We start from the raw sequence: 221,313 nt of genomic DNA on the forward strand, positions 1-221,313 counted from the left end.
TAGCCTAACATAACCAAAGAATCTCGTGAATGGATATTCAAATCTGCTCATTAATCTAAAAAGTATTAGGCTACTCAACACCAAACCCTTCTAACTAACTAGATACCTTATATTTTTTATTACAGCTGTTGTGTATGTGGTAATAGAGAAAATTTGGCTGTGATTAATTGAGATTTCTTGTTAAATTACTTAAAAATGAATCTATGAGTAGACAGTAGAGGTAATCACAACTAAACTTACCAATTTTACCAATTACTCTCTTTCACTTGTCAGAGAGCATATATAACTTAAGGATTGTGATATTAATGTGCAGCTTGGTTCAATCGGTCACACTTGTATGTGTACAATTCAAGTTGGACCTTTACTATAATATGAGCCATGTTTGTCTGTTTGTCGGTGTGTATGAAGCCAGATGGACCAACAGAGGTTGTCCATCTGTTTGTCGTTTGTGATAAAAGGGTGTGAGGTGATAAAAGGTCGCTTCGTAAAGGACTCCAAATTATGACTTTTGGCGTAGCAGTCCGGCATTCTCTCACCTGTACTAAACGACCACTTTCTGGCATTTCAAAAAATTGTACTAACACTTATTTTTTTAACTTTATCGGCAGACCTGACAATCTCTCACGACATACTAGACAGCTATGGTACTACTTTTGATCCAGTCTTAAAGTTCCAGAACTGTGGCGAGCTAACAGACTACACTGTAATTGTGAGCCGACTTACCTTCTAAGTTCATCATGGTCATCCATTATGAAAGTGTCAACTTTGATGTGTGCAACTTCAAAATAAGACTCGTTGAATATTTTCATCCTTTTTCTTAACATACCCAACTCCAGCAGGCAAATGATCATGATTATTGGGACATTTATCACTGCAACAACAACGCTAACGTCACCCATCCATACAAACACTTACTCTTTGCAGTGCCTATTATAAAAATGAAATGTTTAGTGTTAGCTTATTTGGCATAGAAAAAGAAAATAACAAGTCAGTTATGTCCCTTTTCACAAAACATACAGGAGTCTCAGAGATGTATAAAATCTTCTCAGTGCATCATAAATTATGTCGTCAAATATTTTAAACTTTATACCAAGCTAAACTCATCACAAAATGCTTTTTTCTAAAAACGGAAATCTTATTATAATAGGGGCTATGTCTGTCTGTCTGTCTGTCTGTAGGTCTCTCCAAAGCCACTTTAAGAGCGTTGAGAAAAAAATCGTCTTGCATAGGAATCAATTTCGGATAGTAGTGCCCTTTTGTAGCAAAGGGCACTACCAACAGCGCCACACGACCACATCGCTGATATGTGGAATAATTATGCTTATCGTAATTACACATGAAGATCTCTCACGGTGTTCGGGACTGCTAGTATACTAGTTTATAAAAAGGTAGATTAGAGGCAAAATTACAGGTACCTACAAGTACAGCTTAACAAATGAAAGATGTTCCCTCCTATCAAAAACCAACATGTTAGTCAATTGAAAAAAGAGCAAACCTTAAACAAGAAAAAAACTGACAACTCATCGCAACTTTAACTATCCATCTAAAACTGAATGCATGTTTCTGCTAACTCACCCAAAATAAGCACACAGCCGATTATCAAGCTAGACTGATATGTAACGAAGATGGAGGTATCGACTGCCAAATTTTCACCGTAACAAATACTATGCTCTGAAATGATTGGAGTTATCCAAAGAAGGCCAACAGCAAAATTGTAATGCATTATTCACAAGTGAAACCGATATTCAGCATGGCTGGTTTAAGCTATTTGTGTCATGAATATAACAGTAGTTGGAATTTAAAAAGTTCAACAATAGAATTAACTTAAATCGTTTGCAGTTTTGATACTCGGTGACTTTTTTAAATATTCTCACTTTTATTCGTTAATATGCGTATTACCAGTTAGCATTTACAAGTTGAACTAGTGTTAGTAATCGAAAGTATATCTACAACAACACCAATAAAACACAAAGGCTTTAGTGGGCAAGTTGCCACTCAGGAGGAGGCAACTAAGAGTATATCTGTTTTCAAACAGTAAAATGTATTACTTTTTCTTCAGCTTTCTGAAAATTGTGATGCAATCTAGTTCTTTTATGACAAGCTAGCTTTTTAGTGGCTTTACTAAACCAGTAATACAAAGTCATCACTTGATGCAAAAAAATTTCATTTGTGCATCTTTTCTGCTTAATTTAAATTTTTAATTTGATCCGATATTTATAAAAAGTAAAATCATTAGATGTTTAAAAAATATTTTTCCCAAATGCATAATATTGTATTGAATTTGGTCTAGAGCATAAACCAACAATAAATACTTGCACCCCGAGTGGTTAGATGTATAGATAGCATTTAAACAATTTGCATCATATAAAGTATGTAAAAAAAACAAGTTAAGAACCTTAATTATATGCAAAATATTTTTCATGGCAGATGCTGCTTCTGCTAAACTAGCAATGCACAATTCCTATGTAGTAAATTTTAAATTTTTTAAAAAAGAAAATGTTGCCGATGAAGCACATTTGTGAAGCAGATACAAAAACTTTTTTTTCTGTATCTGCTTTACCATGTTTTTGCTTACAGAAAGTTCATCTGCACTGCACTTCAATCCCTACAAAACTGTTTTATTGAAGAAATAAGTTTGTATATTTAGTTATGCACCACAAGTAGATAGCGCAATATCGTTCAAAGAAAAGCATGAAGTGTTCATGCATTTTTAACCACTGTTTTAACGCTCCGAAATGTCTTTTTCTTTGAGATTAATTTCTATAAAATATTATTTTGGCAAAACTACCAAATGGTTGAATAGTTTTATTCCTACTGAGGGCTGCTTTACAATTTTTCTATGCAGCTTTTTGTGAAAATAAATTTTTTTCTACGTGTCTAAAAAAGCTTGAGTTTTATTTCAGCTTTAAAACTTGCTGCTGTTGTTTCAACCTATTAAAATATCATACACTTTAAATAAAATATAAAAAGCAGTTTTTTAAAACTTTATATGGGATGAACTATAATGAGTTAACTCCATATGCACATTTTATTGCTGTACGATATATTGCAGTGTATTAAACAATAATAAATGCAGATTCATATGTAATGTAATTCAAATATCATAGAGCCTTATAGATAGTATAGCGGCTGTAAGGTTGGATCCGTAAAAACCTCAAGCCATGTCACCAGCAAACAACACATTTGAACTGGTACCTAAAACCAATCTTGGCTTTTCTGCTTTGAGGCCCTTTCTTACACTTCTACACAACTGTGCACATCCCCTTTGAATGACTTGTATTCAATATTTTTAAACCAATAGAATTTTAATCAACAACTAGCGTATTAGAAGTAATATGAAAAACTGTCTAAGAATGCCAGCTAAAAGATTGACAGCCTGTTATTCACCTAACTCTCCTAGGCTGTTAGTAGCAATCCACAGTGAATCAACGTAGAAATAAATTCCAATGTCAGCCCACAGATGTTTAACTAGAGTAAAACAGCTCTCTTACATAAACAATGAATAGCACTCGAGTTGACACCCTCTCTTGGCGTCTCCTATTAGGTTTAAATATTTTGACTATTCTAACAGCTGTCAGCAACTTTGGGAACTCTGGCTCATTACGTAACACCTCAGAACTGCATCACGCATGAACCACATGAGGTGATAGAACAATACAGGCTTAATTACAGGTCTCCGTAGGACTGATATTGAAGCACCCCTAAAATTATATTATGTTAAAAGTTATTGTGGCAATATTGAGTGGTGGTATTGTATGGATACGACTAATGAATGGTAGGACATATATGAATAGAGAGTAAATTGATTTGCCTTTGACTAGTCTGTATGGAGGTTACAGCTTCAGAGAGCAATTGCTATCAATGACAGCTCCCATTCAAGCAATGTGTCTTATGAACCAGCCCTTTCACTATGCTAAGTGACTCTTTTGTCAACCTTGTAAGGTCCATGATTGTCGCTGAAAAGCCTTTCTTGTATATTATTGTTCTAGGCTGAGTAGAATAAGTGAAAACTGTGTAATGATTTATTCTAGTCTTCATCGCGCAGGTACATCACGCAGGTAGTTTGTATGAGCGCTGTTCTGGGATCTAATTTCTCGCTGGTCATATCACTCACTCTACCAAAGATTTTGGCAGTTACTAGCTACTGGTATTTTACATGCATGGATGGGACACCGCGGGATAAAAGTAAAACTAGGTGATTGAACGGGCAGACATCTTGAAGTGGGTAAGTCGAATCTCTTCATCTAGCATTATAAGAAATTGTCAAACGATCTAAAGACAAGGCCATGTGACAACCAATCACTCATCTGAATCAACTTCGTGTGACACATGATGTTATTGAGAGATCAGAAGGCTGGAAGCACACTGGCAAGCGTTCATTTTTAACTTCTTATTATGGATCTTTTTGCTGTTGTATGTTAGCAAGGGAATACAATTCCTAATTAATAGACCTGAATAATTATCCTCAAGTTGCGGAGCATACAGGTAAACTGATGGCGTTATCAAATAGTTGTACTCGTTCTTTACATAACTTGCTGTAATTCATAAGTCTTTGTGCGGCGCTTGGTTAGCCCATCGTTGTAGTGCTAAAGGACTATATATTAATAAGACTGAATGACAGAAAGTTGAAAGATACCGTCTACAGTGAATTACCCAAATTTTGCAAATACTTCCAGAGTTTATCTTTTCATTTGATTTTGTATTATATCAAGATCTCGGGCTACCTGTTACCCTTTTTGGAATGCCAGCTTCTCTACATTTGTTCCAATAGCAGTAGAGTGAATATTGCAAAGTATTGACCTTTTAGGGCTGTCACTAAGAATGTTTTAAATAAATAAAGCAAAAGGTGGTGTTGTTAATTTAGCACACAACTGTTGTAAGTGTAAGAGTAATGCTGCACAAACAATAAATCAAACTTTGTCATGTGGCTGTCTGTTTGTCTCTGTAATCGCCATTTGTTTCCACATTTGTTGGCCGATTTCATCCAAACTTTACTCATATTTTCTGTGCCTTCTGCCAGATTGACATGAATATTTGATTAAAAAACTCTAGAGAGCAAATCTTTTAAACATCCATCTAATTAGAAACTAAAAAATGCACCTTCACATTCATAAAGGGCAATTGCCTTATATGAATGTGTTTATGAATTGGTGTTGTGAAAGCAGTGTAGCATTCTGTGTTAAAAATCTACACGTGTGCTGTGGGATGGCTGATTGAGAATGAAGGTAACTCCAGAAAACACCAGGCTTAATTTTAGTAACTTATAATCCAGTAAAATCGTTATCAAGTTTGTTGTATGAATTTATAGGCTAATGTTACACAAAGTTCCCGTTTTTGTTTAAACCTAAAACTAGTCAGGATTGGTTCTGAGTCTTTTGAATTCTAGAAATATTTTAAACCCCGCTAGTTAATCAAGTAGAATCTAAACTTGTAGTCTTTTGTGTTGGTGCGTACCAATTGTTAACATAATACTTGCATGATGCTGGCTGTTGATACAATATTTGGCTTTGATCAAACTTGAAAGCAGTTTGATTTTAGACTCAAACTTGCAAGAGAACACCTTTGTGACACGAGAGTTGGTCAAATGGAATCTAAGCTTTGAAGTTGGTACTTGTGGACAAACACGTTGCAATTAAGACCAGCTGGTAACTTGTGTACGCAGTTTCCAAGTAGCGTAACTTGTACTCTTATGTAACTTATGGTAAGGATAGAATCACACCTTTGCTCGGCCCTAAATTTTCACTAAAGTGCTGAAAACTCATTATAACTAGCTTTGTGTACAGGAGACAATGGTAACAATGCACTCCTTTGTCCACTTCCTATTCATGCAGCGCTTTGTAAATCCTGGGACGAATGATAGCTTTGAGTTTAATGCTTTTAGACTTGAATGAAAGTTTGAAAGCTTTTTTCCACAAATAATAGGAGCGTGCTGGCTATAGATACAAACTGCTTGAAGCCATTTGGTGATTGTGTGGAAAAATGTTTAGCTGTTGGTGAGCTGTAAGTAGCTGATTTAACCTGTTTCAGTTTATGATTTGAGCAAAAAATGCTTTTCATTTTTTTTGGACATTTTCTACAGTTTTTTGTTATTGCTTCTTTTTAATGTATTTTCAATAGGCTTGGATTTCGATATTTAAAAAAAAGAAAATGACTGATTACTAGGTGTGTAGTTAGTGTTTTTAGCACAGACCTGGTAACCTTTTTCTAATAAAGTTGATGCTGTTTCCTGTCTTAGCTTATGGATGTTGACTGTGTCTAAAAAACAAAGTATAAAATGTCTTTTACTGCATGAACACTTGTCAGATTTGTATGTAATCAACTGCAAAAACATTAGTGCAGTCTTTTTCAGTAGTTGAAATGGCTAACTAACCATTCAAATCAATGAATAAGCTTTATAACCTTAAACAAATGAAAAAATAGCCATGTACAAGTTAAAAATTTAATAGCGAACAGGTCAAATCACTGTTGTTCATAAAGCATTAGCTTGGCGTTGTTTCGTTGTGAACAACTTTCCAAGTAATAGGCATCCTCTTACAGAAAGTTACCCACAACTAGACCGTAACTAGAGCACTATCTCACATGAAAAATGTATGACTTCTGCTAAGTGTGAATGGTAGTTGTCTTCTCTATTTGACATATTTTGTGCATAAAATATGGAACTCTAATCAGTGATTTGTAGCAATGCTTGCTTGTTAATCATAATTTTAGATATTTAAACTTATGCTATTTTATGTAGGTCTAAGCGAATTACATGTCGAATTCAGTTTATATTTATAAATATTTCTAAATATATTTAAATCAATTTGTTGCATACTATGTTAATACTTTAAAATGGTCAAACTGACAAAATGGTAAGAAAGTGATTTAGTGAATCATAGTTGAAGCTTTAAACCAATAATAGCTAAGTCATAATATCAAATTCTATACATTTCTGATGTCTACTTTAGAGCCTCTAGTTACTACATCACATACTTTTAAAGAGATTTAATATAAGTTTAGTTAATAATACCTCTTTTGTTGACAGACCTTTAAGCTTTCTGCACTGGTAACTAACTCATAATGAACTAGCAAGTGTAAAAACTAGAGAGAGGTTGAAATTAAATCTAATATCACGAACAACAGTATTATTTTTATTGAGATATTGCATGCCTTTAACTGCATTATAAAACTTTTATTTATTCAGAATCATTGACTTTAAAAAGACAGCCCCTTTTTTAAATATCTTTCATCTATTGCAGAGCAGTTTGTTGTATGCACTTCATTTCATTATTTTCATTATTTGCGTATAACAGCAGAAAGGCAGCTGTAGATTATTTGGTAGCTGTAGTGATAGGTGGTTTGTTATTTTTTATAGCAGCTCTCGCAATTTTCGGAGCGCTGCAAATATTTTCAATTCATAATATGTTTAAAACAAAATTCACTCGGTTCTTGTTAAGTTCTTTTAAAAATATCTTATAAATGTTGTAATAAGTAAATAGCAATAATATAATGAGGGGGTTGAAGAGTTCTTGTTTATCCTTACAAAAGGTTTCACACAAAAGCTAGTGCATCTTTGGTAGGCCAGACTGAGGAAAACGGTCAGACAATAACCAGAGAGCTATAAATCTTGATCACACTTTGATATTGGTCGTTGATGGCATTAAGGAAACGTGAGGTAACTATTAAAGTATTTAGGTGATATAAGGAACAGACAACTTCAAAATGCTTGACACGTAATAAATCATGTACTCATAAAATGGAGTGGTTCTTGCATATTTAATTCTTTTTAAAGATGGAAGCTGATGTATCTCAGGAGTTATGTAAGAGGGTTAAGGTGTCTAAAGCAGCGCAAGTGTTTCGATTAAAAACAATTCATCAGTAACTATGCAAATGTGTAAAATGCTTCTGCAAAGCATTAATCTAAAGGGTAATCTATAAAAAAAGATATAAATTACAAGTTGTTCAACTCTAAACGTCTCATAGATGTAGAAAGTTTTAATAGACACATGACAAGAAAACTTCAAATTCTAACAAAGAGAGAAACCATTTTTGCTATTTAACAAACAAAATGATATAAGCATAAACTTTGAATCATGGACAAAATTAAAGGAAAAGCTTTAATAAATTTGTGGTTGAAGATGAGTTTAACACTTAGGAATTTACAGGGGTTTTAGATTACCGCACCTATCAGAGCTTTATAGATATACCAAGTTTAGACAGTTGAATAGCAAAATGATTGTGTAAAAACTTTTCAGCTGTGATAAAGAGTTTTTTCTTTTTCAATGAACATTATGCCATACAACGCATTAGGTTAACACTTGAGATAACAATTGTAAAATAATTTTCTAAAGGTTCTAAAAAAAAGTTTTTTATGACAAACAAAATTCTTTATGGATTGGTGGCTTAAAAACAACTAGACGAACCAAATGCTGCTAGATTAACCATATGCTGTCAGAGATCAGATATGTGAGAAGACCAGAGGCACACCAGACATAATGTGGTGCCGTAGTCGTTCATTCTGAGGGAAGGTAATTAGTCGGAGGTGGACAAAAGCATTTACTATTTGCGAGCACTGATTGCTATGGGCATGGCATTAGAGCACTGTGTGGCACTCTAAGTGCCATTCGAGGCAAGTATTAGGACAATTACGCGTTCAAACTTTGTGGATTTAATGACGGTTTAGCATGACTCGGCCAATGATTATTGTAGCGAGAATAAAAACATAAATACTTCAGACAAAAGTTGCGGTAAAATGCCTCATTACACGCGATGAATCTTTCAGAATACTTTGACTTTCACTGCGAAACAAAATGATTTTTTACAGCTTAGGAATATTGTTTTTACATAAATTTTCAAATACTTTGTCCCAGATGGACGTACAGGTTGGCAGCTTTATAACTCGGTTAGTGCAGACGATATGTTCAACCCAGATAGCAATTTAGTTAAATAATTATACATTAACGTGCATATGATCTAGGAAATTGCTGATTAGTGTATAGATTGATAGATGTTATGAGCCAACGTTCTCTTCAATTCAGAGCACTCCATAATTGAAGGACCAGCAGATCGAAAACAAAGCCTAGTTTCCCAGCTCTATTGTCCGCATCGAAGTGACCCCTTGATGTCCTGTTGAATCTATTCAGTAATGCACAAAGCATCTTCAGAGAGGATGCGGTATAAATGTTGGAAAAGCATTGTATTAAATGTTACTGTAAACTCTTGAGTTTGTTGTGAAGCTACCAACTGCAGGTTAATCTATAAAAAAAGGCTTACATGTATGTAATAGAATTAATAGGTTGAGCGTATGTAGAAGAATCCATAGACTACCTTAAATACTAAAGCATGACTGCTTTACAAGTCGGTTGGTGGGAAGATGGTAGAAGAAAACAAAGAAGGTTCTAGACTGGGTTAGTGAAGAGGCTAGTTAGCTTAAGTTCGACATGGCATTCACCACAGACTTGTTGATGGAAGCTCGCACAACGCTTCTTGGTCGAATACTCGAGCCTCCTCTCCTCAATTTTCAAGCACCTGGGTTGGATTCTACCTCAGCGTCTCACAATAACAAAGGATTGCTGGGCAGACACTACAATCTCCCATATCAACCCGTTCAAGTTCAGCGTCCGTGGACACACGGCCGAGTACAGGAAGTTAGGTTTCATTGTCGGCTTCGCAATGTTAAATTTTTCGCACCTTCGGCTGTCCTATATAGTGCTTAATTCGTGATTTATTGAAGCTTTTTGTTCCTGATGAAAAGGACAAGATATTTTGAGCTGGTCAATAATAATGATAAATTAGTTTTCCATGTCGCTTTGTAAGAGACCTCCCACAACAAGGTGCATCCAAATCTCATCCATGCATTGTGTAACCAATGTTTGCTTAGCAGTACATATGAGGAATTGTTGAACATTGCCGGATGCGTCTACCTGTTTCAAAGTGTCACCAACTGTGAATTGCGCTTGTCTTGGCGTGTCATTTCATGTGGTGAAAACCAAGTCTACTAATATAGTCTTAAGTAATATGCCGTTACGAATGGCCTCACTAATCTCTTGGGTCGTGAGGTACTAATTTCAAGTCGTGTCACTGTGGACTGCTTTAGCTAGATGAGAGAGTAGGTGAATTGGATGTTGGTGTCAATGTTAATGATGTGGAAAATTGTGTTGGTTACGCATTCTTGTATTCGTCTACAGACAGCTTTTGTAAAACTGGAAGAGCTTGCTAAACCAAAAGCTCAGAGTTACGATCTCAATAACTTTTTTTCATGACACATTGCTGACCTTTTTATAAATAATCAAACGTTTATTTTTATAAATGTTAATGCTTTCCAAAAATCTTTTTGGCTTATAATGAGTTTGAAAACTCCCGCAAAATTATGCATATATACATTATTTTTGAGTTCATTTGTCACAATTTCAACATCGGCTAGTGAGTGCAAAGGTTACCTATTGAGTCCACGCGATAAGAATGTACTTGTGTTGCATCTGGCAAATTTTCTTATGACTCTGAACCTTTGCGTAGTTACTAATTATCTTGCTAGGTATGAAAGCTTTAACCATTGTTAATTACTTAGTAAGACAGCTCTATATAAATACTTGTGTAAACGGCTAGTATTGCTAATCCAACTGCCTGACAAATTAATATCAAACTTAAAATTTTGATTTATGTTGGCCAGGTATCGTTTATGAAGTTTAACATTTTTATCTCGATGACACATTTACCAGCTATAAAATATAGTTTATATCTTTTTGTGAAACATTATATTTCCATTGATAATGCCTCCAGCCATTTATATTCGATACGTGTCAGGCATACTTAATGATGGCATTTTTTGAGATACGATAGAAATCTGGTGTGTCACATTGGAGCTGAGGTAAATTTTGTTCTCAAATGACGAGTAGCCTGTATGTGAATTCTCAAAGAGAGCTCGTTAAATCTGAGTTTCACTAATAGTCGAGTGAAGGCATCTCGTCTCAGTTTATCTAGAAAGAGGATCTCGCGATATGTTGGTTTAGCATCTTGACGCGCAACGTCGTTCGCTAAGCATCTAGCCATGCGTATGATCGCGCCTATCGCATTACATTGTGTAACGTTAGTACCCTAAGGTTGACAGCAAGCAGTAAAAATACCAATAGACGTTTATTGGAGCTTTTCATTGCAGCTGAATGCAGCCTCTCCTATTATATCCCCAACTACAGAACTTTATTGTTTAATATTTGAATGAGGCCAACATATGACAAAGGCAACGCCATTGTACAGTTGATAAGTTATTCTTTTTGCTAACAAAGTGCATAATAAAGCCAAGTGGATGGGCAGGCTAGTCTTTTTGATCATTCGCCTTCTTATGCCTGTAGCAGTCACAACACACACTTGAGCACACATGTCGAAGCTAGTCACTAGGCTTTTACTTTCTCCTTGCCTTAATCTCTCTTTCTCTCACTTATGGATTACACCGTGACACAAACCTTTACCGCTGTTGGTACGGACGCTGAGGAGCTGTTTGTAGCCCGTCAGCATGGGCTTCTTGCGAACTGCCAAGACAAACACCTTAACAAAAGCAGGTATTGAGAGTATTGTTTCATGACTTAACATCTTTGTTTTTCTCCAAAACATTCGCATTAATTGGCATTGTCTAAAAGCATTTTAGTGAGTTGCTCACAGGCTGGTCGACAAACAAAGTTTTGAAAAGGCTTTGGCTTGAGCAATATTGATGGAAGCAATTGCATTAACAGGGGCACAGAGCGGAGCCAATGAGAAATGACTCAGAAGGTGATGCAGATTCGTAATATTTGACGAGGCATAGCTTAAGAACGTGTTTACCGTGTTAAACATAAAAATACATAGCCATTAGCATTTATCACCTAGGTTAGAAGAATGCACAGCTGGTTATTAATAATTGAGCAAACCTCGGCGCTGTCATATTAATAGGCTCGAAGATCTTACGAGAATTTAACTAGAATTTAGCAGATGATTCGAAGCTAAGAGATGCGTGAGCAAATCCGATGGTGTAATACTCTGAACGATTGTCATGACTAGCGCTTACAGTCGTTCTACAAAGTAAATCTTCAATAGAGTTTGTTTTACGGTGTGCTAAACCGAGCTGAGTTTGTCTTTAATATCTGATTTCAAGGGCCAGTCTAAAGGTGATTGGAAAAGATCAAACATTGCCTGAAGTACTTTGTTCATTTCACTTGGCCAACATCTTCCTTGATGAGATTGTCTTTGTTTCTTGCTATTGAACCATTTAAAATGGATGCCATTTCTAAAAGAATATATAACCGCTAATAACAAACATATAGTAGGCAATGGCATATCTTAAATAAAATTTTCGTTTCTAAAATATATTAGCAAAAGTTGTGAACGACGGTTTTTCATAAATAATAAAACTCAAATTTAAAATTATAAGAAAACCTTTGGACGCGAAAACAAAGATTTTGAGTTACATAAGGCAATTATCCAACTTGCATCTTTGAGCAAAGCTGTTGTGCACTTAATTACATATTTGAAATTAGCGAGGGTGACCACCACCTGTGCTACAGGCTCAAATTATAATCCTTGAAATACACTGGAAAAGCTAGATGGATCTTGGTTACGCGGGGTGACAAGCTCCTGACTCCATTCGCTCAATAGGCCGATATGTCTGGGAGCTTGTTTCTGATTGGTCAATCAAACCAGGCATTGGAAACTGCATTGCGCTTTCAATGACTGACTGGCAATTCAAAAGAAGCTGCTGGACTGTATAGACGCTTATTATACTCACCGACTTTGTATACAATAACTCATTCTCTCAATTACTAACGTATAACAGAGATAAATTGAGCGTAATTCAGCCGAAGAAGAATGGAACAACCACAGGCTCAACCGCCACAACAGAATGGTATGAACATGGAAGAGATGGCACAGGCCCACCAGCAGCAGGTTATTGCCGCTCATCAACAGCAAGCTGTAATCGCTCAACAGCAAGTTCAGGCGGCTCACCAACAGCAAGCCATGATGGATGAACACAGTCGGGACGAGGATGACGGTATCATTCCAGAAGATGCAGACAGTCCAAAAGGTGGTGCTATGGATCCGTCGAGAGTGAAACGACCGATGAACGCTTTCATGGTTTGGTCTCGTGGTCAAAGACGAAAAATGGCGCAAGAAAATCCAAAAATGCACAATTCAGAAATATCAAAAAGACTCGGTGCTGAGTGGAAATTGCTATCGGAAGAAGACAAACGACCTTTTATCGACGAGGCAAAGCGTCTGCGAGCGATTCACATGAAAGAACACCCCGACTATAAGTACAGACCACGACGAAAGACAAAGACCCTTATGAAGAAAGACAAATACGCACTACCTGGTAAGTTTCAACTCAACCAATTTCTTTTCTGCACCATTTTACCATTAATTTCCTAAAGCGAGGTAACAATTTTTAAGCAAACTGTTCCTCTGGCAAGTTTTATAGCATTTTAGGCAGTAGCATTTTGCAAGTGCTGCTACCGTGATTGGAGGCAAGGTTAGCTGAACATTTGCGTATATACAGCTGATACCGTTTGGTGCATAAGCAATCGGCATTCAATATTACAGAAAACTTAACTTTATAAAAGCACCGAATCGGAGATAAGAATGTTAGTTCACCATATGACCTGATAAAAATTACAATATTTTCCCAATATCTCAGTGCATGGCTCGAATTGAGTAATGCCACCGAAATATGTATTTGATTAGCAATCCGCTGTTTGTACAGCGACTTGGGCCATTGATTTTTAAGAATGGCTAACCGATTGATTCAGTTAGTTATATGCCTATCTGTACAAGTAAAAAATGTTTCAGAAATGCGCTACAGACAGTGATAGTATCTGCCACATAACTAGTATCCTTTAGTCGCAGTCAATGTACCCAGGCGAGCAGTTCTCGTCGTGTCAATATTTGCCTGCTGTAACTCTGAAGTGGAGTTTATGCACATGTTTAAAACCAGCTCGTTTTGGCATGCTAGTCTCCGCTCGCCTCGCCAGTAGAAGGCTAGATGACGAAATGTGTATTTGAGTTTCGTACTTGTCTGTTATTATATTTCACACATGTGCAGCCCAATTATTCTGGTATTCACAGGAATGGGAGCACCCGTACAACAGCCGGGTCGAGAGATGTACATGCCAATGAATGGTTACATGGCCCCTCAAGGATGGGTTGCTGCTGACCCACATGCCTATCAACAACAAATGGCTGGCCCAATGATGGGACAGTACGCCGGCTACCAGATGACACCACAGATGGGCCAGATGGCTACTTCAGCCAGCTATATGAACGGCGGTACGCCTTCTTACACCATGTCAATGGCGCCTTACATGCCAGCGCCTATGAAGCCCCCGCAAGCGGGCCAACAGAATCCTCCGCAACAAGGTCGCCAAGAACTCAGAGACATGATCAGCATGTATTTACCGGCCGATCAGGATCCAACGAGAATGATGGCAGCTCCACCGGCTCATGTACAGAATGTCTATCAGCAGAGCACGCCGCCGAGTTCAGAAGGAAGTTCTGTTCCTTTAACTCATATGTAAATAGTTTAACTAACTCCTACCGTCCATCACTATGTAAATCAGCAGATCTCGTTAGCTCGGCAATCACAGATTCTTTTATAGAATCTAGACCGGTTTTATAGCGACGTACAATCACAATACTTACATTCCTAGCCCACGAATCTCATTCTACTCATTTCCTTGCATTACTTTTTTGCGGATTCGAGAAGTTATCGTCTAATATTTAGCCAGTAACATTGCCACAATGTTCCTTCTGGCTTGGATGGATGAGCCAGTCTATTTATATGCAAAGAATAGGTGTCGGCCATCTTGTTTTGTATGATTAGGAGCATGGCTTCTCATAGTTGGGCGTCTTGAGAGCTTATTATTTTGTACAATATTATATACACAATCAGCTAGATATCATTTTACCCTGTATTGAATCACATATCTTGTACGGTCTCTAGCTACGATATATTTGACTCCATTTGTAAATTTATATGTATATTGCGTTTAAGCAATCCGCTCACTGACTTATGCGAGTTGATTTCCTAAAAAGCAACTATTTTTGGTAATTTTCTCAAAATACGTACATTCCATCTTACATTGTACCATTCTTTACTCTGTGATCTGCCTTATTGGTCTGTACATACTAACTTGTTCCACTGTTCATAAACACTCTTCTCTTGCATTCTTTTAGATTTTTTTTATAACGAATCACATTGTTTTGTGGGTGTGAATGCTGCGTATTTGTAAAGTAATAAAGGGTATGTTTGAATTCAACAACTATAATATTCACAGATTGGAAACAGGTCTATAAGTAAATACATCTCTTACTAGTTATTTGTAGAAACAAGTGTCGACAATCATGAAAACCCGCGTGCTCTAGGTTAGTACACCTATGTTGTAGTGGCTGACAATGGATTTGACAAGCAGACATCCATAGCACAAAAGGCTAGCTACTAGATATTGTTACTGAACAAATTTCCTCATTCTTAGGCATATCTCCAGTCATTCACGGACGATTGTCATAAGCATTGTTCTATCATTCCAACCTCTTTTCTATGCTCTGAATACAAGGAGATACTCTATGAAATAGCGCGGACAATAAATAAATCGCTCCGTGGAAACATAATGAAGCCTAATTGACCAAATTTTATCAAAAACAAACGATAAGACAATATCTATGTGGTGAAATACATAGCCTCCACACAATGTACCCGCATTGGTATTATGCAACTGCATACGGCCGTACTTGCTCGCTTTGTCCGACCATTCACGACACCTCTAAAGAAGATTTACAAAGTCCATTTGTTTGCGACAAGCGAAAATTTCTGACTTGATGAACGGTGAATGAAAGAGGCTAAAATGCATTAATATAACCAAAGTAAAATGAACAATGGCAAAGAATAAAGGTCTAAATAATTTTTTCTTGAATAATTTTCTATATTGTTAATGTTTACTAGCATTTAGAATGTTGCTGGTTGCTCTGCACCATTACATAAGAAACGGAGAAAGTTTTGAACTTTGGAGATCATCTGAATATGAGGAAAAAACTACACTTTCACCTTCAGAAACACTTTCTTTGTATCTTGAACCAGCTGAAATCTTTCTATTTTAGCAGCGAAAATTAAAGAACCTCTCGATTTATTTTTTCGTGTTACAAAAAAGTAAAACATAAATTTGCTGAACGAGGTGTCCCTGAAAGGGGTATGCAAAATAATTCACACCGATGTGTTTGTGTGCCTCCTCATGCTTATTTAATATATCATTGTTTTGACAAGCCGTAGACATAAATGCAAAATTTCTCAAAGAAAAAATGGGTAAACAAAGTGAACAATAGTCAAGTAATTGAGTTTCTTAATACACGACCTCAGTGAATAATGCGCGTAGTTGGGCTTGTTCGCCTGGTTAAATCGGGACAAAAGGTCTATTAAAATTTTACCCATGGCCTTCTGAGCAATGTTTATCCTCCATTCATGTGAGCTGGTGAGATGGAAAGGCTTGTGTTGGTTTAAGACTGCCTGTTCAGAATTCAGTCTTCTCACCTTTGCTATCTTTATTCGAAATCTTTTATCGGCATTGTCTGAGTGCATCTACATGTAATGGAAGGGGCGACCAATGCTTTAGGTTTAATCAACACCCGCCTTGAATTCCCTATGATGTTTTTAAAAATGTTCGGAGCTGCCAAACGCTGTTTTAACAATATGCTTGATACTCAAAATTCTGCTAACATGCAACTATTAGTTTTTCTGAACATTCCTATATAATATTTAAATCACGATTTGAAATTTTAACTGAATACAAACTTTCTAATTGCAACATTTTTTTATTTCTATAAAGTATTACACAGGTAATACTTTTATTTCTATTTTTATTATGGTATTTTGAATCGGAAAGAAACAGCTAAATGTATGATAAGATATTTTAAAGACAGCATTTGAAAACCATGATATACCGGTATGCAATTCACCGATTTGACTAATATATTTAATGCTGCCGATAATGGCTGCCACATTGACATCTCCAATAAATTTCTCGTCTTGTGTAATCATAGATTACTTGTGACTATTTACAGATGACAATTAAGAAAAACGTCATTTGCCTCCTATTGTTTTGGCCTCCATTAGTATTATTATTAATATCACATAGTGGTGTCAGATCAAAACTAATAACTTTGGCGCGTTGAAATGCATTAAGAAAATTTGTATCTCTCTCCTGCCAAGCTACTTGAAGTATTTAATGAGAGAAATTTTTTAAGATTGTTTTGCTTACTAGAACGAGTTATATCAGTAGAATACTTTCTGGAAAATCTCTGCAGTATGTATATTAGGGAATCAATATCGAGGTACAATAAGAGAAGATTGTAATAATCGCTAGCGACCAAACTGGTATTATGATAATCGATTCAATGGTTTGGCAGACGATTTGTCATCAATTGTCACTAATTACACGAATGCTTCAAATAAATTTTTGAGTTCTCTCCATGAATCACTGAGATAATTGCTTGGCTTCTCATTGTTTTTAGTGTTATTATTGTTTTATTCCTGAATAAATCTTTATTGTTAACCTTTCATACTGACTACACGTATTTGGGTGTCAACAATGCCAAATAATGAGTCACTGAGAGGCATATGCGAAGGTATCCTCTTATGTAGGCCTGCGTAATTTGCTAACCAAATAATGAGCACATTTAATGTTGACCGACCTCATTGTCGCTAATCAGAAATCCGAATGACTCATCGTATTATGGATTCAAGCTTTTTTCACTTCATGTACATCAAAGAATTTAAAACTTCCATAATATGACAGTGTTGTGTTTTATTAGTTTATTATAGCTATGCAAGTATTAGTGATCAAGCATCTCACAGATTATGATTTTTTAGCATCATTTTTATTATTATATTAATCAAAAATTTGAGTAAAAACTTTATGCAAATTACTTATATGCATAATGAATATTAAAGTTTTGATAAATTTTATTTATTTCAAAATCATTTGGCAGTAGAAAAGAATTTAATTTTTCACTAACAAATATATAAAGTTAGTCGATCGAAACTCTTTCTAATAAAAGATATAATAATAAATATATACATTTGTTCAACCTAAAATGTATCTAGTTATCTAAAATATGTCTGGTTATCTAAAATAAGTGCAAGTTATAATAAAAAATGTATAAAATTATTCTATATATTATTATACATATATATTATTCAAATATATGAAAAACTAGACTATATCTAAGGAACAATTTTTAAAATTTAATTTTTTTTTGCATTGTATTTTCAGCAGAACGAATATGAATATATGGTGTGTTAACAACCAGTGAATACACCTCGATTGCATCAAGGAGTACCCGACTGTAACACCAACAAGCAAGCCAACAGGCACCTGTAAGAGGATTACAATTTGAATGTCTGTCTTGCGTTTAAATAGATTTAAAGTCAAATTCTCTTGTCACTGGTGCCAAATTGAAATACCTCATGAAGGAATTCTTGCATCAGTTGTGATGACCAGCTGTCAGACTCTCTCTCTCTTGTCTCCTATTTCAGGATTCCATATTTCGTGATACCTCTTACGCTTGCCTTAGCATTGATAATACCCTCAACTGTTATGGCGTGATAATGCGTTGAATAACAATTTTCCCTCTTCATTCTTAACATATTAATAGTATCCATTCTCGATAGAAAATCAAACCACCCTGAAATTTTTATTCTGGCATCATTGAAATTTAATTGATTTACAATCATAATGTGTGCTAAATGTTTATTGAAGCCATAAAAAACAATTAGAATTTTACTTAAATCTTGCAAAGAAGTTACAAGGAATTTTATATTTTTGAATTTCTTGTAAACTTGAACTTCTTCTCGGAAGTTTTGAAAATTTAAGTGATGGGTCATTTAATAAGGAATGTGCACAGCAGATGCCACAGCTCCCGGTATCAAATCTGCACCCGGAGCAATTCATAAATAATTTAGCAGGCCTGACTAGAGATGCAGATATCGAGCTTACACTTGTATTGTCTTCACCTCTGCTTTGTCATATTATAAATCAATGAGCGCCTAGAGTATTTTTGCTTTCGAAGAATAGAACTATTGTCTTGTCACGGAATAATTGGATGTTACTGCCATAAAATATGTATAAGCATTGGCCTATGGCTCGATATTAATAAACCAAACCCTTCTTTGCTCTTTTATTCTTTCTATCCGTGTCCAAAAGAAATATTTGGCAAACAAACCGCACAATGCAAAAAATACCTATTTAATTTACATAAACTCACTTTAACCAAATAATTGTTTTTTATTCGTGCAAAAAATCTATACGGCTCCAAATTTTTAAGAACCTCAAGGCGAACATTGCCCAACTTCTGACTGAAGAAAAGGTTATTAGCATAAGGTTCAATGTCTATAGGATGAACACAAATACACCGTAACAGGTATAAACCTTAAAATGCATATTTTAACTGACACATTTATAAAACAGTACATTCACAAAAATTTATGTAAAAATAATTAGCATTACAAAAACTTTGGAGAGTGTTTAGATAAGACCGACTGGTACACGCATAATGTTCAGCTAGATTCGTGACAAAAATGATCAGCTAACAAGCAAAAAAAACAAATTAATAAAATTTAATTGAACAAATTTTTAATATGCATTTCTTGTAAAACCTATACCGTAAGTTAAAAGCTACAAGTGTGCTGTTTCGCTAAAAACAATACAAACATATTTTCAAGCATACATATTTTTAAACTGATTTGCCTCGAAATGCCGAATTACTGTACCGCAGATATATAGCTTAATATCTGCTATTTACCTGCTATAGTTTAATATCTGCTATAGATATGCGCCGCGTTCAGACTTGTCTAACTGATGAGCTCTGAACACAGCCTCTTTTCAATAAGAATTGATTTTGCGCGCACTTCCTTGCACTTTGCTAATAATATTTTAGTCTTCTATTTTTTTGGAAATGCTGGCTAAAAACCATGTCTTTTTGTGCTCTGCACATGGCTCTAGGAAGGCTTCGAAATATATTTTGTGCCCGACAACACTGTTAGAGCATACGGCCTCTTATACATTGATAGCATGATGGGACCAGTCTATCATAGTGTAGATATGCCCGCCGGGCTATATTTAATTTTACATTTAATATAGTACACGCTTACTTATATTTCTCATTAGCAAGATTTTCACTGATTAATAAATGTTGGTAATTGTACTTTTAAAAACATTATAGTAAAAAACAATTATTCAAGGAGGAATATGATATCTGTTATGATATCTGGTAGCATATTATGCATTGCTGTGTGAAATAAACTGGATCCTTTTGTTGGACAACTAAAATTCTCATTTACAATATTGTTACTCATTGCGAATTTAGTCAATAGAAGCAAATTATATATTAAATTAATCCTAATTTTGTGCTGATTTCAAATATTTGAACCAAACAGTTGCTAAATTCTGTTTTAAATGATTATGATGGCTAAATTATAAACATTTAATTTGTAATGGTTGAAGATAACAATTTATACAGATATGATCATAATACATAAATATATAATACATTTTTAATTGTTTACTTCAGGTCATATACTTACAAGACTAGATTTTGGAAACAAGGAATTTAGATGTATAAGTTTAAAAACAAGAAATCATCTCATGAGCCCTGGTGGTGCGTAATCCAATCATTTTTATTACATTCGTTTGAGAAACTGCATCTAATCGTATTTGGGTACATCCTACACATTGTTTGATTGGATATTTTAAATCTTAAAGGTAATGGTTTTGCAGTTTTTCAAAGGGCTGACAGCAATGCAAAAATACCAAGGAGATTGCGAGCTATTGGAAGTCTTTCAGTTCACTGACTATTGGTTAATTGATGATTAGTGACATCTATTGATAGCTATGAGATGAATGTGCCCAACTATTGGATAGGTGTGAGAGAAAGAGAGCTGAGACGGGTGTAGTTTGTATTCAGACACACCTCCTTCGTCATCGTCAGTGCTACCTTTCCAGGACTGGACAGCAGAGTGAATTGCTTTAGTATAACTGCTGCCGTGTTTTTTAGTCGAACTCTCTCTGACCTTGATTAAAAATATTCATATGATTATATGTCAAGGTCATTCGTTAACCTTTGGTTCCTTTATTTTGTGATCTAATGACAGCCATCCTGCACAGTCAAAATGCAGCGATGCAAATAATGAATTTTATTAAAAGTCGCAATCTCTCATTTTGATAAAGCTAAGAACCTCAACAAAAGCTTAATTGTCATGTCTTCCAAATCAGCAGGTATCTTACATATCCACCTAATGGTTGGCTGAAAGCTGCATATATTTATGCTAATATATGAAATGGTCGCAAAGTATAATGTATTGGCTAAAGTGTAAGATGGAGTGAAGTGTGTATATTGTTGAAGAACAAACAAGGTCGGGTATAGCCAGTCAAGTAGTAGCTAGTTAGAACAATACCACTGGTGTGAGAATCAATAATGATACACGTTCTATGCAAACTCGCTTTTTGCCCTTTTTCATAAAAACACCTATTTGCTACAATGCGAATACGGTGGCTTTAGACTCATTGTAACAAGCTCACAATAGAGGCTACAGTTCAAATTTTTCATACGCGCTGATGTTTTGTATGTGTATTTTTGTTTTTGATCAACATAAGGACAGAAACTTACCTGTGTGATATTACACCTGAAAAGTGTCGCATATCAATTTCTACTAATGGAATATCTTGTAATACAACATTTTTTTAAGTGGCTAATTTTTTAGGTGAAGCTGTGGTTCTGAATATAATGGAGAGGAAACCATAATGCAGCCCTATTTTTGAGATTCTCGAAAATACAAGCTAGTTCCAAATTCACAAATGAATCGGACCATCTATTGAATTGTGGGTAATTAGCAGATATCTGCCTAGTTTCTTTGTTTGTTTACCTCTTCAGTTTAAAACACTGTTTCTATGTAAGGAAGTAAAACTGGCCATGAGAGGATTGAATGTGATCTAACAAAGGTGGCAGGGTTGATTAACCCCTTAGATGCGAATGCATAATACTCCTAGTAAAATTATCAGAATTTACTGAGATGCTGTCTGTATTAATCACAGAGCCAAAACTGCTGAAAACCTAACCACGTGCGTATGGATGATAAAGCAAGGCCTATTTCAATTAACTAGATATTTATACTCCTAGCTGAAAGTATTGATTCAACTCTTTCGCTCAATTAAAGTTTAATTGCGATGAGACCAAGAAGCAGGATCTCAGTCCTCGACCGTAACTCTACTCTCTAATCCACTAATGGTAATGAAACAGCCGCGAGCAGCGAGCGTGTGCTTGGGAATAGGTGTCATTTGAAATTGAGCTCTCTTCAAGCCATTCTGCCTGGGAAAGTCGCGCACGGATCAAATTAGATCTCACTGTAGATATTACTTACTCGTTCAAAGTGTCTGCATCACGCTTGGCATTTTAATGATTTGAGATTTTTAAAATGTAGATCTATACCTGGCCAAGCAACCACATAGAACTTTTATTTAAGTCGTAAGACATGGTCTAGTATTGTTCCAGGACTATCCGAGTCTGAACGAACGAGACTTAACTACGAACAGGCACCTTGACATCGCCATATTCCTGAAGTGACGAGAAAAACTCTAATCGTCTGTCTTAGACAATGTCATAATTTAATGTTGAAACAATATTGGCGATGTTATAGATTTTCACTGTACCAAAGTTGGTAGATTTCAAACACTAATATACTCCATTGTATCCTAGTTTAGTCAACTAATAGAATGAATTATTTTATTTTCCAAAAACTATTTTCATCGAAATACATTAAATCTTTGCAGATTAAAACCAGAAACCAAGTGCCTGAGAAAACAATGACCTCGCCTGTCTGCTCTTCCGAAGCAAATTGATTTGGCAAAGGTCCAAGATGAAAGATGTCCCACAAGCCGGCTTGCGATTGAATCTCGCTTTCCAGCATTGTCAACATTACAAAACTGATTTTAATAAAATTCACATTCGTAATATGAAATTAGGTAAATTGGCATATTGATATTTTACATATTCTCCCAGGCGATGTAGCCTATTATCTAAGTCGCTGTTTTCAGAGTTGAAACGAATCGGTAGGCAGAGTTGAATTTGATGCTGATTCTATGAGATTAAACCATTACATGGCTGAGTCGCTGAAGAATCAACTTCCAGCATTACTTAAATGAATGATCATGTTGTTTTTGATGTCTACCGCATTATTTGCAGAATAAAGTGCTTTGAAAGAAAACATTAGCTTGAAATATTAATGTTTTCCCATTTTAAGACTGTATAGGTTGAATAATAGAGAGCGTTCGCGTCTCGCGTTACCACAAAGCTGTATCCTAGCCCCGAGCATTTGACAAAGCCTTCGAGTCAAGACCGTAATTGCCGCTCTGTGGCATGCCTTTAAACTCAGCAAACAAAAAGGAGAAGTTTGGGCAATCTCGAGATGTAAAATGAGAGACCAGTAGTGATTGTTTGCCTATGGTTTACCAGAGATTTCTTTTGTGACACGGATTAAATAATTACAGTACGATACTCAAACTATTTAAATTATGGTGAAAAAATATGACGTAGGTGAGGAAGGTAATTGTTCTCCGATGAGCAATTAAATTTAAACAAATTTTTTTACCTCTTTGGAAAAGATCTTTAAGAATAAAAAATTTCTTTCAGTCTTTAGGCGGCTAGAAAAAAGAGTTTCATCATTGGAGATAGACAATTTCCACTCGTTATCAGATAAAAGGGAATGTGAAGTGACAAAAAAACTTTAAACCTGACATGATTATGCACTCGGAATATTTCATTATCATGCCTATCATCAGTGCAGTCCAATCGGGTTATACACAATAGACCAGAGTGACTGGACTGCCCACAGTCATGCATCTCTCTTGTGGACTGGTGAAAGAGATTTCTTGAGAATATAAACATGGAAACCCTATTCTATTAAGCAATGACAAAGGTTTTCGGCATCCACAATGGAAACATTTCAAAGCTTTATTCAGAGGTGCACAAACAGATTTCTATTCAGACCAAAGTTTCTAATCAGCTATAACCTCTCAGAAATGAATGCTAAGCCCTATAAACCTCAATAAGAGTGTCATTTGAGTACTTTTGCAATGAAAGCGGCTGAAGAAGCCCTTTATATTGCACGGAATTAGGTTTTAGGCAATTTTAAATCGGCGAAATTATGTAACAATTTGAAAATAAAGTACGGCTATTGCAGCTTTCGTTCTCCTCAGCATGGCAGCCATGTGATAACTACCGTTATAACATAAGTGTAGCGTAGGATCCTAGATCAGTATGGGTTGAGTAGGCATATCCACAAACTAATTACGGAGAAATATGCTAACTGGATATGTCGCAGAATATGGAACTATTGACATCTTGTCATCGACGTTACACAAAGCATGACAGATAGACTGAGGAGGTTTTAATATTTTAATGCGATACATTTTAACAATATCATAATCAATTGATAGACAAATACTAATGAGAATAAAAAATACTTATAGTATACAAACTTCAGTAAAGTTTTGCTAATCCATGATAACAATTGTTAGTGTGTGTGTGTGTGTGGTCCAATCTTTGAACGCTTCTTTCTAAGCTTCCCATTCTTTACTGAGAGCTTGTCCTAGTTGAGACTGGCAGTGAATGTGTGCGCATTGATCAAGCCATTGCAACTAACTGAGGGGCTCCTATCACACTTTATATTATTTATAAATAGCTATTCTCTACAGAAAAGGCATAATAAAAATTTATTGTTACAACTGAGCATTATTGTAAAGGGATGAAGCACAGACGGTCTTAATAAAGCCATGGAGTATCACAAAACTGCTGATAGAACGCATTGTAAAGGCAATTATTTTACTAATCGAGCCACAATTCAAACATACAATGAAGTTAGATGAGCCAGCGCTCTTTCATTTAATCACCCCAAAACAAAGCCATCTATTATGGTCTGGAGGAGCTAGGAGAATGCGTATAACCGCCCTGCTTAGCTAACGCATTACGAGATCAATAAATGTATTACCGTTTGCTACTGCCAGCCTCCTCAAAAGGCTAGTTACGCTCAGTGGTGCAGAAGGAGATTGCACCCGCTGACCTAGCTGCTGCCTGAGCGAGCCACTTTACTTTTGAACAATATTTCCTGATACAGGTTCATAGGTCTTTTTATTTCAGCTTTTTATTGACATTTTTTGATATAAAGCTCCGTGTAGCATGGGAGTTTGTGTTGACATAATATACAAGAAAATTACGTATTCTTTAAAATATTTAATGATGCTGTTTATGAAATTTACAATTTTTAATGGTTTTTAAAAATAATGGAATGCAAGTTAAATAAATAAAAGTTGTGCAACACTGGACTATATGTATACATGGCTCGAGGTTCCCCTTAAAAATGCAATGTAAATCGGCATAACTCCACCAGTGTTATATATATATATATTTATTTATATACTGAATATATATATTGATTTATTTATATATACCGAATATATATATATACCAAATATTTATTTATATTACACCGGATATATATATATTGTATCGGATATATATAACGGATATATATACCAGATATATATATATACAATTTTAAATACTGGATATATATATACTAGATATGTACACTACCGGATATATATATGTATACATCATATATATATACATCATATATATATATGTATACATCATATATATATATACATCATATATATATGTATACATCATATATATATATGTATACATCATATATATATATATATATGTATGTATACATCATATATATATACATCATATATATATATATATGTATACATCATATATATATATAAAATTTATTCATGTAAAACCTTAGATAAAAAACAACTTCATTACTATTAGTTTCATGTCTGTTACGCAGACAATCATCATCCTAGAAACGCAGACAATATATATATATGTATACATCATATATATATATGTATACATCATATATATATGTATACATCATATATATATATACATCATATACATATATGTATACATCATATATATATATATGTATACATCATATATATATATATATAAAATTGTTTCCTCACCCCGGATACCCCGTATGGGTGGTAAATTCTGCTCTAACTCGGGTCTGCTACCAGAGACCTGGAAGTTTGAGCACTCGCCTCAAGATCTTAGCTGTTCCCAATAGCACACTTTTCTGCAACTCACCTGAGTTGATTGTTGTTGGTATTTGGGCAAGCCACATTTTATGCGCCGGTGTTATTGCGCCCAGTGCCCCAATGACTACTGGGATTACAGTTGTTCTTACATTCCAGCATTTTTCAATCTCTTCTCCAAGAGGGAGATATTTCTCTACCTTTTCTTTTTCTTTGCTGGCTATATTGTAGTCATTGGGTACTGCTGTATCTATTATAGTAGCCCTCTTATATATATATATATAGTGTGCAAACCTTCATATTCATCTTTAACAGCATTTCAGTGATAGACCACATGAAGCGCCTAAAACGCCAAAATATTATCATATAACCCTTAAGAAAAAACAACAAGTTATGTAGTACAAATGTTGTTATTCTCCTCTATAGACACACTGAAGTTGAGTTGGAGCCAGTTATGCAACAGGAAGAATTCATGTAAGACCCTGTGGCGGAGCTGTAACTTGGAAAGAAAGGTTACAGACTATTTATATGGTCATTGATTGAAAGTGCCACACTGACACACCTAGGCATATCAAACGCCATATCAGCTGAGAAAACATAGCGATTTTACGAATGTCAAGTTTTTCTCCAGCTATATATGTACGGGCGAAGATGGTCTAAGAAAGTACAGGTGAGAGCACTTGTAGCTCGCAGAAGCATGAGAGAGCCTGAAATATCATGCCGACACGGCGCAATTACAAATATTTGCAGTGCAGCAGTAAGTAAACGTTACTAAGTAAAGAAACCTAGAAAATGCGTCGTAAACTTGTAAACACGCGATGAAACGAGTGAGGCGGGATCAATGAGATTATGATTAAAAAGGAAATGAAAACGCTACTGTCGTATTGTTGACAGTCCTTTCAGTTAAATAGCTGTATTTCCAATAATAGTTGAAAGCATTTCTTAGCTCAATTGAAAGTTTTATTCACGCTACTGTGTACTGAAGAAAGAAACTTTGTCTCTGCTTACAATAGGATTTAAATATGAGAAACCTTCCGCATTCCTTACAAAGCACATGTTTAAATTGGAAATTGTTTTTCATTTGTTCTAGCGCAAACCTCATTGGCAAAAGATGACACAAGAGTAATTCCAATATGTAACCGATGACAAGGGAATGACATGAATCTCATGTGATGCTGCGGCCACAGCGCCTCCTAGCGGACATTAAATAGTCTCGCGGTAAATTGCTTCATAAAATTTACAAACCGCAATCTACAAATTTCTAGACTAAAACTTCAATAAAACCTCTTAGGAGTAAAATAATTTTTAATCTGTATCTCCTCACAGGAAATCGCACTAGCCGTCGATATGTCTGTACATTCTCTATGAGACTATCAACTATTTCAAAGTATTATATAACGAACGCCGGTTTGTGAAACGCTTTTCAAATATTGCCATGACTTGGCACAACCTTCCTCAAAGGTGTGAGCCACCAGTAGCTCCTGGATAGCATATTAATACTTGCATATTTGCACAGCGAGTTTACCAGTTTAATTTGTGTTTGTTCTAGCGCCGCATTGAAAGCCCGCTCAACAATGGCGACCTTCCCCTCAATTGGGTTGAACAAACAGCCACTCAAATTCCACCTAACCTCTGTCCAGGTGCTGTCAAAATATATACTAATGCGCCAGAGATAGAGAGAGGGTATTGCTATGCCCTCCAGGATGATGGAATGTTGTTCGAGTAATCATTTAGTGAAAGTTGAGAATCACGCCTTACATAAAAATCTCCCCGTCTCAGATGTCGACCATTATGATTCCGACGATGACTGTGTATTTATGTTCAAAAGCCGAGCATCTGCAGGGCAATCACAAAACACTTCTATACAGAAATGATAACACATACATGTGGTTGTTAAATGAGCTATTCGGGGCGTGCGAGATTCAGGGGCTCACGCCCCTGAATATGCTATGTTAAAATATTTTCTTCTGCCAATTTGGTTCTCCCTAGAATTGAGAACCTGCTAGTGAGTCGTTCTGTGTAAAAAATGAAAATGATGTAAGCAGTTGCTCCACAGTTTACGAAGAAGTTTTGTTGATGACTGGATGGCAGTGCCACCAGTAATCACGACCAAACGCCAAGTTTCTTAGAACCAAAAAGAATTTTCAACAATAACAGCTCTACATTATTGTCACAAAACAAGCTACGATGTCCTGACCCACTATGGGTAACTTTTATGATAAGAATAGCTTGATATCATTTATAAGGTTTGGTTAAATTTAATAGTGGCCCATGGCTTATAAGCTTTCCTTTATTAGTGATCATCGCAAGAAATCTGTTGCCGACTCTCAAGGCTGTCTATTAAAAACAGTCCATCACTTGCCAGTTCTCCATTGTAACCCTCACACGAGACATCATATTTTCTATAGATCATTCATTTCATCTACTTTTTATTCAGACTTACAGATTTGGTACAGAAGCAATGGTAAGTGACTAAACTTTTGAGCTTCACTTAAAAGTTTTGATTGGTTGAGCATCACTCAAAATGCTGATTGGTTGATCACTTTTTACCACACAATCCTTTTGGAAATTACTTGGTGCTCTCTGTAAGCTAGTCAGCCAAGCGGTGTAAAGGGGTGTAAAGGCTGCTAAGGCCACAACTAACAAACAACTGCATCTATCTAATAAACTCGTGGACTTGAGTCTAACTTGAGATGGAAGAAACCCTACTGTATATACAGTTACAAGTAAAGGCTTCCTCATATTGTCTTGTGACTAGTTTGTTAAGAGAACATTTTCCTCTGAAGCTTCCAGCAATCTAAAATTGATTTTCTCAATAGCTATCATGATTGTCAAAATATATTTCTTATTTAATTCTGGCAACTCGCCAGATTGCCTGATATAAACTTTCATTTCAGTTTGCTGATGGCAATTTCCTGCCTGTCCTTCGCATAAATACTTAAGCAACAAGACATTTCACAATTCTGGGAACCTCACATTACTGACAGTAGTCGTATCAAAGCATGGTTTTTGGCAGCGATGAGTAATCGACTATCTCATGCCAAATACAATTATCTGTGTCCAAGGTAACACGGTAGGAGAGACTCATAAACTTGCATAAATTTACAAGCGACGACGATTGATTCAATGATGCGTTGGAAGAACCATGAGAAGTTCATTTTAAACGATATAGTAATGATGATAAATAGTTTCGCTTGACTCGTCTGATCTTAGCAAAATCATGAGCTAATCCATTATTGCTCAATGTAGGAAGCGTTATATCTCCAAATATGTATGTAGATCATGCTATTACATCAAACAGTGAAAAATAACTGGGTTTTTATAACTTGTTTTATGATTGCAAACTGTAATAATTATGCTAGGGAGTTCTTAGCTGTTGGTCTAATCTCATTGTCATACAATGTGGAGTAAATGATCCCAGCAAGACATGATTGACTCTGCAAGGGTATCTAAAACACTGAAATCAAATGTTATTTTCTGCGCCTACCACACATTACTGAGCATGAATCAACTATTCAGTGAGCCTATCAAATAGTACTGAAATGGACAACTCGAGGAGTGCGAGATTGGCGCCTGCCCTGAAAATGCAAATAATTTTTCTCTGGCAATTTATATGGTCCAAATAATACTCGATCCAAATCAGTTACTTTTTTGCCTGTACGACTGAATTCAAATAACATATTGAAAATATTTACTTGGACTGTTCTGTTTTCAAAACATTAAAATACTAGGGCTTTATTATGTTGAGCAGTGAATTAGACAATAGCTTTGCACAAATGTTGTTAAATTATTAAGGTAATGCTACAGAGAAAGTATGCCAAATGGGTAGTGGTTTAGACGACGTAACCCTAATGCGCATTTCTGAAAGAGTGAAAACTATTCCAACATTGTTAGAAACTATTGAGTTCGCTTTAGGATCAATTAAGACATGCTGGTGGGAAATTATTTAAAACAGCAAACCTCTAGCCTCTACACACAAAAATATTTTCACACAATATAACAGAGTGAGACAGGAATTCCCAGGAGAGGATGTTGACTTCTTCCAACTTTTGTGAAGCATTCAACAAGTACACAATAGATAGAATGAAAGAAACGGCGCTCTGGGACGACCAGGATGCTGCGGTCAGACCACTGAGAGGATTTGGATGCGTATGTCTCGTAAGTTTATTGTTACGTTTATAGTTTTATACTCTAAATAAATAATATATAGTATGGCTAAATATCTAGAGTCTCTCAATGATAGTCTTCATGTAATCCCATAAGGCTTTTTTTATCGGCTTGATACAATCAGAGATGCCAGGGGTGAACCCTACTCTAGCCTCATTTGATAAAAGGAATATGACGCTTTCGAAATTATGTTACAGCCAACCGTCTGCAATTCTTGAGCAGAACAATTTATTAAAAAGTTGTATGATAAATTATTTTTACTGAATAGTTTCAACAGGTTTCATAGTTAATGATCTTAAATAGGTATTTGAAAAATTGAATTTATCTACTCATAATTAGCAGTACAGGTAGAGAAAGCAACTCCAACAAGTAAAATTTTGAACAAATTTTTTTTATCTGGTAATAACAAAGCTAGATTGGATGGAATTGATTCGGAAATGTGTATTCAGAGAGGTTTAGATCAAGCCTTGTGATTAGCTCAAGTCTAATCAAGTGATGAGAGACTGACAGCTCTTAATTTGTAAACACTCATACGATTTTATTTGACCTTTAAAAACGTTATCTTAGTAAGATTCTCAAAAGTAAAAGTGTTATTCTACATAGCACTGTTTTAACTTGCCCCAAATCCTTGACACTGACGCTATTGAACTGTAAAACGGCAAAAAGTTTTTGTGTTTCATGACGTATTACATTAACAATTTCGGTAGCTTTCTTGTGAAGCTTTCCCCAACCTGCTTTATCCCTTAGTTGTGATACAAGATGAAAATTTAGAAAAAACGTTTCATTTTATTTCCACATGTATTTATATACAACTGCAAACTCTATTAAACAATTGCGATACTGCATGCACTAGCATGATACCGCCTGCAGTATCATGATACCGTATGCAGTATCATGAAGCCATACCAAATGCTAGGGAAGTGCTGAGAACTAGCGTTAGTCTCTCAAAAGCCACGATATTTCTCCATATGAGAGCCACACAAATCCTACCATGATACAGTAATTATAAATATATATTTTATATATTTACATAAAATATATCATGAAAACTATCAAAGAAATTTGTTCAATTAGAAGTAATAAAGACATCAATTTATTGCAAAGTGAAACAAACTTTACTCATGATTAAATGATAGTATATTTTATGTAGAACCTGTAGTTACATCTATGGTCAATATTAGAACTAATGCCAGTTTACACTATTCATGAATCGACTCTAAATGTCTTGTAGTTCCCCTTAATATAATCATCTTAGAGGACATCTGCAGATTTTAATTTCTCTAACATTTTCTATTCTCAATATATTCTACTTGTTGTGAATAATTACAATTCATTTCTGTTGTATCTATTTTTAAAACAAGCCTCAAGCCAAATATTTGTATTATTTAGATCAAGGTAAGACAACTACAATTAAATTTGGCCAATAAGCAATATTTTTGTGTTTGAGCAATGATATACAGCCTGGGCCAGGGCTGTATATCATTGGTTTGAGTTAACATAGATTAAAATCAAAGGTAATTTCTGGGTATATCTGGGCAGTACAACTGATACGACCAAACCTTGTACATGAATGAAACTGCACCAAATATCTTACTATGAAAATATATTACATGGCCACCGATCAGTTAAATAGCTATGAATATCCTAATATTAGCTAAGCAAGGAGAGACAACTCCAACGAGGTGACAACTTTCAAATCAAAACCTGTATCCTATCAGACAGGTAGAGACTCATCTTCAAACAACGAGAAAAACCAACCTTCGAAATCAATGAGCCACCATGACATAAAAATGCAGGTAACACCTGCTGTGTGTAGTCACAACACCCTCATACCTTAATCACAACTTGGGCAATGCTAAAAAAACTTGACCCTTGGTCAAAATTCTTATTAATGTTTATAGAAGATTTAATAACATGTATATTCTTATGAAAAGCAATTAAAAACTCGAAAATAGAATGAGTACCATTCACTACAAGCTACACATTTCGAGTATGTTCGACAGCAATGAGATAAAACTTGAAAGTTGAGCTGATAGAGACAGCAGCTAAAATCTCTATAAACAAGATTGGTAAGTAGTAAACATATCTGGTCCCTAGGTCAGCCAGGCTGAAGGAGTATTACCTGGGATGAGCAAGCTGGTGGAGGCACTAAATGGTAATCTAACAAATCTAAGTATCCAATTGTACTAAAAATTGTAAATCAAGCAAGACATCTTGTTCCCTATCTTCCATTTCCTGTCCTCTAAAATAAACAGATGAAAGCGTTAGCATTTTAACATTCTGAAGCCTACGCTTGTACACACCAGCAGGTGCCGTGATCCTAGACTGGGTTACAGACTTTCCATCAACTGGATATGCACTTAAAAGAAAACAAATAATTTTGACCTAAATATCATTTGGATGCTTCAAACTTATAAAAATCAATGAAACAAAACAGAAATCAAATGGAGTGAATATTTCTTATTTCATGTGCGCTTTTTGCACTCTTGTGTTGATATGGCCTACAATAGCACCTGCTCTGGTCTTATGGTTATAATGTTGGAGGATAAATTAATCTTTATCATCGGATGCTCAGTCACCCAGGATGTATGTATTGTAAGTTACATGTTTATCACTCACGCTGACACTGAACATTTCATCAAACCTAAACTTCCATTTACAAGTCTATAAGATAACATAACAATAAATAATTCTTTTTACTGTTTGTTTTATTTTTGTGCATAATATTGGTTTGACTTTTACTTTTTATATTATAAAATCAAATGCAACTCAAATTTTATGTAGTAGCAATTAGCGCTGCCGAATAAACTAAAAATGAGTTCGTACAAGGAACTGTTTTCATTATCAAAAAACAAAAGATTAATGAAAGGGGAGAAAAGACTTCAATGTTCACACTATTTTTTCGCTACAGCAAACACCAAAGTCCTCGAATACAAAATAGTGACATTTATTGATTGAGTCGACAACTAATTTATGAGCCAAGAGCGAGAGAAAACTTAGACAAATGTAAGACAAAAGACTGTTGTGTCTTGGCTATTTAAAAGTAGTCCAGTATTCCTTGCAATGTGAAACAAATACACACGGCACACCCAAGTTAAGATTTCAAATAATAACATGTCCCAGCTTCCAGCTTCTAAACATTTTACAACTGAGCATCTCAATAGCACTTTTTCAATTCTAAAAGCTGTGGCCATAGATGAATTCTCTAAATACACTGTTACCAAATAACTGGAAGAGTATTTCTATGAACAGAGTACGCGAACATGCTGATACCTATATACGAGGAAGTGGAAGAGGAGTCCAATAACATCATCATTTAGGCAACCTTTTTCTTCTTGTCAACGCTGTCAACATTCCAGTAGGCTATGAGCTACAATCAAAGAATAATTGAGTTTAAAAAGGATAGGATATATCAGTTACAAGTGTTTACCTCATTTTTTATAACCAGACTGTAAATAATTCCAGAGAATCATAAGCTAATTTGTAAACACTAGTGTGGACATTGAGAAGCTAATGTTCTCATAATCCATGTCTCAGATTCGTTACGGAACAAGTTATGGAAACTGAGCTTTCCCGCAGCAGATTTGCGATGTAACGAGATAAGCTTAGCTCACCTCCTATCTGAGGGCATTCGCATAAATGGTTTTTGTGGATTCGCATCATCCACATTGAATTACAGAGCAGTATAAAATAAAGGCAGTAATTTGCATTATGGGATATAAATGATAAAATTATATTATGGGTACAGGTAGTTAATTGAAATTTGGGGACAGATGGTAAACTGAATTATGGGTACAGATGGTAAATCAAATTATGGGTACATATCAGGGTTGGCTCGGTTTAAACTGGGTGGTTTAAACCAGCCCGAAAAAACCGGTTTTTATGGTTTTTTCATTATTTTTTGTGAAAAACATAATGTTTGAAGCTCCTAGTGGTTCATGTGCGGTAGAAATGCAATTATATATAATTATCAGCTGTGGAAGTTTATTTAGGACACAGTAGTAAAGTGATGGCAGAGCTCTAGTTGAACCTACATGAAATCCTAGCACAACAATGAATTAGTGAATTTAATTTTCAATTGGTTTTATCAAGTGATATGATGATCTCTTTACTGATGAAATATGAAAACCATGTGAAATGTACTAATCCAATCACCGTCTCTAATAATGAATGAATACTTTTCTCAAGTCTGGCCAGTAAGAAAGGATTACTGATAATTAGAAATTAAAACAATAAAATCCTTTTGGGCAAAAGCTTTAAACTTGCAAACTAATATTTCATTTATTGGGCACAGGCCAAATTAGTTGGATTGTTAGAATTCAGTTTATCAAGTTTGTTGTGTTTTGAAAGGCAAAGGTTTTAAGGCAAAACGAAATAGGTGTGCTGTCGTAACGCGAGGTCACGCAGATAGGCTTAAAGATCACGTAGCAAAATGTCAAGCTGAAAACACCAATTTAGACAGTGATGCTAATATTCAGGTGATAGAAGTTGAGTCATCTGCCACTGCTCCAAACACTAGCAATGCATCTACATTATGCTCTGCTCTACACTACCACACGACTAATCACTGGGATTAAAGTTCCTACGTATACATAGGACTGTAAAATAAATGTAATAAATATAAAATGAAATGTAAAATATTCACTTTATGTGATAAGATTTCTGCTCTGTATTACATCGATCATGTTTGATTTATACTCATTCTGAAATTTCCATGTTTTCTCTCTTTTTCCCCATAACAACTCCCACAGTACCATTTTTAACAGATGATTCCACATTATTATGTTCAATACTCAATCATGCAGCTATAGTAAGTGATGTTAATTAGACTTAAAATTGCAAAAACCTTGGTAAAATTATCAAAACCATAAAAAACCGGTTTAAACCATAAAAACCGGTTTAAACAAAAAAAACCTGGTTTTTTCATAGAAACCGTGATTTTTTCCAACCCTGGTACATATGGTAAATTAAATTATGGGTACAGGTAGCAAAATTGAATCATAAGTACAAGTAGTTAATTGAATCATGGGATATAAGTAGTAAGTTGTACAATAAATTATGGGCATAGGTAGTCAATTGAATCCAGAGATATAGGTGATAAATAGAATTATGGGTATTGGGGTAAATTGAACTAAAAGTTTAGGAGGTACATAAATAATGTGCAAAGACACTAAACTTTGAAAGCCTCAAACTTCCATAATATATTTACTAAGTTTTTGTATTCCTTGAAAATTATCTGACGACGATCTTAATTTCCATGAGAATTTATAAAACTGGTGTTGTCTTCACTACCGAATAGTGGTAATTAATATTCGTCATAAGGTCTCAGATGGTCATACAAATATCACTTCACCAGTCTAATAAATGATATTGAGAATACTAACCTAAGCGTGTGATCCATAAATATGCAAGCCAAGTTATGTGTAATTGATTTTTATTCTAACAAAACCATTCACTCTTTTCATACACAGCCACATTTGAATAACATCTTTCTTCAGGTTGAACCCCCAAAAGTCACAATTACCTTTAAAGAACTTCAATTAGAAAAAACATGATAATTTTATGGCATGTTTTACTATAAAAAAACTATCAACTAAACATTTTATACAGAACTAGTATCCTGTCACTCAAGCGTTCCGTAAGAGATCATCAGGTGTGTCGATAAAGCTCAGAGAGTAAGTATGCACACAGCTATTCCATAACTTCGCGGCCATTTAGTGCGAGCGCAAAAATGTTGGTTTGCTAAGTTGAATGTTGTGAGTTCAAATCCCACACAAAGCAATATTTTAACCTCTGACCCTGGCTTTGGACGGCCGGATGGACAGACAGACAGACTCTTGTAACTTTAATGATTGCTTATTTGAGATATTCATTGCTTCAAGGTAAACCAACTGGAGTCAAGATTACATACACAAGAGACACACTAACAAAACAGAGGCATTTCGTGGCATTTTGTATATCAACTAGATTAATACCCTGTGTGGCAAGGGTAACAAAAAACAGCTTACAAACATAACATTACCTTACCTACTATATTGCCTTCATACTACATTACCTGCAAGTGTCTATAAATTGCTTTTATTACGCGTGAAACGCCAGACATTTACCCAGTGAGGGATGCTGGTAATTGTTATGTGTGACGTAACATCGTTGTGTATTTTAACCAATGTATTGAATATCTCCCCCATTATTGATCACTATGCTCAATTGAACGCTGTAGGCGAATGGATAAGCTTGCTGCCTTCAAAACTGGGGATGCAAGATCAAATCATCTGCAAAGCAGATTTTTTGTCACTAAAACGTTACAATCGCTTTCACTGGACAGACGTATGCTGAGATTTATATATACAGTGTGCCCCCAGGTTAAAATGTAGCTATTATACTATTTTTCGTCTTACGATATGAACAAGATGTTTTTTGTTCCCAAAATACATCCTTTTTCCGCCATATAAAATCAACAAAAATTTCTCTTAAAATAACGAAGATGCCGATATTCTAATCGCCGAAATCCCTCTTACACTGCCTGAAAGAAATTTGGCGTCTGCACGCAGTTCAGTTATTCGTTATAGAGAAAACGAAACCGGAAACAGATTGGTGAAAAATTTTTAGACGATGACAAAGTTGAAGTTTAATAAAATACAGACTAAAGCTTAGCTTTAACTCTTTGGCTGGGGAAACGACCAAAATATCGTTTACCGGTTGCATGGGGAAATGACATTTATGTCGCTTTCGGCAGACGTTTATAAAGCTGTCACCTAGTAACGTTAAACAAAGGATATGAACGCTAGTAAGTTTTAAATATCATCAAGAAGATATTAGTTGATGAATTGCGATATGAAACGATTATCTGAGAGCATTGCTTTGTGATAAAAGCTAAAGAAAACTCGCACCTCTTTGGAAACGAATAAAAGTTGGAAAAACCTGTCAACATTGGCTTGGCGTTCAAAACGGTACAATAAAAATCTATTTGATCCTGCGATCGTTAGTGATTTTTGTCTGATCAGAATAAAAGTAATTCAGATGATAGAAGTGATGTAAAGTTTTTGGACTTTTAATATACTTGGAATATACAGAGAACAACGATCGTTATGGTAGCTCGCACGGCTATGTTATAGCGTTAGACTCTACCGAAAATGTTGCTTCCAGGCATTTCATACAGGGACAATTGTACATGTTTGTAGTTTTTTTGTAGTAGTACATGTAGATATGTAAATGAATGTTTGTGTACCAAATATTTTGTTCATAGAAATAAATTTAAGTTTGAGCTATGCACGTTCATAAAATACCGATTTTATTGAAATAAATTTAAGTTTGAGCTATGCATGTTTATAAAATACCGATTTTATTGAATTTTCAAAAATAAATTACGTGACTTTCGGGTGTTTTTGCGGGGCTTTAACCCAGCCAAAGGGTTAAGTATGTGTTTAGTAGGCTAAAATCATTTAAGTTAAATTCAACATTTATGTTATACGTCTGTCTTGAAGGTAATAACTTCCCCCGGTATGTACTGCACATGGAACAGTGTAATGCTACATTTCATTGCAGATCATAACCACTAAATACACCAAAGTTACTGTAGGTAACTATAGTTAGTAAGGTCAACATACCATTTTGTTATTAATTTTTAATATGTACAGTACATATATAAAACTGCTGCTTTTTCCAAAGGGATGTTTGCATTAGATAATGCAATTAGGTGTTGCATTAGATGTTTGCATTAGACTATGTGTTTCTATACCACATTATATGACATTTTCGCCTTACGATGTCAACACCAGAACGAATTAAAATTGTATGGCGAGGGTCCACTGTAGTATGGGAAGATTGAATGGGAAGAATGATTGAGAATGGGTAGAGATCATTGAAAATTGAAAAATGCTGATTCGTTGAAACTTCCTCTATGTAAAAGTAAGCCATGTCATATAACCACATAATTTCGTATAAACTGCATACCTGGGCAAGGATAATGACATTGCAGGCAAGCGCTATGCTAACTGTAACTAAGAATGTCATATCTTCTGTTTCCTGTACGACGGTGAATATCTTGGCAGCGGACCCAAGGGAGATAAGAATAACTGTGATGGCTGAGAGCTGACCGGTGCTGCCATTCTTGTAATTCTCGTAGACCTGCATCATCTGCCAAGGACAAGAGTAGCATGAACAGTAGTGAACTAGCGCTAGTGAGTTTGTCCGTGACATGAAGAAGTCTAGTGTTTGAAACAGCATAAACTGACACGGTTGAAGGCTAAGAATGGCCTAGGATGACCCTCATTTGTAAATTATTGGGAGTCACCAACGTACTCATGAGGGTGCTGACGAAAGAATAGTTGTTCTGCGGACCATAATAATGAACCACCAAGGTTGAAACCATAAAGTATACTGATGCGCCAGAGATAGATATCTCTACGCCATCCAGGATGATGGAACGTTGCTCGAGTAATCATTTAGTGAAAGTTGAGAATCATGCCTTACATAAAAACCTCGGTCTCAGATCTCAGTCATTAGTATTCCAACAATGACTGTGTTTTAATGTTCAAAAGATGAGCCGAGCATCTACAAGCCAATCGTAAAACGATTCAATGGAAAGCTACTTTTCTGTCTTGTCAATGCAAACCAACAAATCCAAATTAAGTCTGAAATTACAAACCATTTGGGCGGTTGATTCAAGTATGTACTTCTGCCGTGCAGCGGTAAGGCCAGGCAGCAAAATAATAATTAATACCTGGGCATAGCGGAGTTGACCAATAATATTCTCTCTCCTGAAGAAGACCAAGTTACAAAGAAACAACTTCAACAATTACAATCACACACCTGCACACCAATGTAATCTGTATTAATATTTGCTGCATTCTTTGAAGCCATCATACGATGAAACAAAAATTCTCATAAGCTCGTACCTCGCCGCATAATTCATTTCCGAGTTCAAACACAATGATGAATACCTCAAGTACTATGTATAGCATATATACAAGTGCATTAAATACGACTATGAAAACCTAAATTACATGTAAAAAGATAAATCGATGAAGTATCAGTCAATGAGTTGAGGTTGCGATTGTTACAGTACATTAGAGGCTAGTGAACACAGGTGTAGGATATGGGCAATGTGTATTCGGTGGTCAAGTGAGTAACAGAAATATGCGGTGTAACTTACTCAAACTTACACTTGATGTAACTGAAATTCATTTGTATATTTGTCAGTTTGTTACAAGCTCTACAAACATTGATACTTTTACCTAAAATTTTCCTTTTGCCTTAGTACGCTGGCAATCTAGCGTGTTATGAAACATTGTCAGTTGTAATAACTATAGGCACAATTATTGAGAAACACTAATAAGTCGACGGCCAAGTACGTACAAGAGTGTTGGTCTAGCAATCTGAGTGTAGAGAGTTTGAATCCCGTACAATGCAAATCTTTTTCCCACCCTCCAACCGTGGCTTGGGAGAGAAGGACACGGCTCTCATTATAGTAAGATTCAACTGTTCCGTAATAACATCTATTGGAAAATGTCAAACGAATCACGACTCGAAATAGATGAGCCAATTTGCTGATTTTTCAAGAAATTCGACGATCAAACTCCAAATTGCCTAATGTAAATGCAGTTTCACGCGCCCATATAAAGCTCGTCTATAGATACAGTACACCATAAGCTTCTCACGAATGCCCCAATTCTAAACAGTATTTGAAATACCCCGACTATTCACATAAATGGGGTAAAAACGAGTGGCGCTTTCAGACTAGCACTAAACATCAACCTCCTTATTAATCAAGGTAGATTTTAGATCTACCAATATCTTTAATACACTAGGAAAAGATAAAATTTAACTGAGAACAAGTAATTTCAACATCTGATTAGAATTGTCTTCTCTTACACCTACCTTGCTAGCGATTAAGACAATAGCACCGGATGATTGGAGGCCCCAGATTAAATCTGACGGAGCGAGACCCGAGAATAAATACCAACAGATACCCGAGTGTATAGTGAGATAGATGATGGCAAGTATAGCTTGGTTAGAGAAGATGAGAACCATGGCAGCAATGATGGCAGTTTGAAGCATCAAAAATGCGGCGTCTCCAAACACACTGCAAAGAGAGCATAAAAACATTGAATACTAGAATAAAACTTCTATAAATATAAAAATAGTTATATAGCTAAAATTTCAATTTACCGTACACTAAAAGCTGCTTAATTGTCTGCCCTACACAGACACCTGGTACGCAAGGCTAGCATTTGTATTAACAATAGGGTATATTTTCCATAATTATTTTCAACAGCCAAAGAAACCTCTTGCAGAATTCTGCAGTTACAGTAGAAGCAATCCTAATTATAGCGAGCCAAATATATTGGTGTGCAAAATAAACTGGACCTCCTTTGTTCACTGAACAAATTTCTAAAAGGTATTTATAATTTGTTGTTCCCTCTTTGTCTATATATATAAATCTCAGTCTTTGTTGTTTGTTAGTCTGCCATTCGTGTATCCGGCTGTAGCATTTTAAATTTAGCAATAAAAAATCACTTCGCACTAGATTTTAACTCAAAACCACCAGTTCTGCAGACAGGCGAGCTAACCACTTCACTAGCCTGTCCTTGTCTGTCTTAGATATACTATCTATCCTTATCTAACGTGTACTTGGTTCGGCATTGTTTTTTCCGCCATTGCATTGGCTCGGCATATTGAAGTTGTATTACCACATTTACTTCTAGCCGGGATAGCATTATCTTAAATAGGAATTGCCTCTACATTCTCTCTCCATTCACTCATACAAGATACCTTCGTGCACTTCACCACTTCAGTGATGTATTTAATTCTGATATCTCATATTCACATTTGTACCAGTACAAATGTATGCAAAATTTTCATAGATAGCTTCTGCTGCAACAGTAACCTTTTTTATACACACACTCCCAAGCACGAATTGTTATTATTAATTCAACATATTCATGATTTTTATTTTGTTCATGTAGCTCGTATTAACTATATCAATTTCAAATCCTTTTTTAATGTAATCATTGTAGTAGAATTGATGTTATCTAGCCATTATTTGCTTCTTATTCCACAATTAAACACCTTGAAAGTTTTATTTTTTCTCTAAATTCATTTAAACTGCAAAAAACACTTTTCTCATAAAATACAGTTCAAAAGTTAGAATGGTAAATGTTGTATATTTATTAAATAAAAATAAAGTTTTTGTGCAAACTTTTTTTATCACTTGGGCAACGCCGGGCACTCATCAAGTTACTAATAAAAAACAATAATTATAAACCCACAAGTTTAGGACTCTTATCAAGATTCTGAACATCCTATATAATAATAATGTGTATGATGCACCCAAATCAGATTAGATGCAGTTTCTCGAACCCTTATAACAATATTAAAAATGAATGGATTAGATATTACCAGGTTTCATGAGATGATTTCTTGTTTCAAAATATTTTGCATATAAATTCCTTTTCATCAAAATCTTGAAATAAGCAAATAAAAATGTATGTACTGGGGTCATATCTGCACAGACTGGTATTCCCAACTATGAAAAATGAAATCTCCAGAATTGAGCCTACATAATTTTACAGCTGTTCGGTTTACATATTTTAAATTAAGACAAAGAGAGGACTAATTTAATATATAATTTATAGCTATTGACTAAATTCACAATGAGTAGCAATGTTGTAAGTGAGAATTTTAGTTTTCCAACAAAGTGGACCTGTTAATCTCACACTGCAATGCATGTCAGAGAAGGCTGTTACAAGATATCAACTATATACATTTACATGGAATGCTTGAAGGTCCCTTCTGAAATCTCATAATTAACCCACTGGCTGCGGGAGTATAAAAGTGAGACCGCTATAATCATTACCTCGCTTCAAGCAACTGCTAATATAATCAACCTCTTCATCATATCAACTAGATTTATATAATTAACTTGTGAGATCCTTGAAAATTATTTGTATAATTTTTCTGTTTGAACATTTTTCACCCTTTAATAAGTCTCCACTCCACTGATAGACTTGGGTCCTGGTATTCCATGATATTTGAATAGAAAACAAAACATTTCCTAATACGCTAACTAAAACACAGTTCAAGCTTATTAGTGAGAAACACTTCTAAGGGAACAGCCTTTACCATTGTTTAATGGAATTGCTCAGGACACACCAAATGTCAGATCTCGGACAAGCCACAAAATTGATGGAATCTTAAGGCTGGATCACACTGAATCGCAATATGTCGGGGTTGTCCTCTCAGCGATTATTCGTAGTATGTGCACTGTAAACGGATGACATCACTTAAGCAACACATATATATTAGGAAAGATTGGAACTGTCAAACTTTCCCAATCCATGGTTTTTTTTTGACATCATCCAGTCATTTGCACACGCGCTCATTCATGAAAAAGCCGCCGTATTTGTAGAAAACGATCGTTTTTCTTTTATTTGCTAGTACTTTTTGGTGTTGTTTTGATACTATAATAAAAAAATTGCAAGCAAAAGCATCATTTTCAAAAGATCATTGCGAAAGCTTCGTGTTTTTAACGACAAAATTGTCTATAAAGATGGCCGACAACAATAAAATGACGTCACGAGAAAACGAAGGATATTTGGCCGTACACCCACGACAGTTTGTGCAATGTTCACCACTCGGCGATGTGACTGGCTTTCACAGATTCCTTGATTCTTATTTCTTTTCATGATAGTTACTGCAGGACTAGTATTTCATCATTTGTATAATAAGAACACTGTACCCTGGGTTATTCACTGATGTAAACGCGGATGGGTTTGTGGTAATGTGAACATTGTTATTACAGATGATCACCAGGATTATTGGTGATTAACTGTAATACAGCTTGTACCAGCCTTTACACAGGGAGCTGGGTCATGTGAATAGCACCAATTATATAAGTATTCAGGTAGAACTTTGCAATCATCCCGTATGAACAAACCTAAATGGAAACTGAACATCTATGCCATAGGCGCATGTAGCTGTCAGGGCAACTTGCTCCAGGAGAAGACTGGGCATACTCAGACCGGCTCCACTCTTAGCAGCCAATATTTTTAAGATCTGAGGCAGCTTGACTGCAAGATAAGACAATTAAAACAAATAATGATAAAAATGATTGGATGTCAGTGTAATGATTTGACTAAAATGGCTACCAGATTTAAAAAATATTTTTATTCACTACAGAGTATGTACAAGTGCATGCACTTAACATGGATTACTAATATCAAAACTCCCCAGAAAGCCACAACTCTCAAAGCTCCGTATTAATATTTCTAGCTAAAATGTAGGTGAAAACTGTCAGCGTTGGACTTTAATCTAGCATATATAGAATCTATATTTTTCAAAGTTTGTTTGTATGTGTGTCTGTCCTTCGGTGTGTTCGGCTATATTTATTAAAATCTTAGAATGAAGAATCCGTATCGCATAAGATTTGAACTCAGACCCTCCCTTTCACCGGTCCAATCTCTTACCAATTAAGCAACATGAGTTTGATGGATTCATAAGGTGATATATGTCGCTATATGGGTGCAAATACCCTCCTGTTCTCCGTTACAGTGCGATGTCATGAAGAGCAGTAGTGTAATTTCATGCGTGCTCCATCGTGAGAACAAGTAGTTAGCTCTTATTAGTAAGCTTACTCAAGTTAGCCATTGGCCATGTGCCAGGCTAATAGCAAATGGCAAACAACTACATTACCTTCATAAGATGATTTTTAATACCTGTGCAACGCCGAGCATTCTGCTAGTGTATATATATATATATATATATATATATATATATATATATATATACAGAATGGCCAACACCTTGAATGATAACCTATTTGATACGGCATTACATAAACATGAAGTTGAATACAAACAGCATTGTTGAGGCAAAAACAATCCAACTCCCTGGTTATATACTCAATATATAAAAATGTGTACAAAGAAAATGCAGCCTTTAAATACAGCATTCAACGTGTAAACAAAAATACTGTACTATAGTATGATGAATACTCCAAGGGAAACATAAATTCTATAATCAACTCCTTGTTGGTCATGAAATTGACCTAAGTTATAGCTTGATTTTGATCGATATCTCCTGTTTTCAGATAGAGAGCTATTTGACTGCCCTTGACTCAAGTTACTCAATACATCATGATTCTGTAGTTATTAAACATGATATTAAAACATGCAGGAGATCAATAACATCTAAAAATACTACCAATGCATTCATAGCCATGGCGGTGTTGCGACTCCAGTTTAAATACATACCTAGTATCGAACCTAAAATGATTGAGTATCCAAGCACCTTGCTGATAAATATCTTTATGCACGCTTCTACAATTAACAAAAAAGAATCAAGTCACCAAAATTAGCTATCATGACCTGAAATTAAACGCATTGGAAGAATCATTTTCAAATGACAATAAAAAAGCTGAACTTGATGTATTTGTACATGTACTTAACATTACCGAGACCTGTGTAAGCATTATTTTGACAATCTTTCAATTGTGACAATAAATCAACGAATGAATGCACAGCGATATACTGATTTTGCTTCTAAAAAAATACTGTAGGCCTGGGCTCGTGCATTGCTTATCCCAAATGTAATTGCTTTAGTTGGTGTAATTAAATAGCATTTATCCAGGGATCTCATACATAATATAATACAAAAATATAATTAAAATTATGTAGGCTATATCTAATGATAAAAAATAAATATAACCAATATATTGCAAAAAGTACATCAAACGAAATTTAATGCCTTCTGATTAACCAGAACAAGATATAATATGACCACAAAAAATAAACTTATCACTGCCCTTCCTAATCAGAAATATGTTTAGACACTTAGAAAAGGTACGCATGACAGTGGCACAGAACATCCATTTCGAAGATATAACAGAATGGAAAACGTCGTTTTAATCAAGTAAAATTTCCTTGTGACACTTTTTAGAATCATTCACCCCACTTGTGCATAGGCGCTACTGCAAGTCAGCAATAAATGCAATTCTTTGGGTACGCGTCGCTAAGGAATTTAGATCTACCTGTCGCTGCCTATTAGTACAAACCATAGAGTAATCTCCCCCTAGAGTGATAACTGTGCATTCAACAACACGAGCGTTTCCGGTGCCAACAAGGAGCGTTTAGGCCACGCCATTTTTTTGTGCTGGTCAATCGTAGTAATTGACATAACGATAACATCAGCCATGAGAATGATCATGAATTTCCACAGTTAAGATAGTAATTATTGCTCATATTAAAGAAATGATGATTATAGATTATTACTCTAATACATGCTTATTATTTAAAGCAATTCAATACCTCCATGCATTGCAAAGGCACTGAATAGATGGTGTTAAGTAAGTGAATTAATGCAATCAGTTACTCCAATGATATACAGCCCCCACACATGGGGGCTGTATATCATCGGTTACTCATAGATAAGATAGATAGTCATACTGGGGTTGTATTACATTAGTGTGATGGGAAGCTAATCGACTGCCATCAACTGAAAGTATTGACATTGTATGGTGATAGAGTGATTCATTGACCCACAGTCCACAAACAGCCCTTGCATGTAATATTAGATTTCAATACATATCAATCAAATACATAGACTAGCTTGAAGCAAAGATGTCCACTAGTTAGTGGACATCTTTGCTTGATGTAAGCAAACAAAAAGCTTGAAAGAGTGGCAAATGTTGTTATATGTTAAATAAAAATAAATTATACTTTATAATACTAAATTATAATTATTTAAAAATAAAATAGACTTTTTTATGACTATTTATTAAACAGTTTTTTATTGTAATCATAGCTAAACAGATTATATTTAGCCATTACTTGCTAATTATTTTACATTTAAGCACATTTACAGTTTTTTTTCCTAATTTATTTCAACAAAACACTTCTTTCATGATATGAAATTTAAAAGTTGTAGTTTTTTGAAAAAGCTTGAAAACCTTTACGATTGTTTTCTTTTTCCTCTTAATTCATTTGAACTGCTTAAAAATATTTTCTCATTATATGAAGTTTAAAAGTAAGAATGGTAAATGTTATATAAAAATAAATTTTCTGTCCAAAGACTTTTTTATTACTCGGGCAGTACAGCTTATAGTTGATGGCAGTCGACTAGCTTCCCATCACACTAATGTAATACAACCCCAGTATGACTATCTATCTTATCTATGAGTAACTGATTGCATTAACTCACTTACTTAACACTATCTATTCAGTGCCTTTGCAAGTCATGTAGGTATCAGGGATTACGTGTATGTCACAATTTCCATTTCCATAAAATTTCCATAAATTATTTCCATATTAATTCCATTTCCATAACATTTCCTTACTTCATTTCTATATTATTTCCATTTCCATAACATTTCCATATTATTTCCATTTCCATAAAATTTCCAAAATTCATTTCCATAATTCATTTCCATATTATTTCTATTTCCATAACATTTCCCTTCTTCTTTTCCATAGTATTTCTATATCATTTCCATAATTCATTTCCATTTCTATAACATTTCTCTACTTCAATTCTATGTTATTTCCATTTCCATAACATTTCCATTTCAATAACATTTCCATATTATTTCCATTTCAATAACATTTCCATATTTCTAAAATAAAATTTCCATATCCATTCCCTTAAAATTATGGAAATATCTATGTTTATGGAAACAATGATATACAGGGGCTGTATATTATTGGCTGGATATCATTGCTGCATGGGGCTGTGGGGGGCTGTATATCATTGATGGAAATGGATATGAAAAAGTAAACATTTCCATAATATGTTTAGCGATCCCTGGTAGGTATTGAATTGCTTTAAATAATAAGCATATATTAGAGTAATAAACTATAATCATCATTTCTTTAATATGAGCATTAATTACTATCTTAACTGGAAATTCATGATCCTTGTTTAACCCTTCTCATGGCTGATGTTATTGATCTAGTCAATCACTACGACTGACTAGCACAAAAAAGAGGCATGGCCTAAACGCTCCTTGTTGGCACCGGAAACGCTCGTGTAGTTATCACTCTAGGGGGAGATAACTCTATGGTACAAATGATTCGATATTGCTATAAATCTGTTACTGGGTTAAGTACAATACCGTTATCATGAACTGACTTACAACAGTTATAACACAATTTGGTCTCCTATCAGCCAAAATATTTAAATATTATCCTTTTTATTCATCAACAGATCAGCTGTAGCAACAGTTTGTCAAAGTTTAAACACTGTTAGATGGAACTCCTTCAAATGGTCAAATATTCTGTATACATTTTCATCTTCATGCATCAAACGATGCTACGAATAATCAAATCATTGTCTTCAAAGATGAGGCAGCAATTATATTTATGCCAACCTGCTTATTGGCATTTTCAACAGCGCAGCACTGAGCATTGTTAATTATAGCAATATTCTGCTATATATATATATATACATATATATATATATATATATATATATATCCATGCTATATCTAGGCTATAGTAGTATCTGCAAGAAGTAATTTTACATTTCATGTGCTGCTTAATAACCTTTCATTATAGGAATATTCCTTGAGGTCAAGCAAGGATTAGTAGGCTCTAGTAGAAGTGCTCTGATTTGTAATAGAATCAATCGAAGATGCCTGATCAAGCTGTTTTTTTCAAATATATTCCAAGGCCTATGGCTGTATCAGTTTAAGAAGATACAATGTCTATGTCGGCTCCATGCTGTTACTAACAGTCAAACTCTATTATTCCATTTGTATAGATAGAAGCTTTTGCCAGATTTGACTTATAATGACAGACAAATGAATTTTGATAAGCTTTCACACTGTACTATTATGTTTTTTATGTTCATAGCGAATAGCAGAGCGGTTGTTTCAACATCATGATTGTAGTGTTCACAAACACTTTCTAAGTTCTGAAAAAAAAATTACAAACGTAGAGAAATTTTAGACAAAGATTCAAATCAAAGCATATATACGTTGAAAGACACTAGGAAAATGGTAAATTTAGTTTTAGAACATCGTAATTTGAACGAAGGCTGCTAGTTTTAAATGAATGTGGTTATCAAAAAATATCAGCATTTTGCGCAGATAATTCATTTATCGTGACACCGTAAGCATGCATTCTAAGTAGAATCAGCTTAGAAAAACGAATAGGCTAAAGACTTCGCACTCCTATGCTTGAGAAATGAAACCTTACATGATGAGATGCACCTTTAGGCAAACACGTATTCGAAACATACAGAGTCAAAACATTTGAAACAACACAGCACAAATTTACACGAGACAACTGGCTCGGCTCTTCCATGAGCAAATCATAAATTATCTGCTATGCATCCACAGTAAAAAAATTAATGATAACAAGGTAGTCAGTAAAGGGCAATTTTAGTACGATCTTACCGTCAAAGAAGTTGAAGTCTACCAAAAATGTTTTATAACAATGGCCTGGAAGTAAAAGCTGGATGTAAGGCTTCAGGTGATCCATTATAAAAAGCAGAAAAATCGGTGCGGTACTGAATTCAATGGGAATACATATACTCAAGCACTGGGTAAAATATAGTTTCTATCCGCAATGTTTTGGGCCCGCGGTATACAATTTATACGGTATATTTTCCGGTCTCATCTCAAATCTCACAGCAACCACTTTTCATCAACTAAAAAAATCATGCATCATGTATTATCAATAAAGGATCGTTATTTAGTATTTTCTCAACCGAATACTTGCAAAACAAACATGAAAACAAATACACAAGTTGTAGCTAGACAGAGCGGAAAAAACTTTTACAATAGAAACAGTGCTGATAACTAGGTATAAAATAAAAACGCAAAATCTTCTACCGTATGTACGTTATACCGCGACGCTCCAAAAGCTTTTCGGACATGAACTATATTTTACCTAAGATACGAGGGTGGCCGGGTTTTCAACGGCACTTTTGCTTTTCCATTTACTGCATTTCATTTCAAACTTACGTATATGTTGATTGGTTTCTTGTGTTACGTCATTAAAAGGAGAACGGACAACTCTGTAACGCTTTGCTTTGTCGTAAAAATGTCAACCGCTGAGTGGGCGTTGTTTACAACTCATTGTACTTACTGCGTTCGCAGTAAGTTCGTTTTTGAGCTTTTAAGAGCTTGTAACCACATTTCTACATATTTTGCATCTACAACACAACAGAGTAAGACATGGTGAATCTTTTCATAGCAAATAATGGTAATGTGAATTTTGTTGCAAGTCAACCTTTAAAGGCGTTATTGCATCATTGAAATCATTCAAATGAACTTAAGACCAAGGCTGAAACATATAAGACTGAAACATCAGCTACGATTTGATGTTATTTTTGTCTCTGTAGACTAGCCCTGTCCAGAAATATAAGCGTTTGAATGAGATCATTTTTGAAACGCTCAGATTCAAGCGGGTGCTCTCCTGGGGAAGTAGTCCATGAATAAAGAGACATCAATTGACATGCCAGAAAACCATTAAAAGATATCAGACCTGCACCAGACACAACTAAGACAATTGGAGTTAGTCAGCACTTCCAATCATTACACTCCCATGACGTACTTATGACAAGTTCATTCAATTGCTAACCCTCTGCAACATAAAGAACAGAACCTGACCGCCTAAACAGTTTCTCACAGGCTAGTAGAGACATACCAGTATAGAACAGCTCCAACGACTTGGCGTTTCTCTGTATATCAATTGATTTATCTTTCTCTCTTTTTCTCAAGGACTTGCTGAGGCTCCTTTTGCCTGCTGAGGCGAATTCCTCTGTCTGCTGAGGCGCGTTCCTCTGCTTTGGGAGCCTCCCTCTCTCTTCCCTCTGCCTCCTGAGTCTCTATACTTTTCTTATCTATGGAGCCTTTTTCTCCATCATCAGCTGATCCTTTTCTACTTTCCTAACAGAACTACCAAGCCTCTATATATAAGGACTGACATGACTCTCGTTTGTCTGTTTGAAACTCACAGCCGTACAGACTGGGCAAGCAAACATGGATGATCGTTCGAGTAAGGGTGTAGCTTTTATTGGCTATTTTAACCTTTTGTCATTAATATTATTGTTTAGAATTTTGTTAGTTTTCTATTTTAATTGTTGGACTTTAATGACAAAGAAGTATCTTTTACTGGTAAATATCAGTATAGCTTACAATAGTTTAGCACCTTCTCTTGTACTTGAACTAGTAATAATCAAATTAGTTCTCGCATGACAAAGCAAAAGTGCACAAACTGAACATAGTCAAAATAGTGTAAAATGTCAAAGCAAGTTCAACACTGATGTTGTGTGTGGATTTGGATTAGTTCTGCGTAACATATTTTTTTCCAAACCACAAAACCTGATTTCATTAGCTACTCAATATAAAAATCGGCCTAGAATCAGCCATCGATCAAAAATGTCCGATAAAATGTTCTCTGGCCACCTTCTCTCAGGCTCGTTTGCTCTGTTCACACAATGTGTTTCTTGGTGTGGAAGAATCGGCCTGAAGTTGGCTGGTGTGAATGTAGCTTTACATAGCTTTACGTGAGCTAATAAAGAAATGGCACAGGTTAAACAATTATTTGACATACTTTGCATAGATATGTTTTAGTGACTAAGGAGCCTGAACACTATTATAACACACGTGTGCTAAGTCTGATGTTTGAGGTTTTGAAGATACAAAATTTGCGTTGAGTCAAGATAGTGAACTCTCTGTTATGCCAAAGAATGTGACCAAATGACGCTGAGAATTTGTTTGTGGTTTTAGACAATCTCATTGTCAAGATATTCGAAGATTAAAATCGGCGAAAATTGATCACAGTTAAAACGCTCAGAAAAAAGATCTGCCCAGACTTGCCCAAAATGATGTATATAGTGAAACAACCTGTCACTATCTTTCGTATTTACATCAGCTATTGCAATAAAAGTCTAGACTTACGCGGCTCTATTGGTATATATTTTATTTAGTATTTACTCATGATTGCTAGAATAAAATGTTAAATCTAGCTACAGATAAATTATTATAAATGTCTCAAACACCTCAAATTAGAAAAATTAAAACTTTGTCACATTAATTTCCTCTACCAGCTGTTTAAACATCTGAGTACCGGCTAAGATTCTACCAGTCTACGGTAATTAGGTTGTTGAGTTAACTTATTTCATTGCCAACTCTGTATCAATGAAGTTATCAGTTGCTACCCACACCAGAAACTAGTTACTAAATAAATAAGAATTGAAAATTGAAAAGAATATGTTCGAATATATGGCAAAACCAACTACATTCCCTAAGAAAACCATGTATAGTCAATGTTATCTAGTCATTATTAGTATCAATTTGTAGAAAAAAGTTTACTGGTCATACTTGATTAGTCAATTCAAGTACAACACAAATGATTTTATGAGTTGGCCAAAATAGTGAAAGCAAAGCAATTTCTTTTAAATCAATTAACCCACCAATCCTGACAAAGGGTTAATAAAGCCATTTTTGCACCTGGTTGGCGGTTTTTTGGACTCACCTGTTTTTACTTAGTAGCGTGGAGCATAAAAATTTTTGAGCTTTTAATATTTGGTCCGTTGGAATTGAGTCGAGCTTTGCAAAAGTACCTGTCAATACAGCTGTGGTTACACTTCATACATCCATCTATCAAACAAGATTTCAGCTCAGGTGGCAACTAGGCTATGATGTATTCAATAGGTTCTGCATATCATGTTTTGCATTATTTTCAACAATATTATTTTATTATATAATTTTTACAAACCAAGACATTTTTATCTCGGCATAAAGTTTTTATTAAAAACATCCATTCAAATCATGACCACTCACATAGTTTCAGCTCATATAATAGAACAAATTACTCTACAGCAGTAAACTCAAACAAAACCTATCATGGTTTGTGCATCACACATTCATGTATCTCTCCTACGTATGGCGGTTTCCACACTGACACGGTGGTGCCACATAAACAACCTGTAATCAATAATACAAGTGTAATAAATATATGTCATCCAAAGGTATGTCGTTCTAATGTGTATCTACTGAAAGCTTTCAAGGTGGGAGCTAGATAGATTTCGAGTGTAATTCTAAAAATTAACTAATGTTTAACAAAAGCATAAGAACGCTAAGCCAACAATTTGAAGCTTTGTTTCTGGGAGTTAAAGATGAGCATTAATCAATCGATTTTCCGCACATTTTACTAGTGAGAAGTGAACATAAATTCTAATCAGGAATCTAGTAGTACAGCTAGTTTAATATAATATATGTATATATATAATATATATATATTATATATATATATATATTTATATATATATATATATATATATATAAATTGTTTCCTCACCAGGCTACCCCGTATGGGTGATAAATTCTGCTCTAACTCGGGTCTCCTACCAGAGACCTGGGGGTTTGAGCACTCGCCTCAAGATCTTAGCTGTTCCCAATAGCGCACTTTTCTGCAACTCACCTGAGTTGCTTGCTGTTGGTATTTGGGCAAGCCACATTTTATGCGCCGGTGTTATTGTGCCCAGTGCCCCAATGACTACTGGGATTACAGTTGTTCTTACATTCCAGCATTTTGCAATTTCTTCTCCAAGAGGGAGATATTTCTCTACCTTTTCTTTTTCTTTGCTGGCTATATTGTAGTCATTGGGTACTGCTATATCTATTATAGTAGCCCTCTTGTTCTCCTTGTCTACCACCACTATATCTGGTTGGTTTGCTAGGACATGCTTGTCAGTTTGGATGTAGAAGTCCCAGAGGATCTTAGCGCGGTCATTTTCATTGACCTTACCAGGGGCTTCCCGCCAGTGTTGTGGTTTATTAAGGCCATACTCATCACATAGACTTCTATACACAACACCTGCGATATGATTATGCCGCTCAGTGTATGCGTTCCCTGTTAGCTGCTTGCATCCACTGATGATGTGTTGGATGGTCTCAGGTGCATCTTTGCACAGTTTGCATCTAGGATTGTCTCTAGTGTGATAGATTTTCGTTTGGAGTTGCCTTGTTGGGAGCACTTGCTCCTGGGCTGCTATGATTAGCGACTCTGTATTGGCGTTAGATTTCCTTTGTTCAGCCACATATATGTCTGGTGAAGATCGCCAACCTTAGATATTTGTTGGTGGTAAGCACCATGAAGAGGTTTCATGTGCCAGTCAATTTCCTCATCATCAGGGCGTAGGTCCGTTGTAAGAGCAGCCGATTGAAATTCAGCTAGCAACTTATCTGAGATGGCCATGGAGGCTGCATATGCTTTGATGCTTTGCTCCTCCTCTTTCACTATCTGCTGTACACTTTTGAGTCCCCTACCGCCATCTTTCCTATCAAGATACAATCTAGTAGTATCAGATTTTGGGTGGAGTGCTCCATGCATGGTCAGCAGTTTACGAGTTGCTATATCTGTTTCTTTGATGGCTTCCTCAGCCACAATAGAAGCTCTAGAATCTGTCAAGCAGCAGCTAGTAGCACTCTCGGCACGACTGAAGCGGTACACCAAAGAGCGGGATAACAAGAGAATGAACAAACTGTTCATCACTAATCCATCTAGAGTGTATTCCCAGTTCAAAGGTGAACTGCAGAGGCCAATGTCTGAGCCTCCCCGATCTAGCACTTCAACGTTCTGGAAGGACATCTGGGAGAAAGAGACTACTCATAACACCACTGCAAATTGGCTGAAGAGGCTTAAAGAGAGTCATCAACACACTGTGGCCCAGCAAGGACTCACCATCAGCAAAGAGGACATCAAGTGCAGAGTGCAGCGTATGAAGAATTAGGCAGCACCTGGCCATGATATGATTCAAGCCTTCTGGTTGAAGAAATTGACATCACTTCACACTAGAATGGCTAAGCAGATGGAATGCCTAATAGAACAAGGTGACCATCCAGAATGGCTGACCAAAGGACGAACTGTACTTCTGATAAAAGATCCAAAGCAGAGGCCGATTCCTAAAAACTATCGACCAATAACGTGCTTGCCCACCACTTGGAAACTGCTCTCAGGAATAGTTGCAGACAAACTGAAAGAGCACATGAGTCACTATATGACCAGTGCTCAGAAAGGAATTGGGCGCAACACCCGAGGAGCTAAACATCAGTTACTGGTGGATCGGACGGTCTGTCAAGACAACAGGAGAAGGCAAACTAATCTTGCCATGGCTTGGATTGACTACAAAAAGGCCTATGACTCAATTCCCCATAGTTGGATACTTGAGTGCCTCAGTATGTACAATGTTCACCCTGCTCTTGTGGCATTCATCAAGATGTCAATGACCAAATGGAAGACAGAACTGGAGGTTAATGGCAAAAAGCTGGCGAGTGTACAAATTAAGCGAGGCATCTATTAAGGTGACTCCTTATCACCGCTGCTCTTCTGCATATGCCTAAACCCTCTAAGCAATATGCTGGAGGAGACTCAATATGGGTACCAGTTTAAGAGTGGCACCAAGATAAACCACCTCTTCTACATGGATGACATCAAGCTGTACGCTAACAAAAAACGGACATTGATTCGCTAATACACCTTACTCAGGTATACAGCAAGGACATCGAAATGACCTTCGGTATTGAGAAATGTGGAAAACTAATTCTTAAGAAAGACCATGCTATGCTCACAGATGGCCTAAAAATGCCACATGGTACCATCTAAGATATAGAAGAAAGGTACAAGTACTTAGGGATTATGCAAAGCAACATTAACCACGAAGCCGAGGTACGTCACCAAGCCATTACTGAATGCAAGAAACGTCTTCGGCAGGTTCTACGGAGGCAGCTTAATGCCAGGAATCAAGTCATGGCAATAAATACCTACACACTTCCAGTAATAAGATATCCAGCAGGCATAATAAAGTGGACTGGATAAGCCATCAAGAAAACAGATATAGCAACTCGTAAACCGCTGATCATGCATGGAGCCCTCCACCCAAAATCTGATACTACTAGATTGTATCTCGATAGGAAAGATGGCGGTAGGGGACTCAAAAGTGTACAGCAGACAGTAAAAAAGGAAGAACAAAGCAGTAAAGCCTATGCAGCTTCCATGGCCATTTCAGATAAGTTGCTAGCTGAATTTCAATCGGCTGCTCTGACAATGGAGCTTCGCCCTGATGATGAGGAAATTGACTGGCACATGAAACCTCTTCATGGTGCTTACCACCGACAAGTATCTAAGGTTGGCGATCTTCACCAGACATATATGTGGCTAAACAAAGGAAACCTAACGGCCAATACAGAGTCGCTACTCATGGCAGCCCAGGAGCAAGTGCTCCCAACAAAGCAACTCTAAACAAAAATCTATCACACTAGAGACGATCATAGATGCAGACTGTGCAAATATGCGCCTGAGACCATCCAACACATCATCAGTGGATGCAAGCAGCTAGCAGGAAAGCGTACACTGAGCGGCATAATCCTGTCGCAGGTTTTCTGTATAGAAGTCTATGTGATGAATATAGCCTTAATAAACCACAACACTGGTGGGAAGCTCCTGGTAAGGTCAATGAAAATGACTGCGTTAAGATTCTCTGAGACTTCTACATCCGGACTGACAAGCATGTCCTAGCAAACCAACCAGATATAGTGGTGGTGGACAAGGAGAACAAGAGAGCTACTATAATAGATATAGCAGTACCCAATGACTACAATATAGCCAGCAAAGAAAAAGAGAAGGTAGAGAAATATCTCCCTCTTGGAGAAGAGATTGAAAAATGCTGGGATGTAAAAACAACTGTAATTCCAGTAGTAATTAGGGCACTGGGCGCAATAACATTGGCACATAAAATGTGGCTTGCCCAGATACCAACAGCAATCAACTCAGGTGAGTTGCAGAAAAGCGCGCTATTGGGAACAGCTAAGATCTTGAAGCGAGTGCTCAAACTCCCAGGTCTCTGGTAGGAGACCCGAGTTAGAGCAGAATTTACCACCCATACGGGTTATTCGGGGTGAGGAAACAATTTATATATATATATGTATATATATATGTATATATATAAAATTGAGTAAAAATGAAAGTTAAAGTTAAGTTTAAAACAACTTTATTACTAATAGTTTCATATTATATATATATATATATATATATATATATATATATATATATATATATATATATATATATATATATATAGGAGACTCATAGTTAAAGATGAATTTTCCTCCATTCTCCTATTTTCCTCTGCAGCATAACCCTACTGACACCTGTCAGCTCTAACCATAAGCTGTCTCCCCCAATCTTTAACCACCTGATGCTATAAAAAACTCTGATTCAGCTTCGCTGGAATTGGAAGCGTTGTTACAATTCTGTTGTTTATCAATAAAACGTGTCAATGCAATAATTCAGTAAATTGACGATATCAATTAATTCAGTAAATTAAATAATGATGTTGATACTCGTTGCCAACAGAGGTTCATAATAGTAGATTGTAAACCCAATGGTCTACAAGCTGGACAGCTTTGAGACAAGAGACGGCATATCAAACTATGAAGCGTATCCGGAAGATTTTATTAAAGAGGTCAGATTCAAGAAAATCCATGTGACTATGGACCAAAAACTAGCCGTGTCATTAGTATCTTGCTGGAAATACAAGCATTCCGGCAATGGAATAGTAGAGAAATGTCATAGAATGATAAAGAGCGCGCTAAGAACAGCAAGCAAATTTCTAGGGGACATGGTGTTCTAATACAGCAGCACACACTACTCACATACACTATTAAAGGTTAGCAAGACAACCAATTAGGTTGGGTTTACCAGAAGGTCATTGGATTGTAAAAACAAAGACTAATACCTATACGACTAAAAACGATGTTCCTGTCAAACTTTATAAGGTCAGTCAAGACAAAAGGTAGAAAAAGAATTGCTAGACAAAAGGCTTAAACTACGTACATTGTATCAACAGCTATATAGTTGCTGTGAGGCCACCATGCGCAGATATGGAAGATCAAGAAGCTAACCTCTATTACATTTGTGATGGTGTTTAAATGTGTATAAACACTCTGGCTGACTAACATGAGCCTCACAATAATCACCATGTAGTACATAGTACAGAGCAGGTGTGGCCAACAGGTTTTTGTGAAGAGCCGAAATCGATGTATGGGTTTGTGTAGAGACACTTGCTGAAGTAACAAGCTTTACCAAATAATGTCAACACATTTAAATTATCAAAAACCGAGAGATAATTAAACAAGAATGTTTGTAAAAAATATTGTTTATTTATATCATCTCAAGTCTAAGTATATGACAAGTTATAGCATTTTAAAGTAACTAGTAGGCTACATTCAGCCTATCTTGAAGTGTAACTAGCTTTGAAAAACCAACCTTATCATCAGATACTGCCAGTGGCAGAAGTTGCTTTGTGTGGTCTTCTGTGGGTGCACCTTAATATTTATTTTTCATATAACTAACTTTGGAAAACAAGCACTTCCACATATATGTACTGCCAAACAGTATGAGGAGTTTCGGGGCTACCCTAGTTATGTGAGGAAACTTTTCATGTACATGGGATTGTGACCCGAAAAATAATCCTTTGTCTCGGAGATCTTGTTTTGCTGCTGTGTTCTCAAAGAAATCACACAGTTCCGGTTCAACCGCTGCTGGTGGACTCATTCATGAAACCTGGTAACTGGGCTTTCCATCGTGAGGTCATTGATAATTCTGGGGTGCTGATGAAATCAAAGAGAGAAATTATTTTCTTACATGCAGAGAACCCTCTCATCTAGCTTCTGTCTACTATGATCAATAAATGTTTTCACTTTTTCAATGTTTTCAACAGCAAAACCTGGGATGTCTATGTTTGCCAGGTATGTTTTCAGTGTATTGAAGTGACTTCTTTCATTTTCCCCATCTTGATAAAATATATCCAGTTCTCTTCTGAATGATTTGACAGCACACCACAGATTGCAGATACACATATCTTTCTTCTCACCTGTGAAACCAATGAATATTTTCCTCAATCTTTAAAAAAAATTTATCCCATCTTCTACTAACAAGCTACCAAGTGGAATAGTACAGTAAAAACTATTAACAGGAGTACGAAACAGATTTCATAAGTTAATCATTCAACATTAGAGACTATTACTAACATTGAATTTGCAGATTGAGGCTACTCAGATGCTCCAGGATGTCATGAGAGTGATGTAACTTTCTGCATCCTCACCCTGTTGCTCATCCAGGGACACAATGAGCTCTTCTCCTAACTCCCAAACCATTTTCATAGCTTGACCTTTACTGAGACATCTGAAGCACATGTAACAAAACGCATGGTAAAGAAGAAAAACTGGTTTGCTGTTGAAAATGAGGGAAGAACAAGTTTACACAACCTCGGCGAAAAAAAATAGATTAAAACATGAATTGAATGAACTAACCTCACATTGTTGTGTGTTAGAAGCTCATTGTACTTTTGCATCCAAAGATTGTAGAAATGAGCAAAGTTTTTGGTGACGTAGAGCAGACTTAGACTTAAGATAGTTAACCAGCTTCATGATGTAAGTCATCAAATCAGCCCATTCATTCTTCAGCTTTGCACAAAGTATAATTTCATGAATAAGGCAGTGACAAAGTATGATGCTTAAATTGATATCCTACAGGTACCGTACTTTTTGGACTATTAGCCGCTACTTTTTTCTGATGATTTGGGCCATGCAGCTTATATAAGGGTGCGGCTATTCTGTGGCTTTTTCTTTCATGGCTAGGGCGCATTATCCGGAATCTCCAGTTAATGAAAAGGTGAAAAAAAATGGTGAAAGAAAAAACGAAACAATGCCTAACGGAACTCTTCCATTAGGCACTAGATTAAAAAGCATCGTTTAATACGTAACAGTGCCATTAGGCACTGTTCCGTTTTAAACAGCAAATTTGTGCTGTCGCGTTAAAAAGCACCGTCCTGAGTTCTGCAGCCTATACAAAGGTGCAGTCTATGTATTGTTTTATTATCGGTTTTTGGAAAATAAAGCAGATGCGGCTTATATAGGGGTGCGGTTTAGTCCGAAAAGTATGATATTTAATGAATCCGATGTGGCGGTCCACCATTATGGAGCACCGTGAGTTGTGACACAAATAACTTTGCTGAATGGAATGTTATTAGCGTCCATGAGAAACTCGAAATGTTCAATGATATCTTTTTCGCTTGTCCTCCCACGTAGTCTTATCACAGTCAGTAACTGTTCTTAAAACTTCACTCCTTTAAACTAGCATACAAATACACTCAGCTGTGCAATGTAATTGATCTCATTAGTTTCATCAAAAGCATGACAAAAGACTCACATTTTTCTAAGTTCTGCAACAGCTTGTTTGATAGGTGGCTGGCTATAACTTCAATACGACAAGCACATGTTTGTTTTGATAATGAAACCTTCTTAAAGTGTCATGATTGTCCTTTTATCAGAAAAAAGTGCTTTCATTGATCGTGCCATGCATTCTTTTACTATCTCACTGTGCTGATATGGTGCCATAGCCTTACTAATAGCTTGAGCAACCTTGTAACTTGCCAGTGTGGTGCACATTGAAAAACACTTGATGGTTGGAACATTTTTTCTGACTAAAAGCCTGATTGGGTAGTCTCCCCAGCTTTTTTACAATTTGTTCTAACAGAAAAATTACTATCATAGTCACTGTAGTTTGTCTGGTAATGTCTTGAAATGTGGCTTGCTTTGTTATATGCTAATGTTGCATTGCAAATGAGACACGCTAGTTTATTGTTTATTTTATGAAAGGAGTACTTTTCTGTCCATTCTAAGTTATATCGACTTTTGTTGCGCTTTTAGAGGCATGTTTCTGGTGACTGATCTGAGCATGCTGTGTGGCAAATGTATGCTGGCTGATCATACTACTCAGCAACCAATCAAATGAACACTATGAAGAATTCCCTTTGCAGTGGTGGAAAACCCCTTGTCTTATGATCTACACTTGCAGCTTTTGGGTGTGTGTATGGGTGATGGGAATCAGTAGTAGAATGAATATTAGCATATTGCATATGATTATTCTGACATTGCAAAGATCCACTTAAATTGAGGCAAAGGGCCCCAGTGGCTCAAGAGCCCCATGTTGGCCACCTCTGCTAGAGAGACAGCTCACAACTATAGTAAGGGTAGTAGCAAGATGTGTGAAAATAATAGTGATGATGGTAACAATGACAGCTCATTATTACAGGTGTGATTACTTGTTTAATTAGAGATCAGAAACCTTCAAAGTCGTGAGCTGGATATATTTATTGAAGTTTTTGTAATCTACATATCAAGGCGGAATGTGGTAAACTGTATGACCAATTAATTTGTCGTAAACAACTTATTGTTTGCATGTTATATAAATCATTTTGAGCATTATTTACATTTTATTATCCAGCAAGAGCTATCAAAAGAATTATTTTCTTCTATGCTGTTTTTGCGTATGTAAAAGTTAACTTTGTTTATTTCAGTTTAACAGTAAGTTAGCGTTCTTCGAATAAAGTATTCAATGCAAGTAGGCAGTTAACAAGTAACATTGTCAGTGACGTGAACCAACCAAACTAGTAGAGCTGAACAGGATCTCAACAGAAGCATTCAACAGGATCTCTTTGTTTTCAAAATGGCTATCATGTTGCTGACATGCCTATTTATATTTGGTTTTTTAATTGAATTATATTTTTATCAAGTAAGACAATTGTAAAAAAAACACTATAAAATCATTGATGAGGCTCGATGTGCACAATGGCTTGGCTAATTGAGGTGCAGAGTCCATATGGCAGGCAGTGAGCAGGGTGTTGTTTCTCAACTTAGCTAATATAAAAAGTAAGTCTCATCCGCTTCAACTTAACAACAAAAAATATTTAAAGCTTTTCACTCTTGTATTGATTAATGTCAATAGCCTAAAATGTCAATTTCCAATGGTCTCTGTTTTGCAATTAGCAAGGTTGTATGCTCATATTTAAATTTGCTATTTTGTATACCATAAAACATCTAACTGAATTCTACCTCCATTTGAAGGCCACCTCTATTTGAACGCCACCTTTATTTGAATGCCACTATGAGAAAAGGGTTGAAAAATAGAGCGCCATCCTTTAATTGAAGGCCATCTCTATTTAACCGCCACTTGAACATTCATTTTTGATTTTTGCAAACCCGTAATACAAGTGATCAGTAAAAAAGTGTCCACAACATCATCTTAACAATGAAGTGTTTACACCAATAACAATTAATTCTTTCGTTGTCCAACTCCAAAGCTTTTTATTTTTTTGTTGTTAAAACTTTGAAAGTAACACCATAGAAATAATTGATAACTGTATGAGGCTAATAGCAGCTCCTTTCTTAAGGCAGCCTTGATACTTCGAAGTATGTGAAAAACGGTTTACATTTACGATGGTATATGAACGACTAGTTTTAGGCTAAAAGTAGTGCTTAGCGAGCAATACTTTTACGTGTTGTATTTTTCACAAATGCAACTTGTTTTGACTTTAATATCAACTAGTTTAGCAGTGCAGTAGAAAAGTTGAGGTCAGAAAACACTGTGGAAGATAATGAACAACCAGTAGATGTTTGCTCCATCAAAAGCAACAATCAGAATGCAACTGACCAAGCAAATGATGCAAATATTTTTCTTTCAAAAACGTTATTTTTTGTTTTTTTCATGTATTAAAAGTATGATTCATTTAAGTCACTGGTTCATAAACATATATTTGTAGCACTTGATAGATTATTTTTATATACGAAACTTATAAATTTGCAAACTTATAACATATGATTTATTAGCATCATTGCAGTAATCTGATCTTACAATGGATCGACGCTCGTAACTCATCTTCTTTTGTACATAAAAAGCTAGTTTTGGCTGCAAACTGTAGCAAACATATCGATGAGTGCAATGAGCTTTTATGCAACATTTTTAGATATAGATATAAAATGAAGATATGTCTTTAAATTTAGAATGAAATAAAAATTGAAAGCTCCAACAAATTGCAGAGCAAGACACAGTCTATAATATTATTTCAGGTCAGCTGCAAGCACTAGATATCAACTTGTAGATACATTTATCGGCTTCTCATCGGGCTGGAAGGTTTGTTTGAACTGTCTAATTGACTCTAGCTTTTGGTCGCTTTGGCATCAAGCAGTACATAGCAATTTCAAAACACACGTGTTATTATACAGATCCCAAAGTTGCCATGCTTAAGGACATTACATTTCATTTTTCTTTCAATTTTTTTTATTTTGAGCATTAACCATGAAAGTTCCTCACAATAGATTATCATTTATTAGAAATGGGTTCTGAAATACGATTAACTACAAGATAAGTTATAGTATCGACAGTGCCCTTTCGGTTTGGAAACTGTTAGACATTGTTCTGAATTGAAGTCTTGACTGAAAGTGTTCCATATGTTCTGTGGTCTTTCGTGAAGCAATTTGCAGAAGTGCTCTACATAGTCTACAAGAGAAATTAGTTATTTCACAAGCCAGCGCAGTAACTCAATATTAAAAATCCATTTTGAAGTTTGAGAAAAAGCAGTAATTAGTAAAATTAGTTTCTCGAAATAGCACTTAAATGGCAGGCCACATCAGATTCTATCAAAGAATATAAATATTTTTCTATCGTTTGAGATGGTGTTTGTTGTTTTATGGGGTCTGATTACCAAGATGTTTCAAAACTAAAATTACCAAAACCTGATTGCAGTTGAAACGCTTCGACGAGAAAGACTTACATCCCCCAAAAGTACTTCCCCCAGAATACTTCCCCAAAAATTACATCAATTGTTTTTAAGTGATAAATATACGGTCTCATCAGCCTTCGGTATTCATATGTTCGCAAAGCATTTAGAAAAGAACCATGTGATACATTTCACCCATCTTATCTTTAAACTATTTAAAACATCTACAGCACTATATCTGAGGCTATACTTGAAGGTTCATTCCAACAATCGTAATCAAATACAAAATAAAATATATGCCAATAAAGATGTGTAACACTGCAACTTGAACACAATAGCCAATGTCATAACGAGAGAGACAAACAGGAAGTGGGACTATTAACATCAATTGTTGTCATTAACGTCATTAGTCCTTTTCTTCTGAGTGTTTTAACTGCAATCCTTTTTTGTCGATTTTAAAACTTTCGACAAAAATTAAAATTTTGTAGAAGGCTAGAAACCGTAATGAAAGACATATGTAATCTTAATTTATATATATATATATATTATATTGTAACTATTAAAATCTTGGAATTAAAATTTCACATTGTGATGGATCTGAACTCACGGAGATTGCAACCACAAGATTTAAATCTACATGCTCTACCACTGAGCTATACAAAGTGTATTATTCACTGATGTTATTATATACCATATAGTGTATGCACAAGCTAGATGGTGTACTATTTGAAACTATGAATTGTATTAATTCTATGAAGCACGATGCTTTTTCATGTTTTCTTGAACTTCTATATATTTTTTTTTCATGAGATTCAATTGCTATTTCGTGGTGAAGGCCAATTCTTTTCATGCGGACAATTGTATTATCTCCGTAGGAAGAGCTTCGACATTCTCTCTCCGTTCAGTCAGACAAAGACAGCACGATATCTCATTTTTTACACTTGTACCAGTATCGAGAGGTACCAGTATCTCCATATTCAAAGTTTTGACGGATCGCTTCTGGTAAAACAGTAATTTTTTTATACACACTATAACACACAAACTAATATTTACTACAATAAGAAAAATGTTCGCCGGTTGGTCTGTCCAAAGCATTTGGTGGGTATAAAGGAAAAAAGATTGTTGTCAATGGGTTTCAAACTCAATCAGCTGGATAGCAGCCAGGCGCACTACCATCGGCACTACTGCACCATTTTGCTGCACAACGGAGTAACTGTGGAGATATTTATTACACAGACTACCAGCGTACTAGTAGTAATAATTTAGTTTGTCTAACATTGATGCTCGGTATTTATTGATTTTAGCGCTATTTTCAACCGATCCTTTTTGAGCGCAGCTTGCACTTCCATTACATTTGGAATTTTGGCGCTGTTGCGTGACACAATTGGGCGGTTCCATGTTGTAATCCTATTTCATCAAAGACTAGCCAGAAAGGATGAGCATAGTATGCAGCATTTTCCCGACCTTGCGTCAGCGAGCTGGCCAAAATCATTTGTCGACGTGGAAGCAACTCCAATAAATCATGCTGGTGTAAACTCATATTTCTTTATCGTTTGTTCTTTTTATGCAAAATGTGTGAAAAAGGATAAAGTAGGTACACGATTTAGATGTGTTGCTTCTAACTGGAAGTACAACAGAGTGTTTATTATGCTGGAAAAGGTTGGGTCATGCTCTCATTATAAATCAGCGAGGATTTGCAGGAGTCAAGTAGCTTACTCTCTAAATTAAACAGGGAATTCAGCAAATCATCAAACAAAAAATGTCCTAAAATCTTTAGCCATTTTACTGGTTTTATTATTGTTGAATTATTAATTTTTGTATAGTCAACAATTTTAGTTTATTAAATAAAGTATCTAGTGCTTTATTTAATAAAGTATATATTATTATAATGTTATGTTAAATATACAATGATATACTGTATAATATATATCAATCACTATATGCTAAATATATAATAATATCTATTAAATATTATTTGCTATCCACAGATTAATAGATTATCTATTAGATTAATAAATATTCATTACTTTTGTTTGTCATTTATTGATTTTTTAAGTATGTAGAGAAGTAAGTATGTAGAGAGGTAAGTATGTAGAGAGGTAAGTATGTAGAGAGGTAAGTATGTAGAGAGGTAAGTATGTAGAGAGGTAAGTATGTAGAGAGGTAAGTATGTAGAGAGGTAAGTATGTAGAGAGGTAAGTATGTAGAGAGGTAAGTATGTAGAGAGGTAAGTATGTAGAGAGGTAAGTATGTAGAGAGGTAAGTATGCAGAAAAGTAAGTATGTAGAAAAGTAAGTATGTAGAGAACTCGGTCGGTGATTAGACCATGCTTACATTTCTCAGGATAAAAAGAAGGAACATGGGAAGACAATTTCCATTCAAAATGTTTCATTTTGTCTTATTTAGTTTGTAAGAGCTAAACCTCTTGTTAAACAAAAAAGCTCCTTATTTTTATCACGCAAATAAAAAATAGCGAGTGTATAATGTATTTAGGGGTGTCTCTTTGGACTTCTTTTTCTTCATTATCAAAAATGCTCGTCTTTGTAAACATGGTCAATAACAAACTGACACAGGTAGGGTTTATAATCATATTATCCATAGAAAAGTATGAAATAAAATTCTTACCACCATGCTGTAAATAATCCCTTTTGTAATTTTTTATACGCTTTGCAATTAATCTATAATCATTTCTCCATTGGTTGTAGTAATGAAAAGCGTTGCCACTTTGTGACACCTGAATCAAATGTTTCGCAAGTCCTGCGGGTGAAGTAAAATTTCTAACATGAAGGAAACTGCTAGGCGGGGCCACTTCTTCGTATTCCTTTATAGATGTTCCTCCAAGGGCTATTGGAATTGTCGTACTATTTGACTCTAACACCTTCCAGAACTTTTCAGTTATGTAATCTTTGCAGAGGCTATTCTCAAATGAAAGATAAAACATGTAATCGCTCATTGGTGGTTCCTCTAGTTGTGCGGAAGTTTTTGTAAGGTTGCCAAAAAGTCTAACACATCTCTTTGATGTAGTAAAAATATCTATTGGTATATAGTTTGATAGCTCTAAAACGTACTCTTCCCTTGCGCTAAATATATGTCGAATGCTGTCATTGCTGCTGCAATGCGACACAAACCACAGAATCCTTGGTGAGCGCATGTTAGGTTTTGGTGTAAAGTGTAGGTTTCTTGCAGGTTGAAGCTTCTTCAGTTTTGAACGAAATATGTGGAAACTTCCTTCAGTAGTTCTGTCAAATATAGCGTTGTAGTTGAAATGCCCATTCCATAAAGCTTGCTGGTTTCTATTTAGCTTGATCTGCGGTTCTTTTGAAAAGAAGGCCCAAAGTTGTTTATGTGGCTTTGTTGGAGGCTTTTTATGTAGCGTTACTTCTAATTCACTAAACAAAACCATATCCGCGGATGAAATATCACGACTTCCTCTGTCATATCTACATTGGTACTTGCCACTATTAACCATTTTGGAAATGCAATGAAGGCGGGAACGATGCTCTTCAGCAATGACTGGGAGCTGAGGCAGAGCAGTTATATTTGGAACAATCAATGAAAATGCTGTGCTGGAGTCTTTCCATATCAACCGGTCTGCAAGTGCAAAGAAGAGTTGTAAAAACAACTAACTTCAACCACTGCCAGAGGCATTAAAATATAACGCGTTGTCACTATAGGTGCCACATGTTGTCACCATATATAGGTGCCACATGTTGCCACTATAGGTGCCACATGTTGTCACCATAGGTGCCACATGTTGTCACCATAAGTGCCACATGTTGTCACCATAGGTGCCACACACATGCATTAAGGTAATGTATAACTTATATAGCATTTAAAAACATTTTAGAGATTAAATCATAGCACTAATTGATGTCTCAATAGATTATTTTGGAATAATCCCTTTGATTGGTCTCAATTTGAGATTATTTTAGAGGTTTTCCGCAAGAATATAAACACAATATTACAATATATAACACAATATTACAATTTATGCAAAAAAAAGTGCTGTACAACAGATCATCAGATCACTATCACCATTGGCCAAGCCTTAAGTAGCGTCAACCAATGATATTATTCTAGTCACTGACCTAATTAGAAAAGAAAATGGCAAGATTAAGTAAAATAAGTGTCATCACTGTAAATATAAATTCAGCAAAATTATTTTCTTTGAATTAATGCCTAAAGTCAACATTTCTGATTTCTTTGCGTTAGCAATAAATATATTAACTTTTGTTACAAAATACACATGAGATGCATAAACATGCTAATAGTCGACAGGATGACCTCATACACTTGGCAACAGCTTTATTTGCTTTTGACCAAATATTATTAAACCTGTGAACATAAATTCAAAACTGACTTTCTGAATTGATGTTCAAGGTTTAATGATGGCTGTACTTTCTAGTTTTTATATTCTTACATGAAATCTCCTAGGTTAAGTGCATCTATAACTTTTTGTTAATATATCAGCATTTTGCCCTAAAATGAATGATTGAATAGTCTAATAAAATTACCTACTGTGCTGTTGTAAAGAATACTTGTCAAGAGGATTGCTAAGAGAAACATCATGTAGCTAACAGTCCTAAACATCTTCAACCTGCTAACAAAGTAAAATGACATGACATTAAGAAATTTCTTAACATGTTTGATGGCTTGAGAACTATGCCTGGTATGCTCACAATCAGTTTGAGAGGTGACACAGGGCCTGTCGAGTTGTGTTCTCAAAGGTCAATAGCAGCAGAGTTAAGATTTTGAGTTAAAAAGGAGATCGATAAGATGCTTAGTAACAAAGCCTTTAAAAAGTAAAAAGAACTACTAATTGATGATCAGGACTAACAATAGCTCTAAAATTAGGATGTGTGTAGGTTTAACAAATCTAAATAAAGGAGTTAAAAATGTGGCTGCGTCGAAAAAGGTCAATTTAATGAAATTAAGGCCTCTAAAAGGCTAAAACATAGGCTACAATTTGATGCTATTTTTGTCTTTGTAGACAAACCCTGTCCTGAGATATAAGCGTTTGAATGAGATCATTTTTTAAAAAGCTCAGATTCGAGCGGGTGCTTTATTTGTGACGTAAGGAGTGATACATGTAAAAAGAGTCCACGAGCGATAAATATAAGATCTCTTCATTAGCCAATCATTAGCACAAAGTTTTTATATAAATGTAGATCATATTAAATGTTATCGCTCGTAAAACGGTTTGTCTGTGATTTCGAAGATTCTCGTCGGTAGAGATTTTACTCTATTACTACTAAGTTATGCCCATCTACTAGTAGTAGATTCTAGTAGCTACGTGCATCGACATCGATATTTAATTTACTGATTTATTTGACACCGTTAATTTTGACGAACAACAGAATTGTAACAGTGCTCAGTTCAGCGAAGGTTACTCAAAGTTTACTGAGCGTCAGGGGATTAAAGATTGGGGCAGACAGGTTATGGTTAGAGCTGACAGGAGTCAGCAGCGCTGTGTTGCAAAGAAAGATAAAAGAACGGAGGTGAATTTATCTTTAACTATGAGTATCCTATGCATATATTCTAAACTAACGGTAATAATTCTAGTACTCATGAATACATCTACTAATAAGTAAAATTATAACTTGTTGCTATCACGAATCATCGTTTCATAACTTTTTAATCGTTTCACAACTTTTTAAAGGTTTCACCTAGCTATAAATTTGCTTAAAATTTTCTTTGGCATTTTTAGCTAGTAAATTAGATTTATGATTGGAATTTATCTTAATTTCTCACTTGTAGAAAGTGAGGAACATCGATTGTCAATGATCATCTTTAACTCTCAGAAACAAAGCTTTGAATTGTTGGTTTTGCGTATTTATGCTTTTGTTAAACATTTATTCATTTTGAAAATTACACTCGCAATCTATCTAACTTTTAAATTGAAAGCTTTCAGTAGATACGTGTCAGAACGCCGTATATATCAGTGACATAAATTTATTACATTTGTTTTATTGTTACAGGATGTTTATGTGGTTCACTAGGGGAGCAGTCGTGACGGTCTGGAAACTTCCATAAATGGGAAAGAGAGACACGAATGTGTGATGCACACACCATAATATATTTTGTTTGAGTTTGCTGCAGTAGATTTACTTTGTCCTATTATACAAGCTGAAACTATGTGAATGGTCACGACTTGGAGGGATTTTTTTAATAAAAACTTTATGCTGCGATGAAAATTTTTTGGCTTGGCCATGATGTATTCAATATGTTCTGCAAATCATGTTTTGAATTGTCTTCAACAATAGTTTCATTATATAATTTTTACATGTTGCCATCTCTAACTGAAATCTTCTCTGATAGATGGATTTATGAAGTGTAATTAGAGCTGTATTGACAGGTACTTCTGCGTAGCTCGACTCAATTCCAACGAACCAAATACTAAGTTGAAAAGATTTTATGCTCCATTCTACTAAGTGAAAACAGGAGAGTACACAAACCCCCAACTAGGTGCAAGAATGGCTTTAGTAATCCTTTGCCAGAATCGGTGGGTTAATTGATTTCAACGAAATTGATATTGTTTTGTGGTCACTATTTCGGTCAACTCATAGAACCATTTGTTTTGTACTTGAATTAACTAATGGCAGTAAATTATTTCTACAAATTAATAGTGATAATGACTAGATAATTTTGACTATACATGACATTTTGGGATGCAGCTGGTTTCGCCATATATTTGAACATATTCTTTTTAAAGATGGCGGCGTGCTTATTTTGTTAAGTAGCTATAGGTGAAAGCAGCAAAGAAAGCTAGCAAAGGCCGCGGTGAAATAAGTTAACTCGACAACCTAATTACCGTATACCGGCAGAATTGTAGTCAGTACTCAAATGTTTACACAACATTTAGAGGAAGCTAATATGACAAGTTTTTAATTTCCTTTATTTGAGACATTGGTAATAATGTATCTGTAGCTGGATTAAAAATTTTATTCTAGCCAACACGAGCAAATACAAGATAAAATATATGCCAATAGAGCTGCTTAGGACTAGACTTTTATTGCAATAGCCGATGTGATTACGAGAGATAGAGACAGGTTGTATCACGCGTTACATCACTTTGGGCAATTCTGAGCTTGCTTTTTTGGCTTGAGGGTTTTTACCATGATCAATTTTTTCCAATTTTAATCTTCAAATATCTTGACAATGAGATCGCCTATCACAACAAACAACATATCAACTGATAGACAAAAAATGCTTTCTTTTGAAATCAACTAAAATTTGACGCAACCACATCTTTAAGAGGCAAATTTACTCTCTACCTAAAATCTCTGATATGCTATGTAAGTTGTCTAAAGGCACCATATGTTATAAAACTGAAGCCAGTTTTGGTTTTTGAAACCAGATCCTAAAACTAAATCCTAAAATATTTTTTAAAAACAGGATTTTAAAAGTAAGTGGTTAACCACATTCGCTACACCATGGAACCACTTTTATTTTAGGCGAATGCCTTTTGGAATTTCCTCAGCTCCAGAATACTTTCAGAGAGCAATGGAATTTTATTTTAGATAAGTTTGAAGGCATTATCTGTTTAGTGGATGACATTTTAGTTTATGGTTTCCATCCATCGCAACATTGGGTAAGACTTGACAAAGTCTTATGAACATAAAGCTCTTGGGTGACACTGAAAAGAGAAAAATGTGAATTTGGAATTCCTTAGACGTGTAGTTAGTGGCACCACCATTAAGCCAGACCTCGGTGAGATAAAAATCGTTGTTAAAATGTTACCTACTTACATGAAACAAAGACGAAGCATTTCATTGGCAAATTACCTAATGAAGTTCAGCAGAAAACTAGCCAGACTTTGTACTCTTATCGACAAGGTTTTCGATTTTAGATCAAAGTGGTACGGTGAACCTTATCAACATCTGGCCTTTGAAGACATTAAAAAAGAAATGCCTGAGTAACTGGTTTTGTGTCCATTTGATTTATGAATTAAACCCTGAGTGTCTGTAGACACCAGTAAGAATGTTATAGGAGTTGTTTTATTGCAACTCGCTGGAAGAAACTACTCGTAGCCAGTCGAGTTCTATCCCCAGGGGTTTCACTCTCTTCTATTCATCCCCAAGGACTAGTCTGAGATGTTATAAAATGCATCCTTTCCACTGACTTACACACTAATAAAAACTACCCCTTATCACTTCATCACCAAAGACTAATTTCTCCCTCTTTTGGCTCAATCACTATGTGTGGAACTCAGTTAGACAGGTTTGGTCCCTATCCACTGCCCCAAGCTAACAAAAGTTCCACTAAGTTTACTAAACTTCAAATTTGTAACTGAAATTTTATCATTTGTCTGTTTGCGAATCTGTTTTTTGCTACAACGAATAACGCTGAACTGAGATAGCAAGCAACATATCTCTTCCCAATGTTGTGGGAGGTATTTCGGCCAATAGCATATCAACATTTTTGTTATTTCGTCATAATCGGTACAACCATCGCCAAATTTGAATTTCGAGAAAAATTTTTGTTGATATCATATGGCAGAAAACAAGTTTGCCCTAGTATGGCGAGGATGAAATACCATCATGTTTTATATAGAGGTACAGTAAGTGGAAAATATTTTACAACAAAGGCATTGTAACCTGTGGGCGCGATGTATCAACTAATGCGTCGTTTAGTGCGTGCAATCAGGAAAAGGGTATACAGTCTACGCTAAGAGCAATAGATTTGTAAGAACTATGTGCACTTGTGATTAGATGGGTGGTTTACAAACATGCGGTTGCAATCTTCAGGAGTTCAAATCCAGCACAAAGCGAGCTTTTCATTCAAAATTTTAATAGCTATAGCTGGACAGACAGGTAATGACAGGTGACAAATTTTAGGATTTATATATATATATATATAGATTATTACTATAACTGAACACACGAATGATGAGCCCTGAGATTTTTATATAATATATAAAAGTCTATATTATACATGTACTTTACGAATGTAGTGTTGGTGCTATACATTCATAAATAAAACATCGACCAACGCTTGAGTCAACCTTACTTTCCAGATTTTGAGAAGGCAGTAGATATCTCAGATGATGACTCATTGACTCTGATTAAAAGTTGGCAAAACATGGAAAGAGTTTCACACTTCTGCCAGCGATAAGGGGTGATAGCGTATAATGGATGAAAGAGTTAGTGATAATAGTGTGGTTACTAGGATTAGTAGACAAGTATGGTGCAATTGATATCTCAACTGTGTTTACTTATGCTTCTGGTCATATTGCACTATGCTTTCAGACACCTCCACTAAATGTCTGTTGCGTCTGGTAGAGGTGGTGGAGGTTTTGAAGACAGGAAGAAAATGACAGATAGCCAGCAAAAGCCAACCAAAGAAATAAGTGGCTGGCAAGGAGGGGATTAAAAGCCATAAGAAGAGCTGGGTAGTTTTATGATAAAAAGGGAACCAGATATTGCTGGCTCTGTTGATGTTCCCGAGATCAAGCCTCGATATAGACTGAGCCAGCAACTACTGCAAGAAATGTGGAGGTAAAGGATACTAAGCCACAGAGTACGAGGGGTTTATGTGCGGGAGTTCTGTGGTGAAGTAAAGCACCTGATGTGTAAGTGGGAAGTGGCAGGTATAAAATATTTTATGGCAGTAGCAATTTTCAGTAACTAGGCTGAAAAATCTTTGAGAGTATTGAAAATGCCATCTTTCAAGCACTCTGTTCCTTTAACACTATCCATCTCAGTTTGAAAGAGTCTTTTCTTTTCAAGAGACAGGAAAAAGTACATTTCACTGTTTAATTTCATACATAAAAATTACTATCTAAGCACTAGTAATATAAATAATACTTTTTAAGAAACGCTCTAAATAAAAAAACGTTTAGAAGATCGCTTATGTAAAAAGAATGAGAGAAGTTGCAGTTGTTAATATGCAAATTTAAACCATTGTTTTAGTCATATCAATAGTCAAACTACATTTGCATGCATAGGTCAATTGCTACACAAATGAATGTTTGTGTTTATGTGTAATCAGAAAAAAAAAAGAGTGCTGTACAAGGCAAATGTTGTTAACTTTGATGTTAGGAATTATTAGCAAAACTTCAGTTATGGACAAACAAACGCAGCTCAATCTAAACACACTTCAGAAACTGCTGTCAACCAATCGGATTACAATTATATCCTAATACACCATCGCTTTGAAGCCAAAGACAAACACCATGTTTTTTGTAGTACAATTATCCCTCTTACTTGTCGGGGTTATGTTCCTGACTCACTTGCATTATGGGAGTTTCCACAAAATAGAAACCAGATCTTCTTAAAGTATGAACCATAATTTTAATACTTCAGAAAAATTAAACTGTTTTCTAAACTTTACCAATTGCTATATATATAAGTGTGTGTATATGTCCTTCCATATGCAACGTACAAGTTTGTATACTACAGTGATAACTATTAATGAGAACCGAACGAAGAATCATGACTGAGGCGAGAATCAAAGTACATGCACATGTAAATGTACATGTTAAGTACATGTAAGTGTTAAATATTTTTGAGCCAATCATCATCAAGATAGCAAAATAACGGGAAGAGCTTATTGGTGATTCATTGTAGATGAAGGAGGGATGGTCAAGTTCCTTTTATTATTTCAAAAGCGGTCTCGAGCTATTTTGTAAGGGATGCAATTTTTCTCAGACACCAATCATTTCATTGGTAGGTGACTTTCGTACTACTAGACTGTGCTTTCTGCAACCATGCCCTAGCGGCGACAATGAAAATGCATTTCTATATGTATTTAAATGAAGTCTATCGAAAACTCGCAATGCATCGATAGGAGTAGGAGGGTTTGTTTTACATGTGTATGAAACTGCTACCTCTCAAAATGTTGATAGTTTCACATGTCACACGCAAATTTAATATGCATGCAACTTTTTTTCTGTGTAATTCTGCGCTATATGGGGGTAACAATTCATGCATGTACAGCATATTGTGTGCTTCTTTGATTCAAAATCCAATTTGCTATGCAAAATTTAGTTTTCTATGAACTACAACAAATTTATCAGCATGCATGTTTATTTGTTTTACAGGCTATATACGTACAGTGAACTCTTTTGAGATGGTATAGTTTTGATTTTAGGACTATCTGTGTAACTTTTAGGTGCAGAAAAATGGTAATGTTATAGTACAAGTCTTTTCAATAGTCCTCAATTTCAACTAATAGTCAATGAATTTGACTAATAGCGGTAGGCAATGTCGGTTTCTACCTTTATCTTTTCGACTAAACCTTTCAAAATACCCAACTGTGTGTATAATAGTCAGTTGGGTATACATGATAAATACAAAACGCTGCAAAACTGTTTTTCAGTAGAAGCTAGAGAGAATCTTTGTAACTTCGTAATCTATCAATATAAATCTCAGTGTTTGTCTTTTTGTTAAACCCTGATTCCAGTTATAGCAATTATATTCTAGCAATAAAAAATCGGCATGACGCTGGATTTGATTTCAGGACATGCAGATCTCGAGGCAATGAACTTAATCATTAAGCTACACAAATTACAAGGGATACATTGGGCCAGTAGTCATTCCATTGGTTAAAATACTTGCTTGCTTGGGGTTAATAACTAGCACTGTTGTTGACCATTGCACTAGCAATTGTTAAGCTGGCCATAAACACCAGTATTGTTTTAGTAGTGATTTTATTAAAGATCGAGCTTTCCAGGTAAGTTACTCAAATTCATTAAGTAATTATTCTATTACTTGTGCAAGTAACTAGTATAATAGGAGGACAATTTAGTAAGCCGATGAAAAACAAAACAATTGAAAGAAGCAGTATGAAATGTTCATCGCATATCATTCACTCATAATATAGAGAGCTGTTCAGTACAGAGCATCAAACAACTCGTTTGCTAATAAGTTGACAGTGGCAGCCTGCTAGGTCTTGGCTGTGTTTCCATTCGACACTACTAGTTTTGTCGTCAGCGGCTACTAACCTTGCCTGAAAAAATCTAATAAAGACACCAGTTCTTAAGAACAAGAATGAGGAAGTCTCTCATTACTGCATCAGAATGCTTCATGTTCATCGAGTGAATTTGTGGCTAAAATACAATCCTCTGAATCTATTGTTCATTTATTACAGTATTGTTGAAATACTCCCGAGTTTTACAATGGATTGCGGCCCTAACCTTATGCTCTTCCTTCATTCCTTTATAAGCCTTGATCTATCAATCTATCTCATATGATGTGATTATGCTTGTGCAGTTTGTGTGATTAGATTAAACTTTGCGTCCATCTAATGATATACAGCCTCCCAGAAGCTGTATATCATTGGTCCATCGTTCTACATTGATCCATAGCTGGAAAGACAATAACAAACTGCTAGGCCATGGAAATGGACTGCACATTGAAAATTATCCATAAATGTAGTGTCAATAGACCCACAGACCCTGGTATTACTACCCCAGAACTTTTTAAACTCATGCGGATCTATTAGTTTTTAATTTTCTAACCTCACCTTTATGCACTACATAAATATTCAGCTTGTTTTATAGATCCGATATACCACTGCTGTGTTGCCATGATAGTGGTGTATTTTGGTATAAACTATTTCAGACAGATAAACGATTGAGATGAGTTTAACACTTTGCTGTTCTATTCTACGGCACCTATTCTTATACTCTTTCTTTACCAATGGCTAAATCGGTCCCACAGAATTAATGAAATTAATCTTTAGAGAGGGCTGATAGTAACAATAGATAGCAACTCTTATTATTGCCACTATCCCACTTTTTCAACAGATGGAGCACGGTGAATTCATTATTTATACAATTCTTTTTTATTCTTCGCTTTCTTATTTATCGTCAACCATTCAATAGGTTATATTTTTATCGCATTTTGATCTCTCATGACTGCCTTACAAATTTACATCTTCAGCCTTTCTCAGTACTACAAATCCTTTTCCTCAACACAAAAGCGTCGTCTAGAATTTTGTTCAATAAATCCACAGCAGTTTGTAAACTAAAATTTACTTTTAGAAAACTTTTAGGTTTTAATTTTGTTGAAACTGAATGGTGAACCATTGGTTTTAAAATATTAAAATCTAAAATTGCCTAATCAAGTGATTAACGAAGTTGCACCTTGTAACTTCAGTGAAACTTGCAAGTTATAGCCTCCATCAATTTCTAGATGTTATCTGAAAAAGATTGGTCCCATGTCAGAAAACAAAACTTATTTATGTGGACTTTTGTTTTTGCTGATATGTATAACCTTCACAAAGAATCGTCACAAATCAAAATCAGGTACAGACCGTCATCAACTTACAACCTATGCGACTAACAACTGACCAACTTTACGGCAGCTGGGACAACAATTTATAACATTTTTATAATACATAAATGCGCATGTATTCAACATTTAGTCGAACAGTGGGTAGAAACAGCATGCCTGAGCGCTGTACTATACAATCCTGCAGCATCGAGTACATTAGTTTGGAATGCTGTCGGCATCGCCAGCACCCACCAAGTTCAGCGGTACTTTGCAGTGGTAGTTAGCTTGTTTGCTAGGCTTTGCCCATGGTCGATAAGAAACTAAACAAATAAACAAGTGTTGGAATAAAAGGAAAAAACCTTTTTTTCATAAAGGAAAAAATCTGATTGCATAATAGTAAAGGTTAATAAACAAAACAGCTCAAAGATGATAGTATTTATGACAGTACATGTGCATATCACATGCTAAATGATACTGTTTTTGTGTCAAAGCTTGATGCCTCATCTGCGTTTCTTAAAAAAAAATTTGAAAAAGTATATTGTGCAAAAAGGTAAAAAACGCAATGCATTACAATTTGGCTGTTTGTCAGAAATTGACAATGACTTGCATTTTAGCGATGCATGCATGGGTCGAGTAGTATGGTAGAGAAAAGGTGACACAGTTCTCAGTATCTACCTCTTACGGAACTGTTAGATTAACCTGAAGGGATGCCAAAAGGAATAGTCCAAAAATTATAAGATTCTACTCAGTGTCATGAAACTCATAGAAATCCTTACTATTGTCTGCTGATAGCTGCCTATAGATAGGCTATGCCGTGGTCATAATTGAGTTGAATAATGCAAACACACTGTTTCATGCAGGGAAATGCCAGTAAGAAAGTGTATGCACTGGCTCTTCCACCAACGTAACAAACTCGGTGCTACCATTTGTTAATGTGTGGGTGAAAGGCACAAAGATGAAAGCATTGGTGGATAGCGGATGGGAGCAATCAATTATACAACAACGATGGGCACAGCAGTTAAGATTGCTGCCAAAAGGTCCTCGGCGACAAATAATGATGTTAAATGAACATATCACTACATGCAAGGGTGAGGCAACTCTTGGCATAGAACTGGATCACTCTTGTAAAATTACAGTGCAGTGTTTGGTTGCTCCGAAGCTAGTAAGTGGTTGCCAGATGATACTAGACATGGATCACATTGCAAAGCTAGAATGCGTATCCATAAATAAAAAAGGTGTACTTTTTGGACCACAATAATTAAGAACAGTTGGTGGGATGCTACGTAACAAAGCTAGTCTTGCCAGTCATAATGAGGACCAGCAGCCGTAAATAGTTATAGATGATCGAAACTTTGAAGCGCAATTTGATGGTCACAAGTGGACAGTTGCTCGGAAATGGTTAAGTAGAGAGCCTATGCCCTACAATGTCCAATTATTAGTGTCCTACCGTGTCCACTTGGGCCTATATTCCGCATTGTATTATACATGCGGAGAATACCCTGAAGATGATATTGTCAGAGAAGAATATGAAAAACAGGTTATGCAATGGATAGACAATGGATGGCTCCAGCTACACCGAGAAACGCTTCATGAACCTGTAGCTGGCATTATTCCATTGTTGGCAGCTACACAACCTAACAATAGATAAAGGTACGACCTGTTATGAATTATAGCAGAGAACCGAATGGGCTGTTAGTTTAATGGAACATTGTATTTCACTACTAGACTAGGTTTTGGTCTTGATGTAGCACTTGAAGGTTGACTTGCAACAAAATTCACATTACAGTTATTTGGTATCATAAGATTCACCACGTCTTACTCTGTTGTGTTATAGGTGCAAAATATATGGGAATGTGATTACAAGCTCTTAAAAAACTAAAAAACGAACAGTTAATCGCAGCCACACAAGACCGCCGTAGTTTGGATTCGCTTTCCAAAACGGCTCAAATGGAACGTAGTTGTTACAGGATGGTTTCTGTTTACACTTTCATGCAACCTCATTCGTCGAAATACTTTCACAAATATACTTCACGCATTCAATTAAACCATGTCTATTGTTCTTACGCGTCTGTTTTATCATCATTGTAATGCTGTCCCTTTTAGCACTGATATCTTATAACTTACAGTAAAAATTTGTTAAACTTTTTAACCTTCGCTCGAAGGAGTACATATCATTGTCTGATAATCATGACGAGCCTGTTGGTCACCTGTGATAATCGAAAAGTGCTGAAAAAATTGTTTGCGAAGTATTGGGTCACATGATCAGATTACGACTTGACGATTAGATAATGCTGAAACAAAACTGTAAAGTAGCGAGCATCTATATTTGATACGGGGTGTTCGGTGAAACCCGAAGTGTTTGTCATAAACTAGTACTACGATAAGTTTTATATTGGGCTTTTTATTGGCCTTTCAATTCACGTGAGAACATCATATGATACAAGACGATAACCAAACTATAATGACTATGTCAGAGAAATAAAGAGATTCCAATCTACGGCGGCTTTTCGTTTTTGAGCGCTTAAGAGCTTGTAATCACATTTCCACGTATTTGGCACCTACAACACAACAGAGTAAAGGTCCGGCCACACGTAACGAATTATTCGTTCAATCTGACCGAATCCACGAATTTCACAGAATTCACAGAACTATTCTGCCGAATATCATAGATTCGTCTGAGCTGTGCATGCACACCGAATTCGTTACCGAAACGCGTTTAATTGGCTAACCAATTTTTTTAGCGAGCACGATTCTATTAGCTTTGACAAGTGATATAGTCCAAGACACGTACGACGACCCACAATAAAAGTTTCATCGCGATATCACTTGATACATACGATGCAACTGTCTATATGCGCTATTGTTGGTTCTCTCTCGTTGGTTCACCATGACAGGAACTTCTCATCGTGTATCCAGAATTTTCTTTTAGATATTTTAGAAGTCATGAATTATTTCTTTTTCAATAATAATAATTTCTTTTTATGCAGCAAAAGCTCCGTCGCAAAAACAGTCGTTATCTCTAGCGCATATAGGCAGTTGCATCGTATGTATCAAGTCATATCGCGGTGGTACTTTTATTGTGTGTCGTCGTACGTGTCTTGGACTATATCACTTGTCAAAGCTAATAGAATCGTGCTCGCTAAAAAAATTGGTTAGCCAATTAAACGCGTTTCGGTAACGAATTCGGTGTGCATGCACAGCTCAGACGAATCTATGATATTCGGCAGAATAGGTCTGTGAATTCTGTGAAATTCGTGGATTCGGTCAGATTGAACGAATAATTCGTTACGTGTGGCCGGACCTTAAGACATGGTGAATCTTTTGATACCAAATAACTGTAATGTGAATTTTGTTGCAAGTCAACCTTTAAGATTATTTCCAAAATATTGTCAACAGTGTTGTCACTTGATCCTAGGGTCGCTGCTGGTACTGATCACTATTTTCATGATATTTTGGTAAATAGGTCAGTAGTCTCAGTCGAAGTTGTGCGCAGCCATTTGTTAAGGTTTGGTTTAGTTACAAAAGAGCCTGTTGATTTAATTGAAGCAGGAGTTCTGGTGCTTCGCGTGAAAATCAGTTAAAAAGGAATATGTATGTGGCAGCGCGACTCAGCTGTGCCAACAGTAGAAAGCATTAGTACAAAGAGAGATTTGTTTTCTGCTGTGGCAAACTGACTGGTCACACTACCCAGTAGCTGGTCGGTTACGAGTTGCTTGCAGCTACATGAAGTGGTGTGCTGCTGATGGCAAGTGGGATGATGCAATAGCAAAAGAAGTGCTGCAGAGGTTAGATGAAACACAAAATATGGTATCGAGACATGACCCAGTGCAGGGTAAATGGTCTGTGGATAGAGATGAGTGTTGCAAGGTCTGGTGTGATGAAAGCTCTATAGTTATTAGTGCGAGCATAGAAATAGAAGGTGGCATTGTAGAAGATGCGTCATGGCCGAGGAAAATTGATGACAGCATGCATATCAATGTAGCTGAACTTGAAGCAGTACTGGAAGGATTAAACCTAGCAATAAAGTGGTAAATTGATGACGGTATGCATATCAATGTAGCTGAACTCGAAGCAGCACTTGAAGGATTAAACCTAGCAATAAAGTGGTAAATTGATGACGGTATGCATATCAATGTAGCTGAACTCGAAGCAGTACTTGAAGGATTAAACCTAGCAATAAAGTGGTGAGTGAAACAAGCTATGATTTTTACAGACTCATTATCAGTGTACAACTGGTTAATTCCATTATCACAGAGTCAGTGAATTTTCAGAAATGATAGTCAAAAGATAGCTTGGGGTTATTGCGCAATTAGTAGAAGAATATGGCATCACTCTACAAACTTCCTTGGTCATGTCAGCTGATAACCGTGAGGATGTTTCAACTAGGGTCACCCAAAGATGGCTGAAACCACTAGTATCATGTGTGGGTGTAGCAGTAGAGGAAGCTGCAAGTATTTATAAAGAAATATATAACATGCATCAAGTTCACCATTTAGGAGTTGACAAGATGGGGTACTTAGCTAAACAGGGTTTGGTGACAGGGCCTCAAAAGATATGATTGGAAGGGTTGTGAAAGAGTATAAAATCTGCAAACAAATTGATCCTTCACCTGCGAGTTGGGAAAAAGGAAATTTGGAAGTAGAAAAGGTGTGGCATACACTTGCTGTTAACCTCAAACATGTGGGCCAAATACCTTATTTAGCCATCAAGGATTGCGGCCCTAGCAGACTTTCAATATAGTTAAAACTGAGAGATGAGACAGCTAATTCTGTAATAGCACATTTGGTACACATATTCGAGGAGTGGAATTCCCCACAAGAGCTGCTTTCTGAAAACCGTCCATGCTTCAAAAGCGCACAAGTGTTATGCGTGCTAAAGCCGTGGAATGTAAATCATTTGCTAAGCTGTGCTTACAGGCCATCTGGTAATGGCATTGTCGAACATAACTATAGAACGATTAAAAGATTGGCTGCGCGTTTAGGCAATGTTGTTAACAGAATGGTGTTTGTACAACAATACCCCAAACAGGCAATGTGTTGTACCTTCGCAAATGGTATACTCCTACACAGGGAAAAATCCTGACATTGTTGCAGAGCCACAAAAATTTGCACGTGGAGTGTTAAGAAACCCCTACAAAGTTGGTGACACAGTGTATGTTAAGCTAGTACATGCTAAATGTACTACTGTATGGGAAAAAGAAACAGTTACTGTGTCGGCATCTGATGTAGTCTTAGAGGTCAATGGCACAAACAGGCGCATTGCAGAAACACGCTTATCTGATTGTAATATCGAGGATACCAGCAGTGAAAGGGTGTAGAGAGACAATACTGTGGGAGTAGAATTTGATTTTGATAATCTGAACATCTATAAAAATGACAATAGTTCTACAGACGCAGATGCTGAAATTGACAGTGATCATGACAATAAAAGTGCTGTAGTGGGCAATACCGGCCAGGCCTACTAGAAAAGGGAACCTTCTGAAAGATATGGAGAACCTTATGAACACTGTTTTTGTGTTGTGATGATCTATATTTTCAGTTCAGATATATGTAATGTAATAATATCTTGTTGTGATTAATAAATCAAGGAGTGATGTGGTTTGCGTTGTACTATGTAATGTATTATATAACACCCTCTATGTCACTAACTAATCTTTAGAGCCAGCATTAGTGAAATACAAGCTTAGCGTCAGGGTTGAAACTTGTGATTGCTCTAATAAACCACATTTTGTACCTGCTTGCCTAGCTAACTATTGCTATGTAAACAAGCCTGAGAGGTTCTCTGCTGCCTCACTTAAATCTACTTAAATATAATAGTATTTAGTTTCACAAACGATATAGTGATGGTGATACAGCTCGGACTGATTTTAGCATTAAAACTATGTTAATTCTGCTAATTATAAAAGCATGAACATAGCCATATCGCTGAGAACTTACTGCATGTTGGTTGCCAATTGTTATAGCTATAAAATGTTGGTACTGCCCAGTGGCTGTGTGGCTATGCTCTATCACAGGGGTTCCCAACCTTTTTCATTCAGTTCCCCCTCTTATGCCTTTTCATAAATTTGATTCCTCACACACTTTTAACTCACATGACTAAAAACAACCGATACAAATTATAATCCCATTTTATTGTACATACCTAAACAAACATATAACAACATATTATTAACATTTATACAGCACGCGTACAACACACAACAATACATGACCTTTGGCATGGTGGGAGTTGGTTTATGACTAGGTTAACTTACTATCCAATCAAAATCTGGTTGGATGTGTTCACATATATCTGTGTTCTGACTAGTAGCTCATTATCAACAACTAGTGTTATAGATAAAACCAAAATGTTTAAGGAAAAACCCAAACTCACACGGCACTGCAAGGCATAAAATCAAAATCTAACAAATCAGGCACCTCTCTTTTCCTCCTTGTATATTTAAAATTCTCTCAATGGGGGAGTTTCTCCCTGGTTGGGAACCCCTGCTCCATCAGATGCATTATAACATGTACATAAACTCATTTTAAGGAAAACTTTAGATTCCAGAACAAAGTAACCTACTATAAGTCATGCTTAATTTTAACAGTCAGATGTTCACTGGTCACTAATATTTTTGTAAACATCGTGAACTTTTTGATAAGCATTGCGTTTTCTGGACGTTCATTTGCATAGTTTTCTTTTTCCAGCAATGTAGGCTAGTAGTCCAAAGATCAACGAATCGCAGGAAATAAATTGGAACTAAAAGGAAGTATGAGAAGCAGGGTGTTTCACTGGCACAAATAATATTTCGAGCTTGTACCTTGTACTTGATGTTGATTGTACACACAAGCAAAAGCAACCAAGCTAGCATTTGATGAATGAAGATGTACCTATGCTATGACCATCTCCCAACACTCACCTGAAAACTCCACTCTTGGAGAAGCTGCCCTGCTTCATCTTACTGCACTATTTGAGACGGCTTGATCCAAGCGCTTTTGCCTGGTGCTAGATTAAAATCCAATACCTCAACAAGTTGGCGTCGAATAAATAGTCATTCCTTAGCTGTAATGGCTGAAAAGTTTTTTACGTACCCACTGGCTTTCCCAACAGTTCAGTTGACTCATAGGATGAGAATAGTAATGCTAGTTACTTCGACGAGCGATGCTTATAGGGTCAACTTAAGCTAAATAGAGGCTAATCATCTAGCATGAATGGCATTGTCAGTAGCGACTACTGTCGACACTGAATAGATTTTCCCTCGCAAACCAAGTTTGCCTATGCGGACATGTTTTAAAATCACTCACCATGTTTTTACTTGCTAGAAGCAGGAAGAAAACTTTTCAATACACCCTCATGTATGTATACTAGATGGATACCTGGCATTGCACGGCTAATAAAAGGCTTTTGTACAGAAAATTTACTTTCAATCAACATATATTGAACATTAATATTTACCATTCTGACTTTTAAATGAAAGTGTTTATTTTTGTGTACTGTGCTATTTCTATTTACTGCGTTTATTTCTGTGTGCTTTATACAGTACTTCATACGTACTCCATACATATCTGTACTGCAGTGTCTACTACAGATCTACACCGACTGCAATAGTCTTGTTGGCTGTATGAGTTTGAGCATTTTTCTTCACTTACGGGGCTGCATTTTTTTCACAGATTTATCTTCTGGTATGTCTTTACTCATAATGCTAGCTGCGGTGTTTAACGCGAAGCAATGCAAGATTGGCATGTACTCCAAGCATATGCCTAATTTATTCCATGGTTTAGCTAGTTGGACAGTGTTGGACAGTATTATATAAATGGATGTCTGCAAAACTGGAGGTTGTGAGTTCAAATCCAATTTGCAGTAGATTTCTCATTCTTAAAACTTTATCGCTATAGCTGTACAGACCGAAGTACAAATGGAACTACAGACAGACAAACATTGAGATTTATATATATAGTCTCAGGCACAGCAATAAGCTGAGAAAGCTACATAATCCTATAGGCTGATGTAAAAGGCTCTGCCTCTTGAAGCTGATCTGGTGTCCTTAGCCCAAGTTCCTGAAACAGCCAGGCATGCGAACGACACCTGCATATACAACAAGGCTTATGTACCTCATTTAAATATAGTATAATTGTAGTCATTAAAGCTTATATTCCTCAATCATTTATAATATAAAGAGTATCGTAAGAGCCTATGTTCGTCCCTCGATATAGCACAATTTACTCGTAAGTGATCATGTTCCTCACTCAACAATTTTATGAATATAATCATTAGAACCTACCTATATTCCTCACTGAACAGTATTACAAACTAGCGAAATAAACACAACTAGTTATAAAAATCAGCTTATAAACAATGAGAAGTAATGTAGTTGCCTGCCACTTGCTATTAGCCTGGCACATTGCTGATGGATAATTTGAGTAAGCTTACTAGTCAGAGCTAACTAATTGCTCTCACGATGGAGCACGTGTATATTATGCTACGACGTTGAGTCGTAACGGAGAGCGGTAGCGTATTTGTACCCATATAACAAAATAGACTGCCTAATGCATCCAGCAAGCCTGTGTGGCTCAATTTGTAAGGGACTGTACTGGCAAATGGGAGGGTCCAAGATCAAATCTTCTGCGATAAGGATTCTTCATACCAAGATTTTAATAGATATAGCTGGACAAACGCACAGACAAACTTTAAGAAATATGTATATAGATATAGTCACGAGGCCCTGTGTTTCTCACACAATAGTAATACAAATACAATCATGAAGGCCATGTTCGTCACTCAATATTGAGCAATGTACTCACTTGGGCCTATATTCCTCTTGCTATACAAAGGATATAAAATATAATTATGTATATAATAAAACATGCTATTTATGATAATATATATAAACTATAATATTTATAGTTGATGTATAAAATAGATATAAACTATATATAATAATAAAATACTATTATAATATGTGGGATTTACGAGATTTATCTCCCTTGCCGGCTCTGAGCTGCACTGATGAGGCTTTAATAGCCTAAACAATAATCTGTAGCATGAGTATTATTATAATATAGTGCAAGCTCAATATACGATTTTAATCTGTTCCAGTGTGGACATCAAATGACGAAAAAAATTGTATAGAGGGTTATAGAAACCATAGTAATTACATGTATATGATGTAAACATCCTCTTGTAAAAATCATCAAAGTTTTATACAATTACTTTACATATTAAAAATCAGTAACAAAATAGTATGTTAACCTTGGTAACTATAATTACCTACAATAACATTAATATACATGTATTTAGTATATTTATTGGTTATGACCTGGATTAAAATTTGATCTGCATGATCTGCTATTTGCAGCACGAACCATAGAGAGTTCTTACCTTCAAGAAAGACATACATATAACATAAACTTTGATTTCACCTTAATAAGTTTAACTTCCTAAACACACACTTAAAGCTAAGTTTTAGTATGCATTTTCAACTACTTTACAGAATTTCAACTTTTGATCACTAAGATTTTATCACCTATTAATTTCTTGGTTCATTTTCTATATAATTTTGGAGGGCCTCATCAAAACCTTTTTCAACCTAATCTGGAAAGAAAGCCCAAACACTGCTGTTTTTGTAATGAAGAGGATTTTGTTAGTGGGTTAAGGAAAGTTGTCTGACCACTGACCTCCTGTTTTAAGAGATTGTAATTCCAACTTTGCTACCGGTTTTTAAAAAATTACTGTTTTACACACGAGAAGTGCTGAACTGAGAGTAATTGGTCATTTGTCTCTTTCAGGCGTTGCGAAAATGTTTTCGGGGAACAGCATTTCGGCGTCTTTGTTATTTTATGTATGTAATAAGCACACCGGCTGCTAAATTTGAACTGGGTAGAAAATTTTGTTGAATTCGTATGGTGAAATAAGATTTATATGGTGAAGTGTAAAAATTATCATTTTCCGCTTCCTAAGGTGAAAAAATTCGTATATCAGGGTAATCGTATCCTGAGGGTGCACTGTATATACTGTTATACATCATTTGTATATAATAAAAATTATGTATTAATTAACACAATGCTAAATGATAAGTCATTTCTCGATGTATGATTTATTGGTGTTTATTTGCAACCAAGCAGACTACAGCAAATTTTAAACGAGTTTATTAAATTAAAAATCAATTTTATGAAAATTTGTTCAACAAACAAAGGAGGTTCAGTTTATCTTGCACACACTTGGGAATATCATGAAAGCCTATGTTCCTCAAACAAAGGAGGTTCAGTTTATCTTGCACACACTTGGGAATATCATGAAAGCCTATGTTCCTCAATCAAAGGAGGTTCAGTTTATCTTGCACACACTTGGGAATATCATGAAAGCCTATGTTCCTCAATCAAAGGAGGTTCAGTTTATCTTGCACACACTTGGGAATATCATGAAAGCCTATGTTCCTCAATCAAAGGAGGTTCAGTTTATCTTGCACACACTTGGGAATATCATGAAAGCCTATGTTCCTCAATCAAAGGAGGTTCAGTTTATCTTGCACACACTTGGGAATATCATGAAAGCCTATGTACCTCAATCAAAGATGTTATAAATGTACACACAAAGTCGTATGTTTTCCGTTCTATTTTATTTTAACCTATGCTCGTGTAGCTACCTTGGGAAGCATTCATGGAAGCTGAAAAATTAATATCTCACATTAGTAGGAAATTATGTAATCAGCAACGAAGATAATGTAATATGTTTCAGCCAACTCATAGTCACTCAGGCCCAGTGACTCTGGGTCTGATCATTAGGGGCCTATAAAAGAGGCGGCTGTAGATGGTCGTATGACAACCATACCTGCCAACTCTCATGCATTAGGCGTGAGACTCACGCAATCACCCCAAAGAAAAAATGAAAATACGTGAGAAATGCGTGAGATTTTTGCCCCAATTTCCACAATTTTATATGTACTATCATTGATACATAAATTGCCCCAAAACAAAATCTCAAGTATTGTCCCAATCTTGGGTTGGCAGGCCTGAAGACAACGCTTATGGTGTTCTTGAAAAAGCACCTCCACACTGATCATACAAACAGTGAAATGAATCAAGCTTCTGAGCCCTAATTCAAGACTGAAAACTGCCAACTTATAGACCTGAGGATTGTTATTCACTTTTTCAGTTTTCTTATGCCTGAAATCTGAGCGCCATTTTGTTGTGACATATTGTGAATGCTAAACGAAATACAATGTACTAATTTTATAAGAGCAGTTGCTCCACATACAACTGACTTATTTGCCATACAAACCAAATATTGAAATAAAGTGACCTATTATGTCCAAATTTAACATTGCCATATTGTTTCTGGCTATTTGAGACTACTTAAAGTTAGCAACCCAATATATAGACAAGGCCAACTATTGTCAATCTTATTTGCCTACTACTGAATGTCCAACGTTGCAAAGGTAATAAAAAAGTTTTTGCACAGAAAGTTTACTTTTCAATCAACATATACAATATTTAAATGAAGGTGTTTGTTTATTTCTGTGCGTGTCCAGCCAATGCATAATTCAAATATTTGAAAGGTCAAAGGCATAGCTAAAACAAAGCGTTGAAAAACATTTTTACTTCTTATACTAAAAACTGGCTCGAGATTTAATTTGGCTTATAAACAGTGGCGGGTAATGTAGTTGTTATTGGCTAAATGTCTTAACCCAATGAATTTGAGTAACTTAAGCTAGTCTAAATCTTTACTATAATAAAAGCTTTGTATCTCTTTTTATTTGGGTGTTAAGAAAAAAGATTGAACGTTGCAGGAATTGAACCCAGACATTCAGCTGATGCACAAATGTTAAGTCAAGCACACTATCACTAAATCTCGCAGCCAGATTGCCACAGCTTGCAATAACTCTACTTATAATCGTTACGTGTCATGATCTCTCACACAATCATGATCTTCAAGCGCACTAGTACGATTATTTTTTAGTATAGCATAGTGGTAAACTCACCTGTCTGCAAAATCGGTAGTTTTAGGTTCAATTCCGGTGCAAAGTCATTTTTTTACTCCTATAACTTTATCTCTTTAACTAAACATATCAACGACTAACCAACAAACAAGTGCTTAAATCTGTATATAAAAAACTTAGTGTTTGTTGTTGGTTTTTTTCATCGAAGTGTCCAATTATGGCGATGAAAATCTTAGCAATAATAAATCGGTATAGCGCTGGAGTTAAACTCGCAATAATTATAATCGCTTGACTACAAACACACGCACCTACTCACAAGGCTAAGCCATTCTTGCCAGTCTCTCATATTTTATCTACAGTAATTTTATCGCAATTGCTGGTTCTAAGCTAAATAATGGTGCGCTTTTATTATTATTTAATATCACCTTGTGCGTTTGTATTAATTTTCTTTTTAAAAACGTTTTATGAGCTATTTCAAACTTTGTTTCCTACTTTTCTAATTTGTGATTTTAAATGTGACGATTCAATTTTGAATGTCCCGTTACCAGTTTCAATTTTTGATTCTTCCTTGAAAGCTATCGCTATAAAAAAATAAATTTTAAACTTTTACCAGTGAACTGTTATATTATCTCAAGTAGGAATTGCATTTACATTCTCTTTCTATTCAGTCAGACAAAAAAACAATCCGATATCTCATTTTTGAGATACCCGGTATTGAGAGGTACCAGTATTGTGATGTTCAAAGTTTTGATGGATAGCTTCTGTTACAAGAGTAACAGAAGCAGTTTTTAACAGTGAGCTTTTCATACACATATTTCTATGTACATTACATACTTCAACAAATCAGTATTCATGATTTAAGTTTGTTTTCTCAGTTCGTAATAGTTATAACAGGACCAATTCGTTTTTCATTGTAAACATTGTAGCAAAACAGAGTATCGAGCCAGTACTTGCTATTTATTTTAGCTTTAAATGCCTTTGCAGTTATTTTAGTTTTTCTTAGTTTATTTGAACCGCACGAAAAACTTTTCTCATGATGTGATGTTTAAAAGTTGGAATTGCATACATTAAATAAAAATCAATTTTCTGTCCAAAGACACTTTTGTTACTCGGGCAACGCCAGGCATTCATCTGGTTTATATATATAGATGAACTTATTATGACTTACTTCTTGCCTCTAACATTCGTCAGTATAAAATAGGAATAACAGATTTGCACTCCAGTCTGGTTCCTCACATATCTATCAATTTAAAAACATATAAGGTAAGATGGTGTCAAGCATAGAGTTTATAGGCTTATCATAGGTGCAGTTCATTTACCATAAGTGTATAGAACAAGACTAAAAAGGGTTGCTTTCCATGTTTAATGATTCACCTTAACATTTTTTTATAATTTCTGTTAATTTTTAATCAAGCAGGTGTTGCACTCTTACTAGTATGAAATTAATATATCTGTGAAAATGTGTTTAGATTTCCATTATATATATTTGTTAGGTACTGGAAAAAACACATATTCGCCAATACATATTCTTTATGTTTGCAAAAGAATTGTATTGTGGTGCATAACATTTAACAGTTGTTGCAGTCCCCTAGCCACACAATGGAGTTGTCCTCTACCTTCTGTTCTACCTGCAAGACTGTTTGCTTTGATTTGTGGATACAGAGTAATATTTGTAATACATGTAGCTGGAAATATCTTTACTGTTTAAGCAATTCTTCTTCAGCAGATTATGCAAACGCAAAGCAGGCTGTTATTTAGTGCATTGCATGTATAGTCTAAATGGCAAAGCATGACTGTGAAACTGTGGGTGTCAACGGTCGTTTTCATAAAACTGTAAAATCTCTTTTTAAATATGTATGGGCTGCTGAGCATCTAAGAAGTTGTAAAGGTGCCAATAAAGAACGTTAAGCTTTTCCATTATTGAAAATTTAATTACTGCTTTGATTATTTATAACGGAGGCTTCACTTTTTATATTTCATGTTGTTACACATGAGAGAATCATTTACAACATTTATATATAGACATGCCGTTTTTAGAGTTTGTAACAGTAAGTACACACATATAGGAAATGAACAGAAGCTGGTACAATTGCATAGCAGTCAACTACCCAAAAGGTCAAAAGGTTGCTAGTCTAACCTGAAGATGAGTGGCAGTAAACCGACTATAATATAATGCTAGATTTTTCTCAAAGGGAAATTTTTAATTTTCTCGGTCTTAATAAAATATGGAAAAGATATGCAACAATTGCATCATATGTAGTAAGCAAGAAATGCTTCAGAAATCATTTTGTTACAAAAAGGTCTAAAAGATATAAATGCATATCAGCATTCTGACATTTGGTAAATTTGTTGACTCAGGCACTTAGCAAAACCTTTGACCAGTCAGAGTTGATAACAGAGTTGATAGCATTTGTGTATCTTATTAAGACATTGCAAAAGTCTGTAAAAAGAATGAGAGACGTAGAACTAAAATCAAAAATTTGTAACTTTGATGTATAGCATAACAATTTAGTTGTAATTTCATGGCTACAAAAATCTTTAAAAGTTACTAATGTACTCCAATTGTTATGTGAGGTAAGGAAATATTATTAAACATGTGTGAAAAATATCATCAGACTATGAAACTAGAAAACTATTTAATTACTTGTGTCAGCTACTGAAACACAATGTCTGAAAACTTCAAACATAAGTTTTTGAATCAAGTTTTTTAGGAAATTTTGTGAAATTCTAATCCACAAATTTAAAATCCACTCGTTCATTATTTACTTTCGATGTATAGTTAGTTCTACTTAAATCAAGAAAAGTGTTCTATAGTTTAATAATTTATTAGAAGTTAAAATAGATGAAGTTCTAGCTTAACTGTTCTTCCCAATACAGTTGCTGTGTGGAGGTGGACATAGTAAGTGCTGAACACCTGCTAATGGATAATTTGCAGAACTGGGATGCTAGCCGAGCCTAAGCTCAATGCAAGCTATAAGGGCTGTTGTCGGTTGTCCAATTCAGACTTTCTATCCAGAGCAAACAACTCTTCAAAAGCCCGCTTTGTCTCATGTAGTTGTTGGTCATGGAGTTCGTCCAACGCAGTCTTCAGTTGCTGCAACCATATTCAGGTCACCTGACTGATGAAATGATGGAAAAACATTTAACCATTACACGCTGATTACATCCAGAAAAAAGTAAGCTGGTTGTTAGCCTGCTGCAAAGAGTATTTTTCAGTTTTGTAGATGAACCAAATTAATCAACATCTCTAGTCTACTAGCGGTGAGTTATAAGTCTACTAGTGGTGAGTTATAAGTCTGCTGGTGGTGAGTTATAGGTCTACTAGTGATGAGTTAGAAGTGTCTATTAGCAGACTTATAACTCACCACTAATAGACTTATAACTCACCACTAGTAGACTTATAATTCACCATTAGTATCACCACCATTAGATTTATGACTCACCATTAGTGGTGAGTTATAAATCTACTAGTGGTGAGTTATAAGTCTGCTAATGGGGAGCTAAAATTATGCTATTGGTGAGTTATAAGTCTGCTAGTGGTGAGTTATAAGTCTAGTAGTGGTGAGTTATAAGTCTACTAGTGGTGAGTTATAAGTCTACTAGTGGTGAGTTATAAGTCTACTAGTGGTGAGTTATAAGTCTACTAGTGGCGAGTTATAAGTCTGCTAGCGGTGAGTTATAAGTCTATTAGTAGTGAGTTATAGGTCTACTAGTGGTGAGTTATAAGTCTGCTAGTGGTGAGTTATAGGTCTACTAGTGGTGAGTTAGAAGTGTCTATTAGCAGGCTTATAACTCACCACTGATAGACTTATAACTCACCACTAGTAGACTTATAATTCACCATTAGTATCACCACCATTAGATTTATGACTCACCATTAGTGGTGAGTTATAAATCTACTAGTGGTGAGTTATAAGTCTGCTAATGGGGAGCTAAAATTATGCTATTGGTGAGTTATAAGTCTGCTAGTAGTGAGTTATAAGTCTAGTAGTGGTGAGTTATAAGTCTGCTAGTGGTGAATTATAAGTCATTAGTGGTGAGTTATAAGTCTGGCAATTGAAACTTATAACTCACCACTAGTAGACTTATAACTCACCTCTAGTAGACTTATAACTCACTATTAGCAGACTTATAACTCACCACTAGTAGACTTCTAGATTTATAGACTGCTGTGAGTTATAAGTTGCTGAATACTTTCAGTCATCAGAAACTGTTTTACTGAAGAAACTGAGGCAAATATTAGAAGTGCCGGTAGAGTTTCTGCAAGAGCTTGTAGACGCGTGTAATAAACCTGCCGAGCGTTTCTCCCAAGATGTACATTTTGCACATCAATACTTCCTGCTGTAGCTGCACCTCAGGTAAAAGTAAATTTCAATTTTTTAATTTTTGCTTCATCTGGAAAGATTATGCAAAGCAAATATTTTAGAGGATATTTTAGGTAATCTTTGTAATGTTCAGCCGATTTTGAGAGAATTATGCAATACGCAATAGGGCCTACTTTAATTTTCTAACATTTTTCCCAGTTTTTATGGAAATTTGCTTTTAGCAGGTCAAGTAGCAGGTCAAGTAGCAGGTCAAGTAGCAGGTCAAGTAGCAGGTCAAGTAGCAGGTCAAGTAGCCTACTTGAAAATCCATGATTTTAATATAAGATCCAGATATCACTAGAGTGACAACGTACCATGATGAAAAACTATTTTTTGTTTTACCAAGTAAGTATAATTATAAAGGAATAATTTCTATGTTCTTACAGTTATTTAAAAAATATGTTGTCTAACTCAAGGCATGGTTACGATAATGCATATTTTCACAAAGGGCGAGTCAACTATCCTTCAGCCAAAAATGTTATTTGTAATTTGTAGTGAATTACAAGTTATAAGTATAAAATCGTACTCGCACGGTGTCTATTTTTCTAGCTGTCCGTTTGAAATCTAGTTACTCTCACTTGCATAACAATAAGACAGAAATATTTGCCATAGAAAACCCTAGTTATTTTTAGCCTAACTTGTCTTATTAGAAGTAATGACAAGTCAATTGGTTAGCATAACCATGGCATAACTGGTGAGTTTTCTTAGCAACAATGCACCAATGAATAAACCATTCAGAGAGTTCAATCCTTCCTAGAAACTGTTTACATTTATTGATATTCGAGTGGCTCTGATGCATAACTCCTCGCAAAGCTTCAGCAAAGAGTTAAAAGATTGTTAATCATATATTGATGATACATTAAAACACAAATATAAAATATAGGTTACATTTATCCTACTATGCAGTGCGGTTAATCATTCATATACATCTGCTGTCAAACCTTTTGTAACTTTCGTAAAACTGCTGCTTGCAGTCACAAAGTTTACAGGTTAATAATAACATGCGATGTATATGAAACAGTCTGCATGAATGTGGAAAACTTTTTTACATTTATAGATGCTCAAGGCAGACAAGGGCACTGCAGAGTTATTGCCATAGAGGTTGTGTGTGACTTTGAGACCATTCTACCTGAAGCTATAAAAAACAACATTATCCGATGCAGAAATATGTTGGTGTTATTTTTATTTTACCCAAGTTTTTTTCAAAAGGTGGCAGCTCTGAGTAAAAAATCAACATACAAAAAATAATCTAGAGTGCAATACATAATACAAAACTTTCGAACGTATCATTTCTTCCATTATATCCTGTAATCGAAGCATTCAAGTAAGTTAATTTAAATTAGTGTGATTATTTTTATAAACATTTTTGCTGCTAAAAATGTTTACATATTTAATTTTAATAGCTTGTCACAAAAACAATTTTGCCTCAACATGATCAACATTTGAGTAAATGTTGTTAAGCAGTTGTAAAACTTATTTAGAACAAATAGAACCCGGCTATAGAGATATGGTAGTAATAGGACTAACTATCAAGTGAAAAGTGGAAGGATGTACGTAATCTATTGACTATGATCTAGTCAAATCTTGAAAGGTTGACTTGCAACCAAATTCACTTTACAGTTATTTGGTATCAAAAGATTCATCATGTTCTACTCTGCTGTGTTGTAGGTGCAAAATATGTGGAAATGTGATTACAAGCTCATAGAAGCTAAAAAGCGAACTGTTAATCACCGCCATCACGAGACTGCCGTAGATTAGCATCTCTTTCCAAAACAGTTCAAATGGGACGTAGTTGAACAAGATGGCTTCTATTTACACTTTCATGCAACCTCATTCGTCGAAATATTTTCCCAAATATACTTCAAGCATTCAATAAAACCATGTCTATTGTCCTTTATGCGTCTATTTCATCATCATTGTAATGCTGTCACTTTCAGCACTGATATATATATATATATATATATATATATATATATATATATATATATATATATATATAGTACTTTATTGGCAATAATTTCATTTCACATATAGAAATGTTTTTCAAATTAGGCCATACAACAATAGTAAAACAAAAAAAGGGGAAAAAGCAACAGTTAGCCATTAAAATTGAATAAGTAGTCTGACAAATAGTGTTTAAAATGCCTTTCTCTGCTAAGAGAACGGATATTTGGTGGATGATTGTTAAAGCAGTTGGCAATGACATTTTCAAAATGATTGTTAGTGATTGTATGCAATTTTTTCACATCATGTAAGTTGAAATGAGTTGAGAATCTGTAATTGTCATGTAAAAACGAGGACACAAACTATGAAAAATCTTGAAACATTGGATTGAAGTAAAATAAATATTTAGCATAAGCAGAGTAAGAAGACGCAGATATTTGGAAAGATCATTCGTTGGAATATTTTATATCTTATATCCTACCATGAAAACTCGTTTAATTTTTTAGCCTTAGCTCGAAGGAGTGCATATTATTGTCTGATAAACATGACAAGCCTGTTGGTCACCTGTGATAATTGAGAAATGCTGCAGAAATTTTTCGCGAAGTATGGGTCACATGATCAGATTAGGACGAGATGATTAGACCAAGCCGAAACAAAACTGTAAAGTAGCGAGCATCTATATTTGATACAGGGTCTTCGGCAAAACCTGAAGTGTTTGTCATAAACCGGTGCTACGAGAAGTTTTATATTGAGCCTTTTATTGGCCTTTCAATTCACGTGAGAACATCACGCGACAAAACAATAACCAAATGTAATGACAACGTCGAGAAATAAACTGATTCCAATCTATGGCTCCAATCAATCTCTTTTGTTTTTGAGCTTTTAAGAGCTTGTAACCACATTTCCACATATTTTGCACTTACAACACACTTAAACACAGCAGAGTAAGACATGGTGAATCTTTTGATACCAAATAACTGCAATGTGAATTTTGTTGCAAGTCAACCTTTAAGGCAATGGCTTTTGGCTGAGTTACAAAATTACCACAGAGGATGCTGTTTAATGCTATAGTAATCACTGCAGTTGCTTTGAAGATTAGATCTATATAGTGTATTTGATTTATCAAATTTGACAAAATTATATAGAATTAATATTAATAATTTGAAGGAAACCCGGCTTCTGGCTTGTATTTTTTAAAGAATGTGTCCAATGAAAGATCATTTGATTAATAGACATGATATTCATAAAGTTTTTCATCTGCAGCCAGGTAGGATAATTTGGTATAATGTAACTTAATTTATTGTAATTTTAAACCAATCCGAAAGTACGAGCCACCAATCACCATGAAACAGTTTTCCAAAATCTGTAGCAATGATTGAAGGTGATTTACAACCTTATAAGTTTATGAGTCCATGAACTCAAATTGGTTTCGGAACTAATAAAACTAGAAAACTTGCTCACATGTGCTTTTTTTGTTACAAAAAATGTGCTTGAAATTTAATTTTTGATAGACTAGCAGTCTCCTAACAAGGATACTTTCTTAAAATCCAAGCACAGCAAGGGTCTGAGTTTGCCACATTTAATCCAATCAAACATCAGTTCGTGTGATTCCCAGCATGCTTAATCAATGACATATTATTCATTAATTAATGCTTTCTCATTTGTTGTTGTTGCAGCAGCTTAAAGACCTCAGTAGCTGTTATAGAAGCAGTTAAAGACTTTTCAGCCATGTAGACATTAGGCTACTTGCATACTTGAATGATACATTTATAATGTAATAATGCTGAGCAAGGTGTGAAATGTTTATTTTTAAGATGTAAAAACTAACAACTATGTAGAAGGTAAACATTAACAGCAAACAGACTCAATCAAATCAAAGACGGTCTTCTACCTCAGGCGAGCCGAGCCGTAATGCTTAGCGATTAGATTTACCTAGTTAATTGATCACATCTGGGGAATTTGTTAAATCTTGTTTACAAAAACTTCTGTTAGAAAAAATCTCCCTAGTAGCAGGCGGGCTGAGTTTTGTTATTGACACATTATGTGCTAATTCTTTTTGATTTGGGTCACATTATACTGCTGTTTCGACTTGTTGAAAGCCGGCAAAGTTTATTGATAAAGTTAGTCAAAATTATCTTCATAAGTTTGACTCTCTTAATGTAACTCAATCAAAAAGAAGAGCACTGAAAAATCTCCCATCGCTGCCTTCACCCCAAATGTCAAGTATTTTGCTGCATATACACAAATGAAATATTGCATGTATGTAGATGGCAGTGAGAATGTACAATCCTTAGTATAGAGGCGTAACATTGCATAAAAGGCAGTACAAGGAAGGCACATCTAAACTTACTATCGTCATAAATAAGATTAAGTTATTACTGCTCTAGCATTTGAAATTTTTTGTTTTTAACTTTTCTTAATAAGCTAACATAAATCTGCTATACATAAAATATAAGCTTCTACAAAGTTTAAAATGTTAACTGTATGCAACTTTCATTCAAACTCTATAGACCAAGCAGAACTCACATTGTGGATAAAAAAAATTCTTGTAGCTTAATCTAGATTATACGTTTACTCAGCCAATGGTTTTTCTTTTATGCACAGCCTGGAACAGCCATTTAAATGATATACCGTAATTAAAAGAAAACAAATTTTGATGGGCTTCTCATTCTGTGTTTAAAAAACAAAAAAGTCCTGTATAAAAACGAGCCACAGCTGATGAAAGAGGTTTGTCCATTTAGCAAAAATGGGAAAGTCCATTGTAATAAACTTTCTCTGTCAGATCATATGTGACATAACGATTACTTTGTATTGATGAGTGAATTTCAGAGCATTTTCTGAAGGGCTAGTGAAACCTTTGCGCTTCATGTTCAATGGCACAATTAATGTTCAAAGCTTTATTGTTTATAAGCATTTCTTTTCAGATGCGTGTACAGATGTACAGTGAAGCTGCTAACAAACCTAAAAGGCTTTTCAAATGCATTTTTATTTATGAGCAATATTTTTCAATTTAGGAAATCTGATAGTTTGAAGGAAAAAATGGCAACAGCTGGAGGAACGAGTGCTATTGATAGTTACTGGGAGCCAATAAAATATGCAGTCAAGAAAATGATATGAAATTTTCCACATTTATTTTATAATAATATATTTGACGATTTATAATAAAGCATATTGTCTATTAGCAAATCCAATTATGTTCACCTTTAAAAAACAGCATCAACAAATTAAAATACGATAACATAAAGTGGACATGAATAAGGAGTGTTTAGGTTGTCATGATTATATTTATAACTAACATAGTGTCGGCGTTGCACGAGTATTAATAATCAGCTTATAAACAATGGAAGGTTACGTAGCTGCCTGCCACTCGCTATTAGCCTGGCACATTGCAAATGGATAATTTGAGTAAGCTTACTCATAAGAGCTAACTAATTGCTCTAATGAATTAGCGCGTATAAAATTACCCTACCATCCTTCATGACATTGCGTCGTAACAGAGAGCGGTAGCGTATTTGCACCCATATAACGACATATATCACCTGATGTACACAACTACACATCAAGCTTGTGTGGCTTAGTTGGTGAGGAATTTGACTGGAGAACGGGAGAGCCCAAGATCGAATCTTCTGCACTACGGATTCTTTATTCCAAGATTTGAATAGTATAGCTGTAGAAACACACACACAGAAACACCGACAAACTTGGAGAATTACGTAGTTTTAACTAAGTAAAGAGCATAGGCTCTCATGGTTATATCGTTTTAATATTATCGAGTGAGAAACATCGGCTTTAATAATTACACTTATATTATCATTGAGTGAGAAAAATAGGTTATAATTATATTTATAATATTATGGAGTAAGGAATATAGAGCTTTGCAAGTATATTTTGCAATATTGAGTGAGGAACATAGGCCCCCCTCCCAATTATGTTTGCAATATTACTAAGTGAGAAACGTAGGCCCTTGAGTATATTGCGCAATATCAAGTGAGGAACATATGCCCCACGATTATAGTCGCAATATTATTGAGTGAGAAAAATAGGACCTTGCAAGTGCACGTATATTACTCAGTATCAGTTGAGGAATATAGGCCCTTGTGAGTATATTGAGCAATATCAAGTGTGGAACATAGGCTTTCATGATTACCTATACATCTATATATACAATTCTCAAAGTTTATAAGTGTGGCATAGCTGTCTCTGCCTATAAGCTGATTTTTAATACCCGTGCAACGCCAAGCATCCCGCTAGCATTCCTATATAAACATTTTTGTAATATCTTTGCGGGGAGTAACATCAGCACATTTAAAATGTGCCCTGCCGAATCATCAGTCACTTACATCTAAAATACCTAGAGAGCAATCAATTTACTGATTAAGCCGTTGAAATTAGTGGAACATGGACTTTGCAGACAGCCTTATGGCTGTCCCTTGTTGCTAGTTTGGCTAAAAATAGCAACGATTAATGAACAATATTAGAGTTGTATTCTGTTTATTGTCAACAATTTACTAGTTGGTCTCTCATGCTTTCGTTTTTCAAAACGAAAGCACTATGAATAGAAGGTTATTTTAATAGAAAGCTAAAATTGAGCATCAGGGCAATTTTGCGCTCACTTTATTTTTCGTTGGAACTGGTATCTGCAACGATGTCAAGGACGATATTAGGCCACTAAAGCGGTAAGCTCTCTCTCGAAGTGATATAGAAAACTGCGCATTTTTAAAGGCTTCGCGACAGATGATTGTGTAACTGGATAGGAAACTAAATATTTTTAAACGTTAAGCATTAGCTTAAAATATAGATTAACTTGCATCTTCTAACATTATAAAGTAACCAGAACCAACGCATTTTAGTATACTGTCAAATCGGTTTATGTTTTAATTAACCATTTATAAATTATTAGTTCTCGTTGAGTTTCAAAATCGATTTAAGCAAATCTCAACATGCATTAACTTTATTTTGTGATTTTATCTTGTGCTGTCATTACAACATATCAACTCATTATATTTTGTTGGATGCAAAGTTGTGTCAAGTATTTGACTGCTCTCAGAAATCGCCATCTGGGCCTAAAAGTGTTACTTATAAAATTTTTACTTGACAAGCTTCTTCTTCTTTTGGTGGAATAATGCTTTGCACTGTTCATTCTTTTAACAAACTCTAACAGAGGACCTCGGTCAGCAAAAATGGGCATGTGCGTCTCGCTGCCATCTTTATTTGCAGTATAGAGTACGGAGGTTTTAAGCTGAAATAAAGTGTATTAAAGAAACTATTAATAAAAACATTCGTTATAGTAGTTGTTTTATTGAGAGTTATTAAAGTTACCAAACTTTTTATTTAACTGATGTTAAGGAGCACTTCATGAACTCACTGAAAGTGTTTACCTTTTGTACTGTTATTTTCTTGTGTTTTAGTTGAATGTGCCTATTGACAATTTAAAGACATTATAGTGAATTGCTAAAGTTGTGAGCAAGGGTTTTGTAGTATACTAGGGAGTGGTATATAATAACAATTTTGCATGGTTTTAACTAAATATAATAAAGAAAAATTTTAGATGCTGGATATTTATAAGTAGGCCTATCGACAGTATGGAAATTCAATTGGCTTATTTTGTAGTCGACGTTTTTGACTAAGATTCGGTAAAATTTAAACCTGTTTGATGCTGTATATCGTATATGCACACTTATAAATTTTGCAATAATGTCTTAATGCAATAATATTTATACTCCAATTGGAGATGTAACACAATGAAAAACTTCCAAACCTAGTTTACAACAAGTTTGTCTTTTATATATACGTACGCACACAGAATTGCATACAATCTGGTATAGTTGTATGCAATTCATTAATTAATTGCTGGTCAATGGTTCCAAGTTGAGCACTAACCTTAGTAGTTTTTGTTAGTTAGTTGGCTAGAACTTTTATAACCGCATTTTATCCAAACTGCTTCAACACTTGGTTAAATAAGTTCCAGAATGATGTAAATGTCTCTTTTTTCTTTGTAATAATAAATCTTTGGTTAGAAAGTAGGCTATTCACCAGTATTTTACAAATAAATAAATTTTGCATAAACCTAAAAATTTTATAAATGTTAAAAACAATTAAAACATAATATTGTTGAGATACCCGTGTTTCTTTATTAGCCATTAGATCAAAGGCTGTTCCTATGATAAGCAGGTGATTTTCTCAAACCTCTGCTTTTTAGTACAAGTTATAGGTTTTTCTGAGCTTGAACTATTGTCCAAGTATTTGCAATGGTGATTCAGTTGCATTAAATAGTTTCTAAATACTCCACAATATACTGTGTTTAAACTGTGCACAAATACTCCACAATATACTGTGTTTAAACTGTGCACAAATAATCTCTAATATACTGTGTTTAAACTGTGCACAAATAATCTCTAATATATTGTGTTTAAACTGTGCACAAATAATCTCTAATATACTTTGTTTGAAGATAACTTACACAAAATCTTAGTCAATTTCATCAAATTTGTTTTGTATTTTTCGTTCATTGGTGATTTTTTGTATTTTTTTGTATTGTTTTTTTAAGGTAATCCGACTGCTAGGATCTTTCAAGATTAAAGTCGACATAAATTAGTCGCGGTTAAAACAATCAGATTGAGGCGAAAATGCGACTATGATGTCTATAGTTGCACTTTGGCAAAGAGACTGACAGAATAAAGAAGCGTAACACTGCAACTTGAAAGTCAATATTAATAACGAGAGATACCTTTATTGACAACAACAAACAACTAGTAACATCATTTCGGCATGTATTTTTCTTCTGAGCGTTTTATAAACAATCAAGTTTTGTAGATTTCAATCTTGAAAAACTTTGGCAGGCAGGTCGCCTCAAACATCAAAACAATATCAAATGATGGAAAAATATCGTCACTTGCTGATGGAATCTACTAGACTTTTTCTGTAAGATCATCTTTATTTAAACTGATTTCAAATAATCTGCAATATGTTTTGTTTAAACTGTCTCCAAATAAGGCTGTAAGACTTAGTGATAACTTTTGCGGTAGTCAGACAGAACCAAGTGGCAAGAAGAATGTTTTTTATTGAAACTGGTCTAAGAATATTTCTCAATAGCTGAAATTAAGCTTTCATTTAAATATTTTTGCGCCTTTGGTTTACTTGAAGGTATGATAAATTTGTCTATATTTTAGTCATGTTCTAGAGTAACATCGTACAACATTAGTTATGCAAACTTTGCAGGCATATTGATTAAATTATACATTACTTATTTCTTCAACATGTTATATTCAAAGAAAAAATAATTAACATGTCGGCAATGTAGTCATCTAAATTTGCAAGACCATCTAGTCAAGTTTCAAACATAGTTGATCAACTTTCTACCTCTTTTTGCTAGAGAATGCAGTACCTTATATCTCTGACTCTTTCTTAACTGTGGTCATTAACTAATGTAACATTTCCTAAAATCTTCCTAAATGAGCTAAAAACCTTTCAAGATTATGTACCGTATTACAGTCCCCAAATAGATTAACACCCTGGTGCGAAGTTGTAGACTAACTTTGAGGCTCTATCTCTATGAAAAAAAAACTCGGTAGTTAATATTCTTTCAATAGTACTAATTAATCAATTGTGTAATTATATGCTTGCATCAGACATATATAATTGAAAACCTGTCTTAGTCTACCGACAATGTTCATGCCCTTTTTTGTGGTTAGCCCCCCCCATTAGATCACTATAATAGTACCACACGGTTTAAACCTACTAGTATCTTGAGATATGCCAAGGCAGATTGAGCAACTCTCATGGTTGAGGCTCATAAATTGCTTTTAGAAAGCAATGTTTTAAGCTACTTGATATATAACTTAAAGCTTGTGATTAGCCGAAACATACAGATTAACTGACTGCATTTTAAAATTACATCTATTTATACCAATATAGTCATAATATTTTGTTTTTCAGCCAAAATTTTGATGCTAGAACGAAAGCCATGTTTGGAGACAAAAAATTTGTGATATAAGTTCCAAACTGAAATGAGGTGATCATTTTTATCAGCAAAACACGGACTTATGAATTATGTCAACACTGACAATTAGCCAATGCATGAACACGAGAAAAGCTTTTTTGTTGGTCACAAATCTTATACATTTTCCCCCTATCTGATTGCCATGCTCTGTTGCCATGGTTATGCAAAATGGTAGATAATTGTAACGCAAGGTCAAAGCAAATGGCCGCAAAAGTCGTCGCCATATTGACACTCATTGAATATGGCGCCACGTTAGCTGTGGTTATAATTCTATAACTACGGCTAAATGTTGAGCAATGGTTATTGAATTATACTAATTAACTTTTGCATGCTTGCATTTTGTGGAGCACGCGCTAAAAATACGTTCTTTATTCACACAAATAGGAAATTTGAAAGATTGTCTGTAAAACTTAGCTATTCATAAAAGTCATCTGTTAAAAACCTAGCTGGTCAACCTGTTTACAACACATGCTTTGCTTTCATGAATAAGGATTTTGAAGGAAATTTTTTTGATAATCTAAAAATTTCAATAAGGTAGTTCAAAAAGCCAGGGATTTTTATATAATTATATAGCATTGCTGTTGTTTCCAGTTAATATTTAGCTAAGATCATGCCTTTTCTCTCCATTTTTTTCATTTTAAAATGTGGATAAAACCTGGCATTTGGTCAACATTACACAAAAATATTGAAACTTCCATCTGTAATGCTATTTGCTGCTGTTGATGCAAAAAGTTGGTGCTGTCAATTAACTTTTGAGGCTGTAATAGGAACCAATTAATAGCACATCTTTGCTTTCATTGCATGATATTTTCTTGCTTTATTTTTCATTTAGCATTGGCAGTATAAGGTGAAAAGATGCTAACAGTTGGTCAGAATATCCTAACATTCGTTTTAAATTTTTTCAGCTAGTCATCGCCTGTTTTAATCTAGTTTTTCAGCCTGTTTTTAGTATGTCCCACATTGATTGATTTTTCTAACTACATTTCATCATCAGAAAATACCAGGCTCTCTTCAGTTTCAACAAAGTGTACTTGTTGATATAATGACATTTGCTTGGGTGATTGGCAGCTAATCATTCTATTGCTGTTTGCCTTTTGTGGCATTCTCTACTGCCTGGCTAGTTGCAGTATCATTCTTCTCGTAGGTTTTAAAACATTGCTTCTTTTTCGTTTTTTGTTCTAAAGCTCATTTTTAAATCTCCGTCGAATAGGGAGTTGTTTTGAAATTGGATAACTTCAAAAAATGCATTCCGAATTTTCGGTGCAAAGGATTTAAAAATACTATTTTTGATTGTGAAGAACCTGTGTTTGTAAATTACAATGTGGTGGCCCCAGTTATTTTGCCTATAAAAACTTGTCAATATCTAAATTGTTGGGCTTATCGTGAACCATTTCCTCATTATTTTCATATGAATAATATTCATTTGTAAAACCCTTTTTACAATTGTAGATTTCATATGATATTAATACATCATTTGAGAATGTAGTACAATTCTAGACAGGGAGGTGTTCACCATTATTCTTGTCCAGAATAAACAACTATCTTTGTGACCATAAAAGGCTCTCTATATATCTAAAATTTGATGGCTTTCTGCAGCTGCATGCCATCTATAACTAATCACATTGTTGCAACAGCAGCTATCGATCCTCCATATTCAAGTCTTTAATTGCCTCTATTGATTCTGCTCATCTTAAAATAGTCATTCTTGCAGCAGATTTGCCTGTGACACAGGCTAGCAGTCCAAGAATTCATTCATCGTGGCTTGTTATAGTTTGTGGCGCTGATAACAAATGTCAAGCGGGTATGACTGCAAATGAAAACACTCAGACTGTCTTCATCCAGACGAGTTTAGGAGATGGAGACGTGGGAATATCACCCGTTCTTTTGCAAGCTGTCAATCAAACTCTGGACTCCAAAACCACAGCGTCCGCAGAACAAGGTAGGGCTGGCTTCCACAAGTGAGTATACACGTACTTGTACGTACTTTTAGGCCAGTAATATATGAAGTGCAAGGATTAATTTTTACCTTAGATGAGTTGATTGTGGTTAATATTGCTCTAGCGCATCTTTCGTGCTATCGGGCCTGGTCATAAAACTTGACACATTTTGTTTGTGCCATAGCTTTATTTGCCCTTAGATAGATACCAGCTGGTAACTAATAACCGTACATGTAATACATGTGAAGTTTAATGAAAGTATCGTTGGTAGAAAGTAGACTTAATCATCTGCTCAGAGAGAACAATGAAAGTCTCACAGTTGGTCGATAGTTGCTCACAAGAATTACAGTTTAACAAGAATACTGTTTTAGAAATTTGGAGATTTTATTTTGCATTGCTTTTAACCCTTTCGCTGCCATAGACGCATTTTTGCCTGACTTTCTCAGCAATTGCGTTGTAAAATCCTGATTTTATTATTTGTTGACCACATAACCCACGTTCTTTAAGACTTTTATGAAATTGACAGTGTTGTCCGAAGATTTCTCTGTAAAATCAGCCCAAAACAACAAAGCAATTTTAAACTTTTGTTTGAGAATTTCTTATCTAAAACCGAACATTTTTTGTGAGTTCATTAACTACCACAGGCGAGTCAGAAAACAGGTAATTAGTTATGTTGATGACATTACAGCCAATTCAGATTTCGATTTTCGTGATTATACGAATAATTAAAGTAGCAGCACTGTCTCTGATAGTGGTGAAAGCAATAGTTTTCTAAGAGTAAGGAACACGGTGGAGGATCGTTTTAGCTTCAGATCGATCGTAGCTTCACATAGCTTTATCATTGCACAAAGTATAGATCCATTGAATTTTTGCATAGCAATGTTGGTTAAAATGTCGGCAAAATAAAATATGTAACAAAAATGTTCTAGATAAAGATTGAACTTGAAAAATCACTGTATACATATCATGAAGCAATATCGTTAATTTTTGATAAAATGGCTGGTACTAGGCCGGATAGCCGAATTTGTACATGGGCAGTGACAGAGTTGATGAACGCAATAGGGCGTTTTACCACTGATGCCTGTTTTGTATGTAAAAGCAGAACCCAACAGTTTTCCATCTGATTATGGAAATACTGAATAGCACAACTCCTTTTACTGTGTAAGCACATTTAGGATAGCTCCTTTTGAACTAAATATTATCTTGAAGCTCCAAGCTTGTTGAACTCAAAGGAAAAACAGAAACCAAATAGAGTAGAGTTCTTATTTCACACTCTTTTAACAAAGTGATGTTTAGAAGCAACTAAAGAAACATGATAATTGCAGTTCACTGAGTCTGATAGAGTCTGATAGCGTATGAATAGAAAAACCAATAGTTTTAGTGTAAAACTCTTGTTGCTGAGTAAAAACTTTTTAATTTTGTCTTTTTTGATCTTTTATAACCGAGAGTTTCAATCAGCGTGTCATTAGAAACCGATGTTCTGTCAGCAGCCATTTTTCTCTTCTTAGTTGGTTAGAAGTGCCCTCCGTATTTCATTGATCTCTCAAGAACTAATAATCCAATCAACTTGAAACTTAGGCATTACACTGCAAACGTATTATGCACAAAATGACAAAAATTTTGTAATCCGACAGTAACAGGAAGTGTAGAAAATCAAAGCGAACTTATGCAGCCGAGTTTACTTAGGCGTAGAATCAGGTGGGAAAACAATTCCCCGAATTATTTCGAGCCCAGGCTTAAAAGTATTAAAGTAGAATTTTCAATAATAGGGACACTTGGTAGACGCGTGTCCCTAATATGTCCCTTGTCCTTAATATGACACATGTCCCTTCAACATATCTTTAAGTGGACACATTCCCACTTAGAACATGTTGAAAAAACTTCTGTTTCGTTATACCACAAATGTTCCAGCATCCCACAGCTTGAGGAAACATCGTTTAATTCATGTAACTTGCATTAGTTCGGCAAAAGGCATAGCTGCTGACGAGCTCATTCATAAAAGTATTATCACGCTAGCAAGTTTTTTATCGTTTTTGAAGGCATTATTGCCCATGTAGGCATGAATATTGTTCATGTAGGCACGAGTGTTTCTACTTTCAGCAAACGAATGTTTTAATGGAATTCTATAAGAGTCTCACTTTATGATCGGTAAATATATGAAATGAACTTGGTCAACTGCACCACAACTGCTTGTATATTTGATTTAAATTGAAAAGTTACTTGAAATGATGAGAGAGTAGCTACTTTTGTACGGTTTTGTACTTTTTAAAAGGTGAAACAAAATAAACACAATTTATTTTAATAAATGTTTTATTACTTAATTTGTGATCTTTTAATTTTTTTTATTCGTGTTTTTCTTAACATGCTGTGAAAAACAGATAAAAAAAACTTTCTCACACGGATTGTTGAGGTATATCGCCGACTACATGATTGGTTATCGGTGATCAAAGGTTAATGCCTCGCCGGCCTCTCGCCTGACATAAGTTTGAGTGAGTATTTTTTTGCCATGTCTAGAGCACTGGTTTCAGACAAAGATGCTAGCGAAAGCTCGCATTCTCACAAAACGTGTTAATTTTATGTGAAGCCGAACATTTCAAACCTGCGACCAAGCATCTGTATTAGATATCTGACTACTAATTCGTACATTGAAAATGGTAAAACTTATCTCTCTTGAGTGTAAGGCTCAGCGGTACCACCTGACCCGACAGATGTAGCATCGGTAATATAGAGCTTTTTTGCTTAGCCATAGGGTTTTCACATTAAAATATGCATAACCACACGGATGATTTATCTAATACTAGATTATGGGAGAAATGCACTGACACTTTTAGATCGCTGTCCATAGGTTCCTAATTGACTGAGACCCTTGTCATTCACCTAGGTTGTAGCTCAGTCATCTTGAAGTTCATACGATTTACGATTTTTTTTCAAAAAATAAATATTTGAAGCTAATTTACTTATTATTAAAATATTTTGTGGTTATATTCTATGCATTAAAATTCTAAGCTTGTTTATCAACGCAGTATGTGTTGATTGCAAGAAGCCCATGTCTCTCTTATTTGTATTCGGTGATAGGTCTGATATCCACCAGTAAAAAGTGTTTCATAATCGCTTCTTCATAAATGCAACTTCAAACAACGATTCTCACAGCGGCATGTACATGTATAATTGCAGTGTTGGTAATTAAATCCCAAACCAAAAAGGCTCAAAGATGAACTTTCACAAAATTTTAGTAGGTTTTATCAGAAAGTATTTGTATGTTTTCTATCATTTGCGATTGTTTTTAATGTTTGAGGTGATCTGATTGCCAGGATGTTTCAAGAGTAAAATAGATAAACGGTTGAAACGCTCAGAAGAAAAAAAGAAAAATACTTGCGAAATGATATCGCCAGCTGCTATCATTATTATAGTTGATATCAGTTACTGCGTTCAAGTTTAAACGTTACGTCCCTCTATTCTGTCAGTCTTTCTGCAATTATAGATGTCATAATCGCACTTTTGATTGATCTGAGCATTTTAGTTGCAATCAAGTTTTATCAATTTTAATCTTAAAACGTCCTGGCAATCTGACCATCTCAAACCTCCAGAATCTAATAAACTCTTGTGAAAGTTCAACTCACAGCATTTTTTGAAAAAGCAAAGATTTTTTTTTATAGTTTATTAGAGTCAATGTATATAATGTCACACATTGAGCTATGCGTTTTCACATCTTTCGGCAGATATTGTTCAAACTTTGCACGGATATGTTTTGTACTTTCTGCCATGTCAATAAAATCGTTTGTTTCAAAGCTCCTGGTTTCTAAGAACCAGCTTCCTATACACTCAGCTGATGGCTATTTGATGCTATTTGATTGAAAATGAATGAAATCCCAGTGTGGCTGGGCTTACCGCAGGCCAATTCTAAAGGTTTATTAGTATATCAAGATGGCCGTGTTCGAGCAGAGATGAGTGAGGGAACTGAGTTGTTAAACAATTAATCTATTTGAACAGATTTCATGTTTGGAATACTAGGAGACTTAGGGGTTCCCTTTAGGTGACATCATGGAGGCGTTGTGCAAATTTTGGCAAGTAAACAAATTCAATATGTTTTCACAAGTGTTAATTTTGATACTAGTTGACTGGGGCTTCAGTAAGTCTATTACCCGGCTCATTAGCAAAAGACTGTTGAACAAATCACTATTTTATTCTTTACTTCATTGTCAGCAATGCCCTTTATCATTTTATCATAATTTCTATGACCTTATTGGCTTCGCGCGCCGCTCGTAAATAAAGTTCACATTCATTCGTAGGTTTTTACTTGATTATTTTTTATCTTTGAGTAGCTTTTAATCAATTTTTTCAGTTTAATCTCTGATATAACCATTACACAGATTTAGTGGTGTCAGCGCTGCCTTCGACGCGTTAGCAATTGTTTGAAACACTTTCGGGATACCTTTGTTTTTTAGCGTTTTCTCCCATCTCTCTAGGTAATGGTTATTAATCATCCATGCATTCATGGACCGGGTTAACATATAGGATCAGTATGCAAATATTATGCAAAAACTTTTGATCTAGACTTAGTGTGAAGCGAGCATGCTTTGGATTTCATGTATGTGATGCAATGTAATCACTGATGGTTTATAGACCAATTGATGCAGGGTTAAGTGTCTGTCAACGTGATTGACACCCAAGCCGACAGTTGCGCCCCATGTCTTACCATCTGTATTCACCACATAGTGGAAGTAGTTTATGTGGCATTGTTATTTGATTCGACTAACACAAGCTTCCTGCGCACTTTGATGTACTGTGTATTTTAGTGAATCTAGTTGTATCGGAGTCTGTGGAGGATGTTGAACACCAGCCACCTGAACTGACTGAGGAGCAGACGGTGATTATAGGTATTTACCTTTACTATTTGCTTCAAAGGTCTTCCGTTACATCTATTTATATGAGAAACACTTCTCCGTGTTTCCTTCCTTTGAGGGTATCTTTCTTTAAAGTCATTATTCTATTGAAGATGTAATTGCGGGTGATTTTTGATAGTCACAGATTTTCTATAACGAAAGTTTGTTAATCTCAGCTACCGTACTTTTCGGACTATAAACCGCACCCCTATATAAGCCGAATCTGCTTTATTTTCCAAAAAGCAATAATAAAACAATACATAGGCCGCACCTTTGTATTGGCCGCAGAACTCAGGACGGTGCTTTTTAACGCGGCGGCAGCTTTGCTGTTTAAAACAGAACAGTGCTGTTAGGCACTATTTCATATTAATCGATGCTTTTTAACCTAGTGTCTAATGTAACAGTACTGTTAGGCATTGTTTCGTATTTTCTTTCACGCTAGAGGCGCACTAACCGGAGATTCTGGTTAATGCGCCCTAGCGGTGAAAGAAAAAGCTACCGAATAGCCGCACCCTTATGTAAGCCGCATGGCCCAAATCGTCAGAAAAACGTAGCGGCTAATAGTCCGAAAAGTACGGTAGATTGTTGTTTTGAAACGAAAGCATCGATAAACTGTCAAGCACTCATTACTGTTATCATTGTATGCTAGGTATTTATCATTTTTGATAAGCAGTGTCACTGACACATCCTTGAGATCATTTATGTGTAGAAGTCATATCCTAATTACTTTTGATCTTAACTCTTGCTTTCGAATTAATTTTTATACCTGGACATAATTAAATATTCAATGAAATTGAATATTTGACAAGAGTGCACATCAATTGTCCTAACATTTAAATCAAGTTGTCTAAGAACAAGATGTTGGCAGAAAATTCATCAGCATGAAGTTCTACATCAGCTGATGCCATAAAATGCGGCAAATTTGTTACCGAACGATTTGGGATGCTTTTTCAATATTTTTGCTACTACCATGAGCATGTTCCGAGTTGCACTAGTTATTAATATTATTACAGCTTACGGCATTATTATTACCGCTAAAAATAAAATAATCACTCTCAGTAGGGTTATTGTTCAATAGATAATCATCAGAAGTTCATTGATCTACAATTAGAGATTTATCCGTAGCTGTAATATGGTTGATACGGAAGAAGAAATTGTGATATAAAATACAGTTCTTGCTAAGCCCAGGTTGGGTTGTAAGCATGTTTTCTATTGGCACAGCGCAGCTAGATGGTCCTCTTGTTCAAGTAGAGATACCATAAGCTAATTAGTGGACTACTTACTAATAAGACTACTTACTAAAGCCACACCCACGCAGCTCCTTGCTATATGCAAATGCTGTGTCAAGTAGCACAACACTGATAGGAATTAGTTGTAATGCATGGAATCTTGAATAAAAATCTAATATTGCTTGTTTAAGTTGAATTCCTTGAAGAATATCATCTTTATTTGTTGAGAATCTTTTACAGGAAGGAGAAGCATCCTTTTCAGACTTCAATTGTTATAAACTGTGTATTTGTGTGCATCAGGGGGATGCAACCAAGGAATGTTGAGTTTTCAAGGCATCATAATGCAATGATCAGTATGGTGCTGGCTTTCTATTGTTGACTCATAGTAAGCATGCCTAGAGTACATAGTGACTGTTATCTACCACAATGAGAAAGATCTAGTGTTGGATTCAAGTACATAAGTTTGAAACAAAAAACACTAAAACATGACAACCGTGTTGGAAACACTGATGATGCCATTTAGTATATCTTCAAAAATAAAGCTTTAGTTTGTATAAATGTTTACTAGCTGTGCTTCCCGGCGTTGCCCAGGTATTAAAAATCAGCTTATAAACAATGAGAAGTAGTGAGAGTTGCCTGCCACTTGCTATTAGCCTGGCACATTGCCAATGGAAAATTTGAGTAAGCTTACTAATGAGAGCTATTCGTCTCTGTGACGTTACTACGCAGGGCGATTACTACGCAATCACCCTGCGTAGTACGAAAAGCCTTTGAATATTTGCTCCTATATAGCGACATATATCGGCTAATAAAGTAATCAATCTCTGTGGCCTAACTGGTACGGCATCGGACTGACGATTGGGAGGGCTTGAGATCAAATCTTCTTTGGTATGGATTCTTTATTCCAAGATTCTAATAATAAGCTATAGCTGACCATACTGGAAACAGACAACAGATGACAAACTTTGAGATATATATGTACATACCTGTATGTATATATGTTTCTGTTAATTCTTGCCTGGGCTCTCAGACCAGCCACACTCCTTTTTAACAGCGATTGTCGGCATTCTTTGCACCCTGCAATCAATTGTACGTTAAAATTAGCTAATTGTATGTGAGCTAAAGTTGATGTATCCCTTTATATGAATAAACCAGATTAATGCCTGGCATTGCCCGGGTAATAAAAAGTCTTTACACAAAATAAACTTTCCTGTTCAACATATAGGCCTAACAACAGTTACCATTCCAACTTTCAAACTTCATATCAGGAAAAAGTGTTTTTTGCAGTTCAAATAAAATGAGAGAAGAAATAAAACAACTGTAAAGGTTTTTAAACTTTTTCAAAGAACTGTAACTTTTAAATTTCATAGAGGGAAAAAAGTGTTTAGTTGAAACATCTTAAGAGAAAAAATAAAACAACGGTAAAGGTTTTTAAAGGTAACTGTGAAATAATCTGCAAGTAATGGCTAAATAAAGTCTGTTTTGCTATGACTACAATGAAAAATTATTTGGTATACAGTTAAATGACTTCAATTTATTTCAGTGTTGTAGCGAAAATATTGTATAGAGTGATATAGAAACCCATAATAATTATCTAGTGCAAACATCCCCGGTGAAAATCTTCAAAATTTTATATTTGTACTGTACATATTAAAAATTAGTAACATAATAATATTTTAACCTTAGTAACTATAGTTACCTACAGTAACTTTAGTGTATTTAGTGGTTACGATGTGCAAGAAAATGTAGCATTACGATATACTACATGCAGTCCGTACCGTGGGGAGTACTTACCTTTGATTCAGATGTATAGCGTAAACGCTGAATTTAATTTGGGTGAATTTAGCCAAGCAAATACTTGAAGCTAATTTTTAATACTAAATTTCAACTTTCAACTCAAATTTTATCACTTATTTTTTCGAATTTGTTTTACAATAACTTATAATGAATACGCTGAACTAAGATAGCGAGCAACGTATATCTCTTTTAGGCGTTGTAGGAGGGATTTCTGCAAATAGCATATCGACATTTTTGTTATTCCGTCGTAATCAGTACACTAACTGTCAAATTTTAATTTTGAAAGAATTTTTGTTAATATCGCATGGCAGAAAACAACTTCGCCCTAGTATGGCGAGCCCTAGCATCGTGTTTCATAGAGCAAGGCAAAAAAGTCTTATAACAGAGGAAGGCGTAACCCGTGGGCCCCCTAATTAATAATTTAGCGTGTGCAATCGTGAAAAAAGTATACAGTATATGGTAAGCGACATGAATGGTAGGAACAGTGTAGCCTTGTGGTTAGGGGTGCCTGTTTACTAACCTGTCCAGCTATAGCTGGACAGACACCAAACGACAAAGGACAAACTTTGAGATTTGTATAGATTCATAGCTTCACTCTATTACATGTTCATTACTAAAGATATCTGGCAATGAAATTATGCAATCCTATAAACTTATTTATCATCAAGTGAAAATATCTATAGATTATTTTCTAGCTCTGTCATCTCAGCGAGATCTAAAACGAAAGAACATGTTCTGATCAACTGCTTGCAGTGTTGATTTTTTACACAACAGCATTTCTTTACCAGGTTGTTGTATATGATGTTATACATGTCATATACTGGATGTACTCAGTCAAATTAAAAAAAAAACATTTTTATCAAGCTCAATGGCTGGCTTATCTGTGTCTAAATCTAAGGCTCACACAAATAGAATGACATGACACGAGTTCTCAGATCACCCAGTCTTATCTATTTCGTCATATACACAGCCATGAACATTCTAGCTTTAATTCTCATAAACTGCAAATTAATTTAATGTTTAGTTTAAACTGTGCATTATATCAAATGCAAAAATTTCATGTTTGACTTAATACAATGAGATTATTTTGAAAAATCTGGTTAATACATTTTTGATCATCTATCTGTCCGCTATTTCGTCACCCAAAACTTGGTTAGAAAAAACTCTTTTGCTAAACCAAAGTTTTTTTGTGTGTTAGCAGGGGTGAAATTGTAGTAAAATTCATAAAAGGTTACCATGCTTAGTTGAAAAACCTATATGAATGCATTACATATAAATACTCTGTTGTTGAAGCTAGCCTAAGCAGCGACTCAAGCTATTTTAGGTTAGACAATGTGCTCATTCTTAAAAACAGCAATAATAAATGGGCTCTCTCGAGGGTTACTTCATATATGTGTACTATATCATGAGTTTACTGAATGTTGGAGTACTACTATGCACCACTATGGCCTTGCGATGCTTGACCTTTTAATGAATGGCTATAGAGGTCAATATTTAGAGCTAATGATATTCAGCAATGGCACTTTACTAGGCAGGCCGACATTTTCTTCACTATACTTCCTATGACTCCATTCTTTTCAATAGTTCTCCATCTGGCTTCTTATTGGCCAATAATGGGTTTTCAGGTTATTTTTAACAATCTTTAGTCTATTTTCACTTGTGTGCGTGGTCGCAGCCTAATCAGTTTTAGTAACCGTCTAAAATGTAACAGTTGTACTCGTCACTAATAGAGTTAGCTGCTGAGCAGTAAACTCAAGTACGCTGATGCTAACACCAGGTTATTGGTAGATGGTTTTAAACACGTCAGTACCCGACATTGACCTAATACAACTCCTTAAATATGAACTTATGCAAAATATTAGTAGATTTTATCAGAAAGTATCGACATTTCTCTATTATTTGTAATTAATTGTTGATGTTTGAGGTGATCTGACGGCCAGGATGTTACAAGATTAAAATCGACAAAACTTGATCACGATTAAAACCCTCATAAGAGAAATACGTGTGAAAGGCGTCAGTAGTTGCTATCATTGGCATAGTTGATATCAGCTATCGCGTGCTATTTTCAGCGTTACGTGTCTTCATTCTCTTTGCAACTATAGATGTCATAATTGCACCTTCACTTGATCTCCGTGTTTCAACCGCAATCAAGTTGCGTAGATTTTAATCTTGAAACATCCTGGCAGTCACATCACCTCAAACATCAAAAATAATCGCGGGTGATAGAAAACTACCGATATGTTTCGAAAACATGTACTAATATTTTGTGTAAGTTCATTTTTAGCTCTCAATGCTAAAAACTCTGGAATCCTAGACAAAGGCTTGACCACAACAGTATGATTTTCTGTCAGCGTTTTACTTGACTGGAAAATGCTGATTGTCAGCTGGTCTTGGCAATTTCGGTCTCTCAGCTTTGTTTTGGCATAAATTTGTATCGTAAATTCTGCAGGAGACATGCTGTAGGTGCAGTGACAGGCCAAGGAACATGATTAGCCGTGACGAGATGTTAGCCATGAATTATAGTATAACGCAGGAAATGGAACAGAGAGTACAATTAATGCTATTCTGTCCCCAGTTGATTAGCTTTGCTGCTCGATTGACATTTGACAGAATTGACTTCAATTGTTTTGTTCAGTCTCAGGGTTTAACATTTCGCATTGACTCGCAGGATTGAATTGTTTGCATTGGCTTGTGCTGTCTAGTCAACAGACATCAATAAGTTAAGAAAACATATTCTTTGTGAATCACTGGCATTCGCTGTAACTGCAGGCGTTATAGTAACAGCCAGTTTCTATTTGGATACATTTGTATGCTGAAATTCGTCCACTAATAGCATCCATCCATGCAACATCTTTCCCTAGAATAGAAAAACCCCTTTCGAATATAATTCTTAATTCATCTGAAGGAATCTTTTTCAGAAGTAATCTTGTGTGGAAGGGATTGGACTCAAGGGATTCGGTATTGTAAAAACTCAATTACCATGACCTAGGCCATACATTCGTAGATTGAAATTGGACATAATGTTTAATAGATTACCAATGTGGCACTCATAGAACCTTTGGAAACATTTCATAGATGTGGCAAATAGATTTTTCAGTTGTTGAAGCAACTCTGTCTGAAGAATTCATAAATTCTCATGGAAATATGCCAAGAAACCAGAGTGTAACAAGAAAAGGGGCTCGTTGAAGTCAGCGCATGTTTTGGGATCGTATATTTTACAATACAACAAGTATTGTTAGTATCAACACTTATCAACACCCCAGGTGTTGAGAGACACCAGAGCGTATTATTCTAAGCTGTGAGAGCAGACATATATTTCCGAGGGCAAGCATTATGTAGCCAAGTTGCAGCATCTATCTCTGAACAGAGGCCTAAGATAGTATCTATAAATACGTGTACAATAAAAAATAGATCCCGTCCTCTATATTTGTATACGTAGGACAAGTATAGTGTTATTTATATTAAAAATAATTTCTTTAAGTGAAAACACCAGAAAGATGAGGTGAAACATTAATATGAAACATCCATATTCATACCTAACTCATTGCAAACTGTACAAGTGAGAATATTCAATATAGAACTTGAAGGAGGTTTCACAGGTGGTCTGCCATGCCATCTGCAAATGCACAGCACCGTTTGACATGAGGAATTCCAACAGCGCAATAATTTTTTTTAGACATTGTGCATAACTGAAAAATCCACTTTGAACTCTATGCCGACCTATAAAAATCCACTTTGAACTCTATGCCGACTTATAAAAATCTGTCAAGTGTTTTCTTCAGATGAACTTCTCAAATCTGTTAAAACTAGCTGGTCAAGGTTGTCCTAATGTTATCATAATTGTAATTTGTAGATAATTTATTTTTAGCTGCAATCAATCATGTTATTGACTACATGCAAAGTTATCTGAACAGTTTGCCGGCCATAGGAAATCGAGGTTGACTTCAGCATGTGCTTTTGGTATACAGTAGCGATTATTAGTTGCTAGAATGAGGGGCTCTTTAAAATAATGTCAAGAATATAATTTTTTTTAAATGCAAATACAGTCAAGCCAACACATAAAAGTCTAATTTTTTCGATATTGACTGCGTTTATTGAATTTGCCACTTATTGATGCAGAAGTTTTTACAAAAAGCACATAGTAGTTCATTCAACTCATTCTAACAAGTTTAATGATAAATGCAACAGGTAATTACATATAGCATGAATTGTATGGACATTTTATAAAACTGTAAAAACTAATTGTTAAAAGCAAAAGTATATGTATATATGTAAGAACCTGAATAGAGTGTTAATCAATAAAAAGAGGATTTTGTTGCCACTTGCATTTACGCCGAAGACGGAAAATAGGCAGTGTAGTGGAAATGGCGTATAGATTAAGCGCTTGTCAAACTAAGACCGATGCATTTTCGTGATGGCTGCGATTAAATGTTCGTTTTTGAGCTTTTAAGAGCTTGTAATCATATTTTCACATATTTGACACTTACAACGCAGCAGAGTAAGACATGGTGAATCTTTTGATACCAAATAACTGTAATGTGATTTTTGTTGCGAGTCAACCTTTAAGATGTGTGCATGTAGATTTAACACATTTATTAGCATTTCACCTTTTCACATGTGTGGGTGTCGAAAATGCGGTCATGGAAACTGCGTGTTAGCATCACTCATTAGTTCCCAGCACTTCTGTTGTTGATGCTAAAATTGAACAATTCTGGTTAGGTACAGGTGCAAAAATTATTGATTGCGTTGGATAGTTTTGCATAAAGGGCTGATCTGCAGATCAATTGTAACAGATATATTTTCAATATCTTCACATTTAATGTATAAAGTAGATAGAGTATTTATTATGTTTATCAGTTTATTATGTTATTTTGTAAAACAAATAGATGAATGTATCTAGTGCGTTTCATAAGTCTTGAGCTTTATTTCCACTCTGATTTGCCATAGCTGGTGCATCCCTGACCTTTGTGACAGCCCATCTATTGCATCACTACGTTACTTCATCACACTCGGGTCACTAAGAAAAAGCTCATTTACATAGATCTTATCATATGTATCATATATCTATCAAATTAGGTTTAGTAATGTTTTTGGGTGACTAACATGTATGGCATGATCCATATGCAATCGAGTTGCAGAATTTTTGACGTCAATCTTGGACATTATGTTTGTTTGTTGACTATGGTTATTCCTTGATATTTTACATGCATCTATCCAGTGGGATTGCGAGTGTCTTTTTAATAACATTAAAACATTTTAGTGAATAATTGTGTTTTTTTCTTAATCATGATAAGGTCAAAGGTTACCCCAGTGTTTTAATAACATCGTATAATTATGTATACTCTCTTGGCTCTTATAGGGCCTAATTATTCTGTCTTAATAGGCTAGTGATGCCTTATAGTTATTGTTTATTCTGAGTTGTCATTCGTTAGGTGGCATGCCGTCAGCTTTTCAAGGCCAACTTTAACTTAGAATAAAATCATAGTCCAGTTCCAGTATACATTTTTTAAACCAAATCTTGTATTTAATATAAAATCAGGTAAAGATTCAAAGAAGGAAAATTTACATTTAACTGTAGTACATGTTTCTAAATTTAAAAAGTATTGACATAGCACAAGTTTTGCTATCTAGGTACATTTATATTTTGTTTTACAATCATTTTAACGTTTGAATACCATTAAAATGCATTAAAATATTTTTATCTGTTTCTTCTCGCTTGCATCCAGTGATACCGTAAAAGTCTTCAAATAGAAAAGTTTGGTGCCCCTCAGATTGAAATGTAGGTACAGTAGAATCTCTACTTACTAATTTAATTTGTTCCGGAAGCTGTTTTATAAGCAGAGAATTTTGTAAACAGGAACACATTTTTTCCTATAATGCCGTAATTCATTGCAAGTCCCCACGAAACTTGGACATAACATTTGTATAAATTATATACATGTATATGGAATGTTTAAACCTTGTAACAAAGAAATATTCCAATTAAATTACTGCATAATAAATAGAAACAGTACACATGGGAAGAAACAAGAACAGAGGAATAACGAATAAAAACTATGAGTGGTATGTTTGTTTATCTTAGGAGTTGGCTGACGAGGAAGAAAAGAAATTCTTTGCGTCAGCCAATGCATCGCAGCTCAGGACGCCACATTCAAACTACCATCCGCTTAAACAGCCAGCAGGCAATTTTTCAAATTTTCAACTTTCCTGAAGTATCTTTCATTATTCGGAGCAACATTTTTAAGAAAAGACATTTCATCACTAGAAATTTCGTATTTGGGTCGTTTGTAAAGGTTTTACTGCATTTTAAAAATTTTGCTTTGTGTATCCTGAAACAACCTTTGTAACAAAAGGTAATTCTTCTCCAAAGAAGCGTTTCATAACCTGGAAATTGCATAAGAAGATTTTTGGTACGGTACGACTGTATACTGAATGTGCTATCACAATTGTAAGTGTCTTTTTATTATTCATCAAGAGATAAAGTTTACACTAACACTGCGAAGTTTTTACCTTTTAGTCGCAAGCAAGTCTCCTGATCCCAGACCGTAGTAACAACTTTCAATTTACGATGTAAGCACATTTAGGATAGCACAACTCCTTTTGAACGGAATATTATCTTGAAGCTCCAAGCTTGTAGAGCTCAGCACAAAGACAAAAATCAAATATAGTGTATAGTTTTCTTACACCCATTCTAAGATTTTGATGTTTTAGACTTTAGAGGTAACCGAAGAAACATTGGTGGATGCACACCTGATAGTGTGCATCTACCACACTCTAGATGTAATAGAGTGGGATAGAGTGTGTATATTTCTTGTGAGTTGCAAAACAAAGTTTTTGTGTTAAGCTCTTTTGCTGGGGAGAAGCTTTTTAGTTTTGACTGTCTTTGAGCCTTGATTACTGAGAATTTCACTCAGCGTGTCATTAGAAACTAATATTCTGGTGGCAGCCATTTTTCATTTCTCACTTGGTTAGAAGAGCTGTCGGTATTTCGGCGATATCTCAATAACTAATAGTCCAATCAATTTGACCCTTTTGAAATATACTAAAAACATACCACACATAGCACATTAAAACATAATTCAAAGCATAGAAACACACTGAACAAAGTGACAAAGTTTTGTAATCCTAAGTAAACTGAAAGTGCAAAAAAAACAAAGTGAAACTACAAAGTCGAGTTTACTCAGGCGTAGGATCAGGTGGGAAAACCACTCCCTGAATTATTTTGAGCCCAGGCTTTCAAATATTAAGCACGCTTGCTACAAGCTTTCTACGTTCTCTCCTCTTGCCTAGAACTGTTTCACTTCGCATGCATGTTAGGAGTAATTTAGTTAGGTCAAGTAGCTGCCCTGTAGTTTACAATACTAAATACTCTTGTCCTAGGGTCGACTGAGGAGACCGCCAATGCAGAGCTGAGCAATGAAGAGGAAGAATCTTCACCACTAATGGCCACTACTTCGCCAAACAAAGATGGCCGACTGGTCATTAAAGGTACATTTCACTAGTGTGACAAGCTTTATTCCGCAGTGCCACTCGGTGTTGTTCTTGGCAATATCAAGCCTAGACAGCTCCATTTGTTAGCCAATTAATTGCAAACACGTAAATCCTCGTCGTATAAACTCTTCATCTCTCACATTTAGGTGCTGGTGTGAGACTAGATCTAGGAAAACTGCAATAGTAGTTATGGATGTATCATCTGAAATTAGTGTTTCGTCTTCTCCTAGTGTAGCCCGCATGCCTGGCATTAAGTCGGGTCGAAAGTGGGAGCCGTCAGTAGAAACCACGTGAGGAGAAATCCCATGTTTGAACTAGCTCGTTGAATTTAAAAACAGATTTGTTGACATTTGCATGCTATTTTTATTTCCTATGTTGTCGTATGACAAATTGTAAAAAGAACGATGCCGGTTTACTTTGATGGGAAGCAGGCTATGGCTTGTTGACCAGCAATGGCAGATGTTGGTGGTGAAAATAGCTCTACCACTATCACTAAACTATCTGCACAAAGAGTACATGAGTGTGCCAATTAGAGAACCCTGCCTGAGCCACTAATGATGAAAAGGAGGCTGTGGGCCACTTTTCAATTTCAACCGAACATTTTGAATGACAGAGCTATTTTTATTACTAAAGCCAATCATTGCGAATGGATATTCCTTGGCTGGTTGTCCACCTTAATGAGTCTTCCATTATTTTTAATTATGGCTACAAGAAATCAAGTCTTAATAAACTTAACAAACAAAAACTGGAGTGGTGCCATCATCACATTAAAGGGCAAGGATCAACGACTACTCCTCCTCTCTCCCATGGCATGGCCCGCTAGTGGGATGACTGCTATATTACGCTGACCGCTAGATGCTTTGGAGCATTCTAGGAGCATTCCGGAAAGATTTTCTTTTCACGACTCCGATGGCGAGGCAGACTCCGATGAGTAGTCTTGAGTGGTCCGCATAACTACAGCATTTGCATCAAGTGCCTGGCAGCCTTTGTAGGAGTACTTCCTTACGACAATTATACACAATGGACGACATCAACAGTTTGCAAGGGTCATCTCTCATTAGCTTTTTATTGACTTGTCTGTCGTGAGAGTTAGGGAAGTAAGACATGCTCAAGCATTTTAGAGTTTTCATAAATTAGGCCTCTAGTAACTGTGTGCGAGTGTTTCTTTGCCATGGTGTGATACAAGTCCATTCATGATATTTGCAGTGATAAGTGATAGCTTTGGGGACTCTGCCAATCAGGAGGCCATCATACACCAACTAAGGCAGAAGCTAGGTATTCGTGTTGTGGTGCAAATGGAGAGCACAAGCGGCGAAGTGGTCTTTCAGGGAACTGTGACACCCAACAATGAGCGAGAGGAAATCGGTGAGTGTGAAGGTATCTTCCAGGCTTACTCGCTGGTAATAAGAGAATTTGGAATTGCTAAGGTCTTCATGATGATTTGCACCTTAACATCCTTTTTTTTAGACTAATATATGTGATTTGTGTCGTATGAATTAGAAGTTGTCCACTTTTGTTCTTTAGTCATTCCTATCAATATTTGGCCCTCCTACTATCGTGGATTTCCAAAAAGCAGATAAATACTTGCACGAATTGCACGAATACCAATTAGCAATTATATAAGAAAATACAGTTATAGCCTAAGGATCATTGCTCAAAGATGGTTGAATGTACACAAAGTTTTAGGGGACTTTAGAAGAGATTATCGGTATTTTCTACCATTTGCAATTGTTTTTATGTTTGAGGTAATTTGACTGCCAGGATGTTTTGCGATTAAAATCGACGACACATGACAACAGAAGAACAATATGTGCAAAATGTCGTCACTGCGAAATGATATCACTGGTTGCTATCGTTGCTATAGTTGATATCGACTATTGCTTCGAGTTGCAGTGTTACGTGTCTCTACACAGTCGGTTTCTTTGCAGCTGTTGACGTCATAATTGCACTTTCGCTTGATCTGAGTGTTTTAACTGCGATCAAATTTTGTTGATTTTAATCTTGAAACATCCTGGCAGTCAGATTACTTTAAAAACAATTGCAAATGACAGAGAAATACCAAAACTTTTTGATCAGACCAACTGAAATTCTGTGTATGGTCTCTGTTTTCACTTTATTGTAAGGGCATTTCATGTGTAGAATGAGAGGATCCAAGCTTCCATTTCACTTAGCTTTCTGATTTTGTAACATTTTTAGTACCATTAACTTCCTGTATGTACATCTGGCACTGCCAGCGATAAGTAGGGTCTATAGATATATGTGCACTAGTACTAAGTTGGTCAAACTCTGTCTCGTAATGCGAGTTCTGTGGTGAAAGCTGCTTGAGAAAGGCTAATAGATGATACAAAGTGGTGCAAGTGACACGAGTGTTGGAGATAAAAAGAGATCAGTTTAAATCAGTTAATTATGTAAGACGTGGATGAAGAGTAAGCAGATGTTGAGGCTCAGCTGGTGCAGCGTGTACAGCAGGTGTAGTATGATTTCACAGTGGTGAAAGTTTTAACCATATCGTAAAAAAGAGAACCCTTTTTTTCTCAAATTTAAAAAAAATTGTCAAATATAACAGCGCTTTTTAATGTGTTTGAGCCTACCCAGCAGTGATGATTTGCTAAGTTCAGACAATATCAGTTTATCAAATTTTATAAGTAGATTGAAACAAACGCATATTTCATTGTGATAAGGCATAAAATGTCATAAGGCAATGTCTGCGTAATGTTTCTTGTGAGGCTAGGACTATTATAAATTGTGGCACACTGAGTAGTCTGAAAACTAGATATTACTGCTGTTGGAGTTTTTGTGTACACGTGTATGGTGGCTGATCGCGGCCATTTAGAAACTTCATAATCTCGACCTGAGAATTATTACATCTCGCCCGAGATGTTCATAATCGCGGGTCGAGAACACGCGAATTTTAAAGGTTGACTTGCAACAAAATTCACATTACAGTTATTTAATATCAAAAGATTCACCATGTCTTACTCTGCTGTGTTGTAGATGCAAAATATGTGGAAATGCGAATACAAGATCTTGAAAACTCAAAAACGAACAGTTAACCGCAGCCATCACTAGACCGCCGTAGGTTGGAATCTCGTTCCAAAAGGCTCAAATGGGACGTAGTTGAACACGATGTGCTCCTGTTTACACTTTCACGCAACCTCATTCGTCGAAATAATTTCACAAATATGCTTCACGCTTTCAATAAAACCATGTCTATTGTTCTTACGCGTCTATTTTATCTTCATTGTAATGCTGTCACTTTCAGCGCTGATATCCTATAACCTACCGTGAAAATTCGTTTAATTTTTTAACCTTAGCTCGAAGGAGTACATATTATTGTCTGATAAACATGACGAGCCTTTTGGTCACCTGTGATAATTGAGAAATGCTGCAGAAATTATTCGCGAAGTATGGGTCACATGATCAGATGACGACTAGACGATGAGACCAAGCCGAAACAAAACTGTAAACTAGCGAGCATCTATATTTGATACGGGGTATTCGGTAAAACCCGAAGTGTTTGTCATAAACTAGTGCTACGAGAAGTTTTATATTGAGCTTTTTATTGGCCTTTCAATTTACGTGAGAACATCACGTGACAAAACAATAACCAAATGTGATGACTACGTCAGAGAAATAAGCTGATTCCGATCTACGGCGGTATCGTGATGGCTGCGATCAACTGTTCGTTTTTGAGCTTTTAAGAGCTTGTAATCACATTTCCAACTACTTTGCACCTACAACACAGCAGAGTAAGACATGATGAATCTTTTGATACCAAATAACTGTAATGTGAATTTTGTTGTAAGTCAACCTTTAAAATGTAAACATTAAGTCAACCTTTAAGAAAGAACGACATCTACGCGATGTCGGGTAGATGTCGACCCGGGATTCGCGTGTTCTCTACTCGAGATTATAAACATCTCGAGCGAGATGTAATAATTCTCAGGTCGAGATTATGAAGTTTCTAAATGGCCGCGATCAGCCACTATACACATGTCAGGCAGCTGTTCTTGGCAGAGGTCAGTCGTTAAGTGATGAGATTTTGATGACAGATGCCTGTTGCAAGATTAAGTCCACGATTTATATCGAATGATTCCTAGTTGCTCCGGAATTCCACTAGCTGTACGCATACAGTCAATCTCTACACAGTGAAATTGCAGGGGTTGGAGTAATTTTACTATAAAAATCCATTACAATTTAAAATTTGCCTCTCTCCACAAATTTATGATAACTCAATAAATACTACAGATTTTTACACGTATAAACGCAAATGCATGAAACATTATGTAAAAGCATAAAGTATATTTAACATACCTATTAAAGTAGTAATCAATAAAAAAGGCTTTTTGTTAGTTGACGTGAGAGAGATTGAATGGAGGTTTGGGCATGGTGACACAAAGTCTAGAGGTAGAGGTACACAATTCCCATTTGAGCTGATTCATCTCACATGTATATACATCTTATATATTATGTTATATATTTTGTCTATTTTTTAAAATTTGTGCTAGTCTTTTTCACTTTCAAAATTGTGATGCTTTGGTAAATTTTGAATGCTGTACAATGGAAATATTTATGATTCAAAGTCAAATATTTCCAGCATTTTATGTTGGAAAGTTCCTATGTTGAAACATACCTTAGCAAAGGTTTGGCTGTCATTAGCACTCTTTCTCAAGTTGGGACCTTTTCTTTTTATAATTGAAATAAACAAATATTCTTTTAGCATCAGAATTTTTTAAATAAAAAATGGTTTACTCATGCATTATATTAGTTAACTGACTAGCTTTTTAAAATGCTACTTGGTATTAATGTTTGGTGTCGGAAAACAATTAAAAGTAAATGCATTGTAGAATGTTTGTTTTGGTCATTACAAATATTTAAAGTTTTAATTGCACAACTTTTCTCAAGTTAGGCCTACGCATAATTAAAACACTATCACCTTACTATCGAAGAAACAATGCATCAGCGAATTAGCACTGATTTGTTTGGTTTGACACCTTAAGAAGACACAAATGCTTTTTGTTTTAACTTTGCTATGAAATAACATCGCATTGGTTGACATTGTTTTTTACACTGCAAGTACTGGACAGTCTACATATTTATAGTTCTTTAGGTTCCAGTTTTCAGAATAAAAATATCTTCAATAATTTTAGTCGTAAATGAGTTGAAAAGCATGGCTCTGAACTTATATGCTGTGTAAGATTTCCAAAATAATTTCTATACTAGTTTGTTTTATTGTATTGCAATAGATTTTGAGAGAATCTGTTTGAATCAAAATAAAAATGCTCATGGAATGTTTTGAGATTCCCGGTGTGTACTCTGCTCTGGTATATTGAATATCTGTCATTGATTGGGTGTATGCACTCTATGGAGACTATGCATTCCTGACACAGTCGTGATTCTATTGGGTGACTCGTAGGTAAATCAACTTATTAGCATTCACTGAATATGTCTGCAGTAACATAAAGCAATAGGTTATGGTAGTCTGCAAACATTACATTTTGAAAAGGCCTCAGGCTATGTTTTAATGACATTTATGGAAGCGTACGCCTACCTACTGCTGATGTATTTCAAATTAATTTAATGTGGTCAGGCACCATCTCCACCCTTTTTCTTACAAATGCCGTAAAACCCTTATTTGAATGCCATGATTCTCTATTTTTTAACCTTTTCCTTAGAGTGGCGCTTGATTAGAAGTGGCGTTCAAATAAAGGTGGCGTTCAATTACAGGTTTTTTGGTAAGTTTTTTATGATTCACACCAGACTATGATTAATAGATGACTATTTGTTAATAATTCGACAAAATATGCAGGGATGATTGCAGTAGTCGTTACAAAATTTTTTTAAGTAATCTGATTTGATGTTGGCTGGTATTGCAGATATGTTCTAGATGCGAAAGTTGGAGCAAACAGCAAGCCCCTGAGAGACTGCAGAAAGTGCAGACTAATGCTAGTGTTGTTGCGCATGCTTTGGCAAAAACGTCGATGGAGAAAAAACAAATGAGCAAAACTTCAATCTTTGGACATTCCTATATATATATATATATATATATATATATATATATATATATATATATATATGTGTGTTTGCTTTAAGACTTGAATCAAGGCCTCAAGATTTGGTTTTTAAAATTTTTGGGTTTTATATTTGAAATGGTTTCCTCTTTGAACTCGCATTACTTTTGAGTAAGTGATTTAGTTATTGCATCAGTTGTTTGTATGGTGGCAATAATACTGCAACTCCTTTTGTGCGCTTTGGTTGTAGGGTGATGCTGTATTCGTTTGAGGCTGTATTCATTGTAGGCATCAACTGAGTTTGACTTCATTGCGCTTTGTAATATCAACTCAGCTTAGCTTAGCTAACAGGAAAATGTCAGCTGTAAGCAATGAAATGCAGATCGGCGCCCAACTTTAAGGTCTTTAATCTATTATCGGCTCTCTTTCTCATTTCAATTTGTATTCAATCTCAGCTGGCCCATAAAATATCTGATTATAGGAGATTCAGGCATGGCTGTGGTTCCTGAGATGGCTCTAGGGGATAAAGAGAACGAAGACGTAAATGCCATAGTTAAATCTGTAGTGAATACAATAAGGGATATTTCGTCAAAAGTCGACAAAACAGACATGAAGCTATGCCCTATCTGTGGAGATGCCGTTACTGGTAAGTGTACTTACTATAAAGCCTGGTTCACAAATACGTCGCAAAGCACTGGCGACAGCACCGCAGGCTATTAGCGGTGAAATGGGAACCTACACGCCGGCAGTTGCCAGCGGCGACGCAATAGTTTAGCGCTGTTCAAATTTTGTGAAAGGCCGCAGGCAAAACCTTCTCAAAATGCGCTGTACAGGTGAAGTCACCATTATAGAAACGACATGGCGAGCGAACATTTTATTTGATTAGGCGATTATCTTTAGTGATGCATCCTATATGTGAACAGATGCCGCCGGGCTTAGCCGAGCCTAGCCGAGCCTAGCGTCTCAAGCGTTTTGCTGCGCAAGTTACCACAAGAGTCCTGCAATCGATATGGGAACCAGGCTTAACAGAATAGCTATAAACAGAGAGCATGACTAAACCAGGCTGTCATCACATCAATTAACTCAAATTGTGCTTTCTTTCTAAGCAAACATTCGAATAGCTCATGTCTGTAATGGGCAGTAATGGAAAATTTACTAGTTGGTTGAGGACAGACTTGTTTTAATTGTTTAGGACTCCTGCTTTCTTTGTTTTGCTCACAAGCTGCATTCAAGGAAAGTATCTCAATTGAGTACTTCTGGCTGATTCCTTGTAACTGACTGCTCGGGCCAGTTGAATTTGTCAACGGATGAGCATCATTCATGACTCATGACTGACGATTCATTCAAGACCTTTAATAATCATAGTCGCATGACGAAGTCTCCAGCCATTGAAAAAATTGTGAAAATATGTTATCGTGATAAAAAACATACCTGCATTTACAATAAAAGTAGTTCTCTGTCATTTATCTAATTTTATTAGTGGCTCTGTATTATGTAAGGTTTTCTTATTTGGCGAACTGCCAGGGATAGGTAGCTGGCCGGTCCTGAGCATGTCTTGTAGCAATTGTGTTTGTGTTGCTAAATAATTTGACCTTGAAAAACAGAGTTTATGAGGGTGAAGACCTCATAATCAGTTTATTATGTCCAAAACAGTAGCATCACCTATTTATAAGGTCACTCCTTCAATTCTCTATCATGAGCTCAGTGCATTGGGTATGACTCGTCAGGCTGGCATTACTAATGACAGTAGTGCTTGTGTGTGCAAGTACTCCTTTGTATAGGTTTTCACTCTGAAAGCGAATAATGTTGAATGGCACACTACAGACCTGTTCATCACATAGTGTCCCACACCACGTAGCATTCTTATCATACAATATGGTCGCTGAAATGTTGAAATACTAGTCCCACAGCAACCGTCAAGGAAAGAAAGTATAGCTCGAGCAATCTGCGCAGCCAATCATCATCGTCGAAACATTGCATAGGCTGTTGTGGATGCTTGGCGAGCTTTGGGAAAATTGTGACATCTGCAATCTTTCCTGACTTATCCGCGTCGCCTCAACGACGCTGTCGGTTTACGGCGCACATAGTCGACAAATAATCGTCAATAGGACAGCGCCGACATACAGCGGTATACAGTAATACATCAACTTACGAGTGCCCCAATGTACGAGAAACTTGAGATACGAGCCAGCTTTTAAGCAAGTTATAGCACTGACATATGAGCCATGTTTGAGATACCAGCACGTGAGTCAGTTGCCAAGTGTGTCGGAGGTGTTTTATGGGAACAGCATCACTCTGTATTTTGCAACTGCTCAGGTTTTACTTTTGTACTGTGTTTTTTGTGCGCGATTTTCAGTGCAGAATTATGTGGATTAAAAGTACTGTGCGTAGACCGAAAGTTTGCCAGTAAAATGAAAGATAATGCAAAGAAAAAACAAATGATAACAATTGATATTAAACGGAAAATTATTGAAAAATATGCGAAATGTGTATGCGTGATTGAGCTAGCTCAGCAATATGACAGAAATACATCCACAATTATCAAACAGAAGGATTATATTCAGGCATTTAGTTTGCAACAGGACTAACCATAGTTTCTAAACGGCGCAGCGATCTTCACGACCGCTGATGGAGAGATTGCTCAGGCTTTGGATAAAAGACAAACAATTGGCCGGTAACAGCGTAACTGAAACGGTGCTATGTGAAAAGGCCGGTGCTATCTATCAAGACTATAAAAAATAGACATTCGGACAAGTTGGCCAGTGGTCGTGCATTAACCCTTTGTGACGACACCTGTGTTCGTCCTAATCGCAACATGTTGGAAGGGCGACAAAGGCAGATGTCCATAGATAGGTTTCTCTTAAAACGGCTGGCTGGTTGTGAGAGCGAAGCAAAGGAAAAATTAGCTAACCACATAGATATAGTAAACCCACATAGATATAGTAAACCCACATAGATATAGTATAGGTTTACTATATCTATGGCTAACCAGCGAGAAAACTAACACTATGAATGCCGAAGAAATTTGAATTAGGCCCTACGTCAAGTTAAAAATGAAAGCTTGCTTTTAGGTTTGCTTCTAAGTTTGTCTTTTAAGACTTGATAAAATCCAAATTTATCAAAGTCAACTGTTGTAATGAAGAATAACTTATCTATCCCTCCCTGGCAAATGCTAGCGTTATCTGCTATTGTATGTATTTAATTTTACATTTTAATTAATCACACTTCCTTGCATTATTTTTTATTGGTTGCTTTTTAAAAGCATGTTGTAAGTTGGGACAATAACCAACATGTTCTTTCTGTTACAATATCTTGTTTTGAGTGTTTTATTTGCATTTTTTTAGAGTATGGAAACCAATCAATATATATTTAACTGTTCTATATATAAATAAATTGCACCAACATGCGAGTAAATTGACATGCGAGCTCAGTCTAGGAACGCATTAAGCTCGTAAGTTGAAGTATTACTGTAGTGTGAACCAGCCTTTAGTTGCCTATCGACTATACAAACAAAGGTCGATCCATATTTTTATTATTCATTTAAAAAGTCTAAAAGATCGCATTGTAATGCCAGAAATGAATGCGGCTTGATTGACTTACATGCTAAACCTTTACCCGCAGTTCAAACCAAAGTGGTGACTCTTTCGGAGTTAGGACATCTGCACGACAGTTGTTATTTGTCTGGCACCCATGGCTTAGTGTTTATTACATAGAATTAGCTCATATTTTCTTATGCGGTTTGAGCTCTTCTCATCCATTCATCTTTACAGGTTTTCATTATGCCGTCCAAACCTGTGAGTCTTGTAAGGGCTTCTTCAAGCGTACCGTACAGAATAAGAAAGCACACACATGTCATCGAGGTGGAACGTGTGACATTTCTCTAGCCAATAGGAAGAAGTGTGCTGCTTGTCGCTTCCAGAAATGCTGTGACGTCGGCATGAAAATAGAAGGTAGCATCCTAGTGCCAATCAGATGTCAGGTTGCTCTGTCTAGTTTTTCTTTGCATCAGACATGAATGTATTTTCATTTTTTATTGATTTTTGAAGGCACTTTTGTGGTTTTGTGATTTGTAATTGGGCGTGCATGTATACTATATGTATATACAAACATATACTGAACGAGTAGCCAGCCTCACATTTGAAATTTTTTCTGTTGGAAGTCCATTTAAAGGTTTAGTTGGCTGTCAGCCTTCTTGTGAATATTTTTTCAATACGTGTAGAGGTTATTAGAGCAAGAACTTACAGGTATATTATTGATGTAATTTCACTCCTATGGCCTCATGTATATTCAGCATATTTAGCTAGCTGAAGGCCAATCTCGATTCCATGCGATCGAACAATTACTGTTTATACAGTCAAACATGGATAACTCGCTCATGGATAGCTCGAACACATGGTTAACTTGAACGGTTTCTTTGGTCCGTTCCCACGTAATGATAAATTGCTATAGATAACTCGAACTCAACACTGTTAACTCGAACTGTTTTTTTTGTCTAACAGCTACCGAAACGGTTGTTATCGCTTTAGAAAATCACTTTATTCCAAGCCATAGCGGTAAACCTCAACTTTTCGTAATGCATAAGCGTCGTTATTACCACCATCGGCAAAATATTTTTGTCAACGACTTTTCTAAAGGTTTGGTGAAATTTGATTTATACCAAACATCCGCTTAGCCCTTCGGAAGCAAGGTAAAGTGAGGTAATCTTTGCATAAACTTCAAGAAAAATCGGCAAAATTGATCGTGGGTAAAACGCTCAAAAGAAAAAGATGTCTTTTCTTTTGAGCATTTCAACAACGATCAAGTTTTGCCAATGTCAATCTAAAAAACATCCTGGCAATAACATCACCTCAAACAACAAACCAATCTCAAGTGATAGAAAAATCTCTATACTTTTTGATAAAAACGTTTTAAACTTTACATTAGAAGCATTTAATTTGAAACAAGCCATTTGTGCTTTTGATATATATTATAGTTTGTATATGTACATGTATCTACTAATAAATAAGTAAATACATGGACTTGTGACAGTGCTCTGATAACTTGAACGCTCTGATTATTCGAACACTTTCGCTCGGTCCCGTGAAGTTCGAGTTATCCATGTTTGACTGTATGTAAAAGGCATCTGCATTTTCTCTCCAACCATGCCATTACATTACCCACGTACCAAGATGATCACCAAATATGTTTTATCATTTCCGAGCCTTGGTTATATGTGCTTTTGTCTATCTCTCTCTATCTTTTTCTATCTCTCTCCTCTCACTCTCTTCTCACTATCTCGCTCTCTCTTCATGCGTCTCCGTCATGAGCACCTGCACCTCTCTGTCATGAGCACTTACACCTTTCTGTCATGAGCACCTGCATGTATATTTGCACTTGTTTCTAGAGCAATTAGCAATAATTCAACACTGATCATAATAGGACATCTTACATGCCGGGTTTAACTATTGTAACAAAATAATATTTAATAGATGTATCTCTGCTGAGTGATACATTTATCGTAAGTAATTACCACATCAGCACCTTTTCTGGTGGCAGGGGTAAGAGAGGACAGGTCAAGAGGAGGCAGAAGTAAATACTATGGTACAAACCTAACCTTTCAACAGTCGCGTAAGAGGACGGCGATGATTGACAACTCTCCATTTGGCATCAAACGAATAGCATTTCCTGAGTTATCAGGAGCCTCTCCTGCAAGTTACCCTTCACCAATTATACCTGAGATCATGCAGGTTGGATGGTCATTGCTTTTAGGCTGTATTATTTTTGCTATTACAGTGTAGTCACTACGAGGTATTGTAGAAGAGACAAGGAGCGAGTGTAGATACCCGTGTATACATAGCAGCAGAAACTCACAAATTTAAACTAATGTGAATAATGATTTATTAATTCAAAATTTTTGTTACTTCATTGAACAAAGCTGACCTATGCTCCCATAAATATGTTTGACGTTGTTTATAATGACTGAGCAGATAACTCCACCAATACATAAACTGAAGTTAGCTCACTTTTTGTTTATAGAGCGCATTGTTTGCTTTGGTTAGGACAAATTGGTCATTTTCTCGCATATTCAGCAGTGAGGCTGTGTGTATTTAGGTATGAACTAGTTTTAGATTAAGCTTGTTTTGGTATTCTACATTTATATACTGGCTGCAAAACTAACTAGCGTGTTACTTCTACATATGAATTTAAATTATTCAAGGACATGCTTTGTATGTTGAAACCTTTAAATGTTGAATTAAATCTTCTCATAAGAACACATTGCAGTTCATTTAATTCGATTCACAGCCAGCTTAAAGTGAAGATGAAAGCAAGTCACAAGTTGAGGCAAAAGGAGCTAGGCCGGAAGAAAATTAAAAACATTAAACCGAAATTGGAATTAAGTTTCGTGTAACTAACGTTAGGTTAAAACTTATTTTTAAGTGTGTACAGCATGTCAAGTTTATTTAAATTAATAAAGTTTACCTATGTTACTTAGTGTCACAAAAGTGTAGCATCACTGTTACTTGTATAAACCACACCATGCACCGGGATATAATGAAAAAAACCTTATCTTGATCTGGCAGGAAGTTTACGCGCTGGAAGAACTTTATGAAGAACCATCATCAAATCCTCACCCCTGCTGTCTTGATAAGCTTACCCCCTATGATCAGGACAAGTTCAACTCTATGCTGCATTTAACTGAACACAGGCTACACCAGATAGTCAAGTGGGCAAGACAACTCCCAAACTTTTTAGATATTAATGTATGCTAATATTGATAATTATTTTTTCTTTCCATTCTGAAACAGCTTTGGGTACAGGCTATTGTCAGCATGCACCTAGGCTAATCTAAGTAATTATGTAACGTGCAACGTTAAAATCAACATAACTTTATCATGATTAAAACGCTCAGGGAAAGATCATGCCAAAATAACATCACTAGTTGTGCGGCAGCCTGTGTCTCTCGTTATTGATGTCGGCTATTACATTCAAGTTGCAGTGCTTCACATCTGTATTCGGTCGGTCCCATAGCTAAAAAAGCAATGATAGACATAATCACACTCTCTTGCATCTGAGCGTTTTGTCTGTGATCAAGTTTTGTCGATATTAATGTTGAAACGTCCTGACAGTCAGATCATCACAAACATCAAACAATTGCAAATGATCAAAAAATATTGATACTTTTTGATAAAATTGAGTAAAATTTTGTGTACGTTCATCTTTAACAAGTGCAAGTCTTAGTCATAGCACCGAGATTCATTTAAAGTCACTCAAAGTAACAGCCCAGCATTCCTAACTGGTATTGTTTTACACCGGATTTCACTTGTCAAATTTGCTATCACTGAGCTTCAGCTATATGTAGACCTGTCAATCAACCCTCAGTAGTTGTTAAACTGTCCATGATGGTCTCCAGTCACTTGTGAAATGGACATACATGCATAGCCTATTGCGTTTATTGTAGCTCGAGGATCAAGTGCTTTTATTACAAAATTCCTGGGCTGAGTTGATTAGTCTTGGAGCTATCTGGAGATCGAGGTTCTCCTTCGGTGTTATCAACCTCAGCTTCGGCAAGACTCTAGATCTGCAGAAGGCACGGGAAATGGAACACGAGGAGGTTGGTCTTACTACGCACTCATGTGATCATTTTATATTTCTTTTCTCATCTAGCTCTTGTTTTAGTTGGAAAAGTTTTTGTTTTTGGCGAAAATATGCGTGACAAAAAACTGGCATGTGTGAATCAATTTCTTTCCGCTATCCTGTTAATATTATCAAATTGTGAATTCTCACCTTGTTGATTGAAGGCCATGTGGCTAATTTCAAATATGTTTATATCTTCTAATATAAACATATTTGAAATTAACTTATATTAAATTGCTATTATATAACAATAAAATCATGAATGTAATTAAATTTTTGTTAGTGTTACACAATACATGACAATAATGATACCGATGTACAGACAATCCTTGTTTGTTCGGCCTAATTCAGATTTGGTCATATCCGGACATTGAAGATGTCTGGTCATTAAAAATTGAGTCCTGTACAGTACGACATCGAACAAACCGTCTGGACCCCCAGATGTTGTTTGGGCAATTGAAAATCTGAGGAAGTGAAGTCCAAAGAAGCAGTGGCCGACTGTATTGTCAAAGGGGCCGACTGTACACATGAATGTTCTTGTAACTTAAGCAGTCGCACACATATCGACCAATCATAATTTTGACTTTATAACAGACTATATAATTTTATATTATGGCTTGTAATAGCAGACGACTATGTTCAGCTAGATAATAAGAGAAATGAGATCGACGGTAACTGAAGTTTTTCATAAAATATTGCTAGGCACAGAGCTCGAACTCATGACAGCCAGATTACGATACCAACACTATTAACTGGGCTAATCTGACCTCCTCCTGGTTTTGTAGAATAATCTTTCCTTTAATAATAGCGGTGTTCCGTTACGCTTGAAAATTCCTGCGTGAAGGATTTGTAAGAGCAGAATCCCCGAGCGCTAGGCATTATTAGTGGTTTATTATATGTGAAAATAGTTTATTTAAGTGGGGCCCATTCCAAGCAACGCCGGGCTCAATTGACAATCTTAGAACTTTAGTTTTCTATATAAATGCACTGGAATCTATCTGATAGAAATTAAAAATGTGCGCTCGTATGCATCAAGGACAATTACCCTCAATGAACACATTCATGGAATGTGGTCGTGAAAGCAGTATAGCAATTTGCATTTAAAATGAAAAAAATCCCAGCAATGTCAGGCTTACTGTTAGTAATCTACTAGCAGAATGTCCGGCGTTGCACATGGGTTAAAAATCAGCTTATAAACAGTGACCGGTATTGTAGTTGCCTGCCAATTACTATTAGCCTGGCACATTGCCAATGGCTAATTTGATTAAGCTAGTAATGTACTTTGAGTACTTACTAATAATAGTCGTGAAAGCAAGCGTAAAATTATGTTGTGTCATGCAGAGCGGTATGCGTATTTTTAATCACATACCGACATGTATCATCCAATGAATCCATCAATCTTGCATAGCATGATTGGTAAGATATTTGCCTGGCAAACGGGAGGTTCCGAGATCAAATCCAGCCGGATGCGAGCTTTAAATCCAATATTTTAATAGATATAGCTGGACAAACCGAAACACACACGCACACACAGACACACACACACACAGACAGACACATATACAAACTTGGAGATTTATGTATTAAGATAAGTATGCTAGTAATTGTTAAAGAATAGAGAAAGTATGATATTATGATGCTTTATTGTTTATCTTGAGGTGTTGACTGGTGTTCTAAAAAAAGAATCAAGGAGATTGACCCACCAGAAGCTGAAATATAGCCAGCCAAACACAGGTCTACCAAAAGACATGTGTTTTGGTAATCCTCATATTAGCATCAATATATGACATATGAAATCGACTTGTGTGCCATTGGTCAATTAAGCCAACTAATGCGCGCTCCTATAACAATCACGGCGTTTTAATTGGTTTAATCCCTGGAAGTATAGAACAATCAAATTGGGCCTAACAATCATTGCTCTGAGAATTCTGAACCAGTCCCTCTGACGTGTAGATTAGTTTTAGCATGAAATAATTACACGCATCTATTATTTCGCTATCTTGCTGGCCCTTGCTAGTTCAGCTCAGATTTGTTGTTCTCCCACTTGGCTTCCCTATTCAGACACATCTTTAGCGCTGTTCAGGTTTTCTTATCTATAGCTATTGAATAGAATCAATTAAATCAATCATCAATCTCGGTTATCATTTGGAATTTTCTACAAATTATATTATTACATCATTTATTCTATACACAGTTATAGTATTATTTTGTATTATATGCATTATGATTGTTATATTAATCATAAAAATAGTTTCTTAATTTAATCATAAAAAATAATCATAGATAAGATAATAGATGGATAGAAGAATCAAATCAAAGGTTATCGTTTTCTTTTTTTACAGCAAGAGCAGCACGGTCAAGTTATTCTTTTCAAAATTATGGCTGTAACGAACTTGCAGTCGGTAAATAGTGACGATAATCATGAAAATCAACTGAATGCTGCAGTAGGTACAAAGTAGAAAGATGATGAAGGAACAAAAATTCATATTCCCATTTCTTACTCTAAACGAACTGCAAATGACGGATATCGTATAATATAGACTATACACGCGCCGTTCGTTGAACAGAGGATCTTTGGAGCATATCCGTGGAGATAGAGTTAAAATTTGAGGCACAATAGTCAAAATCTGTTCTTCTGCTTTGAAAAATCATGGCAAGGGGTTGTGGGCAACTGCCTTTACCACACAATGTTTGCTTGGTTTTCCTGAGAAACCAGAGCTAGTCTGTAAATTCTTTGCTACCACAAGAAGCGTTTCACATCTCGTAGCCTAAAACAATCAGTATACGCAACGGAGGTAAGGGTGCGCAACTCCGGCGCATGTCCAATAAGTTGATTTCATACATCACAATTCTTGGAATTTTCGAAGGGTTTTTCCTCTGATTCGTTATTAGGTAGACCTGTGTTTGGCTGGCTATATTTCAGTTTCTGGTGGGTCAATCTCCTTGATTCTTTTTAGAACATCAGTCAACACCTCAAGATACATAATAAAGCATCATAATATTCACACTTTCTCTATTCTTTAATATTTGATTCAGTTGGTAGTTGGTCTAGATGAACAAATACAGCCTGTATCTGTAGGTGATAAGTCGTATGCTGCATGCGAGTGCAAATTTCAGAAGACTCGATGTTGACAAGTACGAGTATGTGACCCTCAAAGTACTAGCTCTCATGTTGCCAGGTAGGTGTTGTCTTTCCTTCTTTCTATCTGTAAAGGCTGGTTTGCTGTCTTTATCTTATGTCTTTATCTTATGTCTTTATTATGTTCTATTGAGAACATGAGGTCGAGAGAGGTAAGAGAGCCAATCACCTTACTAGTTATTCGCATCTGGTCGCTTTGTATTTTGTATAGCAGTGAATGCTTAACGAATGCTCGTAAAATCATTTATTACCAACTCAAGAAACTGGACTTATGGACCATATAATTCTTGGAAAATATAGTAGAACCTCTCCGTACAAAATCAATTCGTTCCGGAAGCCATTTTGTAAGTGGAAAATTTCCTAAGAGGGATGCATGTCACTATACAAACATCCTAATCCGTTCTAAGCTGTACAAAACTCGGACATGATAGTTGCATAAGTTATTGATACATTTAATAGTTAAAATAACCTTTACCTTAATAAAATATTAAAACCTGTGACAAATACACGTTAGGAAATTTTATATTGTCATATTATTGCATAACGAATAGAAAAAGTACACATGGAAAGAAGAACAGAGAAATAATCAATAAAAACCAACATCATTATGCTTTTTACCTGTGGTGTTGGGTGGCAAGATGAGGCTACGTGAAGGCAGTGAGAGTGGAAGGACAACAGCTAGAAGATGCCAATGTTGTCTTGGGTTTGTTTGGCTCAGATTTTTAAAAGTAAAAAGCTTATTTACATCACTATAAATTAAAAGAAAATGTCATCATACAGAAAACTCTTAAAGGTTGACTTGTAGCAAAATTCACATTACAGTTATTTGATATGAAAAGATTCACCATTTTTTACTCTGTTGTGTTGTAGGTGCAAAATATGTGGAAAGGTGATTACAAGCTGTTAAAAGCTCAAAAATGAACAGAAAATTGCAGCCACACGAGACCGCCGTAGTTTGGATTCTCTTTCCAAAACCGCTCAAATGTGACGTAGTTGTGAGAGATGGTTTCTGTTTACACCTTCATGCAACCTTATTCGTCGAAATATTTTCACAAATATACTTCATGCATTCAATAAAACCATGTCTATTGTTCTTACGCGTCTGTTTTATTGTCATCGTAATGCTGTCACTGTTAGCAGTGATATCCTATAACTTACTGTAAAAATTCGTTTAATTTTTTAGCCTTAGCTTGAAAAGGTACATGTCATTGTGTGATAATCATGACGAGCCTGTTGGTCACTTGTGATAATTAAAAATTGCTGCAGAATCTATTTCCGAAGTATTGGGTCACATGATCAGATTACGACTTGACGATTGAATAATGCCGAAACAAAACTGTAAAGTAGCGAGTATCTATATTTGATACGGGGTCTTCGGTAAAACCCGAAGTGTTTGTCATAAACTAGTGCTACGATAAGTTTTATATTGAGCTTTGTATTGGCCTTTCAATTCACGTGAGAACATCACGTGACAAGACGATAACCAAACTGTAATGACTACGTCAGAGAAATAAAGAGATTCCAATCTTCGGCGGCTTTTCGTTTTTGAGCTTTTAAGAGCTTGTAATCACATTTCCACATATTTGGCACCTACAACACAACAGAGTAAGACATGGTGAATCTTTTGATACCAAATAACTGTAATGTAAATTTTGTTGCAAGTCAACCTTTAACCTTAACTTAAACCTTTGGCAAGGGAAACGACCAAAATATCGTTTACCGGTTGCGTGGGGAAATGACATTTATGTCCCTTTCGGTAGACATTTATAAAGCTGTCGCCTAGTAACGTTAAAGATGTGGTTGCGTCAAATTTGAGTTGATTTTAAAAGAAAGCATTTTTTTTCTCCATCAGTTTATATGTTGTTTGTTGTGTTAGGCGATCTCATTGCCAAGATATTTGAAGATTAAAATCGAAAAAATCTGATCGCAGTAAAAACGCTCAGGCCAAAAAAGCATGCCCAGACTTGCCCAAAATGATGTCACGTGTGATTTATCTGTCAATATATCTCATATTCACATCGGCTATTTGCGATAAAAGTCTAGTCCTACGCGGCTCTATTGGCATATATTTTATTTTGTATTTGCTCATGTTGGTTAGAATAAAATTTTAAACCCCGCTACAGATACATTATTATGAATGTTTCAAAGGCTTCAAATAATGAAAATTGAAAATTTGTCTTACTCACTTTCTCCAAATGCTGTGTAAACATTTGAGTACCGACTACCAATTCTAACGGTCTACGCTAATTCTGTCAAGCAAACTATGTAGAATAAGGTCGTTGTATCAGCACAGTTCCGCCGCTACCCACACTAACGATATACAGCTTCCCAAAAGCCCCGCCCACATTATGTCCGTCGCCTATCCTTGGGGCGGGGCTGTATATCATTGCCCACACTGAAAACTAAATTCTTACTACCGTAAGTAAAATAAGCAAGCTGCGTCTTAGAAGAAAGAATAAAAGAATATACATAGGGATAGAGTTTTAAGGATGAGAAGTCTGCTGCAAACTGGATTTGAACTCACATTCTCCAGTTCTGCGGACATCCATATACCGTATCCAATTCACTACAATATTCGGCAAATCATGTTTTGCATTATCTTCAACAATATAATTTTATTATATAATTTTTACAAGCAAAAAGATTTTCGTCTCGGCATAAAGCTTTTATTAAAAATATTCATCAAGTCGTGGCCACTCACATAGTTTTAGCTGATACAATAAGACAAATTTATCTACTGCAACAAACTCAAACAAAACATCATGGTTTATGCAGCACACATTCAAGTCTCTCTTTCCCCTTTATGGCAGTTTCCACACTGACAAAGCTGCTTCGGCTGGTGGGACGACGTAAACATCCTGTAATCAGTAAAACAAATGCAATAAATATATGTCATTCATAGATATGTCATTCTAAAGCGTATCTACTGAAAGCTTTCAAACTGGGAGTTTGATAGATTGCGAGTGTAATTTTAAAAACGAATAAATGTTTAACAAAGGCACAAGTACGTCAAGCCAACGATTCGAAGCTTTGGTTCTGGAAGTTAACGATTTGCATTGATAAATCGATTTTCTTCACTTTTTACAAGTGAAAAGTGAACATCTAAAGTCAAATCATAAATCTAATTTACTAGATGAAGCTGCCACAGAAAATTTGAAGCAAATGTAGCTAGGTGAACCCATAAAAAAATATAAAACGATGATTGATGATAGCAAAAAGTTATAATTTTATTAATTAGTGCATGTATTAATGAGTACTAAAATATTACCTTTAGTATATTCATCAATCTAAGCCATTGTATTGTTAGATGCTAAAGATTAAAAAGAAGCCGTCAAGAACTCACTGTACATACGTATCTCGCACGCTCAAGAAATTACATTTTAGCCTCAAACAGGGAAATATAATCTGAATGTAAACTCAACAGGAAGCTCTATAGGAGACTCAAAGTAAAAGATAAATTTACCTCCATTCTCCGATCTTCCCCTGTAGAACTTTAACTACCTGATGCCAAGACAACTCGGAGTCACCTTCGCAGCAATTTTTACACTTATGTTGTTCGCCAATAAAATGTGTCGATCGAGTAATTCATTAAAGATGTGGTTGCGTCAAATTTAAGTTGATCTTAAAAGAAAGCATTTTTTTTCTCTATCAGTTGATATGTTGTTTGCTGTGTTACGCGATCGCATTGCCAAGATATTTGAAAATTAAAACCGAAAAAATCTGATCGCCATAAAAACGCTCAGGCCACCAAAACGTGCCCAGACTTGCCCAAAATGATGTCATGTGTTAGGCAACCTGTCTCTATCTCTCGTATTCACATCGGGTATTTGCGATAAAAGTCTAGTCTTACACGGCTCTATTGGCATATATCTTATTTTGTATTTGCTCATGTTGGCTAGAATAAAATTTTAAATCCTGCTACAGATGCATTATTATGAATGTTTCAAAGGCCTCAAATAACGAAAACTGAAAATTTGTTCTACTCACTTTCTCCAATTGTTGTGTAAACATTTGGGTACCGACTACCAATTCTACCGGTCTACGGTAATTCTGTCAAGTCTCTTATGTAGAACGCGGTCTTTGTATCAGCACAGTTCTGCAGCTACCCATACTAACAATATACAGCCTTCCATAAGCCCCGCCCACATTATGTCCGTCGCCTATCCTTGGGGCGGGGCTGTATATCATTGCCTACACCGTCTACGTACTAGTTTCTTACTAGTAGTATTCTTACCGAATACTACCTAAGTGAAATAAGCAAGCCACGTCTTTGAAAAGAATATAGACAGGGATAGAGTTTTAAGGATGAGAAGTCTGCTGCAAACTGGATTTGAACTCACATTCTCAAGTTTTGCGGACATTCATATACCATATCCAATTCACTACATTATTCTGCAAATCATGTTTTGCATTATCTTCAACAATATTATTTTATTATATAATTTTTACAAGCAAAAATATTTTCATCTCGGCATAAAGCTTTTATTAAAAATATTCATCAAGTCGTGGCCACTCACATAGTATTAGCTGATACAATAAGACAAATTCATCTACTGCAACAAACTCAAACAAAACATCATGGCTTATGCAGCACGCATTCAAGTCTCTCTTTCCCCTTTATGGCAGTTTCCACACTGACAAAGCTTCTTCGGCTGGTGGGACGACATAAACATTCTGTAATCAGTAAAACAAATGCAATAAATATGTCATTCATAGATATGTCATTCTAAAGCGTATCTATTGACAGCTTCCAAATTGGGAGTTAAATAGATTGCGAGTGTAATTTTAAAAACGAATAAACATTTAATAAAGGCACAAGGACGCCAAGCCAAGGATTCAAAGCTTTGGTTCTGGAAATTAAAGATTTGCAGTGATCAATCGATTTTACCCACTTCCTACGAGTGAAAATAATTTGTAATCATGACTCTAATTTACCAAAGAAAATTTGAAAAAAATATTATAGCTAGGTAAAACGGCAGATAAGCTATGAAACGATGATTGGAGATAGCAAAGAATTATCATTTTATTAATTAGTATATGTATTTATGACTATAAAAATATTACATTTACTTAAGTATAGAAGACTCTAAGTTAATTTACCTCCATTCTGTCTTCCTCTGCAGCAAAACGCTGCTGACACCTGTCAGCTTTGACCATAGGCTGTCTACTCCAATCTTTTACTAAAAGTTGCTCAGATAACTCTGAGTAGCGGTCGCTCGAACTTGAAGCCATTTTAAAACTATGTATAACTTAGTAATTGTTGAAAGGCGTTGAACCAGTAACTATGAGAATGAATTCTCTAATTATGAGAATTTTCGAGATCACAGACAACGCGTTTTACGAGTGATAACATTGATTACGGCCTATATAAAAATTTCGCGCGCATGATTGGCTAACGAAGCGACCTCATATTTATTGCTCGTGGTTTCGTTTCAGATACCTTGCTTGTGACGTCACGAAAGAGGCACCCGCTGGAACGTGAGCTTTTTAAAAGAGGGCCTCATTCAAACGCATATATCTCTGAACAGGGTTGGTCTACAAAGACAAAAATGGCATCAAATTGTAGCTGATGTTTTAGCCTTTTATGGTTCTTAATTTCATTAAATTGAATTTTTTGACGCAACCACATCTTTAAAGTAACGATGTTAATTAATTTAGTAAATATCGATGTCCATGCGATTTAATAATAGAGTAAAATCCCTAAAATTAAGATTACAGACAACGCGTTTTACGAGTGATAACATTTATTACGGCCTATATTAAAATTTCGCGCTGATGATTGGCTAAGGAAGCGACCTCATTTATCGCTCGTGGTTTCTTTTCAGATATATTGCTTGTGACGTCACGAAAGAAGCACCCGCTGGATATGTGGGCTTTTTAAAAGAGGGCCTCATTCAAACGCATATATCTCTGGACAGGGTTGGTCTACAAAGACAAAAATGGCATCAAATGGTAGCTGATGTTTTAGCCTTTTATGGGTCTTAATTTCATTAAATCGAATTTTTTGACGCAGCCACATCTTTAAACAAAGGATATGAACATTAGTAAGTTTTAAATATCATCAACAAGATATCGGTCGATGATTTACAATATGAAACGATTATCTGAGAGGCGTTGCTTTGTGCTAAAAGCTAAACAATTCGCGCATCGTTGGAAAAGAATAAATGTTGGATAAACCAGTCAACATCGACTCGACTTTCAAAATGGTGAAATAAAAGATTATTTGATCCTGCGATCGTCAGTGATTTTTGTCTGATCAGAATAAAAATAATTCAAATGATAGAGGTGATGTAGTTTTTGGACTTTTAATATACTTGGAATATACAGAGAAAACGATCGTTATGGTGGCTCGCACGGCTACGTTATAGCGTTTGACTCTACCGAAAAAGAATGCTTCCAAGCATTTCATACAGGGACAATTGCACGTGGTTGTATTTTTTTTAGTAGTAGGTATATAAATGAATGTTTCTGTACAAAAATTTTTGTTCATAGAAATAAATTTAAGATTTGAGCTATGCATGTTCATAAAATATCGATTTTATTGAATTTTCAAAAATAAATTACTCGAGTTTCGGATGTTTTTGGGGGGCTTTAACCCGGTCAAAGGGTTAAGTTGCTAACAAATAAAGTTGTCCTACTCTTTATGTGACATGCCAAACTCCAAATTATACAGCGAATGGAAAACGCAACACTTGTTGTTTACTGAATTTCGTTAACAACTGAGACAGGCGCATTGCACACTACACCAACAGGAAGTAAATGCCTCAAAATACCATACAGACGACCCAAAATACGAAAAGCTTCTGTATCTAAAAAAATTAAACTGGATACGAACAGCATAAATCTTTTAGGCTCTCTCTTAGCACAGTAACTAGTTTACACATTCACTAGATCAACTCTCATGTCATAGTGTCTAGGTTCTACTTTTACTAGACTATTTTAGCGCAGCTGGTAAGATATCGGTAAAAATTTTCTATATATGAAAAGCCGTTTTCAAGTTGGAGCAAAACCTCTAGGAGAAGCCGTATCGTAACTTAAAGATTTCGCATGTAGTCTTTCGTAAGTGAAGGTTCCACTGTATATGGCAATTGATAGTTTTATGATGATATAGCAACATCTAGGATGATATCGATTTGAAGATACGAAGTTTTAGTGCGTAATGTACCAAATTGGCTCGATTTACATTAGGCACCTTTTAAAACATTTTTAGAAAAACATGGCAGGCATTAATTACAATGGGGTGCATTTTTTTCGATTTTTAATTACCATCCAAGTTATCTTTTCTGTCGCATTTTATTAATTAATATTCGCTAATGGAATTATTATGGTAAAAACTACGAAACTCTTTAGTAGTTATCACGAGGAAGAAAGTGAAAGTGGTACTAAGAAAATAAAGCCTGAAACAAGTGAAAATGGCAAGACTTGTTGCAATAAAATAATAACAAATAGAAACACAAACATGGGTAAATAAGTTGGGTTAATTTAAAGCTTTTGCAGTCAAAGTTAAGGCTAGGCCTGTATCTCTCACCACGTTGACTTAAGCGCAGTGTTGTTAACACTTAGAAGGCTAGCGACGAGAACACTTGTCCGAACGATTTCATCGTGGTTGCCTAGCGACGAATATACTCGCGATCGAGTCACATGATAGTTTTCTTACAAAACGGATTTCCTAAGAGATCGTAATTGGCCCAATCATAAACTAGAAGCCTTTAGTATCGGTCCTGTAGCTGTTTCCTCTCAGTACCACTATTTTACAACCATCTTGCGCTTTGGAAATTCCAGTATTGTAACGCCCGTTTTTATTTCAAAATGGCCGCTACTCGAAGAACATCGCGTCAATCTATGGAGGACGTTTTTCAGGAAATTATCAATGATAGTGGGAGTGAAGTCGAGTCAGATAGTGACAGTGATGAAGGTAAATATTTTTAGCTTTTATTTATGTGTTAGAACCTTATTTCAGTCGTCGTAACGAACAAAATCTCTGTACAAATTACGTAAAGAAAATAGAATAATATAATAATACGATAAATAGAGTGACTAGTAGTAATACAATAAGTATATAATTGATAAATAGAGTAGCTAGTAGTAATATAATAAGTATATAGTTAATAAATAGAGTAACTAGTAGTAAATATAATATATATACCGTTGATAAATAGAGTAACTAGTAGTAAATATAATATAATTGATAAATAGAGTGACTAGTAGTAAATATAATAAGTATATAATTGATAAATAGAGTAACTAGTAGTAAATATAATATATATACCATTGATAAATAGAGTAACTAGTAGTAAATATAATATAATTGATAAATAGAGTGACTAGTAGTAAATATAATAGGTATATAATTGATAAATAGAGTAACTAGTAGTAATATAATAAGTATATAATAAATAAAATATAATTTTATCATCAGACTACATCATATTGCTCTGCGTTTTAATTTTTTTACTACCATATGTTTGCTTCTCTTAGAATGAGCATGATAGATTAGACTGGAAGACCTGTGTGGGCTACTTTGTGTTGATTGCTCAATATGCATACCCACATATAGAGTATACAGTTGGAGATGTCACACTTGATCAGGATAGAGAGATTAATTTTGATGGTGCGCTATCAGAATCTGATGACAATGCTGACCCTGTTATTCCTACTGTATCTGCTACTGGTGATGGTATGTTAGCACAACTGTGCTTTCATTGTGAAATTCATGATCCTGCATGATTCCTTTGTTGAGAATTATTGTTTCTGCAAATGCTTGATGTCAATCTGCATGACTCATCTATGCGCAGACTTTCAATAAATTCTGTGTGCTCTGTTAGGTGTGAGTCCAGTAAGTACTAGGAGAGGAAGAGGCAGAGGTCTTCATGCTCATGGTAGAAGTCATGGTACCAGAAGTAATGCAGGACGTGGTGTCAGGAGCACTAGAGGACGGGCTGGTGGGGCAGCAGCTGAGTTTGTTTGGGTAAATCCTTCTCCAAGGCATTTGGACAGGTTTGACGGTTCCACTTCAGGTCTGAACACCTAGGAGCTAGCTCCTGGCTGCTCAATAATGGATTCTTTCCGTGCAATATATGACCACACATTCTTTCAGCTACTAAAAAGTGAGACTAACCGTTATGCCAATCAAACTCTTACTGACACTGACCGAAAGCTATGGAAGCCTATCACTTTTGATGACCTGTACCAATTCTTTGCTATGGTGATCCACATGTGCTTAGTTCACAAACCTACTATAGAGGATTACTTCAGCACTAATGCTGTCATGCATTCCACATTTCCAAATGCTATTGACCTGGGTAGAGACAAGTTCAAGCGCATCCTGAGATACCTACATCTAAATGACAATGAAAATTATGCCAGACGTGGTGATCCTAACCATGACCTTTGTATAAAATCAAACCGTTCTATGACCACTTGATATCCAAGTTCGGTTCTTTGTACAAGCCTGGTGCAAGTATCACCGTTGATGAAGCTATTTGTCCTTTCCGTGGTAGGGTGCATTTCAGAGTTTACATGAAGAATAAGCCTAACAAGTATGGCTTGAGAGTAGAGTGTGTATGTGAATCCACTACTGGCATTGTCTGCAACATGGAGGTGTACACAGCTACTGGCGATAACAGGGTAGAAGCGCTGCTGACATGTGTATTGGGTCCATTTTCCAACAAGGGTCATAGAGTGTTCATGGATAGGCGTTACAGCTCACCTGTAATATTCAAGAAGTTACGGGAGATGGATTTTTATCCTGTTGGTACAGTGAATAAAAATCGTAAACACCTTCCAATAGAATTCAAAAATAAAAAGCTCAAAAAGGGTGAACGCATCACCAAGCAGTGTGGAGACATACTGGCTACTATGTGGAAAGATGTTCGAGAGGTATACACATTATCAACTGTAGATGAAGATGCCATGATCAATACTAACACTCAAGGGCCTCGGTATAGCAATCATGAGACTTTGAAGCCAGCATCAGTAGTCACATATAATAAGAACAAGGCAGGTGTAGACAAGTACGATCAGATGGCATCTTATTATCCTTTCAGACGCAGGCAAATAAAATGGTGGAAAAAGCTGTTCTTCTGGCTCTTTGAAATGGGCCTTATCAACTGCTACAAAATGCACCGGATTTCTAATCCTGGGTGTAAGTTAGCTTTTTCTAGCTATCTGTGTTCTCTTGCCAACGAGTTGTCTACACAAGTTGAATATGTGACAACACTATCAGCGGCTCAGTTACGAGTGAGGAACAGACCTGGTGATCACTTTCCTATCCGCATACCGCCTACAGAACATAAGCAGTTGCCTACACTTCGTTGTGCACACTGCTCATCTAAGACGTGTCCTGATGGGAAGAAGCCAAGAAAAGAAACCTCTTGGTTATGTAAAGAGCGTTCCGTGGCTCTGTGTGTAGCTTGCTTTCGTCCATACCATCGCCCTAACAGCCCTTTTACACAATAATATTTTCATATTTTATGATCTATGTTTTTACCATCTATGTTCTTCTTGTATTCTATAATCTTCCGTGTTATAGTAAATTGTGTTAGTACTTTTGCTAAAGGTGGTAATTATGACAGTAACTAATAATAGCTTGTGTTCTACAGTATATATAATAAAGTATACAGCTAAATTTATACTGAATTCATTCTGCTAGCAAATAAATTACGCACTAGTTTCATGTGCAAATTAGGACTTGAGTTATACAGACTGTGTGCCTTAGACTTCTGTATCAGAGGTATAATTTTTGGTACCAATGGAAAGAGGAGGCTTTTGGCTTTCAAATGATATATAGAACATAGTAGTGAAAGCAAAAAAGATGATTGTGCTGGTAATGCAAAGTAGAGCAAAGCGCCTAGCTGTCTGAGACGTGTTATGTAATAGCCAGGCAGCCTTGAAAGTGTTAAGGCTACACTTAACTTCTCTCTGTAAAAGACAGTAGAAGACCATTTATGACTTCATTTATTGTAGACGCTTCTACAACACAAATAATCGATTCCCGAGAATGTTTATGTTATAGGGATTTTAGATAATACGAACAGTAAAATACATGTAAATTGCATAATCCCTTCCTAGATCTTTCCAAACTAACCCCTTTGGCCTTTTTTCCGACAATTTTTTCCTGTTTTTCACTTTCATTTGGTTTAGTTTCTGTGATTGCGATAATTTTACGTTACAGGGAGTGCACACCTCCAATGTTAATTTAAATAGATTTTGCATTTGTTTACAGCAAAACATCATATTAAGAAAAACAATTGCATATGTCCAAAGTATATTAAAACTTTATATATCTTTACTATAATACAAGCCGGGCCTGTCGGTTCACCCGTTTGTCCGAAGCTAGGGTTAGAGGTTAGGATAAAACATCACATTCAATGATACTTCAACTCTTTACACGCAGCTTAGTAGACTGACAATCTACCACCTTTTAGTATATATGAATAATTGTGCACCTACTTATTCTCTTTGCTTTATCGGCAAACCTGACGATCTTTTCACTGCACATTTGTCTACCAGAGTACTAGTATACATACCAGTATCCTGGTAGTCGAGTGTGGTTTCTCTATTTTATATAAAAGATGTATAATGGAGAAACCCCTTTACGTCATTTTCTTTCCTAAACGCGGTGAGAAAACGATATTTTAAGGCTAACGCTGACATTCTCATTATTCAAATTGAATTCGAGAACTTGCAGCGACTTCGTGCTTTAAGTTATATGGGTCTATTCATAATCACCATTGTTACAATTAAAGCAAAAATTTAATTATAATATATTGGTATTGCATTTAAGATGATTTTAAATCAGATGTTCTCTTAGAGCTCAACAAGCTCTTCCGAATGATGTATAATATGTCACACTAACATTAATTTTCACTGAGAAATCTTTTAGTGTGTCACTCATGTTACATCAGAGAAATATGCATTTTGAAGAGCTAGCCCTTAAAGTAGTATCCTTAAAACTCTCTGATTTGGTGGGAAGCACAATTATATAAACTTATTTGTCTTATTTTAAAGAAGCTTGCTGACATATGCACTAAAATTTATTCAGATATTAGATGGTAGCGGTGAACTACATGCTTGTAAACATGTCACCGCTGTTACATCCAATTGTCACCATTGTTACGCTTCTTATATTCTGTAAACTTATAAGTATTTAAGTTCACTGCAATGAGATCAATAATGGTATTAAAGCTAGTGATTACAATATATATATATATATATATAGGCAAGCCTTAACTTGAGATGTTTTTTATTGGTTTCAAAGTATAAAGTATAGTAATATAATAGTAATAATACTTGACAAACATGATTAAGCTTAAATAACGTAAGATGAAAAATGAATATTGATCACGTAATTGTGAGAATGTACTAACAAAATGTTTTAGATAATTCTGCAGGCTCTAAAAGTCTAAATCTTTTGTAAAACATTACTGACCTCTTTTAGAGAGAGTAGGACAAGACAGTCACTTGGCTATGTGATGAATTTCTACCAATGCTTTATCTTTTGTATTAACAAAAAAAGTGTTTTTGGCTTCACTCTTAAAAAAAGCTGCACTTCAGCTTCGAGGGCATCTACATTTTTACCACTCCTACATAATGCCTAGAAGTTTTTTTTCCAGGCAGCAGCAATGTTAGCACAAAATCACCTTCTTTCCATGTGCTTGCTAGTTGTTTGATGGGTTCGGAATTGCACTCACTTTCTGGATCACTAATTGCATGGTCATCATGATCTAAAGTAAAAAGTTCAAACGTTCAAATGGCATACTTTTACTTCTTTATTTCTTTGTTTTATTTTATCTTTTCTCATCTTTATTGCCATCTTCCGGCAATGATAGTCCAACTGTCATTGCTAGTTTATGGACAGTCTGGCGACCTTTGCTTGGGCTGTTTAAAAGTGCTCGATCAATCTTTTTACAGCTTTATCTTCAGACTGTGGGTTGCCAAATTGGGAAGTGGTTGCTACAAAAAATGAATTTAAACATTAACTTTTTTTACAAAATAATTGAAACATTAACTTCAAACATTCATTATGTACACAGATTTAGTAAAGCATTAAGTTTTTTGAAGAAAAAAAATGAATGTACATACCTGGTAATTTCACTTTCAAAAGTTTTTTGCCGATCTCTGTATTGCTAAACTCTAATTCTTGCTTTTTCTAGTTTCCTCCAATTGATCTTCTGTAAGTCGAGCTCTTCTTTTTGTTCTACTCTTTTGATTTTGACTAGCTTGGGCAGTCAAATATTGAGTCTATTGTTTTGAACATGACGTATTTTATTACGATATTTACGCATCTGATCTGCAGATGTTGTCTTACCCATGTTGAAAACAGAAATGACTAGCAGACTTTCCACCTAACAATATTCTGTTTCAAGCACTGGTTACAAGTTACTCCCATGAGTAGATTTGATTAAATTTTGAACCATTTTCAGTATCGGAGTCGCAAGTCTTAGTAATACATTTGTAAGGTAGCAACCATTTGCTAACTCGCTAGAAGAAGCTTGTTAAGTTCCCACAATGGCTTAAATTTACAATATAATGAGTAAATCATACATGAAAACATCAACAACACCACAAATTACTGTTAAATGTGAAATTCACTCAAATTAATCCTCTAATTATATGAGTTGAGGGGTGTAACAATGGTGACAGTGTAACAATGGTGACAGTGTAACAATGGTGACAGTGTAACAGCGGTGACAGTGTAACAATGGTGACAGTGTAACAATGGTGACAGTGTAACAATGGTGACAGTGTAACAGTGGTGACGCAAATTTCGGAAATATGTGCAACTTTGAGCAAAACTGAAATTAGTTAAAGGTGCAGCATGCAAAGTTAGCGTTGAAAACAAGTTACTACTAATTTTGAACTAATAATACAAGCGTAGTAGAAACTTATTGATGTTTCCTGTCACCATTGTTACTCAAAGCATGCCAGCTTATAAAAGAGCCCCATACCAATAGATCAGTGCACGCAATACCAATTTATGCATTAACGGGCAGCAAAGCTATTGTGAAATCCATGACAACTAGATGTTTGTGTTCAGAGTAATATGTACACCGTGTACAAGCATCTCTATCTTGCCATTATGGCTATAAAGTATTTTGTGCATATACACTAACTTTAGCAAACTATTAAAACATGATAGAGGAGCACTACCACTACAATTATTTTCTATTTTGGGGTTTGGTATGTATACTTCATATGTGAAGCATTATTTTAATGAAATTACTGTTTTGAAATTTTGCCAAAAATCCATTTATTTATGGATAGACCCATATGGAATTTCTACATAGTACAAAACAGAAACTACATAAGTTCTTTATATTAACTGGAAATTACGCAAAAAGGAGGTTTATGTTCGTAAAGGAGGAGTATCTACTGTATTCAGTTTCTTGAATATAGTTGTTTTGTTTAGATAAATTAGATGCACTTGTTTTAATGCTAGATATAATCGCCTAAAGCAGATATAGGTTTCTAAGCTGTGAAATAGATTAATGTACAGTGTATTCTTAATAAAACATTTGTTCTAACATGTGAAGAATAATTTAATTATTCTGCGTCATAATTTTAATTATTTTGAAATCACACCTCTGGCGTCACACCTCTGGCGTCACACCTCTGGCGTCACACCTCTAGCGTCACACCTCTGGCGTCACACCTCTGGCGTCACACCTCTGGCGTCACACCTCTGGCGTCACACCTCTGGCGTCACACCTCTGGCGTCACACCTCTGACGTCACACCTCTGACGTCACACCTCTGGTGTCACACCTCTGGCAAAGAGGAATTTGGGTGCTTTACATTTGCTTCAGGATTTAATGATTAGTGTTCTATGAATTTGTACAGATATCAAGGGGCTGAAGAATGCGTCCGCCATACAGGATTACCAGAACAAGCTTCTCGGAGCCCTCATGCTTTACACTAGTACACGCTACCCAAACTCACCGACTAAGTTTGGGGAGCTGCTCCTTAGACTGAGTGAGGTGCAGCGGTACGTTGAGTTTCAACCCCGACCCATTGTTACAATTGTAACTTGCTCTCTTGCTAACCTAGCTTGTTTTAGTAGCTTTGGGCTAAAAGTGTTATAAGTGCTTGAGAGAGGTTCCCAGTTTATTTATTTTTATGTGTTAAATCGCGTTGTATACTGCAGTTGTTTTTTATAACAAAGACTGTTTTTAAACTCAATTCTCCCTGAAATGGATACAAATTTTACATATTTTATTTCAAAGTAGTTTTATGATATTTGGGAGTCACCATTGGCTAATTTGTTTGAGCTTGTGTAGAACAAGGCGTAAAGGTATGACATCGGCCAAGCCGACGCATTTCGCGAAAATAATTTCGGGAACGACAACTTTGTTTTAAGTATGACTAATTTTCTCGTGGAATTGTTTTAAAATTTTATATACTCATAACAGGTCATTATTTTGTTCTGTATTCGATATACTCATAGATAAAGTTGGTATCATGAACTATAAAACTAACCAATACCCGTGGCTCCCTTACGTACTCAAATAATTTTTAGCTTCACACCGCTTAATAAATTGAAGTTATTGTGATTTATACTGAGGTAGTTACAACTAATGTGTTGCTTTTTCAACAATTTTAAACATTTCGATAGTTTGCAAAACTGTAAACTGTATATCTTCAATGAAACATCGCAATACTACTCCAGTCAAAATGTACATTTAGAATTTTTAATTTGAGGTATTTATTTTTAATTAATCGTGTGATGCTGCAACGGTCTTACGTTTTATTTTTTCGATAGAGGCTAATGGATTGTCATGGGTCACGGAAGAGAAGGTTGACTAAGGATGTAAACCTAAATTTATCTTTAGCATTATTACGGAGTTGTTGCTTAACAGAGTAGTGGTAGACATTCAATCAAACCTCCTTCAGACCAATTTAGACTTGAGAATTGTGGAAAGCCGACTCTGGATCTGAGGAAATTTTCACAAGCGTAAATAAGTAATTTTTAATTGACAGCTAGTTTTGGCCGATGAATTTCCCTTTAGCCAAGATGTGTACCAATTTAATCCAGACTCATCCTCAAGGTTAATGAGGAAGTTTGAAACCATCAAACTGTTTCGATGTGAACCACGTAACAAAATATTATTGGGATTTGCACAATCCAGCAAATGCCGGGACCAGGGTTTACAACTGTGGCAAAGCGTTTATGTCAAACACTGATAGCTAGGCTTATGTTCTCTTTGCTATCCTCTATCTCTTGACTATCATTTGCACATTTGTTCAACAGAAAGACTGAAATGGCTTCACAACAAATTTTGCTTACTAAAAGCTCAAAATATACAGACTAACTTGATATTTCTTTTCTCAATCAAAAACATACCTTTCCTGCTTTTTTATTGGCTAACTGCTCAGCTTGGAACCCCACGCAACTCCAAGCATGCAAAAATCATCAACCTATCACGGGTGATAGAATTTTAAAATGAAAAGTGAAGTCATTTCTTTCTTTTTGTTGCAGATTGACTGCACTCAGTCGATATCAAATGAAAACTTGTGAGCACCTGTCAAGTGAGTGTCAGTTGCTTAAGGAAATGTGTCAGACGATGTGGCAACCTCGAAGCAGTTCATCGCACTTGTTGCTCCATGACAACCACACACATCCGAGTGACCAGCTGCTGTATGGGCATCAGCTGGTGGCCATCTAATTCTCTATCCTCTCTTCTTTATGTGCTTCTCTGTCGCATCTAGTCATTTATCTAGGTAGGACTTACTTTTGTGATATCGTTTGGGTTGTAATTAGTTTATCGCTATGCTGCATTATGTTGGCGCTGAAAGTAATTGTTGTTACTAATGTTACCTACTCTTATTTTATTAAAGTATGTTACTTTCTGACTATTGACTTTCTTAACTTGATCAGCCATCTAATATATAAATTGAAAACACTTGTCAAGGCATACTGTAATGTTCTTTCATGGCAGGAAAATGACAGTAGGACCTTTTGTATGTATCTTTGGTGTATTCTGAATTGATTTTTAATCGCGGTATTGAATAATTAATGTTCAATTCAAAAGATAATCCGGATAGATTGTCAACATCAACACAGGCACTTAAACCATAACTGTCACGAACAACTTTTATCGTACTAACTAGGTAAATAAGACACGCTGATTCCGATTTTGTACTCAAAATAAAGATTAGTCCACTAACCTTCAAAGTCATTTAAACTTTTTTAAAGCGTTTTAATGTTCGTTTCGAAAACAACACAATCGGCATTACAAGCTCCGCCCATAAATATGTGACGAAACCTAGCTTTTTCAGAAACGGAAGTTCGGAATGTTTAGTCCGATTTGGAATAATAGAGATGGGTGTCTTAAAACCCATTATTATCTAAATCCAGCCTGTAAAATAATTTCAGTTTTTTATGAAAGGGATATAAACTATTTAAAATTGCTCGCAGCTTGTTACATGACGTTTAAATGGGCTGGACGCCAAGAAAAAATGAGCTCAAAAAGCGCGGTTTTATCACGAACTAGCGTTGTTATCGCGCTTTTTAAAAATGCAATGCTAAATAGCTTATCTACCTTTCTGAAAAGACTGATATTATTTTTAAGGCTGAATTTAGATATTAATGGATTTTAAAACACCCATCTCTATTATTCTAAATCGGTCTAAACATACCTACGTAACTTTTGTTCCTAAAAAGCTAGGTTACGTCACGTATTTATGGGCGGAGCTTGTTATGCCGATCGTGTTGTTTTCGAGACCGATATTAAAACGCTATAAAAAATCCTTCATTACTATGAAAGTTAGTGGCCTAATCTATATTTTGATTACAAAATCGGAATCAGTGTGTCTGATTTACCTAGTAAATACCATAAAAGTTGTTCGTGGCAGTTATGGTTTAAAACTGTTCTCTCCATTGTTCTATTCGATGAAGTAAGTTTGAGAAACTGACAATTTTTTTTAATTTTTCATAGCTTTTGTTGGTGTTTTTGTTTGGCACACGGTGTTATTCGGAAAAGAAATAAGACGAACTTTAAGTATTTGTGTTTTACAGAATTCCTGATTTTAGAAATTGGAATACAATAATATTGTAGATGCCAACAACAATAGAACAATCTTTCCGTTTATTTATTTGTTCAAACATTTGACTTCACGTGCTTTTATTGATTCATATGTTCTGCAGCCACATTCTCTTGTCTACGTTATATTTTGAAAATAATGCTCTTCAATGTTCATGAAGCAGTTGCATCGTCTGGTGTATTTTTCATCCCGATTCTACCATGTAAATTGTTTATTGCAGATATACAGTATTGTTACGTAAACAGATCTTAAGGGAAGTGAAGAACGGGAATGTTCCGGAATATGATCTCATCATGTACTTGCTTCGCGGTCAGTCAGAAATGTTCCATGCCGCTATTCACAGTGCAGATGACGAGCACATTGTTGTTACTTTGGATGATGTGAGCATGGGTGTATCCTAAAGACAGACTATTCTGCAAAAATGCATGCTAGCCGAATTTTTGCATTTATGTAAAAATTATAACTGTATTTATCTACTGACGCATTTAGATGAGATCACCCTATATGTCATTCACAATATGTGCTGTAGTTTTTACACAAACTTTTGTTGTTGATGCATTCATATGTTCTTATGAAGCTTTCTTGCACCCGATTCTTTTGCGGCCAGGTTGTATATAAATTTGTAGAAAAATCGCTAATAGTCCAACCGCCATCAATATTTGCTATTTTATTAAGATTATTCGTGTATAACCTTGGGCACTTGTTGCCTTGACAACCTGTTGCATGAGTATGTATATATTTCTACATAAAATAAACACTATATATTCAAGCTTAACATGTACTCATTGAACTTATATAATAGTGCTTGCAATCACTTAATAAGCACAACATGCCTCCTAACAAAATACTAGCATCGGTTCAGTTGGTTTTGTAGGAATTATTGCCCGTGTCATCAGTTTGGTAGGTCTTGTACGATTTGTTGCTCGTATATGAAAAATATAAGCACTTGTTAAAGCTCAGTTAAGTGCAGTTGCAATGTACAATCCATCTTTCGAACACCGCAAACACGTAGTTGTTATGGAATCGTGTTAAAATATAGCTCAAAATCTTTGCTACACTTACCTATTCTCACTACATGCGAGAAGGAATCTATGACTGTCGCCCCAGAGATAACTGGCCTAGTCCAGTCATCCCATATTAGACCGCTCATCCCAAGTCAGCCGCCCAAACATTTTAATGAGAAGACAACTACTAGACTATCTTATATCAAAAAGTTTAGAAAACTACTGTTTATTTGAGGTTTTAAAATTTATTAAACTGATTTTAAGATAATTTTTAACAATTAAAAGCAGCATCTAATTTTAGCAAAGTAGCTGACAAATGTTCAGTGCAAAAAATACATACTACAAGTCAAGTAAAATACTGGTAGTTTGTATAGCTTTTTTCTGATAATTACTCATATCATTATTGGATTTTATATTATTACTAGCTGTGCCACCCGGCGTTGCCCGGGTAATAAAGAAGCCTTTGGACAGAAAATTGATTGGTATTTAATATATAACAATATTTCCCATTGAAACTTTCAAACTACATATGATTCATGAGAGAAGTGTTTTGTGTAGTTGAAATAAATTAGGAGAAAAATAAAAACAAAGGTTTTAAAACTTTGTCAAACAATTGTAACTTTCAAGCTGTTAGCCAGGCACATTGCCAATGAAAAATTCTAGTAAGCTGCTTAAAAAGATGGGCTTCTAATGGTGGTAAGCCTTGACTTTGTGTCTGCATTGTTGTCCAGCTACAACTATTGTAATAATTGCTATAGCCTGACAATCAAACCTAGAATACACATACGGACATACTTGAAGGAATATATATATATATATAGATTTGTATATCACCATAGACTAAAAGTTGTTAATCCATAAATCTCACACTCAGTGGTGTAGTGGAATTTATAAACGCCATTAGATACTAATATAATTTGTAACTTTATACCCAGCTTTAATATTATTATTATACGAATTACACCGTATTACATTAGTTTAACATTTTTAGTATGTGGGTCATAATTTTTACCATTACACCCCTGCTGACACTATCAATCAAAACCTAAATAAAAAAGAGACTACATAAGACAACACATAAAATAATATACATGCATCTTATCATAGCGTTAGCAGTCAGTTACCTTTCCCATTAGCCATGCTTTTATATTTAATGATTGAAGCATGTTGCTCACTGATTACCACGCGGAGGTAGGAATAGTAGTGTTATAGTATATGCTAGTAAATATTAGTAATGTTATAATGTAATTTAGTAGTTTTGAGTACAATTTAAAGAGTTGTTAGTATAAGATATATATACATCTACATGGTATATAGATGATCTCAAGTAGTGTTATGTTGTAAGTAAAATAGTCAAATCTGCAAATTTTTATAGGCATAAATTAAAAAATGGCTAATACTAATCAATGAATAATCAATCTCGATGATTTTTTCAACAATATTGTGGTAGATACATTTCCATTCTCTTACCGCTCCCATAAGTCAAACAGCTTTGTAGTATTATGATTTGAAAGCAAGCGCTGTCAAATCTTTTTGGTCAGCTTTCCCTGGCTCAAAGATCTCATAGATACATTCACCCTCATTGCCTCTTTATTTAAGTTGCTGATGATAGTGTAAGATGGTGGTGGGCAAGTTGCTGGCGAGAGTGTAAAATGGTAGTGGGCAAATTGCTGATGAGACTGTAAAGTGGTGGTGGGCAAATTGCTGATGAGAGTGTAAAATGGTGGTGGGCAAATTGCTGATGAGACTGTAAAGTGGTGGTGGGCAAGTTGCGGATGAGAGTGTGAAATGGTGGTGGGCAATTTGCTGATGAGAGTGTGAAATGGTGGTGGGCAAGTTGCTGATGAGAGTATAAAGTGGTGGTGGGCAAGTTGCTGATTAAAGTGTAAAATGGTGGTGGGCAAGTTGCGGATGAGAGTGTGAATTGGTGGTGGGCAAGTTTTTGATGAGAGTGTGAAATGGTGGTGGGCAAGTTGCTGGCGAGAGTGTAAATGGTAGTGGGCAAATTGCTGATGAGACTGTAAAGTGGTGGTGGGCAAGTTGCTGATTAAAGTGTAAAATGGTGGTGGGCAAGTTGCTGATGAGAGTGTAAAATGGTGGTGGGCAAGTTGCTGATGAGAATGTGAATTTGTGGTGGGCAAGTTGCTGATGAGAGTGTAAAATGGTGGTGGGCAAGTTGCTGATGAGAGTGTGAAATGGTGGTGGGGAAGTTGCTGATGAGAGTGTGAAATGGTGGTGGGGAAGTTGCTGATGAGAGTGTGAAATGGTGGTGGGCAATTTGAAGCTGCATATCTAGAAATAGTAATTGTAACAACACAAAGTAGTTTGCATTTGGCTATACAACTTGTTTTTTAGGTGTTTGGTATTAAAACATTTGCAACGTATTTCATACTCAACTTTGCAATGCACCTACATATATATTACACTATGTCTGTTTACATTTTAACAGCATTATAATAAATTGAAAGCTGCATGTGCCTTGCATTTAGGCTGTGATGTCATCCTTCAACATCGTTGTTAGTACGAATAACTTTCATAAAATTGCTCCAACAATCAGACACTCAATCCCTTACATAGACGTCCTCTACGTATTCACAGTGTTGTTGAAAACTAACATCACCTGATTGTGACTTCAAGTGTCCAATGGTGGCTTGTATGTGTTCACTTGGCAAAAACTGTGAAGCTAGAACTTTCCATAGTAAGTCATATGTTTCACTTCTCTGCGCATATGCAGAAGCCAAGTCCAATGTCTGCACTGCTCTATATACACCCTGGATCCAATGGAACCCACACCCTTTGACTGATACTTTCTCCAAAGCTGTCTGGGCAGCTGACCAAAATGATGTAAATAATAATTCATCCAATATTATTTTATTACTAAAAATTCCCCTGTCATACAGCCCACGACCAAAGTGATATTGGAAAAAAGAAAGGGTACTGATGGTTGAAAAATGCAATATTAGCAGTCATATGGCACTGCAGTGCAATAGGATAACTGCAATGGTAGCTGTAATGTACTTGGTGTAAGTGTTATTATATACAACAAACAACAATAATGAAAGGAAAAGGTTATATGTTTATATCTCTCCTCCTGCAATAGGAGAAATGCAATATTAGAAGTAAAATGCACTGATATTATTAGAATAACCAATATTATTAATATAGTAATACAGCAATAATAGAAAACCAATGCACAATTTTGTTTACATTTTAAGACGTCAAAGCTAACAATATCAAAAAGTTGTGATATTTATATAGATTTTTAGAAAATCTATTTAACAAACTATTTAGAAAAAATAATAACAGTAACATATTGCCCATCATCGATGTTGTTAGTGTGACTATAAGACTTCAATAGTCATCGAAACTTATAATTAAATATTGTAACAATCTCCTAAGAATCGTTAGAAAAAAATATCATCGTCATCTCCTTTACTTTCACTGCTTTGGACATCTGGTAGAATACCAAAGTACTCAAAAGTGTCTAAAATGTCAGTTACTTTGAATTCGGCAAAAAAGAAATGATTTCAGTACTTCTACGTTAATTGCAGAAACCTTCGGCAATTCGCCAATGCTATAGACTGGCGAAATGTGCACATTATTCTTTCATGAAATTCGCACGACTTAATGGTTCTATTCTCTGTCGCTCGGCGGTTCGTTTGCCGGTCTTAATTTTGATAAAAGCATGGCTTGGCAAGTTTTAATAACGATTTTTGGCCAAATTAATCTCTCTATTTGTGTATAATTCAATCAGATGGGTAAGGTTTAGGAATATGGCAACAATTTTCAAAGACTTGGTAACATATTCAAATATGTTTTCATGTGTTTTGTATCGTTATTATACTTAAACGACTCTACATAAAAATGGTTAAATTTGTTGATGAGATTTCGGTATAAGGGTTTGCGACGTTGATGAATAATTTTCATGAGTTGTGTGCACATACATTTATCATAAAATTCTCAAACATTCGCTCCGCTCGTTTGATCGTGGGATTACCCCATGAACATATTAAAAGTTTAAAAACTTTACTAGTAAGGCAGCTTTTTTAAAAATTTATAATGTTTCTCCTCATCGTCCGCATTTCATCATTCAGGTTTTCGTCTACAACATCGCTCTCCTTCAAATTACCAGAATCTGTCGAAATGTGCAGACTTCTAGCACTACAAAACATCACAAAAAGTGATACATCTGTACTTTGGGTAAAATTGATATTTTATTATAAGTGCCCAATCTACTAGTCAGTTCAATGTACTTTGTCGATTATCCAATGCATGGCAAAAAAGAATGGTATGATAGTCGCAAATCAAAGTTTAATTTGTGGTCATGGCAACAAATACAAAATTACTGTTTGAGCTGTATGTCATTATTTTGCGTCGCAATCATACAATGTAATTATCACATGTGTTAGAAAAACATTTGCAAAATACATCTTGTAGACAGCAAAGTCAATATAATAATAATGTGTCGTGTTACATCTATGAGCTAGTATATAGTTTTTAGTCACACAGATTATATCTATAAATATTGATAGAAACTAACAATGCTTACATATCAGCTTATATGACTGTCTTGTACTCTCAAATATGTCTGTACCTGTCTTTACCTTACAAGTACTAGACTTGAAAGGTACAGTGTTGTTATTGCGAACAACCATTCTGTAGATCTCGCTTCTTATCTTAGTACATATTATATGTGCCCATTTCTCACAAAAATCACATTCTATTGCCTCTTGGCTTTGTCTGACTTACCTAGTGCATGCGGTACAGCAGTCTTGCTCTATAAGTTGGTGTCTTGGTCTCATGATTGCAAATTGGAAGCATAAACGAAGTCTTAAGGTATTTTTTCTCGTAGGATAGTAATAAATATGACGCTCTAAAAATCTAATTTATGTACATGTAATAAAAGTTGAAATAAAATTGAAACTTGTGAAGATATATTCAAGAAAGTTTAATCATAATGAGGATACACTACAGTCATCTATATATATATTTCTCAAAGTCCGTCCGTGTGTCGTCGGAAATCCGGCTATAGCTATTTTCAGAACAGCTGAGCTGGACAACAATGCAGACTCTAAGTCATTGGAAGCCTAACCTTATTAACTAGCTTAGTGGAGTTTTCCATTGGCAATATGCCCGGCTACTAGCTTGAAAGGTACTGGTGTTTGACAAAGTTTTAAAACCTTTACAGTTGTTTTTATTTTTCTCTTAAATTATTTCAACTACACAAAACACTTCTCTCATGAAATATACTTTGAAAGTTAGAATGGAAAATGTTGTTATATGTTAAATACAAATCAATTTTCTGTCCAAAGACTCGTCTATTACACGGGCAACGCCGGGTGGCACAGCTAGTATAAATATATAAAAGACAATTATTGCTTAAGAACAACTTGGATGTATGTGCATCATCACTCAACGCTTAGAGGAAAAAATTAATCTCATAATGACTAGTTATTGAGTTGTTATCAAGTTATATATGAGCAATCTTTATTGTGGTAATCAACAGTCATATTTCACAACATGTTTTTCACAAGATACCACAGCAAGTAAACTAACTAAAAAGTAGTGTACAAAAAAAACTAAAGTCTAACTAAAAAACTAATTAATAGTTCAACTAATATAATAATGTTGCAACTGAAACCATAAAATGTGTAAAAAATAAGCTTGAGGATCAATATGAGTATTGTTTAAACAAGAAGTAGACAAATGAAAGCTCTGGGAAAATAGCTACGCGTATCTATGGCAACAAATTTCTAGTTATGAAAACAACGTATAATATAAAAATGTTAAAATGTTAAAATAGGCAAGGCTATATGGTAAATAGTATTATTGGTCAGAGGATAGTAGGTGTAGTTTGAGATTTGTTTAAAAAATTGCAGAGGAAGAGTTCTTAAATGTGTGCAGAGGTTATTAAATGAATTTAGCAGGTTACAGTTGAGTTTGTTGTGGTTTATGGCACCAGGTAATTTAACCTGGTCCTGGTTTGAGATCATGGTTTACGGTTTGAAAGCTATAGCTGAGATATTTAGGGCAGTTATTGTAGAATATTGAATGAGCAATGAGGCAGGTAAAGTACTGAAATAGCTTAGGGAAGGGAAGAACACCAGTAGCGCTTGTTATTAAGTTGGTAGGTGGTAAGTGATGGTTTTTATGGGGTATGATTAAGTCTTTGCATATAAGTTGTAAAGCTTTTTTGTAACATACATAGTGTGTTGGTATATTTTACAGGTGTTGTAGAGTAGAACACATGTAGGCCATATATAAGATAGGAATGGATAAAATTATAGTAATATAGTTTGGCAGTATCAAAATTCATAAGATGATGTAGGTTAGATGATATTTTATTTGAAATGAATGGAAATTCTCACAAGTTCTCACCACTGCATATTGTTTTGACTTTGAAGTTTATGTTATGACAGAATTTCTTACAAAATCAATGCTTTTCTAACAAGAATTTATCTAGTCAAATATTTTCATAGAGCAGGATGGATTTCATAGTTAGATGTGTACAAGTAACGATGTGATAATCACATGACTTTAATGCCATCAGTTGATAAGTTATACATTAATTATGCTGATCTTTTTGGATACATATAAAAAAAACTAGAATGTATTGCGAAGACAACAATATAAAATATAGTAATAATATCTGATAGTAAAACATGATGATATAGATTTTTATTTGTGTTATCTTGTATAAATGCTAATACGTTAATAAAAGATGATAATGTGTTGTGTCTGTATCATCAACGTCGTAATATTGTATTTCAAACAGATTGCTATTGTTTTTTCATGCTAAATTTGTTCACTGTCCAATATTTTGCCTCATGATGTGCTTTTTGTATTGTTTATTAATAACCAGCCTCTAGCGTGTGCTACAAAGAGTTGCAAAATAAATATATTATATAGACTCATTATTTTCTTTCTATTGGTAGGAGACATTATATATTATTTACATGGAAGTGAGCAAGAAATAATAAAGTTAAGTATTATGCATAGTGTAAACAGAGTGTAAAGCAGGAGATGTATCTATTTGACAGTTACATGATGTAGTTCTGTCAGTAAATAGGCCTATGTATTAAAATATTACTATTAGATGTTAAAATTAAAACTATATAATTGGTATATAGAAATGTATAATATTTAAGCTATATTGGCTTTTACAAAACACTGATTTGATTGAGTGGACTTGACTGGGTTGGGTTATTCTAAAGCAATTCGCTTTGGGGCGACTGGACTTGTTACCGACTGAGGCGAGTGAACTCATAGATACAGTAAACCCTAGATATGCGAATAATCAAAACAAGCGAGGCCTATAATTAGCATGACACAATGTCATGATGATGTGTAAAGTGAATCAGCTGATCTATGAACTCCTATTGACTTAACACTAAAATCTGCTCAATTTTTCCATAGTTTGTGCATGTGAGACTGCATATTTTATTGATAATATATAAAACTGACTTTAGATGAAAAAGGCAAGAATCTTAGACACATGGTAATGGATAATACCAATGATTTAGAAGCTTCTATATCATTGATAATACAAAGAGTGACCAAATAGAAATTATACTAATAACAAACTAATGAATCAAATGAGATTTAGAAGCAGTTATCTGCGGATGGCATTCTTCAAATTTTTGATGACATCTGTCTTGACCAAAACCATGATCGGATAGTGCATGAATTTGGCAATGTAAGTTGTGCCCGCAGGTATTCATAAGCCTTGGGCGAATAATAGAACAATGTTATGGCAAACTTTTTTACCTCTTTGCTGTAAGTCTTTTTAGCTTTGTTTGTAGTTTCATTTGACAATAATTCTCCTAGACATCCATCCATCGATGTAACCTCTATATTGTTAAGTTTATTTTCCTTTTTCAATATTGTGATCAAATTATTTTGAATCCTATTCCTCTGCTCTAATCGACTCTTCTTTTTAATATTGAGATACGTGTGACAGCAGGCTGTTTAGGTCTAACACCACGTCGGCAGCTCATTCTCAAGGCTGTAGGTGTGTCCTGATTGTCAGAAGCTGCAGGCTGCTCATCATCATAGATAGTAGTATCACCAGGTGTAGTATTTTCAGGGTCAAGTATTTTGGTGCTGGCTGCTGTCTGAGATGTTCGTCCACGTTTCGGCAGGCTTTCTGTTCTTATGGTTGGTGTCCGTCTTTTCACAGGTTTTGGCTGAAGGCAGTGATGTAGTGCTAACCGTTTTTTAACCATAACTGTTAAGTTGAGATAAGGAGATGTAGGCGACCAAGAGTCGCGAAGTGACTCTACCTATTGACATTTCATGGACTTATTGACACACAAAGCACCCAGCTGTTCCCAGCGGTTGGAACAGCTGGGGGCTTGGGTGCCGCTGTAAGCCCCCAGTGGGGTCTGGGGCGGAACCCCATTCGCCAAAGCCTACAAAGCTTTAAAATCATGTATATGATATGAGAAATGAGCACATCTGTAGTAATAAATACGTTGGGAAAATAACAAAACTTTGGGAATATAGTGTTGCCAAGAACCCTGAGAAAGACGAGCAACTATTAAATTTAGTACAAATGCTGACTGCCATTGGTTTGCTGTAATCTGATATTAGCCTTTGTTGTAGACAAACAATTAGGATCACAATCTTGTCATGTTACATGAACATCACTGTATTGTATTGTATGCTGCTTTTATATTGAATGGTCATTGAATGGCGGCTATAATGACATTAGTTTACTTTAATCAATGAAATAGAGCTATAATATATCTTGAGAATTGACGGTCTAAAATTTTTTAACCCTAACTATAGTTATACTTGAAAAACACACAACCTTTCCAACCATAACTTAGTTAGGGAAAGTTAGGGTAGCACTACATCACTGGCTGAAGGTAGGTTGGATAAGCTGTAAATATTGTAGGTATTGCATTAGATTTTAGCATTGGTTTTCTTCCGATACCTGGTGGAACCTTGCAGCAGTCTTTCTGAAAATATCCACTGCATAATAAAGAGCTTGATGTTGGAGTTGCTTGATATTATGGGTTTCAGCTCGTTTTTTATTTGGAAAGCGGTGAAACGCCAAATCTGGGCATTTCTCAGGATTGCTTGAACATTCATAGGCGCAGCACCAGCTGCGGCTTGACTTTTTCTTAGCCTAAACATTAACAATATACATACATGTAGTAAAATGAATATCATTACATTACTTGGAATGAGACAAAAAGGCATTTGATCAATCATGCCAAGCTAGATTACAACCCTATCAGCTGAGAGACAAGTATGTAATACATGTTGTTGTAATCAGTCTAGACACTCTTTCTTTTGATAGTCCCAAGCATTCATTCACTTCACTTTCAATTCAGAATAATCATAGAAAGGTATGTTCGTTGTTATGAGACCATGATAAGACATACATGTAAGTTCAGTTGATAGTTAGTTTGTTTCCAGTAGCAACTTACAACGTGAACCAATGATATAGTACATGTGCAAAGGTTAAGTTTACCAATGATATACAGCCCCCCTCATATTTATGGTTGTTTAGCATAATTGTCTAGAAAAAAGATCAATCTATCAGTTATTGCAATGATGAATAAAGAATATGATTTAGGCCTATACAATGATGGATAGAATATAGGTCAAATGACTGACCAAAACCTGAATAACAATCAAAAGCCATCCAAAATGGGAACTAGAAAAAATATGATACAATTCTAACTTGTACTTACACCCTAATAGACAAGAAGAGTCTAATGAGATAGAGTGTGAATATAACCAATGATATACAGCCTCCCTGGAGGGCTGTATATCATTGAGTTTACCAAGTATTTAAAATTTTTATTGTGGGTTCACACACCTGAGGTGTTGTAGTATCCTCTGATGAAATTTCACCAAGAATTTGTTTTTTGTAACGTTTATGACTTACAAACTAGTAGGACAAGCATGCTTTCACTACTAAACTCATTGCTCAGTTGAAGGCTTAGCCTGTCTTGACAAACTGTTGTTTTTGCGGAGTTGTCTTCACGTCGAGCGGGCGGAGCAAAACAACAATAGTTTTGCTCGTCCGCTCAACTAAATGACAACTCCGCAAAAAAAACAGTTTGTCAAGACAGGCTATCTTAGGGGCGACTCGTTTTGGGGCGACTGGACTGGTGGCTTAGAATGATATTTGACATAGCAAAGTTTCGTTCGCACACAGGCACAGGCACAATTGCTCTGCGGGTGGGTTCCGATAGCTCATCAATTGCTATACAAATTGCCCTCTCGGGTTTCGGCATCAACTTAAGCTGCAGGTATGCTATCATTAGTTGTTTTTATGCAATATTTATTGAGGTTAGCTTGAAAAAATATAATTCTGCCAATCTCACTAATGATAGAAAATTAAAAAAAATCGATTGAAACGTAAATGCGTCGATGATATAAGTAGTGAATATAAGTAACTGATAGTTAAAAGCATTTATTCCAAGCAACTGGCTTGCAAAATTCTTGACGTAAGAGATAGCTTGTAAAATATATCGTCTCTTGTATATTTTTTCCAAATTACATAAAAATAACTATTTCAACTTCTATTAGTTTATTAAAGTATGACAACCAGAACAAGGTAACAAAGATAGAGTGTTACCAAAATTTATATCCTAGTTGTTAGTTTTTCACGAAGATTTATGAAAAAGATTTCATGAAAAGTTTTGTTTATTTAATATTTATCATTGTTTTTTCTACTGATTTTAATCGCAGTTTTTTGGGCGTAAGCGTTGTAACAAATTTGGTCGAATGTTTGGAGTTAGCTCGGCTGCTTGTTAGCAAACAGGCACATATCATCAGATGGACATATAAAGACACAGATAAATCGATAAAAAGGATAACTATTTGATGTGCTTGTAAAATGATGTAGTTGGTTCAAAGTTTAGAAACCATGTGAAAGAAAAAGTTAATTAAGCAACAGTATTTATGTTGATCAATAAGGCATCATATGTTTCAGTCTGAGATTTAAGGCTTACGTCTCTAACGGTTTAGAGTAAGTAGTGCTAAGTTTAGGGTGTGTTTGATGCATCCAAGAACCTTGGAAGCTTTTTTGGTTTTTTCAGTAATGTGCACATGAAAGCGTAGGTTAGACTGTAAGGTGACACCAAGATATTTTACAGTATCAACACATGTAAAAGTCCTATCACCCAGTAAATATTGTGGCTGTTGTTGCTCCAAGTTTCCAAATATTATCAGTTCACACTTGGCTGAGTTAAAGGGCATTTTCCATTTAGTTTTACTATTGAGGGGGTTAACTTGCAAATAATTTTCAAATTTATATTTTTGTTTTGGTTGAGGTATCAAGTTGGTGAGGACGCCATTCTAAAACTAGCCTGTCATTTAGCTTCATATTTCCATGGATGTAGTCATAGTAAAGGATTTAAAAATATGGCACTTGGAAACCCAAAAAGGTAGTAGTTAAGCCAACTAGGTCAGAACCTTTCTCTAGTCGAGATTTAGAAACATTTCTCAACACTAGTATGAAATAATGTTACGGATAAGGATATTTGTAGTGGATACATTATCCTATGAAAGCGTAATTGCCATGGTGAATATAGAATGTCTTGCGAAGCATTGAGTGAGAACTTCCATCATGTTGTTCGTTGGTCATTCTATGCATTTAATCACATTTGGTTGCTTGCATTTACACTGTACAAATTTATACAGTGGTTTCAGATTGCTGGCCTCGAGTTTTGAACCTCAAGCCTGATTAATACATTTTATGATAGTCATTTTAACTGCCTTTTCAACCATGTTAGCCTATACAATTAGCTTCACAGTATTACTTTCTTGAGATATTTGTCCATGTGTTATTATGTCGGTTATACTTTGGGGATTTTGCTGACTGTACCGTGGCTTGTGCAGTATTTATACGCTTTATCTTTCATGGTCTTTTCTGGATTTCTACCCGATGTGGTTGTTTCAGATACACCAGTGCGGAATAAATGCCAAAATCTCTTGAACACCATGATTGAAGCCATACAATAATTTCAACTTGTTAGATAGGTAATATTTTTTGAATGTAGGTTTTACTACATTGGATTTTTGAAAATTACAGGGTAGCTGTTTTAAATGCAGAGGCTAGTTTTAGTTCAATAGGAAGGGCGGGGCCTATGGCCAATGTCTGGTGCCCGGAATAGCGGGTTCAACGAGTATTTTGAAGTTGGTGCCTGAAACAGGTGTTCTTATGTGCATGTACAGTAGGTTTAAAAACTGACTGTCTTATTTGTGAGTTGGTTGGAGAATGTGCCAATATATTTTTTTATTGATTAAATAAGATTTTCAAAATGAAATTTCTTTAATTAATTTTTGAAAAATTGCAAACTTTTTGTGACAACATGGTTGTTTTGAGTGTCGCAAGACACTAGTAAATAAAACCTCTTTTACTGAGTTATATTAGCACGCCTGGCCCCACTTACATTTCAGAAATGTAAGCAAGACTGATTCAATTCTGAATTATTAGAATACGTGTAAATGATAAAAGTAGTAATTTGTAGACATTATTGTGAAACAGCTAAGCATGATTTACGCATAAATATAACATTGACACAATAGTGAGTAATAATATTTAACATGCTTGCACTTAACATCCTCGCTGCCATAAGTGTCAATGTTACTTTGTCAAAAATTCCCTGAACCATTGTGATGTTTTTTGGTACACTGGTAACTGGGACCTTAATAGAGGTGTGCCGATCTGGAGTGTCATAATCTGGAGCTGATCAATCATCGTGGTTAGTGTGATGATTTAAGACTGATAAGTCGTCAGAGTTGGGTATGACGATCTGAACTTGCTTTCCCTTGTATGGCTGTCACCGAGTTGTTTCTCTACCATGCCCTCTCTCCGTTGACTATGATGAGTTTGTCAGTCACCGGTCCGTACTAGGTAACCCTGGATTTTTGGTGGCAGATCTTGGGCAGACCTTTTGTATTGCATCTGAGTTTTGCTCCCCTTAAGCTGTTTTCGTGTTGACTAAATTATGGGCTTCTCACTCTTCTATGGTAACACAGATTTTGTTGATTTTCCTACGAGCTGCTCTATCGGTCAGACCTTTCTGCTTTTTTGGGTATGTCGCGATGCTCGAGCAGCATTGTCACAATCAACTTGACATCCTCAGATTGGGAAAATAGGGTGAGCTGGCGATGTGTGTGAAGTTTCAATTTTTTTTGAATGTTGGGAATCAATGTGAGCTAAACTGAGGACCATTATCAGTAATGACCGTTTTGGGAACCCTGAAATGGCCACAAATTTATTGTCCTTATTACCGGTAGTGTTGACCGGTTGGTCAGCCATTTGTACTCAAAATTGTCAATGTTGTAATATCAGTAAGTCCATCCCAATTTAGCCTAATGCCGTGTTGCCACCTGAGTTGTAAACTACACCTATTGTAACACTGAGTTCATCTAAGAAATGTTGGTATGCTCTTTTGGCATAAGTAATCATTTCCTTCCAGCTATTCTGTACGAGATGAATCAGGTCCTGTAGTTGGCTGTCTGTGACAGAAGACCGGATCTTGTTCATCAAGCTATCTCGCACTGATGGGTCCTGGCTGTATTTCGAGAAGGGAATAGATAATAGAAACTGTTCCTATTTGGGTGTTTCCAAGTGTGAGTCACGTGAGAGTAAGTCTGCTGCGTGTTGTTCAGATCCCTTTTGTTAGTTGGCTTTTATGTTTGGATCCCTTGTAAATACAACAACATTGTCTGTAATCTGTGGAAAGCTTGGTGCAGGGATTTGTTGAAGTTGGCTACAGAGTACCCTCAGGATACAATTACCCTGATTTATGATTTTTTCACTTTATGAAGTGGAACTTGATGATTTTTTCACCTCACCATCTGAATCTCATTTCACCATACGAATTCAACAAAATTTTCACCCAAGTTCAAATTTGACAGTCGATGTGCTTATTACGTATGTCAAAATAGCAAAAACGACGAAATGCTGTTTGCCGAAAATATTTTCACAATGCCTGAAAGAGAGACGATGACGGCAGTTTTTTTCAGTTCAGCAATTCTCGTTTGTAAAACGGTAATATTTTCTTTTTAAAACCACTAGCAAAGTTGAAGTTGCAATCGATTCAAACAGAAGATCAGTTGTAAGACAACTTTCTTTAACCTGCTAACAAAAATCTACTTAATTATGAAAACAGCATCATTGGAGTTTTTTTGTTGAATTAGGTTGAAAAAGGTTTTAAACAGGTCTGCTACAAGTTATAGTAAAAGCGAAGACAGAAACTGATAAGTGATAACATTTTAGTGATATAAGTTGAAATCTAGTAAAATAGTTGAAAATACATACTAAAATTTAGCTTAAGTGTGTGCGTGCATGTGTGCATCGTCAGTTAAATTATTTGAGGTGAATTCAAGGTTTATGTTATGCGTATGTCTGTCTCGAAGGTAAGACCTCCCTACGGTATGTACTGCACATGGTACATTATAATGTTAAATTTTATTGCAGATCATAACCACTAAACACAATAAAGCCGGTCTTATAAGTTGGTCTTAGTTGCTTCGACTGACTGCAAGAGAGGGGGAACTTTTTTGTTACTAATTTTTAATGTGCTGCACTTATATAAAATTTTGACGATGTTTGCATAATATAATTACAGTGATTTATGTACCCCTACATACAATTTTTTTCCTATACGATGCCAACCCTGAAATGGATCAAAGTCGTATCCTGAGGGTGCACTGTGCAAGTGGTTCGTGATCAGTATGAGTAATCAGGTCCTGATGTCCAAAGATGTGCTGGTCAAATTGTTCAGTTGCGAACACAATGATCAAGCACTCTAGTTATGTTGTTATGTAATTCCGCTGACATGATGTGAGACTTTTTGAGGAATACCGGACTGGCTTTCCTTGCTGGATAAGAGCAGCCCCCAAACTAGCTATGGACACATAAGTTTGGATTACCATTGGCTTTGCCAGGTCAAAATATTGTAAGGTGCTTGAGATAGTAAGTAGGGCTTTCAGTCTGGTAAAAGAGTGGTTATGGTTTTCTTTTCTTTCAAATGTCTGTATCTGCTTGAGAAGATTTCACAAGGGCTCTGCTTCAGCTGATAAGTTGTTGGTGAACCTAGACGTCTATCCAACATGCCCAGAAAAACATTTTGTTCCCTGCTGGGTCTGTGGAGGTTTCATTGCTATTGTTGATTAAAGTTTTCTTCAGTCTGGTGTGACACCATCTGAAGTCAGTAGATGACCAATATAAGGCATCTCTGTCTGAAAAAAATGGCACTAATCTTTGTTGAGTTTGAGTCTGATTGTTCTGGCATGTAAACAGTGCACAGATTGTTGGCATGCTTTTGTCACGTGGCGCTGTACACCAACAAGTCATCAGCTACCACCATCACTTTATTAAGGTCTGTCAGTTTTTCAGTCAGTCAGTCATTGCAGAAACTCCTCAGGTGCTGAGACATTGCCAAAAATAAGTGAACTCATTTGTATTTGCCAATTGGTGTCCAAAATATGGTTAATGTGTTGAGGTCTCAGCTACTGAAAACTGGTACGATCCTTTTTTCGCATCAAATGATGAAAAGTATGTAGTTTTGTTTAGTTCAAGGAGTACATCACCAAGGGTGGGCAACACGGTGTGGATGTGTTTGATGGACTTGTTCAGATTCTTGGGGTCAATACAAACTCTAATCTTGCCATCAGGCCTTCTGGAAGGTTTTAGGTGGCTTATCCAGTCCATTTGTTTGGTTACTTTGGCAATACTACCCGTGTTCCAACTTTCATATTTTCTTCATTCGGTCTTCTTTCATGGATAGCGGAATCTAATGTGGCCATACCTTTATGGGCTGATTCAAGGAAAAACTATTTTAATCCTTTTAACATTCAACCAACTATTAATGTTGTGTATTTTATTCAAGTACAACATTTAATAAACCTCACTAGCCAGTTCATTAGAGAAATAATTGTGACCTAACAATAATACTATAGTTAACTTTGGTATTATGAAATTAGGAGCTATGAAATAAAATAACGAATGAATAAATGTCTCAATTAATCACATGTCAAATCTGCTTGCTGTAATTTTCGTGATTTTTTAAATGTTTGTGATAGCTATCATCATGTTACACTTGTTCATCTTGCAGAAAATCAAAAGTTAAGACCGATTTGTCATTTAGGTTACAGCAATCATCATGCGCAGAAAAGTTTTAGGAAAACGTCGAATGGTTTCTGCATAAATAAATTTATCCAGAGACTTGATTCAGGTGTACGAAACTTTAGATAATTAGGCGAGCTGTGTTTGAAGTTTTGAGGCATTGAGGTGAGTTTGAAGACTTATTTTCTATAGTCATCTTCATAATACAAATACTACTTTTTTTAGATAAACAATGGAATGAAGGCTATCGCAATAATAAGAAAGGCAGGCCTTGTAGGCTGTCGTCATGGCCGAGCCCTCTGTTCTGCTGCCAAAACTAATGTATGTTACGATAGCCTCTATGAGAACATAAAGACAAAATCTGCAGGTAGTGAAATGTGATAAACACTCGTAGTTTCAAGTTTTATGGGTTATGGCCACGTCTATGTAGTTCTATTTGGAACGTAGTGTCTGATGCATGTAGTTATCGTTTAATACTGATATCGTATTAATGCAAAAATGCTTGTAAATTGTATTTAGCTATTTATATTATATTTTTATAAATATAATATATATTTATATAAATATTTATATTTCGTGTAAGCTCCTAAAAGTTAATATCAATACTATAGATCCAATATAAAGTCAATATCAATACTAAATAATTCATAGCTAAAATTTTACAATTGGTGCTGTAGATCAGAGGGCGCATCTCAGTCATGATGGTACACGGAATCTGAGTTGCTGTAGAAATGTTGGAAGCTGTATTTGTTATGCCATTTAATTATCAGCCATACTATTTGTGTAACATTAAGATTTGTCCGTGTGGTCCATTTGACAAGTCTATTGAATTTAGCTTTGCTTGTTATGCTTTGTAGAAGCCATACTACCACCTTCCATAGACCAGTTTGCTGTATTCGCTAATAACGAAATTAATCTGAGTGACATTGAAGTCTATGGCTTCGATTATGACTACACTTTGGCAGACTATTCGGACTCGCTGAGGTATGCGATGTTCGAGATGGGCAAGATGGCTCTTGTGAATACTAAGAATGTAAGTGTCAGTTTAATTTGTAGCGTTTATGAGTTTTCTGCAATAGCAATGAGATATGAATGTGTAGCAGTTTGTTCTCATCTTGTAATGTTTTTATTGAGAATTGTTGTATTATAAAGGGTATGATTGTTTATGTCTAAGAAGGGTTCAGCTGTTATTCAATCGTTAAAAAGTGAAATTTGATCACATCGCTACAAAGATGGTTAATTCGTATTTGGTCTACGCTTATCATATTGTTTTATTATTATTTACTTTCACTGACCTCACACAGTTAAAATCATAATCCATCGAGTAGCCATTTTACTTTGCTACGCACATGTCGATACTTGTATAATATATTGAGTAAGTAAGAGTTGCCTACTCGTTATAAAATCTTGAAGGTCTCATCAGGCAATTCGGTCACACTTTATGCAAAGGTGACAACAACCCTTCGCTGAAAACACTCAGCTGAACTGAAGATTCCAGCTTTAGAACTTTTAGTTTGGAGAAGCAGCCGATATAAGAGATGCTGAAACTTGAAATTTCGCAATGACAATGGTCACATTCAATGTGCTATTTATGCTTGCATTTTATTGGACAGCTTATTATTGGCTAAGGCGATATTCACTAACTTTTTAAAACCGGGTACTTCAGTTGGGATTCAAAATGTAACGACCATGTTCACCCAGCAATAAACAGGAAATAACAAAAATGGTATCAGTTTCCAGAGTTGAGCCCACTTCTTTTCAACATTGATGGCTACAGATGAGATACACATACTTGTGGAGCGTCAGTTCAGTTGCTCGATCAATTTTAATGATATAAAAATTGTATAGTATGTAAACAGTTAAATGTTGCACTTTAAATATAAATATAACATTCTCTATTGACACCTCTTCTAAGCCTAGATATTAGGATTTTTAAAGGAACGATATGTATGTTGTATCATAAATCGCACCTGTTACTGTTAGTGTTTTTCATTTCATAGAAATGTGCAGTTAATAATTATATTAAGCTGATATAGCTGGTTTATGCTTTACTACCTAAAGTACAACTTGGTTTATGTGTCTATTGTGTGCTTTTTGTGTTAGTAGTATCCGAAGGTTCTGGAGAGACTGAAGTATATCCCAGACTTTGCTATTAGAGGACTTCACTTTGATTTAAAAAGGGTTAGTAAATTACTAGCGTGACTACGTATCATCTCTAAATAGCATTTAACTGGGCTTTAAATACCAAGGGATTTAGGTTACCGCAGTAGCTCATCTGCAGTTTTCAAATGTGGCTGATCGTAAATCAAAATGGACCAATCAGAGATGGGAAAATATCTTTACAGTGTAGGAGCCGGTTTTTGTTTTAACCGAAGCGAATGTTGTTCACAGTTGATTACAAAGATGCAATAACTCCTAGATATCGATCTGTTCAATTATATTTTTGATCTGTGAAAAACTATAATTTACTATACATTTATAACAGACTAGTAATAAGCCTAGTGATACCGGGAGTTCTCTCATTATCATTCATATAGCCCGCAGGTGGGAGCTTAAGAGTCCTTAAAAATCAGCCGTGTTTTGAAACTAAATATTTCTGGCCCCCTGGTATGAGGCACAGAGCATGTGCGTGTGAAGTCTGGATGGAATTGGGCTAAAAATGTGGAAATACAAAGCGTTTACGCAAACTAATAGATACGCACACAATGTCACAGTGGGTTTTATTATGATAGACTGAGCTAACTACAGTATTGTTTCCCGTGTTAATAGAATAAGGAACACACTCATAAGAAAACTTGTAAGCTCATAACGCCAGATTTTAAAATAATATGATGGAAATTAATATAATATGTGGAGTACTGATATATAATAATAGTCAGCCCAAGCTATTATTTTATTTATATTATTGTATTTATTTTCATAAATTTTATTACAAGTCATAAAATTTTTATATACGTATTGTAAATATTAAAAATTAGTAACAAAATAATATGTAAACTAAAGTAACCATAACCACTTTAATGTATTTAGTGGTTATGATCTGCAATAAAATGTAACATTACAATGTACTATGTGCAGTATGTACCGCAGAGAGTTCTTACCTTCGAGACAGACATATAACATAAACGTTAAATTTAATTTAAAGGTTGACTTACAACAAAATTCACATTACAGTTATTTGGTATCAAAAGATTCACCAAGTCTTACTCTGTTGTGTTGTAGGTGCCAAATATGTGGAAATGTTATTAGAAGCTCTTAAAAGCTTAAAAACGAAAAGCCGCCGTAGATTGGAATCTCTTTATTTCAATGACGTAGCCACGAAATTTGGTTATCGTCTTGTCACGTATGTTCTCAGGTGAATTGAAAGGCCAATACAAAGCTCAATATAAAACTCATCGTCGTACTAGTTTATGACAAACACTTTGGGTTTTACTGAAGACACCATATCGAATATAGATGATCGCTACTTTACAGCTTTGTTGAAACCATCTCTCACAACTACATCACATTTGAGCCGTTTTGGAAAGGGTATCCAAACTCACTGGATTTTAATAAACCAAACTTTGACTTTGTCATAAGCTGAAAAAATTATCACTTATCTGTTTTGGTTTCGTTTTACTATAACTTATAACGAATAACACTGAAGTGAGATAGGAAGCTAGCGAGCATTGTGGCAGGGATTTCCACGAATAGCACAGCGGCATTTTCATTATTTTGCTGTAATCACTACACCAACTGCCAAATTTTAATTTCAAAGGATAGTTTTGTTGATATGATATACCGGACAAACCCAAAAAAAATTTGTTTTAGTATGGCAAGGACGAACACATGGTGTTCCATATTGTAAGGCGGAAAAATCCTATAAAAGGAGCATTGTAACCCGAGGGGCACTGTATTAATTGATAATTTAGCGTGTGCAATCTGAACAGAATATACAGTGTATGGTAAGAGCGACGAGCGTGATAAGAATGGCTTAGCCTTGTAGTTGCGCGTGCTTGTTAGTTAACTTGTAATTTGAATAGAGCGAGTTCAGTTCCAGTACGGAAGTGGTAACCAGACAGATGATCGACAGACAGATGATCGACAGACAGATGATCGACAGACAAATGATCGACAGACAAATGATCGACAGACAAATGATCGACAGACAAATGATCGACAGACTGACAAACATTGAGATTTATATATTTATACGACAGACTAGATGAATGCCCAGTGTTGCTCAGCATTGCCCGGGTAATAACAGTCTTTGCACAGAAAATTTATTTTTATTAAACTTATAACAACAGTTACCATTGTAACTTTCAAACTTCACCTGTAAGGGCTTTTAAACTTTGTCAAACAACTTTTAAACTTCATATCATGAGGAAAATGTTTCGTGCAGGTCAAATAAATTAAAAAAATAAAAACTAATATAAAAAGGTTTAGATGTAAATGTAATATACAGTCAAACATGGATAACTCGAACTTCATGGGACCGAGCGAAAGTGTTCGGATTATCAGAGCGTTGAAGTTATCAGAGCACTGTCACAAGTCCATATATTTACTTATTTATTAATAGATACATGTACATATACAAACTATAATATAAATCAAAAGCACAAATGGCTTGTTTCAAATTAAATGGTTTTAATGTAAAGTTTAAAACGTTTTTTATCAAAAAGGATAGAGATTTTTCTATCACTTGAGATTGGTTTGTTGTTTGAGGTGATGTTATGCCAGGACGTTTTTTAGATTGACATTGGCAAAACTTGATCGTTGTTGAAATGCTCAAAAAAAGACATCTTTTTCTTTTGAGCGTTTTACCCACGATCAATTTTGCCGATTTTTTTTGAAGTTTATGCAAAGATTACTTCACTTTTAACTATGAGGTCAACAGAAGACTATTTTCTCATGAAAACCTCAATAAATAATATTCACAAACAAACAAACTTTACCTTGCTTCCGAAGGGCGATCGCTAAGCGGATGTTTGGTATAAATCACATTTCACCAAACCTTTAGAAAAGTCATTGACAAAAATATTTTGCCGATGGTGGTAATAACGACGCTTATGAATTACGAAAAGTTGAAGTTTACCTCTATGGCTTGGAATAAAGTGGTTTTCTAAAGCGATAACAACCGTTTCGGTAGCCGTTGGGAAAAAAACAGTTCGAGTTAACAGTGTTGAGTTCGAGTTATCTATAGCAATTTATCATTACGTGGGAATGGACCAAAGAAACCGTTTGAATTAACCATGTGTTCGAGCTATCTGTGGGCGAGTTATCCATGTTTGACTGTAATTAACAAGTAATAGCTAAATTAGGTCTGTTTTGCTACGATTATAATAAAAGACGATTTGATAATAATACAATTAATATGAACTGAAAGAACAAAATAAAAATCATGAATATGCTGAATTAATAATAACAATTCATGCATAGAAGTGTGTGTGTATAAAAAGGTTACTGTTTCAGCAGAAGCTATCCATTAAAACTTTGATTACGACGATACTGGTACCTCTCGATACTGGTACAAATGTAAAGATGAAATACCGAACTCTCTTTGTCTGACCGAACGGAGAGACGATTTAGAGGCTATTCCTACTCGAGATAATACAATTGTCCGAGCGAAAAAAATCGACCTTGACCGCGATTTAGCAATTGAACTTCATGACAAACCGAAAATAGAAGTTCAAGAAAACACTAAAAAAACATCGGGTTTCATAGAGTTAATAGAATTCATAGTTTCAAATAATACGTCATTTAGCGTACGCATTGGCTATACGGTATATGATAACGTTGTTGATCAATATGCCTTGTATGGCTCAGTGGTAGAGCACTTTGGTTTTAAACTTGCGGTTAAAATCTCCGTGAGTTTAAATCCATCAGAATGCGGAATTTTTATCCCAAGATTTTAATAGCTATAGCTGGACATACAAAACGATGAACGCATAGACCAACTTTGAGAAATATATATATTGTATATATAAATATATATTTCACTATATGGTACCCTATATATATATATATATATATATATATATTATTATAGTAAAGACTGAAGGTTTCCTAAACCTTTTGTTCATAGAGCTTTGCTATCAGTTATGCATAGCCGTTTTAATTGCTATACCTACATCAGTGGCATTTGCTGTTATTCTTTACAGCTGACTGTTGCTGCTGCTGTTGTTTTCAGCAAAGGTTTTGCTACTTACATTGCTAATTTCAACTATCAATAACTAAACTACCAACTCGTGTTATTCCCCACTCGTACCATTACCTACTCGCTATGACTACCATGCTTTTATGTTGAGAATGATTGTGACATAACCATGAGTTGAATAGTCTACATAAATCTATACTATATTGAGAGCCGTGTTCGGCAGTCTGTCTGAACCACACTAAGAGATTAGGAAAAAAGACTACAATCAACAGCTTTTAACTCGAACCTTTCAGCTTGATAGACTAATGCTCTAACAACTGTGTCTATCAACCACCCATTAGACTTCCTGAATAATTGTGGATATGCTTGGAGTTATTATACATGATGATCTTTCATGGTACACTAGACTGTCAGGCTACTAGTGCTAATAATAATTATGCTACTAATAATAAATAGTAAGCTTACCTATCTGAATAGCAAAAACTGTACTGGCAGGAAACAGAACATTATGACAATTTTTGGATTGCAATCCAGTCAGGCATCATGGAATTGAATATAATTATATGACATACATTGTAGAATGGTTATATCACTTTTAATGGCTGATCAAGCTATGCTTGGTGCAACGATTTCAAACCCGTACATTGAGGTTTCATTCTGTTGTTTCAGTTTATTTATTATCTTCATCACAGCTGGATGGGCTGCTTAGTGAAGACTCCCAATTGTTTGCTGCCTGTTTGCTGCCGTGTTTAACTAGATAATATCATTGGTGTGCAGGGTCTGCTTATGAAGTTAGATGCTTTCCATCACATTCAGCGGGACACTGTATATCGTGGCATGACACGAGTACCTTGGTCAGAAGTTATAGACTACTATTCTGGCTTCCATGTGCCAGTTACCATGATGAACCAGTACCATGGCTCTGGGTCGGTACGTATCTACCTGTCTGTTCTCTGTACTTGTCGTACATTTATGTTCCACCATGTATCGAAACTAGCACCCCCTGACTGCTGAATAACCCATGATTGGTCTTAGAGTGAGGTCACTTTTTTATTTATATACACGGGAAAATATATAGTTTGTATATATTTTCTTATATATAAATATATATAAGAAAAATATATATGTAGATGATATACTCTCTGTATATATAATGTCTTTTCATGTAGCAAAACTGATGAGTTGGTTGCAGGCCATTAAAAATCTCTCATCACAACTTTACCACAAATACCTCTACAAAAGACCGCTATCATTGCAAAGGTTATTGTAAATGTCATTTACCTTAACTCATAAACGGAGTTGGTCACCGTTTTTAATCCAAGGTTATCTTCTGCATCAAGGTTATTTGGTTCAGAGGAAACATAATTCCTTAATAGCTCATCAGCCTTCTCTTATGTTATTGCAGCTGAATTAATAAATTTCACCCAGTTCTATCAGGTTTATAGACACTAAAAATTAATAATATTGCAGTTTAGTGTATAGATAACTGTGAAGAAAAATGGGGTGCAGCAGGCGTGCGAATCGTCGCATTAAACACCCTCTGAGCTTGAGTTGAATACTTGAAATTTTTAAAATACTGTGTTTTCATGTTTGTAATAATTTGGCTGCTACTTTATTATGTTCACATTCACTGTTAGATCATTTTGACAAAAGTTTGCAAAACTTTTCTAAACTATAAAAATCTGGCCAAACTATATCAATGTTAATGTGACTAGGGCTAACCCACTCTAGCTTATCAATTGCTATGAGGAAGGTGTCAACATAACATTAGAGAGCCTCTGCTCATGGGCATTTGATACTTCCAGCTCCATATACTGTAGTCTTTGGGTTCCAATAACATAACACCCTTTTAGTATTTTGAATATTATTCAGCGTTGCGAGATTGTAATTCTTTGCTTTGAATCATATTATCTTCTTTGGCCTTTGTTACAACTGGGCTCTGTTCCAGTACATACTGTACATGGAACCTTCACATTGCCACGTCACTCAGCATGCCCCAGAGGTAATACTATGCTGTCACACGAACGTTTAGGATTTGTTTAGGAAGTTTATGTGGTATTGTTAGAATGTCATTAAATATAAGAGCACTATTAGACTTTGTCATGGTTAGGGAGACCATATACCAACTTTCTGTAAAAGTGTTCTCTCGACTGCTTGTCGCAATGAATTCTGTTGGTTGTGTAAGATTAGGTTGCTGCGTGTAATATAATGATATATGGTAATGCAGTAAATGTTCTTATAGTGTAAATTGCACTTCGGCGTAAAGAGATGATTTAAAAGTTTGATTGATAGATTGGAAAGAAAAATCGACTGTTTTTTCTTCATCGGTGTAAGAAATGTGATATAACGTAAAGCGTCAAGTCAAGGCAAGTTCTCAAATTCGATGTGAATGATGAGCATGCCTTAGTTAGCCTTAACATTATCATTTTCTCATTGCCGCATTTGCTGGTCAAATGACAAATAGGTGTATCCCTATTACATATACACACACGGGTAAACAGAACAAGTTTTCCTATATCTTGGGGTTATTAACTGTATTGGGACATGTTCGATTCATCTTAACTGTCACCTTGTATCTATCTGTTTGAAGGGCACAGAGATGCACCAGTTCGTTGACATCTTTGCTATACCGGAAATCTCTCTAGTCGCTCAAGTCATAGAATTCTTTAGGAGCAATTTCATAGAGTATGATCCAGAGTATGTCTTTTGGGATGTGCGGGTGAGTCATAGATTGCTGGTACATAGGCTAGCTTAAATATTTCATGTAGTATTTCAAGTTTTTGCTGGTTTTTAGAAGTGACAACTAGATTTAACACATTGCAATCTCATCCTGTATACACAAGCAGGTCCACTGATCCCAGACCATATTAACAACCTTCCGTCAACTGTAAAAGCACTTCTACTGAAACTACTGAAGCTTTCAGCTTGTAGAACTCAATAAATCAACATAAATCTAATAGAGTACTTAGTTTTTTCTAACTTAGTTTTTTTTTCACACTCTTTCAGAGATGTGATATTTTAGAGTTAACTGAAGAAACATGATTGCAGTACACTGAGTCTGATAGAGTCTGATAGAGTCTGATAGAGTCTGATAGAGTCTGATAGAGTCTGATAGAGTCTGATAGAGTCTGATAGAGTCTGATAGAGTCTGATAGAGTCTGATAGAGTCTGATAGAGTCTGATAGGGTGTATATTTGTTATGAATAAAAAACAATTAGTTTTAGTGTAAAACTTTTGTTGCTGAGGAGAAGCTTTCTAGTTTTGTCTATTTCTGACCCTTCGTTACAAAAAATTTCAATCAGTATGTCATTAGAAACTAATATTCTAATTTAGAATAATTATCCAATTTAGAATTTTTAATGTAGTACTAATATTAAAAACAGGAGTTATTTTTGATGAAATCAATGTTTTAGCGTGCCGGGTCTCTAGTTTGCTATCAAGTTACATACATGCATATCATGGTGTTTGTAAATGCAGAAGGTATCATGCAAGATATATACTATGAACCCGTACTAATGTTTTTCTACAAGGGATTATGACGGTTTTACTGAATATTTTGAAAACAATATCTAGTAGTTGCTTTTAGAGTCTCAGTATGTAGGTGTAAGTGATTGGGTACACCTGTGATATTCCTATTATAATTTCATACTCTCCACAATTTTAGAAGAAATATGGTAGTTTCTGTTTTGCTTACTGTACACAATAGTACCTTTTAACTAAGTCGGGTTGGGTTTGTTGACAAATGATAAGAGCATGCGTGATGATACATCGTTATTTTTGGCCATGACCCAAGATCTTGATAAATATTTAATGTTTTTGCGCTACAATAACCACACACGAACTTTATTATAAATTCTGTCAATGTAGGCTTATGATAAAATGTTTCATTTAGTTTGTTCCGCAGGTGATCAATATAGTAATTGCTGTACCTTGTCAGTTACATATTGCCGAAAATGACAAGTAGAAGATAACTCCACATTTATGGATGCTTAATGAGTGTTTGACCTGTATTCCATCACCTGATAAATATTTCTCTTATATTTTGACATGTGTACTTCTCTAGGGTATGTGCAGGAAGTCTGACACTGCTCCATACCTTCTTTTCTAGCTGTATAAATTCATCTTCATTAGGTTTTGCTACATAGTGTACCATCTGATTGTAGTCCGCGGTGGAAAGCATTCACTCGTCAGGCGAGTTGCATCGTGCCATCACAAATAACCTTGAGAGATACTTGCCGAGTCGCCGGCAAACAACAGAACTCTTGGAGAGGCTTGTCTCTTGCAATAAGAAACTCTTCCTCATTTCCAACAGCGGATTTCCGTTTATGTGAGCTAAAAGTGCACTATCTTATTCTCGCTGATTCTTTTACCTTATCCCATAAGGCATGTATTTATTTTGGTTGGGTCGATCTTTTTTAAAAACTTTACGGATATTAGATTATCTATATTACTCACTATTCAGCTTAACTTCCCAATGCGAAGATTTACACACAATATAAGGAGTTATGTTCTCCATGGAATACTTTTTAGACATGGCAACCAGTAGGTGATCATATTGGTTGCATCAGTAGAGCAGGAACTGACTGACACACCTGTGATTTAGTCGTAAAAGTCGATTCTTTTTTTCTATTTTTTTAAAAATTTCTTCACCAGCTGAATTTGTTTGAGATTCAGCAACAGGGCTTCACAGCAGTAACTATTTATATATGGACAAAGTTGTCTGTAAAAGATGTTTAAAAGCCACTATTGCGAATTGGAACTGGTTATGACACATTTCTGTTTAATTATTCAGCTGATTATTTTTTACTGAAAACTAAAGTTTTCACTGTTGTTCAATTGATGTCAAGAACCCAACCTTTATTTGTGGTCGGTTTTTTTAGCATTGATACGTGATGTACCATACTTTTCGGACTATAAACCGCACTCCGATATAAACCGCATCTGCTTTATTTTCCAAAAAACGATAATAAAACAATACATAGGCCGCACCTTTGTATAGGCCGCAGAACTCAGGACGGTGCTTTTTAACGCGGCAGCAACTTTGCTGTTTATAACGGAACAGTGCCGTTTGGCACTTTTCCGTATTAACCGACGCTTTTTAAACCCTGAGTAGAACAAAGAACATAATCTTAAACTCAGTTTTAACCTAGTACCTAACGGAACAGTACTGTGAGGCATTGTTTCGTATTTTCTTTCACCGCTAGAGGCGCACTAATCGGAGATTCTGGTTACTGTGCCCTAGCGATGAAAGAAAAAGCCACAGAATAGCCGCACCCTTATATAAGCCGCATTGCTCAAATCATCAGAAAAAAGTAGCGGCTAATAGTTCGAAAAGTACGGTAATTCTCCTGGGCATATACAGCGTAAATAGTTCCACAAATGCTACTGAGATTAAACATTGTCCATGATACATTAAAGGTGATTAATCCATGAGGATGTCATGAAATTCATCCAACTAAGGCCAATTATCAATGACCAGTTCTCTTTGGTCAATCTATTTTTCAGCAATAATTGATTTCGTAGCCTAGGTTTACAGTCATAGCAGTTGTCTAACTGCAACTTCCATTGGCTAGGAGTTTTCTTCAGTCTTTTTAGTCAGACCTATATTAATATTGTTATATTATATTAATATTATTATACTATAAAGACAGAATCAATTGTGGGACTTCAGTAGCACACTCATCATTCATCTTCTCTGTACTTGTCCACTCGGGCAAGGCTTTTTAATGATTGACATTTGTTCTCTCTTCTCAAAGGTCATAGGTAAATAACTCCTAATTCACTGTTAATTCACTGTATATATTGCATACAATCACTAACAATCATTTTGAAAATGTCATTGCCAGCTGCTTTAACAATCTTCCACCAAATATCCGTTCTCTTAGCAGAGAAAGGCATTTTAAACACTATTTGTCAGACGATTTATTCAATTTTAATGGCTAACTGTTGCTTTTTTTCCCTTTTTTTGTTTTACTATTGTTGTATGGCCTAATTTGAAAAACATTTCTATTTGTGAAATGAAATTATTGCCAATAAAGTACTATATATATATATATATATCCCACGCTTTTTCTCCTGCGCATGTAAATTCCAGATTGCATTACAAACCATTGTCTGCTCACGAGTTGCAATTTTGGCAAAGATACAAGATTTGTCAGCTTAAACTCTTGCAATCACAATATTTGTCCACTACCAGTCATACATATTGGTTTTTACCCAGATTATAATGCTTACTGCAATTGTATCTCTTTGGCACTGTGTCATTTTGAGAAGTCAGCGGGAGATTGCTCAAGGCGCTTTTGAAAACCCTTCTAACAGATGTTTCTAAATCTGATTTGATAAGGATGCAGCCCATTGTAACAGTGTAAAATATTTTTTTGTAGAAATGCAGGAATGACCCACATGGTCGGATCTCACTGGTTGGACCTGTTTGATGTTGTCATAATAAATGCTAGGAAACCTGATTTTTTCACATCTGGCAAAAGGTATGCATATCACTCACATTCTTATTGTATTTTAATAAATTTGCCGGGTACCTGCTGTCACTTGTCAGCATTCATAAGCTTAGCATATCTGTATACTGGCTTATTCTTAACTATGTTAATATATCTAATAAATATTTTGTTATTGTCATTGCATAGAATACCTTTTAAAATATGAAATCAAATGCTTTGCAGAGATTTCTTACACTAAGAGAAGACAACTCTGATGCTCTAATATAAAGTTAGCAGTTTTTGCTCCGCATAATTTTTTATGCTCATTTATTATTCAATTTGTTAAAATATATATTATAATAACAACAATAATGCGTTTCATAAAGGTCCATGAATGTTTCATTAACAAAAATTAGTTACATAAAAACAAGTCAGATCTTCAAGATCGGTAAAGGCTTCAGATTTTCAGTTCTCGTTTTGGAATTAGTTTTTATCGCATCAACAATGGTGTGGGCTACATTCTTAGCTCATATTCACTGCAGTAGGTCATTTCACCTGTAAGCTAGTATTATATAGATCAATGGGTTTGATTATGTTCGGAAAAGTAAAGTTAGCACACTTCTTAGACAGATGCATTCAGCTAATGTGGGCAGCATTACCATTGTTTAGTATTGAAGCCAGAGCATTAATATGAATTCTTTGCTGTCGATTGGTAGCACCAGGTGACCTCATAAATGTACTTGTAGACATGACAGAGTATTGGGCAGTTCTTTGCTGCATCTAGCAAAAGTACGCTTTGGGTCGTCTGATCGCTATATGGTTAATACTTACGAACATGAATAAAAGGAACTTTGGGTCGTCTGATCGCTATATGGTTAATACTTACGAACATGAATAAAAGGAACTTTGGGTCGTCTGATCGCTATATGGTTAATACTTACGAACATGAATAAAAGGAACGTGTTGTATGAATCTATACATATAAATCTCAAATTTTGTTGACGTCTGCTTAGATGTTTGCTTGTCCAGTTACAGCTATTAAAATCTTTGAATGAAAAGCTCACTAGGTACTGGATTTGAACTCAGTTTGAACTTTGGATTTGAAATGCGTGGTGTGAAACTTGCAGTTGCAATCTCAACTGCAAGTTTCTGACCACAGGTTTAACCGCTGAGCTATACAGTCCTTAGCATTTTATCGCTCTTATCATATACTGTATGCACATGCTTAATGCGCACGTTTGATTATTAGCCAATATTATCTTTTGCATTTGTTACTTTTTGAAATTGTTTAAAACTAATTTTTTGCTACCATTTCCCATTTTTTAGCTTGTAATTTTTGAATGTGCCGTTTCTATTTCAAATGTGCCGTTACGCATCTATTTCCAGTTTTTGTAAGGTCGGATTGCTAAATCGGTAAAGGCTAATATTTTTCATGCGAGCAATTGTATTATCTCGAGTATGTCAGACAAAGTACCAGACAAAGACAGTTCGATATCTCATTTTTACATTTTTACCAGTATCGAGAGGTACCAGTATCATCGTATTTAAAGTTTTGATGGATAGCTTCTGGTGGAGCAGTAACCTTTTTTATACACACACATTATGCATGGATTATTATTATTAATTCAACATATTCAGGATTTTTATTTTGTTTTGTCAGTTCGTATTAATTGTATCATTACCAAATCATCTTTTATTGTAATCGTAGCAAAACAGGCTTAAGTTAGCTATTACTTGCTAATTATTTCACATTTACATTTAAACCCTTTTATAGTTGTTTCATTTTGTTTCTTAATTTATATGACCTGCATGAACATTTTCCTCATGATATGAAGTTTGAAAGGTACAGTTGTTTGACAAATTTTAAAAGACTACAGTTGTTTTGTTTTCTCTTTTAATTTATTTCAACTACACAAAACTTTTCTCATGATATGTAGTTTGAAAGTTAGAATGGAAAATGTTATTACATGTTAAATACAAATCAATTTTCTGTCTAAAATCTTTTTTATTACCCGGGCAACGTCGGGTAGCACAGCTAGCCTTTACTATAATAAGAGTGGTGTACACCTGTCTGAAGCCATAGTAATAGCGTTACAAGAAAATAATTGCCTCGCACGGAAATTGAACTCGGATCAAACTGCAATGACGATTTCTGCCGAGAGATGTCATGTCCGTGTTAGCTGAATGCATTTAGTGTTAAGAGTTATCTTTCCAATTTATAAAAATCCAAGACTGTGCAAACTTCTCAAACATCCTCAATTTAATCAGACATCTGAAAATCCATGTTTAAAGGAAGTCTGTGTTTGTCAACAGTTTGCAACAAATACATCATTAAGCCAAAACTAAGTCAAACCTATTGTAAATAGTGAAAAAACATCAAACAAACTTTTGCAAGCCCAAATATTACTTTTGCGATTGATTTGGTCCTTTTAAGAGACGAATTAAACGCCCCAAAACCTTGCAGTGCTATGCGTCTCTATTCTGTCGATGTGTTTGCAACTATACGCGCCATAATCGCACTTTCGCTTTATCCAAGCATTTTAACCGCGACTAACTTTGTCAATTTCAATCTTGAAACATCCTCACGGTCAGATCACTTTAAACATCAAAAACAAATGCAAATGATGAAAAAATATCAATACTTTCTGATAAAATCTACAAGAAGTTTGTGCAAGCTTATCTTTAATAGAAGTTATAGTATTGTGAGAACATTCCTGGTTCTTAATAAAAGAGGTTTGCTAAGGAAAAGGTGTTCATAGAAACAAGATAACCTTTTCAGGAAAATATTTTGTTTTCTATGAAATTATATGCGGATGTCGCTGACAAGTAATTCAAATAACTTAATGAGCTTGCTCTATGATGAGCTCACTCTATGATGGGCTCGTGTTGCAGACCGTTTCGTACATACATTCCGGAGACGAACTCAAAGCTTTGGCATCGAGTGACGACACTCGAGAAAGGATCTGTATACTCTGAAGGCAACCTCTATGATCTGAGACAGTTTACCGGCTGGTCCGGTTCTAAGGTTCTTTACTTCGGGGATCATGTCTACACGGACTTGGCTGATGCCACCCTTCACCATGGCTGGAGAACTGGGGCAATCATACCCGAGTTAAAGGTGGCACTAAATATTAGCAGTTCTAATCATTGAATATGAAAGAAAACTCGAAATGAATGGAAATGAAAAGGTTCTACATAATAATAAAAACTTAAATGTAAAAATACAATCTATAAAAACACAAGATATATATAAATATATAAACTGTGCTAATTTAATGCTAAAAAATGTAAGTTAGACTAGCTCTATATCTCTATCACCATATATCTACCTGCGCATCATCTCCTGTATTGTCAAAGCTACATTCCTATGTTTACCTGTGATTAATAGAAGGGTGACATGGCAATAAAAATCACTTTTTATTTACTTTTATCCATTCAGTTTCCTAAATATAAGTTAGATTTTTTACATTAACTTTTACATAATTTTCATGATGTAATTGTTTAAATCCTTATTTGCGTTCATCATGATGACACACAGTGTTGAGACTCTCATGGGATTTACTCCATCACACTCATGAGCAGAATTAGTTTAAAATTATCAACTCATCAATTATTCTGTAATCTCTTTGTTATAACAAGTGGCTACATTGTTGTCATAGCAAGTGGCTGCACTGTTGTCATAGCAAGTGGCTGCACTGTTGTCATAGCAAGTGGCTGCACTGTTGTCATAGCAAGTGGCTGCACTGTTGTCATAGCAAGTGGCTGCACTGTTGTCATCATAGCAAGTGGCTGCACTGTTGTCATAGCAAGTGGCTGCACTGTTGTCATAGCAAATGGCTGCACTGTTGTCATAGCAAGTGGCTGCACTGTTGTCATAGCAAGTGGCTGCACTGTTGTCATAGCAAGTGGCTACACTGTTGTCATAGCAAGTGACTGCACTGTTGTCATAGCAAGTGGTATGCACTGTTGTCATAACAAGTGGTATGCACTGTTGTCATAGCAAGTGGCTGCACTGTTGTCATAGCAAGTGGCTGCACTGTTGTCATAGTAAGTGGTATGCACTGTTGTCACAACAAGTGACTTCACTGTTGTCATAGCAAGTGGCTGCATTGTTGTCATAGCAAGTGGCATGCACTGTTGTCATAGCAAGTGGCTGCACTGTTGTCATAGCAAGCAACCCTTTTGGTCAGTTTAGTTGGGTGATTATCACGAAAGCATTTTTTATATTATTTTTACTCTGGCTGTTTGTACAATGAGAACTCTCCTTGGTGCTGGGTGAGCATGGAATGCCTCCTTGGTGCTTGGTGAGCTTGGAATGCCTCCTTGGTGCTTGGTGAGCTTGGAATGCCTCCTTGGTGCTTGGTGAGCTTGGAATGCCTCTTTGGTGCTGGGTGAGCTTGGAATGCCTCCTTGGTGCTGGGGGAGCTTGTAATGCCTCCTTGGTGCTGGGTGAGCTTGGAATGCCTCCTTGGTGCTGGGTGAGCTTGGAATGCCTCCTTGGTGCTGGGTGAGCTTGGAATGCCTCCTTGGTGCTGGGTGAGCTTGTAATGCCATTTTGCTTGTTATGCTCCCATCTATTTTCATGTTTCGTATTGTGCCTAGCAATTGCAGTTTGTAATCATCATTTATTTTGCCAAGCACGAAGATTGACATGTCAACATAATTATTTGTGGGTCGTCGAATGGTAGATTATGGACATTTGTGTTTATGATTAATTGAAGAAATGGCAAATATGCGAAGAATAGACAACTTCTCAAACATTCAGTTACTTTTTAAATATTAAGTCTTCATTTTACTATGAGCCGATAGTTTTGTTTTAGTATTTCATCATAATAGTTTATGCCATATGGTATGATACTATACTAAGTCAGTGCTCTGTCGAGTCATATTTGAAGAGTTGTTGTGTCCTTCGTAACTTGATCATCTCAAAAAGGTTTCACTTTCACTTCAAGATTTCTTTTGGTTGTAGTTCACTTTGAATGCTATCTGAAGCTTTAACTTGAAATAAATATTAACATATTAGATTATTGAGCAACTTACAGTATACCTGCAGTTAGAGTTCTACATTATGGTTCTTGTTTGCTCACTTATAAGAATCCTACTAAATAATTCTCAACTCTAAAAAATTATTTGAAACTTCTGTATGCTTTTGTTTGATACTCGTACTGAAATTTTAATGGCTTTGCTGAATAACTTTTAAGTAACACCCTAGTATTATGCATTACGAGTTTATAGTACTGAGAGACTACTGGGATACGAATTTTGGTCTTTCAAATGCAGAAATGCTTGAATTTTTATTATTAACAGAAACTATCAGATGTGTGTTCTTGTTCTAACAAACCCTTAATATTTGTTTGTAAACAAGAAAATAAATACAGTTGAAACTCAGCATACACAGTTGATATATGACATAAGTTTCTTCATATGCTGCATGCCTAAAGTTAATATGTTACAAGAGTTTCTTAACATGTTGCTTGTCTACAATTGATATGTTACAAAAGTTTCTTCATATGCTGCTTGTCTACAGCTGATATGTTACTAGAGTTTCTTCATATGCTGCATGTCTAAAGTTGATATGTTACAAGAGTTTCTACATATGCTGCATGTCTAAAGTTGATATGTTACAAGAGTTTCTTCATATGTAGCATGTCTACAATTGATATGTTACAAGAGTTTCTTCATATGCTGCTTGTCTACAGTTGATATGTTACTAGAGTTTCTTCATATGCTGCATGTCTAAAGTTGATATGTTACAAGAGATTGTTCATATGTAGCATGTCTACAATTGATATGTTACAAGAGTTTCTTCAAATGCTGCTTGTCTACAGTTGATATGTTACTAGAGTTTCTTCATATGTTGCATGTCTAAAGTTGATATGTTACAAGAGTTTCTTCATATGTTGCATGTCAAAGCAAGTGTGTATATAACAAACAATACACTTAGTTTTGGTTAATTCATTTTACAGTTCGAAAATCTATGATATGTGTGATCAGGATAAACACAGATAAAAATTAAAACAACTGCATCATGAATATTATGTAAAAATTAAATGTAAAAACTGAATTATATGTAGGAAACTAAATGAATAAAATAAAAGCAGTCTTTATTGTCATAGTGAGGATAAGTAGTTAGGCCTACTTATCCTCTGTTTTTTATAGGCACACCTGATGATCTCTCCCGGCATGCTAGGCTGTCAAAGTACTAGTAGATATAAGAACTAAAACCATCTCTAAATGTAAACAATCTTAATTAAAAATTCTAAGATCTTCAAAACTGTTATTTCTACATCTCTTAGGATTCTAGCAACTAAAACTCCCACGATGTCTAAGATCAATTATGAACAAAACATGTAATACATTCCATCCTTTGTAGGAAGAGGTAAAGATTCTCAATTGCGAGGAGTTCAAGAGAGACATATGGCTGCTGGTTAACCTTCAGGAATTATTAGAGAAATACCAGGTAGAGTTTACATTGAGAATGGTTTTATTAATAACTCTATAGACAACTCAATTCAAAATGTCTTGTCATTGGGATTAATTCTTAAGTTTGACCGCTATTTTTGTATGCAGTACGTAGTACAGTAGGATGTTAAAAATATTGCATTTCACTGATATACCTAGAGCCAATTAATTTCATTTTTGTGCATCAAAAATCTTCTAAAATAATGCCAAAATATCTGTCATGTTAAAATTGATGCATGACGGTGAATAATTCTATAGCTGTTTTAACCAGTCCAATGTCTGGAAAGTCGAGTTTTCTGTACAGTAGTTGTGAGAATAAATTGTTTTTAATTCCTTATCAGCACACAGCTAGCCTTTTTAAAGGGTAGTAATAGAAAATTTGAGATTAGCCATGTTGTGTTCGTAGAAGTTTTAGAAGTGAAGCTTGGTATGATGCAGAAGGTTTTATTGTAGAGCTACCAGTGTGGACTTACAGCCATTCATTTGCCCCCTATTTATATGATTCATTTACAGTAGCCACATAAGAAAACAGAAGAATGACATGCAATTATGAAGCATTGTGCACTTGAGTAAAAAGCTCGCATAACAAGTTAGCTAATCAGTTTATGGTGGAGAGGTTTGAATGCATGATCTGCAACATCGTAAAAAATTGGAGATGAAACAGGGTTTTTAATTAAAAACAGCAGGTTTGCGTTGAAGTGGATATCCTTTCATTACAATCATATGATACCAACGGCTCCGCTTTTTCTATTTACTAGATCTCTGACAGTCTTGCGTGCCATGAGATATTCTCATGTGTGACGATAGAGCACCGAATAATTATCTGCCCATTTATTCTGAAGACAGTCGATTGGCGCAGACTTTAGAGTGCCAGTGTACCGCACTGAATGTTCCGAGTTCTAATTCCGTACGATACAATATTTTTTCCAACAACCGTGACTTTGGACAGATAGACACAGTTTTTGTTATAATGAAGATTTTAGCAAAAGAAAATGAGATAAAGCAAATTTACCATAGTGTAAGTTGCTGAATGACATTCCTCCTTCAGTTAAAAATAAACCCTGTGTTGCAAAATGATCTTCTAATAATTTACAAGTTTTTGCGTCTTTGTTCTGCTTTCGGCATTAAAATTCTCACGCCTAATGAGGTTTGGCAAAGTGAAATTTTTAATTTTATGAAAAATGAACAGAACGTTGATAAAATCAAACGCTGACATTGAAAAGTATCGCTAGGCTTTTAATTTATCTCTTATTTCTCTGTATTTCTCATTTATAAACTTAGCCTTTGTTTTTCCAATCTGTGAAGTGAATCAGTTATCCTTATAAATAGGTCATAAGGCGCACAAACGAGTGGCTTTACGTCAACAAAACTAAAGTTTTCAGCGTCTGAATATTCAACTAGGAACAGTAACCAAGTGTAGAAACTTATAACTGAATGGATGTGGCCATGCTCCATTTGATTTAACCAGGATCAAAATTTGATTTGATAACAATGCGTTGACGAATGCAAAATTTTCTTCATTTTTTTATGATTTTTGAACTGTAAAGGTGTGGCTACAGGGCAGCCTAATCAAAGTTTCAAACTTTGAAACCTTCAGCTTGGAGAAGTCGCTGAGTGCAGAAGCTTGCAACTGAGTGGGTGTGGCCATGCATAATTTGGTTCAGTTGGGTGAAAATGAAGCTGACATTTAATATGACTAATATCTAGCGATTTTTGGTTTAATTTTCTACAAAAAGTTGATTCAATCTTAATTCAAATCGCTACAAATAGAATAACATGACCATAAGGCAGGAGATAGCTAAATTGACTGTAGTTTCTCCCTTGTCCAGTTGTGATATCTGTCGCCACTCCATGCACACTTTCATCGTCGTAGTATCAACACTCAATGACACCCAGTTATGGCCTTTTACTCTATCAGTCTTTTGAGTTTCAATTGAAGCTCCGTCGTAAGCTACAAGCTGTTACAAAATTAATTTACAAAACTTTAGACCAATCATAATCCACATATAAATTTAAAGATTATCTCTTAACTTGTGTCATATTTATTTAGTGGCACTTGATAAGAAAACTTAATAACCAACAGCCTTGGATATTTATAAATAAAAGAGTTGGAATGAATTATGTCAAAAACTCTTCCAACTGATCATATACGAACAATCGATATCAGTAAAAACTCAGCCTTTCTTGTTTGGTATTACCTGTTTATCTATACACATTTCTACAGCCACTACTTCTTGTGATTATTAACTGGAGGCCTTTTGTTGGAATTGAATCGCAACGTACTGTTTACAGTCAAGCGCTCTATACACTAGATCTTGGCTGCTTTCTTTGTTTCTCTAATATGGTTTTTAGACAACATCGACTTAATTTTTATTGTTTATTCTATATTGTTTTATATACTGTAAAGATATTCAGATAAATTAGTTGCCAAAAACTAAGTTTCCCTAGTGCGAGCAGCTAGCTTTATTGAATAGCTGTTAGGGTTTATCGTTCACACATTATCAGTTATCAGTCCTCCCGGACATCGCAGTAAGTATTGCTCAATTTTTATATCGTCACACGCTGTACTCTCCATCAAACCTGTTGCCAAATTTACGCATCATGTTGTTTTACTGTGCTATTTTGTAATTGGCAACTTTGGTTACCTGGTTCAGTACGCATGTTTATTTCATTTGTTATTTATTTTGGCAGAAAGTGGTATAAATTACAAGCCATTATTCATATTTTACAAAATTACAACGCAAGTTCACACAATAGAACTTCTCTTATGGTTGGTTTCTACAAGAAGTGTACATAGTGTGTCGTATGAATAGACATGTTAGCTTCAGAAATAGGAACAAATAGAAAAGAATAGCACAGGTATTGTCAATACTTACACATTTCTGTCTGTGAGACATTGATATAGAGTCTGAACAATGATCAGTAGGCCGCCTCTCTCTCTTTTGCAGGATGAGGCACCTGAGGAAGTGTTGGAGCACTGGAAGCTAGAGCTAATTAGCATCAGGTAAGCGAGCAGCAACCTCAACCTTTACCCTGTCAATCTGCTGACAACATAAAAAAAACAGTTGGTAAATGCACAAATACTGCTGGTGAAATTTCCGTTCTTTTCTGAATTTGATTCCTTTTCAATTGGTATTATATTGCCAGGCTTTGAATAGGGATAGAAGGCTCTGCTAGAGTGTAATTAATGCAGCGTATTGGCTTTGTTTTTCTTTAGGGTTGATAAGTTAGTTTCTGGTGTTGTTATTAGCGGGAGGTGGCGATGTTGTTTAAGAGTGGTTACAAGTCAGTCAGATGTCATCTTCAACTACAGTATTGTTAAACCTGTATTTAACTATTGCTAGCGAGGTTAGCTTTCTGGTAAACCAGGTTTAGATCACTTGATAAAAATCTAAATGGCGTAGCGTTTACAGAAAACTACTATTATACCATCCATCATACATTGGCTTCAGAGGAGGCGTGACACAAGAATTTTGCAAATTTTATACAGCAATAAATTTGTTTATACCAAAATGCAATTTAAAAACCATTGGATTAGTTTTTCTTGGCCTATTCCTTTGGTCTATGGTTTAATGACTTTAATCAAATGCTGCTGACTAGGGATTTCTGTTGCTGCTTTTGCGATATATCACAGGCAAATAGTGAACAATTAAAAAGTTGGTTGGTTTTCATATTTCTAGTGTAATCGAAATGAAGGATTTTGTATGTGGGTAAGGTTTTTTATTATCAGAGTGTAAGATTTTTCAAAGTTTTTGAACATTTTCAAATTTTAGTATGTCATAATACAACATCTTATCTAAAACATTACAACATTTTAAAATGTGCTTATTGGTCCATGTTATATTGACAATTTTGTGACATCTCATCTGGATGCAAGCGACTAAAGCACAACACGATAGTCATAAGACACTAATGAACTTCGTAGCACATGATGTGACACCCTATGTTTACTGACTTGCAGGAATATAGTACACTGTTTTGGTGTTTTGTGTACTTCATCTCTCAGCATTTTAAATTTTAGCAGATGTTAGTTGCACCATTAGCATATTGTACCAGGTAGCCTGCATACATGTAGCTATTATATTACTTTATTTCTTAACCGATATAAGTAAAATGTTATTGTTTAGTTGATGTATAAAAATTAACACCATATCAAATTAAAAGAGGTTTAATTCAAATAAAATTGTATCATTATACATCTACATATAATCTATATATATTTATTGAATGATATTTAAAATTAGTTTTTTCCAGTTCCACTAACTAAAAATTAGTAACTTAGTAATTAGTTTTTTAATTAGATTTATTGAATTATTAATTATAAACTTAGCTTAGTAACTAACATATGCCACGACTTCTAGTGTCAGATTTGCAACTAGCAAAGAGACATCTACCCATTGTAACTAACTGATTTTGGCTAAACAAAAAGAAAATTCAAATGCGTTGGACGTTAACTCACTAAGGAATAAGTTGCCGGAAACGGCTGATTTGAGAATCAGTGATGTCCCGAGGCAAATGCACCAAAATATATTTTCAACTGTAAACTAGTAAAAATATCTGCTAAAATTTTGTTTTTTCGTTCAATTAACATAGTATCACGCATTACCGATCATATAAAACATTCTTAAAATTATGTGTTTGCTTTCACTTTAATAACTAACATTTGAAACACTAATAATGAATATTTTATAGAAGATAAGCAATAAATATTTACTAACAGCAGTTGTAATCTGAGCCTAAGAGATATATTAATTTGGTGTCGTATTATTTATATAAAAGAGTAATAATATAACTGGCATTATTACTATTATTTCATATTTTTATATAAATAATTACTATTTAGGTAGTAAATATAATTGGTTATTTAAAATCAAATAAACAATTAATATAATGTAATACATTATATATTAAAAAGTTGAAATCTTGTTAGATATTATATTTAAGAAATACTCTTCAATTTCAAGTAAAAATAAACACATCAAGGTTTAGAAATGTTTATACTCATATTGTTAAAAACGAAATATTATTTTGTGTTTTCTTAATGTTTGCTTTATCATTATTTACTATTTATCGTTATATAGCAAGAAAATCACAGGTGACAAAAATATTTCAATAACACATTAATTAACATAATTATTAGTGGAATAAAAGCACATAGTTTACAGTATATTATACAAAAACTTTATTTCAAATTAAAATTTACTACCAGTTTTAATATTTGTTCACATCTCAAATCACTAATGGAAATGTAGTTATACATACGAAAGAATAAAAACTAATAGTCGTCCCGCTCATACAAACCCTCATCAGTATTACAGCATTTAGAAAGGTGTACAGCCAGTCTGTGTTATTGAAACAAATAGAGAGCAATTCACAATGATTTCTTCAACAATTTTCTGTATATTCTATTTTGCCAATGAAGTATATATAATTGTTTTTTATTGTGTAAAGCCGGAGACCTGGAAATTTTTTTAATTAGCGCTGCTGGTGTGATAATTATAGTTGAATAAGAGTGTCATATTCACCATGTAAATTATCTTGCAACACCAGTGTTTGAAAACCAATTATTATTGTAAAAAATTGCTAGAAGTGTTAAATTTTCAATTTTACTAAAAGTTTGTCCGGATGGAGGAGTGAGGTAATTATAATAATTTTTTTAAGCAAGCCTATTACTATCGAGACAAAGTTTATTGATCAGCGTGACGCTGTTTTGCAGGTGTTAATAACGGTAAAACTGGTGCTCGGAGATTAAAATGCTTGCGAATTATATTCAAACTACCGGAAAAGTTGTTTCATTTCAATTTGTGAACATTTTGGAATTTAAATTTTATCTTTATCCAGAGAGCAAGAATAAAACTGAAGGATACTTCCGGATGCATTACCTTCACGACCTCAACGACTAACAAAAAATTTATTCTAATTTCATTTTTAAATTAATATTCCTTATATTGTACAGGTTATGGTAGAATAAAATGTGGAGATTATGAAAATAAAGACTTCGTTGTAAAATTACATGTTGAAGTATATTTTCAGTCAAATCTTAATAGGTTTTGAAATTTGGTGATTCTCATAATAAAAAATCTTATCCATGTGTTGTTTCTGGAATATTTGAACAAGTTTGATAAACTTGGTCAATTTTACTGACTTTCAAAGTACATTATTTCAAAACAGTACAATATGACTAGCAGTGTTAGACAGCTGTTCAGAGACAAATTACTCAGTAATGTTTACTGGAAGAACTTTAATTTGTGAACTATACACTTACTATTGTATTACTAGTAAAGTTTGTTTTATGTCTAATATTAGGCTTTTTAAACAATGTTTTATTAATAAAACCCTCGAATACAAGACTACTGTCAGCCCTTCTGTAAGCCTGCATGAGGTCGTAAACCGAACACACAGGCTACACTCACTCATATTCTCTGTGAATTACTTAACAGCTTTTAAAGGGTCACTGACATCAAATTTTAAAAGATTTTAACAGAAAGTATATCTACCGCCAAGGTGTTTCAAGATTAAAATTGACAAAACTTGATCACAGTTAAAACGCTCAAAAGAAAAAGACCATTTTGTCAATTTTAATCTAGAAACATCTTGGCAGTCGGATCATGTGAGGCAACAAACAAAATTTGACATGGTAAAAAATATCTATACTTTCTGGTGAAATCTTTTGAAATTTGACGGGAGTGACCCTATAAACTTCCTTTGTTATTCTGTTTCTGGTCACCATTTTGTACTCAAGATATAAAGCTTCAGTTGGATTTTTATAGGGTATCATAATTGCAGTTACAAAGTTTGTCTTGGTAAATTATTCAACCTCACAGGAAAGTGAAGGATTTGGTTATTGCTTGTGTTGGGAATATTTACAATATTTTACAAATACTAGATCAAACATGTGAAATTGAATACTCTAAATTCAGGAAGCGCACTAAGAACATGTTCAACCCACAGTTTGGGAGCCTGTTTCGAACATATCACAACGCTACATACTTCTCTAGAAGACTCCATCGTTTTGCTGCCATCTACACGTCATCTCTCACCAACCTCCTCCACTACTCGGTCAACCATACATTTTACCCACGCAGAGGCGCACTTGCCCATGAGAATCTCTTTGGGGATGCCATGCAATAGACATTGGATATTTTATTAACTTTTGGTTGCAGTTCTGTTGGCAGGAAAACCCTAGAAATTGAGTTAATTATATTTTACGGTTTAATAGATATCGCCAGAATATTTCCGAAGGAGTTTTGTATTGGATGATATCGAAGACTTTTGTTAGTCTATTAGCTTGTCTGATAGTTTTAAAGATTTAACTTTGTGATGTTTGAGGCCTGCAAAGGCACACATTTAAACTTGCCATAGTAAACATATCTCAGCATAATTCGCTTATCTGATGAGCCTGTATATGAGATTCTCCGGTTAAAATCTCCCTAGTTGTGATGGATTATTTTTGCAGCCATTTTGTTTATTTTTTGTGCTTTGTTTTCATAATATTAACAGCTTAAATATAGTTCAATATTAAAATATATTATATCGTAATGTACTGTCCGAGGTCGGTGATGTATTATTGTGATATCATAGCATAACATGCATAAATCTTTTTATTGTGTGGTAATTTTAGTTAGAAAATATCTTTTTACAGGACACTGTATTGTTTTAAGCAGCCCATAATAAGGACTCATAGGTGCTGTTAGTTAACCTATATATTATTTCTTACCGCTATTCTGGTATAAAATTTATTTACACACTTTCTTTTTGTGTTGTGGAATATTTGCTTTTGTCTTTGTTCTCTGTGCATGTGTAATTAACATTGTTGAATTCTGCTTGTTTACTCATTGGTTGTGACGTCATATCATTTATAAATATATCTCATTGGCTGGTAGAATGTGTGATTGATTTAGTTTCTTCCTTCTTGCACACATTTTTATTCTATTATACTAGTACGCTTGCCCGTTCCACGCACTGTGAGAGATCGTCAGGAGTAATCATTACATGGAGAATTATCCAGTGTAATGTTAGGGCTTGCGAGTAGTATAATGGTAGTGGGCTTGTTGTGAATCCAATCCGAGCTCGATTCCCGCACGAGGTAATCTTTTTCCCTACCTTCTTAGCTTGACTTGAAACAGACAGATAGAACTATTGTATTGTATTAGAGATTAGCCTTAAACTATGATACACTTTTTTCAATAGGCTACTTTAAGGGCATTGGTTACTTTTGCTTTTAACTTAGTCGGTAACAAATATACATTAGAATCTGATAGTTTCAGCACTGTCAGAATTATTGGGCTAATTTTTGGAAAAGGCTGCTGCTATCACACCAGTGCACATAGAAATTCCTGTACATTCAAAAGACAATCTTTACTTTCATCTAAGTTATGCAATCAGTTTGCGATGCTCGATCAGACGGAATTCCATATTGTCATTTTCAAGTGCCACAACGTGTTTGGTTTAAAGAAATAACAGTCACTCATTACTGCAGCTGAGATTTGGAATAATCACAAGCGGACACACATTAAAACGAAATTTATGTTTGCAAACTGCCTAATATCGTTACTGTGACTGCTACCATTTTTTGCTGAACTAACATTGATGACTCATAGAAAAATTTCTGTGAGTGAATTAGATAGATCATCTAGTGATCTCTGTAGATCGGGACCACCATATGATCATAAAAATATCAAAAAGTACATTATTCTTTATAACAACCTTTTGGGCCCAGCTATGTTTCTCATAAATGCGTAAACTGCCGCTACCACGAACCAAGATTGGTTGATGGTCAGTGAAGTTTCCATTAGGTACACTTCTGTGTGGTTGTTCAGTGTTGCTTACTACAGCATAACTCTACAAGTTACATTACTACAGCAAAACTCTACAAGTTACATTACTACAGCATAAGTCTACATTTTACATTACTGCAGCATAACTACAAGTTACATTACTACAGAATAACTCTACAAGTTACATTACCACAGCATAACTACAAGTTACATTACTACGGCATAACTCTACAAGTTACGTTACTATGGTATAATTCTACAAGTTACATTACTACAGCATAACTACAAGTTACATTACTACAGCATAACTCTTACAAGTTACGTTACTACAGCATAACTCTACACGTCACATTACTGCAGCATAATTCTACAAGTTACATTACTAAAGCATATCTCTACAAGTTACATTTTTATATCAAGATCAGACTAGCCACGAGTCTAGTAATTGCTTTTCTTGCAAGTAATTTAAAGAGAGCTAAATATTTGCATTGAGCCTATGAGTTTATGAGCTTATAGGTTGGTTGTACCACTGTTTCTGATATATGGTACCTGGTGCAATCTTAGTAAGATATCAAGCTAGATAAATAATTAGTAAAGTATTGATAGCGTTCAATTGCTGCCAAATTAAGCAACTCTTTGTTGGAGACTCTGTAACCCCTGACTGTCATCTTAATCATTTCTTACCTACATGACAGTTGCCTTTCCCACACTTCTTACCCACATGACATTCGCTCTTAGATGAGAGACGTCTCATTCTTTACTATAATAAGAGCCATGTATGTCTGCCTGTCCAAAGCCACAGTTAGAGGATGGGGAAAAAATATTGCACTGTGTGGGATTCGAGCTCTCAACATTCAGATGCGCACATGATAGGGGATGACAGAACATATTCAAATGTCGAAGGCCATTAAATGTAATTCAAGCGCCTGAAAGATTTATAGATTTTATGTAAAAGTTAGTTTATTGTAGTTATGTGGTAGCATTAGTGTAAGCAGTGTTATCCCTGCTTTGCTACAAAAATAGGGTAGATTTACTGTTTCGCTCCAGCAACAACTTCAGACCTTGAAACTGTCAACATCAAACGTTTATTAGTTTGGTTGTTGTAACAAATTGTAATAAGGTCAACTGAAAATGTGTCATGACAATGAAAAATTGGTATTTGGTTGTCATGCGTATCTAAGATATCTGCACTGTATAATCGGTCACCTGATGGTAGTTTCAAAAAGCTGTGAAAATGTCATTTCGTTAAGCCGTCTTCGAGATCTGCTCCACCTTTCGATGTCAAAATATATCTGGGATTAGGCGGTTTCACTTCTGACTATGAATTTTCAAATGGTTTTATCTTTTGAATCAAGGCTTGGCTTGTATCAGACCATATATTTCATGCGAATTCAAAAAGGTGTCTTATCATTGGCTGTTAGCATGCAATGATAATGTTGGATTGACTATTGAGAAAGGAAATGGGGGCATGTATAGTAAGTCAGTCATGGGTGGAGTAGAGTGTGCTTTAATCTTCCGCTTCAGCCAATCATTAATGAATGAGCCTAAATACTACTTCCCTGCCAGCTTGGTTAGAAGCAGCAACAGAACCTTTGAACTCAACAAAATACAAAAATTCATATTTGCCCTGCATTTGGCTCGTGAAAATTGGATGAATGTTAGAGACCTGTTTTTATGACAGTACCCTGGCAGTTCAGTGTGCTGTGAGAGATTTTCAGACAAGCCAATAAAGTGTAGAGAATAACTATTTTCACAATTAGCAGGCAATGACTAATGTGGCCAAATGGTGCATATGTTACAGTGATGGGTGATAAGCTCAGTGCTGTGAGTTGGAATCCTGCCCGATGCAATATTTTTTCCTTATCTTTTTTTTTATGACTTCGGACAGACGGCCGGGCGGACACGACACTTATTATAGTAAAGATCTTTAGTGTGTTGATTCATGGAAGTATTTAGCTAATAATTACAATAAACTAAAGTAAAACATCGTTATGTGATATAAAAAACTATTTACTCTCTTCATTAATCGTTACTATAATAAGAGCCGTGTCCATCCATCTGTACTTCCATATGTTCAAAGTCCAAGTTAAAAGCGCAGATAATTAATTGCTTTCAACGGGGCTCAAGCTCATGACATTTAGCTAAATAAACCGACACTAGCACCTGCATCAATATACCGTCTTCCAATGTGTTAGAATATTTGTGTACATACTTATTCTCTGTACTTTATCAGCACACATGACAATCTCTCACAGCACACTAGACTACCAGGGTACTAGTATATATAATAGAGATACCTCTATATGTTATACAGCTACTTATTCTCTGTACTTTATCAGCACACATGACAATCTCTCACAGCACACTAGACTGCCAGGGTACTAGTATATATAATAGAGATACCTTTATATGCTATACAGCTACTTATTCTCTGTACTTTATCAGCACACATGACAATCTCTCACAGCACACTAGACTACCAGGGTACTAGTATATATAACAGAGATACCTTTATATGTTATACAGCTACTTATTCTCTGTACTTTATCAGCACACCTGGCGATCTCTCACAGCAGTTCTAGACTGCCAGAGCACTCGTGTTTATAAGAATGAAAGAGAAGTCAGGCTCTAATTTAATATTTCACATCGAGCAATACATTATTATTATTAGAATTATTTTTATTATGTTGTAATTAAGACACACTAAATGAGCTACATTGTAAAAATCTATATACATTTTGTAAGAGGTACAGGAGCATGTAGACAGACAAAAGTCTCATGATGCGAGAGTCACAACAAAGAAAACAGCTGATGACAATCATTAAAATTCAACTATTCGATATTTACAAATACCTTTAATATTGTTTCAAAAATGTGTACAGACGAGCAAAGAACACATTTTTCTCACAAATAGTGAGAAAATGCATTTTATGGATTTGGTTTATTGAACAGAAAACTAAATGAAATTGGTCTCCTAAACACGCATATATGGGTGTGTTCTAGTCCGTTTTCGGATAAATTGATACCGTCATGCTACGGTAGAAGAAGAGTATATTAAGTTGTTGTGGTAACTTTAGATGTCTTTGATAAGGTTACCTCTACTGATTTAACATGGACAAAGATAAATGCTTTAAAACAATTTGGGTGAGTCATGACTTGCTCAAATAAATTAAAAAGAATGATGCACTTTTCAATCAAAGCTGTAACTTTCCAATCAGCGCTAAACTGAAATAAAAAAAGCTAGATTAGTCTATTATAACAAACTAATGAGTAAATTATGGGCTATGCTAGCAATCTTTGAAAAGTTGTCAGCACAGTTGTGGGAGTAAAAGCATACAATAAAATGGAAAAGATTGAAGGGAGTAATTCTGTACTAATTAGCAGTAGCACAGAAATAACCAGCCATTTTAATGAGTTCTTTATTGAGATTGGAGCAAAGTTATTCAGTACCATTTCAGGTGTTCTTCTAATTACCTTAGAATACCACTATCCAGTTTTTAGCTTTGAAACTGAAGAACAGCAGGTACTTCAGCAAGAAGTGAAGAGTGTCTAGATAAGTAAATCAGAAGGTCTAGATATAGGCCCACCAAATTTACCCAAAGACAGCGCTGACCACTTGACTCCTCTGCTAATTTACATAATAAACTTCAAACCAAACTGGCTATGTTTCTCTTCAATTAAAAGTAGCCTAAGTTTTACTCATTTATAAAACTAAGAGCAGCAGGTATGCAGTAAATAATTGTAAGCTAATAGCTAATTTGCTTATATTTTCAGGAAGTTTTGAACTCACCAGGCCTAAATCATTCAGAGTCTGCAAATAAAGTTTCACCAAATTCGCACTGGCTTCAATTTGAAAAAGGACAAATGACGCTCTTATTCCTCCTATGAATAATATTTAAATGGCTTCGCAATCTAGTAAAGTAATTTTAATTATTTCTTAGACTCCTTTAACTTCTGGTAAAATCTGACCGAGCAATGTGTCATAATGTTTTCCCAACCTTCTGTTCAGCTCACTAAAAGTTATCTTACAGGAGAAATAAAATAAGTGTGAAATTTAATACTCTAAATTCAGGGAGTGCACGAAGAATATGTTTCACTCATAGTTTGGGAGTCTGTTTCGAACATATCACAACACTACATACTTCTCTCGAAGACTCCATCGTTTTGCTGCCATCTACACGTCATCTCTCATCAACCTCCTGCACTACTTGGTCGACCACACATTTTATCCACACAGGGGGCACTTGCCCACGAGAATTCCTTTGGGGATGTCATGCAATAAACATCGGATATTTCCTTAACTTTTGGCTGCAGAAACTGTGTGAATTATATTTGTATTTTATGGTTTGGTGAATATTTCAACAGGCTGTGATAAATAGCTGTCGGTCAACTTCCTTGGACATTGTATGTGGAGTTACCCGAGTATCAGCATATAGGCCCGCTCTGTCTCTGGTTTATGTACATGACCTAATAAATTATGCAAAAATATTCAAACCCATCTTGTTTGTTTATGACACAAACCTCGTTTTTGAAAATAGAAAGCTAAACTCTGAAACTGACAGTGTAAATGCAGGGCTTTGCCTCATTGGACATGGTGCCTTGCCAACAAGTTAGCCGTAAATGCTGATAAAACATATTTTATCATTGCTAAAATTCCTTACATGTAGTTTAGTCTCAACAGCAAAGTTACTTCACACGAGTCTGCCTTGCCTGGAATTCAATACATAAAATTAAGCAACTAAGGCAAAGCTCAGGCCTGATTCATCAGACCTCATTCTTTTTTCTGCACAACTCATTAGTTCCTTTATACAATAGACTTATAAGCAGTAATCTGGTATGCCGCTTACCACCTTTGGATAATGCATTAGCTGAAAAAATATTAAAGGTATTCACTATCCAGAAATGAACTACATGTTATGTTCATGCTATGAATGTTATGTTCCATAAGGTAGCCTTATCTAAGTCACCCAACTTATACCCATAAACTACGTTTCCTAACTCACTCTGATCACATGAATAGACCTGACAAGCCATACCATGCTACTCACAACTATCAATTAGGCCACCCAACTTCCTGTCCGCATGTGGTCAGACATATGTCACATACTAGCTGTCTGATGCGTGGAACTGTCTTCTGGTGAACCATAGAGGTGAGTATTGTGAAAGAGTTTGGAGTGTCTCTGAAAACGTACATGCTGGACTCACTGACATATTGTCCACGCTGCCTAGAGTTACCAGCTGTTTACACAGGCTCTCCCCTCGATTACGTATAATATTGTGCGACCATGTGGTTTAATTATTAGTTTCTGGAAACATGCCTACCACCATTTTCAGTATTTGTAGCACTGTGTTGAGCATCAACCTTAAACTGCTCTGTGTGTAGCCAGTTCTTCAACATTGTAAAGCGATAGTCCAATCAGGTTCAAGTATTAATAACCTGCTCATTTTGGTAGTCATGCTTTTTTACATGTAAGTACAAAAACTACAAAAAACTGCAAATAAATAAAATAGTTTTAAAGGCACCTCACACACACCTATACTGCTGTGTACTGATCAGGTTACATGTGTTATAAAACATAAAAGTATCATGGAGCCAATATTCAGGACAAGCAACATGTAATTTGGTAGTACGTAAACCTGTCTTACCATATCATATAACATCAAATTATCTGATTATCTGCAGAGATGATATAAACTAGTACGCTGGCAGTTCTTTGCGTGGTGAAAGGTTGTCAAGTGTAATAATTACCAAATATGTACAATTAGTCATCATTTTGGCAAATGATCCAGTGGTGCAGTTGGTAGTTGGCTTGGTTACAATACTTGGGCATGTGAGTTCAATATCTGTGTAATGCATTATTTTAGTTTCCTAATGCTCTGAACACAGCTTCATACAGCAAACAGGCAAATACGGCTCAAATACGGTTATAGCAAAGATGAATATTTCTAATTGCTAATGATCAGAAAAAGCCAGCCTAAACTATTTATGGAACAAGCATCAATGATATTGCCTGAATATTTGATAAATTATGGTGTTAATTTTTATTCTACCAAATTCTAATTTGCTAACACTGATCTATCAAATATTACAATTTAAAGGTCTATCGCTATACTTCATGGTCAGCTAGCGCTGACTGCTCTATCAATAGCATTCAGAGTGTTTTAATAATTTACACAACAAACTTGCATTGTCTATATTAAACAACTCCTACATATTGAGAATGTTGAGCAATCAGGAGCTTGTCAGTGAAACACATATAGTATCAATTAGACATATAACATCAGATGTAGAATGCATGATGTGTTAGCATGGTTGATGCAAGTAGGAAAATTGTATGGTCTTTTTCCTATTGACTGGGGGCGGCGGCTTCTTGTATTACCCAAAATGCAATGTCATTCCACACATTCCAGTGAAAGGCACTGGCCAGGTAATCGAGAGCTTAAATCTCTAAAAAATATTCTGCAAATGAGGCATTGCTTCATTTGTCAGTAAATTTTCACAAATATCTTTTATCAGATATATAGTCAATGTAGTTCAAAGAAGGGGCGCATTCTACAGTCCGTCTTTGACCAGGTACGTATATAAACCCTCTGCATTGTTACAGCATTTTGAATAGTTTAACTTGCTGGCCTACACTAAAGCTAAGGTGTAAATGTAGATTAGCTTTACCTGAACCGTGTTAGAACTAGTTGTGTGTCATAAGATATATTTACAGTTTAGTAGTCTCAGCTAACTATGCTTTAAATGGCGATGTAACCTTCTGAGCAGCCAAGGTTCATTTGCTGATTTTGGTTCAACTCTGGAGCAGCTCCAGGACTTCTCTTGCTCATTTAAGCTAGATTTAAAGATAAAGATGTTTTCTTCTATTGCATCTTTTTTCTATCAGTCATTTTAATGAATTTATTGCCTTACAGCCAAGCTTCAAAAAGCTAACATTGGAAACAAATGGAGAGCAAACTTTGAAGGTCAACTCCATTGTCAGAGTGAGGTGATTTGAAAAATAATTTTAAGCGGCTAAAAAAATAGACTAGAAAATTTGCGATGTGTTGGCACTATATTGGTAAAAAGTAAGACACTGGCTGATTGACTTGACTGCAAATCTACCAAAGTTCAGTTAGTTCTACAGCAGACCACCTTTTTATATTTTGGACATCTTTGCTTTAATATTTTATATTAAAACAACTAACTCCCAGCTGTTTTGGCTACTTCTTGGCACCTTTTATTGAGAGTGATTAGATAGACTGTATGGTAAAACAGAAGAGTGGCTAAACTTCCAGCGACAGCTAGAGGTTAACTTTTAATTATCACCTTTTAACAAGTGCTACAAAGAACCTTGTTGACTGCTCAGCCAATCCAAATAAGAGCTACATCTTGGTTGGCTTGTTTACTCACTAACTTGCGGATAACATTGAGGCTATTATAATCTTCTATTCTACATATATAAATGTGAACGTATGTCTGTCCTTCCAGCTATAGCTATTATTGGAATAGCGTAGCTGGCCAACAACGCTGTAACACAACGTCATGCCTACAGCATTATTAACTAGCTTACTGGATTTTCAATTGGCAATGTGCCAGGCTAATAGCAAGCAGCTCTCACTACTTCTCATTGTTTATAAGACAAAACACTTTTATCATGATATGTAGCTTGAAAGTTAGAATGACAAATGTTGTTATATGTTCAATACAAATCAAATTTCTGTCCAAAAAGGTTTTTCTATTACCCGGGCAACGCCGGGTAGCACAGCTAGTAAGTGTATAAAAGTGACTAATGGCGCTACTAGCAGGACCAAATTGTGCAATATGATGTTTATTTAGTTTCATGATGTGATAGCTGAAAACCTATTCTTATATGTTGTAGAAAGAATGGCGCTGTATTCTCTCTTACTGCTGAGTTGTCTTGTATCTTTGGTTGGGGCTCAGGGCTGGGGCAACTCAACATATGTATTTGCTCAGGCAGAGGATGGTCTTTTCATGGGCAGACAATTTTTGATTGAAAATACTCCAATCAATGGATTCTTTGGTAAGCATCTTACTGGTTTTTCAAAAGTGCCTATTGTAGATAACTTTTTATACGTTTTATGTCTGACAAAATTGGCTAACATATATCAGGCAGATAAATATCTTTAATTCAGCAATTCCTGAATTAATTTTTAAATTTTACTTTAATTTTCTCTTCCACATCAAAAGATGATAACTACTCTGAGTGTGTAAACATAATTTATATTGTTCTAAAATTAAATGATCTCCGATCTCTAGAATTAGGAAACCAAAGAGAGTATTTGAGTTGTATAAGCGTAATAAGTATATACTAACACTATAATGTACTATTACACTATATGTAATAGTACATTATACTGTTACACTATAATGTACTATTACACTATATGTAATAGTACATTATAGGGTTACAACTCTTATTAAAATGTGCAATCAACTATAATTTTATACAAAATTTAACAGCGTAGATACCTTAATGCTAAAGGAAGGAATATAATGTCAAAGATTTAACCTTTTACTTTTTCTTATGTATACTTAAAGGTGTTCCCTATGCGAAACCACCAGTAGGAGAGCTCCGGTGGCAAAGAACAGTTCCAACTGGCAAATTTGATGAGAGAAAAGAGACCTTCACAGCAAGCCCTGTCTGTCCCCAAATAGCTGCTACTGGAATGGGTGATTGACTTTTCCCACAACCATTAACATAAGCAGATGGCAGAACTCCATCTTTCAATTCCCTTACAACAATTACTCTTCTCAAAAAATTATGATTTTAAGTAAAATCGATTAATCGATTATTGTAGATGTCATTGGCAATGAAGACTGCCTCTATTTAGATGTTATCATAGGAGGAGTCAGTGAGGAAACACTTAAACCTGTTGTTATATTTGTTAACAACTTTGAGTACTACAGGCAAGGGATCAGGTTGGTTGATACTCTAATATCATTAATTTATTACATAAAATGTTTATTTTCTAAACAGTTACTAGGCAGCAACACCTTAGATAGAATCTTTACTTGCATAATATGAGCAGAGATTGATCGCGTAAGAGGCACTGTTCACGCTTTGATTTTTTAAGACTTACAGTATTAAGCTCGTTGCAGCTCTTTTGTTAGTGATTTCTGATGCTAGTTTTTTGAATTCTAAAACACTTTACTTTTAATTTAATCTTAGAGCATATATCAGCAAACAGAAAATAAACGGTTTGTTTAGGCCACTTATGTACACTGACAGCATTTAAGGTCAAAGGCTTATGCTGCCAATAACGTTTTGTGAGACTTGCACTGTGGCAGCCATTAAGGTTGCTGCTGCGCCCTTATTACCTTAATGAAATGCTACAATAGCTTTATGTCAATGATGTTACCTGGGTGATGAGGCTGGGTGGTCTTATCCTCATTGCATTTTTTAGGCTTGTAGTAAGCTATGCACCTAAGAAATGATTTATGTGATCACATTTTTGTTAGCGTAACTAATATTTCTGCTTTTCAATTCGTTGGCTTGTTCTCCAAACCGAGGTTTTGGCGATCTACAAATATTTTCTGTAAAATTCAAGAAAGATTATGATCACTAATATTGTTACTGCTTATTGTTATTACCGTGTCAGTCTAGCATGCTGTTAGAGATTGTTAGGTGTGCCGATAAAGCAGTGAGAATAACAATATGCACAATTAATCTGAAATACTGGAAGGCAGTCAATTTGTGCAGTTGGCACGGTGTCAAGCTAATAAGTCACTTGTAGGGAGTGGTAATCCTATGTTTTTTCCCAACCTAAACCATGGATTCTGACAGACGGTCGTACTTGACTCTTATTATAGTAAATATTATAGCAAAGATTGTTATTGCTGTATTTTGATAGAGACCGTGCTTCATTGTTTTACCACTTCATAACGGAGATGTTCACGTTGGTTGGAAGGGTGTGTGACTACCCTCCTGTACCGTAATATTAGGTTCTAGAATGCAGTTAGTATGATAGGTATACAAATATTGTAGAAATGATATTGCTTTCAAATTTTTTTGAAATGTAAGAGAAAGAGTACTACAATATTAAATTTTGCTATAAATTCTTTTGTAGTCACACCGGAGTCATGATGGCTAAAAGAGAAGATGTGGTAGTTGTATCTGTCAATTCACGCCTCGGAGCTCTAGGTTGGCTGTATGATGGCCCAGGTACTGGTAACATGGGCCTCTGGGATAACATTGCTGCCCTTAAGTGGGTCAACCGCAACATTGAGTCATTTGAAGGTGATCCTAATAAGGTGAGCTTTATTTCCCTTTCTGCAGATTGAAACTTCCTTATAATGCATCGCGTTTGCATATATTGTGCTGAATACCAACAAACTACATTTAGTTTTTGCAACATAGCGGCGATGTTACTAAGTTGCAATTATTATTTGGTTTGATATATTTTATTGACAAAATTTATCAATAGTACCAAAATAAGAAACATAATATCAAAAACAATATTAGTTGTTCATATATCCAATGATAACCATGAAAGGGCCTCAAAACTTCTGCAAGACACTATCAAGGAATATTCTTTTACCTTCAAAACATTAAGTACGGTAGGCATTTGATTTGTAGCTATATGTACATCAACATATGTATAAGCAATTTGATGTGTACATCTAGGTATTTGCAATCTATTTACTTCATAACTACCTATACATCTATGTTTATGTAAGTCATTTGATTCATAGCCACACATACATCTATGTCTGTATAAGCCATATGATTTATAGCTATACATATATCTGTGTATGTATGTGTAGATGAATTAATTTGTAGCTAGACCTATATCTATGACATAGATGTAGGTAATATATTGTAGCTTATACATTGTATAAACCACTGTTTTGATCTGTAGTTTCAGCTACACCTATGGACTTGCAAGCCATTTTATACAAACACGCGCATCTATGTTTGTATAAGCTATTTAATGACAGGAATCTATGCCATATTTCCTCTAACAGAATGCATAGACTTACTCAGACATAGAGGGTGAGAGATGTGCTCTGTGACTATATTTTAAGGCATTAAATACTAAAAAATACCATCAAATATGCTGAATGAGCATTTCTATTAATTTTTCTATTTATCATAATATTTTTAATTAATAGGTTACAGTTATGGGAATAGGCAGCGGTGCGACGATAGCGGAAATGTTGGCAGCAACACCTTTAGCTGAAGGCCTATTTCAGCATGTGATCACCATGTCAGCACTCAATCAGGAGGCCCAATCCCTTGAGCCTAACAATGATGTAGAGGTTTGTCTATTTAGATCTTCTACTTTCGAAACTCTTTACCGCTGTTTATCTTTTATTTACAAATGTTTAAGGTTCAATTTATTTTGTTATAGGTTTGACAACTCCAGAGAGCATGAGCCTTAATTATTTGATTTAGACCTTGGGTATCTAAGTTAAAGAAATTTCTTTTTGATGCTTGTTTATTACTAACTCATTAGTGTAAAATATTAATAGATATGTGGCAACAATGAGGTAAACTTGACCTCTCAAAGCATTTTATTTGTGCTTTTAGGACATTTGAGTCAACAAATCTGTTTTTGGTATCACATGAAAAATCTACATAAGTAAATGATACAAAGTTTTATTGATGTATAGTCTTTGTGAGTTGATTGAAACCAAAATGCCTTTGCTTTCTAAAATCTTTTGAAGTTTTTATTTTTTATGTTTTATAGTTATACATATTAAATATCTGGTACTTACTTTATATAACTTTTATTTTCAATCAATTGATTTTTTCTCAGTAAGCATCATAAACTACAAAAAGTCGTTGTATTTTAAACAGCCTATTTCTCATTCTTAGTGAAAAACAGTTAGGTAATCTTCTCTTTTCTAACTGCCTCCACATATAGAATTTATATAAGCTCTCTTAGTTGCCTATATAACATTCTTTGCCAAATTTCCTTCGTAGACTTGCGGAGCCAAGTTGGTGACACCAATCCTCGAAACTGTTATTTGCACCTTACAGTTCTGGCCAGCAACAGAAACACTAATCTCTTGTAATACTAAATAACACTCAGATGTGTTCAGACACAGCAATCCGATGACCTACTAATACCTTTCCTTGCTTTACCAGATAGTTACCTGTCTAGCATTTCTTATGCAGATGCTTCGGAAACTGGCTGGATGTAGCTCGAGTCGCACCGTAACGTGTAACATAGACAAATTAGGAGCTGAAGAGATCGTACAGTCAATAAATTACAGCTGCCCAAACTTTGATGATAAAGATTTGTTTCCTGGAGGATTTGACAAAACTAAGTTGTACAAGTAAGTACATACATGTAAGTTGTACAAGCAAGTACATAAGTATGTAAGCAAGTAAGTACATACGTTGTACAAGTAAGTACATAAGTATGTAAACAAGTAAGTACATATGTTGTACAAGTAAGTACATAAGTACGTAAGCAAGTAAGTACATATGTTGTACAAGTAAGTACATAAGTATGTAAGCAAATATGTACATACACTGTACAAGTAAGTACATATGTTGTACAAGTAAGTACATAAGTGTGTAAGCAAATATGTATATACATTGTACAAGTAAGTACATAAGTATGTAAACAAGTAAGTACATATGTTGTACAAGTAAGTACATAAGTACGTAAGCAAGTAAGTACATATGTTGTACAAGTAAGTACATAAGTATGTAAGCAAATATGTACATACACTGTACAAGTAAGTACATATGTTGTACAAGTAAGTACATAAGTGTGTAAGCAAATATGTATATACATTGTACAAGTAAGTACATAAGTATGTAAACAAGTAAGTACATATGTTGTACAAGTAAGTACATAAGTACGTAAGCAAGTAAGTACATATGTTGTACAAGTAAGTACATAAGTATGTAAGCAAATATGTACATACACTGTACAAGTAAGTACATATGTTGTACAAGTAAGTACATAAATATGTAAGCAAGTAAGTACATAAGTACGTAAGCAAGTAAGTACATATGTTGTACAAGTAAGTACATAAGTATGTAAGCAAATATGTACATACACTGTACAAGTAAGTACATATGTTGTACAAGTAAGTACATAAGTGTGTAAGCAAATATGTATATACATTGTACAAGTAAGTACATAAGTATGTAAACAAGTAAGTACATATGTTGTACAAGTAAGTACATAAGTACGTAAGCAAGTAAGTACATATGTTGTACAAGTAAGTACATAAGTATGTAAGCAAATATGTACATACACTGTACAAGTAAGTACATATGTTGTACAAGTAAGTACATAAGTGTGTAAGCAAATATGTATATACATTGTACAAGTAAGTACATAAGTATGTAAACAAGTAAGTACATATGTTGTACAAGTAAGTACATAAGTACGTAAGCAAGTAAGTACATATGTTGTACAAGTAAGTACATAAGTATGTAAGCAAATATGTACATACACTGTACAAGTAAGTACATATGTTGTACAAGTAAGTACATAAATATGTAAGCAAGTAAGTACATAAGTATGTAAGCAAGTAAGTACGTAAGCAAATAAGTAAGAACCTCTAAAGTTTGGCTTAAATAAGATTTTGTGTAACTCATTACCGTACTTCAAAGAAAAACATTTTTTATAAATGTTAGATTAGAGTTGCTTTGTATACATTTTTAGGTTTCCCTTGTTGTCAGGAGTAGCTTCAGCTGATCGTCTCTTTTGGAGTTATGATTTCATTGAAGAAAAGACTGAGGACACTGCTGGTATCTTAACCCAACCAGTGATGGATGACATAGTGCAATCATTGTAAGTACCAAGGCTCAACCATAGAATACACTTTTTATTAGTAAAGTCTGTGCATTTGGTTTTCTTTTGAATATGAACTTGAACAAAAATTTTTAATAGATTTTATTAGAAAGTACAGCTATTTTTCTTTCATTTGTGATTGTTTTTGATGTTTGAGGTGATCTGACAACCATGTCTGAAGATTAAAGCCAACAAAACTTTATCGTGGTTGAAACGCTCAGAAGAAAAATACTTGTGAAATGATATCGCCAGTTGCTATCATTGCTATAGTTGCTATCATTGCTATAGTTGCTATCAGTTACTGCGTTCATGTTGTAGCCATTACGTGTCTCTATTCTGTTGGTTTTTGCAACTATAGACGTCATAATTGCACTTTAACTTAAATCTGAGAGTTTTAACTTTGATTATATTTTGTCGATTTTCATTTTGAAGCATCCTGGCAGTCAGATCGCCTCAAACATCAACAATTAATTACAAATGATAAAAAATGCCGATACTTTCTGATAAAAATTACTAAGATTTTGTATAAGTTTAGCTTTAATAGTTTAACAAATAATGTGACGGTAGAGTAAGAACAGAATTGGTATTCGATAAATTCAAACATAGCATAAGTATTCTATTTATTTTTTCCTGATTTTTGGTTCGCTATCATTTATAATACACAAATTACAAATACATGTACCATCTAATTTTGTACCATCTGCGTTTTGTTTGGTACAGTAGATGCTCTCCCACTCCCATATATGTTAACTTATTTTACTAACGTTATACTTACTAGCATTATATTTTACTAACATTGTCGGATTATAAATACTGAATGATATAACACCTTCATATATCACTTGTGTGTTTCAATTCTCAAATCCCAGATATCCATGACATGATGATTTTATGTTGAACCTTCCAAAATATGTAATCAACGATTTTATTGCTAATTATTTTAATCTTTTGTCAAAAGAGATAATATGTATACCTGAACTTAGTAGTTTCACGTCTTCCTTGTATAAAGTTTTGTTTTTGTGTTTATCGCACCATCTGGCAATACTTTTTTATTTATTTATGTATTTTTGACTACACTATCTGTACAATATTTTTAGCAAAGTTTGAACATAATATAATATAGTATATTATACTATATTATTATTGAACATATATAATATAGTTTGAACAGCTGCTCACTAGCTGTATTAAAAGTGCTTAAGTTCAAAAGCAACAATCTTTTTATGACAGGAATATGACAAAATTCATTTGTTTGCAGGTGCAAAGCTGGATTTAATGAGCCATCTACCCAATGCATGTGCTTCAACGCAATACGAAGCACATTTCAACTAGACCAGTATGCCCCGTACCCAAACAGTGAAGTTGTGAGCCTCCTTAGTAAGTAGAAACTGCAATCTAATGAATTTGAATGTTTTTGCAGTAAATTAATTTATTTTTAAGGTTTAAAGAAAAAATCTTTTTTGTATAAAGAACGTTAAAATGCATTGTAACATCAGTTATGGAACTGCTTGATTTATGTAAAAAGTGTAGAATTGACTAACTTTTCTCCCTTCAATTAAAGGAATGATGCTTGAATCTAACGTATCTCCAGCTTTCTTATAAAATATTCGCTACTTTTGACTTCTATTAATAGTCGTTAGTCAATATAAAGATAAGCGATACTTTCTAAACATGCTGCATTAGCTACAAAGTGGCAGAGTAAATATTAGGTTTACCATTAGCTCATGGTTCATTTGTTTCATTAATCTAAACAGAAACACAAAGTGAGCTCTTCAGATGCAGCGAAGCATCAGCTCATCTGTCTTCAAAGTTGACAGTCTCTATCAGTAAGTGATAGTGTATAAATGTATTAGATATAATATAAATATTAGTATAGTATATATAAGATACAAGTATTGATGAAACTTGTAAAAGTGTGTACCTTATAAAATATACTTAGCCTCTTTGCATATGACTAAGAAGTTCAATGAATACATGTCACACTTGAGGTAGAATCAATCAGAGATATTTCACAACAGTTTAAAAATATACAATATAGCAACGTTATCCAACAGAAAATAATGTAGCAATTTTTCATTTAACTAAACTACCAAATTACTTCCAAATTTATTTTAAAAACACATAATCAAAGTTAGCTGTCTCATCAAAGTATATATGTTAGCTCTCTCATAAAAATATATATGTTAGCTCTCTCATCAAGGTATATATGTTAGCTCTCTCATCAAGGTATATATGGTAGCTCTTTCATCAAAGTATATATGTTAGCTCTCTCATCAAAGTATATATGTTAACTCTCTCATCAAAGTATATATGTTAGCCCTCTCAGCAAAACATAAATGTGAGCTCTCTCATCAAAATATATATGTGAGCTCTCTCATCAAAGTATATATGTTAGCTCTCTCATCAAAGTATATATGTTAACTCTCTCATCAAAGTATATATGTTAGCTCTCTCATCAAAGTATATATGTTAGCCCTCTCATCAAAGTATATATGTGAGCTCTCTCATCAAGGTATATATGTTAGCCCTCTCTTCAAGGTATATATGTTAGCCCTCTCATCAAAATATATATGTTAGCTCTCTCATATGTTGTGATACTTGCAAATGTTTTTCTCAGGTTTGTGTTTATGTGGTAGGCTGACTAATGTTTTGTTTTATTTGCAAGTTGCGATCATACATTATTTACTATTCTCCAAAAGCAAATTTATAAAAACTGTCTGATATAGCAAAAGCCCTAAACTCTCTCTAAATAAAAACTCGACTGTTCGTAGGTAACACAGTCGTAACAATTGATTTAGACCTACATTACAAATAAGATCATTCAAGAAAGCTTTGATAGGAAAAGTGTTAAGGGTGCTTGACAGCTAAAACAGCAAAACTGTGACGAATATGGATGCAAACCAAAAAGTGAAATGATGCTTTTAAACACTAAATTCAGTTGCACTTCTCATAAAATTATAAGGTCTGTATTTAAAATATACTTTTGTCAGTCTTTGAAGTATAGCTTTAAACTAAGACAAGACAGAGTGTTCAAATAACAAGCAAGATAAACCAAAAGGGATAACCAGAAGAGATTAAACTTTTTAACGAATTTAAAACCTGTACATTGAACATTTGCACAGCCACCTATTGCTATCTTTGAGGCATGCCGATGGTTTATTTTAGCATGTCAGCTTTGAAAATTTGAGAAAGTAGACATACTTTGAACTTCTACATTTCTCACAATGTTTAGGGTTTTAAAATAACAAAGTTAATTTTATTAGTTTTTATGGTTTTTGCAAGTTAGGAAGTCATTTGAAGCAAACACCTATTGATTATTCAAGACCTTAGAACTTACTCACGTGTGGTAAACCTGCCATTATTGTAATGTCTGCAAGGTGTCTTGGTAGCGTGTCAGTTATTTGAACATGACATCAATCAAGCTAGGAGAAGGAAATAACAAAATTTCTCTATCTCTGCAGGCTCATACTTCCACTCTAAAACTATAGCTAATATTCTTGAGCATGCGAAAGGCCGAAGTGCTGATGTCAATACCTATGCCTACATCGTAGACATAACCGACGATCTCGAGCGCTATGAGCTACCTTCTACAGCGACTGGTGCAGATCGCTCCATTATGGCCAAGCTCGTGTTTGGCTATTCTTTCCTTGCTTTTGGAGAAAAGTTTGAGTTCATGAATTCAGGTGAGCTTTGAAGATAGTTTATTTGTAGCTTTTGTGACCTAGATTATTTGCTGTTTAGTAACTCTCCTCAAGTCAATGATCAATGCCATTTCTTTGTAAATGCACCAGGTAGAGTGCTGAACTCTGTTTAGCTACTCGTGAACTTCCTGTTGATTTTATCAAATTCTCACCACAGAAAATCTTGTACATAAAAAAGAATTGTTTATTAAATAGCTTCTTTGAATTTGTTCAGGTCTTTTTGTCTTTTAAAAAGTGTGTTTAATTTAGTGCTATAATAAAGCTAGCCTGAGAATTCATACTGAAACAATTTTTAATAGAGTTGCAACTGAAGTAATATACAGTATGATATATGAAATCAAATGTATGCTCCTAAGCTATAGAGATATAGAGCCAGACTATAGCTGTACCTGTATTATTTTATTGATCTCTGGGGTAACTCCACCAGACTGTTATGACCAGACTGTTCATGCTAACACTAGACTGTGTGTGCTTTCTGTCTGCCTCCTGTTTACATTCAGAGCATGCAGGCTTGTATTAATTATTTTGCAATTATTGGCTATAATTATGATGAAATAATTAATTCAATTATGCAAATATAGTAACATTTTGCAGAATTTTATAATGGCGAGCTATTCTCTGGTATTGACTCATTGACCATGTTTGGTGGGAAGGTTGAACTGCGCCCGCAAACTCAGGATATCATGAGATACTGGGCTAATTTTATTAAATCTGGGTAAGTTTGAGTAACTTGAACATCTCTTTAATGCATGCTGCATTAATGCATACTGCATTAATGCATGCTGCATTAATGCAGCATGCATTAATGCAGTATGCATTAATGCATACTGCATTAGTATATTAAAATATATGTTTACAGATGGTGTATTAGTTCTTAATGCTTACTGCTTTAGTTTATCTGCAGCAAGGTTATAGAACGGCTTAATATAGTTTTTCCATTCATATCGTGCTGGCTAACTAAATTAACTAAAAGAATCATTATGTTATAGTTATTATGAAAATGTTTCCTAATACTATGTTGTATTTCTAGTAAGGTGAGCACAGAGAAATTACTGTATTATCTTGTCATATATCACATTAATGTCATGTATTTGCAATGTAGGTGTTTAAAATTACTGGGATTGCATAAATTGGTTGATGCTTATATCTGCTCATACTGGCATGTATATGCGCTCATACTGGCATGTGTGTATGTTCATAGTGGCATGTGTATCTGCTCATGCTGACAGATGTGTATGTGTTCATACTGACAGGTGTGTATGTGCTCATACTGACATGTGTATGGGCTCATATTGGCATGTGTATGTGCTCATACTGACATGTGTATGTTCTCATACTGACATGTGTATCTGCTCATACTGACATGTGTATGTGTTCATACTGACATGTGTATGTGCTCATACTGACATGTGTATGGGCTCATACTGACATGTGTATGTGCTCATACTGACATGTGTATGTGCTCATACTGACATGTGTATGGGCTCATACTGACATGTGTATGGGCTCATACTGACATGTGTATGGGCTCATACTGACATGTGTATATGCTCATACTGACATGTGTATGGGCTCATACTGACATGTGTATATGCCCGTACTGAAATGTGTTTGTTGAGTGCCCTTAATTTTGTTAGCTTAAATTACATTTGAGAAACATTAGTTACAAACTCTGTAAAAGTGTATTATTAAATAAAAACTCAATTTAATGTGTAGATCCTTTTTTTTCCTTTGTCTCAATTTGGATGAACAAGCTGCTAAAATATGCGGTGCAATTAAATATAAATGTCTTTGGTACCTTTAAGGCAGGTGAATAGTGAAATGTAGACACTTAAATATGTTTTGGCTTGAAGTTGAGGTACGTTGTCTTATTGGAAGTTTTGTACAGGCAGAGAGTGCTTGGTGAAAGAGCCTGTAAACTTGAGAAAGAGATGTGGACAATATGTAAATTCAAATATTTATGCATAGAAAAGTGTTAGATTATTCAATGTATATACTTGGAACTAATCACAGGTCATCATCATTCTCCATCACACAGACCAGGTTTAAATATGTATTTTCAGAAGCTCAATGCAATCTATCATGCAGTACAAAATCGTTTTATAATCCAGTTCTAAAACCAAACATTTAATATTGATTGCATCACTCTGTAGACGCCGGTAATCCGTAAGTTTTTAAAACTATTGAAAAATCAACTTTAATTCATATATATAAATCTAAGTGTTTGTTGATCTGTCATTTGAATGTCCAGCTGTATCAATAAAGCTACAGGAATAAAAAAACTGCTTTGCACTGAAATTGACAGACAGACAGGCATGCTAACCACTGCATCACATGGCCACCCAGCCATTCTCGGAATAATTGTTTAATCTAGTACGCTTGAAGATCATGATTGTGTGGGAGATCGTGATAATAATGATAATGATTGTTATAAGCAGAATTAAAACTTGCAATACTGAGTTTTAGGTACTAAAAATCTACCACCAGCACGATTTGACCGCCATGTGGTGTCACAGAATAATCGTGCAGCTAATATTCAATGTGATTGTTTACTGCTTATCTGACTCAACTGTCCATGGTTTTACTTGGTTGTTAGTAAATAATTATAACATTTTCTAGAGCTGGTGCTGCAATACCATCTCGGCTATAGAAACCTTGATATTAGCCATTTTTTATTATTTCTTTTATAAAAATTTCAAGTTTACAGGAAAAAATTGCCAAAGATTCTCACATTTGCAGGTTTTTCTTTTTTGTAAGCTGGCTATAATATCTTTTTAATACTTGAGAAAAAGTTATTTGCATGTATACATAATACGCTATTTTTATTGTAAACACTTTTTCAGGAATCCTTCAGAAGGAAGACGTGTTGACAGAACCTGGCCATCCTATGACATGTACAACCGAGTCTTCATCTCCTTTGATGACACCCAAGTTGTAGGTCTAAAGAGATATTTCTATGAACATCGTAACTACGAGTACTTTAATGAGTTCTTCTATGAGTCTCTAGACTGCATTCGTGACATCCTAGAAGAAGATACCGATACATCTGAAGAGACGACTTCAGTGATACCAATATCAACCACTTCAGAGCCTGTTGATACCAGCTTATTGCGATCTACCTTGTCAGCTTCAACAGTGAGTCCTACACAAAGCTCAACTGCTGTAGAAAGCATGGGGACAGTGTTATCCGAGTCAGACTCAGATTCTCTCACCACAGGGTCAAGTTTAACATCATCTGAATTGGAAACTGATTCAAAAGTGATGCTGAATGTTACGGCCAGTGCCATTGAGTCAAACTCAACAAAGCTACCAATCACAACAACCGACACACTCTAGATAGAGGTCCGCTCTTAATACTGTTCACCTTTGCCGTATTGTGTATTTTTCCTCTTCTGAAGAGAAGTTTTAACAATAAAATATGGTTTATCGTACTAAAATTAAAATGGATTAGATAGTTTTTAACTTCTAAAACTGTTTGATTATTTAATACAGTATATACCCTGACATCTCCATAATTATTCATTTAAAATGCGGTGGAATGCTTGACACTTTGCAATCAACATTTCATGATGATGTGACATTGTGGCTAAAGATTCAATTGTTATTAATAACCTGTTACCTGATACACACTGAATGCTATGGCAACTGCATTGAAATAGCTACATTAATACCTTGACAGGACATTAATGACAATGTATAAATATAACAATCACTGTTTGTCTGAGCAGATTGGAAAAAATCAAAAATCAAATATGAATAATAAACAAAAATATAAAAGTAATAACAACAAGTGTGAATCAAATATTCTAATGTGCTTCATATGTGAAACTTGGTCTCAATTGTGCAAAAAACTCAGCAAATTGAATGTTAGCTATTGATCTCACATAAGCAAGCTTAGTCATTTTTTTCCTTGCCAGGGGTTAGGAATGTAAAGGGGAATTGGATAGACTTAAAGTACAGAAGTTTTTTAGCATTGCTGGTTACATTTTTAACTAACTTTTAAATAACTGTCATAATTCATTACAGATAATAATATGTCAAAATGTATAAATGATAGATATAAAGCTCAATAAAATTAACAAAAATATGTATAATAATTATATGTTATTATAATACTTTATATTATTATATTTTTTATATCCGATGGTATAATATGAAAGTACATATATGTGAAAACATATCTATGACTGTGACCTGTAAAATAATGCAAGCAACAGTTTTTGAATCACAGGCTAAGCGCTCTATTTTAATATTGTGTGTGCTCACTATAGTATAGTGTTTATTTCAAGGGATTTGTCACATTAATCAATATGCTCAGATACATTGACTGAAGTCTATATTTAGTCTTCACTTTCCACAATCTTATAATAGTCTAAGATTTCTGCAAATCATTTAAGGTGTTATCTAGATCAAATCATTTAAGGTGTTATCTAGATCAAATCATTTAAGGTGTTGTCTAGAT

At 35.2% G+C, this 221,313-nt stretch overlaps 6 protein-coding genes across 10 annotated transcripts; 4 read left to right on the forward strand and 2 right to left on the reverse strand.

Annotated features, from left to right (window-relative positions):
- Positions 1 to 12,701: 12,701 nt before the first annotated feature.
- Positions 12,702 to 15,246, forward strand: LOC137407361 (transcription factor Sox-3-like). The gene is made up of 2 exons (XM_068093992.1): positions 12,702 to 13,318; positions 14,068 to 15,246. The coding sequence occupies exons 1-2, from the start codon at positions 12,814 to 12,816 to the stop codon at positions 14,514 to 14,516; spliced, it is 954 nt and encodes a 317-aa protein (XP_067950093.1). The 5' UTR covers positions 12,702 to 12,813; the 3' UTR covers positions 14,517 to 15,246.
- A 16,957-nt stretch (positions 15,247 to 32,203) lies between these two features.
- Positions 32,204 to 49,002, reverse strand: LOC137406131 (mannose-P-dolichol utilization defect 1 protein-like). Its single transcript, XM_068092662.1, has 7 exons — positions 48,715 to 49,002; positions 44,576 to 44,641; positions 43,261 to 43,393; positions 40,203 to 40,407; positions 38,277 to 38,459; positions 33,597 to 33,693; positions 32,204 to 32,565 (listed from the first exon to the last, which is right to left on the reverse strand). Exons 1-6 carry the CDS (start codon positions 48,797 to 48,799, stop codon positions 33,640 to 33,642), a joined length of 726 nt encoding a protein of 241 aa, XP_067948763.1. The 5' UTR covers positions 48,800 to 49,002; the 3' UTR covers positions 32,204 to 32,565; positions 33,597 to 33,639.
- A 1,017-nt stretch (positions 49,003 to 50,019) lies between these two features.
- Positions 50,020 to 66,357, reverse strand: LOC137407065 (4-galactosyl-N-acetylglucosaminide 3-alpha-L-fucosyltransferase FUT5-like). Its single transcript, XM_068093671.1, has 2 exons — positions 65,671 to 66,357; positions 50,020 to 50,211 (listed from the first exon to the last, which is right to left on the reverse strand). The coding sequence occupies exons 1-2, from the start codon at positions 66,355 to 66,357 to the stop codon at positions 50,020 to 50,022; spliced, it is 879 nt and encodes a 292-aa protein (XP_067949772.1).
- A 32,600-nt stretch (positions 66,358 to 98,957) lies between these two features.
- On the forward strand, positions 98,958 to 155,243 carry LOC137405859 (nuclear hormone receptor FTZ-F1 beta-like). Of its 4 annotated transcripts, XR_010979815.1 has the most exons (14): positions 98,958 to 99,003; positions 104,098 to 104,265; positions 109,060 to 109,140; positions 119,553 to 119,660; positions 120,870 to 121,028; positions 126,156 to 126,320; positions 129,445 to 129,624; positions 131,210 to 131,400; positions 132,235 to 132,414; positions 133,113 to 133,265; positions 136,368 to 136,467; positions 151,268 to 151,412; positions 152,904 to 153,145; positions 154,689 to 154,820. XR_010979815.1 is itself a non-coding variant. In XM_068092292.1 (13 exons), exons 2-13 carry the CDS (start codon positions 104,130 to 104,132, stop codon positions 154,867 to 154,869), a joined length of 1,779 nt encoding a protein of 592 aa, XP_067948393.1. In that variant the 5' UTR covers positions 98,958 to 99,003; positions 104,098 to 104,129; the 3' UTR covers positions 154,870 to 155,243. The 4 variants fall into 4 exon arrangements, 3 of the variants coding, with proteins under 3 accessions (XP_067948393.1, XP_067948394.1, XP_067948395.1); XM_068092292.1 differs by lacking the exon at positions 152,904 to 153,145 and having other exon boundaries at positions 154,689 to 155,243; XM_068092293.1 differs by lacking the exon at positions 152,904 to 153,145 and having other exon boundaries at positions 126,159 to 126,320; positions 154,689 to 155,243.
- A 10,481-nt stretch (positions 155,244 to 165,724) lies between these two features.
- On the forward strand, positions 165,725 to 198,496 carry LOC137405586 (5'-nucleotidase domain-containing protein 3-like). Of its 2 annotated transcripts, XM_068091889.1 has the most exons (12): positions 165,725 to 165,740; positions 171,800 to 171,941; positions 172,432 to 172,607; positions 173,681 to 173,755; positions 178,491 to 178,643; positions 180,304 to 180,432; positions 181,877 to 182,040; positions 184,097 to 184,198; positions 187,040 to 187,265; positions 190,521 to 190,607; positions 193,558 to 193,613; positions 197,530 to 198,496. In XM_068091889.1, exons 2-12 carry the CDS (start codon positions 171,812 to 171,814, stop codon positions 197,738 to 197,740), a joined length of 1,509 nt encoding a protein of 502 aa, XP_067947990.1. In that variant the 5' UTR covers positions 165,725 to 165,740; positions 171,800 to 171,811; the 3' UTR covers positions 197,741 to 198,496. The 2 variants fall into 2 exon arrangements, with proteins under 2 accessions (XP_067947990.1, XP_067947991.1); XM_068091890.1 differs by lacking the exon at positions 165,725 to 165,740 and having other exon boundaries at positions 171,798 to 171,895.
- Positions 198,497 to 205,695: 7,199 nt separating this feature from the next.
- LOC137407066 (carboxylesterase 4A-like) lies at positions 205,696 to 220,187 on the forward strand. Its single transcript, XM_068093672.1, has 12 exons — positions 205,696 to 205,708; positions 207,249 to 207,410; positions 207,929 to 208,060; positions 208,189 to 208,309; positions 209,458 to 209,641; positions 210,503 to 210,649; positions 211,512 to 211,672; positions 213,022 to 213,150; positions 214,409 to 214,527; positions 216,612 to 216,833; positions 217,446 to 217,566; positions 219,695 to 220,187. Exons 1-12 carry the CDS (start codon positions 205,696 to 205,698, stop codon positions 220,185 to 220,187), a joined length of 2,004 nt encoding a protein of 667 aa, XP_067949773.1.
- The last annotated feature ends 1,126 nt before the right edge of the window (positions 220,188 to 221,313 follow it).

This window comes from Watersipora subatra, chromosome 10, assembly GCF_963576615.1.
Source record: "Watersipora subatra chromosome 10, tzWatSuba1.1, whole genome shotgun sequence".
Taxonomy (NCBI): Eukaryota; Metazoa; Bryozoa; class Gymnolaemata; order Cheilostomatida; family Watersiporidae; genus Watersipora; species Watersipora subatra.

Bases quoted from the DNA above. Each gene is read 5' to 3' on its own strand.
- LOC137407066 (XM_068093672.1), top strand. The intron at 209,642-210,502 runs GTGAGCTTTATT...TTTAATTAATAG, and splicing joins TTGAAGGTGATCCTAATAAG to GTTACAGTTATGGGAATAGG. The intron at 216,834-217,445 runs GTGAGCTTTGAA...AACATTTTGCAG, and splicing joins GTTTGAGTTCATGAATTCAG to AATTTTATAATGGCGAGCTA.
- LOC137405586 (XM_068091889.1), top strand. From the start codon at position 171,812: ATGAAGGCTATCGCAATAATAAGAAAGGCAGGCCTTGTAGGCTGTCGT. The intron at 190,608-193,557 runs GTAGAGTTTACA...TCTCTTTTGCAG, and splicing joins AATTATTAGAGAAATACCAG to GATGAGGCACCTGAGGAAGT. The intron at 193,614-197,529 runs GTAAGCGAGCAG...CTCTAAATTCAG, and splicing joins CTAGAGCTAATTAGCATCAG to GAAGCGCACTAAGAACATGT.
- LOC137406131 (XM_068092662.1), bottom strand. From the start codon at position 48,799: ATGGATCACCTGAAGCCTTACATCCAGCTTTTACTTCCAGGCCATTGT. The intron at 44,642-48,714 runs GTAAGATCGTAC...TGTTAATTGTAG, and splicing joins AGACTTCAACTTCTTTGACG to AAGCGTGCATAAAGATATTT. The intron at 38,460-40,202 runs GTAGGTGTAAGA...TGTCCTTGGCAG, and splicing joins TTGTCTTAATCGCTAGCAAG to ATGATGCAGGTCTACGAGAA.
- LOC137405859 (XM_068092292.1), top strand. From the start codon at position 104,130: ATGACTGCAAATGAAAACACTCAGACTGTCTTCATCCAGACGAGTTTA. The intron at 109,141-119,552 runs GTATTTACCTTT...CTCTTGTCCTAG, and splicing joins GGAGCAGACGGTGATTATAG to GGTCGACTGAGGAGACCGCC. The intron at 121,029-126,155 runs GTGAGTGTGAAG...ATCTGATTATAG, and splicing joins CAATGAGCGAGAGGAAATCG to GAGATTCAGGCATGGCTGTG.
- LOC137407361 (XM_068093992.1), top strand. From the start codon at position 12,814: ATGGAACAACCACAGGCTCAACCGCCACAACAGAATGGTATGAACATG. The intron at 13,319-14,067 runs GTAAGTTTCAAC...TGGTATTCACAG, and splicing joins AGACAAATACGCACTACCTG to GAATGGGAGCACCCGTACAA.
- LOC137407065 (XM_068093671.1), bottom strand. From the start codon at position 66,357: ATGGTTAATAGTGGCAAGTACCAATGTAGATATGACAGAGGAAGTCGT. The intron at 50,212-65,670 runs GTTAGAAATTTT...TAGTTCTGTTAG, and splicing joins CGCCTAGCAGTTTCCTTCAT to GAAAGTAGAAAAGGATCAGC.